The sequence below is a fragment of the Peromyscus maniculatus genome, chromosome 8 (genome assembly GCF_049852395.1).
Source record: "Peromyscus maniculatus bairdii isolate BWxNUB_F1_BW_parent chromosome 8, HU_Pman_BW_mat_3.1, whole genome shotgun sequence".
Classification (NCBI taxonomy): Eukaryota; Metazoa; Chordata; class Mammalia; order Rodentia; family Cricetidae; genus Peromyscus; species Peromyscus maniculatus.
Genome location: NC_134859.1, coordinates 39,157,481 through 39,380,295, shown reverse-complemented (window position 1 = coordinate 39,380,295; position 222,815 = coordinate 39,157,481). Strand labels below are relative to the sequence as shown.

Genomic DNA, 222,815 nt, shown 5'->3' with positions numbered 1-222,815 from the left:
TATTTGTATGTGTGTTGAGGTCAGAGGGCAACTCGTGGGAGTTAATTCTCTCCTTCCATCACGCAGCTCCCAGGGACTGAACTCAGATTATCAGGCTGGGTGGCAAGGGCCCCTACCAGCTGAGCCATCTCAGCAGCCCCAAGCTCCTCAATTTAAAGATGGGAAAACTAAGGTCCTGGGGCACAGGCTGCAAGCAGTAGGCGTGCCCAAATGCCAAGGCTCAAGACTTCCTCCGGCACCACACGGGGCCTCACTAGCACAAGGCGAGGAGAGCCAGCAACTGCTGTCCGGCTGCTGAAGGAGACCTCCCCCGGGAGCTGTTGTGAACTGAGCCCGGAGAGGCCAGTCCGTCAGAGATGGCTGGTGGGAGATGTCCACGTGGCCTGGGGACTCTAGAGTCAGGCAGGCAGGCTTCTTGCCCAGCTCCACTGCACACAATACATCCTGAAGCTGCTTTCACCTGACTCTGGCTTTAAAGACTCATTCCCCCCCCAGCTTTTTAGACCCCAGGTTGCCCAGGAGCCCAACCCCAGTATGCAGCCAAGGATGTCCTCAAACTTTCCATCCTCCTGCCTCCGTGCCCTAAGTGCTGGGTGTAGGTCATCATGCCCGGTTTATGCAGTACTGGAAACAGAACTCGGGGCCCCATGCATGCTAGGCAAGCACTCCGCCAACCGAGCCTCACCCCCAGTTCTTGTCAGAGAGGCTCCCAATAGACCTTTCACAGCACAGCTGAGTGGAAGACACCAAGTTATTGTCCAAGCCCCTTACACATGCACGGGCATCTCTCGGCAGAGGGAGGCATTTCTTACATCAGTGACCAGCACAGGCACACCACTAGCCAAAGTCCACAGCACACAGTAGGGCTCATCCCTGGTGTTGTGATGGAACACCCGCCATGATGGTATCATATGGAGCAACTTAGTTGCTCTCAGAGTTTCCTGTGTCCTGCCAGTCACCCCTTCTCCCAGCCCCTGGCAACCACTGACCTGTCTCCACAGTTCTGCCCTTTACAGAAGGCCACAGAGTCAGAGCCATGCCTTAAGCAGCCATTTCAGGTTGTCTCATTTCCCTCTGGAACATGCATCCATGTTTTCACCATTTCTCTGTGTGGCTAGATGGCATATTTCCTTTTAACATAGATGCCATTATTTGGATATGGCAGTTTGCTCATCCACTTGCCGACTGAAGAACATCTTTGTTGCTTCATGTTTTAGCCCCTAAAAACACTCAGGACTCTGTTTCTGTAATAAGGCTTTCAGTCCCTTTGGGTAAACGCCAGAGTGTGGTTGTTGGTTCGTATGGTGAGATGGTAAGAGTAGGTTTAGTTTTATAAGAAGTTACCAAAGTGTCTGTACCATTTTGCATTTCCACTAGCAATGAATGAGCGTTTCCTGCCCTCCACATCCTTACCAGGGCACACAGCATGGCTCTCCTGCCCTCGGTTTGGGCCATTCTTCTAAGCATGCAATGATGTCTCAGCACTGTTCCAATATGTACCTCCCTGGTGACACAGGGTGTAGGGTGCCATTGTGTTTATTTTTTTGCCATCTACAAATCTCCTTTAGTGAGATGGCTGTTCAGGTCATCCGCCCAGTTTTAAAAGTCAGGTTGTGGCTGGGCAGTGGTGGCACACGCCTTTAATCAGGAGGCAGAGCCAGGTGGATCTCTGGGAGTTCGGGGCCAGCCTGGTCTATAGAGAGAGTTCCAGGACAGGCTCCAAAGCTACACAGAGAAACTCTGTCTCAAACCCAACGCTCCCCACCCCTGCCCTACCGCAAAAAAAAAGTCAGGTTGTGTATTTTCTTCTTGTTGATTTTTAAGAGTTAATTATCTATTTTGGATAGACAATGCTCTGCCTAGTAAGTTTTTTTATATAGATATTTCCTCCAAGCCTTTTTTCTCCACTAACATTCACCTGACAACTTGAGAGTGTCTTTCCCAGAAAATCTCTCCCTTTCTCTGTCTCTGTCTCTGTCTCTGTCTCTGTCTGTCTCTCTCTGTGTGTGTGTCTCTGTCTCTGTCTCTCTCTCTCTAAGATAGGCTCGCCATTTAGCCCAGCTGGTTTTGAACTTACCTATGTATCACAGACTGGCCTCAAACTCCCTTCCTCTTGCCTCGGCCTCTTCAATACTGAGATTACAGTGCACATTACAAAACAGAGCAGGTTTTAACTTAGCAGTTCTTTGGTGGTGTACCTAACTGCCCAGATGCACACATCTGAGTGGATCAGAGGGCAGAGAGAGTAGACTGCTGCCTCACTGGCTTTCTGCTTCCCTCATTCTCTTCAGTCTGAGACTCCATCCTACAGGATGGTGCCATCCACAGTCAGGTGGGTCTCCTCGATTTAGTTAAACCTCTTTGGAAACCCTCTCAAAGACATGCCCAGAAGGATGTCTCCTGCGTGACTCTTAAAGTCACTGTTATACCAAAGATGATCTGTATTTTTTGTATATCCTCTGTGGCTTTATGGTCTCCTTTATAGTTTTATGTCTCATTTATTATGGGCCTGAATCTCACGAAGCTTTCTAGATGTGGAGATCCAGTCTTCAGCACCACTTGCTGAGAAGATCATCTTTGTACCAATGATTCCCTTTACTTCTTTACCAAAGCCCTACTGGGCTTCTGATTTTTTCAGTAAACAAAGACAGTAAACAATATCACACTGGTTCCTGTGATGGCTAATATTGTCAACTCAATGGGATCAAGAATCAATTCAAAGACACCTTCGGGGTGGGTTTGCCCTCCTCAGTTAAGCCTCTTTGGAAATCCCCAAGGCATGCCCAGAGGTGCATCTCCTCAGTAATTCTAAATCTTGCCAGCCTGACAATGAAGGTTAACCATTGTGAATCTCAACGGTAGCTAGTTTAACAATTGTCACCTAAGAATATCAAGAGTTATTATTTTCGTTTTTTCTTTAATTTTTTAGACAGGGCCTCATGCAGCCTAGGCTGGCCTTGAACTTGCTATGTAGCTGAAGATGGCCTTGAGCTTCTGGTCATCCTACTTTTACCACCACACTTGTTTATGCAGTCCTGGGGAGTGAGTGTTAGGTCAGCCGTCCGTCAGGTGAGCTACATCCCAGTCACCAGTTACTTTATTCTAGCACAAGCAAAATTTCTATTCAGATAAAAAGAACTGTGTTTTGGAAACACTGGAACCTTGAGTCTTACTCCAAGGCCAACAGAGAAGCACTCACAGAGGACACCTCCCAACCCAAAGACCCAAACACCTCCCTTCCTTTGTGCATCTTCCCAGATTGGCCACCAGAGGGCGCTCTGACCTTAAGAACCAATCCTCCCACCAAACCGGGCCCACAGGGCTTCAGTGCAAAAAGACATTCTTGTCACCACTGCAGGACACAGAGAGTTAGCAAGCTGCCACCGTGTTGGGGGCACTGACCTGGTGCTGAATGACAGCCTGGGCTGCCTCCTAAGATGCAGGAGTGCCCTCAGGGACCCAGCTCAACAAAGACAAGTCTAGCATTTTCTCAAATTCTCCAATAAGCTTCCAAGGTCCAGCAAAGGAAACTGCTTGGTGAGATTAATGTGAAACTAAAAAAACATAACAAAGGCAACTTACCTGTCCAGACACCACTCACTATAGGTTACACTGAGTCCCTAACCAATGCAGAGACAGGCTTACCCCTAGGGCATACGAGGAGGAGAGGAGGCAGGTTTCACTTAGCCAATGTTCTCAGCAGCTTAGGAGTTAGGAAAGGGGCCAAGTGCAGAGACCCTCATTACCTGTGGGATATTGGTTCTAGGGCCCACCAAGGATACCAAACTCAGGAAGCTTCAGCCCCTTGTATAAAACAGTGCCCTGTTTACCTGTAGCCTACGCAGGTCTTCCTACATACCATACACCCTCTCATATCTAAGATTATGTGGATGAGAGGTGTGGGGACCACGAAATCTGCACATGCTCAATATTAAGAGTAGCTTCTCCTAGTATCTCCTGTGTTGAGTTGGTTGAATCTGCAGCTGAGGTACCCACAGACCATGAAAGGTTGATGGAGCCACATCTCCCTAGCACAGGTAAGTAGAAAGCTAACCAGATAACAGCACATAACTGAGAAAGGAGCCATAAATTCCCACCAAATTAGCCAGGGGAGATTCCAGACACAAGCCGCCATCTGGCCTGTGTGTTAGGCATAGACGAGGGAGCCAGCTCGGTCAGAAGGAAATAGTGTGAGGCCCAGGGGCTGAGGGTATGGACAGCAGGGTCGCTCTCACAGATGACAATGGGGGACTAATGGGGTGGTGTGAACAGAGCAGGCTGGGATCAGAGCACAGGGTGGGTGGCCTAGGTACCCAGCAGGTCTAGGGGTGTAGGGAGGCTTCCCTGTGCACACTGGAGGAGGGCAGACGAGAAGGGATGAGAGCAGGAGGCAGGAGCCATGGATTTCGGGGGCAAAGACATGAGGTAAGAAACCTGTTAGAAGTTAGTTAGAAGATACGGATCTTGAGTAAGTTTTTTAAACTTCTTAATGTTTCTGTTTGCAAAGGACATATGACCCGAAGTTTCTTTTACTGGCTCTGAGTATTAAATATGATGCTATATAGAAAACTGTTGACTGCCAAAAAAGGCAGCCTCTGTGTGGTCCTCACAGCCACACACCCTTGTGCCAAGGTCAAGGGCAGACTGTTATGGGGAGTGGGGAGATTACAAAATGCTAGATCTGGGGAAATGGCTCAGTGGGTAAGAATGCTTGCTGCAAAAATATGAGGACCTGAGTTCAGATCCCCAGAACCCACATAAAAACCTGAGGTAACCATCTACATGCTTTTTTTAACCCCACAGCATCATAAAGGCAGAGACTTGAGGGTCCCTGGGTTTGGCTGGCTGCCAGCCTAGCTCCAGGTTCAGTGAGAAATCCTGTCTCCAGGGAGTCAGCAGGATGCCCAACATCCAAGTGTTCATACTTGCACGCATGTGCGCACGCACGTGCGCGCGCGCGCACACACACACACACACACACACACACACACACACACACACACATATACCCCACATACACAATAAATAAACAAATAAGTAAATAAACATTTAAGATCAAGGCAATGTTCTACATTTTTATTGAGATGGTCTCAACTCATCAAGTTGTACACTGAAAACCAGGCAAATTTTTCTAAATGTAGATTAGAATCCATTCTTTTTTATTTTTATTTTTAGAAAGGTGAGGGAGACAATGGCCGTGGTCTAGGAAAGTGTACCATTTGAGGTTCCCAGTCTCCAAGTGCATCTACAAAGGAGGAGCTGTCTACCTAGAAAACCAGGGTCAGTGCACTGTCACACACACGTATGACTCCATCAGAGCACCGGGCTTGACTTGAGGGACCTGGAGATCTGGGGGTGCGGATTACGGTCATTAGGCATGAATGACATCTTGATGTGGAGCATGGAAACAAGTGCTTTGACTTCCTACAACTAATATTCCCGAATTCATTTTCTAAACCTTTCATCTGTTCGTGATATTCCCTTTACCCTCACAACAATCACTCACAACCATCCCCCGCCCCCAGGCTGTAAGCAAAGAGAAGGGGCGGGTACTTTGAGAAGTGCTTGAATTCTGGTACCAAAACCCGCTGTTACGGTTCCTTGTGCCAGCTGGTGGCCTGTAAAGACTGAGTCTTGGGGACTTTGGGTTGACTCAGTATACGTGCACACAGAGAGCCATGCGCCAGACAAGCACCATCAGTGACGGGGTACACATGCAATGGGGAATTAGTAGCTACCCCCATTAATGTAAGCAAACTCTTCGTGTGTGTAGATATATGTGCATGCATAAAAACAGATTTCAAAGAACTGGCTTAGCCATGGCTGACAGGGTGGGCTGGCCTCGGCCCAGCGTGGAAGCTCAGAAGCTGGCACTGTGGTCTAGAGACACAGTTCCTTCTCAGGGAAGCCACAGTTCAAGAACTTTCAGATGAGATGAAGCGACCCACATTAGCAAGGGCCATCTTCACTTAGTCAACTGCTATAAATGTTAACATTTGCAAACACCTAGGCTCCCATTTGACTGAAAACCAAGTTGACGCCTAAAACTACCCACTGAAATATGCAAAGGGCATTGGAAATGCTTCCCCAGATTTCAGGGGAACGCTGAGGTGGCTTAAGGAAGCAGGTCTGTTTAACAGAATAAAATCCCTAGTCCCTTTCTCCCTTCAACAGACGGTCCTACCCTGAGGGATACTTTTTTTTTTTGAAGTATGAAAACAAAGACACAGATTACAATCTCTCAAAAATAAAAAATAAAATTCATTTATTGAAGTGGAAATTTAACACAAGATCCATGTGCTCAACCCAACTGAGACCTAGATGCTCCGGCACGCCCCCCATGCATACGCTTACCCTACTGAAATCACACACAAGTAGGCACACAACACACAGTGCTGTCTGGCCATTAAGACTCTGTGTATGGCAATTCTCTTGTTCCTTGATTCGCACATCCACTGGCAGTTTACAATACAGACACAGAATTTTATTATTCCTTTAAAAAAAAGAAAGAAAACAGCTTCTTCAACATCACCTTGATTTAAACCAAAGAACAGGCAAATACCAGGCACCTTCCAGCCTCATTTTCCACTTTCTTTTTTCTGATAACTGCCTATGAGCACGGGTTAATGTCTCTGACCAGGGAATGACTCAGGCTACATGGAAAAGGAAAAACCAACCAGGCAGAAGCTGGCGCGACCATGGGACTAAAGTACCTTCAAGTATTGACCACAGTTTCAAAGCCGAGCCAGACGGCTCGATCTCCCTTAATGGTCTCTGATTTGTAATGTGCTTTAGAAAATGAAATTCTAAAGTCGACTTGGCGCCACCCTCCTGGCGGCCATGTCCCACCACTCTGTCTGGTTCCCGTATCAGGTCTCAGCAAGTCTCAGTGTCCCAATGGGAATGGTGGCTGGGGCTGGCCAGTAGAGAAAGCAAACCCACATCCAGAGTCCTCGACATACACAGAGGACAGAGAATGCTGTAAACATGACCAGAGCTCGGTACCTTCCTGGAAGGATCAGGTGAAACAGTAGTGTCCCAAGGCATGACACCGAAGACAGCGAGAAATCTGAGGATGAAAAAGTCTAAAGACAGGCTCTGGGATCTGTCTTCAGACCACTGATCACACCTAACCCATGTCTTCCAAGGGTGAACAGCAGACAGTGAGCACCCGCCCAGAGGTGTGGCTAGAGAGGTCAGGTGGGCGGGGCTAAGCTAACCCATACCCCTCCTGACCCAGACCGCAGCACCTTGCAAAAGATGCCACTGATCAGGGCAGGGTGAGCTGCACAGGTTGGATCACTCTCCCCAGCAAGTGCTCACGTTCAAGTCTGGGATAACGGGTCTCTGAACTGCGGGTACAGGCAAGCAGCAGGCTGGCAAGGATCAGGCAGCCTGTCTGCCCTTGGGGCATCTGGAGGAAGGCGCACTCTTGACAAAGCCTTGCCTGTTGGTCTGATCAAGCTTCCATTTATCTGAGTGTTTTCTCACCAGGGGCCATCTGGCTTCCAACTGAGAGCAGGAGAGACCAGGAGGGCCCTGACTCAAGGCTCCTGTGAGCCCTTAGGCTGTGTGCAGCAGAGGACCCGCTTCCTCTTCTACCTATATGTATACCTATAACTTTATGCTTCGCAGCTGCCTGGTGTCCATCCAGAAAGGCCCTGATCTTCCAGAAAGAGTCAAGCCACCACACTGCCAGTGCCCCAGGAGCATAGCAAGAGGTCACACCAAGGAAGCTTCCCCTGGTCTAATGCTAACGAAGGCACTCCACACAGTCTCAGGCCAGGGGCCCTGAAGAGACAGCTGGCCTTGTGCGTTAGGTCTTGACTTCCAAAGCCACCTGGATAGGGGTGCCGCTAACAATTCTGAATACACTGTCCCTCCAACCAGGAAGCCATGCTCGGGTGGCCTCAAGGAGAGAGTCTGGCCCACAGTTGGGTTACTGGAACCCAAGCCCAGAGATAGCAGGTCAGTGTCTGAACCTACTTTGGTCATTTTTTCAGCCTAAGACTTCAGAAAACAAGGTGTCTGTGAAGCCCAGCTGGCACCTGGCCACAGAAGCAAGCACCCGTGGAGACGCTACTGAGCGGAGAGGGTAAAAAGCGCTGCTCTGGGGGGCGGGAGGGAGGGGGGCGGGGCTAAGGGCCAGCACGACAGCCATGCCTCCTCCCAGCATCGCTGCTTTGACCAGAGGATCGCTGCTGCTGTACGCCAGAGGCCACCCTTCCCATCCCTTGCCCTGGAAGTCACTCGGCAGGCTCCGGACAGAACAGCGGGAAAAGGCTTAGCTGCAAGGTTGGGCCACGGCCCTTCTAGCTTCCGTGAAACACAAAACACAAAAACAAGACCCTGTTAAATTCTTACTCCTTTCTCTAAACTGAGGTTCAAGGCAAATCCTATCTCTAGGTAAGAAAGAGCCTGGTAACCGGGGTGGAGGAGACATAAAGCACTCTGTCGTGTATGTATGTGCGCATGCACACGTGTGTGCGCAGTCACACGCACAACTCAAAGATGGGGAGCTAATGACTGCCCTTTGAAAATCCTTCTTATACCAAGAGGGAAGCAGTGGCGAGCCATGGACTTTCTTAGCTGCCTCAAAGGTCTACCCCGAGGTGACTGACCTAGAAGCCATGTGACTCTACGGGAGGTCTGACGGGGGAGGATACAGGTCAGTTAGTGTTTAGTGGTTCCTTGGTAGCCCAGGATACACAGGCAGCCTGGGACAAGGCGGGGCTTCTGCTCTCTCCCCAGGAACTGTAAACAATGACCCTTGTGCGTAGTGTCTAGGAAGAGGAAGTCAGAACCCACACCCCTGTCCTCAGCCAGCATACCACAAGTACTTCTGAATGCCCATACGGATTCAGTCTCATCAATGGAAGTCTGCGCACGCAGAGTGCATGCCCACATGGTCTGCATAAGGTCTCTGAGCCAGCTGGGTGCGGCAGCTCATGCTAGGAATCTCAATACTTGAGGCAGAGGCAGGAGGACCAAGAGTTCAAGGTCATCCTTGACATAGCAAGTTCAAAGCCAACTTTGGTGACATGAGACCCCGTCTCAAAAAACAAAAACAAAACAAAACAAAACAAACAAAAAGAATGACCCCTAAGCCACTTAGCCAAGAGGGTGGAGGACATATACCGTGGTCCCCTGGGGGAGGTTTCTTTGTGGCAGGAGAAGCCAAGTGCAAGCTGCTGAAGGAGAAGTAACCCACCATGTCTGGTCTGATGCCAGGTCTGAACTCAGATCCCAAAAACCTAAGCTTAAATAAATTATAAATACCTCCAATCTGAGCAGCATCTCATTATCTTTAAGAGCTACAGGAATCAAGAGGGCAGTATTGTGACCTACACAGGAAATGAGAGAGGAGGCGGGGTGGCCTGTGGGTTCGGAGGGTCAGAGCCTCTCGGGACTCAGCTAGGGTGGAAGAGTGAGGTACAGCATTTGGGAGCCTGATGAGAGAGAGCCCTGACTCTGTAAAACCTAAGAGTCCCCCCCTTATTTCCTCTAGACCGGGCCCTGGAAAGGAGGAGACGTCAGGAGCAGGACTCTACCTTTTAAATAAAGTGAGCTGTGCTATGGGAATAATTTAGGTGTGGCGGGGCAGATGAGGGGGGCCGGTGCTGGGGGAGGAGGCATGATGAAGGAAAGCAGTGACCGTGCCGTCACCCGTGGAGTGACTGGACCCCACCTTCCCCACAAACTCAGTCTCGCCTAGCTCAGGGTACCCAAGGGTCCAATGCCCGGTGGAGGGGCGCCCAGGCAGCAATCCTGCCCTTTCTGCAGAGGCTGAGCCATACCTGAGGCTGTGGGGACACTATCGGGAGACACATACGGGCGGGGCTGGGCAGGTGCAGGGAACACACCCAGATCCTTATATGAAGGCACTGGTCAAATTGGTAGAGATGTCGACTTGGCTTGGCTGGATCAGCTCAAACAGAGACTGGTAGGTCCCCACCACGAAGCCCACGAAGCCCAGGATGCTGATGAGGGCATCCTTGATGATGATCAGGGGGCTCAAGCCCTCCCCGTAGTAGGTGGTCACCTCCAGCAGGGGCGGGATGATGAGGGCCAGGGCACTGCTGCTCAAGGAGCCCACTAGGGAGATGACCAGGTCCAGGCGTGGGATGAGGATGGCCAGAACACCTGCAGAGAGAGGGGACAGACATCTTTGGTCAAGAATGCCTGGAACTGTGCTCACTGGTCAAAAAATTCAACCTGGGTCCACATTTGGAATAGAGAGCTCGAAGGAAATCAAGACGCTATCTAGTCCAATCTCTGGGCAATATGTGACCAGAGATGCAGAACTACTACAGTCTCCTGGCTTGTGACAGCACCACCCACAAGTTACTATGTCATGATTGCCTGTATGTATTCTAGGCTGCCACTGAACTGGAGATCTTCCTGCCTCAGCCTCCCAAACGCTGAGATTACAGCTGTGTACTACTTCCCGGCTGGTCTTCCATTGAGTCTCTCCCCAAAGGGAAGGGCGGGGGTGGAGAAGAGTGTTGTGCCTTCCTGAGAGACCACTCACTTCCCTACACTGATGGAACCACAAATATATCAGTCGTCAAGTGCCAAAGAGAAAGGAATATACATTCCCAACACTTTCTTTTCCAGAAGACACCATGAGAAAACCCATGATAATTTCATCAAGTGCTTTCATGTGTGTGTGTGGGGGGGGCATGGTCCTGCCTGAAGACTGTCTTCTAGGGAAAGCCCACCATATCACCAAGTCGCGTAAGTCTTGAGATGGTGTGTAGTGTAGATTTTGAACTTGTCTTGTAAGCAAAAACCGGGCTGAAGAGACAGCTGGTGACAGTCCGTGAGCCTTGCAATGGAAGCGGGTGAGAGCTGGAGGGGAACAGAGTGGACCGCTCTCACCACGGGGCACTTCGGGAGCTGCTGTACCGGAACCCTGGACTGTGGGGTCTGAGTCTCCCTCTGCCCGTGTCAGCCTCATGGCAACTGCTCTATGAGCTGCAGGGTGGAAACCTAAGCAAGCCAGCAGTCAAGGAGCTGAGCCCAGGGAGTGCAGCAGGAATGAGGCTGGGGTGTAGGCTCTGGACTTGGGGTGCCCAGCCTCTCAGCTCCAGCACCAGACAGTTCCTTCTTATGCTTCCCAGTTACCAAGCAGTGACCAAAGCGGGGATCACTCACATCAAAAACTTAAGAATGCTTAGGTGTCAAATGAATGAATGAATGAATGACTTTGGAATAAACATAACCAGATGAGAGCCAAGAGAGAGATCTCTACAATGAAACTTATAAAATAACAAAGAGCCTGCTGGTGGTGGCATATGCCTTTAATCTCAGGAGGCAGAGACAGGTGAATCTCTGTGAGTTCAAGACAGCCTGGTCTACCAGAGACCGGTCTACTTGTCTACCTCGTTCTAGGACAGCTAGGACTACATGGAGAAACCCTATGTCCAAAACCAAAAATTATGATGCTACAGAGGCTGGAAAGGTGGCTCAGCAGTTAAGAGTCTTTACTGTTCTTGCAAAGGACCCAAGTTCAGCTCCCAGCACCCATGTCAGGCAGCTCACAACTACCTATAACTAGGAAACCCAAAGCCCCCTTCTGACCACTGTGGGCACTACACACACACACACACACACACACACACACACACACACACACACACACATTAAAAGAGATCTTTTTTTAAAAGGAGGCTGGGGACTGGAGAGGGCTCAGTGGTTGAGAACATTGGCCACTATTCCACAGGACCTGGGTTTGATTTCCAGCACCCATATGGTGTTTATAACTCCAGTTCTAGGAGATCTGATGCCCAGGCACCAGGCACACGTGTGATAAAACATCCATACCTATAAAATTAAATAAAATGAGAGGCTGAGCCGAAATCTCCCCATTTTTCTTGGATAGGTAGGTTGATGAAGAGGAGGGAAAGGAAAGAAAACATTAGAGACAGCAATAAAAACGGGCCGCTAATAAAATGTGCAGGTACAATGGAAAACAGTCAAATAAAGATGGAAAGTGATTCATCAATCAGCTCTGCCACAAGGATTGAATAAACAGAGAAGAAAGAATGAAAGGAACCCACACAAGTACACCTGAGTTGGTGCTACCCTGAGAGGCCTCTTCTGCCTCCCACAATGACTTCAAAGTCTCCAGGGAAGCCAGGAAAAGCTGTGCAGCTGGCGAAGATGAAGGGGCTGCCTCCTTTTAAAGGACAATGAACCAGAACAGCTCACGGGAGATGAGAGAGCGGAATGTGCTCACAGAGATCAAACCCAGGCCGGCCCTGTGAGTGTCCTTCAGCGAGTGTCCTTCAGCACAAAGGAGGAGAGTCAGGCACAGACTGAGCCAGGGAAACAAAGCATTAAAACCAAGAGAATCTAAGGACAGGATGATGTCTGGACCAGGGATTGCCACTTCCTGCAGGATAGGGTAGGATAAGCCTGTGGGGAAGCAGGTCCTATGCTTCGGGACATTTTACAGAGACTTTTCTGGAGGATCCACACTGGGAAGGCAAGCTATTTGAATGTTCCATATCCTGTCGTGAAGAAACCCTTTAGACTCAAGAAGCAGGTCCTCAGAGCTGACGAGACAAGCCACTATGCACACAGATGCAGTCTCCTCGATGCTTAAGCTAGTCAGTCCTTGGAGGACACACAGCCGAGCGTGCATCGGGAGCTGCTGAAGGTGAGGGCAAAACGCGGCCTGTGTGGCTGGTTGCTCCAGACTCTCCCTATCTTATCTGTCTCACGGGCTGTTTCCACCCGGAGAGGGGCTGCAGTCTGCCAAAGAGCAGAAGGAAAAGGCACAGTTCTCAGTGACATGAGCTCTCCAAAGGGCTGGGGAACCCATGATGGCCAGACGCAGCCTGCAAGAAATCCTTAGTAGAGCTGCCCAAGGTTACGTGAGAGGATCAAGGTCACCTCCTTAGTTCTAGAGAATTCTTTCTACATAGATGCCAAGAAAGCTGGCCTCCTTCTCCCCACCGTCCTTGCAGAAAAACAATGGTGAGCCAGTAAGATCAGAGTTCTAGGTCATTTAATACCAGAAGTTGTCCTCTGACCTCTACATGGATCCTGCCATCATGTTTGCATATAATAATAAATAAAACAAAAAACATTCAACTCCAGTTCAGTGGTTTACAGATATATATGTATACATATACATACGTATACACATATATATTTATATACATATGGATATGCCTGAGGGAGGAGAAAAAAAATTCTAACAGATCCATCTTTATTTCAAAGGTGGAGGCTTGGATTTAATAATTTAAGGACATTTCAAGGGAAGTCTTAATAAAATAAGCAATGAGATGCTTGCCCAAAAACAATAAAACTAACATAAAAGCCTAATTTGGAAAACTGTGACTCTCTTGAAAATCCAAATCAGAAATTAGGGATCACTTGGTTAGGGATTCCCCAGTTTAACTCACAGAAGCAATGAGCAAAAGTTAATTTTTAAAAATTGACCTTGCTTTCATCCAACAGAGCATAAGGTAATATTCTGAGTTTAGTATTTAACTTGTACCCCATGGCTCAGGATAGGGGAAAGGGGAATTAAAAAACAAAAAAACAAAAACAAACAAAAAAAAAAGAGGTAAACAGCCAGGTTAATCGACAGATGTTTAAGGATAAACATACAAAAAAAAAATCTAGGATCATCTCCCCAACTCAAGATGGACAGCTATTTAAAACAACAATAATGATTCTTCATTACAGACAAAGTAAAGTGGCTAGCTATTGATTGATTGACTGAGAAAGGCAAGGTCTTGTGTATACCAGGCTAACCTTGAACTCTTGACCCTCCTGCCTAGACATCCTAGTGCGGGGATTTTGGTGTGTATCACCATATCCATTTATGTGGTGCTGGGGATGAACCCAGGGCTTCATGCATGCCAGGCAAGCCCTCCAGCACCTGACCTACTACCTCAGGCCTCTGCAGCAGCTTTTAGATGTTTGCCTCTTTTAGATAGAATAGTAACAGTGTCTTCTATTCAAGTTCCCAGTCCTCACTATGGATGTGGATGAAGTGGCTATCCTTTTATCCAACCATCAACTCTTGTATCCATCCATCTATCTAGCCATCCATCTTTTTAACCAGTTATCTATCCATCCACCCATCCATCCATCCATCTATCCAGCCATCCAGCTATTCATTTATCCATCATCTATCTACCTAGGCCATCTGTCTGTCTGCCTGTCTGTCTGTCTATCTATCATCTATTGAAACAGTGTTTCCTATCTATCTATCTATCTATCTATCTATCTATCTATCTATCTATCTATCTATCTATCTATCTATCTATCTATGTATCTATCATCTATTGAAACAGTGTTTCATATATCCCAGGCTGACCTCAAACTCTTGATTATTGCTCTCCCTCTCCCACCCCCCATCATCTATTGAAACAGGGTCTCATATATACCAAGATGACCTCAAACTCCTTATTATCTATCTATCTATCTATCTATCTATCTATCTATCTATCTATCTATCTATCTATCTATCTATCTATCATCTATTGAAACAGGGTCTCATATATCCCAGGATGACCTCAAACCCCTGATCCTCCTGCCTCTACCTCCCCAGTGATGGGCTTGTAGGTGTGCACCCCACCCAGTTGATTTGGTGAGGAGGGAACCCCAGGGCTTCAAGTATTCTCAGTAAGCATGCTACAAACTGACTCCATCCCCAGCCCTCTGAAGTGGCTTTTAGATTGTTACTCGTTTCAGTTGGGACAGTAACAGTGTGTCTTTGTTCTCGATTGTACTTTAGACTTCATCTAGAAACTACTGTCCTCACTTCTGAGTTCTTTGGGGTCACTGAGAACCAATTCTTCATGCCCTGCTTTATGCCTTGACTTCAGTAGTATGGCTGTGTGCCAGGCTCTCAGTGGGAACAATTTCAGATGTCCTCCAGGCTTTAAGTCAGTGGTTTTCAACCCTCCTAATGCAGTTCCTCATGTTGTGGTGACCCCAACCATAAAATTATTTTGCTGCTACTTCCTAACTGTATGAATCATAATATAATATAAGCATCTGATATGCAGGATATCTGCTATGTGACCCCTGTGGGGGTCATGACCCACCGGTTGAGAACCACTGCTTTAAATAAATGCAGAAATAATCTCCTCTACTCACATGTTATGCAGACCAAGGCAGTGCGCACACTAAAGTCCACCATTGTCTGGTAATGCTCAGGTACTCGGGACGTGACGACTGGGATGATGATCTCAGCGGCGACATAGAACTGAAGAGCATACGTGAAGAAGATGCCTATGGAGTACAGCAGCTTCACGGACTGGTACAACCTGCAGAGAGTGGGTGCTCTCAGGAGCCTGATGGCACACTCTGACAGCCCTGGACAGAGGCCAAAGCCGCCCCTGCACCCTGGAGACAACGGGAAAGGTCACCAACCCACGTGGCTTCAACATGGCTTCAGACTCACAAGTTTTAGGCCTGGCTCGCGCTCGCGCTCGCGCTCTCTCTCTCTCTCTCTCTCTCTCTCTCTCTCTCTCTCTCTCTCTCTCTCCTCTCTCTCTCTCTCTCTCTCACACACACACACACACACACACTAAATGCAAACTGATTTTTAAAAAAACAATCCCCCATAGCTTTTATATAAGGAAAGCCTACAAAAATGAAATGTTAATTCACAGAAAACTGGCTAAGTCAGTCACAATGCCGCCACATAGCTCTTCAAAACAAGGAGGCAAGCCAGGTACATCATAACCCTAGCACTCTGGAGAAGGAAGTAGGAGGGTCAAGAGTTCAAGGTCAGCCTCTGCTACACAGTGAGTTTCAGACAAGCTACATGAGAACTTTAAAAAAAAAAAAAGAGAAAAAGAGAGAGAGAACAAAGAAAAGGAAAAAAGAAAGAACTCCTCCCCCCACACACAACACACACTTACACACCTCCTAGTGATACACTGTGAGCACAGAGCCTGTGTCCTCATGGTGTGGTAAAACGTTCTCTGTATACCTGCATATCTGAAATCTTTGCCCTGTGAACAGGAGCAAATACCTTTCAAAAATAACTATTAGACTCCAACAAGACTACTTCTGCCCTTCTCACGCAATTCAGGGCATCTTCGAATCAGCTAGTGGTGAGGGGGTCCCCTGGGCCTTTTATCACAGATATCTGGCACACCACATGGAGGCCACTGACATGCCATGAGGTACTCCAACTTACCACCCCAGAGCACAGTGCTTGCTAATCTGACTTAGTACATACAGGACTCTTAGTACTCAGAGTACTTAGTACTCTGTCCTTAACAGAACTCCACCTTCATCAAGGCCTGTGCATATGGCAGCGAGAGCCACTGGCCACTTTGGGATTGATTTAAATGTCTTATGTGTGTAATGAGAACAGGTCATCTCTATAACTGAACTAAACACCAAGATGAGGTTCTTAAGCTGTGAGAGCACCCTGGAAAAGACTGGTATGGGTAAAAAGTCTCACTTGCTAAGTATGGACAATAAAAACTCTTTGAGGGGTAAAAAATAACTCAGCTGGTGGTGCTCTGAGCTAAGATCCTGAGCCCATCAGAGAGCTGCTAAAGCTGGAGTCAGGAGCGTCCCCTGCAGGGACATTCAGGTGAATGCAGCTGTACGGAAGCGGGGGGGGGGGGGGGGGGGGGGGGAGTTAAGCGCACCTGAGTTGGGCACGTAAGGGAAGACTGCTGCTCACTGGGGTCGGACAGTACGGGCTAGCCGTGTCAGGAGTTCCTGACCTAGTCACCCTTTGGGAACGGGGACACAGCCACACCCAGCATTCGAAGGCACATTCAGTCATTTAAAAGCAGCCCGGAGGGAAAGACTGAAATCGCTCTGAACAGCGGCCTCCTTGGTTGGAAGTGCGGTGAACCTGACCCTCGGATGCCCGCTGACGAGGATCCTGTGTACACACGGACCCTACTAAGTCAGCATTTTTCTCTATCTGTCCTCACCTAGAGTCTCACCATTCAGAGTGCCATGAAAGGCTGCTCTAGGTCCCTGGGTGTTTCTCATGTGAGCAAAACAACTGCTCTCTACAATGAGGTTTTCAACTTCCAAACAGAGGCTGCTTCGCACATGCTCTGGGACGTCCAGGCACTTCTGCACGTCTCAGTTTTTCCCTGTAGCATGTCCACCGAGGAAAGACATTTGAGGAAGGACTCCCAAGAGCCAGCAGCCCACAGGGAGATGTTCCCACCTGCACGGCCCATCTGTGGACTGCCCAGACAGGCCTGCCCTCCTGCACAGGTGTCTGGAATGACTTTAGGCACAGAGCGGATGCTCAGTCCTTCTGGACTCAATATTTCCCAGGAGAAATGCCTTAACAGACGGGAGATTCACGCATGAATTCAGTACAAGCTGCTGCAGGAATCACAAGCTCAGGGTAGCCAAGCAACAAGGAAAAGCGACATTCTGACCTATCACCTTCTGGAAGTTTCCAACCCCCCCCTCCCCATCCCCGCCACATACCAGCAGTTGGGCAGGTTGAGTGTGATGCTGCCCTTAATACTATCTCCAAATTGCAGGTACCCCAGGGTCCCCAGGCTGATATAGAGGGCAGTGATGATGGTCATCCCCAAATACAGGATGAATGGAAACTTCTGGGAGTCCTTCATTTTGTTCTCAAGGGGCAGAACCTATTAAAAAAAAAAAAAGTGATAAGGGGAAAGAAAGCATGTGAGAAAGAAAAGTGGACACACCACGGAAATGCATTATCAGTGGCCTCATGAGAACCTGAGTTCAGATGCCCAGAACCCACAAAAAAGCCAGGTGTGGTGGCACGAATCTGTAACCCCGGCACCTGACAGAGGTGGGGTGGGGTGGGAGGACAGGCTGATCAATGGAGCTCGGTGACCAGACAACAGTCTAGCCAAAGCAGGAAATTCTAGGTTCAGTAAGAGACATCCTGTCCAAAAACAGACAGTGCCAGGGGGAGACACGTGATGTTGACTTCTGGCCTCCAAACACAAAAGCATAGACACACACACACACACACACACACACACACACACACACACACACACACGTGAGCACATGTACATGAACACACACACACACAGACAGAGCATCTTGAAAGAAAATAGAATCTTTATTGCCAGACCCCCAAAGTGTGCTTTCCTTCAGTGCACAGTGAAGTCAGTTATTCTATCAGCAACTACACTCTCAGGCTTACAACGGGCTTCAGAAGCCCCTGTCTAACCAGAGGTGAGGAGAGGTATAAGACGCCAGAGGCTGGGGGCGCCCTTCACCTCATAGCAGTATGGCCCCCAGCAAGACTCTGATGCTTGTCCTGAGATTACAGCCTCCAGCCAATTTTTCTAAGCATGAGCTTCCCTTCTTCATTTTTGTGTGTGTGTGTGAGGGGGAAGGATCTCCTGTACCTAGGTTGGCCTCAAACTAGCTATGTAGCCAGTGATGACTGAAACACCCACCTCCCGGGCGCTGTGACAACAGGTACATGCCACCACATCCAGCTCAAGAGATAATCCCCAGTGGGGTTTCCTAAGCATTAAAGCAGGCAGTGGGAATGCTGAGGGACCAGGGTGCACTCAGGCCCAATCCACAGTACCCCTCTTACCATGCCGATGCCTTCAAACGCAAAGATTGCCGTGCCAAAGAACAGAGGGTAGGTCTTCCATGGAGCCACCAAGGGGAGGTGGCTGGGGTCCGGGATCCTCTGGAAAAGATGATTTTCAAGGGCTATTCAGAGATTCAGACTTTGAATCACAAGTCAGGGCACACCTTCTCCTAAATCCAAGATTTCAAAAAAGGAAGAAGCTAACGAGCAAGCTGGAACAGTCAGCCTTTCTCTCTCTTTAGGTTGGGAAGCCCCTACTTGCTGTGGATAAACATCTGCCCAGCACACCAGATGCTCACATGCTGATGCCTGCATAAAGCCTCACTCTTTCACTCGGTGAGCCCAGCCCTAGACATCTAATATAAGAGAAGAAACTCAAGAGATAAGAGAAACTGAGCAAAGCTACTTAGCAAAGAAACGGAAAGCCATCTTGAATACTCCAAGAGATCAATTAACCACATGCTGAACATATCACAGAATATTACACACTATATAAAAAGTAAAAGTTAAAGGCAAACCTGGGAGTTCATGCCTGTAAACCCAGCACTTTAGGAGGCTGAGGCAGGAGGATCAGGAGTTTGAAGTCAGCTGGGACTCGGTATGTGAAACAGTAAAGAAGAAGAACATGAAAAACTGACTATTGGATAATACTGAGAAAATACTTAGTACATTATAGCCAGGTGTTGTGACTTATTTCCGTAACCCTAGTCCTCAGGAGGCTGAGGCAGGAGGATTAGGAGTTCAAGATGAACCTATGATATATAGTGAGCTGGAGGCCAGCCTGGGCTACCTGGTCTAAAAAACTAACTAACTAACTAACTAACTACCACCACAAACTCATTTAATAATCATTCTGCAACTATGCAAACATCGGCAGAGATAAAGCTGGAAGACGTGATCTCTAGATGGGTCTCTTCCACCTTCCTTTTTTTTTCATCAATTGGACTGAGCACTTTAAAAATATCAAGAAGCACACAGGAAGAATGCTGAGGACAGGAAGCAAAACAATTTCTTTTTTAAACCTAAAAGTCAAAGCTGAGGATGAGGGTGGCTTGGTCGTTACAAGAGGACACACTGCTCTTGCAGAAGACCCAGGTTCAATTCCCAGCACTTACACTGAGTGCCTTACTACTATTATGTGACTCCAGGAGGTTCTGACACCCTCTTGAGACCTCTATGGGACCCGTACTCATGTACACATACCCACACATATATGTATAATTTTAATTTTTAAAATTTGACAAAAAAAAGAACATTTTGGTATTCAGGATATAGACAAATAGGTATCTCTGCTCTAAAATGAAACCTGAGCACAAGCTCGCTAGTAATTACTCCTGAGTCACAGATGAAAAGATACTGGAAACAGGTGCTGCCCATAGGTAAGTGACTGACAGCTGGCTACCAGGTTTACCTATCAATCAGCTGGAGCTGTGAGGAGGGAGTTTCACAGTTCACAGCTATGGGTGCTGGGTGACTGAGACAGGCGGATAGGACAGCCATCATTCATTCCATCAATGGAGTGATTGATGTTGACGATACTGATCTACAACTCAGTGAAGTAGAGTAAGTTCCCTATCCAAAGGAGCTTGTAAATTATAAACACAAGCTCAACTCTACAACAAGACCAATAAAATAAAAGCTCAAGAGAAGTGTCATAAAATACATAGATGGAAAGACCTAGGTGGGATGATCTCTTTGATCTGTCACTGGAGGCCCATCTGGAGTCAACATTTATCCCCATCTCCCCAGGAAGTGGTGCAACATCTAATCTAAATATACAGCATGTAAGTAGTGCGTGATCACTCCCTTTGATTTCTCATGTTCCGCAGGATGGGGGAGGCCTTGGGGTTGTACCTGGATGGTGAACTGGTAGATTGTGACAAGGCTGACCAGCATGCTGATGTTGGCCAGCAGGGAGAAGATGGACAGGACGCGCAGGTTCCTGATGAAGGTCAGCAGCACCAGGAAGGGCAGGAAGGCGAGCATGTAGAGTCGAGAGTCCATGGTGGGCGTCAGGACCACAGTCTCGTTGTTGTGGCAGTTGGTGGTGGTCCCATTGGCCGCCTCTATCACCTGGAATGAGAAGGAGGGAGGAAAGCCGTAGGTGACGAGAGCCAGCGGGTGTCCAGCTGGAGAGAGTCCTGACAGAGGGTCAGGTGTGTGAACTCGGCATTTTACATAGGCACCGATCGATGGCTAAGGAACCTTCTTGGGAGTCTTCACTGTTGCAAACCATCTGAGCTGGGTCTGATCATGTTTCACAAAAGACAGAAGGATGTGGGAGACAGATGAGCGGCAATTTAACAGTAAGTTCTTCCCGTTCTGGTCCTAAGCATTCCTGCTGGTGTTCGGGAAGCAGAGAAGGCTGAAGGCCCTGAGCTGTCATGCCTGAAATGAAGGGGGACATTCTAACACTTGAGTCCCTCCTTCTGGCTGTCTGGACTCTGGAACCCTAGACAACTGGAATTCTCCCAGTAATCTAATGCTGAGAAAAGGAAGAGCCCTGGTGCCAGCCAGATGGGGAACTAGTCTCCTGGGAAAGGGCAGGGATTCCACACAGTGCCAACAAGACAACCTGTCCAACCACCTTGCAGGAGAGACTGGAGCAGAAACAATGACGGGCCAGTGACAACAGGACCACACCTTGACCAGGGCTGCTTCATTATATCTTTCTCTTTCCTTCTATTTAAACCTTAATCTCCTGTCGGGACCCTGGAGATGCACTTGGTGGGGATCCATGGATCCTTCCTCTCAGTGAGGCCATACTGAATAAGTCTTTTTCTGCTCTTCATTACCAACTCTGCTCTTTTAATTGACTTATTCAGGACAGGAGGCTGAACCTAGCTTATTAGAGAGCTAGGGCACAGGCTCTGACCCTAACTCCATTAACACGGCCTTTAGGGCCAAGGGTTTCAGACACCCCATGTCTGAGATACAACCCTGGCTTCTGTCAAGGACTGAAGGATCCTGACACCTAAGTCTACCCCGCAGCCTCTACAGAGAGAGCTATGCATGTCTACAGATAAAGGTTCCATTACTAAAGGCTTCCAAAGGAGTAACACTAGAGGGCGCCACCTACTGAGGCTTCCCTCTGCCTGCTGCCAAGGATTACAAAAGCTACCCGAGCCCAGGTCTTGAAGAGCTTCTCCTCCTTACATAGGGGTGACTTCAGCCAGGTAGAGTCCAAGGACCTGGAGCCAGCCGATGGCCACACAGGCAAGACAAGGCAAAGTCTCTTTACATCACAGGTTTTCAGATGAGATGCCAACACCAAAGGCTCAAACCCAAACCATTTTGGCTTGGAGGGAGTCTTGAACAAAAATCTACTCGCTTCTCGCCCTTCCCTGTTTTTCAGAAGAACTCTACCTGTTTAAAATTGTCAGCCAGAAACACAAAGTAGACGCAGCAGAATCCCAGCTGAGTGACAATGAGGAAAAAGTCCACGATGTGCCTGCAGAGGGGGCGAGAGGAAGACACAGACCATCAGATCCCAAGGCTGCCCGGGAGACAAACCTCTGAGCAGCAGTGATAAGACAAGCGAGTGACAGGACAAAGCATGCCAGTGTCACCAGAACCATTTGGGAAGGGGGGGGGCATCTATACTCTGCAAGTCCCTCCCCTGGCTCTTGTCTTTCTGCATGAGCTCAGGGCATCACCAGAGCACAGCCTGGCGCCTGGCCTTCTCCTGCCCATGCACCACACTCAACTCTTCCTTCCTAAAGCTACAGAGAGCCCTCGAAAGACCAGGAAGCAGGCCCTTCTCAGCCTCTTCCTACAACCGGGACCCAAGAACTGACCCAGCTGCAGGTGAATGAGCAGAAACAGGTGTGCTGAAGCAGACAGCTGTTAGTTAGAGCAGCGTGGTCACAGCTGGGGACGATCTGAAGCCCCAGCGAGAGGAACAGGGTTACGGACCCTTCTCAAATGGAACACGGCACGGCACTTAGAAAGAACGAGAACCATTTCTGGAGGAAACTATCCTAGGCATCCAAGGACAAAAAGCAAGTTTCCAAACAGCACACACAGGAAGAGCCACTTGCCAAAAAAGGATAAACGCAAGAGCACATGCATGTTTCTACGTATACAGCAAGTTCCAGAAGAACCAGAAGGGTACCCATGCCACCGGACTGCGGCCAGTATGTAATTCTATTTTTCAAACTGTGCCCTCTTGCCAAATGCAAACAGTGTTCTTCCTATGAGAACAGGAAAGGGTGTGTGGGAGAATAGAGGAAAAAGAGGGAGCGGGGACAGACAGACAAACTATGGTGGACACTGGGTGACCTGGCTGCTCCTCAACAGATGATTCTGCCAGAGAAGAAAGAAAGGAAGGACGGAAGGGAGGGAGGGGGGGAGAAGAAAGGCACATGCCATGTTATAGGGTAGAGCTGTACATGATGGCAAGCACCCTCCTCACTGAAACAAAAGTCAGGATTCAGGCCCTTGACAGTGTGAATTCTCTCCGTCTACATAGGAACAGAAAGTGGGTTGTTTCTCTCCAGTCACCTGGAAAGTCAGGAGAAATCCCCCAGAGCTCCCCACCTGCTCTGGATGCTGCCCTTGCCTACCCCATGCCCTTGGGCCCACACGGCCAGACTCCACCCTCGTCCTCTAGTCTGCACACTCCATTGCTGACTCCATTGTTCCTGGCTTCTCTTCCCTTCCCATGCACCTTTCACCCTACGAAGCCCCTGCAGGGTGGGGACAACATCATTTCTGTCAGGGAAGCTCCTTTTTTAAGCTGGAATTTTTTTTTGTGCCACTTAGGAGAGACGGCATAAGATACATTTGTTGAACGATCGGAGCACTCACAGCCTTCGGGGGGGGGGGGGGGCCTCAGAGTGTACACAGCCTCAGGCTCTCGGGGCTGGGAAGCCTTCAGAGGTCCTTCAGGTCAGGCGCCAGATACTGAAGATGAGGAAACTGAGGCCCAAAGAAGGCCGGGCTCACGGCCTACCATTTGTCAAGCTAACCCCAACGCCACCCTCCGCTCCTGGCACTGTCCCCACATCACACCCTCCTGTTTCCGGTCCCCACGCTGGGAGCTGTGGTCAAGAGGAAGAGGGAGGTCAGTCACCTTCCCCAGTGGGAGTGGCTCCGGACCCAGGCGCTGGGGCTGCACTCCAGTCCGTGCATCACTGTGTCCCCATAGTCCAAAAAGGGTTTGTTCAGTCTGGAAAAGCAGAATGTATGGGTTAGACAACGAGGGCAAAAGAAAAGACGGAGACACTGAGACACGGGCCAGCTCTCCGCCTGTCACCCTAGGGGACCTCTGAGTCCTGCAAGGACCACACGTGGGGTGCACGTACATATGTGTGTGCACATGCATACATGTCCATGCGTGTACAGGTGCACACACATGGAGGCTAGTTGTGGATGCTGGTGTCTTCCCCAATCGCTCTCTACCTCTTCCTGAACCTGGGCTTGCCCACTATTAGAACGGCTGTCCAGGGAGCTTCCTGTCTCTGCCTCGCCGGGGCAGCCACTGCAGGAGCTCACCCCTGCACCCACCTTCTTCTTCTGCTTTTTAACATGGTCACTGGGTTTCTGAACTCAGATGCCCATGCCTACACACTAAGCATTTTACCAAATGAGCCCTCTTCCAAGCCCTGGGTCACAGGTATTAAGTAAATGGATGGAATCCTCATCCTAATCCACAAGCTAGAGATATTTCGATGCAATAAACTAACAAGCGCAATAATTAGAATGTGGTCTCTGCCCTCTGGACATATGTAAATTTAACAGATGAGCCCAAAAAAAGGTTAAAAAAAAAAAGCGACACCACGGTGTCAGCAGCCAATCCCCAGCTAGGTGACGAACCCAGACAAAGGACCACGCTGGCAATCTCCGCCCCTCGGGAAGTGGCTCGGGGGTCTCACCTGCGGCATAAGTGATGAGCACACTTCACCAGGATACTCATGCAGTGCACGGCCACGATGCCAATCACCAGCAGGCTGAGAGGACCCAACTGGGCACCGAGGTTGCGGACAAAAGAGAAAGAAGCAGCAGAATTAGGAGAGAGCCCGAAAGAGACTGGATGTGCAGATGGTACAATGCTATGAAGGCACTTCTAGGGACAGAGCGCCGGACAGCAGGAGAGAGGCATGATCCAGGGGACTGGATCTGTGTGTGTCCTCAGCCCTGGTCTAGACGGTTGATCTGTGGACAATGGATCCACAGGGCTGAAGTCCCTGGCAGGCTCTGGGATGCAGCAGGGGTAGTTATCCTGAGGGTGGTTAGCAAGGTCAGCACTTGGACGGCCAACACCTCTGAAACCGTGATGGCGCTGGGCAAGCAGCTTACGTGTGGTGAGTCAAGGGGGGGGGCTGCCAGCTAAAGCCACTGGCCCCAGCTCAGAGCCTAGGAAGTGCCTGGCACACAGAGAGCCCTAATGCACAGCTTTCTTTCGAAGCATGAATGTCTAAAACCTTTACCAAGAGGCCTGCATTTTTCACTGCCAGCGGCAGCCCCAGGAGTCCGGTGCCAATGTTGCCTTTTAGCAGGTGGACCAAGGTCTGGAACCATCTGAGGTAGGAAGGCAAGGAGGAAGCATTAGTTACAATTAGGGCCCATGCTTATCCGCACGTTATCTTATCTGATTTCCCAAACAATCTTGTGATGTCTTATTTCATAGATGAGGGACCAACTTGTTCAAGGGGCATGCCTCCCAGGAACAGCACTTCCTGAGCCCTCCTCTCTTAGAAGCCAGTTCAGAGGGATAATGGAGGCTCTTTCTAGGCATCCCATCTTTTCTGGCTGCATTCAGGGCTGGATTTGACCACTGAGTGAACCACCCTGATGACTCCCAAAATGCTACAGAGGATGACAAGATGTAACTATGAAGGGTAGACCTCAGTGTGGGAAAACAGGGGTAATCAAATCAAATAAATAAATAAATAAAGTCCAAGCTGGCTGTGGTGGTGACAACATTTAATCCCAGCACCTAGGAGGCAGAGACACGTGGAGCTTCAAGAGTTCAAGGCTAGCCTGATCCTCACAGCCAGTTCCATGCCAGCCAGGACTATATAGTGAGTCTCTGTCTTAAAAACTAAAAACAAATAAACAAAAAAACTACTCGATAAATAAATAAAATAAAGCCCAACTCCTCTAACAGTCAGTCAGCCAGTACCATGAGGAACTCAACATTCCTACTAGGCCAGGCATGGTGGCACACACCGTTAATCCCAGCCCTTGGGAGGCAGAGGCAGGAGAATCTGAGTTCAAGGCCAGCCCTGGTCTACATAAGTTCCAAGACAGCCAAAGCTAAATAGAGAGACCCTGTCTTAAAACAACAACAACAAAAAGTTTCTATTGGACTTTGTGTTTGAAAAAATAAAAGCCAACTGCTCCTTTGGGCTCAGGACTAGAGAAGCCCTCTTCAGTGGTCCCTGGTCCACCCCTGTGCCCTAAGGACAGAAGTCCCTCTAAATTTGTACAGATTGCCCCCACTGTTTTATGACTTCATATAAAGCCTCTCATGTGTTCTCATTCATTTTTTTTCACTCCACAAATACTTGGGTGGATATGGATGAGTCAGATGTGGATGTCAGCCTCTAGAGATATGGAATATCTCAAGGGAAAGAAGAGATGAAGGGGTAGGGGGACAGAGCCAGGGAGAATTGAGGCAGGTGAGTGGGGGGCAGAGTCCTGAGGCCAAAAGGTGAAGTGTGTGTGGTGGGATGGGGGAGCTCACTGCCACAGGCAAGGGGAGGCTACAGGCCCTGCTGAGAAACAAGGATCACCTGAGGAATGGGTTGGGGTAACAGCAAGGGTGAGTCAGGAGTTTCCCCTTCTGGAGGCAGAGGCAACCCAGACCACACAGGAGGGTGCTGGTCGCGCTTTTCTTTGCCTCTTGTTCCCCCACGACAGAGTAGGAAACAGCTCAAGTGAGGTGCCCTCAATCCCTCAAGACTTGGCCCTGGACAGAAAAAATCCTTTTGCATAAATAGCCCTCAAGATCCTTCAAAACTGACATTTGCACACAAATCTGCATTTGGCAGAAATCAAAAGTCAACAACATGGCTGCCCACAAAGGCCATTCCTTCAGGTCTACCAGGAAGGTCATCTGATCTACCTCCATTCTAGCATCTGCAGGATGGACCATCGAGAAAAGGCCTTTGACTCCCAGGAGTCCTACAAGGGTCCAAGCCCATTATCAGCAGCCAGCAGCCAGGAGACAATGGGCTGTTAAGTCTCTGTCCTGGCAAACAAATGTTTAACCCACTGAAGGGCAAAGGTAAGTTTGTACCACACCCTCCCTCCTCCCTGAGCCCTTCCCCAAACTCTGCCGCTGTGCTGGGCTTCCTGGCCCCGACTTGGCTGTCTGTCGTTCTGCGTGGCCACTCCCTTCTACTCTGGGAATTGTTATCTCACCCGAACCGTGAAGTAACGGGACCGGGGCAAAGTGATTCCGAAGTCCCTTCCACTCAGAAACATCAGGATTCTAGGCCAAGGGTCAAAACTGTCCAAGATGATGTCCTCTCAGCACCAGGTGGGCATCACAGTATCACCTCTAAGGCTGACAGTCTAGCCACAGGGTAGGCTAGCTTCTGAAGACCTACCAGGCCCCTCTAGTTTTCGTTTGTGCTGTCAGTGGCTCTTAGGCTTTTCTTTTCTTTGTTTGCTTGTTTTTTTTTTTTTTTTGTCCCAGGTCTTCTTTTATTCTCTGATGAATTAAGGACCCCTGATATCTTTGCTTATGTAGGTTTTATCTACATAAGATAAGTTATATTGGAGCTGGAGAGATGGCTCAGAGGTTAAGAGCACTGACTGCTCTTCCAGAGGTCCTGAGTTCAATTCCCAGCAACCATATGGTGGCTCACAACCATCTGTAATGATATCTGATGCCCTCTTCTGGCCTGTAGACAATACATGGAGGCAGAACACTGTATACATAATAAATAAATTTAAAAAAAAAAAAAAGGCTTATGAAGACAAAAAAAAAGATAAGTTATATTACTAAAACCCAAATTTTAAATCTTACAATTTAAAATAACAGTAAGTCTAATATATACTAATAGTTTAATGATTAACATTAAATATGGGAATGGTATTGCATCTTTTGTTTTTATAAAGAGTCACTTAATTTTTTAATTTATGTGTATGAGTGTTTTGTCTGCATTCATATCTGTGAAACATGTAAGCTTAGTGCTCTCACAAGCCAGAAGAGAGTGTCGGATCTCCTGGGACTGGAGTTATGGACAGTTGACCCACCATGTGATTGCTGCGTATCAAACCTGGGTCCCCTGGAGCAGCAGCAACCATCTAGACCTCCAGGCACTCATTTTTTTAAAACTGTATTTATGTGTGTGTGTATGCGCATTCACATATGAGTGAGCATGCCCTCAGAGGCCAGAAGACGGTATGGGATCCCCTAAAGCTGAAGTTAAAGGGAGTTGTGAGCTGCTCAAATGTGGGTGCTGAGATCAGAACTCAGGTCCTCTGCAAGGGCAACAAATGCTCTTAACCACTGAGCCTGCGCTCCAGCACCACCTCGCCCCCATCACTGTTTAAAATATCTCCTAAATGTCTCACCTAACAGAAGACAGCTGGGCTTCTGCTTCAACCTTCAATCTACATGTGCTGCTTTGCTGAAAGTCTATGAGAAAGTGTGCTCTCCCTAGACACATAGCTGGAAAAAGGAGGAACATTTTAACCGCCTCTTCAACTATGGCAGTTCTTCTCTGACATCACTCCAAAATGAAATACATGGGTGCTTCGTTGTTGTTGTTGTTGTTGTTGTTGTTGTTGTTGTTGTTGTTGTTGTTGTTTTAAGACAGGATTTCTCTGTATAACAGTCCTGGCTCTCCTGGAACTCGCTCTGTAGACCAGGCTGGCCTCCAACTCACAGATCCACCTGCCTCTATGCATGGGTTCTTTGTCAGTTAGCTGCAATGTGGACTCTGAACCTTCCATGATCCCTTCCTTTAACGCACTGTTGCAGCTGTCTGCAGCGACCTTTCGCTCACGCACAATTTCCTAACACACGTGCAGGTTCCAAAGTTCTGAATACTAACCTCTCTCATGACAGCAGTTCAAAGCCACACTTTGACCTCACGGGAAAGCATGTGTGAGCTCATAGTGCTGGGTACAAGGGTGGCTTAGATGTTATGTTTGTTTGTTTTGTTTTGTTTTTCTAATTTTTCTTGAAAGCTCAAATTTCATGTGAATCACAAAAACATTGTTGATGGTTTTTCTTGAGTTAATGGGTTCGTTTCTTTCATTTTTCAAAGGAAATGCTTAAATACTAGGGTATGAGAAACCTAGTTAACTAGTTGTTCTTTCTAGTAAAATAAACCTTTTCTGTTAAAAAAAAAATAATGAACAAAAATTCCAGTTAGTTTAGTTGGCAACTGCCAATACTCGCACTCTGGGATCTGGTATTTTATATAGTGACTACCAAGAGACCCATGCTAAGGGTTGCAATTTTATAAGAATTAATGATCTCACTATCTCGTCAAGGACTTTTTTGGTTATTGGAGACAGGGTCTCATGCATCCCAGGCTGGCCTTGAACTCCCTATGTAGTCCAGAATGACCTTGAACTTTTGATCCTCCGGCCTCCAGCTCCCAAATGTTACCACACAGAGTTTATGTGTTGCTTGGAATGAGACTCTGCCGCCTGAGCTACGGCCCCAGCCCTCCTCGTGGACGATCTCAAGTGAAACTGGCCTTTTCCTTCTACTCACAGGTGACTAGGGGAGTGGAGACTTGGGGGGGGGGGCGATGGGGAGGGAGCTGCAGACACACACTGCTCCTGCGTCCTCATGCACATGTGAACAGGGCGAAAGGCAAATGACACCTTGGCACTTTTAGGAAGAGAAACGGTCTTGGGACCCCCAAAGCTCTGCAGAGCATATTTGGCAAACGGCTGTTCCAAGTCAACAAAGACCAGGAGGCAGCTAGCTGGTGTCTCAGCCTGCTGGCCTGGGGAAGCACACTGAGGTGGGACAGAGAACTGTTACAAAGGACTCAACAGGGCAACAAGAAGGAAAATGAGCCCTACTGTGTGTAAACTGTCCTACTGTGTGTAATAGTGCCCTAGTGTGTGTGATCCGCCCTAGAGCGTTAATGGAGGCTGCTGTCAGTACTGACAACAGCTCCATGGCCCTGGATGTTGGGGGAAGTCACGACACTCTGGCACAGAAATGCCTAAGATCTCTATTTTATCGCACTCACTATTCTTGGCTTTTAACTTCTAGAAGCTTAAGCAGCTCTTAAGCAGCTCTTCCAAGGTACTTTGCTCCTTAATAACATAGATGATAAGGAAGGGTGAGGGCTTCACATCATGTCCCTCATACAACCTAGGAGAGATTAACAAGGGTCCCCAATCAGCCTTGGCCCACCTGGCATGTTTCCTGAATAAATGCCTGGGTAGATCCTGTCCCCATACTGGAATGACTGATACTCTAAGACCCTGCTTTGCCCTGTGCCTTAGAAAATGTCCTAACACGAGCCAAAGGAGGGAATTGTCTGCTTGGCTTGATTTCCAAGAGACCAGAGAAAGTGATAAAAGCAACCTCATGAGGACAGTCCAGGCATGTGTCCTTGAACGGCTGACCTGTAAAGGCCAGGCAGCTGGTCTTGAGTTTCAGAAAGATCTCTATAAAAGTGAAAATTTAGACTGTGCACAGAAAGCACTGTGCAAACAACTGAAGATTGGAAGAAGTATTTCACAACCCCTGAAGGGAGTTCCTTCTCCCTGGGAGACACTGATGGGGCGGATGAGGCCAGAGGGAAGACAGGAAGGAGGTCCTGGCTGTCGCCAGCAACACCTTAAGCAATCTTTTCCACCACCTAAATCTGCAAATAAATCAGGACTCTACAGTAGTGCGCTGTATGGGTAATGTGCTACAAGCCAGAATCTTTGTGCTAGCAGAGGCAAGGAGCCAATCGTGTGAACAGATCATTCTCCATGCCCGGCTCAGTTCACAGGGGAAAATGCCCCTCTCGGGAGAGAGCGCAGGCAGAGGGCATGTCCCCACAACCTCCACAGTCCTCTGGAGCAGTCATGGAGAGTGGGGGCGTGTAGCATTACACTAAGGCACAAAGCAGCCCTCCCTTAAGTCACAGCCAACCCACAATGGAACACAGGAAGGGTGACAGCTGAGCCTGGGGATGAACAACAGGGCTGCCAAGGACAGGGTCCTGGGACCTTGGAAAAGGCCAGGGGCATGCTGGGAAACTCAGCACGGAACCCCTCCCTCTCAAGTTTGCAGGTCAAGGAGTAAACCTCCTACAGCCAGTCCAGTTTCCCAGTGGGCTTCTCAACCGGTCCTCGTATCTGGAGAGATTGAGAACCAGAGGGCCAGACTGTGCCAGAGGAGACTGGTACCGCTTCCAGGTTTGAGATTGCAGCCTCCTTATAGGACTGGACGCAAAGTGTCTCTTCCTTACCAGCTCTGGAGGGCTCTCAAATACAGCTGCCACTCCCTCCCTCAGCTCTGCCAGGAGGCTCTGCCGAGCAGGCGTTAATGGGGCCAGGAGGTATCTGACACTTGGTTCTAGCCCAAGAGATTATCCTCTAGAGGCTTTTAAGCCAAAGCTCTTCCTGGCCACCAGCCTCCTGGAACTAACGAGGAATAAGAAATGACTAGGACGGGGAGGAGCCCCTTGCTGGTCCTGCCCGCCGTCGTCGTCGATAGCCTGCTTTCCCCTGTCAAGCAGGGAGGGTGTGCAGAATGGGAAGACGGAGGCCCACACTGCTCCAAGGGAGACTTGGGGACAGGGGAGCCCACTCCATGTGGCAGGAAGTCACAAGTACTCACGTTGTGCTACTGTTCTCCCCTAAGCGCTGGTAAGAGCCGGGAGAGAAGTTGCCAAGGCCTTCAGATGGGCTCTCCTCGGGGCTCACGTCCGTGGAGCTGTAGTCGTGATAGTCTTCGTTCCGAAGTCTCTGCGTGGACATGGTAGCTGGGGGGACAGGGGCAGCGCTAAGACCTCCAGGAGCTGGGGCCTTCATCTCCAAGTGCGGGGTGGGCTCAGCCGCAGAGGTAGGCATTGTCCCAGCTGCTCCCAGGGATGGATGCCCTACAGACTGGGTCTAACCAGAATGCCCAGTGCCAACCAAGGAGAATGCAAGAGGCACAAAGTCCACCGGGCAGGCTGGGCCTGCTTGGCCTCTGCCTCCCCACCTTCCCACATGGTGCCACACTCATAAATTTCTAAATTCATTCTAGGGCACCTGGGCAACGGATAGGTGAGGCAATGCTGGGCAGGGCAGGGGAATGCAAGTGTGCACTTCCAGGAAGCCTTCCCTGGTCTTCTGGTTTGGTCCACCCCCACCCTCCTCCGACCTTATCTCTTGGACCTCAAACAGTAGTTAAATCACACACGATTTAACTACTGTTTCATGTGAGGCGACATGAACCTGGATGTTTCTTCAGATGTCCTTTGTATCCTCTGCCTTCAGCGGAGAGCGCGGTTATAATCATGAAATCCCCTCTGGGTCACCCAATTCTGCTCCAGCTCCACAGGGTCCCAGACCACAAACAACCCCCTCTTTCCCACCATGGGCTCAGGCCATCTCCCCCTCTTTGAAAGCTGTGATGGTTAATTTTAGCTGTCACCTCGACACAACTTACAATCGCCCAAAAAGACAATCTCAACGAAGGGCGGTCTAGATCAGGTTGGCCTGTGGGCTTGTCTATGGGGAAACTGTCTTCATTAAGTTAACTGATGTGGGAAGGCACCGCCCATTATGGGCAACACCACTCCCTAGAAAAATCAAGCTGAGCACAGACAAGCAAGAGAGCATGTCTATATTCATTTCTTTTTGCTCTTGACTGTGGATGCAATTAATTCTTTCAAGTTTCTGCCACCTTGACATCCCTGAAATGAATGGGCTACTGCCTAAAATTATGAACTAAACTAAACTCTTTCTCCTCCAAGCTTGTTTGCATCTGGGCCTTTCATCACAGCAACAGGGATGAAACTAAGATGGAGTGATCAGGAGGGCTCGTCTCCTCACCCTGGGCTCTTTTCTTGCCATGAACCTGAGTGCTGGAATAGGGTGGCTGACCACAGCTCAGAGGAAAAGGAATAGGAGCAGGAGAGACCAGGAAATACCCCATCTCTGTCTCGGTAGGTCCTCTCCACGATGCTGTGCTGGGGCTCACAAAATGATACCCCAAAAGTACAGTACGAAAGTACAGCTTTGGCATGCCAAGCACGTTGAACTAAAGGAGACCTGAAGGCCACAGAAACGACCCCAACAGCAAAGTCCATTGACCTTCTCCTGTCCCATGCCTCCCTCCCAACCTTTGCCCCTGGAGTGAATCTCAGAAACCAGACTCTCCCCCAAATTCTCTGCAAAGCAGCCACAAAACCTAAAATGGCCATTCTGTCCCTTCCGCCTTTGTAGACCTGTCCTGGAAGGAGAGAAAGATCCACATGGAGGCAGAAAGGACTGAGTCGTCAGACTGCCGGGGTGGATCTCAGCTGGCTTCCACTACCGCACACTCTGTGACCAGCTCTCCACACAGCTGCCCACAATTCAGCCAATCGGAGCATACAGATGGGAATGTGAGCTCAGAGTGGGCTGTTCCCCCTGAATCCTTTCATAGTCTTCTCTGAAGGCTCCCATATCACACAAAATGCTGACTGAATAAACACTTGCGCCCTCATTAACCTGTCTTGTTACAGGAGTGTGGGCCATGACCTTCATGATGGAGAGGACGGTGTCACGCCTTTCCAGCCCTCGGCCTTCTCTTAAATTTTTATAGATTTGCTCATGTTTAAAAGGTGGTGAAAGAAGTAACCCTCCCTGCCGTGTACTGAGGAGGGATGGTGAGGATGCGTCCTCTCCACGTGGCTGTGGGGAAGAGAGGAGGGGAGGGCTTCTCTCAGCCAGGTGAAAGCTGTGGAAGCCCCTAGAATCCTAGCCCGGTGCTAAGGAGCCTTCACAGGTCACCTCAAGCCCCTCGTTGCATAGATGAAGGCTCTCCCCCAAAGATGGAGGAACCTGTCCTGCTAAGCGGTAGCAAGGCAGGACGTCTATGTCCCTCCTGACTGCCTCCAGGTGTGGAAATGTCTACTGGTGACAGTGCCAGGTGCTGTGGACACTAAATGGGAAAAAGTCAACTCCATATCCTTCAAGAATCCGCAGTCAAATAAGGGTGGGAAAGTACATTAGCAATAAAAATGATCAAGACAACCCATCCCTTCTCCATCAGGCTCTCCCCCAGCACGCAGACACCAGCCTGGCTCTGAGATGCTATCTCAGGGTGAGAAGCCGCCTCTCCAACTGCCACCCCAACACCAGCTGCCCAGAAGATGTCTCTCTGCTCAGGGCTCCCCTCTGGAGGATGCCTGAAAACCAGCCCTGCCTCCAGCACAAGAGTGGTCCAGGGACACATCATCTTTTACCAACTGCAAGTCAGGAAAGGATCCGTGCATCCTCACAAAGGAACTACATAGTGGAAAGTCAGTAATGGGCTGTCTTAGTCCACTCTCCGTCGCTGTAACAAACTATCTGAAGCTAGGTAATTTATTAAGAAATGAGCAGGGTCTGTTGAGATGGCTCAGCAGTTGAGAGCACTGGCTGATCTTCCAGAGGTCCTGAGTTCAATTCCCAGCAACCACATGGTAGCTCACAACCTTCTCTAGTGGGATCTGATGCCCTTTTCTGGCAAAAAAAAAAAAAAAAAAGTGTACATGCAGATAGATCACTCATGCATAAAATAAATAAATCGAGAGAGAGAGAGAGAGAGAGAGAGAGAGAGAGAGAGAGAGAGAGAGAAAGAGAGAGAGAGAGAGAGAAATGAGCTCACAATTCTAAGGGTTCAAGTACCTGCTGGCTTCCCTCAAGGGTCTCACACTGCTTTAGGCACAGCAGAAAACCAGAAACTCATAGGGAAGTGAGGAAAGGAGGTCACAAGAGTGAGAAGAGGTCACAAGGTGAAAAGAGACCAAGGGGAGGAGCCATGCTCACTTCCTAACTGTCTATTCCCACTTGCTGGGCAACTACGTTAATCCCTCCATGAGAGTAGAGTGCCATGGGTCTCTTAAAGACCCCAACGTTTCTCAAGGCCATCAACTTGGGGTCAGAGCCTCAACATGACTTTTGGTGTAGATAAAGCACATTCAATCCACGCAGTGCCTGCAACCCCAGGGAGGAAGCTCCCTGTTCCACTGCCCGGGTTCCCACTGAGAGCCTAAGGGTTCCACTTACTCATGTGATGCAGAGATTCCAGCATATCCCAGGAAAGTAAACTCACACGTGGACCAGGAAAGGAAAACCTACATTGATGTAGAGAGCCGAAAACCTCTTCGTCATACAAGCAAGAGCTAAGAATAAGTCGAGGAGGCCTGGGTGTGACGTCAACCTCTGTCTCCGATTTGCTTGGTGACTCTGAACAATTTTCTTTCCTCTGATCTTAGTTTGCCAATGCAAACAGCAGTGTGGGAAGTGCAGACTGGAGCTCCTCTGCGGCGCTGATGTTCCGATCAGAGGTTGTAATTACTTATGTGAATATCAACTTATTTCTAGTCTCTGCCAACACACCCGATGCAGCTAAACAGAACCTTGTGTGTGAACCGTGAGTGTGGCTGAAGGCAGAGACAAAACAGGGCGACCCCCCAACCCCAACCCATCACCAAAGCCACTGTGGCCAGGGTGTGCTGGCACACCCTATAATCTCAGCAGCCAGGAGACAAATTACAAATTCAAGGCCAGCCTGAGCAATACAGTCAGACCCTGTCTGTCTCAAAAACCTAATTAAGCCAGGTATGGTGGCTCATCCCTTTCATCCCAGCCCTTGGGAGACAAAGGTAGGTGGATCTCAGCAAGTTCCAGGCTAGTCAGGGCTACATAATGAGATCTCATCTAAAAAAAAAAAAAAATTAAATACAATTTAATAATAAAATACAGAAAGTTTATTTTAAAGAAACTGCTGCAGCACAGACTCTCAGTTTATCCCTGACACTGTAAAGAGGTCTCTCTATGTCCTCGGTAAAAAGTGAAGTTCCTCGCAGGAGGATGAAGCTAAGGCAACTACTCAGAAAGAAACTGAAATCTCTAGATCTGTCAACTACCGATAGGGGGAATATGACTTAGCAACTCTAAGCATATTGATAACAGGGGAGATGCCACTTATAGGTGCTGGTTAATGATAAACTTAAAATAAATCAATAACACAGGATAAAGAAGCAGGTGATTCCGGGCTGCACCAGCAAGGGGAAGAAGAAGCAGGCAGACGGCAGTAGCACATGGCTTGGACATATGTTGCATTGTGTAACCGAGGAATGCGCTGAAAGAAGCATAAAGTTACAACACACTGTACATCCAGGGCTCAAGGCCAGGACCATGAAAGGGGTGGAAATCTAATAATCAAGGAGGCAATGAGAACATCCAACCTTGTGACTCAAGAGCTACGTTTGTTTTGTTTTGCCTTGTTTGTTTCTGGTTTTGTGATAGAGATCAAATCCATGGATGTTCTACCACTGGGCTGTATCGTCGGTACCCCTCTCACCCCCATTTTGTGGTTGGTGTTGAGACAGGGTCTTGCCCTTGAACTCACTCGTGAGATCTTCTGGCCTCGGCCTCCCAAGTAGCTGGGATTACAGGCCTTCCCTCCCAGGCCGGGCCACAGAAACAGTCTCTAAGGGCCGACACATACATTAGCCCTTTTCTTCGGGATCTTAAAGATCCTTCAGTGCTGAGATGGACAGGTGGGAAGGAGGAGGGAGGTGCTTGCTTGTTCAGGAAGAACCTTACATTATATTTGCACAGTTGTCCAAACGGACAAGGCCAGTCTGGGAGAAGGCATGTTTCCCAGGGCTGGGGATAGGGCCCAGCTGGTGGGAGACGATTGCTTGCCTAGCATGCACCAGGGCCCTGGTTCCATCTCCAGCACCAGTGTGGGAGTGCAGGTCTGTAATCCAGCACTCAGGAGATGCAGACAAGAAGGATCACAAGTTCAAGGCCATCCAAGGCTGGCCCGGGTTACAAGAGACCCTGTTTCAGAGACAGAGAAAAGGAGGGAATGGGAGGGCGCACAGAGAGAGTCCATCCCCAGCAAGGCTGGGCAGCAGCCCGTCCTCAGCTGGTACACCGGGGAGGGTATGCACAGCCACCCCAATCTACACAGGGCCTCCTCTTCCTCTTCCCTTTCCTGCTCCCCTGCTGGGCACCCACCACCACCACCCCCAGGCTCCCTTGAGGAAGCCAGGCATCCACACCAGCTACAGCAATTGCCAACCCCTGTCCCCTCGGGAGAGTTAATGGGGCCTGTTAATGTGAAATGAGGGTTGTGTAAGACGAGAAAGTTGAGGCAGGCTCGTCTTTCAGGTTCTTGAGGATAGCCACAGTTTATAGATGATGTGTGGTCCATCAACAGAGGGTAAAACCTCCACCCGGCAGTACCCCCGGGGAGGCTGAGGCAGGATTGCCAGGATGGGCTACAAAGTGAGACGACACAAACTCAGGGACCAAAACTGAACCCCGTACACACCAGAATAAAAACGACACAATGCCTCATGAATTTGTAATTTTGTGTTGCCTATGTGTTACAGTAATATTACTTTGGAATATACTCAGTTAAATATTAAAATGCAAAAAATTACTTCTTGGCCTTTTGACTAAGATCAGAAGTAGAAATTGCAAAGAAAAAAGATTTTTTTTTGCTAGATTTTAATGCTATTACATTAAATTTAGAAATCAGACAGAATGTGCATTCTTACCCATTGGCTCTACTCAGCCAAGTCTAGGAATCCTTATTTGAAATTTTTTTCTTTCTTTTGGACTCAGGGTCTCCTCTCTCTGTAACCCAGACTGGCCTCAAACTCTCCACTGTCCTGTGTCAGCCACTCAAGTGCTGGGTTACAGGTGTGCACCCCACCACTCAGCAGTTTGGGTTTTATTGGACTTCCTAAGTGACCCTGACCACAGTAATTCACATAAAGGGCTTCAAAATACATAATCTTATTATGATGCCTATACTTCAGGCCTCACCTCCCACCACAGTCAGGAACTGGTGGCAATTTTTAAAAACAGTTTTTAAGATTTAGTTTACTGATGTGTATGTATGTGCATTTTGTGTGAATATATGTCAGAAAAAGGGTGTCAGAGCCCCTGTAGCTGGAGTTACAAGCAGCTGCGTCCTTCCAAGGTGGGAGCTGGAAACCAAGCGTGGCCCTCTGGGTAGATGAGCAAATGTGCTTAACCTCTGAGCCACCTCTCCAGCACACCATGGTGATTACTTGCAAGCTAAAAGCACAGTCTATTATTTTCAGGCCATGAGTTGGACTCTGGAACGCAGAGCAAGCAGCAAATCCTTTTCTCTGGTGCTAGAATTCTAAAGACACGAGCAGAGGACACAGACTGAGTTGCCCAGTGCGGTCTAGAGGGAGGGAAGTGAAAACTTGTTACATCTACAAGAACAGTTAGAAACAGCATCGGGAAGCACTCCACCACGGCCACCACAGTGTCTTCTGCAACCCAGCCTCGTGCCCGAAGGAGTCCCATGCTGCGGGCAGCCCCAGGCCAGCTGCTGTTGTCCACAGTGCACGGCGACTAAGGGACAGGCAAGCACGCACACACACACACACACACACACACACACACACACACACACACACACACACACACAAAATGCCAGGGCCAGGTGTGACTTCAGAAGAGCCTACTCCAGCTTCTCACCCAGAGGCAAAGCAAGGCACACGCAGAGATGGCCCCATCCAGCCACCAGATGCTGAAAGATCACCTGAGATTCCGAGCCAGCAAACCACAGTCCCAGACCAATACCCTTCTATCACCAGATGGTACACGCTCTAACATGCCTAGCCCCAAACTGGTCCAGAGCTGGGTAGACAGGGGGTATTCTGCATGATATATACAGGCTGGCATCAGGAGTACAACTCCAGCTAAGTCATTTACTCTGCTTTTGTCTGGTTTCCTTCACCTGAGAGATGTTCCCAGTACACCAAGCTAAAATACTGTTAGGAAGATAAGATAAACAGCAGGCGCGCTGCCTGGCACACAGTGGACTCGGTGAGAGTAGTGATTGTTACCATGGAGACACTCTGGACCGGACAAAGATTCTTTACACAAACTTTTCAGTGCTTTTCCCAGTTAACACTCTACAGGAGTGTCCAGGTTTTCGACAACTTGGCACCTCAAGCCAGGATCACTGTATTAGTCGGATTCTCTAGAGTCGGGTTCTCCAGAACTGACTAGAAGAACCCAGTGGTTGTTCAGGCCACAGGGTTGGATGTCTCAGTGCTGGTCTTCATTCGGTACATGCCAGAATCCTAAAGAAGTAGGCTCTAATTACAGTGAGGGAATGGGTCTGTCAGCAAGAGCAAGCAGGCAGAGAAAGAGAGAGCTCTTCCTTCTTCCGTGTCCTTTATACAGGCTGCTAGTAGAAGGTGTGGCCCAGATTAAAGGTGGATCTTCCCATCTCAAAAGATCTGGATTAAAAGTGGGTCTTCCCATTTCAAATGATTTAATTAAGAAAAAAAAAAATCCCTCACAGATGTACCCAGCTGCTTGGGTTTGGGTTAATTCCAGCTGTAGTCAAGTTAACAACAAAGAATGGCCATCACAGTCACTCCGGAGAAGGGAATCTCAATTGAGAAAATGCCTACATCAGATTGCCCTATAGGTACATCTGTAAGCATTTCCTTGATTAATGATTGACCGTGGGAGGGCCCAGTTCACTATAGCTGGTACCACTCCTGAGCGAGTGGTCCTGGTTGGTGTAAGAAAGCAGACTGAGCAATCATGGGGAGCAAGCCAGGAAGCGGTGTTCCTCAATGGTCTCTGCTTCGGGTCCTGCCTTGCTGATTCCTGCCCCAACGCCCTTCATTATAAGCTATAAATGTAATACAGCCTCTCCTGCCCAACTTGCTTTTGGCCACGGGGTGTTTATTCACAGCAACAGAAAGCTAACTAGGACAAGGACTGAGATGGGTCTCTAACTTGGAAATGGTGAGCTAAGTGCCAAAGCCCTGCATTGCCCCCCCCCCCACAGGCAGACTGCCGAATTCACAGAGAGAGCAGCACAGAGGAGCACCCCCCCACCCCCTCCCCACAGGAACAGGTCACCGAGTCCTGGCTTGGGTGCCAGGCTTCCAAGAGCAATGTGTTTGGGGGTAGCCTCAGATTCAGCCTTCTGTGGTTTCCATGCTAGCTAGGTACCTGACGTACCAATCTGTGAGGTGGAGGTCGGCATTTTGCATCTGGCCAAAGGAAGGAGGCATGAGATCTCCAAGGCCTGAGTTTAAGTCAACAGAATAAACATGACTCTCCTTCACAGGAAAAAGAAAACTCACTTCAGGAACACGGTTCTAGAAAGGGTTAGCAGAAGCTTCGGGGGGCCAGTGAAAACAGAGACAAAGCCATTTCCCAGCCCAGCACAAGGTCTGGCTTCAAGACCGAGAAGAAGCAACAGCAGCCAGGAAGCTTAAGAGCTGAGACCCTCATGAGGTGGAAGTTGGGGCAAAAAGGAAGAAAACGGGGTGCTGGCGAGACAGCTGTCAGTAAAATCTTGCCTTGCAAACACAAGGACCTGAGTTCAATTCCCGAATCTAAGAGACAAAGCCAGCATGATGATGCCCTCATAATCCTGGTGCCAGAGAGGAGCAGACAGGTGAATCCATGGGGCTCATGGCCAGCCCGTCCTAACCAATCAGCAAGCTCAAGGCCAAGGAGACTCTGTCTCAGCAAAGGTAGACAGTGTCTGGGGAACATCACCTGAGGTGGTGCTCTGACTTTCACACACACACACACACACACACACACACACACACACACACACACACACGCATGCACGCACACATGCATGTGCACACACACAAACACACAGAGAAAGGAAGAGGGAGGGGGTGGGGGACAGGGAAAGAAGGAAGAGGCGGGGTAGGAGGGGGAAAGAATTAGGAAAGAGGGAAAAGGAGAGAGAGAAGGAAAACATAACTGGATTCAGGTCAGCTCTCTACCCAGCACGGCCATTTCACCTGCAACCTCCCCCAAGGTAATCAATGAAATGCCCAATGACAATTCCATGTGGCGACAAGGAACTCCACACGGTGTCCAACACAAAAGAGAACTGATTCCTTGCAAGTTTTCATGCTCAAAATCACTTCCCTGGCTGCACTGATCTCAACTGTACTCTCCAGAAATAACAAAATAAATCCCTCTCCCCCCGACTCAGGGCTAGACAAAGCCAGCTAAACATAGATGAGGCCGAACCAACAGCCACAGGGTTTAAGGAGAAAATAGAGACACAAAACAAAGAGGCTGCAGCAAGCGAGCACATACGTCACCAGGGCAGAGACAGCCTCAAGTAAAAGCTAAGTGCTGAGAGCCGCGCCTTCTTCAACCTCAAGAACATCTGTCAAGAAACATGGTCCATAGACGAACACTAAGGGCTGAGATGCAGTCCAGTGGAAGAGTGTTTGCTCAGTGTGTCCAGGGCCCTGGGTTCCATCCAAACAAAAAACCCTCTATGCTAAATAGACCTGTTAGTTACTATAAATTAGAATTCAAACAGGAGCCGAAAGAAGTCTCGGTCGTGAGAAGGATAAGTTGCCAGTGTCTAGTTTAATCATAATGGGGGTGGGGGAGCGAGGTGCGTTCAAGACAATCAGGAAATAAGTACAGGTAAAATCCCTTAAACAGACCTCAATGATGAGAATGCCGAGAAAAAAAAAAAGAACCCCAGGGAACTCTATCAGCCCTATTACCGTACACTGAAGAATGTAAACCAGCTGAGGATTCTGAGTCACCTAAGGCGTCAAGCCAGAGGTAAAAGCTAAAACACTATGCGATCCCCCAGTGTCAGTTTCTTCCAGGACACTATGTTGCTGTCCTGTTTCAATAAGCTTCCCCCTCCCCCCCCAAATCCATCCACATAAGCAGTCGCTACCAAAAGCTGCCAAATTAAGGAAAACAAAACAAAGCAAACGGTCTTCAAGTTCACGTGAGGGCTTCTCTACGCCCTGGCCCCTCTAGCCTGTTTCAGCTCCTCCTTCATATTTCCGTGTGACTTCCACAAAACTGCAGGACTGTTAAAAACGAAGCCTACAGACTGATGAGTGTGCAAAAAAGAAAAAAGAAACAAAAAAAAAAAAAAAACCATCAGCGAACAGAACCACACCCAGAGCCCAAGCCTGGCGTAGAGAACCCAGGCAGAGCAGAACTAAACAAGGACGCGCCCCACGGCAGAAGGGACAAGTGGCTCTTCTCAGGGCGAGTTTCCCCGCAGGAGACGTGGCAGAAAGCAAACAATTGCCGGAACTGACACCCTGCCGCGGGGGTATCTCGGAAGCCCCCACACAGCCCTGGGCCTCAGTTTCCCCTCCTATCGGAGGAGGGGAGTTGCAGTCTGGTACCCTGTGACCCAAGGCAAGGGCACGGCTCGTCTAGCCTCATTGGGAAACGTGGGGTTGACCGGAGCTGGGCATCCGTGAGACCCTCTCCATCGGGGAACCGCGACCGCACACCTGTCAAAGGGGCTCGGGAGACCCCACCCCACGGGTGACCTATCGCTGAGCAGCAGCACTGGCTTAGCGGGAGGACGCGGCGCCGGGCGCTGCAGCAGGAGGTTGACTCGGGACTGCAGCGCAAGGCGTGCACTACTCACCACTCGGCCCTGTCCGGCCCGGGCTCCGGCTCCAGCTCAACCCACCCCGCGCAGCCTCAGCGCCGACCCCTAGCCATCGTTTCTTAGTCGCCTGGACAGCCGCTTCCGGGCCCCGTCACGTGATGCCGGCTCCCTAGCCGAAGTCATGTGCTGCCGCGCTCCACGCTCCTCCTCCCAGGTCCTTGTTCCGCAGCGCCACCTGGCGGTGTCCAGCCGCTGATGCAGAAAGGGCCGCACTCCTGGGACCACCACAGCTAAGGCGACCTTGACTGGGGTGGGGGGGAGGGGCTGTCCCCATTTTTGCAACGTATATCAATGAGCTTGGACACGTTTATAATCACAAATATGCACCTTTGGGGGACGGGGAATAATGTGGCCAGGCCTGGTGGTACAAGATTGCTATCCCAGAGCAGGGAAAAAGGAAAGTTCAAGACCTGTTTGGGTACAGAGTGAGTTCAAGGCCAGCTTGGTTAACTTAAAAACACCTTATTTCAACTTAATTTTTTTTAATTTATTTATTTTATGAGAATTAGTATTTTTGCCTGCTTGTATGTCTGTGTAAGGGTGTCAGGTCCCCTGGAACTGGAATTACAGACAGTTGTGAGCTGCCATGTGGGTGCTGGGAATTGAACCTGCGTCCTCTGGAAGGGCAGTCAGTGCTCTTAACCACTGAGCCATCTCTCCAGCACTCAATTTAAATTTTTTTACATGGAGGGTGTGTGTGCTGGAGAAATGGTTCACTGGGTATAATGAGGACCTGAGTCAAGATTCCTAGCACCCACATAAAAAAGGCAAACATGGCAATGTGTGCCATAACACCAGGGTGGGGGGCCAGAGGCACAGAGATCCCTGGGCGTTTTCAGCAACTAACTGATCTAGACAAAACAGTGGACTTCAGGTTCAGTGAGAGACCCTGGCTGAAAAAAATAAATAAAGGTGGAGGGAGCAACTCCAGGAGACAAAGAACATCACCATCTGATGTCCCTCTGCCCCGTCCCCACCACATACACACACATATACTCCATACACCACACACCCACATACTTCATACACCACACACACACACATATACTCCATACACCACACACATACTCCATACACCACACACACACACACACACACACACACACACATATACTCCATACACCACACACACACACATATACTCCATACACCACACACATACTCCATACACCACACACACACATACTCCATACACCACACACACACACATATACTCCATACACCACATACACATACACCACACACACATACTCCATACACCACACACACACATACTCCATACACCACACACACACACATACTCCATACACCACACACACATACATATACTCCATACACCACACACACACACATATACTCCATACACCACACACATACTCCATACACCACACACACACATACTCCATACACCACACACACAAACACATATACTCCATACACCACATACACATACACCACACACACATACTCCATACACCACACACACACATACTCCATACACCACACACACACACACATACTCCATACACCACACACACATACATATACTCCATACACCACACACATACTCCATACACCACACACACACACATACTCCATACACCACACACACACATACTCCATACACCACACACACACATACATATACTCCATACACCACACACACACACATACTCCATACACCACACACATACTCCATACACCACACACACACACATACTCCATACACCACACACACACACATACTCCATACACCACACACACATACATATACTCCATACACCACACACATACTCCATACACCACACACACACACACACATACCCCATACACCACACACACATACACCACACACACACATACTCCATACACCACACACACACATACATATACTCCATACACCACACACACACACACACATACTCCATACACCACACACACACACACATACTCCATACACCACACACACACATACTCCATACACCACACACACACATACTCCATACACCACACATACACACACACACACACATACTCCATACACTACACACACACACATACTCCATACACCACACACACACACACACACACACACACACTCCATACACCACACACACACAGGTACACACATATACCTATGCATACATATACTCCATACTCCATCACACGTATGCATATACTCCATACGCCACACACATACTTCACACACACACACACACACACACACACACACACACAGTAATTAACAAATAAATGTGAAAGACTTTTTTAAAAAAGGAAAAGAAAAAAAAAACACAACTTGCAGAGTCCTTCTCCACACTGGCTGGTCCGAGATCCCCACCCAGGAGTGGTATCTGGAAAGACATAGGGAGATTTGGATCCTCCTCCTGCTGAGAGCTCTCATCAGCCAGCAGAAGTGCTGGAAGTGCTGAGTGTCAGTCCAACACTTGCTGTAGTGTGGCAGAGAGGAACCCCAGGCCTGTCTGTCGCCATCACTTCCCGCTGGGTGGCTTCTGAGCTCCCTGTAGGTTCCCCATCTAGAAAATACTGCTTTTCCCCATCTGGAAGCAATGCTCAGCTCTTCCCCTTCCCTGGTCATTCGCAAATCACATAACATCTATCACTTAAAGAAGCCTCCTTCTGCACCTAACAGTAGGGGGTCACTTCTATTCTCCCCTAAACCCCACCCATGCCCCACTCTCAAGGGTGATGGGTCCTGAAATGTCATGAACTCTGCTCAGATCCGCTCTCCTTTGCTGGTACATTGTTCTCTGTTCCATTTTGGGTACACTCAGCTTCCATCCCCTGTGCTGAAGGTCTTGTATCCTACAACGTGCCTGGGCCCGTGCAAAGCTCCCTTGTATGTTAACTGGTTTAGTCACTATGGACCTTCAAGATACATGTCAGAACACTGGCAGTGGCCAATCCAGCACCACTTTCCCAGAGGAGGCTTCCAAGCCCTGGCTGCAGTGAATGCTATGCTGCTCTTGCAGGACAGTAACCACGGAGGCTGGGACATAGAAAGCCAGGCCCTCTTTTGTCGGTATCCCAAGAACAAAATGTCACTGTTCACGGACCTTTGCTAGAGCAGAAGCATTCAGCACTGCTAGAGATTCAAATATTTTGGAAGCCACAGCAACACGATTCAAGAACCCATTAAGTAATGTGAATGATGTAGATTTTGGAACAATTAGAAAAGAGAAAATGGCTATGAAGAAGGCTAGGCTCCATGAGGACACTGTGAGCTGTGCTACAATACAAAGCAAGTGAGCAACAGCAGTGAAATGGCCTTGGGGGCAAGAGTGATGCTTGAGGGAGCAAACATCAGGAGGACTGGAGCCAGCCCCGCAGGCCTGGGAGGTGTCTGCCCCCAGTCAGCAGCTCAGCCATTCTGCCAGCCCTCACCGTGTTTTTGGAGAGAGAGTCTCTCACTGGCCTGGGACTCACCAAGTAAACTGTACTGGTGTCCCCTGAGCCCCGGGGATCTGCCCGTCTTCACCCTCCCAGCCCTGGGGTTAGAAGCCAGTGCCGCTGTGTCCAGCTTTTTTATACAGGTGCCGGGGATCAGACTGGAGTCTCCGCGCTTGCACAGTGGGCACTTTCTCAACCGAGCCATCTGCCTAACCTGTTTTGACTCTTTTCTTATGGTTCTTGAGACCGTGGGGGGAGACTGTGCAATTTTTAAAAAAATACTGCAAATAATATTTTTGAAGATACATTATGGCAAAGTATCAAAGACACAATCAAGGCTGGAGCTACAGCTCAGGGGCAGAGAGCCTGCCTGGGGTGAGTGTGTGTGTGTGTGTGTGTGTGTGTGTGTGTGTGTGTGTGTGTGTGTGTGTAGCATCATTCATGTGATAAAACACAGGTGAGTATCACCAGAAGCATCTGGACACCATTCCCAGTTTAAAAAAAAAAAAAAAAGCTATTAAAGTTACAGACACAGCAATTGAGGTCCCAGGAAAAATGTCTGCAAACTATTCAAGAGTCCATTTGTTCTGGGGTTAAATCGGACTGACAGCAACACCAGCACCCCCACACTTAGTGTGAAGGAGAAGTGGAGGATCCTGGAGGAACACAGGGCTGGGGGTAGGGAGCATGACGCCAAAATGCCAGGGGTGCACCAGCTTACAACATGCACCGACCCAGGCAAAACCAAATGACAGGAGTGTCAGAGCCCGTGGGCCCAGGTGAGGCACAGTCCTGGCCTTGGTACCAAACCAAGACTGGCACAGCTAGCATCAGTCTTGTTCTTTTATTTCAAGAGCTTTCAAAATGTTATCATTTTCTGCCTGCCGGGACGTTGGCAAGTCGGGAAAGCACTGGGCAAGAGAAGCATTCTAAGTATGTTTTGTTCAGCTGGAGACACAAGAATCAAAGAGGCTGTGTGACCTTCAGGATTATAATGGGATTATCCTAGGCAACCAGGGCTGTATGGGGTAAAACACAGCCACTTAAACCGTGGGTTGTGGCCCTCTACGGCATCTTGTAACTAACTGTGGGGTTGTGAAAACTTAGTACTAGTCAAAGGTTTCTAAATGTGCAGTGACAAAAAAAAAAATGCTTCAAAATCAAATTTACCCTGAATCTGGGGCATTTCTATGAGTGCTTACCATAGTTGTATGAAATGGATTGGCTCTGAGAACATAACACACATGCTGTGTACATGCTCATGGCCACACAATACCAAGGAATGTAGCATGAAACACCTCAGCTATATTCCAAATCTTTGCATTATATGTTATAAACTGCAATGTTTTTACTGTATGTTCAGTTACATACTCTTACAGAAACATAAAGCTGAGTTATGAAAAACAAAGACTTTTAATATTTACCTAGGGTCACTACTCAGCATGTGTCAAATCAGTCTGTCTTTGGATTGGATTGGATTGGATTGGATTGGATTGGATTGGATTGGATTGGATTGGATTGGATTGGATTGGATTAGGAGGTTTAATTTTTTAAATTGGGTTTTTGGGACTGGAGAGATAGCCCAGAAATTAAAAGTCCTTGCTGTTCTTGAAGAGAACCCAGGCTCAGTTCCCAGCACCTACCTACACAGAGGCTCACAACCACCAGTAATTTCAGTTCCAGGGGATCCCATGCTCTTTTCTGCCCTCCACTGTTGTGGAACAGAATATTTGGGTTTTTTTGTTGTTGTTGTTGTTGTTGTTTTTGGTTTTTCGAGACAGGGTTTCTCTGTGTAGCTTTGCGCCTTTCCTGGAGCTCACTTGGTAGCCCAGGCTGGCCTCGAACTCAGAGATCCGCCTGGCTCTGCCTCCCGAGTGCTGGGATTAAAGGCGTGCGCCACCAACGCCCGGCCAGAATATTTGTTTAACTATGTAAAGATGTGTTGCATTTTTTTTGTGTTGCAGAATAATTTTTTAACTATGTAAAGATGTGTTGCTGTTTTACCCTGCCTGCCTAAGGCTCCTGATTGATCTGATAAAAAGCTGAATGGTCAATAGCTAGGCAGAGGAAGGATAAGCAGGGTTGATGGCCAGAGAGAAAAGTGGAGCCACCCAGCCAGATGAGGGCCCGCTAGCTGGGGACCAGATAGATAGACATGAAGGAAGCAGGAAAGCCGGATGGACAGTACATAGATGAGGTAAACAAGCCTCAGGGCAGCACATAGATTAATAGAATTGGGTTAATTTACATTAAAATAAAAAGAGCTAAGTAGAAGCAAGCCTAAGCTAAGGCCAAGTATTCATAGTTAATGATAAGTCTCCATGTCATGATCTGGGGGCTGGTGGTTCTAGAAAGCCTGCTACATTTGATGGCTCCTGCACACATGTGTGGTGCATATATAGGTAAGCAGGCATGCACATACATACATACATACATACATACATACATACACACACACACATACATACATACATACATATAGTTCTTTTTAATTTTTCAAATTATGATTTAGTTGCTGACCTGAGTGTCATTTTTAAAAATCATTAAGTGTCTTGACTTAAGACAAATTTTCCAACAATTTCTGAAATGACCCTACACATATTTCTACCATTTCATACTATGTATTTATCCAAAGCAACATTCTCAGAATTGATGATTATAAGATTGACAGAAAAATTTGTTTTGTTTTGTTTTTTGAGACAGAGTCTCTCTGTGTCAGTTCTCAGCCTTCCTAATGTTTCAATCCTTTAACACAGTTCCTCATGTTGTGGTGACCCGCAACCATAACATTATTTTTGTTGCTACCGTTATGAATCATAATGTAAATATATGATATGCAGGATCTCTGATATGCAACCCAGGGGAAAGGGTTGTTCGACCTCTAACTAAAGGGGTTGCACCCCACAGTTGAGGAGCACTGCTCTGTGAAGTCCAAGCTGTCTTGGAATTCAATATGTAGGCCATGCAAGCCCCAAACTCACAGAGATCCGCCTGTCTCTACCTCCTTAGTGCTGGGATTAAAGGCGTGCACCACCATGCCCAGAGAGAGAACAGTTTTAAAGTAAATGTATTTATGATTTGTTACTAGTAAACATTTGATGCTTATATCTATTTTAGATGCCTGCATACCCAAATTCACAAAACGAAACAAAAAATTTCTCAGGCAGAAAGGGGTCAGAGTTGGGAAGAAGTTTAAGAAACTCTTATGTAGACAAAATGATGATGATGGCCTCCAGACATGGCTCCTAACCTCAGAACCTGTGAGAAGACTCCCTTCCATGGCAAAGGGGCTTTGTGGATGTGAGTCAATTAAAGAACTTGACATGAGATGATCCAGGACTAGCTGGGTATATAGGAGGGAGGGAGGGAAGAGTGTGGGATAGGAAGATGGTCTCCCACCAGTTGGAAGGATAAGAGGAAGAGCCATGAGCCTAGTGTCTACAGGAGCCTCTAAAAGCTGAAAAGCAAAGAAATGGCATCTTCCTTAAAGCCTCAGAATGACCGAGTCCTGAGGACACCATGGCTTTGGGACTCCCAACCTCTGGTGCTATGAGTGAATAAACTTGTGTTTTAAAAATCTGTGTGTAGGTATTATAGAAGGATAGGAAACTCAAACAAGCACTATTTATAATTTATAACAAATTAGGGTGCTGGAGAGTCGACTCAGTCTTTGGGTAGGTACTTCTCTTGCAGACGGCCCGAGATTAGTTCCCAGAACCCATGTAAGGTGGCTCACAATCATCTATCCTACATCCAGGGGATTCAACGTGCTCCTCTGCCTCCAGGGGCACCTGTACTTCACGTACACACACACACACACACACACACACACACACACACACACACACACGAATAATAAAATGCATCTTTAAAGTCAGGTTGTGCGGGGGGCCAGCTCCAAGAACACACTGTGTGTCTCAGGGTCTCCACGGCTCTAGCCACACCCCAGCTGAAAATGTCTCCAGACTCTGCCCCTCCCTCTGTCCCTCCACGTCCCTCACCTCTTACTCAGCCCACAGCTTCCAGACTCAGTCTTCAGGGCCAATTAGCGGGAAAAGACACTGGACTATTCCAGGGGTCGGGTCCAGGCAGATCATGAAACGTCGAGCAAAGCCCTAAATCCCCAGCTGCGGGTTTGGCAGACCTGGCATTACCTCACAATGGCGACAAAGGGCCCTGGTCACTTAGATGAGGGCAGTGCTTCCTATGTCTCGTCCAAGCACTAATGTAGGAGCCGCAGGGAAAGGCAGAGACAACTCTGCCGCTTGCTAGCAGTGCCCTCCCCTCGGGACGCCAACTCCTCCCTCATAAAATGAGTAGAAGGAAGCTCGTTTTCCTCAGGCTTCCTGCTCTCTGGGCCTGTCTTTCCCCTGCTTCAAGAACTGTCTCTCTCTGAGGTGATGGATGGGGTCAGCCTCAGAACCACTCCCTATCGCGTTCCCGGGTTGCTTTCAGACAGCCTGCTGCAGCATGTTCACCACAGCCACGGGAAGCCAGGCCTTCAGTGAAGATCTCTGTGCGCAGTCATGCTTCCTGACACTTGTCAAGACCTGGGGTCTTCCCGTGATCCCTCACTTCAGCCTCAGAGTTCTCTGGTCACAGTTTATCGTGTGCTCAGGTGAGAACGCATGTCCCCTTACTCAGACTGGAGGGGTCCTTGCTCACAACCTGCCCTAAGAAGGGACAGAATGTGAGGTGTGGAGGGGTGTCAACATCAATTCCAACTGCCCTCCACATGCCTTCCGGTACTACAGGGGTTGGAAATAATAAAAAGAGCACAAGAAACTATCTCATTAAGGCAAAGTTCTTGGGACGGGGCGCACGCTAAGGTGACAAGAAGCTAAGGCGTGTCATTGAGCCTATGTGTCCAGGGGTGATGACAATGAGAAACAAAGACATCAACTTCATAATAAGAGCACTGGAGACTCGAAGAAGCGACACTGGGGATGTTTATTTTACATCTTTGCAAGGGCAGCTGTCAGGCCAGAATGATAGGTCTTTGATAGAACAGAGAGCAGTTTCTAGAGCCCTAATGCATACAACCTCTTCCTCCATTCCCTCATTGACTGAGTGTCAGGAGGATACAATGATGCACGTCATGTGGGTCTTATCTTTCCCACTGCCACCTGTGTTTGTACGTGTCCCAGTATTTTATCACAGCAGCAAAAAATAACTAATGCAGACTTCTAGAGACTAGGAAGGATATTGACGGGGAGGGGAGGGGAGGGGAAGAAGGGTTGAGGATAGAAGAAGAGATAGACAAAATCCACACATTGTGTGTGTAGTGTGGTGTGTGTGTGTGTGTGTGTGTGTGTGTGTGTGTGTGTGTGTGTGTAAAGATAGTGTACCCCAATAACTTGTATGATTAGTAGGGCATTAATAATTAAAAGTAAGAGAAAGCTGTGGGATGCTGGGAAAATCTCTTCTTAGTGATCCTCATTTTATCCATCTGTGAATCAGGAGAATGGAAAGGCCCTGTGTGTCAATTCCAGCACTGTGGTGTTCAAATTAAGTTTCTATAGACTTTGGAGCATCTTCAACTGGTGTATGTGGATGTTGGCATGAGAGTGTTATTAAGAAGTCATCACTGGAAGGCAGGCAGTTCGAAATCAGCTTCAAGTCTTCCTCCTCTCCCGAACCTTTTGAATTAAAGTACAGCTGGAAGCCTGTAAGAGCCAGAGGGTGGGGAGGGATGTTGCAAAACCCTGACTTCCAGAAGTGACAGGCCATTGTACCCATGGCCACATTGTATCTCTGGTTACCTGTGTGAGATCAGTCAACATTCCAGCAAGCTCCACTAATTGGACTTAGGGGGATTACCAAAGAAGAAAAACTAGAGAACATGAAGTTAGTGAGGTACCATGTTGCGGGGGGGGGGGGGGGGGGGGGTGTCAGGGAGTATGCAAGGGCAGTTAGGGGTATGGGTATGATTAAGATACATTATATTCATATATGAAATTATCAAAGAATAAATAAAAGATTAAAGATTAAAAATAACAATGATTGGAGATTAGAGAACTGGCTCTGTGGTTAAGAGAGCTTCCAGCTCTTCCAGAGGACCTGAGTTCAGTTACCAGTACCCACGTCAGGTGTCCATGGCTGCCTTTAACTCCAGCTCGAGAGGCATCTGATACCCTCTCCTGGCCTCTACAGGTACCTGCACTCACATACATATCTGCACACACATACACACAAGCAAAACTAAAAAGTTTTAGAATGATAGTGTAGGTAAATTGGTTGTAAAACGTGAGCTTTACAACTCTGTGGGTTTGGTGTCCTGGGTTTCGGCACTAAAAATGTAAGTAAATTAGTTGCAACAATTCTGGGTTTGGTCCCGAATTTTGGCACCAAAATGTGAGTTTTGTAACTCTGGGAAAAGTGTCCTAACTACCTGAGAGTCAGGTGACACCTTGAGCTGCTTAGGACAGCTCTGATGGCTGAACTGCAAGGAGAGTTCAGCCCTGGAGGGCCAGGTATCCCGGACACCTCGAGCTGCTCAGAACAACAGCTCTGCCCTGAAGATGTCCCAGACACCTAGAGCTGTTTAGCACAGCTCTGATGGCTGGAACTGCGAAGAAGCAGCCCAACCCTGGAAGGGAAATTTTGCTGACTTCTCTTGGGAGAGTGGGGCCTGGAACTGCTTCAGCAGGGAAGGGTATCCTGACTCTTCAGGAGTCAAGGTATACCTGGTGTGGTGAGGGATGGTCTCCCCGCAGGACATAGCAATCCTGCTCCTCTCCTGGAGAGCGGCTACAGCTGAGCTTTGCTCAGTCCCCACTTAAGGGCTTCCTAGCAGAGCTCTGCTTCTCCGGTCTAAGATGTTGCTTCTTTTGCTTCACTCTGCAAAAGGGGAAACCCCAACAGAAATGTAGCAATCTCCTCCCGCTCAGGAGAAAAGTGTTACTTTTCAGCACTCTCTCGCTTTGTCCGTCTCAGCAAAGATCTTCTGTTCAGCTCCTCCTTGCTCTGCTCTTTCAGCTCTCCCTTGTCTTGTCCACTGGGGGACGTCTCAGCAAGGATCTTCTCTACACCAGTGAATGAAGATCTTCACACCCAAAACTCTTTTGAGAAAGAAATTTATTTGGGAAGGAGGAGTCCAGGAGAGTAGCTGCCTCTACCAGGGTGGGGAGAACAACCTTTTTTTCTAACTGACTAGGCAGGGCGGTTTACACAGGAAGTCTTGGGGGTGGAGTCAACCAGGGGGTTGCCTTTGGGCCCAGGGTTCTACTATCCTGCTCTGTGATTGGTTGGTTTCATAAGTCAGCTGGCCAGGGGCAGATATGGCTCTGATCTGACTGAGTCAAACTGTGTTTCTATCTGCCCTGATCTGAGCCATCTTTCCCTAGTTCTGGGCTCCAGGGTCAGGGTGGATTTCTTTAGCCAGCCCCTTTTCCCTACAGATAGTAAATGAATAAGTAAGTCAGAGATATTCTTGCGTGACTCAAAAAATACTAGATACAGCCAATACATGTGAGAATATATATTAATATGTACGAACCATATGTAATATCAATGTATATTAAAATGCATACACATGAAAGACCCCCAGGGGAGATCTTCCTTCAGGGAGAGACCCCAGACCCGGGAAACACACCGAAACCACAGATCAGATGCAAACAGCAAGAGGCTTTATTAGGTGCACAGGTACCTGGGGCCAAGTCTCTCGGAGGACTTGCGCGCTTTCCTAGGGCAAGGGGGACTTTTTATGGGATCCCAGGGGCAGAGGCGCGGTTACAGAAGCGAGAAGCATAGTTACAGGGTCCCTATTGGTTGTTTCAAAGAAGGCCAGGGTGAACTTGGGGTCGTATGTGTGTGGCTGATTTGGCCTTGTCCAGGCCAGCTGCTTATTCCTCAAGGCCAGGGGGCCAGCCATAAAATATCCTGATTCGACTCAACTGTCTTTCTCTCAAGGCCGCCGCCCACAGTTATCTCTCTCAAGGCTGGCTATAGCTATCTCTGTCAAGGCCGGGTGGCTGGCTACGGCTGTGAACTCCTGTTTTTCTGATTCCTTTAGAATGGCGTTTCTTAGGCTAAGTTATGGGGGGGGGGCATTTCATTGGCCCAAAGCCCCATGTCCTCATAATGGAGCGGGGGTCTTTCACACACAGAAACTATTGAGTACTGATAGAGGGAATGTGGGATCCAACACACATGGTCAGAACTCTGTCTCCAGGAGGCTGCCCCACCCACGCATAAATAACTGTCTACAACAAAACTGTTCAGTTCCAAAACCAGGGCTTACAGTCCCAGTGTCTGGCTGCAGGCCGTGTGCTCGCCCTGGCGGGTCCTCACACATCCTCCTCTCTCTCCTTCTAAGGCCGGGCTGGGGACTGAACCCAGGGCCTCGTGTGTGTGTGTGTGTGTGTGTGTGTGTGTGTGTGTGTGTGTGTGTTAAGTGCTCTGCTGTGTTTGCCCTTTGTGTTCCTTTTCAACAGCTTCATTTGGGTCCTCCATCGGCAGCAGAGTGTGAGCCAGAGTCATGCTCCATGTCTCCTCTCAGGAACTTGTGCAGGCATCCAGGAAGAAAGATGAGCACCATGAGTTTTCTCAACAACCAGCAGCACCAACGAGGACTGTAGGGTTTTCTTCAATCTTGGGGCCAGGGCAGCCTCTGCTGCTTTTCCATCCGTTGATACGGAGATGCTATATATTCTGGTGGCTAAGATTGTCTCTCTACCCAAGGCGCGTGAGTCACCTTCAATCTTAACCATCATGGTGCTCCCCCTGCTGGGCTGAACACGAAATGCAACCCCGGCATGGAGGCTTGCACAATTGTAGTTGTCTTTTCTTTTTCTTTCTTTCTTTTTTTTTTCACATTTATTTGTTTGTGTGTACATATATATGTACATGTGTGCATACCTCTCTCTCTCTCTCTGTGTGTGTGTGTGTGTGTGTGTGTGTGTGTGTGTGTGTGTGTCCCACTACCTCTGTTCTTCTAGTCTGAAAGACTTCTTAGCAGGAGGCTGGCCCGGCCCTGGTTTGTTGGGCCTTTGGCCCAATGAGCTAGCTTCTTGAGGAGAATGTTGGCACCCTGGCTGAAGATGTCATAAGTGCAGTGCCATAGTATCTGTCACCTGGGTAGCACCCTGAGTCAGAGGGACCAGCATTGAGCACACCCGTTTCCCAGATGTTCCCACCTCTCTTGGGCATGTCGTCACACCTCTCTCTGGCTTCATGGTCCTCATCTGTATCGGGAACACTATACTCCCTACCTGTCTTCCTCCATGGGATTCTGGGTGAGCTGCACACCTGGAGACACTGGAGACTGAAGTAACCCCGCACCCATAAGCACACTCTGTCTGCCGTTTTTTCCTTAGATCCCAAACAGCGCCTCTTCCCACCCCCTTATCGGTCCACACCTTTGAACAAGGACACTCAAAAGTAAAAGGGAACATTCAGTCTATGCTTAAAGCTGAGGAGGAAATGCTTCCAGCTGCCTATCCCTTCCTTCATGGAGCTCTGTGGCCAAGAACAGGCTTCTCAGCCTCGAACTTAGACGTGGGAGGATTTTCTGAACTGATTCCATCTTTGTCTCTGTGAGTGGGTGGGAGGGTGGGGCTCAAATCTGGGCTTCAGTGTTTGACATTCCCTCTGCAGATTTCAGAACGACAACCAGTTCTTGAAAGAGTCAATTCAGGAGAATAATAGAGCGCATGAAAGGCACCCAGTGTGCGCCAGACACAGCACTGAGCAGGGAAAGGGCTGGGGGCGGAGCTCAGTGGGTAGTGTTCCCCTAGCACACACCAAACCCTGGATTATGTCCCCAGCTCCCGAAAAATCTTCCACCAGGGAGCAGAGGCAGGAGGACCAGAAACTTAAGTCATCCTCCACTGCAGGGGAATTTAAGGTAGCCTGGGCTAGGTGAGACCCAGTCTGAAAAAGGAAAGGGTGGGAAAAAAGAGGGGACCCAGAGAGAATGAAGGAGGCAAGCAGGGGTGATCAAAATATATCTCATCTCCTGCAAACATCAGCGGCTCCCCGGGAAGGCCTGACAGCAGAAGTCCTGACATTCCTTCTAGACCCTCTCTTTTTCTTACAGTATTTTGTTGGGCCATCCTGTAGTCTTAGTCCTCCCTTTAAAGTTCTTAGTTGTGTAACAAAAAAGCTCTACATGGCTTCAAAAGTCAAAAGTGTCAAAGTCAATGTGAAATTTCAGCCTAGCTCTCCACTAAAGTCCCCTGCTTCTCCAGCGCACATATGTACGTGCACAACTGATACCCTGGTGTGCATTTGTCTTGAGCTGGTGATTGTTCATGTGTATGGTTTTTTCTTTTTTTAATTTTTTATTTGTGTGTGTGTGTGTGCGCGTGCGTGCACGCCCCCCCCCCCCCCCCCCCCGTGTGCATGCTGCAGAGCACACGTGCAGGTCAGAGGGCAACTTTACAGAATTGATTCTCCTCCTTACCACCTTCCTGTGGGCTCTGGAGAGCAAACTCAGGTTGTCAGGCTGGCATAGCGAGCCCATTTATCTGATGAGCCATCTTACAAATCAGAGGTCTCTGGGCCTGGCAACAAGCACCTTTATGCACTGAGCCGCCTCACGAACCCTACCATGTCGCTTATGGCAATAATGATTATCAGGCTTGCTCTTTGGAGTCTCAAAGGCCATTTGCCTAAATAACAGCTTAATGTTTGGGCCTGCAGAAGCCCAGTGAAGAAATAGAACAAGAAAAAAGAAAACCACACATATATCATATTGTATCTGTCTCATCAACCTTAAACTTCGCAGCAGAGCCTTCTCAGCCCTACCTGTAGACATGATGGCCATTTGAGAAATATTTTGTCCCAAAGTACAAGGCAGGGTTAACTCCACCTAGACTTGTCTAACATCTTACCTCCCTCCCTTTTAAGGCTCAAATCACTTATGGGCCACCGTGACTGTAAACACCAGGAGAGAAGCAAGGAGAGGTAGCGTCCACCTCCTAGAAGGTCTTCCCCTCTTCCCAGAAGGAACATACATGTCCCTCCCCTTTATTAGCCTGCCCTGCCCCTCTTCTCCCCTGTCTGTAACTCCCCAGTCTGCTGGCTTAGAAGTTAACTCACGAGCAAGGCCCCTGCTTCTCCTTTCTTTGGCCATTGAATAAAGTCTTTGACCCTGGTGCTTGTCCCTTGGACACTGGGCACTGGCTTTTCTTTGGGATGAACTTTTGGACCTGGGTTTGAGCACACAGACATTTCCTGGGGAGTGGTTGTTCCGGAACCCTGACCTAACAGCACAGTACATCGGCGTCTCCCCATGAAAGTAGACAACATACATCAATGCAAAAGCATCCATGGAGGAGAAGCAGAGCGAGATGAGCACAGTGCAAGCCCCTCCTCCATCTTCCCCCACAGAGCCCTATCCCTGCTCCCAAACTACCCGTTCCAGACCTACCTGAGGAATATCATGTGGTATTGTGTTCCCCCAAATACTGTGCAAGCTAATAAACTTATCTGGGGTCAGAGACAGAATAGCCACAATAGTAAACATAAAGGATAGGCAGTGGTAGCACACGCCTTTAATCCTAGCATTCCAGAGGCAGAAATCCATGTGTTCAAGGATAGAGCCAGGCATGGTGACTCATCACGCCTTTAATCCCAGAAAGCAAGCCTTTAATCCCAGGGGAGTGGTGGTAGAAAGCAGAAAGGTATATAAGGGTGAGGACCAGAAACTAGAAGCATTTGGCTGGTTAAGCATTCAGGCTTCTAGCAGCAGTTCAGCTGAGATCCATTTGGATGAGGACTCAGAAGCTTCCAGTCTGAGGAAACAAGACCAGCTGAGAAGTTGGCCAGGTGAGGTTAGCTGTGGCTTGTTCTGTCTATCTGATCTTCCAGCATTCACCCCAATACCTGGCTCAGGTTTGATTTTATTAATAAGAACTTTTAAGTCTCATGCTACAATATCAGGCACCTGATTTCCAACATAAGAAATATGAAAAGCTAAATTGAAGAAAGCAAGAAGAAACATCCACACGACTCCTCCCCCCACTCCAAGCTGGGGAGACTCAGACAGTACTAACTGAATGGATGCGCACATCCTCCCATCCTGCAGCTAGTAACAAGGCAGCCAGGCATCCTCGTGGTTGGGTAGTAGGAATGGGCCAAGGGTTGGGTCACAATGTCCACGGTAGAAAGACCAGGAAAGCCCTATGGACACGGGAAGAAAAGCATGGGAAAGAGAAGAACCCGTCATCCCTGTGGGGCTTTTCTGCTGAGAAAGGCAGGAGACTTTGGATGCTGCTGATTACACCCTAACTACCCAAGAAGATAGTGTATGTTTCCCAAAAGACATCTTGTCTAAGGCAATAAATAAACTGAGCTCACATGGAGCCCAAATGATGTAGAACCCTGAGTTTCTAGCCCTTCCCTAAACCTAAACAATACCCCCCTGATAAATTCATCTAAGATATTGTCTTTAAAAAAAATGCTTTCAGATGGGAGTGGAAGCAGAGACCCACAGCTGGACATTATGCAGAGAGACAGAGTCTAAACTGGAGATCTCCATCAGGCCCCTCCTCTCAGGGAACCCCATAGAAGAGAGGGATGAAAGGCTGTAGGAGTCAGAAGAGGGGTGGAGGACCCCAGGAGAACACGGCCCACTGAATCAGCTCTGCAGGGCTCACATGGGCTCCCAGAGACTGAGGCAGCAAGCTCAGGGCTTGCACAGGTCTGCACCAGGTCCTCTGCGCATATGCTCTGGCTGTGAGCTTGGTGTTTTTGTGGGACTCCTAACTCCTTTCGTGGGAGCAGATGGGTCTTGACTCTTTGGCCTGCTTTGGGGGCTCTTTTCCTCTGATTGGGTTGCCTGCCCAGCCTCGATACGAGGGCTTGTGTCCTGTTTCCTTGTATCTTGTTTCCCATGTTTGGTTGTTGTCTCTTGGAGGCCTGCTCTTTTCTGAAGAGAATCGGAAGGGGAGTGGATCTGGGGGAGAGGGGAGGTGGGGACAGCTGGGCGGAGTAGATGGGGGAGAACTGTGGTTGGGATGTATTGTATGAGAGAAGGATCTATTTTCAACTGAGAGAGACAGAGAGAGGAAGGAGGAGGAGGAGAGGAGAGAGGGATACAGAACCACCTCTGGAGATATGACTTAAGAGCTACCAAAGACCCATTATAAAGTGACTTCATGGGCTGGAGAGGTGGATCAGCAGTTGAGAGCACTCGCTGCTCTTCCAGAGGTCCTGAGTTCAATTCCCAGCACCCACATGGCAGCTCACAACTGTTACTCCAGCTCCAGGGGATGCAACACCTTCACACAGACATCCATGCAGGCAAAACACCAGTGTACATACAATAAAAGTACATTCTTTTTAAAAAGAGAGACCTCATTGTAACTCTCCTTTGAGAGAGCACAACCCTGACACCTGTGTTCTCTGGGACTCCCTTCTTCTCTGAGTCCCTTTCTCTCTACTCTTAACAAAACCAAACTCTGCTTTGTTTGGCCAGCCTTGGAGTTCTTCTCATTGAAGGCACAGACCCCTGTCTCAACTGCGTGGAGGTCTCTGAGGAGAACACAGCAGACTATCGCTGCTGTGAGCTGTCTCCATCCCAGTCACCACTGATACGCCATGGAATCACTCTTCAGTCACTGTGTCCTTTCCTGTTTCTGGACCTCAGTTTCCCCAACACAGGACAACTCAAGAAAATGACCCCAAGTTCTCTCCAGTTGCGAGTGATCTCATACCTCTTATTGCCGGGTGAAGATGTAGCTCAGTGGTTAGACCCTGACTGTGTAAGCATGAAGACTAGAGATGGGGTCTGTAGAAAACACATAAATGAGGGGTGGACATAGAGGCCCTCCTGTGATTCCAGAAAAAAAAAAAGGAGAGATGGGGGAATCACCAGAGCAAGCTGGCTGTCAAGACTAGCCATACTGACCAGCTCTGGGTTACATTGAGAAACAATGCCTCAATAAGGTGAATCAGGTAGAAGAGTGATCAAGGCTGATTCCCAACATCAATGTCAGGCCTCTGAGTGCATACACACAGGCAAACATGTATCCACATGTTCGTATTACACACACACACACACACACACACACACACACACACACACACACACACATGAAAATGGAAAAACAAATCAATAAAAAAAAAAAAGCAAACCTCAGTGACCTCTGTGGGCAGGACTGTGACCCAGGAACAGTACCTGCTCCTTTTCTCAACCAGTCTCACCCACTGGTACTTTATAACTGGCAGACACATGGCACAGTGGTGACCCCCAAAGGGAGGAACACCAGAGGCTAAGAGCATCATTCTTCAGTGTCTGCTCTCCCTCCCTACGCCCCTCCTCTACCCTGCCCTCCCAGCTCTGAAATAGCCTTCCATTTTTAAAAAAGATTTCATTTATTTATTATATATACAGTATTCTTCCTGCATGTATGCCTGCAGGCCAGAAGAGGGCACCAGATGTCATTGTAGATGGTTGTGAGCCACCACGTGGTTGCTGGGTATTGAACTCAGGACCTCTGGAAGAGCAGCCAGTGCTCTTAACCTCTGAGCCACCTCTCCAGCCCCAAAATAGCCTTTAAAAAAAAAAAGATTTATTTATTTATTATGTATACAGAAGAGGGTGCCAGATCTCATTACAGATGGTTGTGAGCCACCATGTGGGTGCTGGGAATTGAACTCAGGACCTCTGGAATAGCAGTCAGTGCTCTTAACCGCTGAGCCATCTCTTCAGCCCCCCAAATAGCCTTCTTTTAAAGAAAAAATAATAGACTAGAGAGATGGCTCAGTAGTTGAGCGCTATGGCTGTTCTTCCAAAGTTCAGTTCCCAACACCAATGGCAGTTCACAATAACCCATAACTCCAGTTCCAAGGAACCCAACACACTCCTCTGGCCTTCATGGGTACCTGTATGCACATGGCAGACACACAGATACATACACAAACACATAAATAAAAAATAAGCCCAGCATGGTGATACAAGCCAAGAATCTCTTGGGGGTTGGGGGCGATAAGACCAGGGGTTCAAATGCCAGGACTGGCTATATAGCAAGGTAGAGGCCAGCCTGGGCTACACAAAACCCTGTGAAGGAGAACAAGAGAAGAAGGAGGAAGAGGAAGAGGAGGAAGACAAAGATGAGGAAGAGGAGAAGGAGGGGGAACAGAAGAAATAATGCAAAGGCCCTTAGAGAAAGAAATGAGAACGTGGCCATCTATGTTGCCCTTAAATTTTATTTGGAGAATTGAGTGATACCCGAAACCCCTAAGCTTTGGATCACACAGGCCAAGCTTGCAGGAGGGGTTTTAGAAATTGCTGAGTTTCTACAGGGTGCCAGGTAGACACAGAAATAATAAAACAGCCTCTTCAGAGACATATCTGAAGAGTTCTACACTCACACCAAAGCTCTACCTGGAGTCCCAACTTGGTCTCTTTAACCATAAAATAACTCCTGCGAGACTCATTTTTCTCATCTGTCAAATGGGAGATGGAACCACCTACCTCAAGTGACACCCTTGGTCTGGAGCTTGGGGTAGAGGATAAAGTCATACACAAGATTGCTATTGTCGCTCTGGTGCCGAGAGGGAGGGCAGCTACGCTCAGCCACAGGCCGGAGGCAGTTTCCGGTGGAATATGGGTGGGGTGATGAATTCACTTTTAGGTACTAATGTTTGGACCAGATTATATGATCTCAGGTGAGCCACTCCCAGTTCCTCATCTGTTTTCTAATGCACTAAGAAGCTACTTACTGCAGCATTGTTCACAAGAGGCAAGATATGGAGTCAAGGAAGGTGTCTATCAAAGAACGGATGGACAAATCTATATATGGTCATAGACATGGTGGAATACCATTCAGCCATTAGAAGGAATGAGATTGTGTCATTTGTGGCAACGTTGGGGTCTTAATGATAAGTAAAACAAATCAGACACACAAAGATAAATACCGAAAACCCTAAACTAGAGAAAGAGGAGAGGTCAGGGGAGGTCAGGAAGGGTAGGGGGCTTGGCAAGGGAGAGACATTGGTTAACAGGTAACAATGTAACCTCAGAGGAATACAGCAGGTAACAATGTAACCACAGAGGAATACAGCAGGTAACAATGTAACCACACAGGAGTACAGCAGGTAACAATGTAACCACAGAGGAACACAGCAGGTAACAATGTAACCACAGAGGAGTACAGCAGGTAACAATGTAACCACAGAGGAGTACAGCAGGTAACAATGTAACCGCAGAGGAGTACAGCAGGTAACACTGTAACCTCAGAGTACAACAGGTGACAAGGTAACAGCAAAGCAATACACTTCTGACTTTATTACAGAAGGCAATTTATGGCCGGCCATCTTGTATCTTGTAAAAGAAGTACAATTACTTCAAAAAAAATTTGACGGGGTCTTGTGGTGATAATCTAATTGTACTGAATTATTATTTTGATTGTATGTTAATAAATAAAGTTGTCTGGGAGTCAGAGCTATTAGAGCCATAGCAAGAGTGTGGCAGTGGTGGCACACGCCTTTAATCCCATAAGATCTCTGTGTGTTCAGGGATACAGTCAGCATTGGAGACATATGCCTTTAAGACCTAGGGGGGCTGGAGAGATGGCTCAGAGGTTAAGAGCACTGGCTGCTCTTCCAGAGGTCCTGAGTTCAATTCCCAGCAACCACATGGTGGCTCACATCCACCTGTAATGAGAGGGTCTCAAAAGGTAGCCCTAGCTGGCCTGGGACTCCCTACATAGAACAGGCTGGCCTCCATCTCAGGGATTCACCTGCCTCTGTACCCCCAAGTGCTGGGACTAAAGGCATATCAGGCCAGAGCACACTTCTAATGTCTTGTCACAAAGAAACAAGTGTCTTGATTTGCTCAATATGGAGTCTATATATATCCAGAACACCACATAGTGACCATGAAGATGTATGGTTATATTAGTTTAAAAGGAAGAGAGATGACTCTTGCCCAGATGAACAGTCTAACTCCAAGGCCAGGTTCAAAATAGTCCAGTGAATTTAGAAGACACACACACAGCCCATATCTGAGGCTCCTTCAAGCCTGCATGCCTACATTCCTTCATATCTCCATGGACTATTCAGTACACCTCCAAGACCCTACGCCTCGAACTGCCATGCAAGAATGAAAGAAGCCCCCCACACCACCTCAACTCTACATTGTCACCAAAAATATTTTATCAGCCAGGCAATGATGGTGCACACCTTTAACCCCAGCTCTTGTAGCACTTGGGAGGCAGGGGCAGGTGGATCTCTGTGAGTTCGAGGCCAGTATGGTCTACAGAGTGAGTTCTGGGACAGCTAGGACTGCTTCACAGAGAAACCCTGTCTTGAAAAGCCAAACAGATACATCATCATCATCATCATTTAAGTTGTACTTGGGGTCAGCAAGACACTTCAGAGGGGAAAGGCACCTGCCACCAAGCCAAAAGGCAAGAATGCAAGCCCAGAATCCCCACGTGGAAAGAGAGAACCAATTCTTGCAAGTAGTCCTCTGACCTCCACACTTAAGCCATGGCACACTCCTTCACACACACACACACACACACACACACACACACACACACACACACCACACGCATGCACGCACGCACACATACACACACAATTTTTAAAGTGTAACTAAATTGTGTTCACTTCTCCCACCCTCTACATTGCTCTCAGCTGGGCACACTGTTGGCACACTGTTCTCACACAGAGTACATGGACCCCACCATGAGGAGCCAGGCCTGTTGGTCAGCTTTAGAGAGAACCCCACCCATGTCCCTCTGGCCCTCAGGCCTTTAGAAGTCATGTGCACTGTTATCTTCTTCATGGTGTAGGGTGAGGCTCGGAGAGGGACAGTGTCCTTCCCAGGGTCCCAGTGGCTTTTGGGGGACACTATGTTGGAATCCAGGTCTCCAAATGCCTGACTCCCACTGGCTTATGCTGGAGTCCTCGTCCTCTGGTCTGACCAGTGGTGTTGCAAGTTCGGAGTGTACACCTTCACCCCGCCCAACACGGTTTCTTTGGGCTGATGTCCATGAAGGGCCCTGAGTCAGACACCAGTATTCCTGTCACCCCTATCCAAAAGACTTGAAGATTAACGCCAGATTCTTAATCAATCTGGAGAGGAAAGCAAAACCAATTTGACCCTAAGCCCCCGACACTCTGAATTTACAGATCTCATTGCCTGGAGGGAGCAGAGCTTTATCGGCAAGATGAAATCTAAAATTAGAATGGAACTGTGGAATTTCAATTGCAGGCCCCAGAATGCAGCCTGCCACTCCACAGACCAGGAATAGCACGGTATGATGGTGCCAGACAAGGGAAGAAAGGATATTTTGCAAACCACAGCCAGGGCCACAGTTGACTCAGGCCAAGACCATGAAGGGTGGGGCCCAGCATTCAACCAAGGGTCTGTGTGGCGATCCGAGCTGCAGGTAGCAGTCATGCAAGGACCTGGCTGGGGTGCAGCAGGGACTCCGCCAGGGATGTGACCTCCGTCCAATTGTCCTTTGTCTTTTAGAACCCCAGTTTCCAAAAACCAAAGCAACAACACTCCCCAGAGAAGTGGCCAGGCTTTGTGGAGACTGGCACTGGGGATGGAGGAAGGAGCGGTAAGGATGAGCCTCCTCTTTGTAGTTTTTAAAATTACACTGTTTATCTATTTGTGGCTGGGATGGGGCACGTGGAGGTCAGAGGAGAGCTTTCAGGAGTCAGTTTTCTCCTTCCTTCCACCAAGTAGGCCCCCGGGGATCAAACTCTCGTTGTCAGGCTTGACAGCAAGCACCTTTACTGATGAGCCATCTCCCAACCTGGGGTGGGACTCCTTAGGAAAGAGGGGAGAAGGGGGGAAGGAGCTGGGAAGATGGCTCAGTCAGTCAAGTGTCTGCTGTGCAAACGAGGTCTTGAGCTTGATTCCTCAGAACCCACAGAAGAGCCAGGCACAGCTGCACGTGGCTGCATGTGGCTATAATCCCACTACTGGGGGTGGGGTGGGGGGAGCAGAGACATGTGGGATGCTGAAGCTCACTGGCCAGCCAGATTTGTTGAGCTCTAGGGTCACTGAGAGACCTGTTTCAAAATAACACAAGGTTTCTGGAACCAGGTGTGATGCTGTGTGTCTTTAACCCCAGCACGGCAGAGGCAGAGGCAGGCGGATCTCTGTGAACTCAAGGCCAGCCTGGTCTACATAGTTCCAGGACAGACAGAGCTACATAGTGTCTCAAAAAAAAAAAAAAAGTGGAAAATGATTAAGGAAAACACCTCAAATCCACCTCTTACTTCCATAGGTACACAGACACACCACAAATTCAGAATCTGCATGGGATCTCAGAAAGAGCCCTGGTAAGGGATCGATCGGCCCGTCAGATTCTGTCTCCGGTGTCCCTGTTACCAGTGAGGTGTTTAAGTTACACTGTTGGCACATAGGCCTCAGTCAGTGCTGCTTTCTGAAGATGAGATGAAGCGGGAAGGGGCAGATGGGTACGGCTTGAGGAAAATGCTATAATTTGTAGAAGGAGGAAAATTTGGCTGGTTCATCTGCACCAAGCAGAGATAATGACAGAGAAAGAATCCCAAGAAGCTCCGGAGACTACCCTCAACCCCAGAGCTCTAATCTGAAAGCCGCATGCAACTTTAAGCAAATCACACCCCGTCCCTGCCCAGGAAAATGCTTCTGGGAATCATGTAGCATTTGCCTCTTCTTGTCTCCAAGGAAGTTCTGTCCGTCCATGGAGCCTCCAGTGATTCTCAACGTGTGGGTCACAACCCCACAGGGGTCACATATCAGACATTTACATTACAATTCATGACAGTGATAAAATTGCTACTGTTATGAAGTAACAACGAAATAATTTTATGGTTGCAAGATCATCACAATGTGAGGAACTATATTAAGAGTCATAGCATTAAGAAGGTTGAGAACCACTGCCCTGGGTAAGGTATCCTTCCCATCTTCTTAGTGCAGATAGCAGGCTCGTGGCATCTGGGAAGACTACCTGAGATGGGATGTGTAGGAGTTTTCTCAGAGCCAGAAATGGGTACCCCTTAGGAGAGTGTGTAATAAATAGTTCAGCTCATGAAAATCATCAGGCTGGGTTTGAGATGTAGACTGCTTGTCTAGTAAGCAGGAAGCCCTCGATCCTGTCCCCAGCACTGTATAAAGACAGGTATGGTGGTGCACAAGTCTGTAGTCCCAGCACTCAAGAGGTAGAGGCAATGGGATCAAAAGCTCAAGGTGATCCTTGGCTACCTAGCGAGTTGGAGGCCACTCTCTGGGCTACATGAGAGCCTGTCTCCAAAGAAAAAAATAGCTGCATTGGAGTTGTTGTCTCTTTTCCTGGGATTGGGAAATACCAATACAGCTCACAACTCCCTCCCCAAGTCCCTCCTTTCTCTCCTCCTCCCCTGAGTTTCTTCAGGCAAGAAGAGGTGGGGCACCCATGCATGTGGGCGTGGTCTCATTCCAGCCTGGCTAGAGCAAGCTCTGAGGCCAGAGCCAGCTCCGAGGCCAGATCCACTGAGCCCAAATTCCACCTGCACCCACACCTCCCCGATTGCCCCCTCCCTACCCTGAGCTTGCCCTTTCTGAAGCCATCATGTCCGTGACCAAGAGTGCTGGGAGTCCCCAGGTAGCCACCACGGTCAAGCTGGACCTCGTGTCGTCTCCTGAGAGTACCAAGAAGGTGGAGAGCCAGGATCCTAGTCTCATGAATGGGAACTCTTCAGAGACATCAAAGAAGACCAAGGGCATAACGTGAGTGCGTCTCCCTGCCACCCCATGTCTGCTTCCATCAGCTTCCAGCCTGGACCTTGAGGTGGGTGTGTCTTGACCCTCAACCCACTGTGCCACCAGGAACACTAAAGAAAAAAAAAGTGGCAGCCACGGGTTGTGCCAAATAGGAAATTCTAGCTGAGGCCAGGTTTAGAACCTGAAATGTCCTGAGAGGGAAACTGAGGCCCAATGGCTTTAAGCCACATGCTAAAGTTTACGGGCAGAGAAGAGACTAGAACATGGTGCTGTTGCTAAAGTCAGTTTGGGGGTCTCGATGTCTAGGAAGGGAGGTAGAACTTGGAAGGAAGTCAGGATCAGAGCATAAGACCACCGTGGCCTCGCCAAACAAAAAGCAAGCCTCTCGCTGTAGCAAGGCCCTGCTGCCACTAAGGTCGCAAAGGTGCTGCTCAAGGAACAGCATGCAGAAGATTCTAGTTTCTTCCATTTCCTGGAAGATGGGTTCTGGAGAAGGGGACATGCACACAGGTTTTGAGACCATGACAAGCTGCAGGGCTCCAGCACGTTCTCCCGCATTTAACTTCACCAATACAGCAGCCCAGCGAGCTCAGACTCACGCTTTAAGAAGCAAGCGTGGCACCTTCAGTGTAGAATGGCACTTAACAGAGGACCAGAAGAACTGGGTTCAACTGGAAGCCTGTCCTTCTCTCCTCCGAATCCACTTCCCTCATATGTAAAGCAGGGAGGATCAGACATGACCCGGTATATTAAAGGAGTGTGTGTGTGTGTGTGTGTGTGTGTGTGTGTGTGTGTGTGTGTGTGTGTGTGTGTGTGTGTGTGTGTACTGAAGGTGAATGGGGAGGAAGAGAATGTGTGGCAGAGAGAGAGAAGGTGCTGATGGACTCAGTCTCTCTCCATACCACCTGCAAGACACTGCAGGAATGGACTCCCTGGCTGCTGGCAGTGTGGCACGGCTCTTTCGTCCCTGGAACTGGTCCTGGACCTTCTAAGTGCTAGAGATCACCAGAGTGAGCTGTTGAGGCCCCTGGGTTACCCACTGCAGAGCAGGGATATTTCTCAACTTTGACAGAACCAGCTGACTCTTGTCCTGTGTCCCTGGTGGCTGAGGTGGCAAGTTCAGCTACTTAAAAATCAAAAGAATAATGCAAGCATGAGCTAGAGAGGACCTTGTGGGGCTTGGAGACAAGCCATACAGGCTGGGCAAGCAAGCAGCTGATGGAGTCTCCTCCTGGGTTCAGTTCCCGCTTACCAGCTGGAGACAGTGACAGAGTCTAGAAATGATGGCTTGCTCCCCACAGGATGGCTGCCCCTTCTGTGTGAGCATGAAGCCCCAAGCACAGTACCTGTGTACTCTTAGCTGCTTAAAAATATTCTGTGATGGTGGCTCTAGGTCACCAAAAGAGTCATAGATGGAACCCAGGCCTCCTGGCTCCTGGTCCAGAATTTTGCAGGCTTAACACACTGCAAGCTGGCTGAATGGCTGCAAGCTAGATTCTGATTTCCTAAGTCCTTTAGTTAGGAATTTCCTAAGTGACCTGTTGACCCCTTCCCAGTTGCAAAACAAGCCCATCACTGGGGGCCAGGGGGTGTAGTTCTCTGTCAGCAATGTTGACACCCACAGGGAAAGGGAAAGGCACGCAGGGCTCTCCCCTCCCTTCTCCTCCAATTGTTCTTTAACTCCTACCAGTCCATGGGTAGACCTTCTGATGCTAGAGGACTTGGGGGTTAATGCAGAGACTGGGAGTTGGGTGAACTCTTTCAAAATAGCATTATTCTTAACATTCACAGAGGCCCTCCAGAGCCAAACGTGTGCCCCCACAAAATGACGGAGCTGGGGAAGTAGTGGCCTTGTGTTGGAATCCTGGTTTGTCTGATTCCAAAACCCAGGCTCCTTCCAGACTCCCGTCACTGATTTAAGATGATCTGCTGGCTGCAAGGGTTTTTGGGGGAATTTCTAAGGCTTCTAAAAGGTTAGATAAAAGCCCAGGACCCTGTTTCACAAGGTCAGGATACAGAGACATCCAGAAGAAAGCTGGGGTTGACATTCACTGGGAGAGAAAGTTCCCAACTTGGAATTTTTCTCCCCAAATGACCTTGTCCCTGAATCAACCTCACATCTCTCTTAAAGAAATAGTAAATTGAGGCTGTGGACACAGATCCGTTGGTAGAGTTCCTGTGTAGAGGGCACAAGGCCCTGGGTGTGACCCCCAGTACTGCACAAAGTGGGCGTGGTGGCACATACCTGTAGTCTCAGCACTGGAGAGGTGGAGGTGAGACAATCAGAAGTTAAAGGTCATCCTTGGCTACATAGTAAGTTCGAGGCCAGCCTGTGCTACATGAGACCCTGTCTCAGGAAAGAGAGGAGGGAGAGAGATGGAGAAGGAGAAAGAGAGAAAGGGAGGGAAGGAAAGAAAGAAAAAGAAAGAAGAAATCACGAGTGAGTGCTGAGGGTACCACTCAGTAGTAGACCACTTGCCTGGCATCTACAAGGCCCTGTGTGATCCCGAACACCATAAGGAAACAATAACAAGAAAGAGTGGGAGTCCTTTGCTTTAGTTTGGGTTTTATTGGGTTAGGGGTCATGCCATTCCCCAGACTTAATGTCCTGGGCTAGGAAGCAAAGAAAACCTCTCTGGAGACCAATCCCCAGATGACCCACGTTACCTGACCTATCACAGAGAAGTCACAGGGACTATTCTCCTGTCTGCCTTGCCCCCTAGTTTTGGAGTGCGGTCCTGTCTCTGCCACAGCTTGGGAAGTCAGGTTGGTCTCTGGGCCTCAGTTTCCTCTGTGATGACTTGGGGCTGCCCCTTTCGGCCCTTGTCCTGGGTCTGCCTCCTGGAGTTCTGCAGAAGTGAAAAACCAGAGCTGCGAAGCTGCTTGGCTTCCAGCCCCAGCTCCCCAGTGTATCCGTGGACGAATCATTTAAGTACTTTTGTGCCTCCGTTTTCCATCTGTAAACTAAAACCCACATCAGTGCCAGCTTCACTGTCTGGCCAAAAGGATTAAAGGAGATGTTATATATAAGCGATTCAGCACAGTATCTCTCACAGTTAGTGCTTCGTGGCATAGACTGAGCATGAGTTGCTAATGCTGGGACAATCCTGGACAACTTGGGATGGGTGGTCACTTTCCAGGAGACCCACCATGGGCCAAGCAAGGATACAGGAGCATCAAGGTGGCTGTGAATCTGCCTGCCCAGTCTAATTGAGGTGTTGGCATGCTATGAGGGAATGACTGCTAGATCCTCTCCCATCCCCCCTCCCACGTCCTCATACCTCCTTCCTCTCCTGCAGAGGGTTCCAGACATTGGTTCATCTGGTCAAAGGCAACATGGGCACAGGGATCCTGGGGCTCCCCCTGGCTGTGAAGAACGCAGGCATCTTGGTAAGAGGAATGGCGGTGGCGGGGGTGGGGGGGTAGGGGGGAGCGTGCCGGGCACTATGAAGAGCTGTGGGATGGGGGAGGAGACAATAATGGGTTCAAATACCCCGTAGCAGACAGTGTTTCAGGGTGGGGGCGGGGTGTCACTGACATGGACCTAGAATCCAAACATCAAGCCTGGGTCTAAGTTCTGCCTTGGCCACAGGCACTAGGAGTCAAGTCAGTCACTCTCAGGCCTCAGCTTCCTCTTCTGCAGAATGTAAGGGTTGGAGGTAGACCAGTTATCCAATCTGGCTTTACAGAGCCTAGGTGTCCTTGGGGGATACCTTAGAGGCCACCAAAGGGACATGTGGTCAAGACTTTGGGTCCCCTGCTTCCAGCACAAGCTTCATTGTGATTGCTATGTGTACTTTTTGGACATGACTTGAGATTGCTTTTGGAAAAAAAAAAATAGCAAGATGGCTTTCAACTCAGTTTTCTAGAAAGTCCTTTCAGCAAATGGCTCAGTAAATAAAGGCACTGACTGACAAGTCCAATGACCTGAGTTTGATCTCTGGGACTCCCATGGTAGAAAGAGAAAGGACCAGCCCTGACCTCTCTCCTCTAACCGCCACACACGTACTGTGGCGTGCTGGAGTCCCCTCCCCCAAACAGAGAGGGAGAGACCTTTGAGTCCTCAGCAGCATTTGCACTACTAAGCTGTCCTCTCTCCCACCGTGTCCATGTCTGCCCTGCCTGCAGATGGGTCCGCTCAGTTTGCTGGTGATGGGCCTCATCGCCTGCCACTGTATGCACATCCTGGTCAAGTGTGCCCAGCACTTCTGCCACAGGTGAGGAGTGTCCCATGTGTGGGCCTCGGGGACATCCCCAAAACATCCTACATTAGAAGAACTTCCTTCTCCATGATCCCCGTGATCTCCATGAGCTGCACCAGTATCTCATAGACTTGTCCATTCAGCGTCCTGTGCCCCACTCTGGAGGGTCTCATTCATAGAATCTGGGCAACAGTCAAGAGTATGCGCCGGGCGGTGGTGGCGCACGCCTTTAATCCCAGCACTCGGGAGGCAGAGCCAGGCGGATCTCTGTGAGTTCGAGGCCAGCCTGGGCTACCAAGTGAGCTCCAGGAAAGGCGCAAAGCTACGCAGAGAAACCCTGTCTCGAAAAACCAAAAAAAAAAAAAAAAAAAAAAAAAAGAGTATGCATACATTCCTAAGATGATCCAGGACAATCGGATGCTGCTGGCCCAGGGTCCACATTTGAAGAACAACCCTTAGAGCCAGTAAAGCAGAGGCATCTGGTTGAATTGTGCAACTTCTTCCCCCAGAGTGATAAACTAGAATTAGGAGAGCACTGAAATCTGCCTTCACCAAGATAATTGGTGACGGGTCCAAATCGATGCATACTTATACTTTAGTTCCCCCTCTGAACTGCTCCTGTAACTGGGTCCTTTTAGCTCTATCCCGAGAGGAGGAGCCAGGTGGATTCACATGGTGATCGGATGCCACAGTGTAACCTATGGGTTTGTTGTGACAGTGGAGAGGCCAGCAGATACCAGAGGTGACAGAGCTTGGGAGTGGGCTCTGATCCCTGGATGGCACTCAAGACTGTGACACGTACTCAGATTGTGGCACCTATTCAAGAATGGGGAGACCACAGGAGAGGTCTGGACACACGGCTGCTTGGCTGACCTCAATCTGGCCTTTCAGCTTGCCTGGTTGGCCCACCTGTATATTGGGTGTAAATAACTCTAGTCTGTCCTTGCCTCGGAGAGTCGAACCCAGTTCAGTGAGAGCCATGGGTCTCATTACACCTACGCCAGGCGTGCGCTGTTACTCATGCCGTGTGGTAACTCCTCAATTTCCAGGTGAGAAGAAAGCGCAGTGGAATTATAACTGCCTCCATTAGAAGCTGCTGTGAGAGCTCCGTGTTCTTTCCACCCCGTATCTGTGTGGTCTGGGTCTGGATCTCTTGACTTTTTCTTTTTTTAAACTGTGAGTTGTGAGGAGTGAAGGGAGCCCTGAGTGGATGTGCAGTTTTGACATGAGCACAGCATGTCAAGGACCCCAATGCCCCCGAAGCTTTCCCAAGGTGAGGCTCAAAGAGATGGCAAAACCTTCCTCTGCTCCTAGTGTGACTGTTGACAGTGTATGTAGCAGCCATCAACCACAGCTGCTGCTTCTGGGATGACTGCAGCCTGAGGCTGCTCCCGTACAGAGACCTCCTTACCCAGATTAGGTAAACCTGCCTCCATGCTCAGCTGCGCACACTAAGCCTGCCTCCTCAAGTCAGAGGTATACAGTAAATGCACTGGGTTCTGGGCTGCTGCAGCTGCTGCCCCGCATCACGGTGAGCATGCTGGATCCCAGCTTTTCTGTCCGTGTGTCTGTCCTTTTCCTTTCTTCCTTCCCTCCTCAACCCACGTAGGCCCATCCCTGGAGTGGTGCAGAGCATGGCCAGAAGTGCATGCATGTGTGCATGCATGTGTACACATGACACACAGCACGCTGTGGAGGTCAGAGGACAGCTTCAGTGGTCAGTCCTGGCCTTCCACCTTGTTTGAAAAAAAAAAGTCTTGTTTGCTGCTGCACATGCCAGGCTACACAGCCAACAGAGTGCCAGGGGTTCAAGGAGTCTCCTGTTTCTGCCTTCCATTCTGCAGGAATTACAGACCTGGCTACTGTGCCTGGCTTTTACGTGGGTCCTGGGACTTGAACTCAGGTCCTCATGCTTACACAGCATCTGCCCATTGGCCTCCTGTCTCTCTAAAGTCATCGTCTTAGGTTCATCGGTCTCTTACAGTGCTGTATGTGCTTTGTCCTGCAGACTCAACAAGCCCTTCATGGACTATGGGGACACAGTGATGCACGGCCTGGAAGCTGGTCCCAACGCCTGGCTGCGAAACCACGCCCACTGGGGGAGGTACCTTGTTCTCCCTTAGTTTACAGCGGGTCGGGGATATGGGAGGAGAAAACTGTACTGTCAGGGAATGTCTTCTTTCCTGACAAGGCAACTCCGAGGTCAGACTCTCCACAGGGAGGGGGGTCACTGCCAACGTCACCTATCCAGTTCTAATGTAATTCTACGAGAGGTGTTCCTTTACCCTATGTTCTTAGGGAACCACACTTACCCCTGCAAACAGCACAGGGAAAGACAGACAGCAAGGCTTCGCCCTTGCATTACCCACGGTCCGTTGGGAAGGACAGACGGCCCAGAACTTCATTATGTAATACCCATGGGATACACATGAAAGAGGTTCTGGCTACTACCAAACGGGTGGAGGGTTATCGGGGCCAAGGGAAGAGGTGTGTGTGTGTGGGGGGGGGTTCACTGGAACAGCTGAGATGGATTCTGTAGAAAGTAGCCTTGAAGGATTAGGAGGGAGAAGGCAGGGCCTGAAGAACCTTTTGGGAAAAGGGAAGAGCTGGGGAGCAAGCCACGTGGGGGTGTGACAGGGTCATGCTACAGACCAGGTGGCCTGAAGGCAGAGCCAGGGTGGGGAAACTGAGGAAGCTGTCCAGTCCCATGGCCTATCTTATGTTTTAACTGTTTAATATGTAGTTATTTGTTTGGGGGGGGAGGGGTTCACTTAGAGGTCAGAAGACAACCCGTGGGAGTCAGTTCTCTCTTCTGATCACGTGGGTCCCAAGGATTGAACTCAGGGTTTGGCAGTGAGCACCATTATTTACTGAGCCGTCTCACTGGCCCATATTGTATAGTTTAGACCCTCTCTAAGATTTTATTATTTTCTTTTTAAATGTATTTATTTGTATTACTTTTAATTATGGGGGGAGGGATATGTTCATGTGAGTACAAGTGCCCCCAAAGGCCAGAAACATTGGATCCCCTGGAGCTGAAGTTACAGGTGGTTGTGATGTAGGGGCTGGGAACCGAACTCTGGCTCTCTGCAACAGCAGCATATGCTCTTAACCACTGAGCCATCTTGTCAGCCCCTTTCTTAAGAAAACAGAAAGCTAAGAGAGCTTTTAATTGTAAAGCATGTGTGCATTCTTGGAAGGTTCGTTCAGCTTCCGTGAGGAGGAGAGATGATGAGGAGCAGAGGGCAGACTTTGACAGACCCCTGAGGAGGTCTTAGTGTAGACAATGTCCATTCCGATGGTGACAAGGGGAATGAAGAGGTTGTCTCGGTAAGAGATTAGCCGAACAGAAAGGAGAGAGTTGGGGCTGGGGGATGGCTCATCGGTCAAAGCATTTGCCGTGTGAGCGTGAGGACCGGAGTTCAGATCTCCAGAACCCACACGCATGTCAGGTGGGTGTGGTGCGCCACCTACAATTCCAGACTCAGAAAGTGGAGATGGGATTCCCAAGAGCAAGCTGGCTAGCAAGACTAGCCATATCAGGGAGCTCTGGGTTTGATTGAGGAACCCTACCTCAATGAATGGTGGGAAAGCAATGGAGAATGATTCTGCCTCCACATGCACGCACACACATGTGAACACACATGTAAAATATGCATGTACCCACACACAGATGCACTAAAAACAGCAAAGAAGGGTCAGATTGACTCAGACCTCTACCCACTTCTATTTTGGACAACCTGGGTCTGCAGTGACATTTGAGAGGAGACCTCACTGGGTGTAAATGCCAGACTTACAGAATTGAAGGTGTCAGTCAGGAGGCCAGGGAGAGAAGCAGTCTTAGGAAAGAATGGAAAACGAAAAGAACCAAAAGACCCAGGTTTAGGACACTTGATTGAGCTGAACTGTTCCTACCTGAAGTCCACCTGTTAGCTCTCAGGAGGGACACCTGTGCCAACACCGCTGTCCTTGGTGCCTGAGTTTAAGTCCACGCCTCCTATCCCACCCCATCTGCCATCTGTTTCCCGATCACCTTCGGATCTGCATATTCACTGGTGTGGGCCAGTTCTCTCAACATTTAAATATGGCCATGTATCACTTTCTTATCAAATTTTGTAGGCTTAACCGTGTGGCTTAACCGCGTTGCATATCCACAGTCTAAGCATTTCATACAGTTATCCATGGGATATCTACCAAATGCCTGCTGTCTTAGTTAGGGTTTCTATTGCTGAGATGAATGACCAATAGGCATGACCAATAGGCAAGTTGGGGAGGAAAGGGTTTATTGGGCTTACATTTCAGCATTGCTGTTCATCACTGAAAGAAATCAGAACAGGGACTCAGCAGGGCCGGATCCTGGAGACAGGAGCTGATGCAGAGGCCATGGAGGGTGCTGCTCACTGGTTTGCTTCCCCTGGCCTGATCAGCTCACCTTCTTATAGAACCCAGGACCATCTGCCTAGGAATGGCACCACCCACCATGAGCTCAGTCCTCCCCCAGTGATCACTAAATGAGAAAATGCCTTAGAGCTAGATGTCATAGAGGCATTTCTTCAACTGAGGCTCCTTCCTCTGATGACTCTAGCTTGTGTCAAGTTGACACACAAACACCAGCTAGTATAATGGATCCCTTGTCAACTTGACATATAACCACATCACTATTAAGCCACAACCCTCCCTTTCTTATTCATCCCCAAAATCTCACATTAAAAACATAAATAACTTAAAAAGTCCCACAGTCTTTACAATTCAAACACATTAAAATTTTAGTAACCAATATTTTAAAATACAAAGTCATTCAAAATTCAAAATCTCAACTATGGGCTCCAGTAAAATATGTTCTTACTTCAAGAAAGCAAAACAAAATTCCAACCGTCTAATGTCTGGGGTCCACTCACAATCTTCTGGACTCCTCCAAAGGGCTTGGGTCACTTCTCCAGCTCTGCCCTCTGCAGCACACAGCTCGTCTAGGCTCCAGTAGGCTTCATCCACTGCTACCATTGTTCTTGGTGGTCATCTCACAGCACTGGCATCTCCAAAACACTGGGGTCTTCTGCTGCAACTGGGCTGCCCTTTCACCAATAGCCTCTCAGAGGTTCTCCTCATGGTGCCAAGCCTCAACTTTGCATGACCCCTTCAGTCCTGGGGGTCTGCCACTGAAGATGCACCTTCACCAATAGCCTCTCCTGGCCTCTCATAGTGCCAAGCCTCAGCTGCTCTCCATGACCCTTTCATGCCTTCAAAATCAGTACCACCTGGGTGACTCTTACATACCACCAAGTCTAGCTGCCAGTAAGAGGTACATTCTTGGCCACCTCTGGAACACAACAACTTCTCTGTACTCTCAGGAAACACTTCCCAGAAGATTTCACCAGGGATGCTGGTCTCTTCTTAATCATCGCTAATTTCTTGGCTCCAGCTGACCAGCATCAATTGTCCCAGTACCATTAAAGTTTCACTTTAGCAGTTCTGATGTCTTGTTATTCACAGCCCATTCTTCAGCCCCAGCTAACCAGAACCACAGGAGCTTAATTCAAAATAACAAATGTCCCTGATAGAGTCTTTAAACTTCCCTCTGAAACTTCACAAGCTTGGCCTCAATCTTCTGCACTGCTCTCAATATTCTTATCTTTCCAGGTTCCCACAGAACATCCCACTGAGATCTCTCAACACGCAATGGCTCTCCTAGCCTAAATTCCAAAGTCCTTCCACAATTCCCCCCAAAAACACGATCAGGTCTGCCAAAGCAATACCCCACTATGCCGGTACAAATTTGTCTTAGTTAGGGTTTCTATTGCTGTGATGAAATACTATGACCAAAAGGCAAGTTGGGGAAGAAAGGGTTTATTTGGCTTACACTTCAGCATTGCTGTTCATCACTGAAGGAAGTCAGGACAGGAATTCATCAGGGCAGGAGTCCAGAGTAAGGAGCTGATGCAGAGGCCATGGAGGGTGCTGCTTACTGGCTTGCTTTCCCTGGCCCGAACAGCTCACCTTCTTATAGAACCTAGGACCACCTGCCCAGGGGGGTGGCACCACCCACCATAGGCTGGGCCCTCCCTCAATGATCACTAAATGAGAAATGGCCTTACAGCTGGATGTCATGGAGGCATTTCCTCAACTGGAGCTCCTTCCTCTGATGACGCTAGCTGTGTCAAGTTGACACACAAAACCAGCCAGCACACCCGCAGTGGGTCAGGTGGTAGTTTTGACATTGCATCCAAACTTTGAGCCAGATGTGTACCACTGCTTGGGGCTTCACTGTCTGGCTTCCTAAAAGACTGGGCCAAGGAATGGGGAGATGGCTCAGTGGATAAAGTGCTTGCCACACAAGCATCAGGATCAGAGTTCAGCTCCCTTTGACCTATATATAAGCCAGACAGGCATGGTGGCCCACTTGGAATAGCACTTGGGAGGCAGAGACGGGATCTATCGCTTGGGGGAGCTGGCCTAACCAGCTTAGCAGAATTACTGAGTTCTGAGTTCAACAACAGACCTTTTCCTTGATAAAATCAAGTGGAGAGTGAACGCTTGACATTAACCTCTGGCCTCTGCACACACACAGTGTACACACACACACAGTGAATATGCCCCCCCACAGTAAACATGCACACACAGTGAACACACATACACACACAAACAAAAAAAAGGAAGGAGAGAGAGAGAAAGAGAGAGAACAAATTCTAATTACTTCCTAGCATTGCATTCATGCTTTCTTGTCTCTGCTGCCTTTCTATTTACACTGAGATTTCTTTCACTATGGTCCTAAAAGACCTTCTTGTGGAGCCTTCCCTACCCTAGGGAGACCTCAGCAGCTGGAGGGGCAATCATTTCTTCTTTCCTACTTGGCTCTGTTGGCCTTTCCCCGTTCTCCATCACATCCACTGTAGGTCTCTGTGTCTATCAAATGATGTTCTGAAGGGTTGGTGTTTGGGAGAGTTTCAGCTCCAGATGTATGTGAGAGGGATGCAGTAAAGAAACTGCCAACATCACTGCTCTGTGGTATGGTTAGGAGGTTTTTATATGAGAGAGAGAACAGCCAGAGGCATCCGGAAGAGTCCAGAGCAGAGAGAGAAAGTAGACTGAACATGGTTGGGGCTATCTGTGAGAGAGGGGAGAAGAACAGAGGGTAGAGAATAGAGAAAACATAGTAAGAATAGAAAGAGCAGCTGGAGAGACCGGCTCAGAGGTTAAGAGCACTGGCTGCTCTCCCAGAGGTCCTGAGTTCAATTCCCAACAACCACATGGTAGCTCACAACCATCTGTAATGAGATCTTGATGTCCTCTTCTGGAAGGTAGGGATACATGCAGGCAGAACACTGTATACATAATAAATAAAGCTTAAAAATTAGCAAGAGCAGAGAACAGTGGGGATAGCAGAGTTATAAAAAGGATGAGTCGCTGGGGGAAGTTTAGGGTAGAAGAGAACCTGCAAAGATACATAGAAAACACAGGGACTCTTGTTCTGATAGTTTACAATAGAATGGTTTATAAGATGGACAGAAATTAGCATTACAGGGACTGAAGAAATGATGCAATTTCCTGCGTGTTCACAAGCATGAGGACCTATATTCGGATCCCTAGCGCTCACATAAAAAGCCAGGCATGATGGTGCACACCTGTAATCCTAGCATGGACTTTGAAGTGTGTAACAGGTACTGGTGATCCTGAGGGAGTCTGAAGGCCAGTGTGTGCTTTGATATGCAACCACAGGTATATGTCAATGGAGAGCCATATGTCCCTTCTGCCAGAGGGAAGGGAAATTACTCTTTTGGCAGATGGAAACTGGTTGCATAAATTTCTGAGGAATGCTGGCTTTTCTCTAAGCCCCAGAAACCCTATATATAGTCCAGCACATTGAGCATGTTCTGGATACATGGACTGCCTTTTGGAGTTTGGGGAATTAGAGTTTCCTTTGGATCTGACAGTTAGCACCTCTGTCCTTTCCTCTTCAGATTCTGCATGCTTTTCAACCTTGTACTGCCTCCTCAAGGCTTTGTCCCTTGCCACAACCCATCATCCCAGCTGCTGAGACACATGCAGTGTTCAGCTTCAGATACCAAATGAGTGTGTCCTGTCCCCTTCTCTTCAGGCCCGTCCTTCCTTCTGAGTGGTCCAAGTCAAAACCAGGTACATCATGTAAGATTATCCATTCCCTACCCAGTGGTCCATGGTCAGGGTCTGTACATTCCAGCCCCCTTGAACTTTGAACATGCCTTCATCCTCCCGCCCTAGTAACCACAGCTTCATACAGGCAACTGCTCTCTCGCTCTTTATGGAGAGAATCTACTGTCACACCCTCTGGCTAAGTCTTACTCCCCCGAGTGAATGCTGAAAACTTGGAAGGTAGTGAAACCTGTTCCCTCTGCATAAATCCTTCCTCATTCCTCCTCCTCCACCACCACCACCACCTCCTCCTATTTTTCCTTTTCTCTTCCTCCTTCTCCTCTTCTTTCTTCCTCCCTCTCCTCCTCTCCCCCCTCTCTCTTCCCCCTTCCAAGGGTGCCTTTTCTTGTGTATTATTTTTCCTATGTACGTGTGATGTGAGTACTTTTGCATGTGTAGGAGTACATGTAGGGCACATGTGTGCTCATGCATGTGGAGGCCTGAGGTGGATGTCAGAATCATCCTCCATCACTCTTGCACTCACTGAGGCTGGGTCTCTCAACCAAATCCAGAGCTTGTTGATATGGCTAATGTCATTAGCCATCTTGCTATGGAGATCTCAATCTCCATCTCCCAACGCTGGAAGAGCAACATGCACATCTGGCATTTATGTGGGTTCTGGGGACTGGACTGCACTTTGATTACTGAGCCATCCCTCCAGCCAGTGGTGGTCTGTCTAGGAATGCTTCTTCCTATCTCCACAATTCACTAATATTATCCCCCTCTCTCTCTCTCCCTTATTCTCCCCCATTTAGGATTAATGATCACTATATCAAGGGAATGAAGGCATATTGGGGATAAATTATTGGGATTTACACATTTATTAAGACTTTTCTCAGCAGACAACCTTTGATATGGATATGTTTTGATTGCATATTTATGCAAAGTAATGGGTTTCATTATAACACTATGTCTCTTTTCACCATGGCATCTAAAGCCATAGTATGATGCTAATTTCTTTGGATGCCTATGTGTGAGTGCGTGTTTATGTGTCTGCATGCACAGGTCTGTGGTGTGGATGTTCATGAACATATATGTGCATATGCTTGTGTAAGTGGAGGCCAGAGGTCAACATCTGGTGACTTTCTCATTCACTTTATGCATACATGTATATGTCTACAGATATATACATACACACACACACACACACACACACACACACACACACACACACAGGATCTCTCACTGAACCTAGAACTCACTGATTTGGCTACACTGGCCAGCCAGCAAGCTCCGGGAATACTTCTGTCTCCACCTTCCCAGGGATTACAGGTGTGCACCTCCATGCCTGGCTTTTTCCATGGGCGCTAGGGATTCGAATACAGGTCCTCATGCTTGTGAACACACAAGAAATTGCATCATCTCCTCTGCCCCTGTAATGCTAATTTCTGTCCATCTTACAAACCATTCTATTATAAACTACCAGAGCAAGAGTCCCTGTGTTATCTATGTATCTTCAACACCCAATGAAGTGTCTGACACATGTTAGGAAAAATGTTTTATGTGTTCTGGGAAGCTAATAAATGCTGTGTGTTTGAAAGCATGGGCAAAGAATGTCATGGAGCCAGATGGGACACAGGGTCCCATTCCTAGGAACTTAATCACTTACCCTACTGTGAGTGTCCAGCTGCTGTTTACAAAGAGCTATTGTTGCCTCTTGCTAGTGGCAGAAAGATGGAGGGTGAATGTGTAGCGCACATGTGTGCTCATGTATGGAGGACACCAGCCTTGGGGACAGAGGGCAGAATGGCAAGAAATGGAACAGAAAAGTCATTTTCTCTTATAACAAGTCTCTCTCTTCTCCTCCTCCTCCCTCCAGGCACATCGTGAGTTTCTTCCTCATTGTCACCCAGCTGGGCTTCTGCTGTGTGTACATTGTGTTTCTGGCGGACAATTTAAAACAGGTATTCTAGACAAGGTGGGAAGGGGAGGACACAGAAGGAAGCTTCTCTACCAGTGTTTTGCCTACCACATTACTTCATCTGAGTCCTCAAAAACTCATCAATACAACATGGGAAGGGAAAGGCATGCTATCAGGTAGCTTGGCCTCCCCTACCCTCCAGATAGCTACAGATTTCTGAGCCATTACCCTGTGTGTGTGTGTGTGTGTGTGTGTGTGTGTGTGTGTGTGTGTGTGTGTGTGTATACATACTCATGCCATCTTAGGAGCCCATACTTTTTCCTCTTTAAAAGCTAATTATCTCCAGTGTTTTATTATAGCAATGGAAAGCTGAGTATCATAACTGAGTCACATTTTGCCAGGTTCTTCCATTTTAAATAGTTTGGAGCAGTTCATCACTAATAATGATCATAATATGATCTGTATTCGGTTGCTGAATATTTCCACTGTTTCTTTTATTTTTATTTTTATTTTTTTGCTTTTTTGAAATAGGGTCTCATGTAGCCCAGGCTAGCCTCAAACTTATTATATAGCCAAAGATGACCTTGAATTTCTGATCCACTTACCCCTACCCACCAAGTGTAGGGATGTCAGGTGTGTGCCAGCATGCCTGATTTATGCAAAACTTGAAATCAAATCCAGAACTTCATGCCTGCCCAGCAAGCACTCTACTAGCTAAGCCATATCCCCAGCCCAAGGACATTATTGCTTGTATTATCTTTATTTTATTGTTTGAGGCAGGATCTCATGTAGCCCAAGCTAGCCTCAAACTCACTATGCAGAAGCTCTTTAGAAAGCAAGGTGCTATCTGCAAACCTTTATTTATGATCTGTTGCTCACAATCTGCATTTTTTGTCAGCTGCCTATCAAGGCAAGCACTGTCTTAAGGGGGTTGCAAGCTAAGTGGGTAGTTCTAAAACACATGGGCAAACTTCCATGTGATATCCGGGAGGCAGCTCAGGTGTTGGGAACGCACACTGTGGTCAAGAAGTATCATTGTGAAGCCCTTGGCATCAGAGAAGGCTGCCTCCAGGAGCCATATGCAAGCTGGGCATGCTTGGGCAGCTTGCAGAGTGCTAGTAGCCAAGCTAGGGAGATAGACCATGAAAAAACTTCCAGGCAGGAATATGGGGGACTGGCCCAAGAGAAGCAATTCTACTGATTATAGAAGACAGTGGTGGCTGCCTTCAGGAAGAGTCCTGACTACTGTACAGAGATCTTTTATGGAGGTCTGTGAGTGCCTGACTAATTGTCTTAGTTAGGGTTTCTATTGCCGTGAAGAGACACCATGACCACAGCAACTCTTATAAAGGAAAATAAAATAAAATAATTGGGGTGGCTTACAGTTCAGAGGCTTAGTCCATTATCATCTTAGTAGGATATGGCAGCATGCAGGCAGCCATGGTGCTGGAGAAGTTGCTGAGAGTCCTACATCTTGATCTGCAGGCAACAGGAAGTGAATTGAAATAGATGTAGCTTGAGCATAAGAGACCTCAAACCTGCCCCCACAATGACACACTCCCCCCAACAAGGCCACACCTACTTCAACAAAGCCACACCTCCTAATAGTGCCACTCCCTGTGAGTTTATGGGGCCAGTTACATTCAAACTACCACACTAATCATCTGGGGATGTTTCCTACTGTAGGGAGGAATCATTAAACAAACAAAAAGGCAAAGGTCGGAGAGCTGGGATGTAGCTCAGTTGGTAGACTGATTGCCTAACATTCCCAAATCTCTGGGCTCAGTCTCCAGCACCTCACAAACTGGGAATGTGGAGGCAGGAGGATCAGAAGTTCAAGGTTGTTCTCAGCTACATAGTAAGTCTGAGGCCAACCTGGGCTACGTGAGATCTTGCTCCTCTCCCGCCCAAAAATAGCCAAGCCCAGAAATTCGGTGGCACAGTGCTTGCTGTGCATGCCCAACCCCAGGCTTCCACCCCTGCAACACACATGCAAGAAGCAGAAAAAAATTCAAGGAGTAACGACTCATATTTATATATTGTGATGTGTGCTTAAGTTAAAATAAGGTTTCAAAATAAGAATGGACACAGTGATTGCCATCTTACAAAATAAAACGAATCTTCATCATGTAACTTGTGATGTTCTGTAGAAAATGCATGGATGGATATTCTGGAGATGACCCCATGCTTCTCCACCAGTACTGATGTCAACAACAGCTTTACACTTTCTTCTTACATGATTCTAGATTCTAATTGTTCTGCCATGAATCCTATTGTCTGAACAGTTGTACTGTTATATTAGAATTAGGCTGATTTTAAACTTGGGGTAGACCATTCATTCACCCTGACCTTATAAAGAAGGGGCATGTATACTGTGTGTGTTGGGAGATTGAGTCTCATTTTTGTTGCTGTGATAAAATATCTCAACAAAAAGAAATCTGTAGCTGAAGAGTTCTCCAGTGTTGCCTGGCCCATGGTCAGGACAGATCTCTCTCACCTACCAGTCCCACAGCCACTTAGACCCAACCAAGTAAACACAGAGACTTATATTGCTTACAAACTATATGGCTGTAGCAGGCTGCTTTTTTTTTTAGTTCTTATATCTTAAATAAACCATATCTATTAGTCTATAAGTTGACACACGGCTCGTGGCTTACCGGTACCTTAACATCTTCTCATGGTGGCGGCTAGCAGCATCTCTCTGCCTTAGCCTTCTACTTCCCAGAATTCTCCTCTCTCTTTGTCCCACCTATACTTCTTGCCTAGCTACTGGTCAATCAGCATTTAATTTATACAGAGTGATATCCACAGCAGAAATCTTAAGGGAGAATGAGTGTGTTTTAACTCACAACTCCAGGTTACGGTCCATCATTGTAGGGAAGTCAGGGTATCAGGAACCCAAAGCAGTTAGTCACATCACATTCACAGTCAAGAGCAGAGAGAAATGAATGCTGCATGCTTACTCCTTCACTCACTTTCTCTGTGATCACATAGTGTAGGACCCAATTCTAGGGAATGGTGCTGCCCACAGTGGGCTGGGTCTTCCCACCTCAGTTAACAATCAAGATAATCCTCCAAGGACATGCCCACAGACCAACGTGATCTATGCAATTCTTCACTGACACTCTTCCCAGGTAATTCTAGATTATAATGAGCTGACAATTAAAACTAACCACCATTGGAATCTTACTTACAACATGTTTGAGTGTGTTAATGGCTTTCACTAAGTAGGCTTCAAGGATGTCATTCTTCTATAAGTGGTCCAATCCATGCAAAAGAAAAAAAAAGGGGGGGCCCTGACATTCAAAATGCTATTACTAATCCAGTCAAGAAAGAACTGGGCTCGAGAGATGGCTCAGTGGTTAAGAGTACTTGTTGCTCCTGCAGAGGACCTGGGTTCTGTTCCCACCACCCACATGACAGCTCATAGCTGTCTATTAACTCCAGTCCCGGGGATCTGACTTCCTCTTCTGACCTCAGCAGGCACCAGACATGCACATGGCTCACAAATATACACATAGGCCAAACACTCATACACACAAAATAATAAAAATAAATGCATCTGTCATTTTTGTTTTAAAGACAGAGAGACTAACTCTCCAGACCAGTTACAGAGCAATAACTGATGGGATTTGGGGGTTATGAGTGAAAGAAGGAGACTCTGGGAAATTTTTAGACAGAAAATATGTGTAGTGGAAGGATCTAAGCCGACTTACAATATGGAAGAGAAGGCTAAAATGCAGGGCTCCAAAAAGACCAGAAGCCAGAGCATGGTGTGTGTTGCGGGGAGCGGGCTGCAGACACCAGAATGAGTGAGTCATCGCTTGGGACCCCACTGTCAGAGTTCACTCTCACCTTCTTTAGTTGGTCTTTGTGTCACTTACCTTGAGATACCCATCTGTATTTCTGAGCGCAGAGCCTGACTCACAGGCCAGCCCTCCAGCCGGTGACTTTCAGTTTTCCCAAGACTGCATTCAGCAGCAAAGAGAATTCAGTACGAATAATCAATACCAGAAAAATGGATGCCAGGGAGCCAAGGCACCAGACCCGCCCCCCCACGACAAATGCAGTTATCTGTCATGAAATTCGCTGTTTTGGTAGCCTCCTTTAAGGTAGTCTGGTGAAGAGGATTTAGAACAAGACGTTTCATGAGCTGGTGAGATGGCATTTACTGCCAACCTGATGACCTGAGGTCGAGCCCTGGGTCCCATATAGTGCACGGAGAGAACCAACTTTCATGTGTGCACCATGGGGTGCATACATGCACACACAAACACATCAATGAATGTAAATGTTTCCTAAAATTAAAACCAAAGAGAAGTTTCCAGTGCCCTACACTAGACCACCCCTGACTTTTTAATGAAAGCCTGGATCTGGGGAAAGCACTGAGTCCACCACGTGCTCAGACTTTTTTCCTCCTCTTGCTTTTCTCATCTCTTCCTCAGGTAGTAGAAGCTGTTAATGGCACAACCATCAGCTGCCACTACAACGAGACCCTAGTTTTGACGCCCACCATGGACTCGCGACTCTACATGCTTGCCTTCCTGCCTGTTCTGGGCCTTCTGGTCTTCGTTCGGAACCTCCGTGTCCTCACCATCTTCTCCCTGTTGGCCAACATCAGCATGCTGGTCAGCCTGATCATCATCGCCCAGTACATCGTCCAGGTGGGTGCACGGCATCCGCTAACTCCCCAGGAGACAGGGCCCTTGTATCCATACGAGACATCAGGCCCCAAGTCCTAAGATGGGTGTGTTCCTCACCCTTCAGTCTAGGACCCATCTTGCTGTAACATTCCCTCTTTGTACCATCTTGTCTTTTTAGCTCTCTCATCCCTTCTTTGTCTCCAAATGACTGCTTTTAATACCGAATCGAGCTTTTTCAAAAGCTGTGTTTGCAGGGTTACAGAGCTCCATTAGTAACCCGTTTGCCACACAAGCCTGAGGACCTGAGTTGAGAGTCCCGGAACCTGTCTAAGAGCCAGAGTGCTGTGGCACATGCTTGTAATTCCAGCACCAGAGGAGGGGAGTTGGGGTGAGCAGAGCAGGAACAGGAGGATCCCTGAGGCTGACTGACCAGCCAGTCTAGCCAAATGGATGGGCTCCAGGTTTAGTGCGAGACCCTGACTCAAACATTAAAGTGGAGAGGGACCAATGAAGACACTTGACATTGACCTCTGGCTTCCACACATGTACATCACACCTGTACACACATATGCTACTCCTGCTTTATGTTGGGGCTATTCCAGGAATCCTCGATTATAAAAAATGATTCTGTGTTTCTTTTAACATCCTGGGCCACTGGCTGAGTAGAGGATTTACTCTACCCATTCCGTTCTCCCCCTTTAATCTACAGCTCAGAAAGAGAAAAGCAGACTTTCAGATTCAACTATCTAGGGCTCCCTAGAATATTCTATAACTACATTATGATAATTTCTAGTACTCACACCCAGTATCCACTCATGGCTGTTCTTGGGTGCTGTTGGGTGTCACTGATCTGTAATGCATGCAATATTGTTTAGAGACTTCTGGTAAACCTGCTCCCTTCATGAGAAACTGATCTTCCATGCTTTGACAATGCCTGTACGTTCCTGCCCTCTGGCTCTTTGGTACTGTGCAATATTAAAGTCAATATTTATCATTTTTACCCATTCTAAAGGCTGGCTGAACTTTGTGGCATTCAATATTCTCAAACCCAGCTTTCCTCTCAGAATCCTTCTTTCTTAGAGAAGCTTAAGTGTGCCCATAGAGTGACAGTCTTGCATTTCTCTCTCCTGTAGGGAATTCCAGACCCCAGCCAGTTGCCACTGGTAGCAAGCTGGAAGACCTACCCTCTCTTCTTTGGAACAGCCATTTTCTCATTTGAAAGCATCGGTGTGGTAAGGTTGGAATGAAGGTGGCCTTCCCCTGAACCTGTGAACCAGTTTCTGGAAAGGAGCTATGAGTTCTGGTTTTCTGTGTGTTCTTGGCCATTGGGTTGGACCTGTGGAAATCACACATGGGATAGAGCCACCTCTGGTCTCATTTGGATCGGATGTCACCAGCAGACAAAAAGTAGGTCACAGCAGAGAAACAATCAGAATATTTTTGTCAATATGTCTACTCAGTGTTTATCTTCCCAGTAATATGAGTTTTCTAGTTTTCTTCAAATTAAAACTAGTCAACCAGATAGTGATGATGCATGCCTTTAACCCCAGCACTCAGGAGGCAGAGGCAGACAGATCTCTGTGAGTTCAAGGCCAGCTAGTTTACAAAGTGAGTTCTAAGACAGCCAGGGCTACACAGAGAAAGCTTGCCTTGAAAAAAACAAAATAAAAAACAAAAACAAAAAACAAACAAACAAAAACAAACACAAAAATCAAGACTAGTCCACACACAAAAAAAAATTGGGAGGCAGAGTCAGGCAGGGCTCTTGAGTTCAAGGCCAGCCTGGTCTACAGAGTGAGTTCCAGGACAGCCAGGACTGTTATATAGAGAAATCTTGTCTTAGAAAACAAAAAACAGAAAGAAAAAAAAAACAGACTAATGATTGTACATAACTTAAATAAAAAGACTCCATAAATAATACAGGTGTTTTAGCCAGGTGGTGGTGGTGCATGCTTTTAATCCCAGCACTCAGGAGGCAGAGGCAGGCGGATCTCTGAGTTCAAGGTCAGCCTGATCAACAGATCGAGTTCCAGGACAGCCAGGGCTACACAGAGGAACCCTGTCTGAAACCACACCACCACCACCCCCAAAAATATAGGTGTTTTAACCTGAAAAAGAGATGTGTGTTTGCAATTGATTGTGGGCTGGGATGTAGCTTAGCCAATGAAGAGCTCCCCTGAGTGTACAAAGACCTCTTCCATCCTCAGCACCACATGAAGTGGGCATGATGGTGCAAGCCTGTAAACCCTGCCCTCGGGAGGGGGAAGTAGGAGGATCAGGAATTCAAGGTCGTCCTGAGTGCCACAGCATTTTCACAGGCAGCCTGAGCTACATGAGACCCTGTCTCAAAAGAAAAAAAAAAAAGGTAATTCCTTTCCTCCCTGTTGAAGGGCTTCATTCATAACAATACTGAGATGATCATCTTCTCGGCTTCATTCAGTCACTCTGTTCTCGGCTACTGCCTGCATCCCTCGCTCAGAGCAGCCACTGAGGGGTCAGGTCGGTGCCACCTCTCATCGGCTCACCCACAGAGGGCACCTGAATTGTCTCTAGTCTGTAATATCTGTGAGTAATGCTTCTGACTCCGAGAACTCGTATACGGGTCGCTATGTAGATTTAACGTTTTCTTCTCTAGGAATAGGCTTCTGGGTCTCATCGTTATAGAGGTTTATAAAAAACTGCCCAGCGGGTCTCAGAAAGACAGTAATTTTGGTCGGATGTTTGTTTGTCCTTGCTCTGAGTGCTGGGGGCTGAAACTGGATCCCAGCGGGCTAGGCAAGTGGGTCTACCACTGAACTCCACCCCCGCCCCCAGCCCTGACTGGCATTTTTCACTTGGGTCAGAACATGTGAGCTTTCTTGCCCTTCTGCATATGGGCCAGCGCTTGTCTGGACTGTCAGTTCAGAGTGGATGGGGGAGGATGCTGGGAATTGAACCCAGGACCTCATGTATGCCAAGCAGTGCTCTATCACTGAGCTGTGCCCCCGGCCCCAGGATATTTTTATTTCAACCATTCTAATAGATATATAATAGCATTTGATTATGGTTTAATTTTCATTTTAGTAATAACTAGTGATAACTGGTTATGAGTATCATTTATACTTTTTTATACATCTTCGTTTTTAGTAGCGTGTTCGTGAAAGTGAAGGTGTGCATGCGGGGTCAGGGGTCAGTTCTCCCCTTCACCTTTTGAGGTGTCTCTCTTACTGCCTCGGCTGCTCTTGGGCCCTCAGGCTAGCTGGCCCGTGAGCTTTCTGCCGATTCTCCCGGCTCTGCCTCCCATCTCACCTGAGGAGTGCCAGGATTGCAGCTGTGTGTCACCACATCCAGCTCTTTGTGGGCTCGGGGAATTGAACTCAGGTCATCAGGCTCCCCCAGCAAGTGCTTTCCCCACAGAGCCATCTCATCGGCCTCCTTCATGCTCTTCAGTTAGCATTTGGATGTCTTCTTTGTGAATATTCAAATCTTGTTTTGTTGTATTTTTTGTTTTTTAAGGCACGGCCTTGGTGTTTCCCTGACTGGCCTTGTCCTCATGGGAATCCCCTTGCCTCTGCTCCCAAGCTGGGTGTATGCCACCATGCCCAGCCTGTACAAATCTTTTATAAGTACTTCTTTATCTGAGTTCACCAGCTTCTAGCCAACCTCCTTTTAACTATCCTCTGGACAGAAAGCCTGGCTTTTGTCTCCCTATGCTTGCATGTACTTCTTGTGTTTCTTCCATGCGTTTCTCGGTGGCTTAAACACACACACACACACACACACACACACACACACACACACACACACACCAGAATGTGACTCTGTGGCTGGGATTTGCCCTTGGGGACGTGGCCTGGCAGAAACAGAGAAACAGGAAATCGGGGTTCCTGTCACACTCTCCGCCCCACAAGGGTCCCTTTTCAGATTGACCTGCTAAAAAGAAAAGGTGACCCATGGAGTGGTTTCCTTCCTCAACCACTGAATCATCCCAGGACTGGGGCCTCCCTTGAGTTTAAACTCATGGAAATAGGAAGCAAAAATATCCTGAAACTCATGCTATCCCCGTGCCCAAACTGGAAACTTCACCTTACACAAAAAGCAGCCCAAGGACCAGCAAGATGGTTTGGCTGGTAAAGGTGCTTGCCTCCAAGCCTGACGACCTGAGTTCAATCCTCGGGACCCACATGGTGGAAGGAGAAAACCAATTCCCGCCAGATTGTCCTCTGATCTCTGCACACATGGAATAAATAAATAAATGTAGTTGTTAACATCTTAAAAAAAAAAAAAAAAAAAAAAAAAAGCCGGGCAGTGGTGGTGCATGCCTTTAATCCCAGCACTCGGGAGGCAGAGCCAGGTGGATCTCTGTGAGTTCGAGGCCAGCCTGGGCTACCAAGTGAGTTCCAGGAAAGGCGCAAAGCTACACAGAGAAATCCTATCTCAAAAAAAAAAAAAAAAAAACCTCGCCGGGCAGTGGTGGCAGCGAACGCCTTTAATCCCAGCACTTGGGAGGCAGAGGCAGGTGGATCTCTGTGAGTTCAAGGCCAGCCTGGTCTACAGAGTGAGTTCCAGGACAGGTGCAAAGCTGCACAGAGAAACCCTGTCTTGAAAAACCAAAAAAAACAAACCAAAACAAAACCTCAAAATGGATCGCAGACATTAATGGAAGACTGGAAAGTCTCAGACTTCTAGAAGACAATGCTGTGGGGTGGTCAGACACAGTGGTGGGTTGGGGACTGGCTTTTCTGGGTATGACTCCAAAGGCACAGAGAACAAAAGTAAACCGACAAATGGGGCTAAGGGCATCTTCAGAGCATAGGAAGGAGCGGAGGGGAGACAGCCTTCAGAACAAGAGGCGCATGCTCACACGGCAGGGGGCTGACACCCAGGATGAGGGCTGACAGCCAGGATGTATAAGGGACCCTGCCAACAGCAGCAAAATAATCCAGCTGCAAAACCGGTGAATGACCCAAGTGGAGACTTCTACAAGAACTACAAATGGCCATCAACTACATGAAAATATGCACCTTCTCATCAGCCATTGGGTGTGACGGGGAGGTATCTCCTCACTCCTGTCCAAATGGCTATCGTCATAAATCAGAAGCGCCAAGATGGCTGTGTAGTTAAGAGCACTGGCTGTTCTGGGAGAGAACCAAGATTCGGGTCCCAGCACCCACATCAGCTTGTAACTGCCGCTCCAGGAGATCCATCACCCTCTTCTGGCCTCCACAGACGTAGCAATGAGTGTCAGAATTTCCTTTGTTTTAAAACAGATTTATTTCTTTTTATTCTATGTGTATGAGTGTTTTGCCTGCATGTATGTATGTGCACTGCATATGTGTCTAGTGCCCACAGGGACCAGAAGAGGGTGTCAGATCACATGGTGCTGGAGTTACAGGTGGTTGTAAGCTGCCTGATCTAGGTCCTGGGAACTGAATCTGGGTCCTCTACAAGAGCAACCAGTGCTCTTAACTGCTGAGCCCCAGAATTTCCTCCTTTTTAAAGGCTGTATAATATTCCACTGCATGGATGTACCACATTTTATTTACTCATTTTCTAATGGTGGATGCTTGTCTGCCTCCCACCTCCTAATCATGAATAATACTGACATGCTCAGGAGCGTACAAACATCTTTTCAAGTCCCTTCTTTGACTCATTTGGGAGCACTCCAGAGGCAGCAAGGCTTTCTCTTCTTTGTGCTCCTGGTTGATACTGCTACTGCCATTGTTGTTGTTATCCTAGCCTTACAATGTGATGTTCTTGTAGGTCCTGCCTCTGGAAAACAAGATGAAGGATGCCCGCCGCTTCCCAACCATTCTGTCTCTGGGGATGTCCATCGTCACCTCCCTGTACATTGCCATCGGGGCCTTGGGCTACCTGCGGTTTGGAGATGACATCAAAGCCAGCATCACTCTTAACCTGCCCAACTGCTGGTACCTTCACGGCTCCTGGGTGGTGGGGATTGAGAGATGTGTAGAAACGTGTGGCTCTCTTCCTCTCCCTGTCAGAGCAGGGAGACCCAGGTCTAGAGACACTCCCACTGGGAGCCATGGAGCCACCATTGGAACCTTGGGCTACAGAGGTGTGTCCGCAGCAGCCTCCAGGTTGAGTCGGGTCTTGGTAGCTTAGTGGGAAGGAAACACAGCTAAGAGGAAAGGACAGAAGGAAAGCCAGAGTCCTTGGCCACCTTGGGGGAGAAGATGGGAGTGCGGGAGGAAGACCAAAGCCTTCTGTCTGTGGGATGGAACCTTCTGGTTCCCCTCCCAGGCTCATGACTAAGTGTCTACTGCCACTGGACACCCCTCCCCTCAAGTCAAGGGAGCTAGGGTTGAAAACTTGAAACAGGGCTGTAGAGAAGGTTTAGCAGGTAAGAGAATTTGACATGCAAGCATGAACACCCTGAATCCGATCACAACACCCCCCCCCAAAAAAAAAAAGCTAGGCATGTGGCATGTGGCCCCGAGGTTCACTGTCCAGCCAGCCAGGCTGAATTGGTGAGCTCCAGGTTCAGGGAGAGATGTAGTCTCCAAAAATAAAGTGCAAAGGAACTGAGGAAGACATCTGACATCAACCTCTGGCCTCTACATGCATGTGGTGTACACACTCACACACACACACACACACACACACACACACACACACACACACACACGTTTAACTCCCTTGAAGCCTCGCCCTTCTCCCTGCCCTCAGCTTCAAGCCCGCCCACGACCCTGCTTCTCCTTTCCTGTCTCCACACAACCCACAGACAACATCTTTTCCCTCTCAATTATTCAGGACTTGGCAGGTCTCCAAACTAAGCTGAGCGCTTGTTGAGGGCTCCTGATGTACCGCATACTTGGGGGGCACAGACAGTTCCTAGACTCCAATCACAAAGGACTTTAGACCCAGGCTTTGGGACCCTGGCCACTTAGCTGTTGAGTCTTCCTGGGAGAAGTACCTGGCGTCAGCCTGTCTGTCCTCACTTCCCAGAGTGGTCTGTCAAGGCACCACATGTGCACATGCCCAGGGCTGCTGGCTTCTCATCTACACGGCCCTTCTCTCTGCTACGGTCATACCCTCCACACTTCTCTGTTCTCTCCACTCTGGTGAGACTCCTCCATACTCGGAGAAGGAAACACAGACCCAGGGGACTGTCCCAAAGTCCGAGGCTGCTGTCCCCAGGAAGGGTGTCAGGCCATGGAGAACATGGCTGCATGTCTTGCAGGCTGTACCAGTCGGTCAAGCTCCTGTATGTTGTCGGCATCCTGTGCACCTACGCCCTGCAGTTCTACGTCCCGGCGGAAATCATCATCCCCCTTGCTGTTTCCCAGGTGTCCAAGCGCTGGGCACTGCCTGTGGATTTGTCCATCCGAATCGCCATGGTCTGCCTCACATGTGAGTAGAACAGAGTCTCAGGGAGCCTCCTGGCCATTTCCCGAGAAGTGTGTGTGTGTGTGTGTGTGTGTGTGTGTGTGTGTGTGTGTGTGTGTGTACATTCATATGTGTGCATACAAGTAGAGGCAGATGACAACTCCGGTGACATTTTTCAGGTACTACCACCTTTTTTTTTTTTTTTTAAATATGGTCTCTCATTGGCCTGGAACTTACCAGTTAGGCTAGGCTACCTAGTCAGCAAGCTCCAGAGATCAACTTGCCTATGCCTCCCCAGCGCTGGGGTTAAAAGTGTACCCCACCATGCCTGGTTCTAGGGATCCAGCTCAGGTCCTTGGGCCCTACAAGGTAGACACTTGACTGAGCCATCTCTCCAACCCCCATTTGAACCATTCTTACATGTGCCCTAATTAGACAGGTGTGCTGATGCCCAGCCAAAGGACGGATTCATTGATATCCAGTGTGTTAAATAATAATCAGGATACAGAGTGTGCAAGGCACTGTGGTAAACCCTTCCTAGGCTGTATTTCATAGCATTTATTCAGTCCCCATGAGAATGCTCATGAAGGAGGACACTGTCAAATAACTGGCCTGTGAGTGTTGGGAGCTGGGAACATGGCCTAGTGTCTAAGTATTTGCCTGGCACGCATTCATTCTTCAGAGCCTCCTAAAGAGGGTGTGTTGATGCATTCTTGTGATCCCAGCACTCTGGAGGTAGAGTCAGGAGGATCAGAAGTTCAAGGTCACCCTTGGCTGTGTAGCAAGTTTGAAACCAGCCTGAGTTAGATGAGATGCTTTCTCGATAGTTAATAGTGGTGGCAAAGGGCCCGTCAGATGGCTCAGTTGGCAGACGCTTGCTCCCAAGCCTGACAACCTGAGTTCAGTCCCCGGAACCCACACCGTGGAAGGAGAGCCTCAACTCCTAAAAGTCACCTCAGACTTCTACACATGTGCCGAGGCACACACTCCACACATATACATTCAATAGATAAATGTAACTAAATTAAAGAAATATATTAATGAAGAAAAGCAAGCGGGATTCAAAGCCAGGTCATCAAAGTCCAGAGGCAGCACCCCTCCCCCCCCCAAGGCTGGCAGGGAGAATGCCCGGGCAACAAGTGCTGTTGGTCCCCCAGGACTTCGTGTAAATTTAGGCCAACATTTAAAACGAGCCCCATACCCAGGCTCGTGCTGACAACCCTAATTAAATCCAGAGGGTCGTTTATAAAAAGACATGGATGTGGCTGGGGGCTTGTGGGAGAGGGACAAGAGAGGGTAGTCGGGGGTGAGTGTGACCAACATACAGTATATACCCACAGGAAATTGTCAAAGGATAAAAAATGAAAATATGCACAAAAATTATTTGACAGGGAAAGAGATCAGAACACACATGCGTGAAATGGTAGTAACAGAAGATCATTTGAGGCTATTGACATTTGAACAGAGATTGAGTAAAAATCGTGACTAGCTAGGGTGTTCTGGAAACACAGCCCGCCCACCCCACCCCCCTTCACACCGCTGTCTGCAAGGCCAGCCCAACAGAAGGCTAGCATTGTCATATTGGAATTAAGGAACCATCTGAAACTGGCCTGCCTTCCATTCTCTTTGGTTTTGGGGAATGGTGGGTACTGCTAGGACCCCGTGCTTATGAGTCAAGCCTGCTTCCTTCATTACCTGAGTGTACATTGCCATCCCTTGGACTCTCCTGGATGCAGCTCACAAATGAACATTGTGTTTTCTCTTGATAATCTCTGAAAGAACCCCAGACACTGAACCTGAGTAAAGAAAATCCCCCCTCAACAACCCAACAATATGAACACACAGTGTTGTGGGGAACCCACCAGGGATGACCACTCCGTTTGTAGCTGATTGGAAGTCTTTATTCCAGCCGGCCCGGACTATACTCAGGTATTCAGGGACCCAAGTGTAGCCCTGAATACTTAGAGCAAGCGGTCTTTAAAGGCAAAATCCACATCTCAGTGCCTCACTCTGGAGCTGAAGGGAGAGGGGGTTACACAAGCAGATAGTTTAACAGAAGCTGAGGTAAGTTAGCTGGGCATCCTGACCTCAGGTTCCTGGAATAGAGTTGGGTCATTTTCCACAGAATTCTCCATCAAGGAGATCAAATTCTAATTAAACCTGAAATGGCCTCAGCAAGAATACAAGATGGAGGAAGCTCTGCTCTGTCTTGCCCTGTCACGCTCGATCTGGATAACAGGAATGAGCGGCATCAATCATTAATGTGTCACCCCTGAGATAAGAACAGGTGTCCTGGGAGCTCTCCACCGTTTCCTTCTTCTTAAGTTTTTTACATCTATTTTATGTATCGTTCACATGTGTATAGGTCAGAGGACAATTTTTACCCCGTGTGTCTGGGGATCAGAATCAGATCATCAGACTTAGCAGCACGTGCCTACACCCACAGAGCCATCTCCCATTTGTTTGTTGTTGTTGTTTTAAGGTTAATTTTGTTGTTTTGTTTTGTTTTTATGGGGTCTCAGTATGTATCCCTGACTAGCCTAGATCTTACTGTGTAGACCAGGCTGGCCTCTGCCTCCCAAGTGCTAGGACCAAAGGCAGGCAACACCACACCCTGCCTTTTTTTTTTATTATTTATTTCATTTTGTCCCTTTTTATACAGTCTCATATAGCTCAGGTTGGCCTCAAACTAAACTAGGTAGCCAAAGGGAACCTTGAGCTCCTGGTCCTCCAGCCTTCACCTCCAAAATGCTGGAGTTGTAGGCATGTGTTACCATGGAAACCGGGGACAGAACCAGGGCTTCATGCACGCTAGGCAGGCATCTAGCAACTGAGCTACATCCCCAGCCCTCAACTTTTATTTGCAAAACTGAACATCTGAGGGAGGTTTGGTTTCTTTTAAAAGTAACTTCAATAACCGTCTTTAAAGGCTTTAAAGCTGGGATTCTCCATCTGTCCCCCTTCCTCTCCCATAGGCACACTGGCCATCCTCATCCCACGCCTGGACCTGGTCCTCTCCCTGGTGGGCTCCGTGAGCAGCAGCACCCTGGCCCTCATCATCCCGCCCCTGCTGGAGGTGACCACCTACTACGGGGAGGGCTTGAGCCCCCTGACCATCATCAAGGATGCCCTCATCAGCATCCTGGGCTTCGTGGGCTTCGTGGTGGGGACCTACCAGGCCCTGGATGAGCTGATTGAGCCCGGGAACTCTCTCCCCGTGTCCAATGCCACTGTGTTTATTCAGTGACAGAGCCTCCCTCACCCATGGTGACGTACGGTGTCTATTGTTTCACCTTTTCTCTGGTCTAAGACGTGAAGAAACAAGACTCACCAGATACAAGGTGTAGCTTGTCATTTAAAAAAAACAAAAGCAAAACAAAACAAAGCCAAAAGCAAACCTTGCTCATCCTCGAGTCTTCCTCACAGTGGAGAGCTCTCCTATGGAAGCTTTTGGATTCCACCCTCCTGTTTCTGGTCCTTTATCGAATTTCATACCTTGAGTGGAGCTATGCAAAAAGCAGCCACTAGGGGGCAGCAAGGGCCAGCTTTTGGAGATCTCCGCCGGCTCAACCTTTGGTAAACAGGTCACATCCTTTTCCTGGCAGTGACTGGGAACACTTATGATGCTCACCCCAGCATCAAGATAAAAGGGGCTGAGGTGAGTCACAATGCTCAGGCAAAAAGACACCGTCTGTGTTACAGATAAGGGCATTGAACTTTCTAGACCACTGAAGTTTTAGCCCAACTCAGAAGTCCAGCAGTGAGTAAGAAAAATGCCGGGTCAAGCTTATGAGCCAAGGGCAGCAGACACAGACATCACTGGAGTAGGTTTTTATTTCTAAATTCTTGCAATGAACATCCTCGATTACCTACTGGGCACAGACATAATACACGGTTCTTATATAATAGTTTAAAAGTTTTATAAATACCTGTGACAATGTAGTGTGGCATCTTGGTCTACCAAATGGTGGTCTACATGTCACCTTGTAACTGGCTTTGGCCAACAGTAAATGTGCTATAAATGGAAATTTGGTGATGTCTTCTACCCTGAGACTACCATCTCTTTCAGCTCTGTGGAGCTGACTTTTTTAGGTGTGTGTGTGTGTGTGTGTGTGTGTGTGTGTGTGTGTGTGTGTGTGTCCTCAAAGGCCACAGGAAGATATCAGCTCTCCTGGAGCTGGAGTTACAGGTGGTTGTGAATGAATCAGGTCCTCCGCAAGAGCAGCAGGCACTATTAACCACTGAGCCACCTCTCCAGCCCCTAATCTTATTGTTGAGACCTAACCGGCTATAACTAAATCTTGGAATGCATAACATAAGAAACACCGATGTAAGGGACAGATGCCAGCTAGGGCTCATTAGCAATTATCCACATCATCTCAACTACTCATGAGCAGAGCTGAGTGACAGCTCTATTTTCAAGTTGTTAGTATTGTCTGGTTATTCAGACATAGTCATGGGTGTACACGTGACTTTTCCCTTCCTCCTCCTCTTCCTCTTCCTCCTTTGAGGCAGGGTTTCCTTGCTATGTGGCCGAGGCTGTCCTGAGTGCCTGATCTTCCTGCTTTCCTCTCCTGGGATTATAAATGCGTGCCACCACACCCAACTCAGCTGCCCTTTCTTTAACTTTTGGGGCTCGATGTTGGTTCAGGGAGTACAGAAGATCGTGTATAATCGCCTTGAAGACACACCCACAGGTGAGGTGTGTTTCCAGACAGGGTTGGCTGAGAAGTGAAGACCCATTTTGGATATGGGCAGCGCCATCCCATGAGCTGGGCTGTGAACTGAATAAAAAGGAAGAAACAAGCTAAGTGTGGGCATTCCTCTCTCTCCGCTTCCTGACTGTGAATGCCACGTGATTAGTGCCTCATGTTCCTGCCACCATGCTGTCCTCCCATGATGGACTGTGTCCTCAAACCGGGAGCCAATCTAACCCCTTCCTTCCTTGAGTGGCTTTTGTTGGACCTGTGGTCACAGCAGTGAGAACAGTTCCTGAGGTATGTATATACCGCTGTTTTCAGATGAGCCAGGCTCAGAAAGATCAGTTAGCTGAAGACCCATCATAGAGAGAAGAGGGTGTGGAACCCAGGCATTTGTTATCACAGCTCCCTGCTGCTCTGCCAGGCCTAAAGGTCTTTGAGCAAAGTGAAAGTGAAGTTAAAAAGAAAGGAGAAAAATTACATTGTATTTCTTTAGCGTGTATGTGTGTGTGTGTGTGTGTGTGTGTGTGTGTGTGTGTAAGTCAGAGGACAACTTTGAGAATATATTTTCTCCTCTCTCCATATGAGTCTCAGGGATGGAACTCAGGTCATCAGGCTTGGTGACAAGTATTTTTACCCATGGATCCATTTCACTGGCCAAAAAAAAACAAAAAAAAAAAAAACAAAAAAACAAAAAACAAAAAATCCTGAAACAGGGTCTTGCTCTATAGCACTGGCTAACCTGGAACTTCCAGTGTAGACCAGGCTAGCCTCAAACTCACAGAGATCAGGTTGCCTCTGTCCCCCAACCCCCACCCCATGCACTGCCATGCCCACTCATCCTAAAAGAAGTTTCTGGAAGAGTCTTAGAAACTGCACAGCCCTGTGAATGCACAGTGACCCCTGTGCTTAGTGATAATGGCCTGCATGGTGACAGTGGTAAGTTTTCCCATACATGTACTATTACCATCTCTTCCAAAAGCAGGATTGCCACATGGTGTCGGTGGCTGTCTGGGGGGGAGGGACACGTGCCAGCACTCAGACACTGGAGAAGACTGTTGGCTCTAGGGTGTGATTCCTTCTTCCTCATCTGAGTTTTGCCTTCCTGAAACCTGCACACGGAATTTGTGACCTGTGACCCTGCTCCTTTGTCTACTTAGCTGAGTGTTTATTCTGTCCTCCTACACCCTGCTCAAGTTCGGACTCCTTAACACAGACCCACAGGAAAGAGGAAGGCTTAGTCACCACAGGGGGTACTGTCAAAAGGTTCCGCCACTGAAAATGGGCATGTTTGAGTTCCTCAGAACAGAAGGGCAAAACCACCATGCGGCCCTGCCGGATTCTTCTATTTTTCAATATAATATTTGCATTAATTCCTTGAGAATTTCACACATGCATACAATGTATTTTGAGCATGTTCTCCTTTTCCCTCGTGACTTAGTTGGGGTTTCTATTGTTACAAAGAAACACCACGACCAGGAAAGGGTTTATTTGGCTTACACTTTCACATCATAGTCCATCATTGAAGGAAGCCAGAACAGGAACTCAAGCAGGGCAGGACCCTGGAGGCAGGAGCTGATGCAGAGGCCATGGAAGGGTGCTGCTTACTGGCTTGCTCTCCATGACTTGTTCACAGCCTGCTTTCTTACAGAACCCAGAACCAACAGCCCAGGTATGGCACCACCCACAATGGGCTGGGCCCGCCCCTGTCAATCACTAATTAAGAAAATACCTTACAGCTTGCCTACAACCCAATCTCATGGAGGTATTTTCCTAATTGCGGTTCCCTCCTCTCAGATGACTTCAGCCTGTGTCAAGTTGGCATAAAACTATCCAGGACATCCCCTCAATCCTTCCAGATCCACCCTCACTCTCCACTTCCTCCCAATCTTGCTTCCTCTTCTTTTTAATTACCCACTGAGTCCAGTTTGCACCACCCATGCACTCATGGGTGTGGGGCCATCCATGGAGCATGCGCATCCTACCACGGCCTTAAAACTGGCTCTTCCTCCCTTAGAAGCCATCAACTGCCAAGTAGCTCCTCAGCTAAGGGTGAAGGCTTGTGTGTGTGTGTGTGTGTGTGTGTGTGTGTGTGTGTGTGTGTGTGTGTGTGTGTGAGAGAGAGAGAGAGAGACAGACAGACAGACAGACAGACAGAGACTGAGAGAGAGAGATTTCCTTGCCATTGAGGAGTAAAAGGGACTCACAGTTGCCTTCTGTGGCGGGATTAAAGGTTGCAGGGAAGCCGGGCCGTGGTGGCACACGCCTTTAATCCCAGCACTTGGGAGGCAGAGGCAGGCGGATCTCTGTGAGTTCGAGGCCAGCCTGGGCTACCAAGTGAGTTCCAGGAAAGGCGCAAAGCTACATAGAGAAACCCTGTCTCGAAAAACCAAAAAAAAAAAAAAAAAAAAGGTTGCAGGGAACAAGTGTCTCCTCAAGGTTGTCATAGCGAGGGTAACGCTCAAGGGTGAAGTATGTGACAGTGGCGCCCTCATAAGCAAAGCCTCCAGACCACCCCCACAGACACAGGATGAAATCACAGCGCACCAGCTCTGGGAAGGCAGCTTCAATACTGTGCTGATGCCCTGCCCGTTCTTCCTCTTCCTCGGCCCCCAGATCGGGGTGATCCTTAACTACTCCCTTTCTTTTATACCTCACATATAAAGTCCATCAGCACATCCTCTGGGCCGTCACATTTAAAACAGTGCTCACCAGCCAGGGGTGGTGGCGCATGCCTTTAATCTCAGTGCTCGGGAGGCAGATGCAGGTGAATTTCTGTGAGTTCGAGACCAGACTGGTAAAAGAGAGAGAGAGGCAGGGTTACTAAAGAGACCCTATCTCAAAATGTAATGATAACAACAACAGTAATAATATAGTACCCAGAGGGGATGGGGAGATGGCTCAGCAGGTAAAGGACTTGCCGCCATCCTTACAACCTGAGTTGGAACTGCAGGACCCGCACGCTGAGAGAACGGACTCCCACAAGTTGTTCTCTAACCTCCCACACACTGTGGCACGTCCCCAAATAAATAATGAATCTTAAAAAAAAAATAAAGAGGTAAATTTTAAAAAAAAAATGTAACTGTTCAGAATTAGCCCACTTTGTCTCCCTACTGTCTCGCTTTTAATCACTGCTCACTGCCCTGGACAGGAGTTCCCTGGGTGATTCCAGAGGTTACCTTTTCATTGTTAAGACCAGAAATAGGGTCGGGCGGTGGTAGCGCATGCCTTTAATCCCAGCACTCAGGAGGCAGAGCCAGGTGGATCTCTGTGAATTTGGGGCCAGCCTGGTCTATAGCGAGAGATCCAGGATAGGCACCAAAACTACACAGAGAAACCCTGTCTCTAAAAAACAAACAAAAACAAAACAAAAAACCAGAAATAACTGACTGAAGCAGAAAAGGTTCATCTTGGCCTGTGGTTACAGAGGGCTTGCAGTTCATCAGCTCATGGTTCTGATTTGGGGTGTTTGTTTGCTTGTTGAGATGGGGTCTCACTATGTGGCCCTGGCTGTCCTGAAACTCACCATGTAGGCCAGGCTGGTCTCGAACTCACATAGATCCACCCGTCGTCTGCCTCCTGAGTGTTGGGATTAAAGCCATCTGCTACCATGCCCCAACCAATGTGTGTGTGTGTGTGTGTGTGTGTGTGTGTGTGTGTGTGTGTGTGTGTGTGTGTGTGTGTAGAGCTCTCACTGGCCTGGAGCTTTCCAAGTAGTCTAGGCTGGTTAGTGAGCCCTAAGAATCCTCCAGTCTCCACCTCCTGGCACCATGATCACAAGTGTGTACCACCACACCTGGCTTTTTTTTTACATGGGTTCTGGGGATTGAACTCAGGTCCTCATGCTTGAACTGAGCCCTCTCTCCAGCCCACAAATGTCTTTTTAGAAGTATCCATTTACCCCCTTCCTAATTAGGCGGCGGTCCATACTGTCCTCCTGGGCAGTTGGCATTTAAGCTGGCATAAGCCACGGTTTACCTCCAGCTGGAGATGTTGGTACAGGTGGCACTCTGCATCCTGGGCAGCAGCCTATTGCCTGGGCAGCCTCCATTGTGAGGTAGCTGGGGCTTGTTCTTGCCAGAGGCAGTGAACCCTGAGCCTGAGCCCACAGCCAGGTGCCAGAACTTCCAGGCTAATGGTCCCTTCCTCCTCCCAGTCAGTGTTCCCTGTGGACCTGTCATCAAGGGCTGAGCTGGGAGACAGGCTGAAAGTGTGTGAGTCCCGTCAAGGCAGTCCTGAGGGGGATCCGTGACGCTGTCCTAGGTGCCTCAAGAGCCCGGAGAGGCACCCTCAACTCCAGCTTCTCCAGGCACTGTCCTCTGACTCCCACACTCAGGACTACACCCAGGCATCAGGAGCCAGCACCCAACACCTGCTGTGTGGCTTCTCCTGATGAAAGACCACGGCGGGCACCTTCCAGCCTGCTGGAGCTGAGTGCCATACCTCTGCTACCTGCTCACCATGGGGAAGATGTCGCTGCTTAGAAAAGATGACAACTGTGAGCGGAATTTGTTCAGCGTGTGTAAGGCCACCTCAAGCAGCAGCAGCAGCAGCAGCAGCAACAACAGCCTTGTCTCCCCACAGAAGGACCCTCCAGAGGAAGCCGATGCACTATTGTGAGTGGTCCCATTACCCTTCCAGGGCAAGCACAGCCGGACTTCAGCTCCAAAGGGCCTCCTCATGTTCCCCATGACACAGCAAAGCTCTAGACCTAAGAATATGACTGTAGCTCTGGAGAGTTGTCAGAGAATATTTGCATATACCGTATTTCCTAATTCTTGCAAAGAACCCGCATAGATTAGCCCGCGGTCTGTAGCCTGAGCTGCGGGACATAGAGAGCACACCCCTGACCCGGGAAGGTGTTCCCCTCTGCCGGGTCTCTATCCCAGGCCCTCTCCCCCACAGACATAGATCTTCCTGTAAACAATTGCCCCACGTTCCATTTTTACTGCCCCAAACTCAGACAGATAGAAGATGTTCTCCAGACAGAGTCTCACTCTGTAACCCAGACTGGCCTCAAATTTGCAATTCTCCTGCTTCAGCCTTCTGAGTTCTGGGATTGCCGGAATGCCTCAAACCTGACAAGCAATGGTGATATTTTTACATCCAATCCTAAAATGCCGTTTATGTGAAATCTACAACTACTTATTTGACGTGTCTTTGAGAGTACAGAGACAAGCTAGAGCTGGAGCTCAGGGCTACAGCCCTTACCCACTCCGCCTAAGGACCTGGGTTCCAGAGATGGGGGGGGGGCAGAGAAACGGAGAAAGTGAGACACACACACACAGAGACAGACACACACACACAGACACACAAACACACACAGTCACACACACACAGAGACACACACACATACACACACACACACACAGACATACACACACACACAGTCACACACACACACACACACAGAAATGCTGGGGGGTGGGGATGGATCCAGCCCTCCCTCTCCAGTCCCTCTCCTCTTCCTTTTCCTTCCCTCCCCTCCTTTCTCCTGCCCTTGTCCTCCCCCCCCATCCCTTCCACACAATATTCTCTTCTCTCACTTTGCCCACCACAGGTTTATGCAAATCTTTATCCACCTTTTGAAAAGCAACATTGGCACAGGGTTCCTGGGGCTTCCCCTGGCCGTGAAAAATGCTGGATTGTTGGTAAGAGGCACCATGGGCTAGGAACTAGATTCATCCAAGTTGTGGTGAGGGGAGATAAGTCTCTAGACCTCTGTGGTGGGGTGGCTCTGGGGGACTGGGCTCTGCAACAGCATCTGTGCCCATCAATTCCCGGGAGCCAACCAGGAAGCACACTGAGCACTCCTGGAGAGGGCAGCTGTTACTCAGAGTCCAGCTGCACCTGCAGAATCCCTGTCCACCAACTCTCCTCCCTGGTCCCTGGGGTATTATGTCTCCCATCTCCCCTTTGACACTGCAGACCTCCTCCCTGTAAACTCGTGTGTGCGTGCGTGTGTGTGTGTGTGTGTGTGTGTGTGTGTGTGTGTGTGTGTGTGTGTGTCTGTGTGTGTGTCTGTGTGTGTGTCTGTGTGTGTGACTCCTGTTTCACACCATCTCATGAAGTGCCAAGTGGTGCTGGGAGGCTGTAGGTCAAGGCCAACTTAGACTATGGAATGAGTTTCGAGGCAGCCTAAGCTACATAGTAAGACTATCTCAAAAAGAAAACAAAACAAAAAACCCACAAGGGTTGGGGATGTAGCTTAGTTTCAAGACTGTTGGAATGAAACCCTGGGTTCAATCCTAAGCACTGAGAAATAAAAGTCAGGATAAAACCATCTGATGGTGTATGAGATAGGGGCGAGGCATAGGAATAAGGATGTCCCCATCAATCCCCATGTCCCCTACACCCACCTGCACTATCTCCTGGGTTATGCCTCCTTTCAAAAACTGTACTGTGTCCTACAGACGTGAAAGCTGTCCCTTACATGTGTCTCCTCTGGAGTCCTTAGGAAGCTTGCAAAAGAAAGCCCCAGTGGTGCCCATGAGGACAGATTGATGCCATGGGTAGAATTTTTCTTTAGTCTGCTTGTCTTCCCCAGGCCTGAGAAGTGGTCCCTTGCTTCCTCCACCTGATTTCGATGACTAACAGTCCCAGCCAGAGGGAGGAGCCTCTACTTGGGAGCCCTCTAGGTTCTAGATCGATGTCTGCAGAAGAGTGTTAAATGTGTGTGGCCTCAGCCAGATTGTCTTTGCCAGCGAGCTCCGTGATGTCCTTCTAGCTTTTTAGATTGCCCTCTTTGCCTCCAAGAGTTGTTGGGTGATGTGGAGACCCTCCATCCCCTTCTGACAGTGATCCAGCTGATGAACGCTTACTGGGTCATTCCAGGAGTGTGCCTGGCCCCAGGGTTAAAGATTGCAAACAAGAAAGGTTCTGCCATGTGGAGGCTGCCTCCTTGTGGGGTCTTACAGCACTCTTGACCCCTCATTTGTTTGTGACAAGATAAACAATTGTCACCCAGAACATAGCTATAAAGTCACACATTGTGCCCTTTGGTCACATCCGGAAGACTGTGATTCACAATCAACCTTGCTTCTGAAATGGGGTCTGACAAGCAGACTCGCTGGAGCAGCTGTCCTCAGCTGGGGAGAGTGTTCTATACTGGCTCCACTCCCTCCCCCAACAGTCTGCGATGTCCAGGAACAGTTTCACTTGTCAAATCTTGGGGGGACGGTCCCTGCCCAGGGGTGCAGCCACGCCCCATCCTGTATTACACAAGGTGGCTCTTCCAAACAGACTCACCTGCCATAGTGTCCCTGGGGCCTGTTGATTAACTATCCTGAGAGAAGGGCACTCCATCACAAAAAGAACCTTGGTCATTAAGCAAGGTCTTTAAGGGTCTTAGGAGGGCTGAGGCTAAGCTGTGTAAAGGAATTAAGTTTAGCATGGGGATTCTGGAAGAGTATACCCGGAGGCTGATAAAAAAAAAAAAAAGGCCTGGGCTGTGTGGGGTATTGAACTCTTTGCCCTGGAAGGACATTCCTAGCCAGTGTGGGACGGCCAGTCAACAGTGACACTAAAAAAGGATGTTTGAACACAGCCTCCAGGGCAGAGGACGCTGAGCTTGCTGCTCATCATAGACAACTTCTGGTTGGTTGGTTGGTTGGTTGGTTGGTTGGCTGGTTGGCTGGCTGGCTGGCTGGTTGGTTGGTTGGTTAGCTGATTGGTTGGTTGGTTAGCTAGTTGATTGGTTGGTTAGTTGGTTGGTTACAGAGTCTCCCACATAGCTCAAACTGGCCTCAAACTCACAGTGATCCTCCTGCCTCAGCCTAAGTGTTGGCATTCTTGGCACGTGCCTCCATGTCTAGAAAGTTTTCTGTCTGCTTGGGGGCAGTGCTAGGATGGAACCCAGGGTGTCACACCTGCTAGACAAGCCCCTATCACTGAGCTACAGCCCAGATAGAGACTTGCATTCTGCAAAGAGCCTAGTGTCCAGTACTAGGCTGGGCTGTGGATGTAGCTAGATTTCATCTCACTGTCTTCCTGTCTTGTCCCTCTAGGTGGGGCCTATCAGCCTCTTGGCCATCGGGGTCCTCACAGTGCACTGTATGGATATCCTGCTGAACTGTGCCAGCCACCTCACTCAGAGGTCAGAGTCCACATCTCTCACCCCATGAGCTCCATCCATTCCAGGGCCTCTTCTCCAGGCTACCACCTCTGCTGCTCTGGATCCTCCAGAGGTGGCAAAGGGATTGCAGAAGAGTGTTGTGGAATAGAATATCTGTTTGTTTAACTATGTAAAGATGTGTTGCATTTGTTGCTGCTGCATTTGTTTAACTATATAAAGACATGTTGCTGTTTTACCTTGCCTTCCTAAGGCACCTGATTGGTCTAATTACAAAGATGAATGGCCAATAGCTAGGCAAAGGAGGGATAGGCAGGGCTGGTGGTCAGAGAGAAAAAGGGGGCCAGCCAGCCAGTTGGGGGCAAGCTGGCTGGTAGCCAGCCAGCAGTGGTCGGGGTGGGGAGCAGCCAGGCATGGAGGAAGCAGGAAAGCAGAATGGACAGTATGTAGATGAGGTAAATGAGCCTCAGGGCAGCACATAGAAATGGGTTAATTTAAGTTTTAAAAAGCTAGTTAGAAGCCTGGCAGTGGTGGCGCAAGCCTTTAATCCCAGCACTCGGGAGGTAGAGGCAAGCGGATCTTTGTGAGTTCAAGGCCAGCCTGGTCTACAGAGCAAGATCCAGGAAAGGCACTAAGCTACACAGAGAAACCCTGTCTCAAAAAACAAAAAACAAAAAGCTAGTTAGAAACAAGCCTAAGCTAAGGCTGAGCATTTATAATTAATAATAAGTCTTTGTGTCATGATTTGGGGGCTGGCAGTTCAAGAAAGCCTGCTACAGAAGAGTCTCAAGTTGTCTTATAGTCTGAGAAGAAATGGCCACACAGGCTCATGTGTTTGGATACTTGGTCCAGCTGATGTCACTGTTTGGGGGAGGCTGTAGGAAGTTAGGAGGTGGAACTTGTGGGAGGAAGCCTTGTGCTTCCTGCTCACACTCTGTTTCCTAATTTGTTGGTGTGGGGGAGCTCTAGTCTCACACTTCTACCCTGTAAAATCCCTGATGGCTTTCAAAGCATGGTGGACTGTGCCCCCTCAAACTGTGAGACAAAATAATCCCTGCCTCCCTTAAATTGCTTTGTGTCAAGTGTATGGTTACAGCAGAATAAGGTCAGGCCAGTGGTAGAAGCTTACCTAGTGTGTGTGAGCCCCTGGGTCCCTTCCCCAGCACCTCCAAAAGAAGCTAATGTGGCATCTTGGTGTGGGCCCAATTCTGCAGTTATCGAGTTGGAAGCCACTCTGGCTCCCACACTGCTCTGAGCCTCACTCTCTTCACATGGAGTCACCAGAGGTAACAAAATATGCAAAAGTGCCCTGTGAACTACTGGGTATGTGCAAGACCCTCAGACAAGCCTCCTGGTTCATTTGGGCTTTTTTTTTTTTTTTAAATTTTTTTAATCTGTATGTATGTGTGTACCTTCATGAGTTTATGTGTGCCATGTGTGTGCAGGAGCCCCCTGAGGCCAGAAGAAAGAATCAGGTCCCCTGAAACTGGAGTTACAGGTAGTTGTGAGCCACCATGTGGGCACAAGGTACTCTGTAAAAGCGGTTAAGTACTCTGAACCACTAAGTCATCTCATCAGCGCCACCTTTTATCTGAGTCAGGGTCTCATGTAGCCCAGGCTCGCCTCAAGGTCACTATGTAGCTGAAGATGTCTTTGAATTCCTGGTCCTCCTGTCTCCACCTCCCACGTTCTAGTAAGAAAGTCATGTGAGTCCATGCCCCATTGATACAGTGCAGAGGATCGAACTCTGGGACCTATGTCTGAGAGGTACTCTATCAAATGAGCTACAGTCCCATCCCATTTACCTTTTCATCTCCCTAACCCAATACAGGTACATTGTCAGGGCCACTTGTTCCAGGAAAACCCTTTCTAGGCAAGTTAATAAAAGTGCAAAACTCAGTTAGCCTCGCTGTGAGTGGTTTACAATGGCTTCAATCATTAACTGCACATCTAGGGACTCTGAAGCAAGACTTAGTGGATGGGAGAGCCTGCTGCTCTCCCAGAGGATGCAAGGTAGTTCCAGCACCTACATTACGTAGCTTCAGGGGATCCAAGGCCCTCTTGGAACTTCTCCATTGGTACCTGAACTCACATGTACATACTCACACACAGACACAGGTTTATACATCCGAAATCTTAATATAAAAATCACTGAGAGCTGGAGAAACAGCTCAGTGGTTTCTTTCTCTGAAAGAAAAAAAATACAATGAAAATATACAATACTGAGCTCCTCAGGACCCAGCCACTCGAGTTACATTCAGTATGTCCTTGGAAGTGAGGAAAGGCCTTATACAGAAGTCAAAGCAAAGCAACTCAGAGGCTGAGGCAGGAAGATTGTCAGTTCCAGGCCAGCCTGGGCTATATCACGAGCATTTTTGAAGCAAAGATATTAAGTAGAAGTTAATGTAATGGATGGGGATGTAGCTCAGTGGTAGAGCACTTGCCTGGCATGCAAGTTCGGTCTCCAGAACTCATCATAAAGCCAAATAAACACAATCCAAATAGTGGATGTGCCTGGAGTGTGTGCTAGCCACACTCAACCCCGAGAGCCCTTTCGGCTCGTGAAACATGTCATCAATCATGGTGTTTGCTCATTCAGCAGTCATGTGAATGGTGCAATTCTGTTGAGCTAAGGGCTTTTCAAGATTTCTGTACTCCTTCCAGGAACCCCCAGGATAGAGACTGTTTTTATTCCCATTTTACAGGTGAATACACTTAGGCTTAAATACCTTGCCCTGGGTCACACAGCTGGGAAATGGCAGAGCTGGTCTCTGAAGACCTGTCTAACTTCATTCTTTTTTTTTTTAAATTAGTTCTTTGAAAGTGTCATACAAAGTAATTTGATCATATTCAGCCCTCCCCTAGTTCCTTCCAGACCTACCCCCTCCCCTCCCACTCTGTAGTACCCTTTTTCTTTTCTCTTTCCTTTCTCTCTTTCTTTCTTTCTTTCTTTCTTTCTTTCTTTCTTTCTTTCTTTCTTTCTTTCTTTCTTTCTCTTTCTCTCTCTCTCTCTCTCTCTCTCTCTCTCTCTCTCTCTCTCTCTCTCTCTCTCTCTTTCTTTCTTTCTCCTCCCTTCTCTCCTTCTTTTTTTTTTTTTTTTTTTTTTTTTTTTTTTTTTTTTTTTTTTTTTCAATTTTTATCTTTTTATGCCAATATGTTATAATACTCTGTCTTTTTGATGGTTGAGTGGAAGGAGTGTGTCTAAGTATTTGCATGTAGGTAGGTATGGGGTGCATATGCACCTATGAACATGTGTGCACACGTGGCGACCAGAGGTTGATGTTAGGTATCTCTCTCAATTGTTCTCCACTCTGTTTATTGAGATAGGATCTCTTGCTGATTCAGATAGTCTAACTAGCCAGTCTGCTCTGGATATCCCCTCTCTCGGCCTTCCTCGGATTACAGGTGGGGCACTATATCTCTCTGGCTTTCATGCGGGTCCTAGGGATCTGAACTGTGGTCCTCACACTTGTCCAGCAAGCACTTCATCCACTGATCCACCTCTCCTGCACAATATGTAGTAACGCTCTCGCAGTAAAGAATAGCAGGGGCAAACTGGAGCTTCCGGTCAGCTCTGCAGTCACGACAGGAAGCAACGGGTACTCCAAGGTATATTGTGTGGCTGAGCTGTGGTGTCTGGTAGTTCACATAGGCGCAACATGGTTTGGTGTACAATAGAGTCAGCTTGACCCCACCATGAGTCAAGGCATCCGTTCTTATTTAGATCTGTCTTCCGAGTGCCGTGCGGCTAATGGAAGGAAGATTCTCTCTGTGTTTTGATCCTCTCTGATTTCTTAGCTGGATTAAGCAGATGGCCCTTAGCACGGGACCACCTGTATTCAAACCACAGCCCATCTTTAGTGATCAAACACAGTGGAACATCAAATGCGCAGGAGCATTTGTTCGAGGTCTGAAGTTCAAGTATAAACTCGAGGACCTTCTGGAGTCGGCCATTCCTCTAGCACCTCGCGATGTTCATCTATCTCGTTGATGCCATGGAGATAATAGGACCTGCTCTTCAGAGTTGCTGTGAGAGTTACATCTCAAAATTGTACATAATGTGTTCAGCTCTGGGTCTCGCAAATCGGTGAGTCTCGGTGTGAGCTGCCACCAGCGTCCTTGTGCTGGACACCTCCTATGTGACACTTCTGTTCAGTCTCCTCTCATTCCAGGCACTGCTGCAGTAACAAGGTCATTGTCCCCACTGCCGGGGTCACACAGGTGCGACCTGAGAGTCCAATAACTTTGGATCTACGCTAGGGCTTCTCACCTCCCACCCCAAACATGTTGTTCCCACAAAGAAGGAAGCCTTTTGCTAGCATGCATGAAGAGATGCATTGAAATTGCAGTCGCATTCACACAGTGGAGAGGACCTTCAACTGCTGTACTATGGCAGAACCTCACTCTTCACAAAGATATGACGATGTTCTACCCCAAGACTATTTCATCCATTCTCTATTGGCATGACCAAATACCAGACTGGTTGGCTTGCAAAGAATACAGGTTTATTTGGGTCCCAGCTCCAAAGCTAGGAATTCCAAGAGCGTGACACGAACCACTGGTGAAAGCTTTCTTGCCACATTACACAGTAGAGGGCCTCTAATGAAGGTAGCCTGGCAAAGGCAATGGCTTGGGCTTATTTCAGCTTCTAGTTTGAGAATCCATTATGTCGGGCAGGACATGGCAGCAGGGGCTTGAAGCAGCTGGTCCCATTGCCTCAGAAGACTAGATCCCAAGTGGTAAAATATGGACACCCATGAAGCTGTTCTGAGGCAGAAGAATCTCCCTGACTTCTTCAATATCACAGCAGCTATTCAGAGGGCCTGATCCAGCTGGGAGCCCCTCAGTCTTTGGTTCATAGTTCATGTGTTTCCATTCATTTGGCTATTTTTTTTCAATAATTGAGTAAAACTGAAATTTATTATATGCCACAGTCGTCCTACGGACCTCCATGCTATATATATATAGCCTCTATGGTTCTATGGGTTGTGGTCTGATTGTTCATTTTATATCTAGAATCCACCAATGAGTGAGTACATACCATAACTGTCTTTCTGGGTTTGGGTTACCTCACTCAGGATGATATTTTCTAGTTCCATCCATTTGCCTGCAAATTTCATGCTTTCATTGTTTTTCTCTGCTGAGTAGTACTCCATTGTGTATATGTACCACATTTTTTTCATCCATTCTTCCGTTGATGGGCATCTAGGTTGTTTCCAGGTTCTGGCTATTACAAATAGTGCTGCTATGAACATAGATGAGCATGTATCTTTATGGTATGTATCAGCATTCTTTGGGTATATGCCCAAGAGTGGGATGGCTGGGTCTTGAGGTAGTTCGATTCCTAATTTTCTGAGAAACCGCCATACTGATTTCCACAGTGGTTGTACAAGTTTACATTCCCACCAACAGTGGAGGAGTGTTCCCTTTGCTCCACATCCTCTCCAACATTGGTTGTCATTGGTGTTTTTGATCTTAGCCATTCTAACAGGTGTAAGGTGGTATCTCAGAGTCGTTTTGATTTGCATTTCTCTGATGATTAAGGATGTTGAGCATTTCTTTAAATGTCTTTCAGCCATTTGTAGTTCTTGTTTTGTGAATTCTCTGTTTAGCTCTTTAGCCCATTTTTTAATTGGACTGTTCAGTGCTTTGATGTCTCGTTTCTTGAGTTCTTTATATATTGTGGAGATCAATCCTCTGTCAGATGTGGGGTTGGTGAAGATCTTTTCCCAATCTGTTGGCTGTCTTTTTGTCTTATTGACTGTGTCTTTTGCCCTGCAAAAGCTTCTCAGTTTTGAGAGGTCCCATTTATTAATGGTTATGCTCAGGGTCTGTGCTGTCGGTGTTTTATTTAGGAAATGGTCTCCAGTGCCAATGCGTTCAAGAGTGCTTCCTATCTTCTTTTCTATTAAGTTTAGTGTAACTGGATTTATGTTTAGGTCTTTGATCCACTTGGACTTGAGTTTTGTGCATGGTGACAGATATGGATCTATTTGTAATCTTTTACATATTGACATCCAGTTATGCCAGCACCATTTGTTGAAGATACTTTCTTTGTTCCATTGTATAGTTTTGGCTCCTTTGTCAAAAACCAGGTGTTCATATGTGCATGGATTAATGTCAGGGTCTTCAATTCGATTCCATTGGTCCGTATGTCGGTTTTTATACCAGTACCAAGCTGTTTTTATTACTATAGCTCTATAGTAGAGTTTGAGGTCCGGGATGGTGATGCCTCCAAGGGTTGCTTTATCGTATAGGATTCTTTTAGCTATCCTGGGTCTTTTGTTTTTCCATATAAAGTTGAGTATTTTTCTTTCCAAGTCTGTGAAGAATTGTGTTGGGATTTTGATGGGGATTGCATTGAATCTGTAGATTGCTTTTGGTAAGATTGCCATTTTTACTATGTTAATCCTACCTATCCATGAGCATGGGAGATCCTTCCATTTTCTGATATCTTCTTCAATTTCTTTCTTTAGAGATTTAAAGTTCTTATCAAAAAGGTCTTTCACTTGTTTAGTTAGTGTTATCCCAAGGTATTTTATATTATTTGTGGCTATTGTAAAGGGTGATGTTTCTTTGACTTCTTTCTCAGCCCTTTTATCATTTGTGTATAGGAGGGCTACTGATTTTTTTGAGTTGATCTTGTATCCTGCCACTTTACTGAAGGAGTTTATCAGCTGTAGAAGTTCCCTGGTAGAGTTTTTGGGGTCACTTATGTATACTATCATATCATCTGCAAATAGTGAAAGTTTGACTTCTTCCTTGCCAATTTGTATCCCTTTGATCTCCTTTTGTTGTCTTATTGCTCTAGCTAGAACTTCTAGTACTATATTGAATAAATATGGGGAGAGTGGACAGCCTTGTCTTGTTCCTGAATTTAGTGGTATCGCTTTGAGTTTCTCTCCATTTAATTTGATGTTTGCTGTTGGCTTGCTATAAATTGCTTTTATTATGTTTAGAAATGTTCCTTGTATTCCTATTCTTTCTAAGACCTTTATCATGAAGGGGTGTTGGATTTTGTCAAAGGCTTTTTCAGCATCTAGGGAGATGATCATGTGGTTTTTTTCTTTCAGTTTGTTTATATGGTGTATTACATTGACTGATTTCCGTATGTTGAACCATCCTTGCATCCCTGGGATGAATCCTACTTGGTCGTGATGGATGATTGTTTTGATGTATTCTTGGATTCGGTTTGCCAATATTTTGTTGAGTATTTTTGCATCAATGTTCATGAGGGAGATTGGTCTGTAGTTCTCTTTCTTTGTTGCATCTTTGTGTGGTTTGGGTATCAGGGTAATTGTAGCCTCATAAAAAGAGTTTGGTAGTGTTCCTTCTGTTTCTATTGTGTGGAACACTTTGAAGAGGATTGGTATTAGTTCTTCTTTGAAAGTCAGGTAGAATTCTGCACTGAAACCATCTGGTCCTGGGCTTTTTTTAGTTGGGAGACTTTTGATGACTGTTTCTATTTCTTTAGGGGTTATTGGTCTATTTAAATGGTTTATCTGGTCTTGATTTAATTTTGGTATTTTGTATTTATCCAGAAAATTGTCCATTTCTTCCTGGTTTTCCATTTTTGTGGAGTACAGGTTTTTGAAGTATGATCTGATGATTCTCTGGATTTCCTCATTGTCTGTTGTTATGTCTCCCTTTTCATTTCTGATTTTGTGAATTTGGGTGTTCTCTCTTTGCCTTTTGGTTAATTTGGCTAGTGGTTTGTCTATCTTGTTGATTTTTTCAAAGAACCAACTCTTTGTTTCATTGATTTTTTGTATTGTTCTCTTGTTTTCTATTTCGTTGATTTCAGCCCTCAATTTGATTATTTCCTGGCGTCTATTTCTCCTGGGTGAGTTTGTTTCTTTTTGTTCTAGAGCTTTCAGTTGTGCTGTTAATTCATTGGTATGGGATTGCTCCATCTTCTTTATGTGTGCATTTAGAGCTATGAATTTTCCTCTTAGCACTGCTTTCATAGTGTCCCATAAGTTTGGGTATGTTGTACTTTCATTTTCATTGAATTCTAGGAACTCTTTAATTTCTGTCTTTATTTCTTCCTTGACCCATTGATGTTTCAGGTGGGTATTATTCAGTTTCCATGAGTTTGTGGGTTTTCTATAATTTTTGTTGTTATTGAGTTCTAACTTTAAGGCTTGGTGGTCTGATAAAATACAGGAGGTTATTCCAATTTTTTTGTATCTGTTGAGATTTGTTTTGTGTCCAAGCATGTGGTCAATTTTTGAGAAGGTTCCATGGGGTGCTGAGAAGAAGGTATATTCTTTTGTGTTAGGATGGAATATTCTGTATATATCTATTAGGTCCATTTGAGTCATAACATCTGTTAGGTCCTTTATTTCTTTGTTAAGTTTCAGTCTGGTAGATCTATCTTTTGGTGAGAGTGGTGTGTTAAAATCTCCCACTACTAATGTGTGGGGTTTGATGTGCGTTTTAAACTTTAGTAGTGTTTCTTTTATGAATGTGGGTGCTTTTGTATTTGGAGCATAAATGTTTAGAATCGAGACTTCATCTTGGTGGATTTTTCCTGTGATGAATATGTAATGTCCATCCTGGTCTCTTTTGATTGATTTTAGTTTGAAGTCTATTTTATTAGATATTAGGATAGCTACACCAGCTTGTTTCTTAGGTCCATTTGCTTGGAAAACCTTTTCCCAGCCCTTTACTCGGAGGTAGTGTCTGTCTTTGGAGTTAAGGTGTGTTTCTTGTATGCAGCATATGGATGGGTCCTGTTTTCTAATCCATTCTGTTAGTCTGTGTCTTTTTATAGGTGAGTTGAGACCATTGATATTGATGGATATTAATGACCAGTGATTGTTAATTCCTGTTATTTTTTTGGTTGTGTTGTGTTGTCCTTCTGTGGTGTATGTTGGTGTAGGATTATCTATTGCTTGATTTTTCATGGATGTGTTTAGCTTCTTTGGGTTGAATTTTCCCTTCTAGTGCTTTCTGTAGGGCTGGGTTTGTGGACAGGTATTGATTAAATCTGGTTTTATCCTGGAATATTTTGTTTACTCCGCCTATGGTGATTAAGAGTTTTGCTGGGTATAATAGTCTGGGTTGGCATCCATGGTCTCTTAGTGTCTGCATGAGGTTTGTCCATGATCTTCTATCTTTCATAGTCTCTATTGAGTAGTCTGGTGTTATTCTGATGGGTTTGCCTTTATATGTTACTTGGTCCTTTTCCTTTGCAGCTCTTAATATTTTTTCTTTATTCTGTGTGTTTAGTGTTTTGATTATTATGTGGCGAGGGGACTTTTTTTTTGGATCCAGCCTATTCGGTGTTCTGTAAGCTTCTTGTATCTTCATAGGTATTTCTTTCTTTAGGTTAGGAAAGTTTTCTTCTATGATTTTGTTGAATATATTTTCTGTGCCTTTGAGTTGGTATTCTTCTCCTTCTTCTATCCCTATTATTCTTAGGTTTGGTCTTTTCATGGTGTCCCAAATTTCCTGGACGTTTTGTGTTAGGACTTTTTTGTCTTTATTGTTTTCTTTGACTGACGAATCTATTTTCTCTATCGTGTCTTCAGTGTCAGAGATTCTCTGTTCCACCTCTTGCAATCGGTTGGTTATGCTTGTTTCTGTAGTTCCTGTTCGTTTTGTCAGGATTTCTATTTCCAGCATTCCCTCAGCATGTGTTTTCTTTATTGTCTCAAATTCATTTTTCAGATCTTGGAATGTTTCTTTCATCTGTTTAATTGCTTTTTCTTGGCTTTCTTTGATTTCTTCCCATTTTTTGTTCGTTTTTTCTTCCATTTCTTTAAGGGAGTTTTTTATTTCCTCTTTAATGGAGTTTTTCATTTCCTCTTTAAGGGAAGTTTTTATTTCCTCTTTAAGGGAGTTTTTTATTTCCTCTTTAAGGAAAGTTTTTATTTCCTCTTTAAGGTAGTTTTTCAATTCCTCTTTAAGGAAAGTTTTTATTTCCTCATTGAGGGAATGTTTTATTTCTTCTTTAAGGGCCTCTATCATCTTCTTAATGTCATTTTTAGGGTTGATTTCTTCTGTTTCTTCTGTCATGGTATGTTTAGGTCTTGCAGGTGTAGAATCACTAGGTTCTGATGTTGCCATGTAGGTCTTTATGTTGTTGCCTGTATTTTTGCACTGGCGCCTACTCATCTCTTCCTCTGTGAGGTGCAGGTGGTGTCTGTGTCTGAGAGTGCCTCTCTTGTTCTAATTTTTAGTCTTGGTTTAGTAGGGGTTCTTGGTTAAATTGGTGCTATTGGGCTATTTCTTCAGGGGCAGCTGATTTCGATCGGTGAATTATATACTTATGATTCTGGTGATCTGGTTTGGTGTCTGGGTAGCGCCTTCTTCTGTGTTCTCAGGTCACTTTTTGTTCATTTGTCAACTCCTCAGCTGATCTTGTTTCTTCAGACTTTAAACTGTAGGCATCTGAATCCTCTCCCAGATGGGTTTCAGCTGAGCAGGGTAGTCTCACCAACACCTCCAAGTTGTTGGGTTTCACAGGATCAGCAGCTGGGCCCTGGGTTGTCCTCAGACGGAGTGTTCAGATTCGTTCTGGTTCTGACCCACGGAGATAGCTTCTTCCCCAGATGTTGGGGTTAGGGGCGTCCCTGTTCCAAGCTGCGTCTGCTTGTCTCCGTCCCTGGGCCTGTTTACCTCTGCGGTCCGCCGCCGGGCCTGTATGTCCCTGTCGGCCGCTGTACGTCTACCTCAGCGGGCTGCCGCTGGGCCCGTCTTCCTCCACAGGCCGCCGCCACAGGCCTACCTGCGTCTGCTTGTCTTCGCCGCCGGGCCTGTCTACCTCTGTGGGCCGCCGCTGGGCCTGAATGTCTCTGCCGGCTGCCGCCGGGCCTGAATATCTCTGTCGGCTGCCGCCGCTGGGCCCGTCTACCTCAGCGGGCTGCTGCTGGGCCCGTCTACCTCCGCGGGCCGCCGCCGCAGGCCTACCTGCGTCTGCTTGTCTCTACCGCCGGGCCTGTCTACCTCTATGGGCCGCCGCTGGGCTTGAATGTTTCTGCCGGCTGCTGCCGGGCCTGAATGTCCCTGTCGGCCGCTGCCGCCGGGCCCGTTTACCTCAGCGGGCCGCCGCTGGGCCTGAATGTCTCTGCCGGCTGCCGCTGGGTCTGAATATCCCTGTGGCTGCCGCCGCTGGGCCCGTCTACCTCCACCGTCCCCCGCCGCAGGCCTACCTGCGTCTGCTTGTCTTTGCCGCCGGGCCTGTCTACCTCTGTGGGCCGCCGCTGGGACTCGCTTGATCTTCTTATTAAGCTCTTGATCCTCACGGTGACCCTTCCTGCTTTAGCGATCCTCTTCAGCTAAGAGAGAGGAAACTCATTCTTATGTATGCTAACCTGTTTAAAATCCAGGGATAGTGGTGGGCCTTTGTCATCCCAGCAGCGATGGGCAGATCACTGAAGCTCACTTGCCAGCCAGTGAAACCTACGTGGTGAGGTCCAGACCAGAGAAAGGCCCTGTAATTCAGCAGTCAAGAAGCTAAGACAGGAGAATCACAAGTTGAAGGGTAGTTTAGTCTTCAAAGTAAAATGTTTTCTCAAAAACTCGCCGGATCCTCAGCTGGTCTTGTCTCCTCAGACTGGAGGCCTCTGAGTCCTCATCCAGAATGAATCTCAGCTGAACTGTGTTGCTCCAAAGCCTGAATGCTTAACCAGCCAAAATCCTCCCCTTCTTTTTATTATTAGACCCATTCCTCACCATCAGGGAATCTCCGGGTGCCCCCTCCCAAGCCCTCGGGGCCCTCACACCTCCTGCAGGCACCAACCTGCCCACAGTTGCATCAGTCTGGCTTTGCCCTTTGGCTGAACGTCTCTCCTTTTTCTCTGACACAAAGACAATGGTCTTTTGTCCAACTAGGGCCTTCTGCCATTTTTGTTTGGGTTATTTCCCAGGTTGTCTTTAATTCTTTATGTAGTCCAGAACGAACTTGATCTCAGGATCTCCTGTGTCTGCCTCCACAGTCCTGAGATGACAGACACACACCAGGTCCAGTGGGGTGCTGGTTAGAAGGCTCCATAAAAGTCCTGAGCCTCCTCCCTCTCCCCCAGCCCTGTAGTTAGCACTGTGCATGTGGCATCTGGTCAGCAGTAACTGCTCCTCTCTGCTCCCACTCAGGGCCAGAAGGGTCCTTCTGCAGAGCCACCCACTCCCCCTTAAAAACTTAAAAATTGGGGGCTGGAGAGATGGCTCAGAGGTTAAGAGCACTGACTGCTCTTCCAGAGGTCCTGAGTTCAATTCCCAGCAACCACATGGTGGCTCAACAACCATCTATAGTGAGATCTAGTGCCCTCTTCTGGCCTGCAGGCATACATGTACATGCTGTATACATAATAAACAAATAAATCTAAAAAAAAAAATAAACCAAATAAACAAATAAAATTCTCCCAAATCGAAGTGTCAAATTTACTTTGAAAACCAAAACAGTCATTGGCTGGCCATGCCCACTCCCCCTTCTCCTCCACCTCGTCTCCTGCTTTGCTTATTTAAACTAGTGCACCAATACTGCTTATTCCAAAGAACAAAACCAAGGAAATCTTCTTAAATATTGTGTTTAAAGCATGCTACTGAGCATATGTATGACTGCAGGAATGTGGGGAGAGAAGAATCAAGAGTTCAAAGTCATCCCCAGATGCACAAATCCACCCTAGGCTACATGAGACCCTGTCTCAAAAAAAAAAAAAACCATAAGTGCATAAAAATTGTATAAGCTAGTAACTAACTGCTGAAAGTTGCATTAATGGTACTATTATTAGAAAATTCACAGAACACTCTACGCTATCACACAAATACACAGCAGTCACCAGCTTAGGCACATACTATACCTTTAGCCAAAGTGTTTTAACTTATGCATCATTTGTCCTTTCATCCTAGACTGCAGAAGAGTTTTGTCAGCTATGAAGAGACCACAATGTACAGCCTGGAAACATGCCCAAATCCTTGGTTGAGGACGCACTCAGTGTGGGGCAGGTACCGGTCACAAACACTCACAGGGATGAAACCATGATCACACCCCCACCTACCCTGTCTTTATGTCTGCTCCCACAAGTTTGTTTTCTTTTTAATTTTATGTTTAATTATATCTATCTGCATGTTTATATGTGAGCATGTGTACATGAGTGCAAGTTCCCAAAGAGGCCAGAAAAGAATGCCAGATCCCCTGGAGCTAGAGTTATGGGCGGTTATAAGCCACCTGATGTGGGTGCTGGGAACTGAACCTGGGTACTCTACAAGAGCATTTGCTCTTAGTGAGCCCTCTCTCCAGCCCCTGTTTGCATAAGTTTTTAAGCAGAAAGGCTCTTTTTGGAAACTGTCAAGCAAGGTAGAAGATCTCTCCATGGCCCCAACCCACCTCTTTCTTCACTCTGGTTCATAAATAGCCCTTTCAAGGCTTTCTTTCTTTATATATATATATATATATATATATATATATATATATATATATATATATATATATATATATATTGTGTGTGTGTGTGTGTGTGTGTGTGTGTGTGTGTGAAAGGTATGTGTTAATTGCTTTTTTTTTTTCTGAAAGAAAGAAAGACAAGTGAGAGGACCAGTCAGACTCTGTAACAGGCTGCTCAGTCTTCTCTCAGAGATCAGGCCTCATTTCAATTTCCTGAGACTGAATAAGCAGTTTCTGAAAGAGTCACAAAGGACAATCAATCTCCAGCACCCCCAATAGCAAGGACAAGGAGGCCTGATACATGCACTGCAGACCTGAGCCACAAACAGCTCAAGGTGATAACCAAAGAAGGACAAGCCTGGGACTCTCCCAAGCCTGCCCCCAAATGGGAAAACCTTAGCCCTGATCAGCCTCTGACTAGCCCTGGCCCATACAGATGTGCTAATATGATTGCCACTTTCTTAAGCCAATCACAGATAAAATGACCTAACTACTCTAAGACCTCCCCTTGGCTATGCTCAAAAGGAGCCCCACACATCCCTCTTGGGGTCTTCACCATCTTGCCTTTGTGTGGGATTGCAGGCCCCGGCATGCTGGAATAATAAATGCTCTTGTTGATTGCATACTTGGATGGTGCCTTTTGTGGGACTGCACCAGGACCCTCACATCAAGAACTCATAGCCAGGGTGACCTTGAACTAGCTAAGAAGCCAAGGATGACTTTGAACTTCTTGTATAAGACCTAGCTGGGCTCATACTGTGCCAAGAAGTGAAGCTTCATAAACACTAGGCTAGAACTCTACCAACCTAGCTACAGCCCCAGCCCTAGGTCATTTTACATTTTCTTGTATGTTGCCTAGAATCGTGTAAACTTGAAGTTCATTTTGCTTTCTGGCTTATTTATTTGTGTGTTTGAGACAGGGTCTCCCGATCACTAGGCTGGCCTCAAACATGCTTTGTAGCCTCAAGACGACCCTGAATTCCTGACCCTCCTCCTTCTCCCCAAGTGCACCTCCACAACCAGCGTGAAATTAGATGTTTTTATCTAACAATGTAACAGTTACTTGTTCTGTTGCTGCAGCAGAGTATCTGAGGGAAACAACCTGAGGAATGGAGGTTTATTCCAGCTCACAGTTCCAGTGTTAGGGAAGGTATGGCAGCTGGGACAGGAAACAGCTGGTCACATTGTGTACACCATCAGGAAGCAGAGAGAGGATTGCTGGTGCTCAGCTCACGGTTTCCTTTTGTTATTCAGTCTGAGCCCGAGCACACAGAATGGTGTTGCCCAAATCCAGTGTGGGTCTTCTCACCTCGGTTAGCCTATTCTTCTTTTTTCTTTTTTTTTTTCTTTCTTTCTTTTTCTTTTTCTTTTTTTTTTTTGGTTTTTGTTCCTTTTTTTTATTTTTTTGGTTTTTACTTATTTGGGTTTTGTTTGTACAGGGTCTCTCTACATAGCTCTGAGTGTCCTGGAACTCACTATGTAGACCAGGCTGGCCTCTGCCTCCCGAGTGCTGGGAATGAAGACATGCATCACTAAACCCAGATAGCCAACTTATTCTAGAATGTCTCTCACAGACATGCCAAAGATTTGTTTTCCTTGTGATTCTACATCCTGCCACCCGAACAGCAGAAATCAATCATCAGAGACAATATTCCTCTTTTTTTTTCATCTTGAGACATGCAGACACATTTCATCATTTAAAGGCTCACAGAGTTCTCTGGTGCAGAAGTTTGCCCTGTTTTTGTTGAACATTCCCCTGGAGATGGACATTTAGTGTGTTCCCTTTGTTATGGGGTAAAGACCCAGAGACCACTTGCACAACCAAAGTTCGAATTGAGAGTCCGTATTAAGCTGGCCTGCAACTGACTGGAGAGAAACACTTCTCACAGAGCAGCCCTGGATGCATATTACAGGGAGTTTTTAAAGACAAAGAACACAGAAAAACTACATCCTGGCTGGCAGTTGCAAGGGGAACCTAGCAAGCAGTTTAACAAGAGCCAGGAACATGCAGTTAGCTGGGGCATTTGACCGGGTGTCTAGAATGGAGTTGGGTGCTTTCCCACGGGACTTTCCAGGGCAGGAGATAGAGACCAAATATGGCTTCAGCTGAGACAAGATGGAGAACTTTTTACCCTGTTACACCTTGTTTGATAAGAAGTTAATGGTGAGTCAGTCCTGGTAGCATAGACCTATCATGCCACTGTCCTAGTTAGCTTTAATTGTCACCTTGGCACAGCATAGAGTCATCCAGGAGGAAAGCCTAAACTGATGAATTGCCCTGATCAGATTGGCTTATCGGTAATTGTCTTGACTGTTAATTGGTATAGGAGAATCCAGCCCACAGCCCCATTCTCGGGGTCTATATAAACAAACAAGCAAACAAAAAACCTAGTTAAACATGAACTTGTGAGCAAGCCAGTAAGAAGCATTCTTCCGTGAGTTCTGCTTCAGGTTCTTACATCGTGCTCCGGTCCTGACTTTCCTCAACAGGACTGTGACCTGGGAGTGTAGGCTGGATAAACCCTCCTTTCTTATGTTGCTTTTGGTCTGAGTGTTTTATCACAGTAGCAGAGGGAGCCAGGACAGCCACCCTCCCTGAAGGCTGTCAGAAATACCCGGAGCTCAATGCCTCCCTGAATTCAAGACATAGTGATGTAGGGAGACCCCTGGGCCAGGATTTTAAAACAGCTAAGCATGCCGGGCAGTGGTGGCACACACCTTTGATCCCAACACTCAGGAGGCAAAGGCAGGTGATTTGCTGTGAGTTTGAGGCCAGCCTGATCTACAGAGTGAGCTACTTTTTTTTTTTTTGAGACAGGGTTTCTCTGTATAGTCCTGGCTGTCCCAGAACTCACTCTGTAGATCAGGCTGGCCTCAAACTCACACACACACACACATACACACACACACACACACACACACACACATTGATGGTGTGTTCAAAATGCTTTTCTATTTGAGCATCGCTGGTCATCTTACCAATCTCAAATAGGACCCAGGGTGAGATTTCACTGCCCTAGAAAAATAGGGGTGACCAGGATTCTCACAACAAAATAACACCTCAAAAGTATAGAAGACCCTGATAGTGGAGGAACTGAAAAACCCCGAGGCCCCTCCGTGAGACCTTTTCTGACAGTTCTTCTCCAGGCAGGGAGTCAACACTGAGGCCCCTTCCGTACCGCCTACCTCAGGCTCCTCAGGCCAGCACTGATCTCCCAATCAGGAATTGTTCGTTATCAGCCAGATGAGGTCAGGATCCACGCTGATGCTATCTTAAGTAGCTATGTAGGACAAAAACAGCCCTCAGAGTTCACTGTACCCATGCCTGTAGAGATGGAAAAATTATACAGCTCAGAGAAGACAAGCAGGTTGCTGAAAGCCACACAGGAATTTAGTGCCAGAGTAAGGACTAGAACTTGAGATCTCTACTCTCCACCCGCCAGAATTCCCTTGTCCCAGTGCTTTGGAGATCAGTAACTGAGAAAAGTTGGAAATACTTGGAGGGAAGTCTCATTTCAACCAGCGATTCTTCATTTTCGGGGCACTAAGAGGAACTCAGTGGCTTGAGGAAGAACTGCCTGCCCCCCCCCCCCCCCCCGCCCAGGTAGCAATCATTGATGGATGCTCAGCCTTTAGATGGACAGTCAGTGGGGAATTTATAAAGGAGGGTGCAGTGGTGGCCCTGCCCAGGGTGCCAAGCTAAGCCCACACCAGCCCATGCCACAGGTGTCTTGTGATAGAATAGAGATCTAATCTGAAATCCTCTTGCCAGAGGAAAAAAAATCAGTGAAGAAACGTCACCTAATCAAAGCTCCTGGTCTGAGATCAGCTCACAAGAAACCCCCAAGGATGGGAGACCAGGATAAACGGTACACAAGAAAGTCAGCAGGATCCAGAAAATCGGATATGCCGACTGGACAAGCTAGCTGCCAAGGCAAGCTACCACCAAAAAAGTGAAAAGTTGAAGGCAAAGAGAAAAACAGGACTTGGCTGTAGCTCAGGGGTAGAGCACCTGCCTAGCATGCAGGGTTTAATCCCCAGTATCAGAAAACAGGAAATGACCAAACAACGAACAAAAACCCACAGAGCACAATGAACATGGTAATTTTTCAAATGTAAGAGTTGTAATAAAGTGCAGTGCACAGGTTTGCCTTGAACCAGCTTTATAAAAGGGTATCTGTCATTAAGTTCTAAAGCTTTGGGTGTGAGGGGGTACATGAATGAAGAGAGATCCAAAACCACAGGACAGCAGGCTATTGACACCCCCACCCACCCAGGGTTCTGAAAGAGGAAAGGGGGGGGCGGGGAGGGGGGGTTTGCTGGCTCAACGATTAAGAGCACTGAAAACTCTTCCAGAGGACCCAGGTTCAAATCTCAGCACCCATATGGCAGCTCACAACTGTCTGTAACTACAAGATCTGACACCCTCACATAGACATGCATGCAGGCAAAAACATCAGTGTACATAAAATAAGAATAAATTATTTTGCTGGGTGGTGGTGGTGGCAGCGGCAGCGGCGGCGCACGCCTTGAATCCCAGCACTTGGGAGGCAGAGCCAGGCGGATCTCTGTGAGTTCGAGGCCAGCCTGGTCTACAACCAGGAAAGGCGCAAAGCTACACAGAGAAACCCTGTCTCGAAAAACCATTAAAAAAATAATAATAATAAATTACTTTAAAAAGAAAGAAAGGAAGGAAGGAAGGAAGGAAGAAAGAAAGAAAGGAAGAAAGAAAGAGGAACAGAGTTGATGTTTTTGTCGTCCCACCCAAAGTGCTTCCAGAAGTCTAATCTGGAGGAAATGGTCACACAAACACAGTTTGTGGGCAGTTTACATAAGGCCAGCCTGGACTCTCCAAAATAACCTAGTGTAAAACAGCTGCACACACCTTTAATCCCAGCACTCAGGAGGCAGAGGCAGGTGAATCTCTGTGAGTTCTGACCTGCAGACCTAGTTCCAGAGCAGCCAGGACTATGAAGAGAAACCCTGTCTCAAAAAACAAAAACAAACAAACAAAAAACCAACAGGTGTACATGCACACAAAATATTCCATGTTGGGGGGGGACTAAACAGGTACAGCTAAATATAACACACAGCCTTGGAAATTAAATAAATAAATACATACATACATACATAAATGAATGAATGAATAAATAAATGAATAAATAAAAGTTAAGCCAGGTATAATGGCACACTTGCAGTTCCAGCACTTGGAAGTAAAAGCAGGAGAATCAGGAATTCAGAGGCAGCCTGGGCTACATAGGGAGTTTACAGCCTTGGCTACATGAGACAATGCCCCTCTCAAAAAAGAAAAGGACACTTGTGAGATAAGATATCTAAAATATAGGCTATATATTTGATGTTAAAGTTAATTTCTGTCTGTCAAGGATTAAGAGAAATCTGCTTGAGGTATTCCAGGTAGATGTTTCATGACTTCTGAAATTATCATTGAAATGATTCTAAAAAGAGTGTGTGTGTATGCTGTGTGTGTGTCTATGTGTATGTGCTGTGTGTGCTCTGTGTGTGTGTGTGCTGTGTGTGTTGTGTGTGTGTGCTGTGAGTGTTTGCTTTGCGTGCTGTGTGTATGTGTGTGTGTGTGTGTGTGTGTGTGTGTGTGTGTGTGTGTGTGTGTGTGTGTGTGTTGAATATATATACCCAGAATGTAACTAGGGCAAAGGTGGTTGCTCAGACATTCATGAGAATGTGTGGATGTGGCTGGTTGTGGTGATATCAGCACTCCTGGGGTAGAAGCTAGAAAATCAGGAGTTGAAGGTCACACTTAACCACCTGGCTAATGAGAGGCCAGCCTGGGCTACATGAGGCCCTATCTCAAAACAAAACAACAAAACAAAACCTAAAGCCAGAGTTTATGGCTGTTAATTCTACCATACTATCAGCTTTTTCTGAAGGCCTGAAATTTCTCAAAATACAATCATCAGAAATAATTGTTTTGAAAATGAAACCCATTCTAAACAACAACTTCTTTTCCTCATCCTCTTCCTTCTAGGTACATTGTGAGCTTCCTGCTGATCATCACTCAGCTGGGCTTCTGCAGCGTGTATTTCATGTTTATGGCAGACAATTTACAACAGGTAAAGAGGGCTCTTCTGGGCAGAGTGGGAGGAGAGAAGGAGAGAGAGGAGAAACGAGGAGAGCAAGAGAGCAGACCTCCCGAGGCCAGGGCTGTTAGTGGGACCATAACATCGGAGCCAGTCTGCCCCATCTTAGACCACAGTTGGGACCAGAGCAGAGCCAAAGTCCCACATCTTCAGTCTGGAAAGCATAGATGGAGTCGACCCTTAGGCATCTCAGGTTGTCACATCCAAGATGTCTAACAGGCTGTCACCTTCCCCTCATCATGTCTCTAACATGAGACAAGTCGGTGAGAGCACTCTTTTATGGCTTTGTGGGACGGAAGAGCACACCCAGGCATCCAGGAAGAACAGTGAGCTGTGTAACGGAGGGGTTGGTGGAGGAGCGACCGCTGGGTTCCCAGTCCTGCCCAGAGGGTGTGCTTGTGCAACTGAAACCTTTTCTCTAGTCATGTGAGGGGGGAGGGGACCAAGAGACTGTCTATCAGACAAAAAGACCGTTGGGTCTTTGGGTTTTATGATGCCCAGGGTTTCCGGTTGTCAGAATCACACCCACTACAGTTAAAGGTTTCTAGGCTTGCCAAATAAAAACACAGGACACAGAAAACCAGGCATGGCAGCTCACATCCATAATGCCACGCTTGGAAGGTAGAAGCAGAATGATCAAAAGTTCAAGGTCAATCACGGCTACATAGCAAGTCTGAGGCCAGCCTCAGATACATGAGACCCTATCTCAAAAAGTGGGGGGAGGGGACGTGAGAGCATAGCTCAGTCAGTAAAATTCTTGTCTTTGCAAGCACAAGGGCATGGTTTCCATCTCCCAGGACCCACATATAAAAAAGCCGGGTTTGGTGGCATGCAGCTGTAATTCCTGTGCTGAAGAGCCAGAGACAGGTGACTGCCGCTCACTGGATGACCAATCTAGCCTAACGTGCCCAGTTCACAGCTAATGAGAGACCCTGTGTCAAAAACCCAAGGTGGACAAACCTGAGAAACAATACTGAGTCGTCCTCTGCAAGCCCCACCCCCAGGAACACATATGTGTAAGTGCGCAGACTCACAGAAGACACTCACCTATGGAGCTGGAGAGATGGCTCAGCAGTTAAGAGCGTTTGTTGCTCTTTCAGAGGACCCAGAGCCGGGTTTGGTTCCCAGCACCACATGGTGATTCACAGCTGTCTGTAACTCTGGTTTCGGGAAACCTGACTTCGTCTTTTGACCTCTTCCAACACCCGGCATGTACATGATCCACTTACATATATGCAGGCAAAACACACATACAATAAAATTAAATAAATCTAAAAATGTTTTAAAGGTTTATTTACTTGATTTTTATGTGTATGAATGTTTTGCCTGATTGTATGTATGCGTACTACAAGCCCATGGAAGTCAGAAGAAGGTGTTGGCTTTCCTGGAACTGTGAACCACCCTGTGGGTGCTGGGAATTGAACTCAGGTCCTCTGTAAGAGCAACCAGTGTTCTTAAGCACTGAGCCACCTCTCTAGCCCCTTAGAAAATGTTTTCAGAGCCGGGCGGTAGTGGCACACGCCTTTAATCCCAGCACTTGGGAGGCAGAGGCAGGCGGATCTCTGTGAGTTCGAGGCCAGCCTGGTCTACAAAGTGAGATCCAGCAAAGGCGCAAAACTACACAGAGAAACCCTGTCTCGAAAAACCAAAAAATTTAAAAAAAAAAATGTTTTCAAAGACATCTTGTTATGTTGAAGTTTTACACAACTCATGAATAATATCTTTCTGCTGGGGCAGTAGGTCATCAGCCATTCAACTGAAATCTTAATTGAAACGGTTCTTAGTGATTCCTGATTGATGCCCCGACTTTCACTGTGCCCCTTTGGCAGATTGTGGAAGAAGCTCACTTCACCTCCAATGTCTGCCAGCCCAGGAAGAGCTTGGTGCTGACCCCCGTCCTGGATGCTCGCTTCTACATGCTCACCATCCTGCCCTTCCTCATCCTGCTGGTGCTGGTCCAGAACCCACAGGTGTTGTCCATCTTCTCCACCTTGGCCACCATCACCACCCTGGGCAGCCTGGCTCTGATCTTCGAGTATCTCATCCAGGTGTGTGTTTGACGCCACACAGGAGGAGGTCAGGGTCCAAGGCTTCTGAGACATGGCAGGGTTACCGATGCTTTGAGAAAGTGGTGGGTCCCCTGCTCTGAACCTAGATGATTTCTAGAAATACTTGTGTCCCCCAAGCTGTAAAAGTTAGGCATCATTATCATCAACACCCTCGTCTTCAGTATCATAGTCATATCCAAAAATTGAATTGCTAGGTAATTTAGCTGCTGAATGTCATCTGTGATCAGGTGTTGTTTGAGAAGATGGGAATTTGGGGCTCAGTAACAAGAGATAAAGAAGGATGTCACACTTCCCATCATTTCAATGAAATACCAAGAAATACCACAGTATGGAGATTGGGAGAGGGCCCAGTGGGTGAGGTGCTTGCTGCCCTAGCAGAGGAACTGAGTTCCCATGCCCAGTATCCACATGACAGCCTAGCACAGTGGGGCACACATGTAACCCCAGAATTGAGAGAGTGAAGGCAGGTGGGGGGGTTCACTGGCCAGACAGTCTAGCTAAAATGGTGAACTCTAAGTTCAGTCGGGGACTCTTAAAATTAAGAATCGCCAGGCGGTGTTGGCACACGCCTTTAGTCCCAGCACCCAGGAGGCAGAGGCAGGTGGATCTCTGTGAGTCTGAGGCCAGCCTAGACTACAGAGTGAGTTCCAGGACAGGCTCCAAAGCTATACAGAGAAACCCTATTTCAAAAAATGAAAAACCAAAAAAAAAAAAAAAAGTAAAACAATAGAGGAAGTGCCCCTCCCCCCAGTGATATAAATGTATTAGAAACATTTTAAAGTCATAGATAGATAGATAGATAGATAGATAGATAGATAGATAGATAGATAGATAGATAGATAGATAGATAAGGAATTTGATCTACTTGGTACGAAGGACTTTACACAACTTCTTCTATCTTCGAAATAAAACAACTGCAAAATACTATCTCTATCCCAGTTCCAGAAAAAGGCTCTAAGGAGCAGGGGCAGCAGGTGGGCAGATCTTTCTGAAGGGCCAACTGGTTTACCTCCCATCGTTCCCGCTAGCATTCCACCATTGTTGCTTCATTTCTTTGATCATGAAAGTCTATGGAATTATATTAGTGTCCTGTTGCTGCTATAACAAATAACCACAAATCTGCAAAGTTTAAAAAAACAAACAACAACAAAAACCCAGGGTCTTATGTAGCCCAGGTTGGCTTTGTAGCTAAGCATGACCTTGACTCCACTTCTGAGTGCCAGACTTACAGACATGCACCTTGACACCCAACTTATGCAGCACTTCCTGTCTGTTAGGCAGGCACTCTACAAACTAAACTATAACCCAGGACAGTTTTTGGTTGTTTTTGTTTGGGCTTATTTTCTTTGGTTTCAGGGTATTTGTCTTGAAACCGGGTAACTTTGAGCTCTTTAAGTATTGGAGGGTGACCATGAACTTCTGGTCTTCCTGCTTCTACCTCCCAAGAGCTGGGTTTACAGGCATGTGCCAGTGCATTTGGATTTCTAGAGAGTTGGGGATCAAACTCAGGTCTTATTGTATGCTGGGCAAGCATACTACCAACTAATCTACATCCCAGCCCTAAAATGGCACAGATTTCCTCTATGGTGCTGGAGGTCTCACTGACTAATCAGAGATCAGCAAGGCTATAGCTTTTCCAGAGGTTTCAAGAGTCTGCTTTCTTGCCTTTCCCAGCATGCCTTGGCCCATGGCCCCTTCCATGGTCAAAACCAGCAACACTAGGCTGAGTCTTTCCTTGCTGCATCCTTGTTCCCTCTTCCACTTCTCTCTTCTTTTAAGGACTCTTATCTGACTCAAATAATCCAAGTTTGTCTCCCTGTGTAAGGTCATCTGCTTTAACATCCTAAATTCCTTTTGAAAACTCAACACTCTAGCCAAGCATGGTGGTATGCACCCATTAATCCTAGCACTTGGGAGGCCAGGACAAGAAGATAGCTTGGTCTCCATAACAAGAACCTAACTCAAAAAATAAAAAAATAAAAAAATAACATAATCCACCCCGTTTTGCTGTCGCATGCCTTGAACCTCAGTAGTTGGGAAGTAGAGGCAATCAGAACTCTGTGAGTTTGAGCCTAGTCTGGTCTACATTGAGAGTGGACAGCCAGGGCTACATGGAGAGACCATGGCAATAAATAAATAAATAAATAAATAAATAAATAAATAAATAAATAAATAAATAAATAAATAAATAAAATAATCTGCTCACAGGTTCCTGGAATTAGGATGAGGATATCTTTGAGAAACCTTTATTTATCCTACCCACCACAGAAATCTGTTATAATCACTCCTCCTTTGGCTGCAGAACAAGTTTGAGGGCATCTTGGGCTACCTGATACACTGACACAAATAAATTATCACTCTCTTTATCTACGATGGCTACTGTATCAACTGGCAGATTGCGGTGGTACAGAGATGTTAAAGGTCAGGAGCAGGGGACAGGCATCCTTACCTGGGCTGTGTGAGTAGCTTGCAAAATAGCCTTGGGCAATTGCCTTCTTCCACTGTCCTGACTGTTCCATATTTAAGATGAGAAGACAAACTGTATGGGGGGCAGGGGGGGGAGTAGAATATTACTGAGCACTAAAGAAAAATGAGAGGGCTTTTAAAAATATTTCTCTCTTCTCTCTCTCTCTCTCTCTCTCTCTCTCTCTCTCTCTCTCTCTCTCTCTGTGTGTGTGTGTGTGTGTGTGTGTGTGTGTGTGTGTGTGTGTGTGTCCATGAGGCCAGAAGAAGGTGTCAGAATGCCTGAAGCTAGAGTTACTGGTGGTTGTGAGTTGCCTGATGTGGGTGCTGGGAAATGAACTCCAGTCCTTTGAAAGAGCAGCAAGCACTCTTAACCGCTGGGCCCATCTCTCCAGGTCCAGGAATGAAATTCTAATGAATGCTACAACATGCATGAACCTTAAAAGGCACTAAGCTAAGTGAAATAAGCCAAGCACAAAAAATACAAATGCTACAAGCTCCTGATCACAGGAGGCACTTAGGCAGCCACATTTATACAGGCAGAACAGACACAGGCATTGCTAAGAGGTAGAGAACAAAGAATTAGAGTTTCAGATTGGGTTGGTAAGAAAGCTCTGCTGATGAACAGCAGTGACGGGAATGTCACGGGGTGCACACATTCAGTGGGCAAAATGACTAAGTGGAAAGTTTGATGCTGCTTTGCCGCGGTCAATGTAAATAAACTAGACTGGGATGGGGCTACGTGGGTAGAGTGCTCACCTAGAATGCAGGAGGACCTCGGTTCCATCTTCAACACTGCCTAAAACTACACCTGGTAGTGCACACCTGTAGTCCCAGCACTGGAGATGGAGACAGAGACAGGAGGGTCAGGAATTCAAAATCGTTCTCAGGGACATACTGAGCTCAAGGTCAGCCTGGGCTGCAGGAGACTCTGTCCCAAAATAAATTAGCTAATTAATTAGAACACTTTTTAAAAAAAAAAAAAAAAAAAGATAAGACAGAATGTAACAGTGCCCCTTACACTATCTGTCATCGGACATGACCCAGGATGACCTCCCCACGGCAAAGCCAACACCCTTCCTCTCTTTCAGGAGACCCCACGTCACAGCAGCCTGCCCCTGGTCGCAAGCTGGAAGACTTTCTTGTTGTTCTTTGGCACGGCCATCTTCACCTTTGAAGGCGTGGGGATGGTAAGAACGATGAGGTACCCCACAGAGTGGTCAGCTGTGAGTCCCTATATCACCCTAGCAGTGCTGAGAGCAGTGCAGCATGATTCCCTCCTGGGGATGGGAAAGTCTGCACTCATGAGGGCACCTCCCAACCCAGACCACACCTCAAGTTCCCAAGACAATGACAAAGATGGAAAATTGACTAATCAGCCCACACTGAGCAGGGTGTTGGGTCAATAGCAAGCGTGAGACAAGATGGAGGAGGAGTGAGCATCTAGAGGAGGTGTGGCCACGTGGAGGGGTGTGGCCATAAAGCTGATGTGGCCATGTGGAGGGGCGTGGCCATTTGGAGTGATGTGGCAATATAGCAAGTGTGGCTGTATGGAGGGTGTGACCTTGAGGAGGGGTGTGGCCTTGTGGAGGGGTCCCTGCTGACTCAATCCACCAGGAGAAGAACACCTGTGCCTATAAGGGAACCTACAGCCACCATGGCCACTCCTTCCGACCTGGTCTTTCCCAAACCGTCTGCTTCCAGGTTCTTCCTCTCAAAAGCCAGATGAAGAGCCCACAGCAGTTTCCTGCCGTGCTGTATCTGGGGATGTCCTTTGTCATCTTCCTCTATATCTGCCTGGGGACCCTGGGCTACATGAAGTTCGGCTCAGACACTCAGGCTAGCATCACCCTCAACTTGCCCAACTGCTGGTAGGAACCTGCCTGCCTCAAGTGGGACAGGGAGGCGTGGGCGGTGAGCCTCGGTGGCGGAATGCGCACGCGTGAACCGGTTACCTTTAGGAAGCAATGAACTGTTGTGAACTGTTGACATTCATGTTAATAATGATTACGGGTGAGTTTGATGACCAGGCACTGTGCTTCCTCTCAGTTTCCCACAGCAGCCTTAAGCATTGTCAATGAGGACTCCATAGAACAGATGAGAACAGTCAACATCAGAGGCTCTCAGTGACCTTCCCAGCTAACACTGTCTAGTGGGAGTGCAGACTTGACTTCCAAGTTTGACCCCAAAATGCAAAGGCCCTAAGATGAGCAATGCGGGGTTGTTGAGGAAACAGAACGTGAAAACGCCATGGTAGAGCATTTGTGCAGATTGTCTGAGGACCTAGGTTGGATAAGAACAAGAATAATATTTTTTTTTAATTTTTGAGATAGGATAACCTCAAACTTCCTTTGTAGCCAAAGCTAGCCTTGAACTCCTGATCCAACCTGCCTCTGCTCCCCAAGTGCTGGGATTACGGACATGCACTACCATTACCTGGGTAAAAACAAATAATAAATAATTTCAGGTATGTACCACAGATGGACTGCTTACTTAAGCTATTGAGTATCCCCAGTTGGAACTCGGCCTGGAGTTCTTACCCTCAGTCATTCATTCTCTCATCCATCCATCCAGGAAACATCTGTAAGAGGGATCTTTACAGGAGGTCTTGGGCTCCCAGTGACTAAATACATGTTCTAAAGCTACCTAATAGGATCCGCATTCTGCTTCCTCCATGCCCGTGGGCAAGCCTCCCACCCTTCTGCACAGTAAGGCTTACACACGTGCCTCTCGGTATCTGTCAGGACAGTTTTGTGATGCTTCAGTCGTGAACCATCACCGTGGCTGTCACACAAGTGCTTAACTCTTTGTTCACACCAATCCATTATGGGCTGGCCCAGGTTCTCATTCTAATGGACCAGCAACACTCCAGAGGGTTCTGGTTGTCATGACAAAGAGTCTGGCCTTCCCAAGCAGCTAGTGCAGCAGCGTGAACTTCAACTTAAGCTAGCAGAGGCAGCCCTCCTGTCAGACTCCTCACCCCGGCAGGGAAGGACCTAGAAACCTTTGATGAACGGCACTCTGCTGCACTTGCTGGCAGCGATTGCTTTAATATACAGAAAATGTTAGGAAAGTGTTTGACATGCAGCAAGCTCTGCAGATTATCAGCTATTACTGTTGTTATGGGTCCTTACAGCCTTGGCCTTCCAGTTGGGTGGGGTAATAATGGCATTCACTTCCCCAAAGCCAGAGCAGTAAAATAAGGAAAATGTCCCGAGCTCCACCCTCCTCCCTGTGCCCTGCTAATGACCAGATGAGATCATGAATGTGGACGCTTTGAAGTTGTGCCTTATTTTATGCAAGCGAGATATTATCTTAATATGTGGGTCTTATTCTTGGCTGATTGCACTTCCTCTAGCTATCCTGGGCAGAGCCTTTTCATTCTGAGGGTGGCAGCTAAATACATGGGCAGTGAGCTCCAGTCACACTGGTGTAAGCTGGTGTGAGCCAGCTAGTGAGTGGAGGAACAGGAACTCACTCTTGAGGGAAGTCCTGAATAAACAACCCTTCCCAATAAAAACACCAACAATTCCAGAAAAGAAGGGAGGGTAAGTACAGAAAATAAGAATTTTATACACAAAAATATCCTCCAGACATACAAAAGAAATGCCAGTTTTAAAAATTACAGTGTTGTCAGGCAGTGTTGGTGCACACCTTTAATCCCACACTCAGGAGGCAGAGGCAGAGGCAGAGGCAGGTGGATCTCTGTGAGTTCGAGGCCAGCCTGGTCTACAAAGTGAGTTTCAGGACAGCCAAGACTAAACAGAGAAACCCTTTCTCAACCCCCTCCCCAGCAAAAAAATCTGGGTTTGGGGGTGTATGCTTGCTATCCTAGCACTGGGGAGATGGAGACAGGCAGATCCCTGGAGTGTGCTGGCCAGCCAGCCCAGCCAAATCAACGAGAGTTCCGGGGCCCACAGAGAGACCCCTCATCAAAAATAAGGTGGTGGCTCCTGAAGAAGGACACCGCTACATGCCTGCATACTCGTGTGCATGTGCATATAGGAACACACACATACTGCAATGTCAGAGACTGACATGTTGGCACTTAGAGCCATAGACTAAGACAAAAGGGCAGTATGTCAATAGTCGTACATTTTAAACCATGGCTGGGGTCTGATGCATAGCTCAGGGGTCGAGTGCTTACGTAGCATACATGAGGCTCTGGGTTCAATCCCAAGCATTGCATAAACCAGAGCGGTGGCTCATGCCACAAATCCCGACACTTTCAAAATGGAATCCAGAGTTTGAGGTCATTCTTGGATGCATACCAACCTGGAAACCAGCCTGGGACATAGGGTGAAAGCCAATGTCAAGAAAAAAATAATTGAAAAGTCATTTTTACTTCTGGAGTTGATGTGTAGACAAGGAATATGGAGATGTGTGCTATATAGGCTGAGATAAGCAGATGTGGGATATAGGGGGTGTGTCATATATGCTGAGATATGCAGGCATGAGCTATGTGAGTGCATGGTAAGTGCTGAGATATGCAGATATATGTAGAGATAGTCTTCGCTGCATTGTTTTCTTGGCAAAAGACAAAAATAACTTTTGACTAGTTAAAAAACTAAAAAAAAAAAAATCTCTGTGCTGTTAAATAGAAGTGCCAGACATATGCTGGACGGTGGTGGTGCATGCCCTTAATCCCAGCACTCAGGAGGCAGAGCCAGGTGGATCTCTGTGAGTTCGAGGCCAGCCTGGTCTACAGAGTGAGTTCCAGGACAGGCACCAAAACAACACAACACAGAGAAACCCTGTCTTGAAAAAAAAAAAAAGAAGTCCCGGACATGTATTCACAGGGAACAACTTACAAGAAATACTTTGTTTATTATTGTTTTGAGATAGGATCTCACTGTCTAGGCCTTGTTGACTTAGAACTCACTACGTATACTAAGCTGGCCTCAAACCTATGGCAATCCTCCTACCTCTGCCTTCCAAGTCCTGGGATTACAGGCAAGTGCCACCACATCCAGCTTTATATTTGACGAAATAACAAAGGTCAACAATTCCTAGAGACATGCCACCGTGCATCTGTGGGTGTATGTGTGGCTCCCCTACTTTCTGTTTAAGATTGTAGGCACAGGGCTGAGAATGTGGCTCAGTGGGTAGTGTTTGCCACCCAAACATGAAGATCCAACTTAGAACCCTCAGGACCCACATAAAAGCTGGGCACGGTGGTGATGCCATCTGTGATGCCAGTGTTCCTGAGTGAGACAAGAAGCAGAGACAGGAGAGCAGCCAACCTGGCATGTGCAGCAGGAACAAACAGGAGAGATGCTGTTCCAGATGTGGTAGAAAAAGCGAGGATGGACACTTAAGGTCGTCCTTGGACCTCCACATGGGAGTCATGGCAAACGCTGAGGGAACTGCCGTGAGAATCAGGGGCGGGGAAATGGTCGTGGCTGTGTGGCTTCTGCACTGTGAATTTTACTGTACACAGATACGACATTTATAGTTTTGTAAGTGAAATATTTAAATGAAATACCTGGAGGTTCCTATGGCCTTGGAACCTCCAGGAATGCATGCTTCCACGTCCCCTCTGAGCCAGTCTGACCCAGGTCGCTGACTCTGGACCTGTGAAGTTTCCGATGAGTCCTGAACCACCTTCCCGGAAGCCTGGTGGCGTCTCACATCCTTTCTGTCTTCTGTCTGCAGGCTGTACCAGTCAGTCAAGCTGATGTACTCTGTTGGCATCTTCTTCACGTATGCCCTCCAGTTCCACGTCCCAGCTGAGATCATCATCCCCTATGTCATCTCAAGAGTGTCTGAGAACTGGGCTCTGTTTGTAGACCTGACCGTCCGCACCGCCTTGGTCTGCCTGACCTGTGAGTTGGGGAGACGGTGCTTATCTACACAAACCCTTGGCGTGCGTCCTACCCCGGTGTAGTGCCCACCCCAGCAGCCTTGGCTCTGCCACTTACTTCTGTGATCAACAGGATGTTTGTCTCATTGTTCTCACCTTTCCACCTGAAAACGGGCTTAGAGAACCCACCTCAGGAGAGCCACCCCCAGTCTTACTGCCTAGGGAGTGGGCACTGACCGATTTACGGGGGAGGGCAAGATCTTTCTTACACAGCCACTTGCCTCCCTGCTGGCCGCTGTACCGGTGTGTCTAACACTCACACCAACCCAGCATTCCTGCCAACTGAGGGAGCCATGGCCCAGAGAAATTCAGTCTCATCCCCACGTCACACAGCTCCATGACAGAATGGGGGACTTGGTTCCCTAGGGCCTCTCTCCTTCCCATTTCATGTAGGGCCAAGTCCCTGTGCCCTCAATTATTTAATTGGAAAGAAATTTACATATTTTAACTGTAAAGAAGCCCCCAAAGGGCTGATTTGTTAGCTAAAGACTTGGGGGGTATTTCAGTACTTTCTCCCCCCTCTTTTCTCGTCATTTATTCACCCTTTCGTTCACAGTGAGCACTGTTTAGGAAACACTGGAAGAAGGGCTGGGCAATCCTTTCTCTGGAACATTCTAGGAAGAGAGAGAGAGGGGTTCAGAAGAGGTGCCCAGGAGGAAAGAGCGAGGGAACTGGGGATGTTTGACCTAGAGAAGCAAGGGCGCTGGACTTCTGGTGTTTATTATAGTGGGAGGTGGAAGAGACTCTGTGTGTGTGGGGGGGGGGGGGGTGCCGGCTGCCAGACTAGCTCCAGATTCAGAGAGAGACCCTGTCTCAAGGGAATGAGGCACAGAGTGCGAGATGATGGAGCAGGACACTTGAATCTTTCCTCTGGCTTCCACACTCACACAGGTATACACGCATACACACAGACACACAGACACAGACACACACACACACACACACACACACACACACACACACAATTTTTTTTTTCTCTACAGAAATGATAATTTTAAAAAAGCATTGGGGGGCAGGCAGGGTCCAGAGCCATGGTGCCTGGCCTAATCCTTAAACTCCAAAGCGATGCTTGTTGGGGACTCCCCTCTTTGAGGCACACTCAGTGAGTCTACATTCCTCTCTCTCCGAAGGTTTCTCAGCTGTTCTCATTCCTCGCCTGGACCTGGTCATCTCCCTGGTGGGCTCCGTGAGCAGCAGCGCCCTGGCCCTCATCATCCCGCCCCTGCTGGAGATCACCACTTTTTACTCCGAGAAAATGAGCTGTGTGACCATTGCCAAGGACATCATGATCAGCATCCTGGGCCTCTTAGGGTGTGTATTTGGGACATACCAAGCCCTCTACGAGATGACTCAGCAGGCCCACTTTTCCATGGCTAACTGGACAAGAGTCTACACATAATTGCCTATTTTTATTTGAATAGTCCTTCCTTCCTCCCATCCTCTGTCGGATTCCCATTATATGCATTCATCAAAACCCAGCATCTCTATGTTAATTAGTGGCTTCTTTATCTTCCAAGAGGAACGTGGGTGCCGGTGCTGCAGGTCGGGACGGATCCCTGAAAGGTGCCCTGTTATTGGTTCTGGGTTTCTTGGATGGTTCTTTTGTACCTTGATACCCAAATCAGGTCAAGTCTTTGGATACCATCAGCCTCAAAAAGCCAGGCAAGGCTGTGCATGCCTGTAGTCCCAATGCCAGAGAGAAGGGGAGGCAGGCCAACACAAACAGAGGCCTAAAGCTCATTGGTCAGCCAGTCTAGCCAAATCAGTGAGTTCAGGTTCACTGAGAGACCGAGTCTCTCAAAAATACAGGTAGAAGCAATTGTGGAAGAGACCTGGTATCAACCTCGGCCTCCACATGCATGTACATATATATACACACATACACACACCCACACTGATAAGTACACGTACCACATACACATAACCAAAGTGGGGAAAATAAAAAAGAAAATGGGCGCGGGTGTAGAGATGACTCATTGGTTAATAGCGTTTGCTGTCCTTGCACAGGACCAGAGTTCAGTCCCCAACTCCCGGGTCAGGCAGCTCACAATGGCCTGTAACTCTAGTTCCAGGCATCCTGACACCCTCTTCTGGCCTTGTGTATACACACACACACACACACACACACACACACACACACACACACACACACATCTATATATTAAAAGATTTTAAAGGAAATGGATGGCACACCCCACCCACATCCCCCGATGCCCTGAAAATCACATAACGCCTGAGTGGTTGCTTTCCCCATGTCCAGAAAGGATTTCTGAGGCACCAGGCTTAGGAAGTGCTCACCGAGGAATCCGATTCTCCTATTCGGTAAGAGTCTCACAAAGAAAGTAGCCTTAACCTTGTGCAGCCACTGAGTCAAAATTTATCCCCCAAACGTTTACAAGATAATTTCCCATAAATTAGTTACCCCGCTGCCCTGGCGATCTGAGGAGAGCCCGAGATAAAAGCTCACTTCTTTGGAAGTTTTCATTACAGGCCCATCGTTCAGAGAAGGCGCGTTCTCTTTAACACCTGAAAGGAGCCGCTGTCCCATCTACACTGTTTCCTTCTTCCTTCTTTTCCTCCCCCCATTTCCTCCCATCTCACCCCTCCCCTCATCTCCCCTTCCCCACTCCCCTCCTCTCCCCAGGACTGCCTACCCCTCTTTTCTCCCAACTCTCTCCTCTCCCCTCCTCTCCCTCCTGTGGAGGAAGAGATTTTTATCCTCTGCAAGGATTATTGACCTACTTTTTAAACCACAGTCGGCTGGGGGGAAGGGTTTAAAGAGACAGCCCTCTCAGCAAGCACACTGCTATTGTGTTTCTTGTTCAAGGACAGTGTTGTAACGTGGAAGTCTTGAATGTAACATTCCTGGGCATGTGTCCCAAGCATCTTTTGTGTTTGAAAAGATTAACATAAAATAGTAGAAAGTTAGAAATACACATCCCCACCCAATTAAAATGATGAGTCCAGAAAAACTAGCCTGCCACCTGACTTAGAGCACACTGATGGATAACTGTGACTTATCAGTGAGCAAAAGCGGGTTAAAACAACAACAACAGCAACAAAAAAGTGAGCCAGCCAGGCTTGGAGGTGCGGGCAGGTAATCCCCGTTACACAAGAGGTTGAGGCAAGAGAATGACAAGTTCAAAGTCTACCTGGATTATTGAGGGGGTTCAAGGTCAGCTTGAGCCACAATTTAGTGAGAGCCTGTCTCCAAACTAAAGAGGGAAGGCAAAGGGGCTGGGGCGTGGCTCAGCGGCAAAGCTGTCGCCTGGCATATGGAAGACTTGTGATTAAATCCCCAGGAGAGCAGAAAGCAAACCAACAGAAGGATGTGAGTGAGCCACTGCTGGATGGAAGGATTATGGGAAAATAATGCTACAGAACAAGCAACTTTGTGAACACAGCTGAGCACTGGGACTGGGGCCCAGGGCCTTGTGCATACTAGAAAAACACCAGACCAACGCAGCCACCACCCAGGCTTATGGTGGTTCTGTCTAGCATTTTCCCCTTGCATTCCTAACCTAGCTAAGTCTCTGTTGCAAGAGGCCTACTGCCTGGCCGCTGCCTCTGCTTGTGACATGCCTCCCCACTAACCACAATCCCTTCCGACTAGATTTAAAGTGAGACGTGTGAGTCTTTGCTTTTGCTTACACACTTAGAAATCATTGTGTGGTTACGAGTGTGTAGTGGTTTAAATGAGAATGCCCCACACACACACGGGGCTCATAAATTTGAATGCTTGATCATCAGGGAATGGAACTGTCTGAGGATTAGAAGGTTTAGGAAGTGTGCCCTTGTTGGAGGTGTGACCTTGTAGGAGGAGGCTGTCACTGGAAGCCAGCCTTGATGTTTCAAGAGCCGATACCAGACCAGCTGTCTGTCTCTGTCAATGGCCTTGTAGGGCCCTCAGCTATTTCTCCAGCACCGTGTCTGCCTACTTTGCACCACACCACACTCCCTGTCGTGATGATCATGGTCTAAGCCTCTAAAACTATAAGCAAGTCCCCAATTAAAAGTTTTCTTTTGTAAAAGTGGCCTTGGTCATGGTGTCTCTTCACAGTAGTAGAACACTGACTAAGACAAGCTGGCTATTTTTTTAAGTGTGGGGGGGGGTATGCGGGCACGCGCGTGCGTGCGCATGCACATGTGAAGTCCATGAGCTTCCCCAGAGATGCCTGTCTCTCCCTCTCTTCTCATTGTTGGAGTAGTGGGATTACAGATACACTATAGCATACTTTCTGTGGACTCTGGGAATTCAAACTCAGGTCCTCACAACTGCTCAGCAAGTGATTTACCACACCCCTAAGGGGCTTAATTGTGGCACCTTTGTATACCAAAGAACAGAGAGGTGAGGGAGGGTGATACAGGAACAGCATGCCCCTTAATGAATGAGTACCAAGGAGCCCTCAAAACAGTTACAACAGGAACACAGAGGATCACTGACAGCAGGCACAGTGACCTCAGTGTCTGGGCCTGTCATCCCAACACTGGAGAGGTAGAGGCAGAGGGATCACATGTTCAAGGTCACCCTCTGCTACACAGCAAGTTCCAGGCCAGCCTGTGCTACATGAGATCCTTCTGAAAAAATAAAAATAAAGATTGGGCCAGCAAGAAGGCTCAGCAGGTAAAGGCTGCATGTGTCGGCTGCCAAGCCTGACAACTTGAGTTCATTTCCCATCACCATGTGGTAGAGAGGAGACAGGAGACAGATAGGTAAATGTAACAAATGTCTAGAGTCTTTTTAAAAAGAAAAGACCAGAGGCCGGAGAGATGCTCAGTGGTTAAGAGCACATCCTGTGCTTGCAAAGGACCAGAGATCTGTTCCAAGCACCTATATTGTATAGTTCATTGCCCGTAACTCCAGTTCTAGGGGATTCTACACCCCTTCTGGCCTCCATAGGCATCTGCATACATGTGCATACATACATATATATATATAAATCTTTTATTTATTGACTGACCACAGGTTGAAATAACAGAAGTGATAATTATGAAAGCTTTTAAAATGTACAAATTACCTAATATGATGGACACAGAGTGAGCATGTGGTGCTGAAAAGGTGGCCCTGGTAGACTTGCTTGACACAGGGTTCCCTCAGGGCTTCAAGTTTTAAGAAAAATGGCAATATTCGTGCAGCATAATAAAACAAGATCTGCCTAGGCTTGGCAACCCAGTATGGTAGGGTACCCCAATGCTCCTGACACTTGGACTTGGAGGGTGCAGGCAGGAAGATTAAGAGTTCAAAGCCATCACTGGCTACATAGTGAACTGAGGCCCAGCTGGGCTATCTGAGACCATATCTCAAACCTCCTTCTGGGCCGGGCGGGAGTGTGTGTGGTGGTGGGGGGGGGGGGGGGGCTATATGTCAATAAGATTTTGCTTTACTGTGCTAGTGCACGAGCCTGAGACCCAGAAACTTTGCCGAACGTTGAACAATAGAGCAGAGGGCATGCTATTTGCTCTGCAGGTTCTTTCCTTTCCCAGTACTTTCCACAAACAATTAACGGTTCCAGGAGCAGGCGAGAATGCCATGCTCAAGACTAAAGAAGGGAAAAGGTAGGCATGGTAGAACCTACCTGTAACTGTAACTGCAGCACTCAAGCGGCCAAGGCCAGTCTGGGCTATGTAATGAGACTTTGTAAAAAATAAATAACAGACAAATAAATTTAAAATATAAACCATACCAGGTGTGGTGCTTCCTGCTCTAAAAGTAGAGGTAAAAGGATCGGGAGTTCAAGATCAACCTTGGCTACATAGTTTCAGGTCAGCCTGGGCTAAGTGAGAGTCTTAAATAAATAAATAAATAAATAAATAAATAAATAAATAAATAAATAAATAAATAAATAAATAGAAAGCAAACAAGCAAGCTGGGCATAGTGGCACATGCTTTTTTTAATTAATTAATTTTTTAAATTACACTCATATTAATCACATTTGTGGTATTCATAGATTACATTCGAAGTAGTCATTCAATTTATATATATATATATATATTTAATTTTAAATGTCAAATGGCACATGCTTTTAATTCCAGCATTTAGGAGGCAAAGGCAAGTAGATCTCTGTGAGTTTAAGGCATCTTGCCGGGTGGTGGCGGCGGCGGCAGTGGCGCTTGCCTTTAATCCCAGCACTTGGGAGGCAGAGGCAGGCGGATCTCTGTGAGTTCGAGGCCAGCCTGGGCTACAGAGAGAGTTCCAGGAAAGGCACAAAGCCACACAAAGAAACCCTGTCTCGAAAAAACAAAACCAAAAAAAAAAAAAATGGATAGATATCTAGATAGATATCTAGATATCTAGATAGATAGATAGATAGATAGATAGATAGATAGATAGATAAAATAGGGGGGAAACCTGATAATTTAAGAGGAGAGAAGTGTCACCCTCCCACTCTACAACACCTTACACCCAGGAGCTTGGGGTTTTACCAGGACTGAGCTATGAGAGGATGTGACATGTATCTTGTGCTCAGAGCATGCCATGGGAAGCAGGGAGATTCCAGGAATCAGGATGCCACCTCTTGTGGGATTTCATGGCGAGTGTGGCCTTGTTATTATTATGAGACTGTGATAAACTCAAGGTTATCAGGAAGGACAAAATAAGTGCAGGTGAGATTGAATCAGTTCCCAGCCCCCCCCCCCCCCCCCCCACACACACCCTTGGAAGGATGAGCTGATGCTATGCACCCTGGGAGCACAAGTTTATGCTCATCCAGGCCTCAACTTCTGCAAGCAACCTCTGATTAAAAGCGTCTCTGGAAAAAAACTGGGTACTGGAAGCAAGAAATTTGGGATATAGACGATGGGGGAGGGGTGAGTCATGATCCCCAGGGCTTTCGAAAATCATTCCCATTGCATTTTTCTACTGGGCGAATGTGACATCGAGACGTCGTTGGTTCTGAGCTGCACTGCGTTTCAGTCACAGGGAGGAATGATGTCCCATCCGGCTGGATCTGGAACTTCACCAAGGTTACCCAAAGAAAAAGGAACAGGTAGTTGAAATGGCTGAACAATGTGAGCCTGTGAGTGGGAGGCTGGGGGAGTCGCCCATGTGAGGATGAGCAGAGGAACATCAGGAACTGGTGGACAGACTGTATCGGGGACTGGAGATCAGTCTGCTCAGCAAAAGGAGCCAGACTTAGAAGGACAAATGTCAAATGGTTTCTCTTATCCATGGAATCGAGATGTTCCGCACACAGACACAGACACTATGAAAATGGGAGGGGTCACAGTAAACAAGGCCAGTACACGAGATCTTGAATGACGGGTTGTTATTGTTAAGACAGCACTTTGTACAGGGAACACAAACTAATAAAACATGTCTTAGGATTTTTGGAGAACGGCGTGGCCCCGGCCAAGCGTGCCACCATGGCTGCCGGGCTGTGAGGGACTTCGTGCCTCTGAACCGAGTCAATACAACCCCCTCTTTCCTTGAGTTGCTTTTTTCCAGATATTTGTTCAAAGCTAAGAGAAACTTAACACACCAACGGTGGAAGTTTCAGTGTGAACGACACACCAAGCTCTCTGGTTGACATATTTGCATAGTCTTCCTAGCTGGGCCTGGTGCTGGGCCCAAAGTCCCAGCTACTCCGGAGATTAAGGTTTACAAAATTACAATGGAGCCCAAAGTGGTGGTGCACTCCTCTAATTCCAGCACTAGGGACGCAGAGGCAGAGAGATCTCTGTGAGTTCGAGGCCAGCCCGGTCTACAGAGTGAGTTTCAGAACAGCCAGGGCTACACAGTGAAATCCTGTCTCAAACAAACAAACAAACAAAAAGTATAATGGGCATGATGGTGCACACCTTTAATCCCAGATTTCAGGAGGCAGAGGCAGGGGGATCTCTGTTAGTACAAAGATAGCCTGATCTACATAGAGAGTTTCCAGACCAGCCAAGGCTACATAGTGAGATCCTGTGTTTATGTGTTTAAAAACAAACAAAAAATTCAGGGAGTCTGTGTATGAGTGTGTGTGTGTGTGTGTGTGTGTGTGTGTGTGTTTACTACAGTGTGAGTTTAAGGCCAGCCTAGGTAACTTAGCAAGAGCCTATTTCAAAATAAAATGTTTTAACGTTCTAGGAGGGAGCAGCAAGATGGCTCAGTGGGTAGGGAGCTGCTGCAAATCCTGGCAACTCTAGATCATTCTCCTGTACTCACATGGTGGAAGGAGAGAACCAATCTCTAAAAGCTGTCCTCTGACCTTCACATAAGCGCTATGACACAGGCATGCACACTCAGAGGAGTGTATACGCATGCATGGCACATGCATGCACACACATAAATTAATTTATTGACTTTTTAATAGTTAGCGGGGCTGGGAAGAAGTTTCAGTGGCTAAAGCACAAGCCTGATGACCCCAGTTTAAATGGCCAGCACTGCATAAAGCAAGCATGGCTGCGTGAGTCTGTGGCTGCATAAGTCTGTGGCAGCTGCATGAGTCTGTGGCGTGAGTCTGTGGCTGCGTGAGTCTGTGGCTGCGTGAGTCTGTGGCTGCGTGAGTCTGTGGCTGTGTGAGTCTGTGGCTGCGTGAGTCTGTGGCTGAGTGAGTCTGTGGCTGCGTGATTCTGTGGCTGCATGAGTCTGTGGCTGTGTGAGTCTGTGGCAGCTGCATGAGTCTGTGGCTGCGTGAGTCTGTGGCTGCGTGAGTCTGTGGCTGTGTGAGTCTGTGGCTGCGTGAGTCTGTGGCTGCGTGAGTCTGTGGCTGCGTGAGTCTGTGGCTGTGTGAGTCTGTGGCTGCGTGAGTCTGTGGCAGCTGCATGAGTCTGTGGCTGCGTGAGTCTGTGGCTGCGTGAGTCTGTGGCTATGTGAGTCTGTGGCTGCGTGAGTCTGTGGCTGCGTGAGTCTGTGGCTGCGTGAGTCTGTGGCTGCGTGAGTCTGTGGCTGCGTGAGTCTGTGGCTGAGTGAGTCTGTGACTGCGTGAGTCTGTGGCTGTGTGAGTCTGTGGCTGCGTGAGTCTGTGGCTGTGTGAGTCTGTGGCTGTGTGAGTCTGTGGCTGTGTGAGTCTGTGGCTGTGTGAGTCTTCAATCCCAGTTCTTCCACAGACAGAGAACCCCGGAAGCCCAAAGGCAGGGAGCCTAGCACATGCAGAGCTGAACAACAAAGATCCTGTCTCAAGGTGAAGGCAAGGACATGGGCACCTGAGGTTGCCCTGTGACCTCCACACATACACTGTGGCACATGTGCCCACACTTACCTGCACACACATCATACATCCACAACAAAGAAAAAAAAAGACTTTAAATTAGCTGCCAAGCTAAAGCATGATGGCACATGGCTGTAATCCCAGAACTTAGGAAGCTGAGGCAGGGGGAACCATGAATTGGAGTCCAGTCCACGCAACATATTCTCAAAAACAAAAACACATTAGTTACCAAGTGACCATACATAACATAAAGGCAACAACTGGTTTCCAAACTCTATGAATGAGTAAAGCTAGCAGGTAACTCTCTTAGAGCGACAATGTGTATTGTTGGTACTTTCCAGGGTGTACCTGACTCAAACCTACACAAAGTCCCCATAAGCTGGTATCCGATGCCAGGTAAAATCTCTCTGTGGTATGAATGCCACTCCATTTGCAAGTAACTGACTGATTGCTCTAGAAATTGGATCTCCATGGTCTTGGGGGCTAACAGCCTCTCCCATCTTCCCAGCCTCTTCTTTTTGAGACAGGGTTTCTCTGTGAAACAGTCCTGGCTGTCCTGGATCATGCTCTGTAGACCAGTCCTGGCTGACCTTGAACTCACAGAGATCCGCCTGGCTCTGCCTCCCAACACCACGGCCTGGCTCCCAGCCTCTTCTGATACGAAGAGCGCGTCCTTGCAGCCCTGCCAGCCCGTCCCCTCCCGAAGTCCCATGCTCCCCCTCCATCTGCTTCATTCCATTTGGGCCTCTCCGTTCTCTCCACCGACGGAAGCCTTTCTCGTCCTCAGATCTTGTGACAGAGCTGCCGCCTTCCCCAGAGCCTGTATGTTGCGACACATCTGTGTATTCTCTTTCCCAGGGTGAAGTGACCTAAGAGTAGGCTCAGTCTGTGGGTCTTCTTCCTCTTTAGAAGGATCTGTGTGCATCGCGTGCGTACAGATAATGAAACCGGAAAGGGACTGTGAGATGGAGAAATCAGTGTCGTGGGGGAGGCTATGGAGGAAGGCACCATGTGTGATCCAGACACAGAAAGGCACTTGCTGGAAGGGGAAAGGCTCACAGGAAGGGGCATGGGGTCGGGAGTGGGGGGGGGGGCGGGGGGGCGCGGGGCGGAGAATCAACAAATTTTGTTTGAAAATGCCACAATGAAATGGAATGGTGTGTGCTAACTAAAAATAATTTTTAAAATATATGGGTATTGGGATGGTTCAGCAGGTAAAGGTACTTACCGCCCAAACTGTTTAATCCCCAGTCCACAGTAGGGGAGAGACTGACTCCCAGAAGTTATCCTCTGACCTCCATATACACACCATGGCACAAGTGCCCAAATACTCACTCTCTCCTCTCTCGTGCACAAACACACTAAATACGTGTAAAAGAAGTTAATAGAAACTTCCCCAAAACAGTCTCACAACCTTTTATTTCGAAAAACTTCTAGAGCAAGACGGAATAGTTTGTGCGTCGCTTCCCCTACCTGTCACTCATACTAACCAGCCACCCCAACCACAGCCAGAACCATGTCATTAACATGGCTGAAATGCTGTTCTAATCCAGCACATCTTTTATACTTTATGTGACTGTTTCTGGATCTTTCCTTATTATTCCTGGCCTTGACAACCTTGGAGAGCTGTTCCAGGCTGTCTGATCATGGTTATATTGAAATGATATACATCTAAAGAGAATCTTAAGAGAAATGACCTATGTCCTTCAATAAATATTTATTTTATAGGTTTTTTTTTTTAATTTGTTTTGTTTTTGACACAGGGTCTCAATTATAGCCCAGGCTAGCCTTGAATTTAAAGCCCTCTAAGGGCTGGATTGCAAGTGTGGGCCATCACACCCTGCCAGGTAAGACTTTTAAAGCAGGTGGATACTCGCTGTCTGTGTTTTTTTATATCCCCAGGCTTAGCATCCACATCAGATTCTTGCCTGTGAAGAAGCTGCCGGTCTGTCTCCATTTCTGTTTTTCCTCGGGATTCCACTGTATACAGGACTCTAACCTGTGTTCTTATTTATTTAAAAGGTTCAAATGAATTATTGTCATTTTTCTGTTACTCAAGTTGACCAAGACTTGGTCATCACATTGGCTTCAGGTTGGCTCCTGCATTCTTTAATGTGTGTATGTGGGGGAGGGGGGTCCATGCCTTTGATCCCAGCACCCTGGAGCCATAGACAGGTGGTTGTCTGTGAGTTCAAGGCCGGCCAGGGTTATACAATGAGACCCTCTCTCAAAAAATTATATATACATATCCAGAACTCTGAAAGCTGAGAATGGAGGATCAGTTATTCTCAGCTTCAAAGAAGGTTTGAGACTAGCAAGGGCTACATTGAGACCCTATCTCAAAACAAAACAAGTAAGAGGAAAAAAAAAATCCACACACAAAAATAAAAACCCACCTTCCAGACTGGGCATGGTGGCACACACCTTTAATCCCAGTATTCAGGAGGGTGTATGGCAAAGAGTAGTATAAGAGGATGATGTATGCAGGGTTGAGAAACAGAGTACCCTGAGGGAATGATACAGGGTTGGGAAGCAGGGTACCATGGTAGGATGTAAGCAGGCATGCTCACCTCATGGGGACAGGAAGCAAACAGAGAAACAAGAATGGGCTGGTGTGCCTGCTCCCAAGTGGATGCTCCCAAAGACCTCGTTTCCTTCTTACTAGGCCTCAAAACACATCATCCTATTTTGTTCCATGATCTGATCTGAGATGTCACCTTTAAAACTTACCTCCACCCCTCAAGAGATATCAAGGCACATTTTAATAAGTATGACATAGATAAAAAGATTTCCTGAGTTAGTAAGGTTGTTCTGAACTTGGGTGCACATTTGGTGGCACATGCCCATAATCTCAGCAAGCAGGAGACTGGAGCAGGAGGATTGAGTTCCAGGCTTAATGAAAGCTATTGGGGTCCTGTCCCTTCATCCAGAGTTCTAGAAGAGATGCTACCGGTGGCAGATTAATCTGAGGAGTTCACTAATAAATCTATGTACACAAAACTCTTTAGTCAATACACTTTATTCTTCCGAGTCAGTTCTCTCTATACACACAGCTTCTTTTCTGCTCATACTTAGCTACTTTCTTGCCCGATTCTCTCTACCTCTTCCTACTGTTCCCTCTAAATGCTATCTTAATTCCTTTATCTTAGTTCTGACCCATCTTGGTCTTTCCCATCTCGTTCTTATCCGCCTAGTTCTTCCCCGTCAGGCTCTTCCTCATCTCCCATCTTGTCCTTCTAGTTCTCCAACCAGTTCTCCAACCTAGTCCCCCAGTCTCTGAGGTTTACAGTTATATATCCATGCAATAGCAATGCTCTGGCTAAGGCAAGGTCACCAGGCTTGAATTCTTACAGGGTCATAAAGGCAGACAAGAGTTTTCCTCAGGCAGTGACTGTCAGGCTTTCTTTTACAACCCAAAAGGGGAGTGGTAAAGGAGGAGGTCAACTGAGAGCTGAAATCAGTTAATATATCAGAAAATGGGAATTTATGTGCTCAAACTACATTCCTAGAAGTGGGTAGGTAAAATGTTAGGAGTCTAAACAATTTAGTATAAATACCACTAAGGCTGTATAAGAAAGGAGGGTCTGAGCTTAATTTGCACAAGAAACAAAGCTATGCACCTAACCTTAATTCAGGAGACTCAGTGGTTGGTCTGAAATGCTTTGTCCTGTCTACCTTTTGGCTTTGAAAGCTAGAGAAGTATATCAGATAAAATACCCTTGTTAGAAGTTCTTGAGGAAGGTATGAGAGCACACAAGAAATTCATAGCAGGGAACAGCCGATATATTAAAAGCCGAATAACACCAAATACTCCTTGAGATTTGGCTTAATCCTCTGGAAGGCCCTTAGCTTCTTCCAGGTATTAGCTTTGTCATAATCAGCTGAATTTCTACTTCATAGTTCTGCTGCGGCCCGCAGTACAGGCTAGTCTATACCACCTTGCAAAACCAAAGTACAAAAGCAGAATGCAAACTAGAAATCAAAAGAGAGCTAGACGTGGTGGTGCAGGCCTGTAAACCTGAAGGCATAAGGACTCGGTCAAGTTTAGGGACATAGGAGTTTGGTAGATAAGAAGTCTGAGGCCAGTCTAGGCTGGAGTGAGACCCTGTCTCAAAATTAAAGGGTGGGGGAGGGGCTCAGTCAGTAAAGTACTTGCCTTACAAGTGTGAGGAGCTGAGTTCAGATCCCAGAACCATGTAAAACACTGGGCATGATGGAATACATTTGTCATCCCAGTAGTGATGTGAGGTGGAGGCAGGTAGATAGATACCTAGGACTCACCGGCCAGATAGCCTGGCTTGCACAGCAAGCTCCAGGTTAATGAGACCCTGTCTCAAACAAAAAATGGATAGCACCTGAGGAATGATACCCAGAGTTGTTCTCTGGCACACACACACACACACACACACACACACACACACACACATACACACATGCATGCACGCACACACAAAACAAATGCAGAGCAAAGAAAGGTGGGATGGCAGGAAACTGTAGGTTAAGGAAAATGGAAGCATATCAAGCTCAATCAGTCAGAGCAAAGCAGAAATCCCAGCTACTGCTGAGGTAAACCCAAGCGCCCATGTTCTGAGGTGCCTGGACTCCCCTGTACCAAGTCCTTCCACAGAAACAGTCCATCACAAACAAACTTCCAAAACACTCAGCCATGCCCAGTGAAGCACGCAGCCAAAAAAAGGAGGGCGCTCAGCAAGTTAAAAAGATTTATTGCCAGCCTAGGCTTCCAGCCCAGAACCTGGGCTGTCCGTCCGAGGCTCGGGAAGTTGTCAGGGTGCAACCTGATGTAGGATCCACTCTCTTCATGGGATCCCTGTTCCACATGGTGGCTTCTGGGGGGCCCACTCCAGTGTGAGCCCCTGGACCCTGATGGTGATGTACTCTGAGGCTGGCACAGTTCCGAGCTCTCAGAGGCCACCTAGACCTGGTACAGGCTGAGCCCTCCTTGAGGCCAGGCACCATGGACTTGACCCTGAAGAAGGAAGAGGTGGTGCCAGGTAACTTGAGACTGAGAAAACAGCCACCTGTGAGCCAGATATCCCCAGACAAGCCCACATGGCCCCTTTGGCCTGTACAGCATATAAAAAAAACAATTTGTTACCAATAGTTAAAAATGCTAAGATTTCGTATAAAAGTCTGGGTGTGGGGCCTAAGGGAGAAAAATATTGTGACTATCTGGCAACATTCTTACATGGCACTTACTGGTCACATCAGACTGCACCTCCCAGGACTAGATGTGCCATTCCAGACCCTGGCCACCTGGCACATGTGCTATTGGGTTTGGGGTTTTTATACCTTGTCTAGTATAAGGAATGCCATCCCATTCCTTGTATGTGTATCATGCCAAAAAAAAAAGGAAATGTGAAAGCCATGCCTGGAAGAGACTGCCTTGGCTCCCTAGGTCTTCTGCTTGGCCCTGCAGGCACCTGGGCTTTTGTGGAGCTTAGTGGGACATGCCCATCATAACTCCCATGGGGTTTCTGCCACACACTGCCCCGCCTCTCCTGGATCCATCAGCCCCTGTATTGGCTAGGCAAGCTGAGAAGAGAATGCAATGGAAGTTAATGGGGGGACAGACTAAGAGGGGTTACCTAGGCCTCTTTGCAGGAGAGGTTTAGGGCGGAATGAGAAAGGTTAATACTGTTATCCTGGTTTTAAGTCGGCGACTAAAAAGAAGGGGTGGGGTAGAGAAAACTTCCGGAGGCCAAGGTTGGGTCAGTTTGAACTTAAGATTCCCCCAGCATGTTGGTTCCCATTCCTTGACTGTTTTGGACAGGAAAGAAATGCTTAGAAAGAGTGGGGAGGAGCATGGCTCACAGCCCAGCAGATGTCCAGACCCGTCTGGTCCATCCTCCCTCAGGTCAGGTTGTACAGTGATTTGCAGAGAGGGGTAGAGAATCATTGGAGAACAGAGCTTGAGGCGGGCAGGTCTGGGCCCTGGAACACAGAAGAAGAGGCACGCCTTCCTGGTGCCCCTTCATTCCGTGATGGCTGCTGCCAGGCTATCTGCCCTTGAGAGAGGCGGCGATCTTGATGCAGCCCAGGCGCTTCCCACCGCTGCTCAGGATTCCCTGGATGCGGTAGTTGCCGGTACTCAGCCAGCTCGGCAGCTCCAGGTCTGGCACTGTGAAGTTGCTCGTGGGCAGTGAATAGGTGCCCTGAGGGGAAGAAGCGAGCCCAGGTCAGGGTAGCCTGCGGCTGACAGCCTACAGCTGTGATCTGCCCCTCCCTCCCATTCTGCTAAGAGCCAGGAGTGCTGCCATAGCCCTTTTCCAGACTGAGTAAGTATAAAAGACACCAGTGGTCACGTAAGCACAAAGTCGCCCCATTTCACAGGTGGATATACCAAGGTCCCCGACCTCCAACATAGCAGTTCTCATATACCCATAGAAGCACTATGCACTCTCTCCCTCTACCACAGAGGAGTAACGTCAGTGCCTTGACACCCCAAGTACTCACTTCCTTGAAGGGACAGTGGCAGGGCAGGCCGTAGCTGTGCAGGGGCTCCGGGCAGGGCTCTCCGGGGGGAATGTACATGTTCAGCAGCTCACAGCCGTCCTCGTACGTACAGCTGCCCAGCTGTTCTACGCAGGGGATCTTGACCCAGAAGCCAGCCACTTCTTTCTCCACAGTGAGCTCCACCTGTCACAGGATTTGACCAAGGTGACAGACAGTGTGAGCGCCAGGGCACACATTCCAGCTCCGGCCTCTTCAAGTTTCAGCTCATAGCCAGCTGCAATACGGCTCACAGACCAACCTCAGAGTAATCTCCTATATATTTCCATTGTTTGCATGAGACAGGGTCTAGATATGTAGACCAGGCTGGCCTGGAACTAACTTGCAGTCCCCCTCTGTCTCTTCCTCCAGGGTACCACAGGGGGAGGGTTTGGTTGAGGGGATGTTCTCACTGAGTTCCAGTATTCTCCTTTCCTGAGCATGTGGTGGGCGCTGATCATCAAACGTGAATGTCCCTTCTCTGACCCACAAATCATCTTCCAGTTGTCACTACCCGATGTCACTATACCCCAGCTGGCTGACTGTGGCACATGTCCCGGGTGGGCCTGCCTTCCAGGCCCAGTCTTAGAATCTTTCTCTATATGTTGATTGTTCCTGGCTCATATTTTCTCTGTTGCACCACAGAAGGCAGAGTTATAAATGGAAAGGTAGCTAGGCCCAGCAGTGCACATCTGAAATCAAGATACCCTGGAGAAAAAGGCAGGGGAACTGCAAGTTCAAGGCCAGCCTGGTCTACATAGCTAGACCCTGTCTCAAACAAACAAACCAATGGAAATCTATGGGGAAATTACTCCGAGATTGGTCTATGAGCCTTATTGTGGCTGATTACAGGAACTGAATGACCTCCCCAGACTCACCTGGATGAGAACTCTAGAATGTTCTTCCCACTGCCAAGCTACCCTGATCCCACTCCTGTTCTAATGACTGCCGACCTGACTGAGAAGACGCAGCCAGGACCCCCAGCAAACAGCCCAGTTGTGCTTGGCACACGCAGAAGATTAACTAGGTCAGGTGTCTTGCATGCCAGTTGTCTCTCGGCCAAATCTGTGTTCCACCAAAGCCAGCCAGTCAGGGAACAGTGCACAGAGTGGACAGCAGGAAGTTGGCACTCCACGCCTGATTCCTGTGGACGTTTCAGGATATTGTGCGCATGTGTGTGCACGCACACATATGTATTTTTTTAAATTTTATTTATTATGCATACAGTGTTCTGCCTGTATCCCTGCAGGCTGGAAGAGGGCATCAGATCTCATTACAGATGGTTGTGAACCATCATGTGGTTGCTGGGAATTGAACTCAGGACCTCTGGAAGAATAGCCAGTGCTCTTAACCTCTGAGTCATCTTTCCAGCCCAAAAGCATGCTTTTTAGCATGTTTTTTTTTGGTGGGGGTGTCTTTTTTATTTTATTTTATTTTATTTTATTTTATTTTATTTTATTTTATTTTATTTATTTATTTATTTATTTTGGAGCTGAGGATCGACCCCAGGGCCTTGCGCTTGCTAGGCAAGCACTCTTACCACTGAGCTAAATCCCCAACCCCTGGCGGGGGAAGGGGGTGCTTCAAGACTAGGTTTCTCTGTGTAGCTTTGCACCTTTTCTGGAACTTACTCTGTAGCCCAGGCTGGCCTCGAACTCACAAGAGATCTGCCTGCCTTTGCCTCCTGGGATTAAAGGCGTGCACCACCACCGCCCGGCACCCAGTTTGTTTTTAAGTCAGGGTCTCCCACTGATTCATCTAGGCTGCTTTGCCAGGGACCCCCCCACCCCCACCCCATCTCCACCTCCTCAGGTCTAAGGTTGCAAGTGCACACTACTACATCATGCCTGGCTTTTCACATGGGTTCTGGAGATTGAATACAGTCCTAATGCTTGCACAGGAAGTACATTATCAGCTAAGCCATCTCCCCAACCCGGAAGCCTGATTTTCAGATCCCTTTCTGCTCAGACATGCTAGCAATCTAGTCTCTGCCTCACTTTATTTGTGGATTCACTTTTGTGTTGTTTGTTTGGACTTTGGTGTTTGGAGACAGGGTTTATGTGGCCCAAGCTGGTCTCAAACTTGCTCTGTTGCCGAGAATGACCGTGACCTCCTAATCCTCCAGCCTCCACCTCCCAGATGCTGGGGTTAATTGCTGGCCCGGGTTCTGCTTCTGAGAAATAAATCTTGGTATGGTCCTTATTCCTCCAGACTCCACTAGACCCAGGCTCCTGCCCGAATCTTCAAATGGCCTTGTGTAAGGGTATTGGCTGTCTCTTTCAAGGCTAAGAGAGGGTGACGTCAGCATGGGCTGCATCCTGTTGGGAGTTGAAACTGCTTGCCTCACAGACCTGCTCTGCTAACTAGCATGAATCCACCCTGATTGCACAGTACCCTTTCCTCCAGCCTGCCTCCTCCACTGGACAAGCCTACTCCTCCTCAGATCAGGAACAGCCAGAGGCGCTGGGTTGGAAGGTAAGTTCTGTCCCTGAGGGAGTTAGTCAACTTCCTTCAGTCTCTACTGCCTCAGCTCCAAGAGCAGGATGTTTTGTATAGTGCCTACCTCCTTCCTGAGGTCCCAGGAGGAAGATAACACCTGCCCCAACACTTCAGAGTCTCACTAGACAAATCTGACAGCTGCCTCACTTCCCTCCTCCCCTTACTTAGCCAGGGTCCCAATCTAGCCAACTGACAGTACGGATGTCTGGGGGGGTTCCCCCATCATTGTTCCTGCCCAACCCAGGACCAGCATAACACTGGAAGCCCAGAGAAAAAGTCACTGATGTCAACAGCTAGTCCCGAGGCAGCAGCCACACCTACCATTAGGGGATCACAGACACTGTCTCCTGTCTATCTCTCACCTACAGCCAGCAGAGCTCAGAAAGATGTCACCATCCATCCTCTGCCTCAGCACTTGTTCACCTGGCACAACTAGACCAGTTCATAAACTCTGTAGTAGTGCACTATAACATCTGGACCTGCACACTCACATCTGCTTTCTGACACCCAAGCAGCTGTATGCCTGTTCTGCAGACCCCCTTCATAGGGTCTGCCCTGCACAGAGGTCCCCCAATTTTTGTTTTTTTGTTTTTTGTTTGTTTGTTTGTTTTTTGAGACAGGGTTTCTCTGTAGCTTTGTGCCTTTCCTGGAACTTTCTCTGTACCTCAGGCTGGCCTGGAACTCACAGACATCCGACAGTCTCTGCCTCCTGAGTGCTGGGATTAAAGGCATTCGCCATCACTGCCCGACATTTTTTGTTTTGTTTTGTTTTTTGTTTGTTTTGTTTTTTGTCTTGTTTGTTTTGTTTTTTGTTTTGAGACAAGGTCTCACTATATAGCTCTAGCTGTCCTGAAACTCACTATGTACAGGTTAGCCCTAAACTCACACCCATCCTCCTGCCTCTGTCTCCCAAATGCTGGGATTAAAGGTGTGTACCAGCATACCCAGCTCTAGACCAGAGAGACAGAGGCACTACCATCAGGACTGGAGTCTTGGGTTGGCAGGCACTTGCTGAGGCCCTTGGCTACCCCTCCTAACTTGGGCCATTATTCCTCTACCTGGACAGGGCTGTGTCTGGATTTCACATCACAAAGAGACCCACTCGGGTCAAGAATCTAAGAGTCAGCAGGGCTGTGGTGGCACACACCTTTAATCCCAGCACTCGGGAGACAGAGGCAGGCCTACTCTGAGTTCAAGGCCAGCCTGGACTACAGAGTGAGTTCCAGGACAGCCAGGGTTACACAGAGAAACCCGGTCTCAAAATAAATAAATAAATAAAATAAACAAAAAACAGAGTTAAAATTAATCAGGGCTGAGCAGATGGCTCAGCTGGTAAGGTGCCTGCCAGGCTGGCATGAGGACCCGAGTTCAGATCCCAGTGCCCAGGTAAAAGCTGGGTGCCGTGATGCAGGCGCAGCACTGGAGAGACAGAGGCAGGCGGACCCTGGAGCTCACTGGCCAGCTACCTAGCTGGACTGACAAGCTCCAGGCAAGGCACGTGAAACCCCCATCTCAAAAACTAAGGTGGCAAGAGTTTGTGGAGAATATGTAACACTGACCTCTGGCCACCACATATGTGCACACACACACACACACATGCTCAGGCACACATACACACACCCATTCACTCCAGATTCAGCAATGAGAGCAGAGAAACCGCATTCACACCACACTGGCAGACTTGCCGTCCAGTGGCCAGTCTGCCTTTCCAATTTGGACACATTCTGTCCTTGTATCCACGGGACTTGGCTTCCTCTGCTGAGGAACAGCCGAAGTAAAGGTACTGGCCCAGCAAGGAGGAGCCATGGGCAGAGGTGGAGAGGCACTGAGACTCCTACAGGTCTTCTAGTCCAAGTGGCAGCGGAAGACTGGCAGCGATTGGGAAGCCCACAAGTGCCAACATGGCCTGAGCACATCCTGTGTGCTAGGCTCTCAGCAAAGCACTGGCCACATTACTGATCAACTCAGTTCTTTTGCAAGAGATGCCTAAGATGCAGGAACTGTGATTGAGCCCGACAGCCCAGGCTGGTCTCGAACTGGTGGTGAGACTGAGGATTGCCTTGAACACTGAGTTCCCGGAACTAGTGCTAGAATGTACAGGCATACATCACCATGCTTGGCTCCCAAGAATTGTTTAAATGATCAAAACCAAGCTTGTTCCAGAATAGGTCTGGACCAGAAAGAGACTGCAGAGCATATAAGAACATCCTAGAAAGGTGGCGATTCTAACTAGAGAGTAACAAACTACAATACCCTAAGAAAATATATAAACACATGCAAAAATGGGTAGGAATAAGTTAGTACTCCCAAATAAATATGAAAAGCAAGTGAACCGTAAAAGAAACATTGGTGCTTATAAGGGACAATATTAAAAACTTTGGCAACTCTCTTTGAACAAGCTTAGTGTCCAGACGACGGTGGTGCACGCCTTTAATCCCAGCACTTGGGAGGCAGAAGCAGGTAGATCTCAGGGAGTTCGAGGCTAGCCTGGTCTACAAAGCGAGTTTCAGGACAGCCAGGACTGTTACACAGAGAAAACCTTGTCTTGAAAAACAAACAAAAAGTGTGTGTGTAGGAAACAAAGCTGTCAGTTTAGATGCAAGTACAGTTTGACTGTCTGGAGAACTGAATATCAAAAGCTCTCTAAAACCATGCATCTGAACCAGCAGGCTGGCTCAGCAGCTCAATGTGCTTGCCATCTATGTCTGGCGACCTGAGTTCCTGCCCCAGAACTCACAAAAAATGTGGAAGGAGAGAACCAACTATACAGCTTTGACCTCTGACCTGTGGTGCATGCTCACTGTATCATGTGTGCCTCCCCCATATATCATACCCATATACAATAATAAATAAATAAAATTAATGTGAAGCTCTATAATCACGAAAGTATAAATAGATGATTGTAAGGACAAATTCTAGCCTTGCACGGTGTCTCCAAATTGATCATGTTGTCTCATTAGTACAAATATGTGAAGATTCTGACAGGATCCATAACAGTTGACAATGACTAGCCATCGAGGAGCAGACTACAAGAAGACATCTATAAGAAGCTGGGCATGGTGGCACATGCCTGCAATGCCAGACCTCTGGAGGTGATGGTGGGCGGATCAGAAGTTCAAGGCCATCCTCAGTTACTTACACTGGGTTCTGGGTCAGCCTGAGCTACATAAGACCCTGGCTGAAACGAGGCTGGGGGTGTGGCTTTGGCAGAGTGCTCACCTAAGATTCACGAGAGGCCCTGGGTCCATCTCCAGAACGGGTAATAAACTGGGTGTGGTAGCACACCCAGGGTGGGAGGCAGCAAGGCCAGGTGCCCACAGCTATGTAGCAAGTTCAAGGTCAGCTAAGGCTCCATGAAGCCCTTCCTCAAAACTAATACACACACACACACACACACACACACACACACACACACACACACACACACACAGCACTGCTTATTTTCATATATATCCATTAAAAGTAAGTATACACAGTATGGCTAAAGGACCTAGCATTAGTTAGTCATTTGGCTATGAGCTTCCATGAGTTTTGTTTTGTTTTCTGCCTTTTGCAATCACCTGCTTTTTTTTTTTTTTTTTTTTTTTGGTTTTTGGAGACAGGGTTTCTCTGTGTAGCTTTGCGCCTTTCCTGGAACTCACTTTGGAGACTAGGCTGGCCTCGAACTCACAGAGATCCGCCTGCCTCTGCCTCCCGAGTGCTGGGATTTAAGGCGTGCCTCACCACCACCCGGCTGCATTTTCTTTTTCTTCCTTTTGCAATCACCTGCATTTTCTTTTTCTCCCCCCCCCCCTTTTTTTTTTCTTTTTGGTGGGGAGGTGGTCTTTGTTTTTTGGCTTTTGTTTTGAGACAGGTTCTCTCTTTCTTTGTGGCTTTGGCTAGCCTGGAATCACGTATACTCAGCTAGCCAGCCTCACAGAGATCTGACTGCTGAGTCAGATCTTTGGCTGAGTCTCCCTTCCATCCCCTAACCCCAAGACTCTATGAACCTGGGTAAGTCTGTGAAATCTGAAATCCTTCACAACCCGTGAGCACGCACCTCCTGCAGCGCCTGCTGGCTGCCCACCCCCCTTGCCTCTGGCCCCTAGCCCGGGCTCACCTTCTGAGGAGACGTGAGGGGGACGGTGGTCTTGCCCTCAGCACTGACAACCACATCTCCAGGAACGACAATGGGGTCAGGTTGGAGCGTCAGGCTTTTGATCACTGCAGGGTCTTTTCCTTCATCACAGTTATCCCAGGAGAAGCCGCCGAGTCGGGAAGGCTAGGGACAACCACACAGCAAAGGGGGAAGTTGAGGAAAAGAAGCATTTTAGGGGCAGCAGAGTTGGATGCCTGCACGTGCCCTTCTGAGCCCCATGGTAACAGCTACACTTGTCTGGCCCACTCTTCAGGCGGGACTCCAAAGACGGTCTCCCAAAGTGTGAGGCTAAGGCCCATCAAAACAGGCCTTGAACTTCAAAACTAACGGGGCTGGGACGTAGCTCAGTTGGTGGAATGCTTGCCTGACACACTGGAAACCTTGGGCTCTATCTGCATTGCACAAACCCAGCATGGTGGCAGTGCTTGGGAGATGGAGGCAGGAACTTCAGGAATTCAAGGTCATCTTCAACTCGATAACCCATTTCAGGCCAGTCTGAACACACAAGGCCCTGTCTGGGGCAGGGGAGGGGAGACAGCTGGGTGCGGTGGTGCAAGTCTGTAATGTAAGCAAGCACTCAGGTAAGGCAAGATGATGTAATTAATGTTCAGCCTAGGCTACAAGGAAAGAAGGGAGGGAGGGAAGGAGGGAGGGAGGGAAGGAGGAAGGGAGGGAGGGAGACAGGGAGGGAGAGAGGGAAGGATGGAGGGGGGAGGCTGGGAGGAAGATGAACTGAGAGGGAGAAGGGAAGAGAGGGAGGACCCACCCCTAACTAAGGAAGTATTGGCAGCTAAGAGAGGGGGATTTACTATTTGTGGAGGGGGGTTACTTATAGACAGCCCACACCCTAAATCATGCTCATATGGGCATTCAATGGGTTATTAAAAGGAAGAGGAGATGAGGATGGTGGGCAGATGTGCTGGGCGAATGGAGAGGAAGGTGGGGGATTATACTAGAGATGATCTAAATACATTGTCTACAAGTTGTCAATTAATCAATTAAATATTCTTTTAAAAAGTGGAATTAACCCCACCTAGCTTTGGGGGTGCTTCCTCTGATTTCCCACCCTCTTACCACCCACTTCTCTCCAGCTTTAGATCACACAGGACGAGCTCCTGGAAGAGTCACCCTTGTATTGAGCCTGGTCATATTCCACCCCATGTCCAATCCAAGGCCAGCAACAATGGGGAACACATTAACCCAGGACTCACCCTTCGGGGAACAAGACCCACAGGACGAGGTCCACAGGGGTCCCTCAATGATTCGCAACCCCAGGAAATGACCTTCCCGTCTTGCAAGCACATTCTTACTCCCCTAGATCACGAAGCACGCCATATCCCCAATCTGAGTCACCTACTCCTTTGCAGAGGCCCTTCCCTAATCTTCCTCCGTGTGCCCTAAGTCCAACCCATGTGACCACATTCTCCCAGGACCTCAGGATCTGGAATTCACTCTACACCTCCCTTCCCCTGTCCTCTCCCACCCCCTCTCTCTTTCATACACACTCACATGCCTCAAAGGCCACCCCCAAGGACCCTTAGCATTGCCATTATCCACACATGGCCTTTGAAAACCTGTCAATCCTGCACCCCAGCCAGACTTCCATAGCTTAATTCATCCATAGCCACCGGGACCCAGGGAACACCTGACCCAAGCTGGGCCGCAGCTTCTCTCTGCCCGATTTTGAAATTAAGACACAAGAAGCTGTGTGACCCTACGACAGGAGGCGTGACACTGTCTTGGGTCAAAAGTTTTAACCCGGGGTCCAAACCTGTACACCTGTGACTCAACACCAAGCTCAAGATGAAGAAGCGAGACTAACGCCTCTTCTGTCCTATGGAAAAGGGACACAGAGTCAGTCACCCATGTGATCTACTACACCACCAGAGGAACCAGGCATGGTGACATACACCAGTAACCCCAGCACTTGGAGGGCTGAGGCAGGAAGATTTCAACTTTGAAGTCAGTTTGGGCTACATAGTAAGACCCTGTCCTCACAGCGGAACAAAAAGCAATATAAAATCAGGCACAGTGCCTGCAATCCCAGCACTTGTGAGGTGGATACAAGAGGCTCAGAAGTTCAGAGTCATCCTCAAATACAGAGTCAGCCTAGGATGAAACCCGGTCTTTAAAAAAAAGGCGGGGGGGGGTGGGGGGGTGGGGGGGGTGGAGAGATGGCTCAGAGGTTAAGAGCACCGACTGCTCTTCCAGAGGTCCTGAGTTCAATTCCCAGCACCCACACGGTAGCTCACAACCATCTGTAATGAGACCTGGCACCCTCTTCTGTGTACATAATAAGTAAATAAATCTTAAAAAAAAAAAAAAAAAAAGCATTACAGGAAGCTGGGACAGGTGTGGTTTTGGAGTGCCACTCGGGAAAACTAGGCTCCAGTCAAACAGACCTGGGCTGAAATCACACCCTGGCACACATACTGCCTTGGAGCCCCGGTTTCTGCACCTTTTAAGTGGAGGCACTCTGATCTTCCTCTCGGGGCTGCTGCTAAGGTGGGAACACACATGTAAGAGCTCCGGACATGGAGTCAGACACCAAGCACGAGCTGGCTCGCTAAACGACAGCCATGTGTCTCCCCGGCCTCTGCTTCCTGCCACCGTGAGATCCCTGCGCACCTGCTAAACCCCATGCTCAAGCTTCCTGGCCTGGGCTTCTGATCCCTGGAATGAAAGGCCACACTGTGACTAAGAGAGGCAGGGCCAGGGTAGGTACCAGCAGGTATTTCACTCACACTTCATTCCACAAGTATTTGTGGAGCAACTACTTCAGGCCCTGGACTCAGGGCTACGTAAACAATAGGAAGCAGTCCGGGCCAGCCTTGTGGGGCTTATCGTCTAATGCAAATAAGCATGACCCGGGCTGGGAGTGTAGCTCAGTGGTGGAGACTTTGCCTAGCACGCCTGAGGCCCTGGGTTTAAACCCAAGTACTAGAGGGTAGAAAAAAAGGAAAGGAGGGAGGGGAGGAGGGAGGGGGGAGGGAGGGAGGGAGGGAGGAGGGAGGATCAACCACTTGTAATCTGAGTATCAGAAGGTGATGCGGAGAGTAACTCGGGTCTTAGGGTGGCTGAGAGGCGGCACGGGAGACATTCTTTCAGGATCAGAAGTCAGCCATTGATACAGACGGAGCACAAGCAAAGGTCCTGAGGTGGAAACTCAGCCGGTCCAGGCACTGCAGAAAGACGAACAGACTCTCCATGTTGAATGAGGAGGGATCTTGCTGACACTGGAGGGGTAGCAGGCTCGTTTACCATAGGCTGTCATAGGTCACAGTCAAGAGAACACCTTCAGAAGAAAACGCTATGCTTGGAGGAGAAGGATGGATTGGGGAGGGGGGGCTCATAAAACCAAGTGAAAGAATGGCTGAGTAAATAACCTGGGCTGAAACAGGAGGCTGCTTTCCCTAAATCAGCGGCCTGATTCACACTGAGGACCAACTTTGGGCTAAGGGAAGTTTCCAGGGTGCCCTTTTAGCATCCTCCACCCTCCGGAGCACCTCTTCACCTGGCCCTAGGGAACTTCTCCCAAGGTGTTTTCCCACTAGCAGGGCCTGGGCAGCTACAGCTAGGAGGCATCCCAGCACCTGAGTCTAGGCTCCGAGGAAAAGGGAGCACAGGGATCAACAGTGTCTACCTGGAACATGCCATCCCCAGCCGAGACCAAGCCAGAATGTGACGACCGGAAAGATGTGGCCACATAGGCAGAATATAGGGACAGCTACACAGGCATAGGTTAAAATCACATACCTGCTGCTACGGCTCTCACTAGCAGGTGCCTCGGGCCTGTTAACTAATCCCTGGAGGTTTAACTTCTTCATTTACCAAAGGGGCATAACTATGTCCTCTGCAAGGACGATGGCCAGAGGAAAAGGTCTGTGCTCTGAGAGCAGCAGGACTCAGCTCCTAAAGGCAGCCAAGCTCATTTGAATTTTCTGTCCCAGGCCTGAGAAGAGTGGGAAGATGTGACAGGGATGACAACATGGCACCCCAGAGCAGGTGCTAGAACAGAAAGAGGACATTCATGGAAAACTGATGAGACCCAAATAAAGCCTACTTTAGTTCACAGTAACGGACCCACACTGGCTTCATGGTTTTAACAAGCATACACTGATAATATGGGATACTAACAAGGGCAACTAGGCAAATACATGGAATTCTATACTATCCTTATAAATTCTCCAAAATTAAGATCATTAGAAAAGTTCCCTACACCGGGCGGTGGTGACACAGGCCTTTAATCCCAGCACTCGGGGAGGCAGAGCCAGGCGGATCTCTGTAAGTTTGGGCCAGCCTGGTCTACAGAGTGAGATCCAGGACAGGCACCAAAACTACACACAGAAACCCTGTCTCAAAAAACCGGAAAGAAAAACAAAAGGAAGGAAGGGAGAGAGAAAAGTTCCCTGTAACCCCAGCAATTGGGAGATAGAGACAGAAGGATCAGGAGTTCAAGATCATCCTTAGCTACATACAGAACTTTAGGCTAACTGGGGCTACAGAGAACCTGTCTCAAAAAAAATTTTTTTAAAACAAGTAAAAGTACAAAGCTCAATCCATAGCACACAGTAGGTATACAATAAATGGCACACACTATACAACATAGAGTCTAGTAACTGCCCACTACTGCCCAGCACAGAGCCGGCCATTCTGCTGTTATCTGAGTCACCGCAGCCCAGGGTCACAAGACCAGTCAACAATACAAGAGGAAGCCAGAGCTCCGGAGGCTCACTCACTCAACTGGTCACAGTCCCCCCACCTCAGCCCTTCTGCAGAGTCAGGTTCTGAGCACATAAGCCTACAGAGAAGATGTACATGACAGAAGGTAAGGCTCAAAAGAGTCAGTCACTGAGAGATCTTGAGTAGGTCCCTAATGGCCAGAAGGAGATTGGTGCCTACAATGCCTGAGTCCCTCCAGATCGGCTATCTAAGCCCCTGAAGTTGAATGGTACCCACAGGCAAAGTGCAAGGGAGAATGAGGAATATCCTCAAGCCTACAGTCTCTAAGAGGGCTCCACCTCACAAGGCCGGATGTGGAGCCAAGACTATCATTCTCAGGCCATTCTCCAGGACACCAAAAGACAAGTTGCCTAGCCTCTGGGCAAACGAAGTCAAAAGGTCCTTCCTCCCACATGTTAGACTTCCTGCCTCCAGACCAAACAAGGCCAAGGCCATACTGGCCTCAACCACACTATTCTTCTGGCATTCTGCAAACATCTCCTTCATGAAAGCGCTCACCCTCTGCTGACATCACACCCATTTTACAGACAGCAGACCAAGGCTCAGGTCGTCCACAATCGACGACAGAAGAGGAATCAGAAGTCACCACACACACACCACCACCACCACTTTCAGTCTCATCCCTTTCCCCTTTACCGCCCTGGCTTAGACAAACCGCCCCGAGGGAGGGAGGGGATCTGGAGGGCCTGCACCTTTTGGCCACAGCAAAAGGCAACTGGACTGGCTCTTCCCTCAGAATGACCGAACTTCTCTTTCCCAGGGATCTGCAGCGTGGGAGCAGAAGAGAAACCAGGAAGTGAAAGATTGGGGGGGGGGGGTGGAGGGAGCCTCAGTGGCTCACAACCAGGAGCAGCCGGATCACACGGCTGGCCCTCAGTCTCTTGGTGGCCAAGTTTGGACGTCCGGGCCTGATCAACCGTCCCACCCTCAGGAAGACCTCAGAGCCAAGCAGAAAACAGGGAAAGGGAACAGCGGATAATGCAGCGAGTCACAGGCTGAGAACCTGGGCCTGGGGCCGCTGCGATCGCATTGCTGCTTTGCACCCAGAAAGTGTGGTACAGAACGAATCGGAGAAGACGAGTCCCTCCAAGGATAATCGCGACCCAGCAGCCCCTGGCTGCAGCGGAGGGTCTGTTTCAGAAACGCGACTCCAGGGTCGGAGGTACTCACGCGCTTCGGGCCGAGGCGCGCAGGGGCGGCGGGACCCGCGAGCAGCAAGCCCAGCACGAGCAGCAGCGGTACGCGATGCATGACGACGATCGTCGCGGTGGGTCTAAGCAGTGAGGCTCACAGGTGCCTTTAAAGCCCGCAGGTCGCTGTGCAAAGCTTGGCCACGCTCAGCGCTCCGCCCCGCGCCGCCCAGATTGCAGGCCCCGGGAGGGACTTCTCCGGCCACGCCCCCAGCACCGCCCGCTCCAGCCCCACCCTCAACGGCCTACTGCAGGGGCAGAGCCAGCGGAACAAGGGGCGGAGCTGAGTGCTGGGGACAAAACAAGCTCTACGAGAGGCGGGGCCGATTGAGGGCGGAGCTGAGGATAGGGGCGAAGCTAAGAGGGCGGGGAAGGGCCGAGCGCGAGGGGCGGGGCTGCGTGAAGGGTGTGGCTAAGAGGGAGGGAGGGGCGGGGCCGACCGCGAGGGAGGGGCTGAATGCAAAAGCTCGCAGCAAAGCGTGGGTGGGGCGGGGCTGAGCGCCGGGGCGTAGGGAGAAACGGGCGGGGCTTGTTGGGAGGGGCGGGGCCAAGCTCTGAGACTGGTCCCTAACCTCCCGGAGGTTATCTTCAGGAAGCCCGGAGGTTCTGATTTTTTACTCCTCCCCGCTCCTTCTCTTCAGAAATGCAAAGGTCCCTGGCCGTTTCCCGCTTCCGAGTCCCTGAGACTTTTTGCGTCTAGCATTTAACATCTGCCAGGCCCCTGAGGCTTCTTCAGATTGACCTCTTTAGTCCGGAGGAAGCACCTCCGCCTGGGGCCGAGCTGAGAGGGCGGTGGCGCTTATCGGGATCCGCGATCTTTAAGACACCAAAGTATACTTTCCAAAACACGAACAAAATACCAGAAATGTCAGCGTTGAGAGGACAGAGATAGTACACACTGCCACTGCGGCAGCCCAAGGAGTTCGAAACCTCACTAGTGCCAAACCCCATGGACTTCGTCGAGGAAAAGAATTTCAGGACTAGCTGTATGGTGAAACAGAATTGGTGGTTTTATTAAAAATATTTGAATATAGGTTTAAGCATGAGGCTTATGGGACAAAACGGTGCTCAGAAGAAAGTTGAGACACACTGGAGAGTTGATTGTGGTCTTCTCAGAGACTCGAGTTTCAAGAATCCTCCTTCTGACTATCTACAAGGTTCTGGAAGCCTTTTGGAATTCCATTGCTCCACGGGTTTCTGGGAACCCTATCCCTGTTTCTTTATTTGATAACTAAAGTTACAGGTTGGCTCCAGAGGTATCTTGGGCAGGGTTCCAAGCTGATCAGTTAAAACCAGAAGCCACTGAACTTGCACAGGGGACGAGTGCATGTGCTTTTTGGTAAATGGAGTTTCTAACAAGACTGCTAGAAAATTGTAGATTTACAATTACTAGGAATGAGGGGGGAGCGCCTTAAGCAACAGGTAATTGTGCTGGGATACTTGCTCTTCTACTCCAACCAGATTCCAAGGCTCTTTTTTCCTTCTTATCTCCCCCGATTTTTCCCTATCTTTCTTCTTTAAGAAATAAATCAGTGTGGTCTGTCTTCAGTCTGAGGTACCCTTAGAACTTCTCAGAGTCACAGATAAGCAGGAGGTTCAAGGCACCTCTCTCCCCTGATTCGGTGACTGTCACCTGTTTGTCTGAAAACTGTGAGCTTTGGAAAGCTATAAGCAGTCTTTTGAGGCCACCATTAAAAAAGGGAGCAGGCTACTGGGCATCATAGTACATGCCTTTAATCCCGGCACTGAGGAGGTCTGCAGCGGCCAGTGGCCAGAACAGCCAAGGATACACAGAGAAAACCTGCTTTGAAACCCCCCTCCCCAAAAAAAGGAAGAAGAAGAAGAAAAAAGGGAGCAGCCTCAAGCCCCAAGAGGCTCATTAGACAAGACTGTCCTAAAGCAATAGGATGGACAATTTCGGGAAGGAGCTATGCTAAAAGAAGGCAACAATTGTACCTCTCTGAGTCCCAAATTAAAAATTCTTTATATGTGGGACTTTAAAACTTTATATGTGTCTTTCATTCAGCACCCCAGCCATTTTTGCTTGTTCTCTGTGTCCCTTTCTGCAGAATGGTTTTTTAAAACTGCTTCATTTTGACAAATCTCCTGAGTTTGTTATTATAGAGTGAGGGTCTTGTTTCTTACTTTGTCTTGCCTCAGAAATACTCCTTCAAATTACCATAAGAAGTAGGGCTGCAACTTTTAGTTACTAATGAGTAGCCAGTGCCTGACAAAACTATCAACTTTTAAAGTGTCTTTTAAGTTACGTTTTTGTTTTATTTGTGTGCTTGTGTGGGGGTGTCAGAGGACAATCTGTGAGGGAGTTGGTTCTTTCCTTCTATCCTGTGGGTCCCAGATATCAAATTCAGATCGGCAGGCTCGGCAGCAAACACGTTAACCGATAAGCCATTCTCACTGGCCTGAAACAATAAATTTTTGTTGCTTACGGGCAATGGTGGCACACACTTTTAATCCCAGCACTCAGCAGGCAGAGGTAGGCAGATCTCTGTGAGTTCAAGGCCAGCCTGGTCTACAGAGCAAATTCCAGGACAGCAAAGGCTACTTGGAGAAACCCTGTCTCAAAAAAAAAAAAAAAAAAAAAAAAAAAAAAAAAAAAAAAAAAAAAAAAAAAAAGGATGCTAATAATAATAATATAAATAAACTTCATTTTGGTGTTAACTTTAAATTTATTTTTTAAAGCTGCAAAAATAGGCCTGAACTCTTCTGGTTTCTCCTTTGTTCATACTGAAATACATTTTATATAACTAAGAACGTGACATTGGTTCATCACTATTAACTAGGCTGCATAGCTTACCCAACAGTCCTCTCATAATAAACTATCCTTCATCACACACAAATGCAGGCATAGGATCAGAGAAGAAAGACTCTTTGCCCAATGTTATATAGCATAGTGAAAGCAGAGGTCATTCCTGCTCCGGCTGACCCCACTGGTTGTAGGGGTTGCCCATGTGGCCTTGCCTTCACTGGATGGGTAGGACTGCAGTACCAACTCTGGACATGCTGGAGCATCACACAGAATAGGCAGAGTCCCTTTGGGTAGCATTCATTCATCCATACAGTTACCTGCAGAAGGACTTTCTTTGGATCGCTAGCTTCCCAGTAATGACACGGAGATTATTATTAATTAGGAAAGCTTGGCCTTAGCTTAGGCTTGTCCCACTAGCTCTTATAACTCAGTTAACCTGCTTCTACTCATCTAAATTCTGCCACGTGGCTTTTTACCTCTCCTTCATTCTATAAGAATGTGTCTGTGTCTCCCTGGCGGCTCACCTCTCTTCTTCACAGAGTTCCCCTTGCTCCCCAGAAGTCCTGACTATTCTCTTCTCTCTCGCTATTGGCCATTCAGCCCTTTATTAAACCAATCAGGTGCCTTAGGCAAGCAAGGTAAAATGGCAATACATCTTTACACAGTTTAAACAAATCCCACAACAGTTGCCAAGTCCCTACACCCCAGGGCATCCCCCATTTTCTCCTGACTCCTAACCCTCCATCCTCTCAGCCTCACACTCTCTGGTGTCTAGGAGGTCCCTGGCCTTGGGCAGTTGGTTGCTTCTCACAGCTACCATAGAGGGTTGCTAGGTGAGCAGACACATTCCTTCAGATTTGTGTAGCCATTACCTTGATGGCCTTGAAGGAAATTCTAGAATCCCACAGACACAGTGACTGAAAAGCAAGGCCACAACCATGATGGAAGGGGAGATGGGACAGAGGCTTCTTCACAGGCTTGCACTGTGGCCCTGCCACCTACTACAGACTTCAGTTTTCTCAATTGCAAAATGTAGTGGGTAGCCATTCCAGCTTTGATCTGGAAGTTCCAACCCCCACTGAAGCTTCGGTAACTGTCACACCTACAAGGCGGGGCTAAGAGAGGACCCTAAAGACTGAGATCGGGATGTGCTGCCTCTCTTGGTTCCTGGTTCCTGGACCCTGGATGCTGGAGGTAGACCGAGCAGAGTTCTCCAGAGAACACCGCCGGACTGAGCTACACCTTTCCCAGACCCTGTAGCCTATCCCTTCACTTGTAAGTTACCCCACAAAATAAACCTCCCTTTTAACTACGTGGAGTGGCCTTAAAATTTTCACCAATAGCAAAATGAGGATTTTAAATCATAAGGATGGAGGTGAAGGTGTAGTTTATTCGGTAGAGTGTTTGCATGGTATGTACAAGGCCCTGTGTTCCGTCCTAGCACCACATAAACTAGGCATGGTGGTGCATGCCTGTAATCTCAGCACTTGTGAAGTAGAAACAGGAGAATCAGAAGTTCAAGGTCAACCTCAGCTCCCTGTGGAGGTCTAGGCCAACTTGGAATGTATGAGACCTTGATTCAAATAAATAAATAAATGCAACCATAAGGAAGATGAATCAGTAGTAAAGTTATCTAATCACTGACAGATTTGACAACTGGACAAGATGAAGGCCTTGTCTACATCTCCCAACACACATCCCATCCTCATCAAGCCTGGAGTCTTAGTGATGAGCAGTAGCAAGTAAAGAAATAAACAAGATGATACCAAGCAAGAGTCCCCAAAGACCAAAGCTCCCATTAAAGTAATACAAAGCGGGAACACTCACCTTCCTGAGTCAGAGGAGAAGGCTCTCAGGAGGCTGACTTTCTTGGGAAAAATGAGAAACATTGAGAGAATAGCTGATTTAAAAGCCAGTGCAACAATCAGACCATGGCTTCCAGCCAGGGCTGCACAATGTAACACTGAGATCTCAGAGTGGAGTCTCACTGCAGGTCAGAATCCAGACATCTACATTTCCAGAGGTGAGACTTAACTCATTAACACACACAAGAACTGGGGAATGTAGCTTAATAGTAGACCACTTACCTAGCATGCCTGAAAACCTAGGTTTGATCCTGAGCACCACAAAAACAAGCAATCATTAAAGGCAAAATGGGAATGGGGATATAGGTAGGTGGTTATACACTTGCTTGAAGTCCTATGTTCAATCTACAGCCCCACAAAAAAGGAAAACACAAATCTATATGCTGGGTGTGGTGATGAGCCAAAGTTACATTTTAAGTTTTAAATGCCTTAGAGATCCATGAAACAAAAATGTCCCTGATCTGCAAGCCCCTTGCCCCAAGCACAGATAGTTCCTGGAATGTTGGAGGCTGTTGTTTATGGGAGATAACAAGTCACATGTTTTCACTCCCCTAAACAAGCTTGTTTGATGCATCTGCACTGGGTGTGCTTGATCACGTGTGGGCAGGAGGTTCACAGATAGGAAATACATCAGGATATATGCTTGCCCCTGATTGGACCTGATGGGAAATGCAGTGAATTATGGATATTCCTTCTTAAGCCCTTGCAAAACTTGGGTTGGGACCATTTCCCAGGAACCTGGGTATAGATCTGGCCAGAGTCCATCCACCTGGCCAGTATTTAATTAAAGCTTGCTTCAAATTTGGCTTTAAACTGTGGTAGTGGTCTTATTCTTGATCTGTGGGATTAACAGCATGCCTATAATAACCCCAGCACTCTTAAGCCTCCTGCCTCCATTTTCCAAAAATTTTACTTCATTTTGGGTTTTTTGTTTTGACCTGTTTTTTTTTTGTTTTTTTTTTTTGTTTTTTTTTTTTTTTTTGAAACAGGATATCACTATGTAAGTCTAGCTGTGCTCATACTTGCTATGTAGACCAGGCTGGCCCTGAATTCACAAAGATCCACCTACCTCTGTCTTTTAAGCATTGGGATAAAAAGCATGGACCACCATGCCCAGCTTCTTTTATTCTCACTGGACATTTTGACTTAATCTTTTAAGATTAGATAACAGCTCTTATCTCTAAGTCATGTGTTAGTATGCTTTTATAGTCCTAGCACCCCAGAGACTGAGGCAGATTGCGAGGAATGTGAAGCCAGCCTGGGCAGGCCTTAGACAATGAATATTTCTCCAAGTCACAATTGCTCTGTTTGTGGTGATGATAAAACTCTGACTTTAAGGAAAGTTAGGGAAATAAAGTGTTGCTGTTGTCTGTGTTCTTTTCTATTTCATGTAAGTGAGTGTTTGCCTATGGGTCTATCTGTGCACAAGGTGCCCGTTCAGAAGAGGCACTGGATCCCTTGAAATTGGAGCTCCAGGTGCCTGTGAGCCACCACATGGGTGCTGGAAGCCAAACCCTAGTCCTCTCCTGCAAGAGCAGCCGGTGCCTTGAACCACTGAGATATCTCTCCCACCCCACGTTTTGTTCTGTTGTTGTTTTAGGATTTTCTTTGCTTTTTGAATAGTGTTGATTATACTTACCTTCTTACAACTGTGAAAATCCAAAGCATGTTTCCTCACCTCTTCTCCCACCGTTTATTGGCAGGGGGTCAGGGCTTTTTTGTGCCACAGCACACATGTGGAAGTCTGAGAACAACTTGTGAGAGTTAGTTCTCTCCACCAGGTGGGGCTTGGGAACCAAACTCACGTTATCAGGTTGGCAGCAAGCACCTCTAACCACTGAACCATCTTGCTGTCCACCCCTGGTTTTTTGTTTGTGTGTTTGTTTGTTGTGTGTGTTTTTGAGACAGGGTCTCACCACGTAGTTCTGGCTGTCCTGGAACTCACCATGTAGACCAGGCTGGCCTTGAATTCATAGAGATCCACTTGCCTCTGTCTCCCAAGTGCTGGGATTAAAGGCATGGTCTCACTATATAGTTCAAGCTAGTCTAGAACTCAATACATAGCCCAAGCTGACCTAGAACAGGAAACAATCCTCCTGTCTCAACGTCCCAAGCACTGCATTACAGACAGGAGTCACCCTACTCAACCACCTAATCATTTTTTTGGTTATTTTGTTTGTGGAGTTCCTGTTACATTTATCCACTCATTTATTTATTTATGTGTGTGCACCTGTGTATGTGTGTGTGTGTTTAACATTAGAAGGGAGTTGGAGCGGATCTCAGTGGTAGAGAGCTTGCATGGCATGAGCAGACCGTGAGTTTCAGGTGGGTGACTACTAGGATTTATTTCAGTAGGATGTCGACTAGTTATCCAGTTCTAGAGGAAAAGAACCCGAAGCTCTGGAACAGGAGAGTCTTACCCAGGTCACTCAGCAGCAGCTCAGCCACACCTGGGGGCCACTACAAAGCAGATAAGAGAACAAGCCCCCCCTTCATCTCAAAGAATAGCCTGAACCCTGAGAGCAGCTGGAGGCCTGACAGTGCCCCTGGGAACAGGCTTGGATCTGGTTGGGCAGGCCAGACAGGGTAGGGAAGGAGCCTTGGGAACAGCACCCCTTGGTCTCAGCAGCCATGATGGGAGGTGCCTGTGCCATGGGACATGGCTTTGACTGAGAGTCCCATCTCACTAGAGCCTTCCCTGACACTGTCAAACTCACTTCGGGTTATACCCCGCCATCGCCTGGGGAGCCCCAGACAATTCCCTTGCCCAAGCTGTACCCTGGGGGGAAAACCACATAATAGTACCTTTTCTAACCCCCCTAGAAGATTCCAGCAGCTTCCTATCCTTATGATTCACTGTTCTGTAGAACTAAAGTGGGTGCAGAGCACCATGATCTCATTAAAAATGCAGTGAGCCAGCCTGTCGATGGTGGTGGCGCACTCCTGTAACCCCAGCACTCGGGAAGCAGAGGCAGGCAGTTCTCTGTGAGTTCGAGGCCAGCCTGGTCTATAGAGTGAGTTCCAGGACAGCCAGGGCTGTTAAAGAAACCCTGTCTTGAAAAACCAAACCAAACAAACAAACAAACAAAAAGAACATACCATTGTGCCTCCCTTGAGGGTTAATCCAAATGGGCCTGTCAATCACCCAAACAGAAAAACACCCTTCAGAGCACCTATTCCAAAAACTTGAGTGACAGTGATCTCGTGGTGCTCTCAGCTCTCGAGGGTGCCTTGCTTTGCCGTAGTAAACTCTATGTCTTCTACACTGCTCTATGCCATGGGTGCCTTCTGAATTCTTCTGTAGACCAAGGAGCCGAAGAGAGGCCAGAGCAAGGTCCTGCTGACATTCCAGTTAGGGGGTTCCATTTTTGTCCAATCACAACTCTATATGGCTACACAGCTCTCCATTCTTTACCCCAGTCAAAGCAAAGGAAGGACAATCGTCCCAGGACCTTTGTATAGAGGAGGAGGGGTTTGGGTACCAGAGATTGAAGCCAGGCCTCACCGGCTAGATGAGCTCCATCTCACACTTGGCCCTTTTCTTGATTTTTGGTTTAAGACGGGGTTTTGTTTTTAAGACTTATTTTTATTTATGCAGATGGGTGGGGGAGTGCCACCTGTAGGCAGATGCCCAAGAAGGCAGAAGAGGTTGTCCAGTCCCCCGGAACTGGAGTTACAGGCAGTTGTGAGCTTCACAATGTGGGTGCTGAGAACTGAACTCTGGTCCTCTAGAAGAACAGTCACTGAGTCATCTCTCCAGCCCTGAGACAGGCTCGTGTAGCTGATGTTTTTAGGGCAAACACCCAACTCCCTAGGCTCTGCCACCCGCCTCACCAATTAAGAGTAACAGTGACCCGGGGGGTAGTGGCACACACCTTTAATCCCAGTACTGGAGTGGCAGAGCCAGGCGGATCTCTGAATTTGAGGCCAACCTGGTCTACAAAACAAGTTCCAGGACAGCCATGGCTATGCAGGGAAACTCTGCCTCAAAAAACAAAAAGTTGGATTGAGTGTTAAGAAGTCCCTTCTTTTTTTTTTTTTTTTTTTTTGGTTTTTCGCCACAGGGTTTCTCTGTGTAGCTTTGCGCCTTTCCTGGATCTCACTTTGTAGACCAGGCTGGCCTCGAACACACAGAGATCCGCCTGGCTCTGCCTCCCGAGTGCTGGGATTAAAGGCATGCCACCACCGCCCGGCACATGGTACACATCTTTAATCTCAGCACTCAGGAGGCAGAGGCAGGTGGATCTCTGTGCATTCCAGGCCAGCCTGGTCTACAGAGTTGCAGGACAGTCAGGATGGTGTGTTACCCTGTCTCAAAAAAAAAAAAAGGAAGGAAGGAATAAAGAAATAAAGGAGAACGAGAAGGAAAGAAAGAAAGAAAAAAGAAATCCTTTCTTAAGCCTTGAGAGCCGGGTTCCAAGACAGACGATATCAATTTACCAGTCCACAGTCATAAACCCTTTGAGGACCTTCTACAGTTTCCAGAGCACTATACAGCCCGTCTCATTCATTCATTCCGTACGCATTTGCCAGGCAGGGCAATACCAGGGCATCCGACTCTGAGATTGCACACCAGTGCCCCAGCAGGAGCAGCATCTTCTGTCGACCTCAGGGATGCAGGGATTCACGTCCGCTCACAGCCGCCTGCAGTGCATGCCATTTTCCAGCAGGGGGCGCCCGCGGCCCAACTCGTTCCTTCTCTACAGAAGCACTGGCCTATGGGGATTTTCAAGACTAATGAGGAAACCCAGACTCTTACATGCACTCTCCAAGCGTTAAGGGTGAGCAGCTAATTGCAATCTTCATGAAAGACTTCATGAACTGAAAAAGATCCATAGGACAGATGGACTCTAAAAATCTCAGTGAGGGAAAGGGATGCTTACTCAAGTTCGGGAAGAGACCCTCAACTCCTGACTTTGGGTCCTGGTTCTCTGGTCCTCTTGTCTCTGCAGTCCTCAAGGAGAACTGGTTCTACACCTCCCGCAAGGACGCAAGGACGGGCTTCAGAAAGCTATTCCCACTGTGAACCGGAACAGGAGCCACATTGTCCCCATACCCTACAAGAGTAGGTTTCTATTTCTAATTAAGAAATAAGTAAGTTTCTGTTTCCTAAACCTGGTGTACCATGCAAAACATGTTTTTAAACTGGGCGGTGGTGGTGCACGCCTATAATCCCTGCACTCAGAAGGCACAGGCAGGTGAATCTGAGGCCAGCCTGGTCTACAGAGTGAGTTCCAGGACAGCCAAGGCTACACTAAGAAACCCTGTCTCAAAAAAAACCAAAACCAAACAAACATAGTTTTAATCCTACGCTGAACTCATGATCCCATGATGTACGACTACACTTTGCCTTACAAAATGTTTTCAGGATTCCTTGATCTACACCGGTGACCACCTACCCCATGGTGTATGCCTCCTCACCTACATGATGTGCATTTTGCTTTCATTCTTGCGTTTTCATTATACTTTTCTAACAGCCAATTATCTCGCCCTTGTAAGCACACTTACAGCTGTTCCCTATTAACCTGGTGGCTCTTCCCTGTAAAAGGGACCTCAAAAAGCTAGCCCCTGGGCTGTTCTCTCTAATCCCGACTTAGGGGTCACCTCTATACTAAAGCTTGCTCTAATTGGCTAATCGTGGAATTGGTCTTTCTCCTCGCATATTTGGAATTAACGCTACCACCCAGAGCCCTGTGGGCTGGGGAGGTCGCCAGGCAGGACCGGGAGTCGAGTTTATTTTTAGCTGCTACAGTGAGCCTCGACCTTATTTAGACATCAGGCAGGCAGGCAAGCCGGTGACAGGGTGAGCTGGAGGCTGCAGGCTGGAGGGGTCTCCAGCTCCTCTTACCATTGCTCTGCCCTGCCCACCCCCGCTTTCAATCCTTTCTGGAAGGCTAGAAATAGCAGCCCATGCTGGCTGTCCTCTAGTGCCATGACACTGTACAACCTGGCTTCCTTCTCCACCGACATTGGCACTCCTCTTTCCCCCAGGGTCCCGCAAAGAAACATTCAGAGGACCACGGGATGCTGTCCCTTCTTATTCTGGTGACTTAGAGCTCAACTCATGGAATACTACAGATCTGGGTTCAAATCCCCTGGATGACTCTAAATGACTTACCCTCTTGAAACCCAAGCTGGCCCCTCCCCCTCCTCTCTCTCTCTCTCTCTCTCTCTCTCTCTCTCTCTCTCTCTCTCTCTCTCTCTCTCTCCTAGACAGTTTCTGCTGGGAACCAAACACAGTAGAGCCTCAAGGGCGTGGTCCTTGGATGCTGCTATGATTTGAATCTGAAATGTCCCCAACTGGATCAAATGTTCGAACATTTGTTCCCCAGCCAGCGGCCCTGTTTTGGGATGTTGTGGACCTTTTGGGCTGTGAGGCCTGGAGAAAGTGGCTAGCTGGGTGACAGGCTTGAGGGTTATAGCCTGGCTCCACCTTTCTGCAGGAGCTTTTGTTGCTCCCAGGTCAGTCCCCACGTGAGGGTAGTGGCCACCATGAACTCTGCTGTGCCTTCTTCCTTGATGTGCTGAATTCCATTACCAGCGCTCTCTAAAATGAAAAGGAGGGCGCTGGAGAGATGGCTTCGTGGTTAAGAGCACTGGCTGCTCTTCCAGTGGACCAGAGTTTGGTTCCCAGTTCCCACGTGATGGCTCACAATTCCTGTAACTCCAGTTCCAGGGGATCTGACAGTCTCTTCTGGCCTCTGAGGGCACCAGGAATGCACATGATGCACAGACATGCATGCAGGCTCTCAGTTGAACCCAGAGCACACCGATTCAGCTAGTCCAGCTAGCCAGTTTGCTCTGGGGATCCCTGGTCTCCAATCTCTAAGCACTGAAATTACAGGCAATTGCTACACTCACAGGGCATTCACATGCGTGCGTGCTGGCTAGTTTTTTTTTGTCAACTTAACACAAGCTAGAGACCTCTGGGAAGAGGGAACCCCGATTGAGAAAACACCTCCATCGGATTGGTTAGTAAGGCACATGGATGGGGCCATTTTCTTGGTTACCGATTAATGTGGCAGGGCCCAACTTGATGCGGGTGGTTCTGGGTTGTCCAAGGAAGCAAACTTAGCAAGCCATGCAAGCAAGCAGCTTCCTCTGTGACCTCTGCTTCAGTTCCTGCCTGCAGGCTTCTGCCCTGACTTCCCTTTGCGACTGACTGTTACCTGGAAGTGTAAGCCAAACAAACCCTTTCCTCCCCAGGCTGCTTTGGGTCATGGCGTTTGTCACAGCTAAAAAGCAAACTAGGACTGTGTGAGTGCAGGGGAATCTAAACTCCGGTCCCCAGGCTGGCATGGAAGTACTTTCTACACTAAACCATCCCCCTAGCCCTAAGGATGAACTTCTCTGGAAGGCCAGCTCCGACTCATTTAAGGAGGAATACGTACCTCTGAAAAGGGACCAAACACAAAAGCCTCTCCAATTCCAACTAAATGGCTCTGATTATCCATTCCCTGGGGACCCCTCCCCAAGCAGCCCCCTTGCATAGTTTTATGAACAGTGCTGACCTGTGTTACCTCTGCTTGCACACCTCAGTGGGTACTCACTCTCTGTTAGAGCACACCCCTGAATCAATAACAGGTTGGACAATCTTAGGCAGTGGGTTCGGGGATGGGGGTGGGGCCACATTCCCCACCCCTCTACCTTCTGCTCCTGGATCTCCCAGACAGCTTGGGAGATGCTGCATTGCCATCAAATGTCCCTGGTTCAAGGGTGCCTGGTGGTGCGTGACTGTTATCCTAGCCCTCAGGAGGCAGAGAAGGCTCCATCCAATATGTGCACTCTAGGCCATTGAAACCTGCACTTCAAGACCCTGTCTTTAAAAAAAAAAAAAAAAAAAAAAAAAAGTGGGTGCAGGCAAATAGCTCAGGCAGGAAAGTTTTCCACACAGGGATAAGGACCCGAATTCCATCTCTAGCACCCATGTTTTAAAAAGCTGGGGATGGTGGGTTATAATATAGTCCTAGCACTAAGTGGGTGGAAAGATGGGTGGATCCTAGCCCGCCCAGCCTCCTTGGCCAGTTCCAGACCCTGCCTCAAAAAGCAAGGTGAAAAGTGCTTGAGGAATGACGGTCCAGGATGTCCTCTGGTTCCACAGCTGGGCACGCACGGGCACAGACACACACACAAGTGTCTTCAAGAGGCAGGGTTGGGGCTGCTTCTTGCAACCCTGCCCAGTTTTCAAACTGTACCTGAACTTGGGGGTCCCCCAGCTACCCGGGATGCCAAGACTTCCTCCCTGTGCAGTTACCTCATTAAGAATTGCCCCCCAGGGGGCTGGTCCCTGCTACTGTCTTTAGATCCTATCCAGGGCCCTGATTAAAGCGATACTGCAATGTTTTTTAAAAATAAACGTGTTGTAACCAGAGGCCCCAGTAACCACAATATCCTGGCTGGCTACGCCTCTCAGGCTGAGAGCCAAGAGAAGTGCTCCAGCGCCTGCGTCCTGGGAGCTCAACAGCCAGCACAGGGGCTGAGTGGACCTGGGGGAGGCGGTCCTTCTGCACCCTCACCAACTCCCTCTAGAACCATTCAAGTGACTGCCCCACCACTCCGAGCCAGTGCTCTCCGTCCCCTCCTCCCCAGTGACCTTGCATAATACCCATCTGATGCTTCTTGCCCTTGCCTACAAGATAAAGTCAAAACAGTTCACCCGGATCACCAAGGCCACTGGGTGTTTGCTTGTGTCTTCCCCACATACCTCGTTTGCCCAGCACTCGGGCCACACCAGGCCACTGAGACCCCTGAAAATGCCTCTCAGCGACTGGCTGAGAAATGCTCTTTCCAAGGTGGATGAGAAGAGCCCATGCTCAAACTGCAGAGCCCAGTGCAGCCATCACATGCTGGGGCAGCTGCCCAACCTTCACGCTCCCAGACAAACTTAGTCATTCCTTCTGCTCCCGTGGTGTTTTTCCATGCCCCGATCCATCATCTGTCCACCTGGACCAGATGCGAAGATACTTCCTCCAAGCATTTGGTTCAGCGTGCGTGGTGGAGATGGAGGTAGAGATGGGAGTGTGCATGACAGACAGACAGACAGAGATGGAGACCATTATTTACATTTTACATGAAAAATTCCCAGCTTCTGTTGACAACATAGAAGACTTGGGAGTCAGATATGATGGTGCGTGCCTGTCAGCCCAGCACTCAGGAAGTAGAGGCAGGAGGATCAGAAGTTCAAGGTTCTCTTTGGCTACATAGTGATTTTGAGGCCAGCCTGGAACACATGTCTTAAAAAAAAAGGCAAAAACGTGGGCCAGTGATATGGCTCTCTGGGTAACAGAACTTGTCACGAAGGCTGATGACCTGAGTTCAATCCCCAGTACCCACATGACCAAAGGAGGGAACTGGCCCACCCGCTCAAGTTGTTCCATCTCACACACACACACACACACACACACACACACACACACACACACACACACACAATTACAAAACTACATTTATTAAAAGTATTGCACTTATCATTATAATAATAACTCTTTATTATAATAATATTTATGATAATGATGATAATAAAAATAATGCTTTCAGGGGGGTGTTCAAGACAAGGTTTCTCTGTGTAACAGCTCTGGCTGTTCTGGAACTCTCTTTGTAGACCAAGCTGGCCTTCAATTTACACAGATCCACCTGTCTCTGCCTCCCAAGTGCTGGGATTAAAGGCGTGCACCACCACCACCACCACCACCACCACCACCACCACCACCACCACCACCACCACCCAGAATGCTTGAGAGATGGCTCAGCAGTTAAGAGCACTTGCTGCTCTTGTAGAGGACCCAGATTCACTTCTCAGTGTCCACATGCAGCTCACAACCATCCCCACCTCCAGGTCCAGGGGATCTGATGCGCTCTTCTGACCTCTACAGATACCAGGCATGCAAGCAGTACACACACACACACACACACACACACACACACACACACAGAGGCAAAGCACTCATACACATAAAACAAACATCTTTAAAAAAAAAAAAAAAAACAGCATACAGTAGGTCAGTCACTAGGGCGTTCTGAACCATAAGGTACATGTGGAAGTCAGAGGACAGCTTATGGGGGAAGTCAGTTCTCTCCTCCACTGTGTGGGTCCTGGGGATTGAATTTGAATTGTCAGGCTTGGTTTCAAACCCCTTTTGCCCTGCACTTTGCCTACTTTAATAAACATCTCTGTAGTGATTTGAATGAGAATGCCCCCATAAGTTCCCATATTAGAATATTTGGTTCTCAGTTGCTGGACTGTTTAGGAAGGATTAGGAGGTGTGGCCTTGTTGGAGGAGGTGTGTTACTGGGGGTGGGTTTGGAGATTTCAAAAGCCCATGTCAGGCCCAGTCCCTCCCCCCCATCCTCCCCACTCCCTACACACACACACACACACACACACACACACACACACACACACACACACACCGAAGATTGAGAGCTACTAGTAGCAAAAGACCATGGTAGTATACAGTAAGTGACAACTAGAGTTCAGAAGATCAACCTATCAGAACTAAGCGTTCTGTTAGAGGAAACCATGCAAGGCGTTATGGAATTACTGCCTTTTGAATGAATTGGCTGTTTCTTGTAAATTTCTTGTGCAATAACAGCTATGATTCTCCCCATTTACCATGCATTTCCATGTAATGTGTACATGTAATCTCATGATTACATCTCAATCTTTTATTTTATTATTATTATTATTATTATTATTATTATTATTATTATTTTAGTTTTTTCAAGACAGGGTTTTTCTGTGTAGTTTTGGTGCCTGTCTTGGATCTTGCTCTGTAGACCAGGCTGGCCTTGAACTCACAGAGATACACCTGGTTCTGCCTCCCAGAGTGCTGTGGTTAAAGGTGTGCGCCACTACCGCCGCCGCCACCACCCGGCTACATCTCAATCTTATGGGCACAACTTTCCCTATCCATTTGGGGTGATTGGATAACTTTCCCCAGCTGTGTTTATTTTTCATTAACACATCTCTGGCCAGGGCCATTCTCCAGACAAAAGTATTTCAGCTAAGATACCTTTTTATCCAAGGACAAATGCAGATAGATAAACATTAGCTCATCTCACTTACAGATAAGAGAAAATAACCACTAACAATTTAATCCTCACTCTTTACCTTCATCTCAGGTTATTTACACAAGATCTTAATTTAAGAGATTTACTGCTCACATTTCTGGGATGATGTTTCATCCATCTGCTAGTTACTGAGTTAAGGTAGTTACTTCCCACTGACCCAAGGAGATTGCCATCAAGGTAAGGCAGGGGATAGGTGCCAAGTTTTATTTCTTGCGCAAATTAAGTTTTAATCTTCTTCAGCCAGGTGCTATTCCTAGATTTCCCCCTTTTAGCAATTACTCCCAGTGAAAGTGCTTTTACTAAGCAAATGCTACATGCTCTGATGTAGGTTGCTTAGCAACTGAGCATGCCCCCCCCTCCCCGCCAGCCCAAAAAGTGGCTGCAGCTGGGATGAACAGAGGAAAACTCTTTGGAGCTTTAGAAATAAAAGATAGCTGGGCGGTAGTAGTGCACACCTTTAATTCCAGCACTCAGGAGGCAGAACCAGGCAGATCTCTGTGAGTTTGAAGTCCAGCCTGGTCTAAAGAGTGAGATCCAGGACAGGCACCAAAACTACACAGAGAAACCCTGTCTCAAAAAAACCAAAAATAATGATAATAATAATGATGACAGTTTTACTTTTCTAGTGACTTATTGACATTTATAGACCCCTAACATTCTACCTAGCCACTTCCAGATTATAGTTTGAGCACATAAATTACTACTTAGAATTCCCTAATTGATTTTAGCCTTTAGCTGACCCTACCAGAGAACTCCCCTTTTAGTCACTCCCTGCTTTGGGTTGTAATTGGAAGCTGAGAATTATTGCTTTATGTGTGGGTCCTTATCACCTCTCTGCGACTCTGAAAACTTCAAACCTCGCATTGCATTGCCAAAGAATTACTGCTTGTGTATATATACTGGTTTCCTCACAGCATGGGGAGGATTGACTTTTAGAAGAACAAAGGTGAGGACGGAGATGGAAAGAGCTAGGTAGAATGATGAGAGAACAGCATAGGGACTGAGAACAGGGGGGACTGAGAGGAACTAAGATGAGGACAGAAAATAAGCAGTGTAGATAGAATTTGACGTAGAAGAATAAAGTGAATGGACTAAAGAACTCCGTGTGCTTAGATTCATTTGATAGCCCTCAGATTAGAATCCTTAGCCGCTTGTAGCTTCTGTTCTGGACCCTGGTAGACATCTCCTCAGGGCAGGCACCTGGGGAGAATTCGATAGATCAGGATGTAGCACTCTCTGCTACTGCTCCAGCACCATCAAGCTCCCCGCCATGGTGATAATGGACTAAACCTCTAACACTGTAAGCCAGCCCTCGATTGTTTGATTTCTTTTTATAAGAGTTACCTTGGTCATGGTGTCTCTTCACAGCAGTAGAAAAGTGACTAAGACACAGGGTTTCGTTATGTAGTACGGGCTTGCCTGGAACTCACAGTGATATCCCACCCCACCCCCCTCCTCGCTTCAGCCTCGCTGGTGTTTGAGCTACAGGCATGAGCCACCGGGCCCAGCTGGCTGTTGTTTCATGCTCCGTGGAGGGGCACTGCTTTGGGAGGTCTTCTGTCATTCATCCCGTTGAGACTCTTTTTATCAATACACCTTTTCAAAGAGTGTGCGACCCTGACACTAATTTTCTAACCAGCATCTAGACCTCATCAGAGCTGATTGTCAAAGCTGTTATTGTCTTCCCATGCGCTGCTCTCAGAATCTCAGGGAGTGGCTCAGAGGAGACAGATAAGAGTTCCTTGTCCCAGATTCTGACCCTATTGTCCCTGTTCCGGCTGCATCCGAGTCGGCTGGCAAGGTTGCTGTGTCTGTCCCGAGGAGAGAAGAGCATGTCACAGATCTTGTGAGCTGGGAAAAGCTATTGACCCAGCCTTGTGAAAGTGGGTATCATTGGTTTGCAGGGTGTTACAAAAACCAGGCTTGGGAGAGCATTCCACTCTGGGCCTTACTAACACTGTCACTCTTAAAATGTATTTTTGGGGGTGGGGGTTGAGACAGGGTTTCTCTGTGTAGCTTTGGAGCCTGTCCTGGATTAGACCAGGCTAGCCTTGAACTCACAGAGATCAGCCTGGCTCTGCCTCCTGAGTGTCGGGATTAAAGGCGTGCGCCACCACCGCCCAACTTGAAGTGTATTTTTATTCCACTTACTTATTTATTGAGTGTGTTTGTGTGTGAGAGAGAAAGAGGAAGAGAGGAAGGGAGGAAGAGAGGGAGGGAGGGAGGGAGAGAGGGAGGGAGGGAGGGAGGCGGGCGTGTGCATGGCCCACCTATGGAGGTCAGAGGACAAATTTCAGGAGTTGGTCCTCTCCTTGCATGATGTGGGTCCTGGGAACTGAACTCAAATCATCAGCTTAGTAGCAAGCAATTTTACTCACTGAGCCATCTTGTCAGCCCACTTTTTAATTTTAATTAATTTTCTTTCAAGGCAAGGTCTCACTCACTCGGTAGCCCAAACAGACCTCCAGCTTGTGGCCATCTGCTTGCCTCAACCTCCCAAGTGCTGGAACTACAAATGTGATCACCTTGATTGATCTTTTCAGTTTAAAAAAATATTAAATTTATTTATTTATGGGGACAGGGCAGTGTGTGTGTGTGCCATGGCATGCATGTTCATCCTCTCCTTCCACGTGTGGGTCCAGGCCAGGTTTGGAGGCAACTCCCTTTACCCTCTGAGCCTTATAGCTGGATTTACACGCAGTTGTGAGCCACAGGACGTGGGTGCTGGGAGTTGAACCATTGAACCAGGTCGCAAACGACCTGGCTACACCTCAGGGACAGGGTATCATATAGCCCAGCCGGACCTTGAACTCCCTATATGCCCCAAGATTGTCCTCAAACTTGTGATCCTCCTGACGCCACCTCCCCAGAACCGGGATTACAGTTATGCACCACCATACCTGTTTTAATTCTTTTTCCCTTTCAGCTCTTTCTCAGCAGTGGGTCTTGAGAACTATTTGTTGCTCTTTGGGATCCCTCGCGCCCGGGGCCGCTGCAGGTGTTCCTGGCGTGGAGCGCCTCTGGCACCTGCCCTGGCCGGGCCCCAGCCTCAGCCCCGGCCCCGCGCAGGCCCTGCTCTTCCGGCATTTCAGGCGTGTAGCCGGCGGGGCTGCAGCTCAGGGTGCTTGAGAGTCACAGCCGGCGGGACGCACGAAGCAGGATGGGCTGCAGGCACAGCCGACCCAGCCTCTGCAAGCGCGCGGAAAAGGTACTGGGCGCTGGGACACGGAGGTCTGCCTTGGGGGGCGTTCAGAGGGTCGACAGAGGACACCGGATGGACAACAATCGGGGACTGGCACGGAGACCCGGGTGCAGGGACGGCGATGATCTGTCCCCGCCCGCGCCGAGCCAACCCGGCAGCCAGCAGCCGAGTTGACACACTCAGCCCCAGGCAAAACTGAAGCTGATCTCTGCTGTCCCGGCGCGGAGATGACTGGTGTGTCTGTGGCAGATGGTCTTAAGTGTGGGGCTGTCACTGTGTGGTTGAGGACCGGACGCTTGACCTCTCTGAGTCTTGGGCTAAGGTCTAAGGCCCGCAATCTGAGTGGTCCACTGCCTTGCAGCGCTAGCATCACTTGAGACCTGTTGGAAACCTAAACTCCAGGTCTGCCCAAGGGTTGTTAAGACACAGCCTGCCCCTTAACGGAGTTTCGCCTTGGATCACTGCTCCCTTTTAGAGCCTGGGAAGCGGTCAGGGCCTCTTGCAAGCTCAGAGCAGTGCGTGGGCTGCCCTTAGGGTAGCTGGGAGGGGCCAAAGAGGGAGGCGATCTGTAGTCTCCTGCAGCTCTCTCCTCCCTTCCTGTCCCTCCCCCAGGGACCTGAAGCTGGGTTAGGGCCCAAGAGACTGACTCAGGTTTCTGCCCCTTGAGGTCTGAGAAGCCCCAGGAGGTTGGAGCCTAGATCCAGGACCATGTCTACAGAGAGGACAGCAGGAGGCCCAGAGAAGGGAACAGGGACCCTGGAGTCCTGGTCCTATTTCCTGTTGCTCTCTGCCAGTCCCTCCGTCCCAGCCGGTGGGGATGGACAGACCTTGCACTTGACCAGCCCCCCCCCCTCTTGTGAAAATGACTAACTTTGCAATGGAACGTCAGCTCTTCTGTCTGTCATCTGTGTACGTCTGTCTTCAGCTTTGCCAGTGTCTCTTGCTCTCTGCTCCCTCCCCAGCACTTCCAATGACTTTTAATTATTTGTTTTGTTTTTCTCCCTCCCTCACCCCCCCCCTTTTTGTGACAGGGTTTTATGTAGCCCAGGCTGCCCGCAAATTGGATATGTAGCCAAGACTGGCCTTGAACTACTAATCCACCTGCCTCTCCCTCTCAAGTGCTGGGATTACCAGCATGTCCCATCATGCCAGGCTGTGTGTTTTTGTTTAGTTTTTGAGAAAAGGTCTCAATACCTAGCCCAGGTTGGCCTCAAACTTTCAATTTTCCTTAGCTGCCCCGACGTTGAAATTATAGGCATGGGCTGCCATTCCTGGCTTCCAGTGGCTGCAAAGCCCTTCAGTCAGGCTTATTGCCTCAAACAGCCTGACATGCCTGCCCTGGACCTGTGTGCGTTTGCTGGGTTCTGTCCATCACACTGCCTGTTAGCAGGACAGTGGGCAGCTTTTTTGGCTAAGTTTACACCTGTTCCTACCTCTCCTGGTTGGTGCTTTTGCTTAACTTTTAATGCAGGTGTCAAGACCTGAGCACCCAGTCCATCCCAGCAGGCTTGGGAATACCCCTGGGGGATGGGACACCAGAACAGAGGCTGGGGCCACAGGGTCAGACCACAATAATGACTCACCCTGAGCATTTTCACTTCCCACTCAGCCTCTTGAAGGCCCTGAGAACCAGGTTGAGCTATAGAAGGAAGCATTCCTACATTACAGGTGTGGACACTGAGGCTCAGAGAGTTAGATGCTAGGGTGAGGGAGCTGGAGAGATGGCTCAGTGGTTAAGAGCACTGGCTCCTCCAGAGGATCCAGGTTCAATTCCTAGTACCCACATAACCGTTCATAACCATCTTAAATCCCAGCACTATGGGATCTGACACCCTCTTCAGGCCTCTGTGGCAACCAGCATGCATGTGGCACACAGCATATATGCAGGCAAAACTTATACACATAATTTTTTAAAAAATGTTTTTCCTAATTAAAAAAATATAGAAGACTTGCTGGATGAGGTGGCAACTTTAATCCCAGTACTCAGGAGGTAGAGACAAGTGGATCTTTATGAGTTTGAGTCCAGCCTGGTCTACATACAAGTTCCAGGACAGACAGAACTACATAGAGAGACCCTGTTTCATATATACATATACATATGTGTATATGACTGGCTTTCTTCACATGCCATCTAGCCTGTCACACACACACACACACACACACACACACACACACACACACACACACACCCTCCACTGCCTTGTGCAGAGCATGGAGCAGGTGCTGAGAAGTGCAGTAAGGGCCAACTGGGAGGCAGGCCAAAGCTTAGCCCAGCATGCAGCAGGAGAGCCTCCCAGACTGAGAGGAAGGCTTCTTGGGTGGGGAAGCTTGGCAAGAGTTCCCCCAATCAAAGCCAAGGACTCAAGGGAAGTCCGAGCTGCAGAAAGCCCAGGATGTTGGGCTTGCGCAGAGTGGGGTGGCTGGTAGCGATGCCAGTCTTTATGAGAACTTGCCAGGCTTGGGACAGGATCCAGATGGTTAGGACCTCCCTTGTACCTCCCACACACAGATCCAAGGATTGTTTTGTTTTGTTTTGTTTTGTTTTGTTTTGTTTTGTTTTGTTTTGTTTTGTTTTGTTTTGTTTTGTTTTGTTTTGTTTTGAGACAGGGTTTCTCTGCATAGCTTTGGTGCCTGTCCTAGAGCTCACTCTGTAGACCAGGCTGACCTTGAACTCACAAAGATCTGCCTGGTTCTGCCTCCCAGAGTGCTGGGATTAAAGGCGTGTGCCACCACTGCCTGGTCAGATCCAAGGATTTGATGAGCTCTGTGCTCTGTGGCTCGACTGACCAGGCCCTCTAGACCTTACTGAGAGGCCCCGCCTGGGACTAAGTCACTGCTGTCTCAGGACATGCTGATATCCTGGGAATAGGGACAGGGGATGTAGCTTAGGGATAGAGACCTGGCTTCTATCCACAGCACCACACAAACTGGGCATCATGGTAGATGCCTCTAATCCCAGAACTTGGAAGGTGAGGTAGGAAGATCTAAAGCTCAAGGTCATCAGCTACAGTGAGCTCAAGGCCAGCCTGGTCTACATAGCAAATTTCAGGCCAGCCAGAGCTAGCTATCCAGTGAGACCTTGTCTCAAAAACAAAACAAAACTAAAAAACAAGCAATAGCAACAACAACAAATTCATTCCCCCTACACAGGATCCTTCTTTCATGTTCTATGTACATACTTTTTTTCATGTATTTTTCATGTGTACACACGTGTGTGTGTGTCTGTCTGTCTGTCTATGTGTCTGTGTGCACACACAGGCCACTTCGTGTGTGGAGGTCAGGTAACAACTATCAAGAGTTGGTTCTCTCCTTTCTGGGGATCAAAATCAGTTTGTTAGTGTTGTCAGAAGGCGGCTTTACCCACTGAGTCACCCCAAACACACATAATAAGACATATTTGATGCCTGGCGGTGGTGGCACACACCTTTAATCCCAGCAGTCAGGAGGCAGAGGCAGGCAGATCTCCATGAGTTCAAGGCCAGCCTGGGCTACAGAGTGAGCTCCAGGACAGCCAGGACTGTTTGACATAGAAAGCCTGTCTCGAAATAACATAAAAAAAAAAAAAGAAAGAAAGAAAGAAAAAAAGAAAAATCCGGGTGGTGGTGGCACACACCTTTAATCCCAGCACTAGGAAGATAGAGGCAGGCGGATCTCTGTGAGTTCCAGGCCAGTCTGGTCTACAGAACAAGATCCAGGACAGGCACCAAAACTACACAGAGAAACCCTGTCTAGGAAAAAAGAAAAAAAGAGAGAGAGATATGTTTGAATGTAATAAATACACAAAGCGTCATCTAAAAGAACTTGGCAGACATCTGTGCACGAACTCCACTGAGTTCTGAGGTCTGTGGTCTTCCCTTAGTTCTCAGATCTGCCTGAGTGACCTTGCCAGCAACTCGGCTTCTGGGTTCAGTGTGAGGTAGACACAACATTGGCTCCTGGGTCTAGGTTTGTTCTCCAAAGTCGATGAGAGGTTGAGTGTACTCAAGACCCAATGGCCTGACTGGCACGTGGTGAGGCATAGAATTAAAGTTGGGATCTAAGGATGTCACACCAAAAGAAGTGAAGGAGTTTGTGAGGACAATGGACATTAATGCTTGATGAGGGGGCCAGGTGCAGGGACGTTCAGCCTCGGAACCTTTGTTCTCAAGGAGTAAATTAATCTGTTCTCTGCGGAGCTGGGACACAGGCTCTTGGTCCCTGGGAGAAGCTGAGGGGGCCAGATTTCCATTTCTTGTGCAGAATGGTTGGGGGGGGGAGAGTAGTGAGTTCCTCATTACTGGAGAGGTTCAAGCAGAGGTCAGATGTCATTTGGGTGAGAAAGGTAGAAGTGATACAAGCCCCAGATGGCAAACATTTCCACCATGGAAACCTAATTGTTCTTATCATTGCAGTTTAAGACTAAGTTTCAAATTTTAAAATGGTAGGAAGAAATTTGGAAATTGCTTCTAAGATCACCATTAAGAAATAGCCTCTATAAAATTCATTGGGTGAAATTCTCAAAGAATGAATAAGATTTAAAAAAAATAGCCTGATTTTCCCCCACATATGTCATATAGATGAGGGTGACTATTTCTATAAATCTAGCAACCCTTTTTTTTCCCAATATTTTTGGTGGGGGGGGGGGAGAGAGGGAGAAAGAAAATGCATGCCACACATATACCAGCATCCTGCCTCATCTATCAGATTCCCAGGAGCTGAGGTTACAGACAGTCGTGAGCTGCCCACATGAGTGCTGGGAACTGAACTCCAGTACTCTGGAAGATCAGCAAGTGCTCTTAACCACGTAGCCTTCTCTCCAGCCCTAAATCTGGGAATATATTGCATATGGCTGTTTTCTGGTGCTCTACCAGAGGCATTTTTCCCACATGAATTAGTCTGCAGAACCTTTTCCTAATGGCCACCTAAGGTCCTGGCCATTGTCCTTGTTTAACAGGTTTGTGCATGTGCATTGGTTCTTTACAGCCCTCCACCTTTGCTAGTGATGAACTTCCTGTGTTCTCCTAACCCGGGGCACAGTGACTTTGTCCCTAGATCAGTGAGAGTCACATAAACAATGATATCTTGGCCAGGTGGTGATGGTGCATGCCTTTAATCCCAGCACTCAGGAGGCAGAGGCAGTTGGATCTCTGTGAGTTCGAGGATAGCATGGGCAACAGAGTGAGATCCAGGCCAGGCTCCAAAGCTACACAGAGAAACCCTGTCTCAAAACAACAACAACAACAACAACAACAACAAAACCAACAACGATATCTTGGCTGGGACTTGAAGGTGGGTGGGGATGAAACCTTCACTGGCTAACTATATGATATGAGGTGGAGGTCCCGGGCAGAAGAAATACAAGGCACATTTGACCTTTGCCCTGCGGTGGCCATAGGCATGCTAGTCAGGGAGCGTGAGAGAAGCCGCCGGCCTGACGAGGCAGCAGCTGTCCCCTTACCTTCTGCCCTGGCCATTACTGACACATCACACCGGTACTTACATGGCCTGTGTCCCAGCCATCACAGCAGCACTGGCCCTCGCGTGGCCTCTGAGCTGATGTTTTTAGCCAGAAAAATAATGTTCCATAGATCTGTCATTCTGGATGAGTGCAGTGCAAGCTTCCACACACAGAGTGTTCTCAGAGACTCGTGAGGTGCAGCCACGTTTCTCTGCTAGACCTTTCAACCTAAAATGCACCAGAAACATTCCTAAGACGTAGGTCCTCCTGGGGATGCAACCCATCTGAGAGAAGGCTTACCTGGCATATCCAGGTTCTTGGGTGTCATACCCAGTATTGCATGAAGCTGTGTGGTGGCACATGCCTATAATCCCAGCACTAAGGAGGTGGGGGCATGAGGACCAAGAGTTCAAAGTTGCCAGGCAGTTCTGGCATACCCCTTTATCCCACCACTTGAGAGACAGAGGCAGGCAGATCTGCATTTGAGGCCAGCCTGGGCTACTGAATGAGTTCCAGGACAGCCAGGGCTACATAGAAAAATCAAAACAAACAAACAAAAAAATCTATAGTTATCTTCAGCTACATAGTGAATTTGAGGGTAGCCTGATCTACACTGTATAACAACCTGACTCCAAAGAAATTCCTAGGAATTGCTCTTTGGGACACATCCTTTGGTGACAAGCTTTCTGAGCTCATACGTGTTCTTAATTCTGCTTTCTAAAATTGTGGTTGAACTTACAGGAGGCTAGACTCTTTCCCTAAGAGCATGACATGCTCCAGCCTCCTGTAAACACACCCCCATTTGCCTCCATTGGTGCCATGCCTGGGCCTGTGCTTCCTGTCAGCTCGTGGTTTTTATAGCGACAGCCTAAAATGGTGAAAGTTTATGTTAATTGCTCAGGAGAGCTGTTTGAGTCCAGGGTGTGCATCACTGGGTAGCAGGGACTGACATGTGTGTTCATAGATCACACAGTGAAGAGAAGTCTGTAATCTGCCTGGAAATGAGCTGTTGAAGCTCATGGTGGGCCAGGCATGGTAGCCCATAGCAATGGTCATAGCATTGGGGAAGAAGGAGCATGAGGATCAAGAGTTCCATGTCATCTGTCATGCTTACTAGATAGCAAGTTGGTGGCCAGCTTGGTCTACATGAGACCCTGTCTCAAAAAAAATTTTAAAAATTAAAAATGTAAACAAAGCCTGCCTTGGGAAGAGTAGGCATGTGCTGTAAAGCTGAGTGACCACCATTCAGACTGGCACCTCACAAGGACTTAGCTTTCCATCCTCAAGGCCTACATTATCCTCTGGGTGTGTCCCCCCCCTCGGCACTGCGAGCGGTCTTCCCAGGATGGGTGGAGCACCTTTTGGGAACTGGGATATGGCCCACTCTTCAACTCTTCCCTTCTGGGTCCTTAGGCTTCTCTCTCTGTTCACTGACTGCCTTGGCCACTGTCATTCTCCAAGAGAGCTTGCTTCTGTTTGGCACAGAGTCTCACTATGTGGTCCAGGTTGGTCTACATGAGCTCCTCGGGCCTTGGAGGACGGGCATGCGCTGCCACACCAGGCTCCACTTCTTTCAGATGAGCGAATGGCTTCGTGTGATAGCAGTCTTTAGAGTCAGGCCCATCCTTCGCAATCGCCACGAAGCTGCCTTCTGCGCTTTCTGGTTGCAAATGTCCTGCCCTGGGCATCCTATAGTCTCTGTTCTTGATAAAGGAACTTCTCCCCGCTTGCAGGCAAACTATGAGACTGGGAAGCATACTGATGGGAGGTGGCAGTCGTGCTGGCATCCTCTCCCCCTAGGCCAGTGGTTCTCCACCTGTGGATCGAGACCACTTTGAAAATCAAATGATCCTTTCCCAAGGGTCACCTAAGACCATCAGAAAACACAGATATGGGGCCAGGGAGTGGTGGTGCATGCTTTTAATCCCGGCACTCAGGAGGCAGAGGCAGGCAGATCTCTGATTCTGAGGCCAGCCTGACCCACAGAGTACATTCCAGGACAGCCAGGGCTACATAGAGAAATTCTGTCTCAAAAAAAAAAAAAAAAAAAAAAGCCAGGCGGTAATGGCATATGCCTTTAATTCCAGCACTTGAGAGACAGAGGCAGGCAGATTTCTATGAGTTTGAGGCCAGCCTGGCCTACAAAGTGAGTTTCAGGACAGCTAGGGATACACAGAGAAACCCTGTCTCAAAACAAAACAAAACCGAGAGAGAGAGAGAGAGAGAGAGAGAGAGAGAGAGAGAGAGAGAGAGAGAGAGAGAGAGAGCGCAAAGGCATTTGTATTGCAATTTATAACAGTAACAAAATTACAGTTATTAAGTACAAAGAGAAATAATTTTATGGTTGGAGGGTCACCACACACAGCACAAGGAACTGTATTAAAGGGTCACAGCATTAGGAAAGTTGATAACCACCATCCTAGGCATTTGACTGTTATATTGTTCTGGCCTGGGCTTCTGGGAGGCAGGCTATGAAAGACTCCAGGTTTGCCCTCATCCCCATAAGCAAGTACCCTCCTTTCCTCCACTCCAAAAATACCTCTTCCATGATGCCGAAGCAGCCGAGTGTGTCAAACCTCCAGCCCCCTCCCTGTTCAAAGCAAACACAGGCCAGGATTGATGATGGATGAGATGGCAAGATGACATCACCTTATCCCTGATTCCCATCTATAGCATAGCAAAGCCAGAAGGGCTCTTAGGTTTCCTATGGGCCAATGTCTGCTTCCTAATTTCAGAAGCAATGGAACCGTTCATCCCAGGCTCCTGCCGTCATGCCTTCCCTGACGTGATGGGCTGCGCCCCTCCAACTCTCAGCCAGGACAGGCCTTTCCTCCTCTATGCCGCTTCTTGTCAGGCACTGGGTGACAACAAAAAGAAAAGTCACTCAGAAAGGGTTGCACAGGCCTTGTCCAAGCCCTGCCATTGGGCTCCACCTCACCCTTGCTCAAGCTCTTGTAAATCAGGGTGCTCATAAAACATGATTTGATCATTAAAAATAGAAATAAAGGGGCTAGAGAGGTGGCTCTGTGATTGATAGCATGTACTGCTCTTCCAGAGGATCGGAGTTCTGTTCCCAGCTCCAAGGTGGAGTGGCTGCCAACTGCCTGTAGCTCAGGTTAGATCCAGGAGATCCTTCACCCTCTTCTGGCTCCATGGGCGCCTGTGCTCACATCCACATCCTAACACACACACACACACACACACACACACACACACACACACACACACACGATTAAAACTAAAATATATCTTAAAAAATAGAAATAATGTCAGACATGGTGGCATATATCTTTACTCCCAGCACTTGGGAGGCAAAGACAGATGGATCTCTGAGTTTGAGGGCAGGCTGGTCTACAGAGTGAGTTCCAGGCCAGCCAGGACCTGTCTTTAAAAGAAAAAAAAAAGAGGGCTGGAGAGATGGTTCAGAGGTTAAGAGCACTGCTTGCTCTTCCAAAGGTCCTGAGTTCAATTCCCAGCAACCACATGGTGGCTCACAACCATCTGTAATGAGATCTGGTGCCTGTGGGGATATGTGCAGACAGAACATTGTATACATAATAAATAAATAAATCTTTAAAAAAAAAAAAAGAAAAAAATTGGGTATGGTACTTCACACCTGTAATCCCAGCACTTGGGAGGTAGAGGAAGGAGAATCATGAATTCAAGTTCATCTTTAGCTACACAGCCATTCAAAGCCAGCCTGGGCTACATGAGACCCTGTCTTAACAAAAACAAAAAAAAAATCAAAAATAGAATTAAGGGGCTGAAGTGATGGATCCATTCACTGGACGCTCTTCCAGAGAACCCAGGTTTGAATCTGAGCATTTGTATGGTGGTTCACAACCATCTGTAACTCCATTTCCAGAGGATTCGCAGTCTTGTGCTGGCCTCTTTAGGTACCAGACACATGTAATACACAGACAGACAAAACAGTAATATACATACAATTAAAACAAAAATTTTTTACATTATTTATTTTATGGGTATGAATGCTTTGCCTGCATGTACATATATGTACCATGTGTGTACCTGATGATCCAAGAGGTCAGAAGAGGATGTTGGCTTCCCCGGGAGCTGGAGTTGCACATGGTTAGAAGCCATCACGTGGTTGCTAAGAGTCAAACCCAGGTCCTCTGGAAGAAACAGTAAGTGCTTTAAACCACTAAGCCATCTCTTTAGCCCCTAGAAAATAATTTCTTTTCTTTTCTTTTTTCTTTTTTCTTTTTTTGGTTTTTCGAGACAGGGTTTCTCTGTGTAGCTTTGCGCCTTTCCTGGATCTGGCACTATAGACCAGGCTGGCCTCGAACTCACAGAGATCCGCCTGCCTCTGCCTCCCGAGTGCTGGGATTAAAGGCATGCGCCACCACCGCCTGACGAAAATAATTTTTAAAGAAAAGAAAGAAAGAATCTTACCTCACAGTAAGATTAAAAAACCAAGTTTATCCCCAGAATGTTTCACTTAAATCATTATGATTAACATATTCACAGACCAATTAATGTGAAGTAATAAATATTCATAATGTCTGAGCAATTAAGATGTTAGAAGCCATACATAACACTCCAGTTCCAAATATGGTTACACAGGTGTATAATATAGGCTGCCATATTCCAGGCTTATCTATGTATCACAGGATTTTACTTTTACATTTTTCTGTATTCTCCCTAATTTCTACAGCAAATACTGACTCCTGCGTAAGTGGAAAAAAATTGCATTATGTATTAACGTTTAAGAAAGTGACAGGGGCCTCAAGGATGATGTAGCTCAGTGGCAAAGTGCCTGTGCCTGCTTACCATGCACAAGGCCCTGGGTTCGATTCCCAGTGTCACAGGAATGCAGAGGATGGGAAGGGGAGACTAGGAACTGCCTGTGGGGGAGCCCCAGGTGTCACTGTGCAGGTGCTAGCCTGGAGAGGGTTTTGTCAGACCCTGGGAAGGCTGTGACCTTCTTGCAGCTGACAGATGTTCCTGCAGACGAGGTCCTCTCTCTGTAGTGACTGCTGTGAGGTAGGACACAGTGTTTCCTGAGTTTGTGATCTTGATATACTGTGAGACTTGGAGGTAAGCTGAGAGGTCAGCCACAGCTCTGCAGGGCCGGTGCCTGCCGTGTTTCTCAGACAATGAGCAAGAACCTCCTGCATTCTGAGCTCTTTGTGCTGTGCTAAGCACTGCAGGTATTTCTACCATTCTGAGGGACCTGAGGTCTGGAAGCTCGCACAGCAGCACAGTTTTGAGTTTAGGATTGGAACCCAGAGCCAGATGCTTCTAGAACCCCGACCTTCAGCCTCACTTGACTCCAGCTAGTGTTTGTCCGAGTGGTTCTGCGCCGACTGAAGCATGTGATCATGCCTTTTGTTCGCTGCCTGGTTTCATTTTTAAGATTTATTTTTAGGCTCAGCGGTTAAGAGCACTGACTGCTCTTCCAGAGGACCCAGGTTCAATTCCCAGCACCCGCATGGCAGCTCACAACTGTCTGTAACTACAAGATCTGACACCCTCACACAGGCATGCATGCATACAGGCAGAACACCAATGCACGTAAAATAAAAATAAATAAATTATTTTTTTAATTTATTTTTATTTATATGTCAGTGTGTGTTTATATAAGTGAATACAGGTTCCCACAGAGACCAGAAGAGGGTGCCAGATCACCTGGAACTACCTGGTGTGGGAGCTGGGAACTGAACTCTGGTCCTCTGGAAGAACAGCACGTGCTCTTAACCACCAAGCCTCTCTCCAGCCCTGGGCTGGTCCTATTTTTGTTTTGAACTCTCTGTGTAACTCAGGTTGGCCTCGAACCTGCAATCCTCCTGCTTCAGCCTTCTGAGTACAGGGACTGTAGTCATGCATCACCACCCTGTCAGGGTGAAACCTGGTTTGAAGTATCATATTCCCCTCCCCCTGCAGTGAGGCCTCAGTTGCCTTGTTTGTTATAATCAGAGCTTCACAATGTTATTACTTAATTTTGTGTGTGTGTGTGTGTGTGTGTGTGTGTGTGTGTGTGTGTGTGTGTGTGTACTCACATGCAATGGCACATAAGGGGAGGACAGAGGACAATGAATAGCAGCCCGTTCTCTTCTCCTGCCACGTGGCTCCTGGGGATTGAATTCAGGTTGTCAGGCTTCGTGGCAAGCCTTTACCCACCCAGCCACCTTGCCTGCCCTACTTGGGCTATTTTTATAAACATCTCATAATCCTTTTGTCAAGAAGAAAGCCTTTGGGGCCAGAGAGATGGCTCAGCAGTTAAGAGTACTGATAATTCTTCCAGAGGACCCAGTTCAGTTTCTACAGCTATCAGGGTGGCTCACAACTGTAAGGCCAGTCCCAGGGATCTGATGCCCTCTTATACATCCAGGCAAAACACTCATACATATTAAAAAGATAAACAAGTAAATAAATAAATAAATAAACTTTTCTTTTTCTTTTCTCTTTTTCTCTTTTTCTTTTCTTTTTTTTTTCTTTTTTCTTTTCTTTTTTTCTTTTTTTTCTGTTTTCTTTTCTTTTTTTCTTTTTTTCTTTTTTTTGTTTTTGTTTGTTTTGTTTTTTCTAGACAGGGTTTCTCTGTGTAGCTTTGTGCCTTTCCTGGTACTCGCTTTGTAGACCAGGCTGGCCTCAAACTCACAGAGATCCGCCTGCCTCTGCCTCCCGAGTGCTGGGTTAAAGGCGTGCGCCACCACCGCCCGGCAAATAAACTTTTTTTAATTGTCTCATAATCATGATTTTTATTAGTTTTGCATTTGAAAACAACAGTGACAGCAAGCAGGGGTTCATTCTCCAAGTTGTGGGTAGAAGGAATAAACTTTAATTGGGGAAGATGTTCTTCATTGGCAGTCGGGTTGCAGTGATGGATGTTTGGGAATGGCATCTCACATGCTGCTTCAGGTGTTAGATCTGGCAAACATTCAGTTGCAGAGGATTCACTGGGAGGTCAGTACCCCAGTGTGGCTTCTCCTGTGTCTACTGCAGGAATCAGAGCACGTGAATTTCCATGGGCATCCAGGTACATTGCACACATAAGGCTTCTCCCCAGGGCGTTTCCTCATATGGTCTCTGAGCTGTAAAGGCTTTGTGTAAGGTTTCCCACAATCTTGGCAGGCAGGAGTCGGGCTTCAACTGGGAGGCTTCTTCTTGGACACAGGGCTCTGGGACTTGGAGTCTGATCTTTCCTGGGGACGCTGTCTCTGGACCACAGGAGAATCTGGCATGCTTTCTGGAGGTTGTCTTGGGGTCAAAGGACAATGGGAGGGGCCTGGCGATCCACCTGAAACCACCTGAGGATCACTGCCACCTTCAGCACTGGGTGCTGGCTTCTGACCTGTGCAGACATCCTGAGCGTGAGAGGATACCAGCTAGCCCGAGTAGTGTGACTGGGCACCACTGGGCTTTCTCAGGTGATGCTTAGATACAGCCTTTTTTCCTGTAGAGCTTTTCTTCCTGTCCCACTGGCGAGTCACGGCAAAAGGTGGAATTTCGTGCCTACACCCACAAGTATTAAGAAAAGTGGACTTGGCGATAGCGAGGTCGGGGACCCACATCAAAATTGGCCCCGAATGCTCTCGGGAATACACCTCACATGTTCTAGGTGCCCTCTGATTGGAGTCCAAGGTCTGGTCCCCAGTGACAGGCATCTCTTGGTGGTGCTCCTCTTGGGTGGTCTGGTCCAACACAGAAGTAACTACATGGTCTTCATCACAGGTCTGTTCACCACTGAAGGACCTTACATGGCTCCCTTCAGGAGATGCGGGCTTTCTTTCAGAGAGAACATCTTGATTATCACCAGACCTCTTCCTCAGACTTTCACACAAGGCTGCAGTATAGGTCACAAAAGTCTCCCTACCACTCAGGGTCTCCACCAGGCTGAATTCTTTGTGGACCGTCTCCTTGCTGCCAGAGACTGCTCTCCCCTGGGAACCAGAGAGGGAGGTCTCCTGGGTGTTGAGCTTCATCAGTCAAGAGACTGCAGGGGATTTAGTCCGGTCAGCAGGCACACCTTGCTGATTCATAGCAACTGCCTCACTGGGCTCTCCCAATTGGAAAGGTGTGTCTTTTCCGAGATTTGCCCTTGAATTCTGGGGCAAAGATTTAGATTTGGATTTAGACTTAGATTTAGATACCATCACTGTTTCTTTACTGGTAGGTACCACTTGGCTCTTTGGTGTGCTACAAGATTCAGGGTTCATCACTGTTTCATCACAGGTAGGCACCACTTGTCTCTGAGCTGACTGGTCTCCACAGGGGCAGTCTGAGGAGTTCAGGGCCCAGGCTGAGAATTACCCGGAGTTTCTCTCTGGCCCTTCAGTGGTTCAGGGACCACCTGCTGGTGCTCCTCAGGTTCCTCAACTGTTCCAGAATCTGAGAACATGGTGCCAAACTAGGTTTTCAGTTCTGGGAGCTAAAGTTCTTAAGAGTAGTCCACTATGAAGACAGACAGAGGCTACGTGGTAGACCCAAGCTGCTCTAGAATGTGAGCTGGAGGCCAGGGCTTCAGACCTGCACAGGCTGTGATGAAGGTGACCTGGGAGAAAGGATAAATAAACTTTTTCATTAAAATTTTTCATTAAAAAATGAAATTCAATTTTTGAAAAAGAATGAACCTTTGGGATTGGTGAGTTGGTTTAGGAAGGAAAGGTGTGTTGCCTCCAAGACTGATGACCTCAGTTTGAGCCTAAGGACTCACAGTAGAGAGAACTGACTCCCCAAAGTTGTCCTCTATTCTCCACACATGTACTGTGGTGTGTGCATGTGTGTGCACATGCGCGCAAGTGCTCATGCACACATGTGCACGCGCACACACACACACAAATACTAGTATTTAAAATAGAAAAAAAAAGCGGGGAAGCCCACGGTCTTGGGGCATTTGCTTTGGGGTACATCAGCTGCCACCCCTAGAACACACAGCCACTTTCACTAAGGGTAGTGGTGACAGGAGCCGGTCATTGGTGCTGATGGATTCAGTGCCCTTCTATGCCCACAGCATGGTTGAATTGGGTTGTTGAACTAATTCTAGAGGATGAATAGAGAAAGACCAGACTCACTTCCAGACACATCACCTCTGGCCCTACCGACTTCCTGCCAATCATTTAGTGGTTGGTTCAAGACACTTAAGGTCTCTCAGTCTTAAGCAGGAGCCTGCCCCCCGCCCCCCCAAAAAAATAGACTATACTCTCAGCCGGGCGGTGGTGGTGCACACCTTTAATCCCGTTCTCTCCTTCTGCCTCGTGGCTCCTGGGGATTGAATACAGGTTGTCAGAGGCAGAGGCAGGCGGATCTCTGTGAGTTCGAGGCCCACCTAGGCTACAAAGTGAGTTCCAGGAAAGGCACAAAGCTACACAGAGAAACCCTGTCTCGGAAAAAAAAAAAAAAAAAAAAAAGATAAAAAAGCAGAGTCCTGGCACTGTTGAAAATCACAGCCGCTCCATCCAGCTCCTCACTGTGTTACCCATGATGATGCTACACAGTTGAAGGGGACATATGGTGAATGAGAAAGCTTTGGTTTGAAGTTCCTTTGCCATGGGTATGACCATACCATTTAGTCTCTTCTGACTGAAACAAAAGATCAGATATTAAATACAACTACAGCTGAGTATAGTAGTATTCTCCCATAATCCAAGGATTTGGGAGGTGGAGGCAGGAGGATTATGAGTTTGAGGCAAGCCTGAGCTACATGAGACTGTATCTTAAAAAAAAAAAAACAAGCACCGGGCTACAGAGTGACTTACCAGCTAAGAGAACTTCCCACTTTACCAGAGGACCCAAGTATCCATAACTCAGGGCTTACAATGGTCTATAATTCCAGGCCCAGGGGAGTTCTTCTAGCCCTAGAAGTGCCCATATGCATGTAACATATACACACATACATAGTCACACATGTGCAAACAGGCTGGGCAGATGACTCAACAGATAAGGGCCTTGCTGCCAAGGCTGATGGCCTGAGTTCAGTCCCTAGGACCCACATAGTAGAACTGGCTGCCACAGGTTGACCTCTGGCCTCCACGCATGTGTGAGACACACACATACCCACACTTGCTAAATAAAGCATAAAGCAATTTTATGGCCGGGAGGTGGTGGCGCACGCCTTTAATCCCAGCACTCGGGAGGCAGAGCCAGGCGGATCTCTGTGAGTTCGAGGCCAGCCTGGGCTACCAAGTGAGCTCCAGGAAAGGCGCAAAGCTACACAGAGAAACCCTGTCTCGAAAAACCAAAAAAAAAAAAAAAAAAAAAAAAAAAAAAAAAAAAAAAAAAGCAATTTTATGAAGCATTTTTGGGAGTGTAGCTCACTGGTAAAACACTTGCTTGGCATGCTGGGAGATACTTAGAAGTCTGAAAGTCCAGGATAGATAACAAGCATGAGATCATAGGCCTCCATGGCACTTCCATAGCACGGAGGCTTGACAAATTATTTGGAAATAAAATATGCAGGAAGTTTTACACAATGACCAGGCTCTGTTAGTCAGGGGTCAAAGGTCACAGGACATGAGAGTGTTATAGAAAATTCAGACTAAAGCCAACTCGAGCCAGCCACGGCACGGCCCAGGGCTTCCTGTTCGTCCTTCCCAGCTCAGTCATGAGCCCTTCCCATCTCTCTGCCTCAGTTTCCTCCCTCAATGTTGAAGCAGCGGGGAAAACGTTAGGAAGATTTCCGAGTGTTTTCCCACTATTATCCAACTGGCTGTCTTTAACTGTGCATAGGAAACAAACTCAACCAGTCCTCAAAATTCTGAAATGTTGAATCCCTGCATGTGAACCTGCATCGTTTGAAACTGATTGCTTCATTACATGGTCGGGGGGGGGGGGGGGCTTCTGTTTGTTCTTGTTTCTTTGAGAGGGTCTCATGTACCCTGGGCTGGCATCAAGCCCACTACGTAACCAAAATTGAACTGGAACTTCTGGACCTCCTGTCTCTACTGCCCCAGTACTAGGGATTACAGGGAAATGTCACCATGCCTGGCTTTAAACTGATGGCTTAAAAAATGTTTTCATCTGTGTGTGTAAGGGGTAGGTGGATAGACTCACATGCATACAGGTGCCCACAGAGGCCAGAAGAGGGCATCAGGTCCCCCTGGAATCAGGTTCTCTGGGAAAGCAGCCAGTGCTCTCAACCATTTAGCTGTCTCTCCAGGTTCCCAGGGTGGCTTTTTAAAAGAATTGTGGGAGCCGATGGGAAAGCATAGCACATGGAGATGCTGTTGCCAAGGCTGAAACCCTGAGCTCAGCTCCCAGAGCCCAAGTGCTAGAGAGAGAGAACCGATTCCACAAGCTGCTCCCTGAACCAAGGCTGGTGCATACCCACAGGGACGCATACAGAGGATGCAGCAGAGATGAGACCCTGTCTCAAACCAGGTGGAGGGTGAGGACTGACCCTTCTGACCTCTACACACCCAGTGCATGCCCAGATTTTTTAAGATTTATTTTTATGTGAATTCGTGCATGCGTGCGTGCGTGCGTGCGTGCGTGCGTGCGTGCGTGCATGCATGCATGAATGCATGCATGCTGTCTGTGGAGGTCAGAAGGAGGGTGTCAGATCCCCTGGATCTGGAGATACAGGTGGTTGTGAGCTACCACTTGTGGGTGCTGGGAACAGAACACAAGTCCTCTGGAAGAGCAGGGCAAACTCTAAGCCACTGAGCCATCTCTCCAGCCCCACAAAGATTCTTTTAGAAGAGTTTATATCGGGCTCTATTGGTTTAGGCAGACAAGCTTGAGGGAACCATGGACAAAGAGGATGCTGCCTCGGCACCAGGAAGACAGGGACTTACATCCTCTGGGAGCCCCTGAATACAGTGGAAAGTTGTTTGCTTAGATGAACTTTCCAAAGCCTGCCTTTTCTGAGAGGGTGAGTCAGATGTGCACATCTGTGGGCCTGTAGTGTGTTTTGATAACACAGCTGTCCTGATGTTGCTGGCCCCACCCCTGGCCTGCAGCATCCTTAACTGTGAAAGTTATTTGAATGATAGACACCAGTGCCTTGAGGGGAAAGGTCCTGCCCCCGGGGCCCACAGGCTCTCCTGGGACAGCTGGGACAGAACTCTGTCATCTGAGCCTTGCCCCCAGAGTGCAGTGGGACTGCCACATCTCAGGTGTGGGACAGTGAGACTGGCTATGAGTGGTCAGCGTGAGAAAGGGGGATGGCTGCTGTCCTCTGGTCTCTGTGGGCCTGCCTAGGGCAAGAAGGGGGACCCCAGAGGACAGATCAGGAACCTGACAGCATAAGACAGAAATGAGCTGTAGCCTTTAGAAGTTGAAGCAGCAAAAGGGGGGTGCTCCATGTAGACCAGCAGAGGCCGGTCCTGCCCCATGGAACATGGGCAATGAATGACACCCAAAACCCTTTCTACCTAGACAGTCCTCTGGGAACTTCTCTGAGCCTAAGGCTGACAGGACCTCTGGGGCCTGCTATGTCTCAGAGTGCTTCTCTCCTGCCTCACCGTCTTCCCCATCAGTCAGAGAGGTGGGGTGCCGATCACACCACTCCACATAGCCCCGGCTGCATGCAGTGAGCAGTTGAGAGACAGTGTGTGTCAGCCCATCCCGTCTGACTCCAGGCCCCACTCTTCACTCTAGGTGGAAGAAACACAGACAGAACTCCTGGAGACACTGGACAATGAGGGAAGGATCCTGGAAGGAAGGCGTGAGGAAGCTGGGCAAGGTGAGGACTGAGAGGCCACAGGAGGCTCCTCAGGGGGCCCTCGGCCTCAGAGGGGTGAGGGGACTTTCCTCCTGGGGCGTGTCTTTAACGTTCTGTTGCCATGCTTTGGTTTCCTTTATTTGAGCATCCTCCTCACCACACCCATTTTTTCTTTCGTTTTAAAAGTCTCTACAGGAAGTCTGCCCACCTCAGGTGGGCGTAGCAGCACATGCCTATAATCCCAGCCGTTGGGAGATGGAGGCAACAGGCAGAACAGGAATCCAAGGCAAGCCTCTGCTACTCACAAAGTGGAGATCAGCTTGGGCTATTGTCAACCATGTCCCAAAAAGGGAGGGGTCAGGGTCTAGAAAACTCAGACAAACCAAATCTCTCTTTTGATATAGCCACCTTCCATCCCTACAACGACGACTCCTAAAAATTACAGCTGAAATAGGGCTAAGGAGATGGTTCTGTACATAAAAATGCGTGTGGCACAAGTGTGAGGACCTGAGTTCAGATCCCCAAAACTCATGTAAAGATGGACCACAGTGTGCATCTGTCATCCCTGCTCTCATGGCGAGACGGGAGGTGGAGACAGGAGAATCCCCAGAATCTCACCGTCCAGCTAACCTAATGTCTGCAGCGGCAAACAAGATCAGCATCTGAGGTTCCCCTCTGACCTCTGCTTAGACCACAGACACACACAGATAGAGAAGAAATCGTGGCTAGGATAGTCGGGTGTGCCTGGCGGCTCACAATCCATCACACAAAGCTAAAGGTAAGAGGACCACTGTGTATTTGAGGCCAGTCTGGGCAACACAGTGAGTTAAAAGCCAACTGAGATACACGGCAAAAGCCTGTCTCAAAAAATTAAGCAAAGGTTGGAGGGACGGCTCCACAGCTGAGAGTGTGTGCTGCTCTTCTGGAGGACCTGAGTCTAGTTCCCAGCACCGCAACTAGAAACTTACAACCGCCCGAACTCCAGTCCCAACGGAACAAATCCTCTCTTCCAGCTTCCACAGGTACTACGGTCATGTCATACACCCCACACAGACAGACAGATAGACACACACGCATACACACACACTAAAAATTAAACACTGCTTTTATAATTAAATCGGTTTTTTGTCAAATTCCTAGTTTTTCAGCTTAGATGTAAGATTGTAAAACATCTGTAGCGAACTTCTGCCCTCCAGGGTTCTCCCATTGTGCTGTAAGCCTGTAGTTAAGACCTCTTCCCTCCTTCAATAAACAGCATTCGGCATTAAAAAAGAAAAATAAAATTCTTAGTTTTTAAATAATTTAGAACTGAAATGACTAAGTCCATGTATATTTATTTTTTCAGATTAGCAAATCACACCTCCAACATCAGTATGTATGACACTGGTGATGTTTAGTGCATTCACAATGCATGCAATCATTGCTACCACTCAGTTCCAGAATATTCTCCTCACCCCAAAAAGAAACACCCAGCAGTAGTCACTCTGTGTCTTCCCAGCAGCCTCTGGCAACTGCTAACCTGCTCCCTGATTTCATGGTATCAGATAGCCTGGCTTACTTCACCCAGCAAGATGCCTCCATGTTACAACATCCATCAGGACTCCAGCTCTTTTTTATGGCTGAGTAATACTCCATTGAATAGACATACCATACTTTGTTTACTTATTCATCATGGATATCCAAGCTGTCTCCACCTCTGGCCACTGGGAACGGTGCCATTAGCCCAAGAACTCACTTGGATGGGTGTTTCCATGTCACCTCACTTTACATGTAGGAGGAGAATATGGTATTTCTATACTTCACCTTTTGAGAAACTCCCAAACTCTTTTCCACTGCAGTTGTCCTACTTCCTGCTCCTCCCAGCAAGGTCTGAGGGCCCCAGTGGCTCCACAGCCCTGTCCATGGGTATCATTTGTCCCTCGCTGTCATCACTGTGGTGAGCACAGGCATTTCATTGAGGGTGTTGGTTTGGGTTTTTGTTTGTTGTACTGTTATTGTTTGAGACGTAAGCTCACTGTGTAACCCTGGATGGCCTGGAACTTACTAGTAGCCCAGCCTGGCTTCCAGCTTGCAGTGGTCCTCCTGCCTCAGCCTCCTGAGGGTTGGAATTAAAGGCATGTGCCACCACAACCAGCCAATCTGTTTACTCTTGAGACTGAATGTCACCAAGCCAACCAGCCTGGGCTCAGCCTCCCACGTACTGAGGTCACAGGGGTGTGGCACCACAGAGGTGTGACACCATGGCTAGTTTATTGGGCTTTTGAACTGCATTTCCCTGCCCACCAACTGGTTGACAACTTTTTGTGTACTGTTGGCATTTGTATAGCTACTTTGGGAAAGTTATGTATGATTTAACAACATTGAAATTGACTCGTAACCCTTCTCCAGATTTACTTCTTTTTTGGTTTTGTTATGTTTTGTTCTGTTCAAGACAGGGTCTCACTGTGTAGCTCTGGCCGTCCTGAAACTTACTTTGTTGACCAGGCTGGCCTTGAACTCACAGAAATCTGCCTGTCACTGCCTCCTGAGTGCTAGGATTAAAGGTGTGCTCCACCACACCTGACTCCAAAATTACTTCTTTTATAAGCTGTTGTGATCATATGGAATTCATGTGCAAGTTTTATATCCTGTGTGTGTGTATGAGTATGTGCACGCGCACGAGCAAGTGCACACTTGCATGCATTATGTAGTCATATGTGTGTAGTACCTGCAGCAGCCAGAAGAGGGCATCATATTTCCTGCAGCTGGAGTTACAGGTGCTGGGTGCTGAACTCTGGTCCTCTGTGAGAGCAGCACATGCTCCTGACCCTGAGCCTCTCTCCAGCCCTTGTCCTTTTCATTTAACACTGTATCAAGCATGTTCCCAAGTACAGCTACAAAAAGGCAGGCTGGCTCAGGCCAGCTTTCCAGGCTTATGCCTGTAATCCCACATTCAGGAGGCTGAAGCAGAAGGATGGTGGAATCTGAGACCAGCCTGGGCTACAAGGTGAGGCCCTGTCTCATAAAAAAAAACAAAGCAAGTCTAGACCATAACACACAAGGGTTTGCTTGCTTCTTGAGAGTCTAGACATCTGGATTTGGTTCTTCAAAGCAATTCTTTCATGAAGATTTGCCTCTCCATTGGCATTCAATCCTTCTTCCATTCCTAGGACAGGTGGCCGAACAACTTTCAAACTCGTGAAACATTGACATTGGTGCAGAATGTCTGGCAATAGAATTAGAACCCAGAAGACAGCTTAACATCAAGCACACTCCCTCACAAGCCTGAATTGCTCTGCCTACGTGGCTGCATGGGAAAACCTTGCCCTGTGGGCATTGGTTTAATCATATTTAGTAAAATAAATACATAGATGCAAAGTAGCCCACTATGGAGCCCAGCAGGGAATGCCTATGGGGGAATCTTCCCAGTAGTCAAAATTCTATTTTTTTTAAAATAATTTTTATTTCATGTGCATTCATATTTTTCCTGAATGTAAGTCTGTGTAAGGTCTCTGATCCCCTTGAAACTGGTGTTACATACAATTATGCCATGCCATGTGGGTGCTAGGAATTGAACCTGGGTCCTCTGGAAGACCTGCGAGAGTCAGTTCTCTCCTCCTGCTACATGGGTCTTAGGGATTGAACTCAGATCACCATAGAGAGACCCTAAGCAAACAAACATTTATTTACTATTTTTGTTGCTGATGGTGGTGGTTGTCATTGTTTCGGCCACACAGGGTTTCACTATGTAGCCCTTGCTGGCCTGGAACTTACTATGTAGAGTAGACCAGGCTGGCCTGGAACTCACTGAGAACCATCTGCCTCAGCTTTCCAAGTACTGGGATTAAAGGTGTGTGCCACCACCCTCTGGCAAGGTTCCCTCTTAAGTGACTCTGGATTGTATCCAGTTGACAATATGCTCTAGCCAGCACAGCTCCTGAGCCAGCCTGGGAAAGGGAAAGATTAAGAAGGCCATTGCTCAGCTCCTGGGTCCAGTGGGCCCTGGAGTGATCATCAGAACCTTCTAGACCTCAGGAGCTTGACAGGTTTTGTGGAAAGTGTCTGAGTTTATAGTGATCTCCTTTCTTCACAGCCTTGCAGATATCATGTGCACAGGAGAAAGACACTTCCAGTGTCTCCACCCAAGAGGTCAAAGCCCCATCGCAGGTGAGAAGGGCCTGGCCATTTGGATGTGAGTAGTCGGGGAATGGTAAGGAAGCCACATGGAGCCCCGAAGCAGCCAAAAATGGTGCCAGTAGGTTAAGGGGGACTTTTGCTTTCCATGCATCCTGGCCCTTTGATGTGGTGACCAGATAGTTGGTTAAGGGGACTTGGCATGCTTTCAGGGTTGGCCTTCTTTCCTACGGAGTTACCTGTCTTGTGTTTTCTGAAGGGGGGGGGTAATTAATGTGTTATTATGTTATTTTAAGTGGATGTTTTTGCCTGTATGTATGTCTATGTGCCACTTGTACGCCTGATGCCCTCAGAGGCCAGAGGAGGTTGTTGAATACCGTGGGAAGAGCTTTAGACAGTTGTGAGCCATCACGTGAGTGTTGAGAACTGAACTCAGATCCTCTAGAAGAGGAGGTAACACTCTTAACCACTGAGCCATAACTCCAGCCCATCAGCTTTCTTAATTGTAGCTGGACACAATCTAGCACAGCCTGGGAAGACAGTTTCAATGAGGAATTGTCTGCATTGGGTTGGCCTGGGAGGTATTGCCTCAGTTATACTAACTGATGTGGGAAGACCCAGCCTGATGTGGGCAACACCCAACACCCAGGACATTCGGAGGGTCCTGAACTATACAAGGGTGAAGAAATCAAGTCAGCACAATCGAGCAAGCACGTGAGCAAGTATACATTAACTTCTCTGTTTCTTGTTTTGGGTGTTTTGTTTTTTAACTGTGAATGTGCTGGGACTCGCTGTTTGAAGTTCCTGCCTTGACTTCCCCACAGTGATAGACGGTAACCTGGAATGAACCCTCTGCGCCCCTACATTGTTTTGTGTTGGGGTGTTTTATCATGTAGCGACAGAAATGAAAGTGGAGCATTACCCAAGGACTGTCAGGAGGATCTTGGGGATGGCAGGGACTGTAGAATGGAGCTGGTGTCCTGAGGCCCAGGACTGTGGTGTCATGAAAGCAGATGCTCAGAGAGACTCCCAGAGGGATGAGGTCTAAGCCTGGAAGATGCTTAGGATCCCTCAGCGAAGGGAAGCCCTCGGCAGCATCGAGCAACTTGCTCAAGAGCATGGAGGAAGGGGAGAAAACGTCTAAGGAAGTCCAGGATGCCAGAGTTGTAGAGAGGCCAGGGGGAGGCAAGGGCCATAGGGTGGGACTGAGCCGGGGAGCATAGGAAGAAGTTGGCCTCTGCCACAAAGGGCATGGCTGAGGAGATCTCTGTCACGGGAAAGGTACAGAGAACCTGCCCGGAGATTGGGGGTGTGGTGTGATGTTGAGCCCCTCCATAGCCCGGTAGAGCCCAGCATGGCTGAGCTTTGAATGTAGGTTGACATTGGTCTTAAATAACCAGGACATCATCCCAAGAGTTTAGGGATCCGTATCAGTTAACTTTTCTCACTACGGTGACCAAATACCTGACAAGAAGCAACCGAGTGAGGGAAGGAAGAGTTCACGTTGGCTAATGGCTTGAATCATTCCATCATGGTAGGGAGGCGTGGTGGCGGGAGCTGAGGTGGCTGGTCACATTGCACCCGTGGTCGGGAAGCAGAGAAGTGATGAGCATAGGTGCTCAGCTCACTCTGTCCTTTCTATTCAGTTCAGGACCCCAGCCTATGGCACAGTGCCACCCAGATCCCAAGTGGCTCTTCTCACCTCAGTGAACTTGATCTAGAAACATTCTCGCAGGCATGCCCAGAGGTTTTTCTCCTGGGCGATTCTAGATCCTGCCGAGTTATCAATCAATATTGACCATCACAGGAGTCGTGAAAGGCTATGGAGGGAGGGGTGGAGCTGGGATGTTTCAGGCCCTAGTGGCAGTGGATTCAACCCGCTCTGCTGGGTGGTGTATGGCGCAGGCCAGGATCACACTGAAGAAGCCCAGTCCTTCCCTTTTAATTGACGTGAAGAGAATCACCTTGACAAATCAAGCTCTTCACTTCCTGCTCCCTTCTCCAGAACTCCTGCGCAATGCCGGCCTCATCACAGGAGGCCAGCCCAACCCAGACGAACGAGGTGGAAAAGTCCATCCTTAGCCGACTCTATAAGAACCACATCCAGGTGCGTACAGAACACAGGCAGGCCTTTATCCTTGGCACTGTGGGAAGGGCCATGGGCAGGCAACGGTAGAGGGCAAGACTCAAAGATGACACATTCCCCTTCACAAGAGCCCGGCAGCAAGAGGGTCCTCAATTCACACCAAGAGAGGCAGACAGGTGGTGGAGCACACAGCTCTATGGGTCCAGAGGGAACTTGGGGCGACTAGCCAGCCTGACACTAGATCGCACGTCAGCCTGCAGAACTACAGCTGTGTGCCACCCCCATACACACATGCCTCAAAGAGTGCCCCTGGGAGGAGATGAGAGAAATGCAACCTTGGCTGTGAAAGGGGGATCACACAAGCCCAATGCCGTGAGCTGCTGGCAGGGTGGGGAGCAGGGGAGACCCATGTCCCTCGCTACCTGCTAGTTGATGGGGTCCCTCTGTGTCCTTCTCTAGGATTATGGCAGCCCCGGCCCATTCTGGGAGCAAGAGCTGGAGAGTTTGCACCATGTCATTGAGATGAAGAATGAGCGGATTCATGAGCTGGAGAAGCAGCAGCTCCTCCTGGAGATGCTGGTCAGTGCTGGGCGGGCAGCAGGCCGCCACTTTCAGGGCATTTCTAGTTCCAGCGTATCCCATACCCTGGTCCTCATCCCCCAACCTGCCCCTGACAGCTCGGCTCTGCTGTTCCTGCCAGGAGTCTGGTCTAGGTCAGGCAGTGGCTTCTTGTCACCTGACTCCTGTCTTTTCTCGGGCCCTCAGGTTGCTGTAACTAGGGCAGCCGTGGGGCCCCGGCAGCCCCTGCGCGCCTCAGAAGGGGCTGCAGCTGTCACACTGCAGGCAGGGCTGAGGAAAGAGGTGAGGCCCACAGGCCAGGCAGGCAGAGGGGGCTAGCCTCAAATAGAGGTGGATCTGGGGGAACTGAGGTCCTTTGAAGACCCAGAACTGAGGCCTCAGAACCCTGAGACAATCTCACCCTCAGGTTCCATCAGTTTGTGCGATTGGTCTGTTTGGGTTTTTATTAGATGGATGTATTTTGTGTACCCATGGGTGGGTGGGCATATGGCATGGCATGCATGGGGAAGAGGACAGATGACAGATTGCAGAAATGAATTCTCTCCTCTCACCATGGGGCTTGCTGGGATTGAACTCAGGTTGTCCAGCATGGCAGAAAATACCCTTTACACTCTGAGCCATTTTTTTAAAAAAACCTTTTTTTAAAAAATTTATTTATTATGTACACAGTATTATGGCCTGCATGCCTGAAGAGAGCACCAGATCATTATAGATGGTCATGAGCCACCATGTGGTTGCTGGGAATTGAACTCAGGACCTCTGGAAGAGCAACCTATGCTCCTAACCTCTGAGCCATCTCTCTAGCCCCCAACCTTTCTTTTTTTTTTTAAGATTTATTTTTGTGTGTGAGTGTGTTACCTACATGTATGCATGTGAACCACATGTATGCAGTGCCCTCAGGGGCCGAAAGAGGGTTTTGGATCCCCTGGAAGAGTTACAGACATAATTATGAGAAGCCATGTGGGTGCTGGGAATCAAACCTGGGTCCTTGGCACTGAGCAGCCAGTGCTCTTAACCGCTGAGCCATCTCTCCAGGCCTGACCAGAGCATCTTCCCAGCACTCTTTTGGGTTTTAACACTCTCCAATAGCAGAAGTCAAGTCAACGGTCCACCTTAACGCTGACCTTGTGTCCAGTTTGCATCTCGCTCCATAAAGCGACATGCTAGTCTAGAAAGAAGCAGTGTCCAGGGGAGAGGTGACGGGCCCACTGTGCCAAGTGAGTGAGACAGCTTCCCAAGCTCCTTTTCGGTTTGTTGCAGAAAGAAAAAAATCTGATATTAGCACTGAAAAACACCACCCTGCGGCAGGAGGTTGAGGACCTGCGTTTCCAAGCTGGGAACAGGTTGACAGTGACAAGGTAGCCACGCCCCTTTTCCCCACTCCCGACCTCCACCAGAACGTCCAGCTGGGAGGGACCCGGAAGAGCCTGGGGACTGGATGGACACGTGGGCCCAGGACCTATCTTGGGAACATGACTCCTCTTTCCCTGGGAGTTAGGAAGCCCAGTTTCTCAACATGAGAAAGAGGAAACAGGAAACAATCCACCTGAGCAGGCATGCGTGGAGCGAATCAGTCCTGAGACTTTGTGAGCGAGCGCTATTGTCCCGTGTCATGGGCAGTTGAATACGTGACATATTTTTCTGGTAGAATCCTCCTCCGGATCCTAAGAGCTAGGTCCTGTTATCCCCGTTTGCTGATGAGGAAACTGAAACTCCGTGTCACCTAAGGTGACCCAGCCTGGTGTGAGGCTCAGCCTGGAGTCACCCAGAGCTCCACCTGTGAGGATTTGGTGCTTGGTCAACACTAGAATCACCCCTCACATACAGGCTGGTAGAGGGGGGGTGGTTGGGGGAACACCTTGGAGAGCGCTGATAACCTCCGCCCCTCAGGAATGATAGGGGGGGGATGGGTTGGTTCAAGCTCCCTCAAGCAACCCCTGCTCTATCTACACCACAGGCAGTTCCGCAAAGATCTGCTTCAGGACCTGGAAAAGGAGTCCCGGAACGGCCACTGCTGCAGCAGACGGAGGAGCCACTGAGCCTCTCCCTTCCTAGCCTGCCCTCTGCTGCACCTCAGCGGCCTCTGTCCTCATCATCCAGACACAGGGCCTGGGCCCCCCATGGCTCCCAGACTCCCCACTCCCTCCAAAGTCTGTGGAGAAGAGCCCAAGACTCCATTCTTCTCCCAGGACGGACCAGGTGGGCAGGAGGAGATGTGTACAGGGTCACAACACTGGTGGTGGAGCTTGGGCCACCAGGATCACCCAAGAAGTGCCTTCCCTTAGTTGGCCCAAGGAACAAGCAAGTAGAGTCGTGTTCTCCCCCACCCCATCCTCATGAGGGTGTTCAAGACTTCTCCCGTGGCAGCTGGCGCCATTTTGACCATCTGACAAGGAAGGAGAAGCCCCCCGCCCCAGATCATCAGCTTTGCTGACAACTCACTGATCCATCAAGTTCTTATTACCACACTCGTAATTCTCACTCCGAGAAAAACTGCAAGAGAAGCCATCCAAGAAAAATGAATACAGCATTGTTTGTGTTGAGATTGGGGGGGGGGGGTCTCACCACCACATAGCCTAACCTTGAACTCGAAACCACCACGCCTCAGCCTCCTGCATGCTGGGAACACGGGCATGTGCCGCCTCATCCAGCCAGATAAAGAGTTGAATTTGCCGTAGTGCTAAGCACTGTGAATATTTTTAAGCATATTTATCTAAGGTCTTAATGTGAAAGTGAAATCTTTTTGTTAAAAATAAAGCTATATTTTCATGTTCTTTGCAGGGAGGATACATTTCATTCTGTGTTGCCTTGGTTACTTTTCTGTTGCTGTGGTAAAAAATTCCCTGACAAAAGCATCTTAAGGGTAGAAGGGCTTATTTCCACAGGGTTCTAGTGGGATAGAGTTCATCATGGTGCCAGGAACCTGAGGCCTGCCTGTCACTTGGCATCAGCAGTCAGGAAGGAGGGCAAGTCTATTCAGCGTGAAGGCCCACCCCTAGGGACATACTCCCTCCAGGGAAGAAGTGACCTAGAGGTTCCAACAGCTTCCCAAACAGTGCCCACCACCCGGGGACCATGTGCTCAAAACATGTGGACCTGTGGGAGACACGTCGTATTGAAACCATATTTGTCAGGAGATGCTAATCCTCTTACATGGTATGTTTTCAGAAGGCATGTCTCACGATTACTTCAGTGTAGGGCAGTGGTTCGGGACCCCTTTGGGGGTCCTGTATCAGATATCCTGCATATCAGATTTTTTTTATTTTTTTTATTTTTTTTGGTTTTTCAAGACAGGGTTTCTCTGTGTAGCTTTGCGCCTTTCCTGGAGCTCACTTGGTAGCCCAGGCTGGCCTCGAACTCACAGAGAGCTGCCTGGCTCTGCCTCCCGAGTGCTGGGATTAAAGGCGTGCGCCACCACTGCCCGGCAGCATATCAGATATTTACAATGCAATTCATAACAGTAGCAAAATTACAGCTATGAAGTAGCAATGAACATAATGTTATGGTTGGGGGTCACCACAGCATGAGGAACTGTATTAAAGGGTCGCAGCATCAGGAAGGGTGAGAACCACTGGTGTAGCATCTTTAGACAGTCTCACATTCTGCTGCCCTAAAACAATTCTAACTGAAATATCTTATGTAGCCATCTTTACACAGATCATGTTCTTACACTGAATTTGTCAGAAGGGGTCACCTCTGCTGAGCCGCAGAAGGGGTCTTGCACACTTTTTTTTTTTTAAATGTTTATTTTCATGTATGTATATGTGCCTCCGTACGCGGGTGCCAGCAGAGGCCAGACCTGGGTGTCAGATCCCCTGGAGCTGGAGTCAAACATGATTGTGAGTCACGTGACATGGGTGCTGAGATCTGAACTCAGATCCTTCGGAAGAGCAATAAATGTTCCTAATCGCTGAGCCATCTCTCCAGTCTCTTTACAAAATTAATAATCCTGTGTGTGTGTGTGTGTGTGTGTGTGTGTGTGTGTGTGTGTGTGTGTGTGTTTGCGCGCGCTGGTGCAGATGTGTGCATGCCTGTGGGGACTGTTTCAGGGAACAGCAGGATCTGAGCAGAGAAGTAGCCAGAGAACCAGGGCATGGGAGGAAAGAGGCCTTGTGAAAAACGCCAAACAAAATCTCCAGTCCTAACTTCTCCAGGATGCCAAGTAAAGTCCCTTCCCAGGGTCTCCCTGCCGTGGAGCATGGAGCCATTCAGAGCCCTGCTCAGAAAAGAAACAGGGATATAGGCCAGAAAGGAGGAACTGGGAGGGAGCATTGGGGTCACAGAAGGGTCATGGGGAGCGGCTAGGACAAAAATAAATGAGTGTAGCTGTGGGCGGAGGTGAGGCTTATGCGGCTGTTCCTGCCTCTACATATTTTTTCAAGTTATTTGATTACTTTATGGTGTGTGTGTGTGTGTGTGTGTGTGTGTGTGTGTGTGTGTGTGTGTGTGTGTCTGCCTAGTGCCCTTGATGGTTGTGAGCCAACATGTGGGTGCTGGGAATCAAACTTAGGTCCTCTGCAAGAGCAGCCAGTGTGTGCTTAACTGCTGGGCCATCTCTCCAGCCCCTGTGCATACTTTTTGAGGGAAGAAAGACTTTAACTTTGTTGTTGTTTGTTTTGTTGAGACAGGATCTCTTTCAGTCCAAGCTGACCTCAAACTCACAATGTGGCCCAGAGAAGCCATCTACTTCTGAGCCTCGGTCTCCTGAGAGCTGGCATCACAGGTGTGTGCTACTACCTGACTAACGTTTTCAAGTGTGCATGTGTGCACACGAGTGTACTTGAGTAGGTGTACTTGCAGGTGCCCATAGAGGTCAGAAGAGGGCGTTGGATCTCCTGAAGCTGGCGTTCTGGTGGTTCTGAGTGTTGAGATTAAAGTCATAACCACCCTTAATGCAATGGTTTTGTTGTTGTTGTTTTGTTTTGTTTTTTTCAGAGCTGAGGACTGAACCCAGGGCCTTGTGCTTGCTAGGCAAGCACTGTACCACTGAGCTAAATCCCCAACCCCTTAATGTTTTTAAATGAAGGAAAAATAGTATTTGGGGACAAGAAACCCGAAACAGATGTTCCGGTGTCCATACATGACGTCTTGGAGCATGGCCACTTTAACTGTCTCTGGTTGTATTTGCACCACAGCGGGAGCTTGGCTTGTCCAGTCTAAGATATTGACTGGCCAGCTTTATACGGAAAGAGTGTGCTGACACTGGCCTTTGCTCTCAACGTTGATGTCCCTGGAAGCATTTTCACTTAAGTGACATAGAAAGAACCCTCTCAAAAAGCAAACCACACAGATTAAAAAAAAATTACAGAAAAACCTTAAATACTAAGACTGGGATATAGAGCTTACTTGGCACACACAAAGGCCAAGGTTTAATCCCAGCACCACATAGACCCTGTGAGATAGCACAAAACTGTAATCCCAAACACTAAGGAGGTGTAGGTAGGAGAATCAGAAGTTCAAGGTCACCCTCGATTACATAATGAGTTTAAGGCCAGCCTGGAAGCCATGAAACTTCATCTCAAACAAAAGGAGGGGTGGGCATATAACACAGTTCAAAGAATTCATTTCTTCTTCTTCTTCTTCTTCTTCTTCTTCTTCTTCTTCTTCTTCTTCTTCTTCTGCTTCTTTTTCTTCTTTTTTTTTTTTTTTTTTTTTTTTGTATTTTTGGTTTTTCGAGACAGGGTTTCTCTGTGTGGTTTTTGTGCCTGTCCTGGATCTCGCTCTGTAGACCAGGCTGGCCCCGAACTCACAGAGATCTGCCTGGCTTTGCCTCCTGACTGCTGGGACTAAAGGCATGTGCCACTGCCAACCAGCTATTTTTTTCTTCTTACAGTGGCACACTTTGCATATTTTAATATTTTGGGTTTGGTCTTTTTGTTATCAGATTTAGATTTTTGCTTCCCTGCACCTAAGGATGGCTTGTCCCTGGAAAAAAAATCCCTCCAGGGTTCTGGGGAGACAGCATTCTCTGCAGAGCATGGCAACCAGCCTGGTGAAGAGTGGCCTCAGGAAGAGGAGCTGGGCCTCGCGGCTTGCTCTGCCCCCTGCTGGCTGACCTTGCCTAGCCCAGGCCCAGGATCCTTACCTGTTTAAGGAAGGTTTTGGCCTCCCCGGTGCCTCCAGTTCTTCAATGGCCGATTCCCCCAGGGTTGAAAGAAGCTTTGAAGAGCAGCGGTTTAACTGCTTGCCTCCGACTCAACAGTCTCAAAGGAGGTGCTAAGATCTGTACAGACCACAAGGTCTAGCTGGGAGCTTCCAGGGGATAAGCCTCACACAGGTAGTGTCCATGTCTCCCAGATATCCAGCATGTGAGACCTGCTCAAGGCCCTGGGGAGTGAGGCTTTATGTCCTTGAGTGTGTTATAGATCCTAAGTCTAGCCTCTGGGCCATTGAAGGCTCTCAGAGCACCAATTCCTCTCTATGCCACTGTACTTTTCACAGTGTACAACTGTCTAAGAACCTGTGTGAGTACTTCAGAACCATTTGCCTCTAGTCCTTCGGGGGTGAGCATGTGGCCCTCAAAGCTGGACCAGGCCTGGATTACTCATACTTGATTCCCAGAACCTTAGATACATATTGGTGAATTGATGGATGGATGAGTGGGTGGGTAGATGAGTGAGCAGATGAGTGAGTAGATGAATGAGTGGATAGATGGATGGCAAATGGCTGGATTGGGGGTTAGATGAGTGAGTGGGTAGATGGGTAAGTTGATGAATGGATGGGTCAATGTATAGATGGATGGATAGAATCAGTGAATGGCTAGATATAAGGATAGATGAGTGAGTATATTTATGAATGGATGAGTACATGGATGGATGGATGGATGGATGGATGGATGGATGGATGAGTGCCCCAGAATGGTTTTTACAGCAGGGACATAGCCTTATCTTCTTTTCTAATCCAAAGATTCCCAAAGAGACAAAGGATAGATGAGGTCAAAAGGTCAGGACACAAGTGGTCCAGGCTACATTTATGAAATTGGAAAAGTTCACTACCTTCCTGGTGTCTAGTCTGGGGTAAGTCATGGAGTGGGGAATATGTCTCTGGAATAGACAGCCTTGGAAATAAACCATCTTGGAATATTCTAGTTCTAGAGATCATACATCAATTAGTTTTCATTTGTCGTGTGTTTACTGAGTGTGTATCAAGAATGAAATCATGGTGGGTGTGGTAGCACACACCTGTATTCCCAGCATCCAGGAAGGAAAGACAGGTAGATTTTCATGAGTTGGAGGCCAGCCTGGTCTACACAGTGACTTCTAGGCAAGCCAGGGCTACATAGCAAAACCTTGTTTCAAAAGCAGGCAAAACCAACAATAAGGAATGAAGAAAGCAGACATTAATGATATGAAATAGTCAGGCAAGCTACACACTGGCTTAGAAGAACTTCTAGTTTTTTGTAATGTAGTGTGTGTGTGTGTGTGTGTGTGTGTGTGTGTGTGTGTGTGTGTGTGTAGGCCAGAGAAAAACCTTCCTCAGGAACACCATCCAGTGCCATTGAATCAGGGTTCTTGTTGGCCTGAAGCTCACAGTTAGGCTAGACTGGCTGGCCATCCAGCCCTAGGGAGCCTCCCATCTCTGCCTTCTCTGGCCTGGGATTATAGGCACAAGCCGCCACATCTGGATTTTATGGGTTCTGAGGATTGAACTGAAGTCCTCACGCTTCCAAGGCAAGTACGTTACCCACCAGACTGACTCCCAGCCTAGAAGAACTATCACCCCATGCACAGGACATTTTAGGGAGATGTGATCTTTCACTAGACCCTAGATTGTGCTGTGGTATCTCGGAATCCCAGAGAGAGGGGATCTCAGGATCATAGAATCTTAAGAGATTCTCCAAGGAGTAAATGAAACCTTAGAATGTTAAAAATGACAGCCTGGACACAGGAAAACAAGACAGAACTCACCCCATTTTCCTACTACGTAGACACGCATGTAAAGCCAAAGAGCCCCGCAGAACTCTCGGCTCCCGTTATGAAGAGACCAGACCTCTACTCATTCAATGAGCAAAAGCGGCCACACACCGAGGCTTGCTGGGGCCCACGTGCAGTCCCAGCACTTGGAGCGAGAGGAGTAGGAGTTCAGTGCTTATGTTTAGTCTCATTGGCAAGAGCTAGTTGGTACTGGATGACTGGTGCCCCTGTGTTCCTCGGGAAAAATCAACAAGTGCTCTCTGGTCACTCAGTGTCTTAGGTGCTGTTCTATTGCGGTGAAGAGATACCGTGACCAAGGTCATTCTTTTTTTTTTTTTTTTGGTTTTTTGAGACAGGGTTTCTCTGTGTAGCTTTGCGCCTTTCCTGGAGCTCACTTGGTAGCCCAGGCTGGCCTCGAACTCACAGAGATCCGCCTGGCTCTGCCTCCCGAGTGCTGGGATTAAAGGCGTGCGCCACCAACGCCCGGCTCAAGGTCATTCTTATAAAAGAAAGCATTCAACTAGGGGCTTGCTTGCAGTTCTAGAAGGTAGGTCCATGATCATTATGGTGGACAGTAGCTGAGAGCTTTATATACTGATTCACAGGCAACAGGCAGAGACAGAGAGAGACAGAGACAGAGAGAGACTGGGCCTGGCATGGGCTTGTGAAACCTCAAGGCCCCACTCACCCCCAGTGATCCACCTTCTCCAACGAGGCCACATCTCCTAATCCTTCCTAAACAGTTCTACTAACTGGGGACTAAACATTTAAACATATGAGCCTATGGTGGAGGGGCATTCTCATTCAGACCACCACACTTGGCTAGACTGTAGTAGAACCAGAAACCCAGAGTTTTTCTGTTAATTTGCCTTTTATTTCAAAGACTACTACTCCCGACACCCCTTTATTTTTAAGATAGGGTCTCACATGCACCATAACCTCAAACTTACTATATAGCTGAGGATAACCTTGAACTCTTGATCCTCCTGCCTCCACCTCTCCAGTGGTATCAAAAGGAGCCTGTGCCACCATGTCTGATTTGGGCTGGGGATCAAACCCAGGACCTCCTGGATGCTAGCCAAGCATTATACCAATAGAGCTAACATTCTGGCTCCAGCAAAAGTCTTGGGAACAGTGTTGCAAACTACTGGTCCAAATCTTTGGTGATCTGGTGCAGGGAGAAGCCAGAGACTTCAAGGCTATCAGTCAACACATTGCCAACCTACTACCAGGGCAATAAGGACTCTGGCTTCATCCAGCTCCTCTTCTAAGACACATTTCTAGATTTCTATAGCACTGAATGACATGCAGATGTTACCAGATGTCCATATTGTTGACAACTCTCCCACGCATCCTCCTTATATGGATGGTTTTTGTGGTTTATATTTTGGTGCAGGATTTCCGGCAGCCCAAGGCTGGTCTTATCTTTGCTGGAGATAGCCTTGAACCCTTGATCCTTCTGCCTCTACCTCCCAAAGGCTGGGATTACAGGTAGGTAGCACCATCCCGGGTTTACAGCAGTGCTGGAGATTAAGCCCAGGGCTTCATGCACTCTGGACAAGCCCTTCACAGACTGAGCTGTACCCCCAATCCCTGTTACTCTTGGCATCTCTCTCTCCACTGCCACCACTTTGATTCAGCCCATGAGTCAGGCATCGATCGAAGTTTTGAAGGCCACTCCTTTTAGAGGACCTTTGCCAGGCTGTGGCTGCAATCGAGGAGCAGGAACCAGTGATTGCTTCCGGAGTCTTGCTCGAGCTCCGGTGGGTGATGTCACCAAGCAGGGCATGGAAGGCATCTGGGAGAAGTGTCTTCAGAAGGTTGGCCAAGGGGAAAGAGACTGAAGAAACCAGCTCGCCGTGGCTGAGCTGGCAAATGACTTCATCCTGGGTGAGACTGAGGCTGGCACTGCCGAGCTTCCCAACGTGACTCCTGAGGAACTAACAACGTGAGAACTTGATCATGCCAGAACAGCAGCACATATCTGAAGATGATGCAAAGGGAAGGAAACAGTAGAACCACAAAGAAAATCCTTAGCCGGACGTGGTGGCCCGTGCTTGCAATCCCCCCACTTTGGGAGGATGAAGCAAGAAAATCATTGTGAGGACCAGGCTAGGTAGCCTGAGCTACGTAGCAAGAGTAAGATTCTGTCTCAAGAGAAGTAACAGAGGAAGCAACTTCACAAAGAAGGGTGCAGCAGATCTGCAGACCCCAGCCAGATTTGAAGTATGCAGAAAGCATGGTGACACATTCCTGTCACCCTAGCACCACTGGGGGCAGCAGAAAGAGAGTGGGGAGTTAAGGTTGGTCTGGGCAGCACCCTGCCTAGAAAACAAACAAAAAACCAACCTTTTACAGGGCTGGAGAGATGACTCAGCAGCTAAGAGCACTGGCTGCTCTACCAGAGGACCCAGGTAAATATTCCCAGGACCCACACAGCAACTGACTCACAGGGCAACTCCGTTATTCCAGTTCCAGATGATCCAATGCCCTCTTCTGGCCTCCATGGGCACTGCATGCAAATAGGACACATCCAGGCAAAACATGCATACACATAAAATAAGAATAAGGGCTGCAGATCTGAGTGCTGCTATTACAGCGTGTACCATCACACCTAGCAAATGTATTTTTGGGGGGTGAGGGTGGGGAGTTGAGGCAGGGTTTCTCTGTGTAGTTTTGGTGCCTGTCCCAGATCTTGCTCTGTAGAGCAGGCTGGCTTTGAACTCACAGAGATCCGCCTGCCTCTGCCTCCTGAGTGCTGGGAGTAAAGGTGTGTGCCACCGCCACCCGGCCATAGCAAATGTATTTTAAACAGTGTAGCCCAAGAATGTTCATAAAGTCCATAGTAGTATGCTGCAATAGTCTGGGCCCGCACATTCACAACTGCTTTCTGACACCCACGCAAAGCAGCTCTAGGCCTGTTCTGCAGACCCCCTTCATAGGGTGTGTCCTGTACAAATCTTTTTTTTTTTTTTTTTTTGAGACAGGGTCTCTCTATGTAGCTCTGATTGTCCTGGAACTCACCACTATGTAGACCAGCTGGCCTTGAACTCACAGAGATCAGCCTGGCTACATCTCCCAAGTGCTAGGATTAAAGCATGTGCCACCATGCCCAGCTCAGATGCACCATTTTTTAAATCTTTGGGTTGTTTGGGAGTTTGGGAGGACACTGTTTTGTTTCGAGACAGGGTCTCACTATGTAGTCCTGGCTGGCCTGGAACTCATGGAGATCCGCCCTTCTCTGCTGTGTGGTAAGAATGACCTTGAACGTCTGATCCCTCTGCCTCCACTTCCCAAATCCTGACATTACGGCATGAACCATCATGCCCAGCTCAGTTCCTTCAGTTCTGGGAATGGAACCCAAGGCTACCAACTGAGCCACATCCCAGCCCTAAAGTGACCCCTTGTCCCAAAGTGGGTGTACTCATATCCCAAGATTCCATAGCAGGAAATAATCTTCATGCCAAACGGTCAGGAATTGTGGAGAGAATAAACCTTTATTGTTGTTGTTGATGTTATTATTATTATATTTTTATTAATTCTTTGAGGATTCCATATCAAGTATTTTTATCATATTGACCCCTAACTGCTCCAGATCCACCTCCACCTCCAGCTTCATGTCCTTTTTTTTTTCCTTTGAAGATTCTTTCTTTTTTTTGGGGGGGGGGGTTTCGAGATAGGGTTTCTCTGTGTAACTTTGCGCCTTTCCTAGAACTCGCTTAGTAGACCAGGCTGGCCTCCAACTCACAGAGATCCACCTGCCTCTGCCTCCTGAGTGCTGGGATTAAAGGCGTGCACCACCACTGCCAGCTCCTTGGAAGATTCTTAAGTCTTGTGCAGGCCCTGAGAGAGGCCTTGAGGGCTTTTGCTGGAAAGCATTCCAGGTTATTATCAGACAGGATTCCTAGGGCCACCTCATGTGGGAACCTGCAGGAAGACACCGCATTGTCGGGCCACCATCCAGCAACTGGCCAGCAGGTGGCAGTATCTGTCCACTTTCTGCTTCTCTGCCCAAAGAGCCTCTTGCTATAAGCAGAGTTCAAATTAAAACCCAGAGCAGAGAGTTCAAGAAAATCCCCAATCCCGGTGCATTGTTCTGGTCTGAGTCACGGCATCTTACCCTCTCCCATGCAGACCCTTTTGGACGGGCCAGTCTGTGGAGGAAGAGCCCCAAGAGAATTCTGAACGCATGATGCCGCCATCTGGATGCTTGCTTCCTTCCAGGGTTTGTTTCCATCAGCCTGCGAGGCTGGGACACCTGCTTACTTACAGTAAAAAGGGCTTCCTTTTTATACTTAGAAAAAAAATACAGTGTTACACTCAAAGCTTTCCCTGTATCTCAGATTGTTTTCTCAGGACTGAGTCCAAGAAGCAGACAATGAACTCAGCCAAGGAACGGTAACTGTAATTAGCCGTCATTCTTACTGGGTGCCTCCGCTCCTGACTTAAGGCCTCAGCTATGCAGCCAAAGGAACCGCCTTTTAATCTTGCCTCAGCCTCCTCAGCTGACTTCAGGTAAAAGTGATCGTTTTGATTACAAGTACAGCAAGGTAGGAATACTAAATGGTAGCCGATGGCCATGCAGGCCCATAATCCAGCACTGGGGAGGTGGAGGCAGCAGGATCAGCCGTTCCAGGTTATTCTTAGCTACACAGAGTTTGAAGCCATCCTGAGATACAGGAAACTTTGTCTCGAAAGACAAAATCAAATTTGTCAATCACAATGAAATATAATCAGTACTGCCGGGGTGTGGTGACACCCACCTATAATTCCAGTGTTTGGGAGGCCAATACAGGAGGGTCATAGTTCAGGGTCATAGTGACAGCCCAGGCTGAGCAGTGAGACTGTACACTCTATCCCATTCTCTACAATATCACTCCAGCCATTACCCCTCCCTACCTCTTCTCCATCCATTGCCTACCCCCTCTAAAGTCTCCTGTATCCCTGGCTGGCCTTGAACTCACTATATACCTGAGGATGATCTTGAACTCCTGACAGTCCTACTTCCTGAATGCTGGAATTGCAGGTGTGGATTGTGCCAGCATGCCTAACCATGGAGACATAAGAGCCTATTTGTATGCTGATGGGAATGATCATAGAGACCGTGGGAAACCTGGATAAGGGTGGTGTATCTCAGCAATTGGTAGAGTGCTTACCTAACATGCACAAAGACCAGGTTAGATCCCCCGGTCCACAGAAACGAAGCATGGCAGTGCAGATGAAAGCCAGTAATCCCAGCACTCAGGAGTGGAAGCAGATCTGGAGTTCAAGGTCATCCTCAACTACATTGCAAACTGAAGGCCAGCCTGGGCTACAGGAGCCCCTGTCAAATGACAAACACCTGAATAAAGGCAGGTCTCAGGCTGGAGTTCTAACTAGGAGTAATTAACTAACAGGTAACCAGGCCCATGGTCCTATCCCCAGCAAAGCACGCTCGAGACCACACACACACACACACACACACACACACACACACACACACACACACACACACACACACATTGGCAAAGATGTGGAGAAATCTGAACAGTCCTGAACACTGTGTGTTGCTATGGGAATATCAGATGGGCCTCCTGAGCAAGCTCAACATGGAGGGGTGTAGTTCAATGGGAGAGTGTCGCCTAGCACACATAAGGTCCTGCCTTCACTGCCCAGTGCTGCAAGGAGAGGAGCCGTATTATCATACAGCCACATTGGTCTCACTTCTAGGTAAACACATGAGGGAACCCACACACTGGCATTCAAGTGTCCCCGCTGTTAATAGTGGCCCAATATAATAGCCAGAGAGTTGAAATGAGTTAAATCCCACCAGCCAAAGAACTGAAAAGCAAACTTCAGCAGACTCCCACAGCAGAATATTATTCACCGTCACAAGGAAGTACTGACAGATGCCACCATGTAGGTGGCCAAAGGAGGCCAGACCAAAGGCTGTGTGTGTCTTGTTTCCTTTATATTAAGTGGGCAAAAGAATCCATAGGGACAGAAAAATCAAATCTGTAGAGGTGGGGGTGGGAGGTGTGGAAGCTCACAATTGTAACAGGAGCACTTGGGAGGGAGAAGCTGGTGGATGATGAGTTCAAGGTCATTCTCAGCTACAAGAGGAGTTCGTGGCCAGCCTCAAACACAGGAGACCTTGTCTCAAAAGACCAAAAATGGGGGAGGAGAGAGGAAGCGAAGGGGGGGGGAGGGCTGAGCAGGAGAGAGCAAATCGGTGGTTGTCAGGGACGGGATCAGGAGAGATGGGCGTGACTGCTAAGAAGGTCTCCTGGCTTTTCGTAGTCAAGAAATGGCCCGGAGTCAGATAGGTCATGTACACAGCTGTGGATGCACTAAGCCCTCACCCCGCCCTTACCCCACACCCTGCAACAGCCCCCCCACAAGGACTCCAGGCCCTGTGCGAGTTGATCCTCCCTCTACCTCTGCCTCTTGCTGGCGCCGCACCCTGGACCCCTTCTGGTCTCCAGGCACGGTAGTGCCGTTCCCACTACTGTTTCCAACAGGTCTGCTCGGTTCTGCTGACGTCATCTCCTCCGAGTCTTCCTCAGACCTCTCCGATTTTGCCTTTGCTAAACACCCGACTAAGAGCTACATCTGTCCCCCAGCACATGTCACCTGTTTTTTCCCCCTCTTTTGTCCCTGGCTCACATGTTGTCACTGCTATAAAGTATCCATCTCCTCCAGGCTGGGACGCAGACTGTGACAGCAGAGATCTTATTTTAGTCATAATGCTTCTGAAACAGGGCCGGGCACATAGTAGGTGATGAATAAATAAATATGAATATCCAACCAATGAATTGTTGAGATTAGATATGACATTATCATTAAAAAGGTGTACACGGATGGCAGGATGGCTCAGCAGGTAAAGGAGCTTGCCCCCAAACCTGTCAACCTGAGTGCTGTTCTTGAGACCTGCATGAACCTGAGAGATAAATAACCCAGCCCTGCAAGTTGTCCTCTGACTTCTACATGGATGCTATGGCACTTGTGCTCAAAGGTGAGTGCATGCACACACCTGTACATACAAACACATGAATTTAAAATGGGGGGAGGGGGTGGGAGTATACAATAGCGTGACTCAAGAAGAATGCTCAGTAAATGACGGCAGCTATGACTGTGCAAGATGACTGACCCCCATCTCGGCAGGGCCAGCCCTCTTCTGTCTTCTTCCCCCTCTTCTCTCATTTTCTTCTTTACATTTATTTATTTGGTTTTCTGTGAGTCTCAAGTAGCCCAGTCCTTGAACAGCCATGTGGTTAAGGATAGCCTTGAACTTCTGATCCTTCTAAGTACTGGGATTAGAGGTGTACACCACTAAATCCAGTTTTATGTGGTGCTGGAAATCCAACCCAGGGCTTCGTGCCTGCCATGCACTACACACTGAGCCACAGCCCCCAGTTTAGTAAGTTTTTGAGACAGAGGCTGGCCTTGAAGTTGATATGAAGCCGATGATGACCTTGAACTCCTGATCCTCTTGCTTGTCCTGCTTCAGCCTCTCAGTGCTGGGACACAGGCTCGGCTGATAACGTTTCCCACTTGAGCTCACTTTTCTCAAAAGTTCTAATTCTGCCATTCCCATTCCAAAGGTTAGACTGCCCAAATGGCTTCACCTCACATACTTCCTCCGCCTTAGCCCCAGGCTTCCCAGAAAACCAATCAAAACCTCCTGGAAGGTCCCTGAGGGTGGGGCAGGGCTGCTGAGCCCACTGCTCTCTTAGCTCTAGTATTCAGCAAGCACTCAATACATGTTCACTGGGGGAAACAGACAGACAGAGAACACATTTTCAATCAGACCTTGTTAGAGGCTTACAAGCCTCTGAACTAGTGACAGATTCTGAGGATAAT

At 48.1% G+C, this 222,815-nt stretch overlaps 5 protein-coding genes and 2 long non-coding RNA genes across 12 annotated transcripts; 3 read left to right on the top strand and 4 right to left on the bottom strand.

Moving 5' to 3' along the window:
- Window positions 1-6,241: 6,241 nt before the first annotated feature.
- On the bottom strand, window positions 6,242-49,699 carry Slc36a1 (solute carrier family 36 member 1). 5 transcript variants are annotated; one of them, XM_042284019.2, is made up of 11 exons: window positions 49,571-49,694; window positions 31,320-31,464; window positions 24,988-25,078; window positions 24,433-24,521; window positions 23,631-23,726; window positions 21,923-22,007; window positions 20,411-20,629; window positions 18,557-18,655; window positions 17,449-17,615; window positions 15,124-15,293; window positions 6,242-10,143 (listed from the first exon to the last, which is right to left on the bottom strand). In XM_042284019.2, the coding sequence occupies exons 2-11, from the start codon at window positions 31,457-31,459 to the stop codon at window positions 9,872-9,874; spliced, it is 1,428 nt and encodes a 475-aa protein (XP_042139953.1). In that variant the 5' UTR covers window positions 31,460-31,464; window positions 49,571-49,694; the 3' UTR covers window positions 6,242-9,871. The 5 variants fall into 5 exon arrangements, 4 of the variants coding, with proteins under 4 accessions (XP_042139953.1, XP_006984940.1, XP_076398490.1 ...); XM_006984878.4 differs by lacking the exon at window positions 49,571-49,694 and adding an exon at window positions 42,135-42,269; XR_006075380.2 differs by lacking the exon at window positions 49,571-49,694 and adding an exon at window positions 42,135-42,269 and having other exon boundaries at window positions 10,003-10,143; window positions 15,124-15,372.
- A 16,260-nt stretch (window positions 49,700-65,959) lies between these two features.
- Slc36a2 (solute carrier family 36 member 2) lies at window positions 65,960-96,483 on the top strand. The gene is made up of 10 exons (XM_006984877.4): window positions 65,960-66,237; window positions 69,531-69,621; window positions 70,360-70,448; window positions 72,442-72,537; window positions 80,419-80,503; window positions 84,906-85,124; window positions 86,237-86,335; window positions 90,846-91,012; window positions 92,287-92,456; window positions 95,408-96,483. The coding sequence occupies exons 1-10, from the start codon at window positions 66,080-66,082 to the stop codon at window positions 95,677-95,679; spliced, it is 1,446 nt and encodes a 481-aa protein (XP_006984939.1). The 5' UTR covers window positions 65,960-66,079; the 3' UTR covers window positions 95,680-96,483.
- A 3,339-nt stretch (window positions 96,484-99,822) lies between these two features.
- On the bottom strand, window positions 99,823-101,129 carry LOC143266861 (uncharacterized). Its single transcript, XR_013041657.1, has 2 exons — window positions 101,034-101,129; window positions 99,823-99,926 (listed from the first exon to the last, which is right to left on the bottom strand). It is a non-coding gene; the product is annotated as an uncharacterized LOC143266861 (long non-coding RNA).
- A 79-nt stretch (window positions 101,130-101,208) lies between these two features.
- Slc36a3 (solute carrier family 36 member 3) lies at window positions 101,209-136,585 on the top strand. Of its 2 annotated transcripts, XM_042284017.2 has the most exons (10): window positions 101,209-101,748; window positions 102,693-102,783; window positions 105,139-105,227; window positions 118,059-118,154; window positions 124,598-124,682; window positions 126,539-126,757; window positions 130,333-130,431; window positions 130,946-131,112; window positions 134,897-135,066; window positions 136,235-136,585. In XM_042284017.2, the coding sequence occupies exons 1-10, from the start codon at window positions 101,594-101,596 to the stop codon at window positions 136,501-136,503; spliced, it is 1,440 nt and encodes a 479-aa protein (XP_042139951.1). In that variant the 5' UTR covers window positions 101,209-101,593; the 3' UTR covers window positions 136,504-136,585. The 2 variants fall into 2 exon arrangements, with proteins under 2 accessions (XP_042139951.1, XP_042139952.1); XM_042284018.2 differs by lacking the exons at window positions 102,693-102,783; window positions 105,139-105,227 and having other exon boundaries at window positions 101,236-101,748.
- Window positions 120,008-131,329, bottom strand: LOC121831796 (uncharacterized). Its single transcript, XR_006075379.2, has 4 exons — window positions 131,197-131,329; window positions 130,001-130,080; window positions 129,228-129,317; window positions 120,008-121,918 (listed from the first exon to the last, which is right to left on the bottom strand). It is a non-coding gene; the product is annotated as an uncharacterized LOC121831796 (long non-coding RNA).
- Window positions 136,586-148,946: 12,361 nt separating the features above from the next.
- Gm2a (ganglioside GM2 activator) lies at window positions 148,947-163,552 on the bottom strand. Its single transcript, XM_006984875.4, has 4 exons — window positions 163,300-163,552; window positions 157,348-157,509; window positions 150,714-150,896; window positions 148,947-150,412 (listed from the first exon to the last, which is right to left on the bottom strand). The coding sequence occupies exons 1-4, from the start codon at window positions 163,378-163,380 to the stop codon at window positions 150,257-150,259; spliced, it is 582 nt and encodes a 193-aa protein (XP_006984937.1). The 5' UTR covers window positions 163,381-163,552; the 3' UTR covers window positions 148,947-150,256.
- An 18,395-nt stretch (window positions 163,553-181,947) lies between these two features.
- Ccdc69 (coiled-coil domain containing 69) lies at window positions 181,948-209,837 on the top strand. The gene is made up of 7 exons (XM_006984938.4): window positions 181,948-182,229; window positions 200,219-200,303; window positions 204,355-204,428; window positions 206,401-206,502; window positions 206,941-207,060; window positions 208,321-208,418; window positions 209,018-209,837. Exons 1-7 carry the CDS (start codon window positions 182,182-182,184, stop codon window positions 209,097-209,099), a joined length of 609 nt encoding a protein of 202 aa, XP_006985000.1. The 5' UTR covers window positions 181,948-182,181; the 3' UTR covers window positions 209,100-209,837.
- The last annotated feature ends 12,978 nt before the right edge of the window (window positions 209,838-222,815 follow it).

Bases quoted from the DNA above. Each gene is read 5' to 3' on its own strand.
- Slc36a1 (XM_042284019.2), bottom strand. From the start codon at position 31,459: ATGTCCACGCAGAGACTTCGGAACGAAGACTATCACGACTACAGCTCC. The intron at 23,727-24,432 runs GTGAGACCCCCG...CTGCTTTTCCAG, and splicing joins GCTCATCACTTATGCCGCAG to ACTGAACAAACCCTTTTTGG. The intron at 17,616-18,556 runs GTAAGAGGGGTA...TTTTTTTAATAG, and splicing joins CGTTTGAAGGCATCGGCATG to GTTCTGCCCCTTGAGAACAA.
- Slc36a2 (XM_006984877.4), top strand. From the start codon at position 66,080: ATGTCCGTGACCAAGAGTGCTGGGAGTCCCCAGGTAGCCACCACGGTC. The intron at 69,622-70,359 runs GTAAGAGGAATG...CCCTGCCTGCAG, and splicing joins TGAAGAACGCAGGCATCTTG to ATGGGTCCGCTCAGTTTGCT. The intron at 85,125-86,236 runs GTGGGTGCACGG...TCTCTCCTGTAG, and splicing joins TCGCCCAGTACATCGTCCAG to GGAATTCCAGACCCCAGCCA.
- Slc36a3 (XM_042284017.2), top strand. From the start codon at position 101,594: ATGGGGAAGATGTCGCTGCTTAGAAAAGATGACAACTGTGAGCGGAAT. The intron at 124,683-126,538 runs GTAAAGAGGGCT...CCCCTTTGGCAG, and splicing joins TGGCAGACAATTTACAACAG to ATTGTGGAAGAAGCTCACTT. The intron at 135,067-136,234 runs GTGAGTTGGGGA...CTCTCTCCGAAG, and splicing joins CGCCTTGGTCTGCCTGACCT to GTTTCTCAGCTGTTCTCATT.
- Gm2a (XM_006984875.4), bottom strand. From the start codon at position 163,380: ATGCATCGCGTACCGCTGCTGCTCGTGCTGGGCTTGCTGCTCGCGGGT. The intron at 150,897-157,347 runs GTGAGCCCGGGC...ATCCTGTGACAG, and splicing joins CCCTCACGTCTCCTCAGAAG to GTGGAGCTCACTGTGGAGAA. The intron at 150,413-150,713 runs GTGAGTACTTGG...TCTTCCCCTCAG, and splicing joins GCCACTGTCCCTTCAAGGAA to GGCACCTATTCACTGCCCAC.
- Ccdc69 (XM_006984938.4), top strand. From the start codon at position 182,182: ATGGGCTGCAGGCACAGCCGACCCAGCCTCTGCAAGCGCGCGGAAAAG. The intron at 200,304-204,354 runs GTGAGGACTGAG...CTTTCTTCACAG, and splicing joins GCGTGAGGAAGCTGGGCAAG to CCTTGCAGATATCATGTGCA. The intron at 208,419-209,017 runs GTAGCCACGCCC...TCTACACCACAG, and splicing joins AACAGGTTGACAGTGACAAG to GCAGTTCCGCAAAGATCTGC.